We start from the raw sequence: 288,358 nt of genomic DNA on the forward strand, positions 1-288,358 counted from the left end.
CAGTAGGGGAAGGCGGGGCAAGTTGAGCCAGTTTTTGTTCTTGGAATGTTAGGACTGAACTTACTGATGATCTTGCACAAATGAGTGTCTTGCCTTCTAATTTAATCCTCAGGAAACATTTTGTAGCTAGTTCTTACTTTCTATCCCCACACTGAAAGTCACTGTGACCTTTGAAAAAACGGAGGCCAAATGGCTCAACTTGCCTGCCTGAGGGGTAAGTTGATCCAACCTCTGGGGTAAGTTGTACCACATAGGGGTAAGTTGATCATTGCCCCAAATAAAGATAACTAAAGTAGAAAAGCATTGTTTTGCCAGAAAAATATTTAATGTTGTAAAGTTCTACAACACTGAACGAAATGATTACCTTGTGTTCATGGTTATAGTAATCAGTTACGAACAAATTGAGTCACTCTCATAGAAAAACAAGATTGTCAACTGTGGTAAGAAAAGTCAACTCAATCCACCTGTCTCAGTTTCAAGTCACAATTAAACAAAAAGTATCCCAAATAGTTGATCATTGCCCCAAATAAAGATAACTGAAGTACAAAAATTGGTCTGCCTGAAAAATATTTAATGTACTTGTTACAACACTGAACGAAATATTTACATGTACCTTGTGTTCATGGTTATAATTCAATGTGGCAGCTGGATTGAGTTGAAAACAGCTGCCACAGTTTTAAGTCACAATAAAACAAAAGTGTCCCAAATACACCCAGAAAGGCCAACAGTCAGACTGTGGCAATTAAGGCACAATATCTTGCTCATCAATGCCAGCTTCATCATTTGGATCTGGAACTAAAACTAAAACATGTCAGAAATCAATTATTATCTAATTATTATTAGATATAATATGCTAATTATTATTATCTCCACCAACATGAGTTGGCAAGTTGAGCCAGACCCTACGGGGCAAGTTGAGCCATGGCTCGATTTGCCCCGTAGGGTCTGCCTCAACTTACCCCAGTCTGAACTTTCTGAGAAGTCTCCACATACACACATATTCTATGCATCCATCGTATTAAAGTCTATGACAAGAATGGAGACACATACCTGGACTAACAATTGTCATCTGATATCCACATTATATCTATGCTGCATATGGAAGAAACGTGAACTTACCTGTTTTACACCTTTTTACTTTTATGGCTGAAAATTGGATTTTACTGGTTTCTGTTTCAATTTAGAAAACAATATGGCAGAATTTGGAGTTAGGCAATGGGGCATCTATAGATGGCGCCACCACAACGTCTGACTCATTCATAACTGGCTGGGAGGTGGTGGCTCAACTTACCCCTATGCTCAACTTGCCCCGCCTTCCCCTACGCCACTCAGTTCCCGAAACTTCTTCCATGCACATCTCACTCTTGCAACCGTTGCCGAATCTGATCCACCTTCTCCATTCAGCATATCTCCTAGGAAGCAAAATGTTTTCACACCTTCCAGCTTCACGCCGTCTCCAAGATCCAACTCAACATTTCCTCCATCTGCAGCTCCCTCTGTGCACACCTTACACTTGAATGTAGCTGCCACACTGGATAATGACCCTCTCAAACCACTGCATTTTTGATGAACCCACTCAGCGCACATTGTACATTGAATGGAGTTCACTCCGACACCCATCTTGCACACAGCACACGGCCACTCCCCAGGTGTTTCCACCTCAGCACATGCTTTACCACATGCCATCACCTTCGTCTTTCTGATATTCACCTTCAGACCTTTTGTCTCCATACATTCCTTCCACTTGTTCATCTTTTCCTTCAGTCCATCCATACTTTCTGCAATCAAAACCAGATCATCTGCATATAACAACTCCCACGGTAAACCCTCCTTTACGTTCTGAGCCAGCACCTCCATCACAGCGACAAATAGTAGTGGATTTAGTGCCGACCCCTGATGCACTCCCACCTACCTACAAATACGAGCCATAGTCTAGAGGGTCACCTTTCCCCTTGTACAGAGGAACGAGGGTACTCAGTTCCCAGTCCACTGGAATGCGGCCTTCTTTCACCACCTAAGGAAAAAGATCCTTCGAAATGCAGTTTGGATTTATGCCAGGAAGAGGAACGACAGACGCACTCTTTATTGTGAGGCAGTTGCAGGAGAGTACATGGAGAAGAAGAAGAAGTTGTTTCTTGGGTTTGTTGATCTGGAGAAAGCATTCGATCGGGTTCCACGCGAAGTATTGACATGGGCATTGAGGAAGTTAGAAGTGGAGGAATGGTTGATCAGAGTTGTGATGGCAATGTACAAAAGAGCGCGCACAGCTGTAAGGACGAAGGACTGGAACAGTGGTGAGTTTGAGGTGAAGGTGGGAGTGCATCAGGGGTCGGTACTAAGTCCACTACTATTTGTAGCTGTGATGGAGGTGCTGGCTCAGACCGTAAAGGAGGGTTTACCGTGGGAGTTGTTGTATGCAGATGATCTGGTGTTAATTGCGGAAAGTATGGATGGACTGAAGGAAAAGATGAACAAGTGGAAGGAATGTATGGAGACAAAAGGTCTGAAGGTGAATATAGGAAAGACGAAGGTGATGGCAAGTGGTAAAGCATGTGGTGAAGTGGAAAGAACTGGGAAGTGGCCATGTGCTGTGTGCAGGAAGGGTGTCGGAGTGAACTCCATTCAATGTACAATGTGCGCTGAGTGGGTTCATCAAAAATGTAGTGGTCTGAGAGGGTCAATAACCAGTGTGGCAGCTACATTCAAATGTAAGGTGTGCACAGAGGGAGCTGCAGATGACGGAAATGTTGAGTTGGATCTTGGAGACGGCATGAAGCTGGAAGGTGTGAAAACATTTTGCTGTCTCAGAGACATGCTGAATGGAGCAGGTGGATCAGACTCGGCAACGGTTGCTAGAGTGAGATGTGCATGGAAGAAGTTTCGGAAACTGAGTGGCATGCTGATGAGGAGGGGAGTGTCGTTGAAGCTGAAGGGAAAGGTGTATGCTGCATGTGTGAGAAGTGTTATGATTTATGGGAGCGAGACATGGGTCATGAATGTAGAGCAGCAACGAAGGCTGGAAAGGGTGGAAATGCGAATGGTTCGGTGGATGTGCGGTGTGTCGTTGAGAGAGAGGAAGACAAATGATGAATTGCGAAAGATGATGGGAATAGAGCCTGTGATTGATGCTGTGAAGAGGAACAGGTTGAGATGGTTTGGTCATGTGTTGAGGAAGGATGAAAGTGACTGGTTGAGAAGAGTGATGTAAATGAATGTAGAAGGAAGTAGAGGATGGGGAAGACCGAGAAAGACTTGGCTAAAGATGGTGGAAGAAGCAATGCGGGCAATGGGGTTAACAAGGAGAGATGCAGAAAATAGGGCAAATGGAGAAGATTGTCATGGGGACCGCAAGGCTAACCCCCGCTCTTGCAGGGAAAATGGCCTTAAAATGCATGTTGTTGTTGTTGTTGTTGTTTCACCACCAGATTGCAGATCTCTGTCATTCTCTTCACACCCCAACTTCCTGCTGCCTTCAACATATCTCCCACAAATCCTGTCAGCCCTCCCGCTTTTCTACTCTTCATTGCTTTTATCGCTTCCTCAACTTCCTTCTCAATTATCTTCTCTACCGGTCCGAAAACTGGGTTACTCTCTATGTTGCCGTCCCATTCATTCTCTGCATTCAACAGCATTTCCATATATCTCTTCCATCTTCCTTTAATTCCATCTGGGTCCACAACGATGTGTCCCACTTCATCCTTCAAGCAACTCATCCCCATCACATCACACCTCTCTTTCGCTATCTGCTTTGCAATCCTGAATACCGCTCTCTGACCCTCTTCCGAATCCAAGCGTTCTCCGAACATTTTCCTACATGCCTCCTGCGCCTTTGCTACCTCTTTCTTTGCAGCCTTCTTGGCTGCCTTATAACTTTCATGCTCTGCCTTTTCTGCCCCAGTACCCTCTGCCTTCTGCCACTCCTTGAACTTCTTCTTCTTCTCGTCAATCTTCTTTCCTACTTCATCATCCCACCACCATGTTTCCGAGTGCCTCGGTGGTCCTTTTGTCCATCCACATACCTCACCAACGGCTCCCAACAGACTATCTTTCATTGACATCCAACCCCTTTCAAGCTCAACCACACCATCCTCTACCATACTCAGCCTCTCTTTTAATGCCTCCCTCACTGTCACCTCTTTCAACCTCCCCACCACATTCTCGGTTGGTACTTCACCCGCCGAGCTCTCTTCGCACCTTTCACCCTCATGTCGCAGACAACCAAGTGGTGCTGTGAAACAGCCTCCTCCCCCGGGATCACCTTTGTGTCCCGGAGGTGCCCCCTATCTCGCCTACGCACCATCAGGTAGTCAACGGTTGTCGTCGAACCCACCTGACGTGTATGTAACAAGCTTATTATCCTCTTTCTGGAACTGAGTATTACAAATCAACAAATCAGCTCCATCGGCAAACTCCAAAATCCTTTCACCTTCTCCATTTCTCACACCATATTCGTAACCCCCATGAACTCCCTCAAAACCGTCCATACTCCTTCCCACATGTCCATTTAGGTCTCCTCCTACCACAACAACTTCCTCATCTTTCACGTTTTCCATCAGCTTCTCTATCGCACACCAGAACTTGTCCTTCTCTTCATCGCTCCAACCAACCTGCAGAGCATATCCCGAGATGACGTTCACCAAGAGCTTTCCAATCATCATTTTCATCATCATCAACCTATCACTCACTCTAGTCACACTCACAAAACTGTCTACAAACTCCTCAGAAAACAGGACACCAACACCATTCACACCCTCCGGGCACCCTTGCCACACAAACTTGTATTTCTGTCCCTGCCTACCCTTCACCATTCTCACACCACTTCCCTTCCATCTCGTCTCCTGCACACAACATATGTCCACTCTTCTTCTGACCAATACTTCCACCACTTCTGCTGGTCTCCCTGTCATTGTCCCTACATTCCATGTCCCAAACACCAGAAACCGATCTCCATCAGACGTTTCGTCGTCATAAATGGAGTGATTTCCCCCCTTGCTTCGATCTGGTTACCCACCTTGAGTTTTGACGAGTGGGAGTGGGGTCCCCCACGGGGTACTTCGGGCTGTACCCTGCCCATATATCGTTGTAATTGTCAAGGTTCCCTTTTTGAGGCAATGTTTTTTTTTATGGCCGGATGCCCTTCCTGACGCCAACCCTTTTGGTCGCCTCTTCCGACACGCAGGGATACGGTGTACCTATTCTAAATAAATATGTTTCTCAGATTGTCTGCACAGAATAAATATGATTGTCAGATTGTCTGCCCAGAATAAGTATGATTTTCTCTGCAACCGTTGGTTGTGGAATGTTTTAATGATAATTACGACGTCATAGGTCACGTGGTTCGGCCGCCATCTTGGGAAAACCGAAAAACTTTGCACCTCTATATCTCGGAAAGCACTGAATAGAAAAAAATTGAGATACGGCTCATTGTAAAGAACTCTCCATGGGGAATAAAATATATTAATGATGATGTCATAGGTGCCTCCATTATGACGTCATAATTCAACAAGTACAAAACATCATCCGATCAAGATGAAATTTCTTGAGCATAATCCAGGAATAAATCAGTTTCGAAAAAAATAATGATGACGTCATCGGTCACGTGGTTCGGCCGCTATATTTGTTTTAACACAATAGCTTTAAAAACCATGGAAAATACATATATATATTTTCTTATTATAATAGAGCAAACGTATATGGTTATGTCGTTATGTATGTTTGTTTATATGCGACAAAAACGTCTTCTTCTTCAAATAAAATTAACACCTTCTTAATTAACCCTCTTAATTACGTTGAGACTGATGAGACCCCTCAGACCTTTGACGACCCTTTAATGCCCCCAAAACCCTTAAGACCACCAAGACCCCTGAAGACCCAATTACCCTTAAAGACCCTGAAGACCCCAAAGACCCAAAATACCCCAAAGACCCAAAATACCCTTGAAGGGCCAGAGGCTCAAAAAGACCCTTTAGACTCAAATGGCTCGGAAGACCCCAAAGACCCCAAAGACCCCAAATACCCAAAATACCCTTGAAGGCCCTGAGGCTCAAAAAGACCCTGAAGACCCAAATGGCCCCGAAGACCCAAAAGACCCCGAAGTCTCAAAGACCATGAAGACTCAAAAGACCCCGAAGACCCAAAACACCCTGAAGACCCAAAAAGACCCAAATACCCTTAAAGACCAGAGGAACCAAAAGACCATTAAGACCCAAAATCCCCTAAAGACACAAAAGACCCAAAATACCCCAAAGACCCAAAACACCCCAAAGACCCAAAACACCCCAAAGACCCAAAAGACCCGGAAGACCCAAAAGACCCGAAGACCCAAAAGGCCCTGAAGCCACAAAATATCCCAAAGACCCAAACCACCCATGAAGACCCAAAACACTCTGAAGACCCAAAATACCCTCAAGACCCAAAACACTCTGAAGACCCAAAACACCCCAAAGACACAAAATACCCTTAAAGGCCCAGAAGATCCAAAAGACCCTGAACACCATGAAGACCCCAAATACCCAAAACGACACCGAAATGGTCAAAAACGCCTATCCCTCTGAAACGACGTGTGGTGAGGCAAGTGGAGCGCATCGAGTCATGCTAGTTTAATCAATAAATAGATGTGGGAAAAATTACGTGCCCAGACCAGGAATCGAACCCAGGTCCTCTGAAACCATACCAGTGCTCTGCCATCTGATCTATCTGGGCAACCCTGAGTGAGCATGCAATTTTCCCACACATATGATTGCCACTCTCTTTCAGTCAATGCTTCCGGAGCACGCGCTGCCAACCAGGGGAGCACCAACTGCTTAAACAAGAGAGGGTCTTCCTCCAATGGGAGAGGGGGCAAATCCATGTCCTCTATTATAAATACCAGTGGAGGTGTAGTAAAGCAATTAGATTAATGAACAGGATGAAATAAAAAAATTCCCACATATATTAATTGAATTATTTAATCCTGTTCATTAATATTGTTACGGACACGACTTATTAGGATGTTATGATGGGCCGAGCGGAATGGCCGCCGTGTTCGCACAGTTTACCCGATTACACTCGAACGTTGGCCGAATCGCGCTATGCTAAATCAATGAAGGAAAGGACACAACGGCTGAAATTAAGGCAACGACACAAGGGGTACAGTTCTCAAGACCTCCGGAGGAGGATATAATATTGATTATGCAGAACGGTTAGATTACACGGCAAGAGGTAAAACACAGCAAGATGGGCACTTAGACACAGCCTTATCTTATTCCCGACAGACCACAGACAAACGGGACAAGACTGACTCACACAGGGATTGATGGCAAGGAAGGGCAGGCAGTCGATAGCTCAAGGTGCACCTTGGCTCAGGGGCAGAATCCACATGGTCCGGTCCAGATATGCGGGGAGGTATTGTCGCGCTCGGAAGGTGGCGTCCGTTTCTCTCCAAGCTGAGGCACATCTGACGTCACCTCCGTCTTCCTGCGCATGTCCCGCGGGGAGTGACACGCCCTCGGCTCGTTAGCTCCGCCCCAGATGGAATCGGTCCGCCGCTTCTTATTGGGTGCGGGGGGTTACCGGGCTCCGCCCTTGACGAAGAGCTGACAGTGAGCCCCTGCGTGGTAACCCCGTCGGAGCACATGGTCAATGGCGGCTAACCAAGCCGGAGTGAGGACGCACACTCCCCGCGCCGCCGCCGCGCCGCCGCCGCTGTTGTTGTTGTTGGTGTTGTTGTTCCATGAGGAAGAGATGCGGGGAGGTATTGGGAGGTCCTAAACTTACTAATGGTGCCATACAATCACATTCTGGTGCAACGAAGAGTCAGAATTAATGGAAACGAGTCCTTAACTGACATAGACTAAGGATAACTAGCAAGATGTCCTATAGTTGTCTACGTGAGATGCGGTGGACCTGGGCACGACATTTAATGGGGGAAAAAGGGTAAGGTCGGGGCTACAGAGTGTTGTTTACAGACAATGGGACTAGGGAATGGGGGATTGGGGATAGTTGGGGAGTATTGGGGAAATAGGGGAATATTTACAAGCGGATATGGATGGAGGCCAAATCCCATATCCGCAACATTGCACCCTTCTCTACCTCGGGGCGTCCCGACCCGATAAATTTTTACCTACTTTAGTGTGGCACTCAGATGTAGTTCCCTCTACTATTAACTCAACCCTGAGTGCGACAGTTTTACAGATGTTCACAAATGAGTAAATATGTCCCCCTGCGACGTTGCACCCTTCTCCTCACAGAAACACACCCACAGGATAACCGAATCGCGGAAAGAATCCTCAAACTAAACATACAGCTGGTAGGGAGCATCATTTATACAAGACTACACTGATATTTACACTACGATCCAGGACCTGTTTTTGGAGGAACACATGCAGATGTTATGCATAGAGAGAGAGCACGCATGCCAGCATCGATACACCAACCCACGAGTGCCCTGTGGCCTTACGGCCTTTAATAATGTGCAGAGCACCCCATCCAAGCACCAAAAGCACCACCCCCCTTATGTACAGTCAGCACCATCCGGTGCACCAATAAAGTGTTCAACGTCACCGGTGGTGTCGCAGCCGGCCGATGTTCTGCCGCTGGTCTTGCCTTCCTTAAGCACTTGGCCTTCTAGCTTCCTTAAAAAATAAAGAAAGGCGCCAACCGCGTCCATTTCTGAATTGTGGCCGTCAGGGGGCCAACTAAAAGTGGTTCACCTGTATGGCATAGGTGCCACGTTGACCCATAGGTCCATCAACGGGGTGGTGCTTGGCCGCAAAAGACTGCGGTCCATGGTGGGCGGCCACAAAAATTGCGGTCCATATGGTGTATCGATCCAGGCAGCAAGCAGCGAAAGTACAGGCCCACAACTGCGGAGCCAGCACCTCTCTCTCCTCTCTCTCTGCCCCAAAGCCAGATCCTCGGAGGTGGGAGACAAAAGAAGCGGACAAGTGAGTAAGGTGGTAAGGGCGCAAAAGTGCACGCAATATTAGGTAATGCACACTAGGGGCACATGGGAACCAGGTGAGACAGGTACGTTCCTACCGTACGCCCCCCCCCCCAACCAGGTAACCTACATTGCCCCTCCCTTACCCCTTACTGTATCCACAAAACACAACACTACCCATAAACATCTACTTTACAAATCAACAAACGTCCCTACTGTCTTCCCCGTTCCTCCCATAAACCAAATTCGTCTTCTCTCCCTCCTAACCAATCAAATTTGCCATTTCCAACTCTCATCAAAATTTGCCATCTCCAATTCAACATCAAAATTTGCCATCACCAATTCATCATCAGTCCCTCCTCGGGAGGAAGAGATGGAATCACCCCAATGTCTCATCCACGTCGTGATGCGTCTCACAAATCCACACAGCAATTCTCATTTCCTGCAACACAGAACAAAGGAAACACAGGTGTGGAGTCATCATCACCACAGGTAAGTGGCTGCGTATGGTGCGACAGGTTCATCAATCCTAACTATTTCCTAAATGACTTTAACAACTTTACATTACCCGGGGTCTTTCCCTGCCAATCCATTGGCCAACTTACACTATGGGTTCTACAAACCAATTCCCATTGTCCAACCTGTGGTGCCTCTCAATTTGGGGTCTCACTCCCCCGATTCATCTCCCGGTGCCCTCGCACAATATCTGGGCTGCGACGTGTAGCTCTCCCAGCAGGTCTACCCACCTGCACACCTCCACCACTGCAGTTGCCTCCGAGCTTACCTGCTCCTTACCCTAACCTATCTACCTGGGGAAGGCCCTCTGGCGCTCTCCCCACTCGGTGCCCTCTCTGGCACTGGGCTACCCGGGTCCGTCCTCCGGATCCTCGGGCCCCATCCACAACTCTACCGGCTCCCAGAGCCCACCTGCGGCCTCACCTGGCCGACATCCTCACAGTGGTGGAGTGCCCACCCAACTACACACACTAACAGGCTACACGCCCAGCCATTTCCACACACTAATGCACCTATCCACAATACCATTCTGCAACCGCACCACAAATGCCAATAGCCAACCACAATTTACCTATACCCTCTACCTAACACTTACACTACCCGCCCCGGGTATCCGTGATGGGGGTCCACTCTTCCCCCATTCACACCTTCGCACCATGCACACCACTCCGTACCACTTACTCCATATATTCCACACACCTGTACTTGCACACCTGTGCTCTCACACCTGGTGCCACCTGCACCCTTCTCTCCCCAAGCGCATTCGCGCTGATCCCCAACACTCACTACTCCACACACCTGTCCAGTTCTCACACAGCATCATCTCATCTAACTACTCCCCTCTGAAACTTGCGCTTCCCAGTCATCCCTTTAAATTATTGCGCTCCCACGTCATTATAATCCACACTAATCTACCTGCGTCCCCACTACAGGTATCAGTCACTAACTAAACTTAACGTTACCTAATGTCATCTTCGCTAGATCCCTACACACGATATATCCTAACCCACCCGGGCTAGTTTTCACTGCCATAAACCCCATAAACTATAGCGCATTTGCCCCCACCATGGGAAGGGTGGCAGGGATGCCACCCTTACCCACTGGGCCCATCGCTCATCAATCCCCCAGTCCTCTGGCACTAATAAGCCCCCCTTATTTAGAGGTACTGGGTCCCGCCTCGGCATCTAAAGCCGAGGCAATCCACGGGGGCGCCTGCTCGCCGGTGTAAGGCCTTATCCGGTCGGCGTGGACGATCCGAGGGAGGGCTTGTGGCCCCATTTTGATTTTTACTACCACGTCACAGACTTGCGACAGGACGACCCCCGGGCCTTGCCAGGGAGAGGTGAGTTTCGGGCACCTACCCTTCCTCCTCCGGGGATTGAAGAACCAAATCTTCATCCCCGGAGTGTACTGACTCCCCTGGCTCCGGTGGTCGTACCTGCGCTTCATCTTTTCCCCCGCCAGATGGAGTTGGCGGCGGGCGAAGGCATGGACTAGCTCCATGCCTTCCTCTAGGTGACGTGCGTACCCCTCCCTCGGCGGGTTAACCACTGTGTCTGGCACGGGACCGCATAGCAAGTCGGCGGGAGCCCGTAACTCCCGCCCATACATAAGCAACGCTGGACTGCATGCGGTGGCCCCGTGCTGGCTGGTTCGGTAGGCCATGAGCAAATAAGGGAGATGTTCGTCCCAGTCATCCTGATGGGTGGCGGTGAACAGTGCCAGTTGTTGGATTAAAGTTCGGTTGAATCTTTCCACCATCCCGTCAGATTGAGGTCTTAAAGGCGTTGTTCTGGTTTTCCGAATTGACAGGAGACTGCACACATCTTTTAGCAATTTGCTCTCAAAATTTCGTCCCTGGTCGGTGTGCAACTCCTGTGGAATCCCATGCCGGCACACAAATCCTTCCACGAAGGCCTGCGCTACCACCCCTGCTTCTTGGTTGGGGAGGGCGTAGGCCTCCGGCCACTTGGTGAAGTAGTCCATCACAACGAGGATGTACTTATTACCTAGGCGGGTGCGGGGTAGTGGGCCTAGGATATCCATGGCCACCCGCTCTAGGGGGGCCCCCACCTGGTGTAATTGAAGGGGGGCCCTCATCCTCCGTGCTGGTCCCTTTTTGGCAATACAGGCGTCGCATCTCCGACACCAGTCCTGTATGTCGCGCCCCATATTCACCCAATAAAACCTCCGGCGTACCTGCGATGTCGTCTTTGTCCTGCCCAAATGGCCGCCGGGGTGGGTACCATGCACCTGTTGCAATATATCGGTCTTAAATTTATTTGGGACTACCACCAGCCAGGAAGTTTTATCAGAGGGAACCTCCACCCACTTGCGATACAAGATGTTATCCTTCAATTCCAGGGTTTTCCACTGAGCCCAATACGCCTTGGTCTGTGCCCCGAGGGGGGTGACCTCTTCCCCATTAGGTCTTTGCCCCAATTTGACCCAATTGAACACTGGCCCCAGCACAGGATCCTCCTGCTGGGCCGTGCTCCATGCCAAAGTTCCGAATTCCTCATCTGCGGTTAGTGGCAAAATTGGCCCTCTCACCCGGGTTGCCCGGACAACGAGGGTTGGGTCCGAATCGCCCAATTGTTCCCTCTCCTCGTGTCTCGCACAAAATTTGCAGTTTTCCCCCAGACAAGGACGCCGAGAGAGTGCGTCCGCATTACCATGGGCCTTCCCGGCCCTATGGGCCACATCAAAATCGTACTGCTGCAACTTTTCCAACCACCTTGCAATTTGGCCCTCTGGTTCCTTGAACCGAAGGAGCCATTGCAAGGAGGAATGGTCAGTTCTAACCAAAAATTTCCGCCCGTACAAGTATGGGTGGAAATGGTTCATGGCAGCCAGCATAGCCAATAACTCTTTGCGAGTGACACAATAATTTCGCTCGGGCCTACTTAAGGCCCGACTATAATAACCAATCACTCTCTCCACGCCCTCCTGTGTCTGAGACAAAACTGCGCCCAATCCTTCCTGGCTCGCATCCGTGTCCAGGGTAAATGCCCCGTTGCTAGTGGGGTACGCTAGAAGGGGTGCGGATGTTAGACACCCCTTCAATTTTTGGAAGGCCTCGTGGCACTCCCGTGTCCAATTAAATCGCGTCCCCTTCTCGGTAAGCCGGTGGAGGGGACGGGCCAACTCCGCAAATTTCGCCACAAATCGCCGGTAGTAGGAGCAGAGTCCCAAAAATCCCCGCACCTCTTTAATGGTACGTGGTGCGGGCCACTCCTCTACTGCTTTAATTTTGTCTGGGTCCGTTTTTACCCCCTCGCAACCGATGACGTGGCCTAAATAGGCCACCTCCTTGGCAAACAAGGTGCACTTACTCGGGTTCAGCTTCAACCCTGCCTGTCTGAGGCACCCGAACACCTGGTCCAAATTAGCTACTGCCTGGGGGAACGTTTTGGCATGTACTAGGACGTCATCCAGGTACACCAGGCATGATTGCCATGGCATGCCGCCTAGTACATGCTCCATCAATCTTTCAAAGGTGGCGGGGGCGTTACACAAACCAAACGGCATCACAGTAAACTGATACAGTCCCTTACCTGTGGAAAATGCCGTTTTCTCCTTCCCTGCCCTATCCATCTCCACCTGCCAATACCCACTCTTGAGGTCCAAAGTTGAGAACCAATTTGAGCCCGCAACGGCATCGAGGGTGTCATCAATCCTTGGCAGGGGATATGAGTCCTTGAGTGTCACGTTGTTTCGCTGGCGATAGTCCACGCAGAACCGCGTGGTCTCATCCTTCTTTTTGACCAGCACAACAGGTGACATCCAAGGACTTCCCGAGGGCTCGATCACGCCTACGTCGAGCATTTTTTCAACCTGCTCGTCAGCTTCCGCCCTCTTGCTCCAAGGGAGCCGTCGGGCGGCCTGACGAATAGGCCGGGCCTCACCGGTGTGGATCTGATGTTTCACCAGGCCCGTACGTCCAATATCCTCGGTGGACAGGGAGAAGAGGTCCAAATGGGACCCAACCAGTTTGTGTAAGGCCTCCCTCTGGGTACCTCCCAACTCTACGCTACTACGATTTACCATCTCGCAAATGGGATCGGGCCAATTCCTACTTCTTATTGAAGGCTCCCCCCGGGGCCGGCTCGGCTGGACGTTCTCGCCCCTCACTGTCGCGACTTCCTCAACTGGGGTGCAGCCAGCTACCCTCGTGCCCCTTACTATAGTGCGTGGTTCTGTACTTATATTTATTACTCGGACGGCCACTACCGGTCCGTCCGTTTTTACAAGGGTGCGGCCCACGATTAAACCCGGTATGGACTGCGCTGCCACCGGTTCGACCAGGCCGCAGGACTCCTGCCATGTTGGGCGAGCTGCCCACCGGGCCGGCACTATCGCCTCGGCCCTTGGGGGGATGGTCACGGCCTCGGAAGCCTCCAGCTCCGCTCTCTCGGCTGTGCTCACTCCCCCTAACGGCAGCTCTTCTACTCCCACCTGCAGGATCCCCCGGCACAAGTCGATTTTACAACCGCTGGCAGTCAACAAATCCAACCCTATTAAACATGGGTCGCACACCTCCGCCACCCAAACATCTATCTCCCTCCTTACCGACCCTAACTTGAGGGTCACAGAACCACGCCCTATGATCGGGGCCGTTACCCCGGTAGCAAGTTGCAAACTATAATTTTGCAGGCGCTGGATCTTATCCCAGCCACCTGCGCTCGAATCAAGGACCACAGGGCTGATGATCGTGGCGCTAGCTCCTGTGTCCACTACGGCGTCTACCCCCATGCCGGCAATTTTGCATCTGATTGTCAGGCTACCGGTTCCAATTTGGCCACAATAAATGACCTGTCGCGTCAATGAGGGCTCTCCTCCATCCTCTTCTGCCGAACACCGCCCTACGTGCCCGACACCTTCTAGTTTCCCGGGGTCTGGCGGGGGGGTGTCTTGGGTCGGCTAACCCGCTCCCCCCTGGGCGGAGTTGAGGACCTCAACCGCCGGGGATCATCCCGGCGCGTGGCTCGACAGTGCCGCGCCAGGTGACCCAGACGGTTGCAAGTATAGCACCTCACCTGATAAGGTGCTTGTCTCCGGAATTCCAAATTTCCCCCCCTGAAGGTCCGAATTGGATTACCCGCTCGTGGTCCACCGCGGGCCACCTCCGGGGCCGCCTGCCATGGTCCAGGTCCCGCCAGGCGCTGGTCCACCAGCCTCCGGACCATGCCCGCCAGGTCAGGACTCACGTCGGGGGCGGGCCCCCTAAGGGGTCCGCCCTCCATCGGAGGTCCCACCTGGCGGACCGCCATTGCGTGACGCTCGCTCCCCCGGGCCAGGGGCCTCGCTGCTTCCCAACGGGCCGCAGCGTCAGCCGCCTGGCTCAGAGTCTGCGGGCGCCACATGGCGAGCTGTTGCCGGAGCTCAATATCCGGGAGGGCCTGGATAAAATGGTCCAGCGCCAGGCTTTCCCGGGAATCCGCTGCCATGCTAGCATGTGCGATCCCCACTGCGCGGCGAATGTCGTGGGCAAGTTCCCCGATGGCTTCCTGGGGCTTGCGTTTTCGCAGCGCGAGCTGAGCTTTAACAAGCTCGCTCTGCTGTTCAATGCCGAATCGATTAATTAGGGCGTCGCGGAGGACTGGCAGGGTGAGAGCACCCGCTGGTAATGCCGTCAGCACCTCCGCCGCCGCGCCGCGCAATGCGGCCACCAGGTGTACTCCACCTTCGTCCTCACCCCAACCGTTGCCCTTACACACACAGTCAAACTGCGCCAGGTACGCGCGTAGATCACTCTTGCCGTCATACGGCGCGAGTGGGACCTTGTGGGACCACCTCGTATGCGAGTCGTTGCCCGCCTGCCGGACCCCGTGCGTCGCCCCTTGCGGGGTCAGCGCGGGGCCGAACCGGCCGGGCCCCCACAGTACATTACCCCCAAGGGGCTCTCGTGCCTCCCCTGTCCCTCTAACAACTACCCCTGTTGGTGTCGATGCATGGGTCACACTTCCGCAACCCGCTACCCATTCCATACCACCACAACCTTGCTCACCCACACCTCGCACCTCTCGTTCCATACCCTCCGGACCAGCCATACACCTCACTCTTGGCCTCTCACGAACATCCGGGTCTATCTCGACCCCCAAGCTTATTAAATCACCTGGCGCATCATACGCACGACCATATTGGTCACCACTTACACCGGGTCCTCTTTCTCTTCGCTTCTCCTCCATCACCTGCGAATCCCTCATCCGGTTAATGAGCACATCATCACGATCCGAACACAGACTTTGGACCAATTCTTTTACTTCCTCCTTTATCTCCTTCTTATCCTCTCTCCGTCGCTTCTTAATTTCGCTCACCCCTTCTTCCACTTCTTCTAATTTCTGCTTCACCTCCTTCATCTCCTCGTGCGCCCCTTTAAGTTCTTCCTCTAACTCCACTTTATTTTTTTCTATGTGCTCCCGCACCTCCCGCTCTTTAACCTCCATCACCTCTACCACCTTGTCCATTTTCCTCGTCAGGTCCTCATGTACCGTCTGACACTCTTTTTTAATTACCCCTACGTCCTTTTTCATCTCCTTCTGTGTCGATTTTAAACCCTCTATTACCGCTGTGTTCTTCTTTACCTGGTCCCCCAACTCCTTTTGTCCCACTGTCAGTTGTTCTACTCCCAGCGTCAACTCCTCTATACCACCTTGCAATTTTACAGTCCCCTTTCTCACCTCCTTCTCCATGCGCTCCTTACAGTGCCTCACCTCCTCGCGCACTCCTCCGACCTCCTCACTCACACCTCTTCTGATCTCTTCTCCAATCACTTGCATCTCCTGCCCAGATGCCACCCTCATCTGCTCCATTTCCTCCCTGTGAGCATCCAGTTTAGTTTCTACCCCCATTCTGACCCCCTCTATCTGCTGCCCCATTTGTTTAACTTCCCTTTCCGCTTGGTCCCTCATGTCCCTCAATTTGCCTTCCATACTGTTTTCTAACCCCTCTAACCCCTTTTGCATCCCTTCCATTTGATTCTCTTGAGCGGCCATTCTGTTTTCTACCCCCATTAACCCATTCTGTATTTCCCCTAATCTATTGTCTAATCCCTCAAATTTGTTTCCTAATCCCTCTATTCTACTCCCTAACCCTCCGATCTGGGCCCCCATGTCCTCCCTCAATTTCTCGCTATTGGACCCCATCCTTTGTTCTAACCCCTCACCGGTACCCCTCGCTTTGTCCCTCATTACCCCCATTTGGCCCTCCAATCGCTCACCCTGAGCATCCATCCGGTTCCCCATTACCCCTAATTGCTCACTCTGCAGTTTGAGGGACGCCTGCATTTGCGCCATAAATTGCTCCATGAGGGCCTGCATTTGGGCCATCCCTCCCACTTGTGCAGCGGGTGCGGCCGCCGTAGCTATGTGCGAGGCGCCATTTTGCGCGCCCGCAACCTCGTGCGCGAGACCGCCATTTTGCGACCCTGCTACCCTCACTGCTTCGCTCTCCTCATGTCCCTCAATTTGGTCCTGGATCGACCCTGCCTCACTCTCCTCTACCGGAACCCAGCCGTCTTGATCTGCCATAGCGCGACTTTCAAAATTCGGGTTTTTATTTTTGTAAAACACAATCAAATTTCGCCGTTATAATTTCGAGCGCGTTTAACGCGCTTCGGGTCCAATCCCACTTCCCGACACCAATTGTTACGGACACGACTTATTAGGATGTTATGATGGGCCGAGCGGAATGGCCGCCGTGTTCGCACAGTTTACCCGATTACACTCGAACGTTGGCCGAATCGCGCTATGCTAAATCAATGAAGGAAAGGACACAACGGCTGAAATTAAGGCAACGACACAAGGGGTACAGTTCTCAAGACCTCCGGAGGAGGATATAATATTGATTATGCAGAACGGTTAGATTACACGGCAAGAGGTAAAACACAGCAAGATGGGCACTTAGACACAGCCTTATCTTATTCCCGACAGACCACAGACAAACGGGACAAGACTGACTCACACAGGGATTGATGGCAAGGAAGGGCAGGCAGTCGATAGCTCAAGGTGCACCTTGGCTCAGGGGCAGAATCCACACGGTCCGGTCCAGATATGCAGGGAGGTATTGTCGCGCTCGGAAGGTGGCGTCCGTTTCTCTCCAAGCTGAGGCGCATCTGACGTCACCTCCGTCTTCCTGCGCATGTCCCGCGGGGAGTGACACGCCCTCGGCTCGTTAGCTCCGCCCCAGATGGAATCGGTCCGCCGCTTCTTATTGGGTGCGGGGGGTTACCGGGCTCCGCCCTTGACGAAGAGCTGACAGTGAGCCCCTGCGTGGTAACCCCGTCGGAGCACATGGTCAATGGCGGCTAACCAAGCCGGAGTGAGGACGCACACTCCCCGCGCCGCCGCCGCCGCTGTTGTTGTTGTTGGTGTTGTTGTTCCATGAGGAAGAGATGCGGGGAGGTATTGGGAGGTCCTAAACTTACTAATGGTGCCATACAATCACATTCTGGTGCAACGAAGAGTCAGAATTAATGGAAACGAGTCCTTAACTGACATAGACTAAGGATAACTAGCAAGATGTCCTATAGTTGTCTACGTGAGATGCGGTGGACCTGGGCACGACATTTAATGGGGGAAAAAGGGGAAGGTCGGGGCTACAGAGTGTTGTTTACAGACAATGGGACTAGGGAATGGGGGATTGGGGATAGTTGGGGAGTATTGGGGAAATAGGGGAATATTTACAAGCGGATATGGATGGAGGCCAAATCCCATATCCGCAACAATATATATATACTGTATATATATATATATATATATATATCAACAAAACATCTCCCTCATTTTGAAAATATGACAAAATTCCATATCATCTTCCTTTTTGCCTCTTTTTTGTGCATGATCAAATTTTCTTTTGGAGAATTATTGTTCTTTTGTTTCCTCTTTAGTTTCATTATTTTTCTAACCCCAAATCAATCACAGGTGAAATCACCGTTATGTTCATGTTATTAGTCCCCTACCAGTGTACACCGGAGGGGACTATAGGTTTGCACGCCGTCCCTCCGTCAGTCCGTCTGTCCGTCTGTCCGTCTGTCAGTCCGTCAGTCTGTTCGTCCGTCACGCAAAGAACAGTTTTCCGGACTTTTTTTTCTAAACTCTTAATGCTAATGTTTTCAAACTTGGTACATGGTTTCCAAATGATAAGTTACAGGTCAAGTTCGAACTTCACGACGTTTCGATCATTTTTGACAAAGTTATGGCACTTTGAACTTTGGGAATTCTGATAATTCTGATGATCCTTAACTCAGTGCCATTTTAAGTTTTAATTTCCTTTAAAAAACATTTTCTCTGCAATAATAGGACCGATTGAGATCAAATTTTCACCGTAGGGGGGACTCGATCTGTAGAATATTTTAATGGTAATTATGACGTCACAGGTCACGTGGTTCGGCCGCCATATTGTCTTTCGTGAAAACACGAAAACCCATTTTTCTCTGCAACGGCTGAACTGATCGAGGCCAAACTTTGCAGGCAGAATCACATACCCATGTCGAACAAAAACGTCAGCGAGCATGACGTCATGCGTCACATGGTTTCAGAGTTAGGACGTTTTTAAGCATGAACCTTTAAAACCTAGCTCCTCCGTCATTTTTGATCCAATCGAGGGGAAACTTCACAGATCTGTTCAGCATGTCAATCTACTAACATGTCTTTTTGGAATTTGTGATAGGGCACGTGGTTTGGCAGATATCGTTAATTAAACGAAAATATTTTTTAAAAATGGATATCTCTTGTTTATTCCAGAGTTCTCCTCAAGCCGCACCGTGCGCCCTCAGCCTTGTCTCGCGAACGTCAAAAGTGCGACACAGCGCGCTTTCGGGAGGGGCAGAGCCAAGCCGAGCAACATATATATACACATCGATCATTGATCGTGAACCGGAAAATATAATAAATTGCTGATATTTAGCGACTCGAAAGGTTCTTTATCAACAACTTATTTTGACATACAACAACTTATGCTTCTGCTGACCTGTCTGCAAGGTGTATAAATTGAAGTCCCAAGTGCGAATCACAGGTGAGCCTGTCCTGAGGTAATTAGCGATTGGGAACGATTCAGAACCTGTGGATAAATAACCCTTTTTAATTTCCCCAACAGTTTTCCGGACGACAGACTGCCGGTAGGGGACATGTATTGCAGCGCAATACTCAGAATGCTTGTTTCTATAGCCACTCACTCGGACATCATTTCATGTTTATGTTTATTATTTCTTATTTTAGAAATCCAATATCAAAAAGGGGAGCATTCAGATCAAAATTTTAAACTGACAATTTTTTTTCCAGCTTATGAAACAATTATGGACACAAGTATATCTACATCACATAATTTCAGCAGTTTTCATTTGTAATAAGCACATTTTATATTGCATCACCATCTGCAGCATTTATTTGATATCTATGAATTAAAGATTTCTCAGAATGAATTGGACAAATCGTTGTGGACCCAGATGGAATTAAAGGTAGATGGAAGAGATATATGGAAATGTTGTTGAATGCAGAGAATGAATGGGACGGCAACATAGAGAGCAACCCAGTTTTAGGACCGGCAGAGAAGATAACCAAGAAGGAAGTTGAGGAAGCTATAAAAGCAATGAAGAGTAGAAAAGCGGGAGGGCCGACGGGAGTTGTGGGAGACATGTTGAAGGCAGCAGGAAGTTGGGGTGTGAAGAGAATGACAGAGATCTGTAATCTGGTGGTGAAAGAAGGCCGCATTCCAGTGGCTTGGGAACTGAGTACCCTCGTCCCGCTATACAAGGGGAAAGGTGACCCTCTGGAGTGTGGCTCGTACCGAGCGATAAAGTTATTGGAACATGGAATGAAGGTATTGGAAAGGGTTTTGGAGAGGAGGATAAGGAAGAAGGTGAAGATCGACGAAATGCAGTTTGGATTTATGCCAGGAAGAGGAACGACAGATGCGTTCTTTATTGTGAGGCAGTTGCAGGAGAAGTACATGGAGAAAAGGAAGAGATTGTTTTTGGGTTTGTTGATGTGGAGAAAGCATTCGATAGGGTTCTACGTGAAGTAGTGACATGGGTATTGAGGAAGTTAGGAGTGGAGGAATGGTTGATCAGAGTAGTGATGGCAATGTACGAGAGAGCATGCACAGCTGTAAGGACGAAGGACAGGAACAGTGGTGAGTTTGAGGTGAAGGTGGGAGTGTATCAGGGGTCGGTACTAAGTCCACCACTATTTGTAGCTGTGATGGAGGTGCTGGCTCGGAATGTAAAGGAGGGTTTCACCGTGGGAGTTGTTGTATGCAGATGATCTGGTGTTGATTGTGGAAAGTATGGATGGACTGAAGGAGAGGATGAGCAAGTGGAAGGAATGTATGGAGACAAAAGGTCTGAAGGTGAATATCGGAAAAACGAAGGTGATGGCAAGTGGTAAAGCATGTGGTGAGGTGGAAAGAACTGGGAAGTGGCCGTGTGCTGTGGGCAGGAAGGGTGTCAGAGTGAACTCCATTCAATGTACAATGTGCGCTGAGTGGGTTCATCAAAAATGTAGTGGTCTGAGAGGGTCATTAACCAGTGTGGCAGCTACATTCAAGTGTAAGGTGTGCACAGAGGGAGCTGCAGATGGAGGAAATGTTGAGTTGGATCTTGGAGACGGCGTGAAGCTGGAAGGTGTGAAAACATTTTGTTCCCTAGGAGACATGCTGAATGGAGAACGTGGATCAGACTCGGCAACGGTTGCTGGAGTGACATGTGCATGGAAGAAGTTTCGGGAACTGAGTGTCGTGCTGATGAGGAGGGGAGTGTCGTTGAAGCTGAAGGAAAAGGTGTGTGCTGCATGTGTGAGAAGTGTTATGATTTATGGGAGCGAGACATGGGTAATGAACGTAGAGCAGCAACGAAGGCTGGAAAGGGTGGAAATGCGAATGGTTCAGTGGATGTGTGGAGTATCGTTGAGAGAGAGGAAGACAAATGATGAATTGCGAAAGATGATTGGAATATAGCCTGTGATTGATGCTGTGAAGAGAAACAGGTTGAGATGGTTGGTCATGTGTTAAGGAAGGATGAAAGTGACTGGTTGAGAAGAGTGATGGAAATGAATGTAGAGGAAAGTGGAGGACGGGGAAGACCGAGAAAGACTTGGCTAAATGTGGTGGAAGAAGAAATGCGGGCAAGGGGGTTAACAAGGGGAAATGCAGAAAATAGGGCAAAATGGAGAAGATTGTCATGGGGGCCGCAATGCTAACCCCCACTCTCGCAGGGAAAATGGCCTTAAAATATTTGCTGTTGTTGTTGTATGAATGAAAGATTTCCAAATTATATATCAAATCTTCATCCTGATATTCTTGAGTCAAAATATCTCAACAAAAAACGAACAAAACTAATATCGAAGGCAATGCATTGGAATACATGTGTATGAGTAGACTTCATTTCTCAAATTTTTTTTGCATATCCACCCAAGATTTCAAAATCTACATCCACCCAATCACTAGTCTACCCCCTCCCTCGGCCTAAGACCTGACAACAATGAAAAATTTCTCGCAGACAGACCACCAGAAATCGGGTTTGGCTTCTGGCCTAAAAGTAACAGTAGAGACGCACGCTAAAGTCACAGTAGAGACGCACGCTAAAGGAACAGTAGAGACGCACGCTAAGGGACAGTCAAGAGAGGGGGGAAACACTAACAATGGAGTTGAAGGCCAAGTTTAGAGGGAGAATTGGACAAACAATGGATGTGGGGAGGAATGGGTGGGCAGGAGAGGATGCAAGGGGGTGGACAAGATAGATACCGAAGGAAACTCTGAAGAGGGAAAACTGCAACTTTGGAAGGAGGAGGGATTTGGGTGGGGTGGGCATTAACAATGGTAGAAAAATCATGGTTTTGGATTGGTAACGATTTGAGATGGTGGTGAAGAGCTGTCTTAAAGATGTGGAAGAAGCCTGGCGTTGGCTCATGATCAAGGTAACTGGCTTAAGATCTCAGGGCCCTGAGTTAGAGCCCCTGTTATGTCGTTGAATTAACACCAGGTGGGTTGACTCATCCTGTCATCCTTCCGACGTCAGCGAAATTAGTCCCAGCTGAATGTTTATCGAGATGAAATACATCAGCGGCAGCCGCACTGCCAGAAAACGATGCAACCAACATCCACAGGCTGCCCATGAACCATCAAGACGTTAACGGAAGAATGAGATAGAAGAGAATGTGGAAGTTGGTTCCACAGATGGGGAAAAGGAACGAATGAATGGAGATGAGCAGTGATCCTGGAAACTGATGGGCCGGATCTGCATCTCGACCTTAAATAAAATATATTGAGTTTGTTCTTGTCACATACCCAACTCACCAAACAAGTTTTATCACAACTTGTCCGTGTCTACAACTTTGTGAAATATATCGTTTTTGGCTATATCTCTCAATTATGAAGAATCACTGACAAATAAAAAATAATAATAATTATATAAATACACTACATGGCCAAAAGTATGGGTACACCCCTTCTAATGAGTGGATTCCGCGGATTCAGCCACACCCATTACTGACAGGTGTATATACAGTATAATCAAGCACACAGCCATGCAATCTCCATAGACAAACTTTGGCAGTAGAATGGGCCGAACTGAAGAGCTCAGTGACTTTCAACATGGCACCGTCATAGGATGCCACCTTTCTTACAAGTCAGTTCTTCAAATTTCTGCCCTGCTAGAGCTGCCCAGTCAACTGTAAGTGCTGTTATTGTGAAGTGGAAATGTCTAGGAGCAACAACAGCTCAACCGCAAAGTGTTAGGCCACACAACCTCACAGAACGGGACTGCCGTGTGCTGAAGCGTGTAGCGCATAAAAATCGTCTGTCCTCGGTTGCAACACTCACTAACGTGTTCCAATTTGCCTCTGGAAGCAACGTCAGCACAACAACTGTTCGTCGGGAACTTCATGAAATGGGTTTCTATGGCTGAGCTGCCACACACAAGCCTAAGATCACCATGCGCAATACCAAGCGTCGGCTGGAGTGGTGTAAAGCTCGCCACCATTGGAATCTGGAGCAGTGTAAACGTGTTCTCCGGAGTGATGAATCACACTTCACCATCTGGCAGTCCATTGGACGAACCTAGGTTTGGCGGATGCCAGGAGAACGCTACCTGCCCAAAAGCCTAGTGCCAACTGTAAAGTTTGGTGGAGGAGGAATAATGGTCTGGGGCTGTTTTTGATGGTTCGGGTTAGGACCCTTAGTTTCAGTGAAGGGAAATCTTAACACTGCAGCAAAAAAACGACATTCTAGATGATCATATGCTTCCAACTTTGTGGCAACAGTTTGGGGAAAGTCCTTTCCTGTTTCAGCATGACAATGACCCCGTGCACAAAGTGAAGTCCATACAGAGATGGTTTGTTTAGATCGGTGTGGAAGAACTTGACTGACCTGCACAGAGCCCTGACCTCAATGCCATCGAACACCTTTGGCATGAATTGGAATGCCGACTGAACATAAAACCTATCTAACCTCGCTAATATGACAATGTTCCTTACACATCTACAGCATGAAAACCCGCACTCTTTAGAGTGCTGAACCCTCCAGTGTTACTCCTGGTGAAGGCCAGTCTCACAAAAATAGTCCAAACTGTTTAAGATGAAATGTCTATAAATGATTCGGTCTGACCTCATATCTGTAACATCAAATTGTAACATCAATGTATTGCATTGTAACATCAAACATAAATACATACAAACATATACATACATATGCATACATACATACATACAAACATATACAATACATACAATACAATACAAACATAATGTATGTGCGGAAAATTGTGTTGCTAAAGACAGAGGGCAGAGGACAGTGTGAAGACCAAGTTTGCACAAAATGTCAAATGAAAACCCACTAGCACTCCAACAATGTATGAAACACACCTGTCCAGTACAACAAAAGCTGATTGGGTGAGAGCTCATGTGATGTAATGATTTCATGATAGGTACAAGGTGTGTACAGAACAAAATGGTTGTTGAAGAGGTTTGGCTGAGGTGGGGCTTGAGGTGCAATTCCAATCTTTTTCAGACAGAGTGACACAAACACATCTTCCAGCTCGACGTAAGTGACGTTCGGTGCAATGCTGATGATTTTTGAAGCAAGATCAGTTGAAAAGACGTAACCTGTTCCAGAACAAAATGGCGGGTATAGTTTTGGTGCGTACACATCTTCAGAGACATACCATTTGGAAAGAGGGTCACGAACAGGTGCAAAGTTTTCCATGTAAAAACCCGTCAAGTAGTCGTGACGATGAGGAAGCTCTGGTCGTAAAACTTTTCTTACAAGGTTTTGAACATTCAAGTAAACATCGCTGTCGACTTTCATAGCATATCTGGGAGTGGGGTGAGAAAAACAAAATCAGAATAGGCAATATTTCATTGCATGTTTTTCTCAAATTAGCAAAAGTGACTTGGACACATATCAAGTATGAGCCAATAATATGAGGTTAGAGATATAATAAGAATGTCCAAAATATATGGGTTGATGAATCCCTTCAAAATTGCCTCCGACAATGGAGAAGAAAATAAGATAAAAAGTGGACCAAAACAAGTTAACAAAACCACTTGCCCCCAAATTGGAGCTTTTGAAACATGAAAGGTTTTTGTAAATTGGTACCTTCATTTAATGATAGAATATGCATTGTTCAGTCCTCAAATATACACCAGAGACCTATGATGCCAAGAGCTATGCGGAGTGCAACAAATGGCAGAGATTTCTGGTCCGCTGAAGGGAAAGGCAGCGCCTGCCTTAAAATGGGAGTGCTTGTGAGGCTGGGAGAGAGGGCCTTTAGAATGGGCTGTGCAAGCACAGACACAAACTCAACTTTATATATGTAAATATGTCGTATGTAAATATAAGATGTAGTTGGGAAAGGGAAGAAAACACGAAATTTACTCAGATGCCGGAAAAAATCTTACAATTAAATGTCTCGTCAGCTTGCAATATCACTGAATTCCATTTATGAAATTTAACTTTCATTTGATTAAAAAAGTTTTACGATTCATCTTATAGCTACAGTCACGTGAAAAAGTAAGTACACCCCATGTAAAGTTTTGACTTTTTCAACATATTTCAACATACAGCTATTTGATCTTCATTTCAACAATATTGATAGATAAAGGTGATATAATATAACAAATATCATGAAACATTTACATTTTGTAGTTCAGTGTATAATTTAAATAAACATAAATGCAAATTTCGCATATGGAAAAAGTAAGTACCGTAAGTAAGTAAAAAAGTAAGTTATCGTGTAGCGTGTCATAGGAGGCGACTAAGAGGGTTGGCGTCAGGAAGGGCATCCGGCCATAAAAACATTGCCTCAAAAAGAAAACCATGACAATTACAACTACATATGGGCAGGGTACAGCCCGAAGTGGAGATCGGTTTCTGAGGTTTGGGACATAGAATGTAGGGACAATGACAGGGAGATCAGGAGAAGTGGTGGAAGTATTGGTCAGAAGAAGAGTGGACATATGTTGTGTGCAAGAGACGAGATGGAAGGGAAGTGGTGTGAGAATGGTGAAGGGTAGGCAGGGACAGAAATACAAGTTTGTGTGGCAAGGGTGCCCGGAGGGCGTGAATGGTGTTGGTGTCCTGTTTTCTGAGGAGTTTGTAGACAGTGTGGTGAGTGTGACTAGAGTGAGTGATAGGTTGATGATGGTGAAAACGATGATTGGAAAGCTCTTGGTGAATGTCATCTCGGGATATGCTCCGCAGGTTGGTCGGAGCGATGAAGAGAAGGACAAGTTCTGGTGTGCGATAGAGAAGCTGATGGAAAACGTGAAACATGAGGAAGTTATTGTGGTAGGAGGAGACCTAAATGGACATGTGGGAAAGAGTATGTACGGTTTTGAGGGAGTTCATGGGGGTTACGGATATGGTGTGAGAAATGGAGAAGGTGAAAGGATTTTGGAGTTTGCTGGTGTGGAGTGGAGGATGAAAGAGGTGACAGTAAGGGAGGCATTAAAAGAGAGGCTGAGTAGGGTAGAGGATGATTTGGTTGAGCTTGAAAGTGGTTGGATGTCAATAAAAGATAGTCTGTTGGGAGCCGTTGGTGAGGTATGTAGATGGACAAAAGGACCACCGAGGCACTCGGAAACATGGTGGTGGGATGATGAAGTTGGAAAGAAGATTGACGAGAAGAGGAAGAAGTTCAAGGAGTGGCAGAAGGCGAAGGGTACGGGAGCAGAAAACGCAGAGCATGAAAGTTATAAGGCAGCCAAGAAGGCTGCAAAGAAAGAGGTAGCAAAGGCGCAGGAGGCATGTAGGAAAATGTTCGGAGAACGCTTGGATTCGGAAGAGGGTCAGAGAGCGGTATTCAGGATTGCAAAGCAGATAGCGAAAGAGAGGTGTGATGTGATGGGGGTGAGTTGCTTGAAGGATGAAGTGGGACAAATCGTTGTGGACCCAGATGGAATTAAAGGAAGATGGAAAAGATATATGGAAATGCTGTTGAATACAGAGAATGTATGGGATGGCAACATAGAGAGTAACCCAGTTTAGGACCGGCAGAGAAGATAACTGAGAAGGAAGTTGAAGAAGCGATAAAAGCAATGAAGAGTAGAAAAGCGGGAGAGCCGACGGGAGTTGTGGGAGATATGTTGAAGACAGCAGGAAGTTGGGGTGTGAAGAGAATGACAGAGATCTGTAATCTGGTGGTGAAAGAAGGCCACATTCCAGTGCATTGGGAACTGAGTACGCTTGTCCCTCGAAACAAGGGAAAAGGTGACCCTCTGGAGTGTGGCTCGTACCGAGTGATAAAGTTATTGGAGCATGGAATGAAGGTATTGGAAAGGGTGTTTGGAGAGGAGGATAAGGAAGAAGGTGAAGATCGACGAAATGCAGTTTGGATTTATGCCAGGAAGAGGAACGACAGACGCGCTCTTTATTGTGAGGCAGTTGCAGAAGAAGCACATGGAGAAGAGGAAGAAGTTGATTCTTGGCTTTGTTGATCTGGAGAAAGCATTATATATGGTTCCACGTGAAGTATTGACATGGGCATTGAGGAAGTTAGGAGTGGAGGAATGGTTGATCAGAGTCGTGATGGCAATGTACAAAAGAGCGTGCACAGCTGTAAGGACGAAGGATGGGAACAGTGGTGAGTTTGAGGTGAAGGTGGGAGTGCATCAGGGGTCGGTACTAAGTCCACTATTATTTGTAGCTGTGATGGAGGTCTTGGCTCAGAACGTAAAGGAGGGTTTACCGTGGGAGTTGTTGTATGCAGATGATCTGGTGTTGATTGCAGAAAGTATGGATGGACTGAAGGAAAAGATGAACAAGTGGAAGGAATGTATGGAGACAAAATGTCTGAAGGGGAATATCGGAAAGACAAAGGTGATGGCAAGTGGTAAAGCATGTGGTGAGGTGGAAATAACTGGGAAGTGGCCATGTACTGTGTGCAGGAAGGGTGTCGGAGTGAACTCCATTCAATGTGCAATGTGCGCTGAGTGGGTTCATCAAAAATGTAGTGGCTGGAGAGGGTCATTAACCAGTGTGGCAGCTACATTCAAATGTAAGGTGTGCACAGACGGAGCTGCAGATGGAGGAAATGTTGAGTTGGTTCTTGGAGATGGCATGAAGCTGGAAGGTGTGAAAACATTTTGCTACCTCAGAGACATGGTGAATGGAGAAGGTGGATCAGACTCGGCAACGGTTGCTGGAGTGAGATGTGCATGGAAGAAGTTTTGGGAACTGAGTGGCGTGCTGATGAGGAGGGGAGTGTCATTGAAGCTGAAGCGAAAGGTGTATGCTGCATCTGTGAGAAGCGTTATGATTTATGGGAGCGAGACATGGGTAATGAACGTAGAGCCGTAACGAAGGCTGAAAGGGTGGAAATGCGAATGGTTCGGTGGATGTGCGGAGTATCGTTGAGAGAGAGGAAGACAAATGATGAATTGCGAAAGATGATGGGAATAGAGCCTGTGGTTGATGCTGTGAAGAGGAACAGGTTGAGATGGTTTGGTCATGTGTTGAGGAAGGATGAAAGTGACTGGTTGAGAAGAGTGATGGAAATGAATGTAGAAGGAAGTAGAGGACGGGGAAGACCGAGAAAGACTTGGCTAAAGATGGTGGAAGAAGAAATGTGGGCAAGGGGGTTAACAAGGAGAGATGCAGAAAATAGGGCAAAATGGAGAAGATTGTCATGGGGACCGCAAGGCTAACCCCCGCTCTAGCAGGGAAAATGGCCTTAAAATGCATGTTGTTGTTGTTGTTGTTGTTGTTGTATTGCATTGTGACATAGGCTATTTGGCCGAAGCCTCACATGGGGTTGTGGGGGCGTAAATTATCTTTGTAAATGTGTATCGTGTAGCACTTCCTGGTGGTGGCAGAGGGTAGTACAATGTACTTTTTTGCCTGGGCAACGCTGAGGTTAAAGCACTCTTCGCATGGGTAAATTTATCCTCCTTCCCTTCTTCCCCCACCCCACAAAATGGAGGGGCCTGTCAAGGTTCCCCCCAATATATACAGTCGCTATAGAAAGTCTGCTCCCCCTTTCAAAATTTTCACCTTTTTTGCCTTATAGCCAAAAGTTAAATTGCATTAAATCTGACTTTTTCCACCTTTATTTACACATCGTAACCCACAACTTCCAAGTGAAAAACAAATTCTACAAATTTCAGAAAATTTATTAAAAATACAAAACTAGATTATCCACCCCCCTTATATTAGCCATTGTAATTTAGCTCAGTTGTAACCAATCACCTTCCAAATCACACATCAAGTTAATTAGCCTCCAGCTGCGTTGAATTGAAGTGATTCTGATTATTTCAGAATAAAATCAGCTGTTCCTGTAGGTTTCCTCTGCTGGGTGGTGCATTTCACAGCAAACACTCAACCATGTGCACCAAGGACATTTCAAAAGACCTCCGCGATAAAGTTGTGGAAAGGAACACATCAGGGAATGGGTATAAAAATATTTCAAAGGCTTTGAATATCCCTTGGAGCACAGGAAAGACAAGCATTAACACGTGGAAGGCGTTTGGTACCACCAAGACCCTGCCTAGATCAGGCCATCCCTCCAAACTGGATAATCAAACAAGGAGGAGACTGATTTGATTGATTTGAGATTGATTTGAGATTTGATTGATTTGATTTGATGGGCTACCAAGAGGCCAATGGCAACTTTGAAAGAGCTACAGGCTGTTATGGCAAAGATTGGCCACGGAGTGCATGTGACAACAATATCACAAGTACTCCACAAGTCCAGCCTGTCCTCAAAAAAGCCCACCTTGTCTCCCATTTGAGGTATGCAAAAAAACACTCCAGAGATTCTGAAGCCATGTAGACAAAAAGTTTTGTGGCCTGACAAAACCAAGTTGTAACATTTTAGCCTAAATGCAAAACGTTATGTTTGGAACAAACCCAACACATCACATGGTGGTGGCAGCATTATGTTATTGGGATGCTTCTCATCAGCAGGGACTGGGGCATTTGTTAGGATAGAAGGGAGAATGGATGGAGCAAAATACAGAAAAATCCTAGAGGAAGACCTGCTGCCCACTGCAAAAAAGCTGAAATTGAGGTGGAAGTTCACCCTTCAGCATGACAACGACCCGAAGCACACAGTCAAAGCTGAACTGGAGTGGCCTTCTGGCTGGTGGAGTGGCTTTCTTCTAAAGAAAGGTTAGAATACAAAAAAGCAGAGGCAAGGAGAGTTGCAAGAGAATTTGACGCAGAGAGGTTTGCAGTGACCCCTAGTGAAGCACAGTTCAGAGCGTTAGTAAAATCGGACCTCTTGAAATTGGCCAAACATTTTAGCTTGGAGGTCCGAACTAATATGAAGAAGGCAGAGATGCAGACAGTGGTGATACAATCTATGGTGGGATTACGAACATGGGAGGAGGTAGCCAATTTTTTTTCACACTTTGAGAAAGTGGCTCAACTGCTAAACTGGCCTGAGGAGTCCTGGACCATATTAGTGCAAAGTGTTCTGGTGGTAAAGCTCAAGATATTTATTCGGCTTTACCGATTGACCAATGTGCAGATTATGAGGTATTGAAGAAAAACATTCTCAAAGCCTATGAATTGGTCCCGGAAGCTTACCGACAAAAATTCCGGAACACCAGGAAGAGGGAGAATGAGACCCATGTGGAGTTTGCCAGAATGCAAGAAACCATGTTTGATCGGTGGTGTGATTCCAAAGGAGTTGGGAAAGACTTCGAACTACTGCGACAATTGATCCTGGTGGAGGAATTCCAACAGTGTGTCCATGAGGACATTAAAGTACATCTGGAGGAAAGGAAAGTACCAAAGCTGTATGAGGCAGCAACCATGGCAGATGACTGTGCCTTAACACACAGGATGGGGTTCCACAAACCTAACTTCTCGCCGAGAGTTAGCCAGGGGAGTTATGGTAAATCAGGTTCGGAGAACAAATTTTCATGGAGGCGGCCTAGAGAGGACTATGGGGACAAATCTGATACCGCGACCTTTAGGGATCAGAAGACTGCAGTTCCAAGACATACCTATCTTCCGGGGGGCCCGATGCAGACCACGAGTTTTTCCTCCGGGCCAACTTGCGCTTTTTGCAGGACACCTGGGCATTTGATGTCCCAATGTTACGCCCTGAAAAGGAAAAATCAGGAGCGGAGTCAAACTAGTGGAACTCCGAATGCATTGGCCAATGCGAGAAATCGTCCTTGGAGGACAGTGCCTTGTGAAGGTTCCCATACCAAAGTTACGGCATCACAGAACGACCTTGTTCAAGAGGGTTACAAACCTTTGATTTCAGAGGGGTTTGTGTCACTGGATGGAGACTTAACTAAGCAGAGACCTGTTAGGGTGTTGAGGGACACCGGAGCACATCAATCTTTGATGCTTGAAGGCATTTTGCCATTGTTAGAGAAGACGGCAACTGGTGTTAGTGTTCTTTTACAGGGGGTTGGTGGCCATGTTAAAGCTCCTCTCCATGTCATCCATTTGAAGTCTGATTTGGTGTCAGGACCGGTCACCGTAGGTTTACAAGCCACTCTTCCTGTAGAGGGAATCTCTTTTATTATCGGGAATGATTTGGCCGGTGGTCGAGTTTCTGGTACTCCGATGTTTGTTGAAAAGCCCAGTATGGAAAAGAACACCGCACAGTTAGAGCAGGAGATTCCGGGTATCTTTCCATCCCGTGCAGTCACTCGTGCTATGGGTAGGAAGCGCTCTGAAGAGAAGGAGAAGGAAGGCGATGTGGATTTGGGTTCCTTAGAGGTATTGGAGGAAAATTCAAAAGAGGAAATGGAGTGTCCGTCGGAGGCATCTGGGAACGAGGTTGAACAAACGGTGCTGGTCTGAAAGAGACTTGTTGAAGAACAACACAGAGATTCGGAGCTCTGGAGTTTGATTGATAAAGCCGTTACAGAGGAAGAGGCTATGAAGATACCTGTTGGTTACTTCATGAAAGGGGAAATACTAATGAGAAAATGGAGACCACCGGAGGTGCCAGCAAACGATGAGTGGAAAGTTCATTACCAAATTGTGGTGCCACCGCCGTACCGGAAGGAGATATTGAGTTTGGCGCATGAGACACCTTTGGCCGGGCACCTTGGAGTGAACAAGACATGTGACAGAATATTGGTACATTTTTTCTGGCCAGGATTGCGACGTGATGTGGTGGAGTTCTGTAAATCTTGCCATTCTTGCCAGCTGGTGGGAAAACCTAATCAGAAAGTCCCATCTGCACCTTTAAAACCAATTCCAGCTTTTGAAGAGCCATTCAGCCGTGTCATTATTGACTGTCAGCCCTTTACCTAAAACTAAGGCTGGACATCAGTATTTGCTGACCATCATGTGCGCTTCCACAAGGTTCCCAGAGGCAGTGCCTCTTAGAAAAATTACCGCGGCAGTTATTGCAAAGGCCTTGATTAAATTTTTCACTTTGGTTGGCCTACCTGAGGTCATCCAGTCTGATCAGGGTTCCAATTTCACGTCAACGCTTTTTCAGCAAGTGGTACACCTGTTGGGAGTGGAGCAAGTAAGATCAAGTACTTACCATCCCGAGAGCCAAGGGGCCTTGGAAAGGTTTCACCAGACATTGAAGAATATGATCAGAACGTATTGTTTTGAATGTGACAAGGATTGGGATGAGGGAATACCCTCATTGTTGTTTGCTACGAGGGAATCCATTCAGGAGTCATTGGGGTTCAGTCCTTTTGAACTTGTGTTTGGACACGCAGTGCGAGGACCATTGAAATTGGTGAAAGAACAGTGGCTGCAGGAGGAGTCACAGTCAACAGTGGTAGAGTATGTGTCAATGGTTAGGCACAGATTCGCAAAGGCTTGTGAAGTTGTGAGAAGAAACTTGAAAGTGACACAGGATAAAATGAAAGTGAGGCATGACAAGAAATCTCAGATAAGAAATTTCAGTCCTGAGGACCGAGTGTTAGTGTTGTTTCCTGTTCCATGTCAGCCACTACAGGCTAGATATTTTGGTCCCTATGCAATCGAAAGGAGGGTTAATGAAACAGATTACGTGGTGACAACTCCCGACCGACGGAAGAAGCGGCAGCTGTGTCATGTCAACCGACTGAAGAAATATCATGAGAGGAAGCCTGTGGAAAAAATGGTTCCTGTCTCACCTGTCGTGCCTGTAGTCGGGGTGCAAGAGAATCCACAGGTTGAGGCCGGTGTGAAGTTTGATAACTTTGATGACCAGGCTTGTCCCAGATTGACGAACACGGAAGTGTTGAGTCATTTAGATGAGAAATTAGGTCATTTGACGAGGGAACAACAAGGATAACTGTCCAGCCTAATTTTTGAGTTTGCACATTTGTTCACAGATGTACCTGGTCGTACTGACTTGGTATATCATGATATTGAGGTGGGGGAAGCCAATCCTGTGAAACAACACCCTTATCGGATGAACCCTGTGAAGATGGAGTATCTTCGGAAGGAGGCTCAGTACATGTTGGAGAATGACATCATCGAACCAAGCAGCAGTGAATGGAGCTCACCATGTGTGTTGGTTCCAAAACCCGATGGCAGTTTTAGCTGTTGTACGGATTTAAAACGAGGTAATTCAGCGACCAAGACCGACTCATATCCCATCCCGAGGATTGATGACTGTATTGATAGAATAGGCCCAGCTAAATTTGTAACTAAGTTTGACTTGCTGAAAGGGTATTGGCAGATTCCTCTTACTGATAGAGCCAAGGAAATCTCGGCTTTAGTCACACCAAATGGGTTGTATCAGTACAAGGTTCTTCCCTTTGGATTGAAAAACGGGCCTGCTACATTTCAACGGCTGATTAATAAGCTTATTGCAGACCTTGAGGGGGTGGAGGCTTATCTGGATGATGTCATCATCCACACTATGACCACGGAAGATCATATTAAACAAATTCATGCATTTTTCAAGAAATTGACCGAGGCAGGGTTGACCATCAACTTATCTAAGAGTGAGTTTGTAAAAGCACAGGTGGTGTTCCTAGGCCATGTAGTAGGTCAGGGTCAGGTGCAACCGGTGACAGCCAAGATAGAAGCCATTGATCGCTTCCAAGTTCCAAAAGGGAAGAAGGAGCTTATGAGATTATTGGGTATGGCTGGTTGGTACCGGCGGTTCTGCAGGATTTTTTCTGATGTGGTAGCCCCTGTAACGAATTTGCTGAGGAAAGAGACCAAGTTTATTTGGGACTAGCAGAAGTACACGGCATTGCCGGGTGGGGGAGGGGAGGGGGAAGGGGAGGGGAGGGGAATGGGGGGGAGGGGAGGAGAGGAGAGGGGGGAGGGAAGAAGAGGGGGGAGGGGAGGAGAGGGGGGAAGGGGAGGGGGAAAGGGAGGGGGAGAGGGAGGGGGGAAAGGGAGGGGGAGGGGAGGGGGAGGGGAGCGGGAGGGGGGAAGGGGAGGGGGAAGGGAGGGGAGGGGAAGGGGGAAGGGGAAGGGGTGGGGGTGGGGGGGAAAGGGAGGGGGAGGAGGGAAGGGGAGGGGAGGGGAGGGGAGAAGAGGGGGGAGGGGAGAAGAGGGGAGGGGGAGGGGAGAAGAGGGGGGAGAGGGAGGGGGAGGTGGGAGGGGGAAGGGGAGGTGGGAGGGTGAAGGGGAGGTGGGAGGGGGAAGGGGAGGAGGGAGGAGGAGGGGAGGGGGGAGGGGAGGGAGGGGGAGTGGGGAGGGGTAGGGGGAAAGGGAGGGGGAGGGTGGGGGAGGAGAGGGGGGAGGAGGAGGAGAGGGGGGAGGGGAGGGGAGAAGAGGGGGGAGGGGGATGGAGGAGAGGGGGGAGGGGGAGGTGGGAGGGGGAGGGGAGGGGGAAGGGTAGGGGGGAGGGGGAGGGGGAAGGGGAAGGGGAAGGGGTATTGGGGAAAGGGAGGGGTAGGGGGGAAATGGAGGGGTAGGGGGGAAAGGGAGGGGTAGGGGGATGGAGGGGGAGGAGGGAAGGGGAGGGGAGGGATATAGATGGTTACTGGCAATTGATCACATCCACAAATGATGTAATCCACACAATTTATGTACTTTACATAACGTTAATAGGAATACATGGCCGTGTAGATGGGAAATACAGTTTGTTTGAAATACAGTTTGAAATACAGTTTGTCTCATCTTCTGTCTCTCGCTGTCTGGCCCTCGCCAGACGTTGTTGATTGGCGTTTAGACGTGCCTCTGTCTCATATTCTGTCTCTTGCTGTCTGAATCTAGAGACACATTCTTGATTGGCTTGTCGATGGTGAAAAGTATCTTCATCGGTTTCATGGAGTCTCCGATCAGCGATTTTCCTTGCTCGGGAGGTTGAACGCGACAAATTTCTTTTCTTCGGTGCCATTGCCTTTATCACAGTCAGTCTTCGTCAGATTGCAACTCTGCGTCGTGTCGTGGGCGTGGCCTCATGCTCCCAGGTGATTCGCTAACTCGAGCTCGAGCGAGCCATAATGCGCTACATTATGGCAAAAAATATGGATCTAAAGATGAAAGAAAAAAAAACCTATGTGGTGTGAATGCCAATGTTCCTCGCTGAAATGTGAAAAAACGCAATCGCTTTTCGCTCTGAATTACGTGCGAACGCGTAACTGTGAGATTATGGCGGCAAGGTTGGAACATCACGTGATCGCTCTGAGCGAATCAGCGCGCTGCTCTGCCACCGGCTCAGATTCCGTGTATAATATTCCTCGCTGAAATGCGCTGAGGTAAAAATATGGTAAAAAATTATTATGAAATAAATATTTTTAGGTAGGCCATGTTCTTCCCAGGCTCAATGGCCATGTCTATGCCAAATATCAAGCACGTGAGCCTCTCCGTTTAGGAGTCTATCGGTAACATTACACACACACACACACACACACACACACACACACACACACACACACACACACACACACACACACACAAACTGTGTTATATCTATCTATAATTCCAGTAATCTCTGTGTGTGTGTGTGTGTGTGTGTGTGTGTGTGTGTATGCGACCGCTGTTTCTCGACAACTACCGGTCCGATATACTTGAAACTTGCCAGGTATATTGCTGGGGACCCGAGGATGTGCCTTTTCAAGTTTCATATTAATCGGACAAGTAGTTACCGAGCTATGGCGATTTCTTTACCAAACTCCGCAAGCCGTTCGCTTTGGACCAAACCATTGCATGTAAATAGAGGGGGGGGGGGATTGTCACCGTACTCGCAAGCCGTTCGCTTTGGACCAAACCATTTCATGTAAATAGAGGGGGGGGGGGGGGTTGTCACCGTACTCGCAAGCCGTTCGCTTTGGACCAAACCATTTCATGTAAATAGAGGGGGGGGGGGGGTTGTCACCGTACTCGCAAGCCGTTCGCTTTGGACCAAACCATTTCATGTAAATAGAGGGGGGGGATATAATTTTAGATATATATATAGTACGGGCATGCCCTAGTATATATAGATGACAAATGTCAAGCTGCCTTTGCCCACGTCAAAGCGATATTAATGAGCTCTCCTGTCCTAGCAGCCCCGGATTTTCAAGAACCATTCAAGTTGGCCATTGATGCAAGTGATGTGGGGGCTGGGGAAGTTCTATTGCAGGAAGATGGTGATGGCATGGATCAACCGGTGTGCTACTATTCCAAAAAGTTGAACAAACATCAGGCAAACAATGCCACCGTGGAAAAAGAGACCCTTGCTCTCCTGCTAGCGCTTCAGCATTATGAGGTGTATCTGGGAACTACTACCTTTCCTATAAAAGTCTTCACTGATCACAACCCCTTAACCTTCATTCAAAAAATGAAAAATAAAAATCAGAGGTTGATGAGATGGAGTTTGGCTTTGCAGGAGTTCAACTTGGAAATTGAGCATGTAAAGGGCAGGGACAATGTTGTTGCTGATGCTTTATCCAGAGTGAACTAACTTTGGAAATTCCTGTAGGTTGTTTGGAAGTTTTGTTGCTTTATTTTGGGGAATATTAATTATTGTTGCTCACGTGAATTGATCATTTGGGGGTGAGTTTAACTTTTGTTTGTTAAAAGAGTTTTTGCATGCAAAGAAAGTTTTCACTATGTTCCAACTTTCTTTCTTGAGGCGGGGAAGTGTTACGGATTCGTCACTTCCGTTGTTGTGGTTCTCATCCACTGTAAACATTTTTGGTTGCATGTACTATTATTGTTATCATTTAGGTGAAATAGAGGTAACTGTTTTCAAAAGGTAAAAAAAGTTAGTGTTTTAAAAGAAACCGGAAACCGGATCGGGAACCGGATGAGGAAGAAGAGGAGGAAGAAGAGGAAAAGGAGGCGGAGCGAGTAAGGTCGGAGAAGGAGCCGAGCTGCTTGGAGGTCTGGAGCAAACGCTGGTGAACGGGGGTCACTAGCGAACTTTGGGGTTTCCTGGGAAAGGGATTCCTGCGACAGAGTTGTTATCGCTGTGACAGATAAACCTGCGTGACAGGTTTTGTGGTTGATTCCAAAGAGAATCATTGGAGTGCCGTTACGTCTCGAGAACGGACCGTTGGCCATTTTGCCTCGTGCCTGATTTCGCATCGCTCCAGGTTTTTTTCACCTCGCTTCAACCATTTCACCGCATCCAGACGTTAACCTGGTGTGTGTGTGTGTAACGTGGCTTTTGAGTGTGAATTTGCGGTTCGCCGTTAGGGAGCCGTTAAACGTCCATACCCGAAGGTGTGATTTCCCAATCGCCTCTTGAGGGTACCTTTGCCCATCTTTGGCAGTGTGACTGTCAACCGAACGGGATTCTGGTCTCGATACAACATCGTTCTGATGATCACTGGAGCGTGGATCGACTGAAGCTGGCACAGAGACATTGGGAATGTTATTTTCGCTCACTTGGAGCACAGTGAGTTATATTGTACGAAACTGATGGTACCATCATAGGAATGATATATTTGTTGTACAATTGATTAATATTGTTATTGTACTGTTATTCTTGTGTGACCTTAATACAATACTTGTTTGTTGGTAACAATTGGTGTGGTTTCACCATTGATCTTTGACATACAGAATAACACATCTTTCTGCCGTGACTCTCTGGGCTCGGAGGTCTCTGGGCTCGGAGCCTCTCTGGGCTCGGAGGTACACCGTGACCGGGGTTTGGGGAGGAGCACGTAACACCTACCCACCGACATAACAATATGTATAATCTTGATGCTGATTACAGCTATACATGTTTACAGGTCATGTTTTTACAGGTTACAGGTTATGTTTTTACAGGTTACAGGTCATGTTTTTTCAGTTTACAGATCATGTTTTTTTACAGGTTTCAGATCATGTTTGTTTACAGGTTACAGGTCATGTTTTTACATGTTTACAGGTCTTGTTTTTTGGCTAAGGGCATGGCTGTGCTGCTGATGCAACACTCCCTGAAGGTTAGCGCGGCAATTTTTTGCCTTTTAGGACTCGTTTAAACCCGTTGATGAGCGCAGATTTTGATGCGGTCAATACACCTTAGTTAGGCATCAGAGATTAAGCTTGTAGCCAAGTTTCATCAAAATCGTGTTTGGTTAAAGTGATAAGGACTGAAGTGTTTATAGACTCAATGACTGACTGACTTCACTTCATTTCGAACACTGCTCGATCACATAAGCTCACCGGACTAATGTCCAGGTGAGTTATAAATGAAATAAAATGGAACTGGGATGGACACATGACAAGAAGAACGGACAACCGAAGGACAAAATTAATTGCAGACTGGCAACGGAGAAAAGGCCACGGAAGAAATGGAAGACCGAAGATTACGTAAATTAAGAGAATTTTTTTTAAAGATTCACTGCAGTACAAATGGTCCTGAATTGCAAAGAACAGAAAAGAATGGAACATGTTGATTGAGGCCTTTATCTTTCAGTGGAGTGAAATAAGTGAATCAAGTCAGGTACCTAATATTATGCATTGAATGTTGGTAAATATCAGGTGGAATAGTCTACTATTCCTTTAGAACAAGTGCAAGTTCAGGCATGGATTAGGATTTGTATGAAATAATAGAAAATGTTGATAAACAAAAAAGAAAGAATGTTGTATTGTGCACAAATTGACAAAGGTGTTGTAATTTAAAGGCTCATACAAAGGCTTGTGGGGGGGGGGGGGGGGAGGGGGGGGGAGGATGTAAAAATCATAACCAAATTGGAGATATTTTCAGGGCTCCAGGGTTATTAGTACTCAGAATTAATGTGAAAGATTGATAATATGAAATAGACAAAAAGTCAGGTAGACTTACACTGCTTTTGGACAAAAGTTTTGCAGCCAGTGTAAGGCCATCATTGTTTTCAACGTGAGGTTCCTGTAGGTATCCATAAAATCCTGCTGCACGATGTCCTTGTTTGTTAGACTCTCCAACTCGATCACCTCCTGCTTTGCATCATATGCTTGCCCAAGCATAAACACGTGTGTGATTTTAACCACAAAATCACGCTCAGATGAGGTCACAATAACGCGACTGATGCCACCCCAGGTTTCCCTGATGATCTGTCGTGCAGTCTTCTCCGATGGTCTCGAAATGATAAGAAGAATCAGAAACGGTGTCGCGTTTCGACACTTCCATTTCTCATTCAACAAATACTTAAATTGAGGAGATGATAAGTTCAGTTCTTGAGTAACAATCAAATTTTGATTCAAAAACTTGGGCTGGTAGATCTTCCAACTTGTTGGCAGCTTCATGTAGACCAGCAGCACAAGGAGGCAAACACAGATGTTGATAAGGAAGACCAATTTTAGATGGAGGTAATTGTAATTCTTCAATGGAAGTTTCATTTTCATTAAACTACACCTGTGTAGAAAATGAGGAGATGTTAGATACCCCAATTTAAATTGAGAATAATTCTGTTACAAAAATATTGAAATTCTGTTACAAACAAATCAAATAAATATTTTGTGACATCATCACATGTCCAGCATGTTTATGGAATCTCTCCTTTTATATATTTCATTTAACTTGGCCTAAAACTCCACACAATAAGCCTCAGAATATTTAATCAGTCAACTTATTGCAATAAATTATTTCTAACCTGCCAGTTATAATTATCTGATACAAAATTTTCAGCATCTTGTTTTTACGGCGTAGCCTGTAGGGTGAAGCTATCTAGAACAGTGTTTGTCTGTCCATATGTATGTATGTGAGTACAGCATCAACATCACCCACAGACTTGGACCAATCCATCACGTGAACCGTCCCCATCGTAACTTAACGGTTGACAACACACTTAACGCCTCTAAGGAAGAGAATTATTTTGTTCTCGAAACGTCAGGCTATTAATAAAGAATTTTAAATTATTTTACTGCTCAGTGTGCTATCCTTTACAATATGTATCCTGAGCTGCAAATCTTTCGACATGTACGTATATGTATATATATATATATGATACAGTGCTGAACGACGACCCTTAACAAATTTTGTAACTGGTCCAAGTATGTCCATTGCCCAATGATGCTGCAAGGTGCCTTCTGCAAACAAAGAACCTGAGTGAGGAAAATAAGTCAACTTGTGTAGAAGATAGACATGGAAAATGTACAGTCAGCTTCGAGGATGAAAATATTCAACTCAAGATTTAAGCATTTGCAACCTTTTTTTTTTTTTTTTTTTGGGATACAGAATCGAGGCTCGTGTAAGAGCTAACACATTGAACATGAAAACATGCACAGACGCACAGAACATGCAATGAAGGGAGCGGGAGGCAAGAGGTGAAGAGAGGGAAGCACACAAGTGCAACAACAGTAGAGAACGGGGGTGCCGGTAGATCTGTGGAAGGGGGAGGGCTGGGGGAGAAGGGAGGGTTACACGGTACAAAGCAAATGAACACTTCTAGGAACTCCATGTAAGAATCTGGGGATTCAAAGACGCGCATTTGGGGCGTTCTAATGGGGGTAGAAAAGATCAAGGTTTTGGATGGGGGAAGATAAGAGATGGTGGGAACAGCTGTTTTAAAGACCTGGAGGGAGGAGAGGGATTGAAGAGAGTATGGGAGTTTGTTCCAGAGGCGGGAGAAAAGAGGAATGAAAGAGTGAAGGTGAGCAGAGAGTCTTGATTTTGGCAGTTTCACCAGAAGAGGGTTGCTGGCAGATCTTGTGCATCCTGTAGGAATATTTGGGGGAAAGAGCACAGACAGAGCTGGGGGAGCAAGGCCGGAGAGGAGTCGGTGGAAGACAAAAAGACCACCTACCTGCCTGTGGTGAGAGAGAGAAAGGCCCTCAGAATCAGCTTCATCGCGGGAGATTCCAATGATTCTGAATGCTTTGGTTTCAACAGCGTGAAGCTGAGCTAGGTGTGAGGCAGGAGCACCAGCCCAGAGGGGAGAGCAGTATTCCATTGAGCTGCGGATGAAAGCTTTGCATGTGGTGAGGAGCTCAGAAGTGCCAGAAAGGACTTCACATGATGGAGGATGCCCAGTCGGCGACTGGCTTTGGAGGCCAGCTTGGAAATGTGGTTTTCCCAGGAAAGATCATAGCAGATATTGAGACCCAAAAGCTTGAGGGACAGAACTTCTTGAAAAGGATGGTTCAGAAAGTAGATGGGAGGGTTGTCCAGACGGTCTTTTCGGAGAGACAAAGTGAGAGTGTGAAATTTGTCAGGATTGAAAAACATGTTCCATTTGTTTGACCAGTTTGTGATATTGTCCAGGTCTGCAGAGAGTGAAGAACCTTCACAAAAAAACTCAGGTGAGGGTGGCTGACAACAAGGTGGTGACCGACAAAGCTGATTGTGAACTGTTTGGAAGGCCTCTTTCTGTTTGCAGCCAGAGGACATGATGTCAGTTTGAAAGAAGTCATTGCTTAGGATTTGTCCCCTGTACCATTGACATTGGCTCATCTAGATGGTATCTTGAAAAGCACAACCAAGAATGTTCTTCTGCAAGAAATGGAGAAAATGACTGACCCCCCCCCCCCCCCCCCCCAGGATAACTGATGCACCCCTTCCGCCAACTCAAGGTGTATTGACTGCTCATATATTTGATTGAATGTCACTGGTGCACATGATTGGAAATAGAGGGTCACCTACATTTGCAGACATAGCTATGTAACACTCCGACCTAGTGACAACACCGCTTGGCCATGATGACATGTTGATCTCGTCTATGATCAGTACCAAAGGGACTCCATCAAAGCTGGTGAACGTGCCGGAAGAACAAACACTTCATCCCCAAAAAAAGCAAATACACAATGGAAAAATGCCAATCCCCAAACAATGAGCAAAGTATAGAGCTAACACTAAAAACAAACAGCACTTGTGTGAGTTCCTTTCCGAGAAGTTCTCTATGCTAGGAGAAGCACATCTTAAACCTGGGTGAATGAATGAATGAATGATCGTTTTAAGGCCATTTTCCCCACTAGAGTGGGGGTTAGCCTTGCGGGCCCCATGACAATCATCATGGTTTCCTTTTTGAGGCAATGTTTTTATGGCCGGATGCCCTTCCTGACGCCAACCCTTTAGTCGCCTCTTACGACGTGCAGGGATACAGTGCACCTATTCTAAATCGGGGTACACACCGGGACACCTTAAACCTGGGTATCAGCTGGTAATCGGAGTTGGGTTCTGCAATGGAAAGATGACGTTTACAGTCACCAAGGGTCATCGAGAAACCGATCAATATTTGACATCGGATCATGAGGAAGCAAACACTCAACTATTGCTTTACACAAACAACGTTGCACGACAACATCAGCGTATAATAATCCAGTCTCTCGCCACTGAACTGGCCATGCTTTGTGTATCTCATTTCTATGAGCTTAACTGCAATGAATTCTGGTGACATACTGGAAACAAGGATATGCCGTGCAACCTATCATGTCATGTCGTGTCAAGCAAGCTTGATCAAGCTGTTTGCACGTCCCTTCCTGCATTTCATGCAATCTCACAATGTGATTCAACCAGATGCTTCTCTGGCATTGGTAAGAACAAAGGATGGAGGCTCCTGTTGGAAGACACCACCATCCAAGATGTACTGCATCACGTCGGAACAACAGCAGACATTGACGAACCAGCTTTGGAAGTGACAGAATCTTTTGTATGCAAGCTGCATACATCAGAGAGGAAATGTGGCAAAACTGCCAGTGATGTGCATTACTGACATTTTACCACCTACAACAGACAGCCTACGGCTCACCTGAAACTATCAAACACATATTTGGTGATGCGCACTCGAAGCTGAGGAAAACATTCCCAAACCCGGTGGATATTGTTGGCATTGTGAAGGATGTTCTGAGACCAATCCTTATGACAAAAGATCTGCAACCATCAGGACTACTCAAACATCAAGACAACTCGTCAGTGCAAAAAATCAGCATGTCATACTGGCAATGTTCATGCAAGGTCAAGCACTGAGGCCTGCTGTGCATGGCGGAGGAATGGTGCAATAAGTCATCGAATGTTGAGCAACAGATTGAGGATGTTGGACTCGGATGCAGAAGACCAAGTTAACCCTTAGATGCATTCATGGGTCATATTGACCCGGCATGATTTTTGTTTCACTATAACATTGTTAAAACAACGTTTTTATGCATGACCTTTCATCCCAGCTAACACAACAACGTTGGGCCAACGTCAAAAACCAACATCTGATCAACGTCTGTCTAACATCGGTCCAATGTTGGGCCAGTCTCCCTTCCAACGTCTACCCACCGTTGGCCCCGCTGGAACAAAATGATGTTAGCCCAACGTTGGTTTTGGACGTTGGCCCAATATTGGTTATTGACGTTGGCCAAACGTTGGTTATAGCATTGGCCCAATATTGTTTTTTGACGTTGGCCAAAAAAATTTTTTTACAAGTATGTTGATCGGTTGGTTTGTCTGTCTGTCTGTCTGTTTGTCTGCCTGTTTGTTTGCAGTACTACATCTACACCATTGCACATAGAATCACCATCGTTGGTTTCTGACATTGGCCCAACGATGGTGCTGACGTTGCCCCAATGAAAAATATATATACGAGTTGGTTAGGTGACAAGAACAAACCGATTACATTTCGGTTCAGGTCCGGATGCTATCCGGCCTATAAGTGGGATACAAAATGTAAACTGATCAGCCTCGATTCGTCCTCTTTTCATTCAATCTAGCAACACTGGAACCAACTTCCACATTCTCTTCAAACTCATTCTCCTCTGCAAGTCTTCAATACAGCTCTTCACCACATCCAAAACCATGATTTCCCCTCCCCATCATTCATCCCCCAATTTTCCATTTTCTACTTCCTAAGAGATTACTTCTAAATCTATCTTATTCATTTCCTGCATTCTCTCCATCCCCTCATCCTTACCCGCATCCCTTGCTGTCCGTCTCCATCTGTCGTGACGTTTGGCTCTGCTGTTTGCACTTCCTCCTTCCTTTTTCCTGTTCCTTTTATTCTGCTGTGTGTTGATACTCTCTGTGTTCAAGCTTTTCCATGAGCATTGACTGTACACAAAAAAACACGTTTTTCCTTATCGATAGAGAAGAGAAGCCTGCAATGCCTTTGGTTAAGCAAAGACATATGCGGCTATGAATAAAAACCTTTCCCACTGGTAAGGTGGGTCGGATTTGTTGGGCAGTGAGCCAGCAATCCTGTTCTTCTATTTTGCTGCGGAAACCACACAAAGCAAAATAATGTGTCAAAAGGCTGCGAGGATAAGAATGTATTTACAGTTACCTGGTCCAAAAACTCCAAAAGGCCAAAAGAGAGGTTAAGACAAAAGGAAATAATAATAATGTGCTACAAGTATGAAGCAGGATCTTAAGAAAGAAAACAGGTGAGAGTGAGAAGCAGAGGACTTACTTTTGATAGCAGAGCAGGAGGCAATGGTGGATAACAATAGAAGGCTGTTAAGTCATGTGTTAATTTTTCATGGTCGCTTTGGGTTACATTCAGGTTTTCATTGTAAACTGCACTGTAAAAAGTGTCCCTCGTGATTATCCCTCCATGAAGCAATTCCAACGCAATGTTGCCATGGGAAGTTTGTAATCTGATGTCATAATATTATCTGGTTTCTCTGATAACGTGGCAACACTTTTGCAATTGCACAACCAGTAAAAAGTTGAAGTACACCCAACATAATGTGTTAATGTGCAAAATCTTATTATAATAGAGCAAACGTATATATATATTTTTTGCAAGTATGTTGATCACCCGCTTTGTGTGTTTGTTACTTGCCGGAAAAGATTCCGGCAAGTATGTTGATCGGTTGGTTTGCGTGTTTGTCTGTCTGTTCGCAGTACTACGTCTACACCATTGCACGTAGAATCGCCAAACTTTACACACATATTTGTCTTGCCCTGGAATAGACTGTGCCCAATTTTTAACTCTCTCGCAATAGGTCGAAAAGTGCAATGAATGATCGTTTTAAGGCCATTTCCCCCGCCAGAGCAGGGGTTACCCTTGGGGGCCCCATGACAATTGAGGCAATGTTTTTATGGCCGGGTGCCCTTCGTGGCGCCAACCCTTAGTCGCCTCTTACGATGCACAGGGACACGGTGTACCTATTCTAAATCGGGGTACACACCAGGTTCATTCATCCCAGCAAGCTGGTACTCAATTTGCCGACCTCGGAAGGTATGACAGGCTGAGTCAACCCCCCTGGTGTTAATTCAGTGATCGACCGGGATTCGAACCCAGGATCCTAGGATCCCAAGCACGGCACCAGGATTCGAACTCAGGATCCGAGGTATCACCAAGCCGGCACCCTAACCGCTAAGCCAACACCAGGATTCGAACTCAGGATCCGAGGATCCCAAGCCGGCACCCTAACCGCTAAGCCAACACCAGGCAATACGAAATCCAAACTGAAACGCGAAGTTAATGTTTCATCTCAGGAGCAAAAACTGCTTACAAATACTCTGCTCTTGGTGGAATGAATGTTTGTGCCTAGTTTCTTATATGTCAATGTATATGTCAACGTCTGATGCATTCAAACAGTAAGCTGATCTGTATCATCATGACTTCAGTCAGGTCATCATGATGGTAACAAGCCAGAAACAAAAGTTATTATTGAGGCAAAATTGTGCTTGATGCACGCGACTAAAATGGTGAATAAACTGTTAAATTCCCGAAATGGTGTGTGCTGTGAGGGAGTGGCGAGTGAGAGTGAGTGCCTGGGGTGTGGTGCGGAGCAGCTGGTGTGGAAGATAATGTGGGCAGTGGTTGGGTGGAGTGAACCATGGAAAGGAAAATGCCAAGGGGATGTTTTGTTGTCTGCGATCAAACTCCAGCATGTGAATTCCTCATTCTGCAGAAATAATCGGACACATGAACTATTGTGTTGTATTGAACAAAGTGTTGTGTTGGGTTGTGGCAGGTAGTCGTTGGTTGCTGTACATATAGAAGTAAATGAGAGAGGGAAAGTTTACTCAGCTTTGTAAAATAGGTTCAGGAAGGATATATTGGGTAGACGACTGAAAAAAGGTTCTGATGTAATTTTTGCTGGTACAGTATTCTTCCAAGAACAGAAAAGGAACAAAATGTATGATTAGAGCAATGGTTGTTAACATATGGTTGGAATAATGGTGCATGCAGCAAGGCTTTGGGTTTAGGAATTAAACAATAATAATGTATCCGCAGTCAAAGGGAGTGTTTCAGATTTATGGTAAAACAGAATTGGAGCACGAAGGTTTACAGTGCAAATTCAGGGAAGTAATGATTTTTAGGCGAGAGGGAAGTGAAGAGGCCATAAAGGAAGGAAATGTAACCGAGTTTATGAGGTGAAGTGATTGTTCGGCAGGGGAAGCAAAGAATACTTGGAGGAAGGGAAAAGTAAAAAAAAAAAAACGTTCTGTGCCAATGCCAGGAGTTTAAATAACACAATGGAAGAGCTTGAAGTTAAAGGAGACGAATTGGAAGACAACACTTTAAGACTATATAATGTAAAAAAATAATGTGATAGATGTGATAGGAAAGATAACGGTGGAGGTGCAGCAAACCTGGTAAAATACAGTGCAGTATTGCTTCGAGAGAAAGGGATGACATTAAGGTGGGAATTCTTAAGGAGGATTCTGTGTGCATTGAGATTAGGGAATGCACAAGCAGTGACATACTTGATGATGTGTTCATAGGGCTTCTGATCGGAAGGGAGAGGAGGAAAGAGGGGTTCGTGAATAAGCTTGTGGAAAGAAGATTACACTGGTCAACAAAATTTTAAAAGTTTTATGGTTCTAGTATATTTTGAGGTGATTCTAACCGACATGAACCTGTAGATTTCGATTATGATAAACAATTTTCATTAGCACATCCAGTTTTTGAGGACCAGTATACCAAAGGAATACCACTTCATTTGAAATTTACAAACCTCTTGTTGACCCTGAGAAGGTATTCTTACCACCACTTCATTTGAAACTTGGTTTGATGAAGAACTTTGTGAGGGCCATGGATCAAGACGGTGCTGGCTTCCACTACTTGCTAATGAAGTTCCAAGGCATTGTATCTGAGGCCAAAGTAAAGTTGGGTGTTTTCAATGGTCCTCAAATTGGTCTTGTACTCACTAATCAGGACTTTGTAACGAGACTATCTGAGCTGGAAAGCGTTGCTTGGGATAGCTTTGTGGCTCTTGCGAACAATTACCTTGGAAATTTTGGAGCACCAAATTATGAAGAGCTTGTGGACAAGATGTTGAAGAGATACCAGGCGCTCGGTGCTCGAATGTCACTCAAGATACACTTCTTCCATTCTCATCTGGACTTCTTTCCACAAAATCTTGGCGATGTCAGTGATGAACATGGAGAAAGGTTTCACCAGGAAATTGCCATCATGGAGACTCGATATCAAGGCCGATTCAATCCAAACATGATGGGCGACTGACTACTGTTGGACTTTACAGCGTGAAAGTGGTTGCTCTGACAAACGCAAATGTAAAGTTCAGAAGCACTTTTAATGTGATGTAAATAAAAACTTAAAGTTCATATTATTTTTGTGATATTTTATAAAGTTCATATTATTTTTGTGATATTTTATAAAGTTCATATTATTTTTGTGATATTTTATATAGTTCATATTATTTTTGTGATATTTTATAAAGTTCATATTATTTTTGTGATATTTTATAAAGTTCATATTATTTTTGTGATATTTTATAAAGTTCATATTATTTTTGTGATATTTTATAAAGTTCATATTATTTTTGTGATATTTTATATAGTTCATATTATTTTTGTGATATCTTATAAAGTTCATATTATTTTTGTGATATTTTATACAGTTCATATTATTTTTGTGATATTTTATAAAGTTCATATTATTTTTGTGATATTTTATAAAGTTCATATTATTTTTGGAGATTTACATTTTTTTATGTGATGTAAATAAAAACTTTAAGTTCATATTTGTTTTGTGACAATAAATAGACTTATTGAGACTCGCATGCTCCAAAGATTTTTTTCCACACTTATGATGTACTACGTCACGGTTACGTGATAGCGAAATTTTAAGGTCAGATTCGGAATCGTGGGCACCAAATTAGTTAGAAACATTTGAAAATAAGTCAGAACCAATTTGGCTGTTGACCAGGGTTATTGATCATAGGGGATTTTCATTTGCCTGGGATAGATCGAGTCCAGGAACAGGGCAGTCCAAGATTGATTTTTAAACCAGTTTGTAGATTAGCCCATAATGGGGAATGCAGTGTTCGACCTTTTTAAGTAATGATCCCAATATGATGAGGGAGGTGGATGTATATTGGAGAACATTTGGGGACAAGCAACCATAACTTGAGGATACTGTGTGCAAGAATACTGCTGAGAGTTGGAGTTCAGGATGGTAGAGTTTGCCGTTACATTTAAAGAAGGCAAATCTTGAGGGTACGAAGAGAGTTAGGTGCATTAGATTGGGAAAAGCTAACGAGAGGGCAATCTGCATCAAAGAAATGGGCAACATGGTGTGAAGGTAGGGGCAGAAAGATGCCAGGGTGGTTGAACAGAGAGTTAGAGTGTTATAGTTCATGACACAAAGCGCATACCTCCGCCACGCTGAACAGTTTATCTTTTGTATACCACTGATAGGCCAGATCTGGATTCGGACCTGAACCAAAATATAATCAGTTTGTACTGGTCACCTAACCAATTCATCTGTCTGGTTTTGGCATAAGTCGACCACAACTTTTTAAAATATCATGCTATATATCGCTTTTGACCCAATCACTCAATGAAGAAGAATCACTCAGAATTTTTTTTAAAATCTCGAATCACCCAGCTCTATCTGTGCTCTGTCCCACAAATATTCCTACAGGTCGCACAAGATCTGCCAGCAACCCTCTTATGGTGAAACTGCCAAAATCTAGGCTCTTTACTCACCTTCACTCTTTCATTCCCCTTTTCTCCCGCCTCTGGAACAAACTCCCTCACTCTCTTCAATCCCACTCCTCCCTCCAGGTCTTTAAAACAGCTGTTCACCACAATCTCCCATCCAAAACCTTGATCTTTTCTACCCCCGTTAATTCACCCGAGATCCACTTTTTTGAAATACCGACTTATTTCCTGGAAGTCATAGCAGTGTCCATGTGGTTTTTTTTTACCTCTAAGAACCCACCCCCTCCCCTTCCCATGCCTCCTCCCCCCAAGCCCTCCCACAGATCTCACGATGTTCCTGCTCTCCATCTTGTCTCCCGCTCCCTTTATCATATGTTTTATGTGTCAGTTTGTCTTTTTGTGATCAATGTTAGCTCTTCCACGAGCCTAGATCTTGTATACAAAAAAAGAAAGAAAATAAAAGAAGCTTCACATCTGATGCCCAACGAAGGTGTATTGACTGCATCAAAATCTTAGCATATTAAAGGGGTTTACGAGGGAGGGCGGGTTTACCCCCCAAAATAGGTATTTGCTCTGTTCTCCAAAACTACACACACAATTTCAATGAAACTTTATCACAACCTTCATCGACCATGATGTACCAAAGTTTGTTGCAGCATTAAAAACATCACGGTCTGAGGGAGTCTGTCGGGGGTTTGAGTAACTGTTGCTCCTGATCCAGGTGAGCTTCAGGACCTGCGGTCCTATTTTTGCTTGGCTCAAAGGGGCGATTCTCAAAAAGGTGGACATCGGAAAATTTCGACTCCGGTATTAATTCTTGGAAATAATGCCAGGGTCAGATAAAAGGCCCCTTTATATGGTATGTGCCATGTGGCAAACTATAGAAAAGAAGGGACATTCTTGGGGAAAATGCCACGAGCATAGAAAAGGCCCCTTTATATGGTATGTGCCATGTAGCAAACTATAGAAAAGAAGGGACATTCTTGGGGAAAATGCCACGAGCATAGAAAAGGCCCCTTTATATGGTATGTGCCATGTGGCAAACTATAGGAAAGAAGGGACATTATTGGGTAAAATGCCACGAGCATAGAAAAGGCCCCTTTATATGGTATATGCCATGTGGCAAACTATAGAAAAGAAGGGACATTCTTGGGGAAAATGCCACGAGCATAGAAAAGGCCCCTTTATATGGTATGTGCCATGTAGCAAACTATAGGAAAGAAGGGACATTATTGGGTAAAATGCCACGAGCATAGAAAAGGCCCCTTTATATGGTATGTGCCATGTAGCAAAATATAGAAAAGAAGGGATATTCTTGAGTCAAATGCCAGGGGCATAGAAAAGGCCCCTTTATATGGTATATGCCATGTGGCAAACTATAGAGAAGAAGGACATTCTTGGGGAAAATGCCATGAGCATAGGAAAGGCCCCTTTATATGGTATGTGCCATGTAGCAAACTATAGGAAAGAAGGGACATTATTGGGTAAAATGCCACGAGCATAGAAAAGGCCCCTTGATATGGTATGTGCCATGTGGCAAACTATAGAAAAGAAGGACATTCTTGACCGGTGACACCACATCGGACTCCAAATAGATGGCATGAAGTGGAGCTCTAACACAGCCACCAATGCCCTGTAAACGAACACTATCACCAGTTGCCGTCTCCTCTGACAATGGCAAGATGCCTTGAAGCATTAAAGATTGATGTGCTCCAGTGTCCCTCAATACCCTAACAGGTCTCCGGCTAGTCAAGGCTCCATCCATTGACACAAACCCCTCTGAAATAAATGGTTGGTAACCCTTTTGAGGGCGACCACTCACATTTGCCATTGCATTCGGAGTGGTACTAGTCGAACTCCGCTCCTGATTTTCCTTTCCCAGAGCATAACAGTGGGACATCAAGTGTCCAGGTTTATGGCAAAAAGCGCAAGTAGGCCCGGTGGAGAACCTCGTGGTCTGCCAAGGCATGGGGGCGGCGGTCTGCCTCGAGCCCCCCGGACGATAGGTCTGTCTTGGAACCGCAGTATTCTGATTTCTAGAAGTCGTGGTATTAGAGTGGTCCTCATTTTCATCTTGAGGCCGCCCCCATGAATTTTCTTTCTCAGCCCCTGATGTTCCATAGCTCCCCTGGGTCTAGGCGAGAAGTCTGCCTCATACCTCAGTCCAAAGTTGTATGAGCTTTAATGCTTCAACCTGGAGGCGAGAAGTTCGGTTTGTGGAACCCCATCCTGTGGGTTAAGGCATAGTCATCTGCCATGGTTGCTGCCTCATACAACTTTGGTACTTTCCTTTCCTCCAAATGTACTTTAATGTCCTCATGGACAGACTGTTGGAATTCCTCCAGCAGGATCAATTGTCGCAATCGTTCGAAGTCTTTCCCGACTTCTTTTGAATCACACCACCGATCAAACATGGTTTCTTTCATTCTGGCAAACTCCACATGGGTCTCATTCTCCCTCTTCCTGGCGTTCCGGAATTTTTGCCGGTAAGCTTCCGGGACCAATTCATAGGCTTTGAGAATGGTTTTCTTCACTATCTCATAATCTGCACATTGCTCAATTGGTAAAGCCGAATAAATATCTTGAGCTTTACCCACCAGAACACTTTGTACTAATATGGTCCAGGACTCCTCCGGCCATTTTAGCAGTTGAGCCACTTTCTCAAAGTGTAAAAAAAACTTGGCTACCTCCTTTTCATTGAAGGGTGGAACCAGCCTCACATGTCTGCCAACATCCCATGTGTTTAGAATAGTTGTCGAACCAGTCGGCATGGGTGGTACCTCTCCCCGTTCTCTCATTAACTCCAGCTCCTTGACTTTAATTTCCTGCTGACGCGCCAATTCACGGTCCTTTAACTCCCTTTCGGCTTTTCTCTCCTCTGCCTCGAGTTCCCTTGTAGCTCTCCTTTCCTCTGCTTGTTTCTTTTCTCTTCTTTCTTCGAGTTCCCTTGCAGCTCTCCTTTCCTCTGTTTTTTTGTCTTCTAACCTTTCCTGGAGTTCTCTTTCTTGTGCTTTTAACCTTTCCTGGCTCTGCAATTGCATCTCCACTTTCTGGAGCTCCACATTTTCTTGTTCTTCTGGTAACCAATCCAAGGCTACCTCTCCCCGTGTTCCTAGTTCCACCAGAGATTCTATCACCACTGTCTGCATCTCTGGTTTCTTCATTTTAGCTCGGACCTCCAAGCTAAAATGCTTGCCCAATATCAAGAGTTCCGATTTTAGTAACGCTCGGATCTGTGCCTCACTAGGGGTCGCTGTAAACTTCTCTGCGTCAAACTCCATGGTGACTATCCGTTAACACCTGTTAACCTTCACACAAGAAATTTCCCCAAAAAAACAAACAAAAAAATATATATATTTTTTTTAATTTGGGAATGTTGAAAAATTTCCAAAATTGGAAAATTTGGGAATGCTAGGGAATTCTATCCCGGACGATATTTAAGGAATTTGATATCCCGGACGAAGACCCAATTTCGAGCCCATGAGTTTCAATTGGACGAGCCCCCAATTTATGTTACGGAGTCCTCTACAATCTCCTGGTCTCGGTAACCTCCGAACCCCGAGAGGAACCCCGGCAGAAAAATATATTACCCTGTGTTGAAAATCAATAGTGAAACCACACCAATGATTATAAATGAACAAACTTGTATTATAAATCACACACAGGTATAACGGTACAGCAAATGGCCATTAAGAGTGCACTCTATATATCTCTTATATAAAGTCAAATAACTCACTGCTCCCAACGAGTGAAAAGGACACTCCTCAATGTCTCTATGAATTTTCCCAAGGCGAATGGGATTCGCTCCAGCGGTCCATGGAACGAAATCCGGTCGAAGCCCGAATCTCGGTTTCCAGTCGATATCCAAAGCGGGTACAGTGGGCAAGGGTGCGCTGCCCGCCAAACTGTACAACGGCACCCTCCAGAGGCGCACCTTCACCGCTCCCTCAACAAACCGCAACATAATTGGAGATGTAGCGGTCACACCCACTCATCCCTGACAGTCGGTAGGATGTTAGGGGTGAAGATGACACGAAGCAAACCTTCACAGGTGTCCGAAGCACGGGGTTCAAGATGGCCAATGGCTCTAGCTTGAGCCGATGCGACGAGATGAGGATTCGTCGGAATCTCAGTGCCCCAAATCTGTCTACGCAGATTTCTCCACTCCAGCGAATATTCTTATCGCCGGATGTCCCTTCCAGGAACTCAAAATCCCCTCGCGGCTGTCGGTAAACCTTGATCGTTACGGAGCGCTGACGTCACGTGTCCTCTCCGACTTTGCTCGCGCTGCTTCTTCCTCTTCACCACATTGTCTTCTCGTTCGGTTTCCTGTATCATTTTAAGTTAACCTTTTTAACTTTTAAAAACTGTTCATAAACAATAAACCTTGGGAAGACAATAATAGTACATAGAATCCTAAATCTTTCAAGTGGAGGAAAACCACAATAACGGAAGTTACAAATCCGTAACACAGGGGCATAGAAAAGGCCCCTTTATATGGTATGTGCCTTGTAGCAAACTATAGGAAAGAAGGGATATTCTTGGGGAAAATGCCAGGGGTATAGAAAAGGCCCCTTTATATGGGATGTGCCATGTAGCAAACTATAGAAAAGAAGGACATTCTTGGGTAAAATGCCAGGGGCATAGAAAAGGCCCCTTTATATGGTATGTGCCATGTGGCAAACTAGAGGAAAGAAGGGACATTCTTGGGGAAAATGCCAGGGTCAGATAAAAGGACCCTTCATATGGGATGTGCCATGTGGCAAACTATAGGAAAGAAGGGATATTCTTGGGGAAAATGCCAGGGTCAGATAAAAGGACCCTTCATATGGGATGTGCCATGTGGCAAACTATAGGAAAGAAGGACATTCTTGGGGAAAATTCCAGGGTCAGATAAAAGTACCCTTCATATGGGATGTGCCATGTGGCAAACTATAGAAAAGAAGGGACATTATTGGGTAAAATGCTGGGGGCATAGAAAAGGCCCCTTTATATGGTATGTGCCATGTAGCAAACTATAGAAAAGAAGGGATATTCTTGGGTAAAATGCCAGGGGCATAGAAAAGGCCCCATTATATGGTATATGCCATGTAGCAAACTATAGAAAAGAAGGGACATTATTGGGTAAAATGCCACGAGCATAGAAAAGGCCCCTTTATATGGTATGTGCCATGTAGCAAACTATAGAAAAGAAGGGATATTCTTGGGTAAAATGCCAGGGGCATAGAAAAGGCCCCATTATATGGTATATGCCATGTGGCAAACTATAGAAAAGAAGGGACATTATTGGGTAAAATGCCAGGGGCATAGAAAAGGCCCCTTTATATGGTATGTGCCATGTAGCAAACTATAGAAAAGAAGGGACATTATTGGGTAAAATGCCACGAGCATAGAAAAGGCCCCTTTATGTGGTATGTGCCATGTAGCAAACTAAAGAAATGAAGGGACATTATTGGGTAAAATGCCACGAGCATAGAAAAGGCCCCTTTATATGGGATGTGCCATGTAGCAAACTATAGAAATGAAGGGACATTATTGGGTAAAATGCCACGAGCATAGAAAAGGCCCCTTTATATGGGATGTGCCATGTAGCAAACTATAGAAATGAAGGGACATTATTGGGTAAAATGCCACGAGCATAGAAAAGGCCCCTTTATGTGGTATGTGCCACGTAGCAAACTATAGAAATGAAGGGACATTATTGGGTAAAATGCCACGAGCATAGAAAAGGCCCCTTTATATGGTATGTGCCATGTAGCAAACTATAGAAAAGAAGGGACATTATTGGGTAAAATGCCACGAGCATAGAAAAGGCCCCTTTATATGGTATGTGCCATGTAGCAAACTATAGACACGAAGGGACATTCTTGGGGAAAATGCCACGAGCACAGAAAAGGCCCCATTATATGGTATGTGCCATGTAGCAAACTATAGACAAGAAGGGACATTCTTGGGGAAAATGCCACGAGCATAGAAAAGGCCCCTTTATATGGTATGTGCCATGTCGCAAACTATAGACAAGAAGGGACATTCTTGGGGAAAATGCCAGGGGCATAGAAAAGGCCCCTTTATATGGTATGTGCCGTGTAGCAAACTATAGAAAAGAAGGGACATTATTGGGTAAAATGCCACGAGCATAGAAAAGGCCCCTTTATATGGTATGTGCCATGTAGCAAACTATAGACAAGAAGGGACATTCTTGGGGAAAATGCCACGAGCATAGAAAAGGCCCCTTTATATGGTATGTGCCGTGTAGCAAACTATAGAAAAGAAGGGACATTATTGGGTAAAATGCCACGAGCATAGAAAAGGCCCCTTTATATGGTATGTGCCATGTAGCAAACTATAGAAAAGAAGGGACATTATTGGGTAAAATGCCACGAGCATAGAAAAGGCCCCTTTATGTGGTATGTGCCATGTAGCAAACTATAGAAAAGAAGGGACATTCCATATGCTTGTAGAAAATGCGTGTTTTTAGGAGGAACCAGGTAAGACTCTAGAAAAGTTCAAATATTGGGGCGCTAGATAGATTAAAACCTGTCATTAAGTAAAGTTTTTCGAACTGTATGAATCAAATTGGCACCCCTGTATATGAACTTTTCTCGAGCATTACTTGGTTCTTCCTAAGAACACAAGGGTAGTCCAGCATGCACACGAGATTTTTTGAATGTTCATTCTTTTCTGTTGTTTGGCATTTTCTACAAGCTCTATGGAATGTCCCTTCTTTTCTATATCATTTCTGTTTCAGATGAGCGGAAAACCTGTTTGTTACCTCCGACACCAAAGGTGGATGAAGGTTATGTCTTCACCCCTGTCTGCCTGTCTGTTTTTCTGTTTGTTTGTGAACAAGATATCTCAAAAAGTTGTGGATGGATTCGGACGAAATTTGGCTGAGATGTAGCGTATGTGACAAGGACGAAATGATTAGATTTTGGTGAAGATCCGGCTTCGGATCCGGCTACTAAAATAATTCCAAAGTGATTCTTCACCATTGAGAGACAGGGCCAAAAACGATACATAGCAGGATATCTCAAAAAGTTATTGGCGGATTTGGGCGAAACTTGGTGGAGAGGTTGTGTGTGTGAAAAGGAATAATCTATTCAATTTTGGTGAAGATCCGGATCCGCCTCGTATAATTTTTTAAGTGATTCTTTACCATTGAGTGAAATGGCCAACCAGGCGGAAGTTTGCTCTCTACTGAGTGCCGTTCTAGTTTAACTTGCATCTGAGGGACTGCACACACATTGATGAATCGCCCAGCCTGTGAATCACCAGAATGACAGTTTATAGCTGATTCGAGATTCAAGCGCAGGTCAGACAGCTTGGTTAGGCGAGTATGCGTACCTCGAGGCCATCCTGTCAGCCCATATAACAGTGTCAGGTAGTTAGGAATTGAGAAAGGTAGGGACGTTTCACTCAGAGAGGAGTTCTAATGCTTGGAATGTTTTCTCTGGAAAGGTGGTGGCAACAGAAACAGGAGATAGGTTGAAAGTGGAATTTGAAAGGTAGCGATCGAGAGACATTTCAGATTGAGGACAACATGAATACTTGCAAAATTGTGCAGGCTTAATGGGCTGAATGGCCGCATCCTGCATCGAAGTTCCTTGTGACGTTCAAAACCTCCATGCCAATGGAGACCGCTTTGGTCTCAGGTTAACAAGGAAATTTGATGCAGGTCAGAATGAGGCCATACGTCCAAGACCAGATTACATCAATCTGTCATGATAATTAATGACTTAATTTCATTGAGGGTGGGAAAAGTGTGGTCGGAACGCCCAGGGACATCACCAGTGTGTTAAAAGTAAAAACAAACAAAATTCTAATTGTTATTTATTTATTGGTGGGTGAAGGCGTTGTTCGGGTTGGGAATGTACAACACCGATCACAGACTATCCCTTGACTAGACCCTCTCATACACATCACATCAGCACAGATGTATACAAATACCCATCCATACTCAAGGTACCTGTCCTGCCAATATCCCTATACCCTTTCCAATGCTTCTAGGTAAGCCTACCTACCTAGTTCCAATTTAAACTTACCTACTGTTTCTGTTGCCATTACCTTTCCACGGAGACCATTCCATGCCTTAACTACTCGTTGGAGTGAAAGACCCCTACCTTGGTACCTGCAAATGGTCCTATTACTGTCTATTCTGCTGAAGAACTCTTATGCACTTATTTTGTCGATATTCTTCATGATCTTAAAGTCCTCAATCATGTATCGACTCGTAATCAATTCCTTTATAATGGATAAAGCCCTGTCTCCTTCAACCGCTCCTCATAGCTTTATTTATCTAGGCCTGGAATCAATTTAGTTGTCCTCCACTGTCCCATCTCTCTGACAGCTATATCTTTCCTCAGATGTAGTGACCAAAGCAGTATTGTTGATGAGCCCTCACCACATCCATGTGCAATATTAACAACACCTATTTTGATTGATCATTTACCCACTACGAATCCAACCTAAAACCCTGTTGGCTTTACCTATAGCTTCCTGGCACGGTGTTGTCTGTTTACCCCACATGGCTATTATACCTCCACCAGATCCTTCTCTCACGTGACCCGATGTTAAGAGCAATAATTCATTTTATCTTTGTTTTGTTTGTTTCTCATTGTATGCGATGAAAAATGTGTGAAATTATGGGGGGTAGAATCATAGAAGGGGACTGAAGAGGGGGTTTAACCAAAACCTTGAGATGACAAACTTATTTGAGTACTGTTCTCGCTTTGTATAATAACACAGACAGGTTGGTGCAGAAGTAGGGCACTTACCTCCAAACGGTGTATCCGGAGTTCAATTCTGAGACCCAACGACAACCTGTGGGTTGTGGAAATGGTGTCACACAAGCAAGACATTTCCTCATAAAGTGGCCCCTCCCTCCGAATGCCCATCTGCCAGCATCAGATAGCACTGCTCTGCGTCATTTCCGAGGTCAAGGTTTTTTTTAGCTGCGCTTTTATAAATTTTGCATGCTAAATTCAAAAATGTAACTCATTTTGCTCAATCAGGTCAGGTTTTTATTGTATACCAATTTTAAAAAAAATTTTAAAAATCGAAAATAATCGTTCTGAAATGAGCAAGTTAATTTTTTTTAAACAGACACGTTTTAGCCAAGTGTTACCCAAGCTCTATATAATAAACAGACACAACTTATTTCTAATTACGATTGTCTTTACTGTTTTTCATCATGCATAGAATGTGCCAGAATTACCCAAACAGGTTCTGCTATATCTGTGGCAAAGTCACTATGTCAGACCAGTAGTCAAACATCACACGTTTTGTGAGGAAAAGGTACCACGCCTACTTTGGAGTTAAACTTGGTGACAAGGCCAAAGACTTTGCCCCTCACGTATGCTGCAAAACATGCGTTGAAAGTCTGCAGCGCTGGAGCCACAATAAGCTGGAGTGTCTACCTTTTGGTGTCCCAATGGTGTGGAGGGAAGGAAGAGATCATACTACTGACTGTTACTTCTGTATGACAAACCTACAAGGTAAGTTAGTATGAATTTAGTATGGTTTTCATTTTATACTTACAAAAATATGCCTGACAATATATGGGATATGTCTTTATCTTATCTTTATCTGTTTCCTTTTAGGCATAAATCGAAAAAATAAGCAACACGCAAAGTATCCAGACGTGCCATCTGCCATAAAGCCAGTTCCTCATGGACCAGAAATTCCAATTCCAACACCGCCTGACAACTTTGATTCATCGTCCGACTCAGATGAAGAAATAGATGACGGTGACGTATCTGATACATATCAACCTACTGCCGAGACAAGTCAACCCAAACTCTTGAGCCAAGCTGAGTTGAACGATTTGACAAGAGATTTGTGCTTGTCCAAAGAATCTACTCAGTTGTTATGGTAACGTCTTTGCGAAAATCGTTTGTTAACTCCAGAAACAATATTCTTCTGGTATCGCAGCCGCGAAGAAGAGTTTCGAGAATATTTCACGTTGGACGAAGAAGCTTTGCTGGTTTACTGTAACAACGTCAACGGCCTCATTGCAGCTATGGGTTGAGCGTATGACCCCACAGAATGGCGGCTCTTCATGGACTCCTCAAGCAGAAGCTTGAAAGCAGTACTACTCTACAATGGTAACAAGGTTGCGTCTGTTCCGGTGGGTCACTCGGTGCAGATGACTGAAAGTTATAGTAACATGGAGCTTTTTCTACCTGCTTTGAAGTACAAACATCACAATTGGATGATATGCGGAGACCTAAAGGTATGTTGGTGTCAACCTAGGTACTTTTTAAAAGTAAAATCTAAGTAGGAAAAAGTGAAGTATTTTATATTTTAAATAATTTCCAATAATTTTAAATATTTGTATTTTTTGTAGCAATGTGATACCATACTCAGTAATGAGACCAGTAGTAGTTAATAAACTTCTTTTTTATAGGTTATAGCCCAAGTCCTGGGTCTACAAGGCAGCTACACCAAATACCCATGTTTTCTCTGTCTGTGGGACAGCTGAGCAGACAAGCAACACTACATAAAACACGACTGGCCAGCAAGACAAAGTCCTCCCTCCAGGTCTTTAAAATAGCTGTTCACCACCATCTCTTATCCTCCCCCATCCAAAACCTTGATCTTTTATACCCCCGTTAATTCACCCCACATACACTTTTTTGAACTCCCGACTTCTTTCCTTCCTGGAAGGTCGAGCAGTGTCCATGTGTTTTATACTTCGCCCCCCCCCCCCCACCGCCTTCCCATGCCTCCTCCGCCCAAGCCCTCTCCCTCCCACAGATCTCCCGATGTCCCTGTTCTCTGCTGTTATACTTGTGTGCTTCCCTCTCTCTGTCCATCTTGTCTCCCGCTCCCCTTATTGTATGTTTTGTGTGTCCGTTTTTTTTTGTGATTTATGTTAGCTCTTACACGAGCCTCGGTCTTGTATCCCCCCCCCCCACCCCCAAAAAAAATTAAAAATAAATAAAGAAATAATTTTTTTTTTTAATGTTCAATAAATAAATAAATAAAAGACCTGGCCTGGAACTAGGTTCGCACAACGTTCTGTCACACGCTCTCGTGAATCCGCAGAAGAATCTACTTCCGCCACTGCACATCAAGCTCAGACTAATGAAGAATTTCGTCAGAACACTCAACAAAGCAGGCCGAGCTTTCGCTTTCCTGAATCAGAAATTTCCACACGTCAGTGAGGGTAAACTGAAAGCAGGTATTTTTGACGGCCCCCAGATCAGGGAGCTAAGATGCTCAATTCGACGAAAGTCTGGAGGACAATGAGATCAATGCCTGGCTCACATTCAAGTCCATTGTCACGAATTTCCTGGGCAACCACCGAAGTCCAGAGTACGAACGTGTTGTCGAGGAGCTCCTGCAGAGCTTCCAGGCTCTTGGTGCATGCATGTCCATAAAGATGCATTTTCTCAGCTCGCATTTAGATTACTTTCCGGACAACTGCGGTGATGTCAGTGAGGAGCAAGGAGAGTGCTTCTACCAGGTTATTCGAGTGATGGAGAGAGGTACCTGGGATGTGAACATTATCGCAGACTACTGCTGGTGCCTCAAGAGAGACGTTCCAGCTGTGGAACACACTCGTGTACCATTCTTTATATACTTTGTACATTTTCTGTCAATTTAAGTCTGTTTAAAAAAAATTAACTTGCTAATTTCATAACGATTATTTTCGAATTATCTTCTTTTTTTTTACAATTGAGATAGCATAAAAACCTGACCTGATTGAGCAAAATGAGTTACATTTTTGAATTCAGCACGCAAAACTTATAAAAGAACAACTTTTAAAAACCTTTACCTCAGGATTTTGTTTTTTCAAACGCAGACCAGTGTAATGGGAAAGTTCTCGGTTCTACACGTTGCATTATCTGCCACTTTGTATGTGTGATGAAGTAATCTCTTGTGTTCAACTTTGCTTTTTATATTATAATTTTTCTGTATGTTTGGATTAATTTGAAGCAACTTTTTTTTTTTTTTTTACAATATTTTTTCTCTCTGAGGAGCGTTTCTGTATTTCAGGGTTGGATAGATAGACAGACATCATCAGCCCAAAATGTATATAAGAAACACCCGCTCCCTTAGGGAGCAGCCTGGGCAGGGGGTCTTGTGGAGGGGAGGTGGGGGGGGGGGGGGTAGAAATTCATTATTTCATTATGAGGAAAAAAACATGCAGTCGCATTGATTAGAGGCCTGCATTCAGGCCTTGGCTACCTCAGCTTCATGTAGTCAGTGACAAACATGACACAATTCTGACAATGGAAACTCGACTGAATGGGTTTTTTCTCAACTCCCTCCTCCATGCCGAGCTCTGCAAGCCTGTGTCTATTTTCCCTCATATTTCGCAAGTGTTCACAATCGGAATGACAAACTGGGTTTTCAACACAAAATCAATACAATTGTTTGCATTCGTTGTGTTGAAAAAAATAACAATTCACTGTGACAACTGGTACCACATGTTGGCTAACGAAGCTGCGTCTAACGTCAAACTTGAAAGTGAAGAATGCTATTTTGCTGCATAGCATACCTCATATCATCTTGAGTATCAGATTTATTACCTTGATCCTTGTCTTTCTTCCTGACTTTACTGCCAGAAGCGTTTTTGTTTGTAGTTAAGTGATACTTTGTGCCTCCCTGAAATATACTTTGCCCAGGCTTGTTTTAACTGAGGATAATGACCTGACTGAACATGGGTTGCTGTATTGTCATGGTTTACACCAATCATAATACAAACATTTCTTTTGTACAAATTTATTTGTAATACAGGTGATACTATTTATTGGTAATTTATTTGTAATCAAAAAAGGTCCAAGTGGTCTAAAGCTCAAAATGATCATGTGTCCAAGCTGGACTAATAGGTCTAAAGCATATTATGGGTCTTTGGAGTCTCAAGGGTCTTTGTGGTCTTTAAAAGTCTTTGGGGGTATTTTGGGTCTTCTGGTTATTTAGGGTCTTTTGGATCCTTCTAGTATTTTGGGTACTCTGAGCCTTCAGGGTCTTTTGGGTCCTTGAGGCCTTTTGAGTCTTCAGGGTCTTTTGCGTCTTTAAGGGGTGTCAGAGTATTGAGGGGTCTTGGTGGTATTAAGGGTCTCATGGGACTTAAAGGGTCTTCAAAGGTCTAAGGAGTCTCAGAAGTCTAAAGGGTCGAAAGGTATTTTCCAGCAAAACGCAATGAATAGTCGTACAGAATTAATAGACAGGAAGCAACCAATATTTAAACAGTGCGTATAGTTTGCTCCATTACAACTAGACTAGTGGGGTCACCCGTGGGAAACCCACGGACATGGACGTGTGACATTTGGACATCTTGAGTTTGATGCTGCACATTCAGTTTTACAACATCGTTACTGGCAATTTATGAGATCCACAAATGATGTAATCTACACAATGTATTTACTTCTGATAACATGTGAATGCAGGTGCGTGCACATGGGAAATACAGTTTGAAATGTGTTATTACATCTCATGTAAAATGTGACTTCAAGAGTTCAAATCCTCTCCCTCCCCGCCCCCATCCCTCCCGCATCACGCACACTGCACCAGGGAGTGGATCACCCACAGGGGAGTCGGTCACACACACACACACACACACACACACACACACACACACACACACACACACACACACACACACACACACACACACATATATAAGAATAATAATAATGCATTTATTTTATATAGCGCTTTTCAGGGAGCCCAAAGACGCTTTGACAGAGTGCAAAACATAATGCATAGCAAAACATAAAAACAATTGCAAAAAAAGAAGAATCAATAGGGATTGGCAAAGGCAAATTGGCAAACCAAATCAAATTCAAAGCACAAAGGAGGGAGAAGGAGAGGAGATAGTCAGGGGTTAGATGCTGTGGGTTAAATGTTGAATGCAGTGTTGAACAGGTGGGTCTTGAGTGATGTTTTGAATGTGGTGAGTGAGGAGGAGTCTCTGATGGTGTGAGGTAGTGAGTTCCAGAGGGTGGGAGCAGTGATGGAGAAGGCCCTGTCCCCCCAGGATCTAAATTTGGTCCGGATGGGGGGGGGGGGGGGTCAGCAGGTTGGTACCAGCAGAGCGGAGGTTGCGGGTGGGAGTGTGTCTGGAGAGGAGGTCAGCCAGGTAGGATGGGGCCAGGTTATGGAGGGCTTTGTAGGTCAAGAGGAGGATTTTGTACTGGATTCTCTGGGAGATGGGGAGCCAGTGAAGCTTGTAAAGGACGGGGGTAATGTGGTCACAGGTCCGGGAATGGGTGAGTAGACGGGCAGCGGAGTTCTGAATGTATTGGAGTTTATTGGTGATTGTTGAGGGTGAACCATAAAGGAGGCTATTGCAGTAGTCCAGACGGGAGGTGATGAAGGCGTGGATGAGGGTTTCTGCAGCCACGGAGGAGAGGGATGGACGGAGACGGGCGATGTTTTTCAGGTGAAAGAAGGCTGTCTTTGTGATCTGTTTAGTGTATTTGTCGAAGGAAAGGGTATATATATATATATATATATATATATATACAGTAGTGACCCCTAATTCCGAACGCCCCTCATCTCGAACTACTCTAATTCCGAACCGTAAATTCGAGAAAATTTTGTCCCTAATTCCGAATGTATTTCTATAACCGAACGTGGAGGGCAAACGTGAAAGCATGGGCTACCAGGCAGTTCTTCACTGAGTGGATTCATGAGTAGTTTGCCCCTTCTGTGAAGGCTTATCTTGAGGAGAAGAGTCGCCAACACCAGGCAACTTTGGAGAGGTGGTTCTCTAAAGAAAGCAAGCCTAGTGAGCCCCAACCCTCTACACGTGGTGTTAAGAGACAAAGAGAGCAAACACCAGAAGCACAGTCATCTGATGTTAGCTTGGAAGGTGCCTCACCTTCCAAGCAATAAAACCCTCTCCCTCCTTCCTCCTCTCCGGCTTCCACATGCACCATCAGAACTCTCCACTAAGGTAAATGCAGTTATTTTCATGTTAGTACATTTATTTCTTGTTTTTATTATTATTATTATTTGATATTTAGGGCATTTACTCATCTCATTTTACCTTGAATCATGTGTATTTGCAGTTAACAGTGTCTTGATAATGGGTTTTTGGGGTCCAGGAACGGATTAATTCACTTTCCATTATTTCTTATGAGGAAAATAGTTTCTAATTCCGAACTTTTCCCAATCCGAACTGCCGCTGGAACGAATTAAATTCGGATTTAGAGGTCCCACTGTATACAGTATATATTGTTGCGGATATGAGGACTGTATTTTTTTGATTGTGTTGTATTGTGGTAAATTGGTGATGAATATTGCTTGAGTCTGCGCCTCCTGCCTCCGGAGCTGTGTAAAGGTCAAAAGGGCGTCCCATAATTAGTCCACAAGCATACACGTCAGCCAATCATAGATTTACCCCTGTTCGATAGTTATATCGTATTCTGTGTTTTAGGGTAAGGCTGTGTCTCCCATTAATAGAAGTACTCCATTGCACCAAGTGAAAGAGATAGATTCCCTTCATTCCCACTCCCAAAACCTCCATTCCCCCTTTCGTCGATTGGAAACTACCTCCGCTCCAACAATTGCCGCCATTGACCACGAGGCAGGGTCGGAGAAGAAAGGCGTGTCTCCACCTCGTCATAGAGGGGAGGAGTGAGCCAGCCCCACTCGACCAACCATGAGCCAGGGGTTTGGCTAGAGGGGGCGGAGGAAAGAAACATCGAGGAGGTTCGCGAAGGTTGAGGGGTGGGGCCTATATAACCCACGGCAGGGCGTTTCCCAAGGCAGAAGAGAGATGAGCTTTTACAGGCAGACGGGAGATGAGCTTTCACCGAGAGACGAGAGGGAGTCCAAGAGTTGAGTCCGAAAGAAGTCCAGGGTTGAACTGCAGCTCGAGCCACTGAAACTGCATTTACTGCAGCTGGAGCCACTGAAACTGCATTTACTGCAGCTGGAGCCACCGAAACTGCAGCCACAGCAGCGTGAGGCCTGGACGGCAGTTTGGAGCAGGGCCGCGAAGGAGCGGCGGCTGCCCACGAGTCGATCAGCTGCAGAACTAGTTGGACATCCCTATCCCGCAAGCCATCCATCTCCCGCCAGTCCTATCATCATTCCCCGCGTAAGTCTGTCCTTGTTTGTTCTGTCCCTGGGTTAATTAAGACTGTAGGTAAGCTAGCGTTGCACTGTGTATCTAATCTCGTCTGTAAATAAACATGACTACTTTCTTCTTGATTATATGTGTAACTAATAAATCCACTTACTCTTCTGTACGTCTTCTTCCTCTTTGTATTCGGTCGTTTTAGAGTTTTCCCGATTGAATAGCGGTGGCGCGATCCGGCCAAAGTTTGGGGCAAATCGGGTATTAGTCGGGGAATAACTGTTCGGTCGCAGTAATACCAACCACTCGGTAAATAACATCTTTAACCGCGTCCGTAACAATATATATATATATATATATATATATATATATATATATATATATATATATATATATATATATATACATATATATATATATGAAGCGCGGTGCTGCGCGCGCTAAGGCTTACGAAAGGAGCAAGCGGACAACGCGGTTCATACAAAAGAGTCTTTATTCAAAGCACTCAAACTGCAGCACTGAGCTGCTCGGGGCTGCGCACCCCGTGTATATCCTGAGGCCACGCCTCTCTCCCCGGCGTGGCCCACCCCCACTTGGTGTGCGGGGTGATGTCACCACGTCAGTGCTTTCGTGTCCGCCACACGCGCCCCCCCAGAACCCCCGCGCACCTGAAGGGACAGTTTGCGGGGCAAACGGATGACCCGGCCGAAGTGCCCCCTGGCGACTGGCGGCGTCCGGGATGCAGGGATGCCATCTGGGATGCTTCCGGCTGCCCCTGGGATGGGTGCAGGACCGGGGGGGCGGCGTGGCGGCGGGCCTGGGCGGTGCCGGGGGTCCGCCCGCAGCGGGGCGGCCCCGACGCGGGGGGTCGGGCCACTGGCGGTGGATGGTCCACGTCGAGGTGGGCCGGCTTGAGGCGGTCCACAGAAACACGGTCAGGAGTACCGCCGATGTCCAGGGTGAAGTGCTTCACCCCGGTCTCCAGCACGCGGAAAGGCCCAACGTACGGGGGCCGCAGTGGTGTCCGGTGGGCATCGTGGCGGACGAAGACGTACTCCGCCGTGCGAAGCTCCGGGGCGACGTGCGTCGGTGGGTGCACGTGGCGTGCCGTTGGCACTGGGGCGAACCTCTGGGCGGTCTCCTGCAGAGCGGAGCGCTGCTGTGCCGCGGACCATGGTGCCGTGGAGTCGGGGAGGAACTCGCCCGGCACCCGCAGCGGTTGCCCGAAGACCAACTCCGCCGCGGATGCGCGCAGGTCATCCTTGGGCGCCGTCCGGAGGCCCAGCAGGACCCAGGGGAGCCTGTCGACCCAGCCGCCGTCACGGAGGGTGGCCCGGAGCGCGGCCTTCAATGAGCGGTGGAATCGCTCGCACAGGCCGTTAGCCTGGGGGTGGTAGGCCGTGGTTCGGTGCAGCCGGACCCCGAGCCCCCGCGCGACCGCCCCCAGAGCTCCGAGGTGAACTGGGGGCCGCGGTCGGATGAGATGTCTGAGGGGGCACCGAACCGGGCGACCCAGGTGGCGATGAACGACTGCGCGACGTCCGCCGCCGTCGTCGACGCCAAGGGCACGGCCTCCGGCCACCGGGTGGTGCGGTCCACCATGGTGAGGACGTGGGTGAAACCCCGCGAGGGGGGCAGAGGTCCCACCAGGTCCACGTGGACGTGGTCAAACCGGCGTTCCGGCACCGTAAACGGGGCCAATGGGGCCTGGGTGTGCCGGTGCACCTTGGCGCGCTGGCACGCGAGGCACGTCCTGGCCCAGCCGCGGACGGCCTTCCGGAGGCCATGCCAGACGAATTTGTCAGCGATCAACCTCTGGGAGGCCCTCGTGCCCAGGTGGGACAGGCCGTGGATGGCGTCAGAAACCTGGCGCTGCCAACCCGCGGGCACGATGGGGCGAGGCCGCCCGAGGGAGACGTCGCACAAGAGGGCCGCGTCCGCGCCGTCGAACGGCACCTCGGTGACGCGGAGGCCCGTGACGGCGGTCCGCAAGGCCTGGACGTCGGGGTCAGCGGCCTGGTCCGCTGCCATCCGGGCATAGTGAATGCCGAGGTGGACTGCGTGGGCGACGGCCCGGGAAAGGCAATCCGCCACTGGGTTGTCCTTCCCTGCGACATGCCGGATGTCCGTCGTGTACTCGGACACGGCCGAGAGGTGACGCTGCTGCCGGGCCGACCACGGCTTGGTGACCCTGCCCATCGCGAAGACCAGCGGCTTGTGGTCGACGAAGGCCTTGAACGCACGGCCCTCGAGCAGATGGCGGAAGTGCCTGACCGCCAAGTGAAGCCCGAGCAACTCGCGGTCGAAGGTACTGTAACGGCGTTCGGGCGGGCGAAGCTGCTGGCTAAAGAACGCCAGCGGTTGCCAAGCTCCACGCTCCCATTGCTCGTGCACTGCGCCCACCGCGTAGTCCGAGGCGTCGGTGTTCAGGGCGATCGGTGCATCGGGTGCCGGGTGCGCGAGCATGGTGGCGTTAGCCAAGGCGAGCTTCACGCCCGTGAACGCCGTGTCCATCTGCTCGGTCCAGGTAACGTCACCTTTGCCCGGCTTACCTCGGAGAGCTTCATGCAGGGGGCGCAGGAGCTGGGCGATACGGGGCAGGAACCGATGGTAAAAGTTCACCATGCCCAGGAACTCCTGCAGCCCCCTGATCGTGCGGGGGCGTGGAAACCCCTTCACCACCTCCACCTTGGCCGGCAGGGGGACGGCTCCGTGCCTGGTGACGCGGTGCCCCAAAAAATCGATTTCGGCGACGCCGAACCGGCACTTTGCGGGGTTCACAATCAGGCCATGCTGGCCCAGGCGTTCGAAGAGCGTGCGGAGGTGGTGTAGGTGCTCTTCCCGGGACGCGCTGGCGACGAGGATATCGTCCAGGTAGACGTATACAAAATCCAAGTCGCGCAGGACGCTGTCCATCAGCCGCTGGAACGCCTGAGCCGCATTCTTCAAACCGAAGGGCATCAGCAGGAATTCGAAGAGTCCGAATGGCGTGATGACCGCCGTCTTCGGGATGTCCTCCAGCCTGACGGGGACCTGATGGTAGCCGCGTATGAGGTCCACCTTCGAGAAGAAGGACATGCCCGCCAAACGGGCGGAAAAGTCCTGAATGTGGGGGACGGGGTAGTGGTCGGGGGTGGTGGCGTCATTGAGACGGCGATAGTCCCCGCACGGTCGCCATCCCCCGCCGGGCTTCGGCACGATGTGCAGCGGCGATGCCCAAGCACTCTCCGAGCGCCGAACGATGCCGAGTCGCTCCAGGGTAGCGAACGCCGCTTTTGCTACCGCTAGCTTCGTCGGCTCGAGGCGGCGTGCCCGGGCGTAGACCGGTGGCCCGACGGTGGGGATGTGATGGGCCACCCCGTGCTTGACGGCCCCCACCGAGAAGGTGGGCCGCGTGAAGGCCGGGAAGCTGGCGAGGAGGCGGGTGAATTCGTCCGCTGCCGGAAGCGTACAGATCAACGCGGCCGGAACTGAACCGTTCAGCAAGCCGCTTGGCAAGCCGCTCGGTGAGCCGCTCAGTGAGCTGCTCGACAAGCTGGGCAGCGCACAAGCGAGCGAGCTGAACGTGTCGGCCTGGACAAGACGTCTGTGCTTTACGTCGACCAGGAGCCCATTTGCGCACAGGAAGTCCGCGCCAAGCAATGCCATGGGCACGTCGGCGGTGACGAACGACCATCGGAAAACCTGCCCTCCGAACCGCAGAGAGCGGCAGCGTTTTCCGTACGTACAGATGGGCGTCCCGTTCGCGGCAAGCAGCGCAGGGCCCCCGCCCGCGGTGTGCTTGTCCGACGTATCGGCAGGAACGACACTCACCTGCGCTCCCGTGTCGCACAGGTAACGGCGCCCGGATAAGGTGTCCGTTATGAACAGTAGGCTGTTCGAACGGCCGGCGCTCATTGCCACTATCGAGCGCCGGCCCGGGCGTTTCCCGACCTGTCGAAGGAGCATGGCGGATGACACTGTCGAGCCTCATGGCCGAACCTGGCGTGGAACTGGCACCAGGTGGTGGAGTTGGAGGAGCGCGGCTGGCTCCGCCAAGCTGGTGGAGCCGGCGGTTTTCCCCGCGGTAGGGTTTTCTCCGTGGTGATGGGCGGGGCGTGGCGGCGGCCACGAGGTGTGCATCGGCATCAGCCTCGGGATCCACGAGGTGTGCAGCAGCATCAGCCTCGAGATCCGCGACGGCCGCACCGACTCTCGCCCGCGTGTCCGAAGCCGCGAAGTACCTGTCTGCCTCGGCGGCCAGTGCTCGGGGTTCCGTTATCACGGTCCAGGCCAACGCGAGGCGTACCTGTGCTGGTAGTTGGCGACGGAAAAGCGCCCGGAATAGAGAACCAGGGGCTTCGTCGCCCAACAGCGACAGCATATGGTCCATTCGGCCCGACGGGCGCGTGTCGCCGAGCTCGGGGAGATCCAGGAGGTGGTCGGCCCGTACGTCCTCCGTGAGATCGGCTACGGCAGATCCAACGTCGAGGTCACCAAATGAAGCGCGGTGCTGCGCACTAAGGCTTACGAAAGGAGCAAGCGGACAACGCGGTTCATACAAAAGAGTCTTTATTCAAAGCACTCAAACTGCAGCACTGAGCTGCTCGGGGCTGCGCGCCCCATGTATATCCTGAGGCCACGCCTCTCTCCCTGGCGTGGCCCACCCCCACTTGGTGTGCGGGGTGATGTCACCACGTCAGTGCTTTCGTGTCCGCCACACGGGCGATGGACGGAGACGGAGACGGGCGATGTTTTTCAGGTGAAAGAAGGCTGTTTTTGTCATCTGTTTAGTGTATTTGTCGAAGGAGAGGGTATATATATATATGAAGTAGCTGTGCTCCAACGCGAGTCGAAAGGATTGACGTGACCAAAGACGGAAATTCGTCCGAGTTGCTTTATTGCACGTATCAAACTCGGGTACTCTGAAAAGCCCGTTTATCGGGCAGCAATATATATACACATATATGCCGGAACGTTTGCCCGGGAAAAGCAAGACCGGGCATGCCCGGGTGTCAAGGGCGAGTCCTGGAAAGGCGAGTCTGGACCTGCCCGGGCATGCTGGACGAGGCCTGGCAAGTCGAGAGCGGGCATGCCCGGGCGTCCTGGACGAGCCCTGGAAAGGCGAGAGCGGGCATGCCTGAGCGTTCTGGGCGAGCCCTGGAAAGGCGAGAGCGGGCATGCCCGGGAAAGACGAGACTGGGCGTGCCCGGGAGGTTCGGGCGAGCCCGGGAACAGCGAGTTCGGGCATGCCCAGGAGAGGCGCGTCTGGGCCCGTCCGGACGAGCCCAGCATGGCGATTGTGCCCTGGCCGCGTCCTGGCAGGTGCAAGGCGATTGTGTACACCCAGCGGTAACCGCTACACATGCCCCTCCAGAATCGACCTGCACCGGCAGGGTCAATTTAAGGGGGGTCCGGATGACCTGGCCGAAGCGACCCCTGGAGGGTCGTGGGGGGGGGGGGTCCGATGTGGTGGTGGGTGGGCGAGCGGGGGGAACTGTGGACGGGGGGCAGCCTCACCACGGAGGAAGGGCCAACCGTGGTGGTCGGTCGACGTCCATGTGCGCCGGTTTGAGGCGGTCCACAGAAATCCGGTCCGACCGGCCGCCGAAGTCGACGACGAAGGACTTGTCGCCCCTTCGCAGGACCCGGAAGGGCCCGTCGTACGGCGGCCGGAGTGGCCCCCGGTGTGCGTCATGACGCACAATGACGTACTCCGCTGTGCGAAGCGCCGGGGGGACGTAGGACTGGGGGCCACCGTGGCGGGACGTAGGCACGGGGGCAAATCGTCGGGCGGCCTCCTGGAGGTCCGAGCGCTGGCGTGCGGCGGACCAGGGACTGGTAGCGTCTGGCACGAACTCGCCCGGGACGCGGAGCGGCTGGCCGTAGATGAGCTCGGCGGCGGACGCCCGGAGGTCCTCCTTTGGGGGCCGTGCGGAGGCCCAAAAGGACCCACAGCAGACGGTCGGCCCAACCGTCGTCCTGAAGGCCGGCCATGAGTGCGGCCTTCATGGAGCGGTGAAACCGCTCGCACAACCCGTTGGCTTGGGGGTGGTAGGCCGTGGTGCGGTGCAGAGTGACTCCCAACGAACGGGCGACCGCGCCCCAAAGTTCGGACGTGAACTGTGAGCCGCGATCGGACGAGATGTCCGCCGGTGCGCCGAAGCGCATGACCCAGGTGGCGATGAACGCCTGTGCCATGTCCGCGGTGGTGGTGGAGCTGAGGGGCACGGCCTCCGGCCACCTGGTGGTCCTGTCCACCATGGTCAGCAGGTGGGTGAACCCCCGCGATGGGGGCAGGGGACCCACCAGGTCCACGTGGACGTGGTCGAAACGCCGTTCAGGCATGGCGAAAGGTGCCAGCGGGGCCTGGGTGTGGCGGTGGACCTTGGCCCGCTGGCAGGCCGTGCAGGCGTTGGCCCAGTCGCGGACGTTCCGTCGAAGGCTGTGCCAGACGAAACGCGCCGACACCAGCTTCTGAGAAGCTTTCCGGCCCGGGTGAGAAAGGCCGTAGATGGAGGTGAAGATGCGGCGCTGCCAGGTAACAGGCACGATGGGGCGAGGCTGGCCCTGGGAGATGTCGCAGAGCAGGACAGTGTCCGCGAAGGGGATGTCGGCCAGGCGGAGGCCCGTGTCCGCCACCCGGAGGGCCTGCACCGAGGTGTCGGTGGTCTGGTCGGCCGCCATGAGCGCGAAGTCCACGCCGAGGTGGACCGCGTTCGCGCTGGCCGGAGAAAGACAGTTGTCTTTGCCGGCGACATGCCGGATGTCCGTTGTGAATTCCGACACGGCGGAGAGGTGGCGCTGCTGGCGGCCGACCACGGCTCCGTGACTTTGGCCATTGCGTAGACCAATGGCTTGTGGTCGACGAAAGCCGTGAACCGGCGGCCCTCCAGGAGGTGTCGGAAATGGCGAACGGCCAGGAATAGACCGAGGAGCTCGCGGTCGAACGTGCTGTATTTCAACTCGTTCGGCCGGAGCTGCCGGCTGAAAAAAGCGAGTGGCTGCCAAACCCAGTCCACCCATTGTTCATGGACGGCGCCCACCGCGTAGTTGGAGGCGTCCGTAGTGAGGGCGATGGGCGCGTTGAGCACCGGGTGAGCCAGCAGCGTTGTGCCGGCGAGGGCCCCCTTTGCGCTCGCGAATGCCACGTCCATGGCCGCGGACTAAACGATGTCATGCTTGGCCGGCTTGCCCCGGAGGGCCTCGTAAAGGGGCCGCATGAGCTGAGCAGCACGGGGCACGAATCGGTGATAAAAAATCACCATGCGAGAAACTCTTGTAGGGCCTTGACGGAGCGGGGACGCGGGTACGTGGTGATGGCCTTGACCTTGGTCGGCAGCGGCACGGCCCCGGTCTTGGTGATGCGGTGGCCCAAAAAGTCAACGGTCGTCGTGCCGAAGTGGCATTTGGCCAGGTTGACAATTAAGCCGTGCTCGCTGAGGCGACTGAACAGTGTTCGGAGGTGGAGGAGATGCTCGGCGCGGGACGTGCTGGCGACGAGGATGTCGTCCAGATAGACGAAAATAAATGGCAGGTCGCGCAGCACGCCGTCCATCAAGCGTTGGAACGCCTGGGCCGCGTTCTTGAGGCCAAACGGCATTCTCAAAAATTCGAACAGGCCGAACGGCGTGATGATGGCCGTCTTCGGGACGTCAGCCGCCCGTACAGGTACCTGGTGGTATCCCCGTATCAGGTCAATTTTTGAAAATATGACACGTCCCGCCAGACGGGCGGAAAAGTCCTGGATGTGCGGGATCGGGTACCTGTCGGGGGTGGTAGCGTCGTTGAGGCGGCGGTAATCGCCACACGGGCGCCATCCGCCCCCCGGCTTTGGCACGATGTGCAGTGGTGAGGCCCACGCACTATCGGAGCGCCGCACGACGCCGAGGCGCTCCAACGCGTCGAACTCGGCCTTTGCCACGGCGAGCTTGGCCGGGTCGAGGCGGCGGGCCCTGGCGTAGACCGGCGGGCCCGTAGTGGGTATGTGGTGCTCGATCCCATGTCGCACTGCGACGGCCGAAAACGTCGGCCGCGTGAGGGCCGGAAATTCCGCGAGCAGGCGAGCGAACTCGTTCGCCGTCGGGAGGGCGCATGCCAGTTCGGTCGGCGCGTAGCTGCTCATCGTACACGCCAGGGAGCTGAAGGTCTCGGCGTTGACAAGGCGACGTCGTTTGACGTCGACCAGCAGCCCGTGCGCGCAGAGGAAGTCGGCGCCCAGCAAAGCCATGGGGACGCTGGCGGTCACAAAGGTCCACTGAAAGCGCTGGCTGCCGAAGCAGAGGGTGACGTCGCGCAGGCCGAAAGTGCGTATGGCCGAGCCATTAGCAGCGACCAAAGAGAGGCCCAAACGGCGTTCCGCCTGTCCTGCTCGGAGGCGGGTATGACGCTCAGTTGGGCGCCGGTGTCACAAAGGAAACGCCGCCCGGACGCTTTGTCTTTAATAAAAAGCAAGTTGCCCGAGTGGCCGGCGCTCATGGCTGGTAATGAACGCCGGCCCGGCCGTTTCCCGACTTGCCGAAAGTGCACGGGGGTCGGCATGTCCGAGCCTTGTGTCCGAACCTGGCGTGGTAATAACACCACGCCTGGTCAGGTGGAGGCCCCCGGCCGTCGTGTTGGAAGCGGTCGGCGCGGCGTGGCGGCCGCCAGTTGCACCGGCAGTTCGGCCTCCAACCGCGCAGGGGCGCTCAGGCGTCGTGGGTGTCGCCTCGGATGGCGGCGGGCTCCAGGTAGCCGCTCCGATGTGCTGGCCCGCCGAGGAGATCTTGTCGGCTTCCCTGGCGAGGCGCGGGGATCTGTGATCGACGTGCCAGCCAGGGCGAGGCGTACCGGGTGAGGCAGCTGGCGAAGGAACAGCTCGCGGAACAGAAAATCCGGAGAGTGCTCACCGAGCAACGAGAGCATGTAGTCCATGTGCTCGGGATGGGCGCGTGTCGCCGAGCTCGGGCAGGTCGAGCAGGCGCCGTGCTCGTGCCGCCGGTGAGGAGGGCGAAAGCGTCGTGGAGGAGCGTCTTAATCGCGTCATACTTGGTCAGCAGCTGGCGGGCGCTCGAGGAGGCTCAGGCGCGGGCCGCGGTGGCGGAGCCGAGCGCTGCCACGACATGGTGGAAGCGGGTGTCGTCCGCGGTGATGCCTCGCAGGGCGAACTGGGAGTCCGCCTGGGTGAACCAAACAGCGCGTGAGCCTCCCAGAAGGTAGGCAGTTTAAGAGCCACTGCCGTGTCCATGTTCGGGGGTCACCAGTGAAGGAGCTGTGCTCCAACGCGAGTCGAAAGGATTGACGCGACCAAAGACGGAAATTCGTCCGAGTTGCTTTATTGCACGTATCAAACTCGGGTACTCTGAAAAGCCCGTTTATCGGGCAGCAATATATATACACATTTATGCCGGAGCGTTTGCCCGGGAAAAGCGAGACCGGGCATGCCCGGGTGTCAAGGGCGAGTCCTGGAAAGGCGAGTCTGGACCTGCCCGGGCGTGCTACTGCTGGACGAGGCCTGGCAAGTCGAGAGCGGGCATGCCCGGGTGTCCTGGACGAGCCCTGGAAAGGCGAGAGCGGGCATGCCCGGACGCTCTGGGCGAGCCCTGGAAAGGCGAGAGCGGGCATGCCCGGGCGTTCTGGGCGAGCCCTGGAAAGGCGAGAGCGGGCGTGCCCGGGAGGTTCGGGCGAGCCCGGGAACAGCGAGTTCGGGCATGCCCGGGAGAGGCGCGTCTGGGCCCGTCCGGACGAGCCCGGCATGGCGATTGCGCCCTGGCCGCGTCCTGGCAGGTGCAAGGCGATTGTGTACACCCAGCGGTAACCGCTACATATATATATATATATGTATATATATATATATATATATATATATATATATATATATATATATATATATATATATACATATATATATATATAATTATATATATATATATAATTATATATAATTATATATATATATATATATATATATATATATATATATATATATATATATATATATATCTGACGGTTAAAAATCTGACGGTGGAATGTTTCATTGTGATTAAACTTGGGAGCTCAAAGCAGTATGATCCCAAACAAAGAGCAAAACTGGATGGTATTCATAGGATACTTACCCTGCACAGTCAACTTGGTGTGAGCCAACTCTTCTGTTTTTGAACGTTACTTTTTTTTTGATTCAATATGGCTGCCAGACCACGTGAGTGATGACATCATAAATTTATATTCTCTATATAATTGTTGCATAGATCATGCTCAATAAATTTCAAACTGATCAGACGAAGCATTGTCCCTGTCGAATAATGATGTCATTATGGCACCAATGACATCATCGTTAACAACACCTATTCCCCATATGGAGTTATTTACAATGAACCATGTTTCAATTTTTTCCATAGAGCGGTTTTGGAGATAATAGAGGTGCAACGTTTTTCGTTTTTTCCAGGATGGCACCTGTAACCCATGACCTATGATGTCATGATTATCATTAAAATATTCTAAAGGAGGAGGCGCTCCTGTGGTGAAAATTTCGTGTCCAACAGACCAACAGTTGCTGAATATTTTAAAATAATGATCGGATGGATAAGTGTTGTATTTGTCGAATTATGACATCATCATTAACATATCTTATTCCCCATGGGGAGTCGGTGACAATGAGCCAGGTCTCATTTTTTTGTATGGAGTGGTTTGAGAGATATAGAGGTGTGAAATTTTTCCAATATGGCGCCTGTACCACGTGATCTATGACGTCATAATAATCATTAAAATATTCTGCAGGAGGAGGCCCTCCTATGGTGAATATTTCGTGTCAATCGGACCAATAATTGCAGAGAAAAAAAAATCATACTGATCGAATCAAGCGTTGTACTTGTCGAATTATGACATCATAATGAAACTACCAATGAAATCATCATTAACATATCTTATTCCCCCAAGCGGAGTACTTGACAATGAGCCTTTTTTCAGTTTTTTTCCATGGAGCAGTTTCGGAGATATTGAGGTGCAACCTTTTTTCGATTTTTCCAAGATGGCGCCTGTACCAAGTGACCTATGACATCAAAATTATCATTTTAAAAATTCCACAGGAGGAGCCGCTCATATTCTGAAAATTTCGTGCCAATCGGACTAACAGTTGCAGAGGAATTTTTTTTTTCATACTGATCTGATCAAGTGTTGTACTTGTCGAATTATGACGTCATAATTAAGGCACCGATGACATCACCATCAACATATCTTATTCCCCATGGTGAGTACTTGACAATGAGCCATGTTTCCATTTTTCCATTGAGCGGTTTGGGAGATATTTGGGAGATATAGAGTTGGAAAGTTTTTCCAAGGTGGCGCCTGTACCACGTGACCTATGACGTCATAATATTCACTAAAATATTATACAGGAGGAGGCCCTCCTATGGTGAAAATTTCATGTCAATCGGACCAACGGTTGCCGAGAAAATGAATTTTTCAAATGCAGACACGGCACACGTACGTACATACTTTTGCGGTTTTGAGAACCCTCACTTGTGTAAATAAATTCAAAATCATTAAAGGTTAAAGGTAGCACCCCTAGTTAGTCCACAAGCAACACGTAGGCCACCATAGGATTCCAGTTATTTCATTAGTATGTGTTTTAGATAAGGCCGTGTTTCCAATAGTTGAATCTGTGTTGTGTCAATCAAATAAGAAGTAGGCCCCATTCCGTTCAGTTTGCAACCTCCCTCTCCAAGCGACGCCATTACGCGCCCTCCAGTCTGCCCTATGGCTCTCCCAATTTGTTACGCACCTTTGTTAGCAGTGTTCACTGCCTTGAGCTGGAGCTCGTTCAAACGCCGCCATAAGCCACGCGGTGAGGCCCGGAAAAAGGGGGCGGAACGCCAAGAAGAAGGTGTGGCCTCGTCATCCAGCCGTCAAAGGCGGAGCCGGTAGCCCTCACCAGCCAACCAGGGCTGAAGGGACATCGGCGACAGGCATGGTTTTGGGCTCGCGAAGTGATCACTTGGCGAGTTATAAAGGCGAGCGCAAAGCCCTTTCACAGGACTTACACGGAGAAGGATTGGTGCGCATTACAGGACTGCGCGGGGGACTTGCCAGCGAGCACATTTACCAAGAGACTCATGCGCCGGGGGTTTGTTAAAGAGGACGTGTTGGAAGGGTGGCTTGGAGAAGGACTGAGAAGAAGAGGGCGCACTTGTTAAAGAGGACATTGGGGAGAGAGAGGGCGTTTGGCACAAGTGTGCACATATTACATACGCAGGACACCAGCTTCCCCCCGCTATATAATTGTCCGGTCGCGTTCAACTACACGCGGAGCTGCCTGCCGGGTTTCGCCCGCTGGCCAGGAGCCTGGACTGGAGCCGACCGGAGCCTGGACCCCATCGCTGGACCTTCCGCCCTACCATCTACAATCCCCGTGTGAGTGTCTGAGACAGGCCCGTTGTCCTGGGTATTAAGGATAAGACTGCTTTAAGACTGCCCTGTGTGCTGCTTCTTCCTCTTCCTACCTTGTATATTCCTTTCGTTTCCTCTTCTTCTTTCTTTGTACATTGTTAATAAATCAATCTTTGTTCTTCCTATTTTCTGGTTTCCTCTTGTCCGATCGCATTCGTCTTTTCTCTAATTGGGTAAACGTGGCACGATTAGGAACCGCTCAGAATCGGGTTTAGTCACTTTGTTAACGGCTCGGATTGCTATCCGCTCGGCATTTTCCATCATATCCGTGGTTTGAGCGGGAGTTATCTCCTTGCTTTACGGCCGGTGGTAGTACTTCGGTAATTGGACTAAGACTCGACCAATAACCCTACTTACCACCGACCGGAAGGAACGTTATAACTTCTAAGGACTCGGGTCGGCCAGATAAAAAGACAAGGGGATTAACCCCCCCTTGATAAGGGGAGCGCCGACGTCCGAGATCCCTAACAATACGTAACTGAATGCTTAACTCCGCTTTTCGCTTCGCGAGCGCAGGGTAATAACGAAAGAAGATACTGCACTGTGAATAGCTGAACAGTGCACAATCTTCAAGTCTTTCCTCAAAATTAAGTAGCGACTGGATGCTTATAAGCTTTGCCCCCTGGACCTCGCTGGGGGCCTCGGCGGCTCCAAGATCCCGGCCTTTGGGAAATGCGTCTCACGACCGACTGTAATCGCAGGTTGAGAGGTCTGCTCGTGTGATAGTGATAGTGGACGCTTGTCAATGATGGGATGGGAGACGTCAGGGTTTAAAGCCGTGAAGGCTACAAAATTGCCAAACTGCTAATATGCTCAGCAGATAATGCATGTGCTAACCTGAATAACAAGATTAGTACAGTACCTGTTTTGTCACCTTTCATAATTATTTTTACATTCGGTGTCATCGCGGTGGCCTTGCTGGTGGTGTAGCACTTGGTTTTTCATGGTCTAAGCTCAATGGCTTTCACTCGGATACATTTTTGTTTTGTGAGATTTTAAATTAATATCTGAAAATAGGCAAATGCGATTCTTTGCGCAGAGTGGCTGCTAAACGTTACCGAATGGGATTGATTGAAGTGCAAGGAGTCAACCAATGGGAGAAGTCGTTACTGCAATGGCGCGAACAGCAAGACTCCAAGACTCCAATGTTTAGGTTAGGTGGTCTCGGTCAAACGTAGAAATGGTTGACATTTGAAAACGTGCCATACTTGTGGTTTAATCGTGAGAGAAATAAAACATTCATTGGTAAGTCAAAAAACTCGTCATTAATAATACATTAATAGCATTGTGATCAAATAATATGTCAACCTGTGTTTTCCTAACGATTTGTATTCTGCTCTGGTCTGGATACACGAATTTCTGAAATTGATAGTTATTATTCGTTATCGATGTTAATTTATTGCTTTATATCAGCAAAGCGTTGACAATAATTGCATGGAACGGTCTTTCTGCAAAGGTAATGGCAGCAGAAGGAGGAAATCGGTTAAAACTGTAATGAGATGGTTACGCGATAGTGTAGAGTGGGACGGGGATATCCGTAGAACGGGTAGGTACTGGTAGTTGAGGTACTGGTAGTTGAGGTACTGGTAGTTGAGGTACTGGTAGGTGATTGTGGCGTTGATGCAGCACATGATGCATGATGATGGTGTGACTGACTGACTGACTGACTTAATTGTTGATGCAGCACATGCATGATAATGGTGTGAATGACTGAATTGTTGTGTTGATGCAGCACATGCATGATGATGGTGTGACTGACTGACTGAATAATAATTGTTGTGTTGATGCAGCACATGATGCATGATGATAGTGTGATTGACTGACTGACTGAAGTATGGTGTCGATGCAGCACATGATGCATGATGATGGTGTAACTGAATGACTGACTGACTGCATTTTGGTGTTGATGCAGCACATGCATGATGATAGTGTGACTGACTAACTGACTGGCTGAAGTATGGTGTCGATGCAGCACATGATGCATGATGATGGTGTGACTGACTGACTGACTGACTGCATTTTGGTGTTGATGCAGCACATGCATGATGATGGTGTGACTGACTGACTAACTGAATTGTGGTGTTGATGCAGGACATGATGCATGATGATGGTGTGACTGACTAACTGACTGAATTATTGTGTTGATGCAGCACATGCATGATGATGGTGTGACTGACTAGCTGACTGAATTGTGGTGTTGATGCAGCACATGCATGATGATGGTGTGACTGACTGACTAACTGAATTGTGGTGTTGATGCAGGACATGATGCATGATGATGGTGTGACTGACTGACTGACTGAATTGTGGTGCTGATGCAGCACATGCATGATGATTGTGTGACTGACTAACAAACTTAATTGTGGTGTTGATGCAGCACATGCATGATGATGGTGTGACTGACTAACTGTCTGAATTATGGTGTTGTTGCAGCACATGATGCATGATGATAGTGTGACTGACTAACTGAATTGTGGTGTTGATGCAGCACATGCATTATGATGGTGTGACTGACTGACTAACTGACTGAATTGTGGTGTTGATGCAGCACATGCATTATGATGGTGTGACTGACTGACTAACTGACTGAATTGTGGTGTTGATGCAGCACATGCATGATGATGGTGTGACTGACAGACTGACTGAATTGTGGTGTTGATGCAGCACATGCATGATGATGGTGTGACTGATTGACTAACTGACTGAATTGTGGTGTTGATGCAGCACATGCATTATGATGGTGTGACTGACTGACTAACTGACTGAATTGTGGTGTTGATGCAGCACATGCATGATGATGGTGCAACTGACTGACTGAATTGTGGTGTTGATGCAGCACATGCATGATGATGGTGCAACTGACTGACTGAATTGTGGTGTTGGTGCAGCACATGCATTATGATGGTGTGACTGACTGACTAACTGACTGAATTGTGGTGTTGATGCAGCACATGCATGATGATGGTGTGACTGACTGACTAACTGAATTGTGGCGTTGATGCAGCACATGCATGATGATGGTGTGACTGACAGACTGACTGAATTGTGGTGTTAATGCAGCATATGCATGATGATGGTGCAACTGACTGACTGAATTGTGGTGTTGATGCAGCACATGCATGATGATAGTGTGACTGATTGACTGGCTAACTTAATTGTGGTGTTAATGCAGCACATGCATGATGATGGTGTGACTGACTGGCTGACTGAATTGTGGTGTTGATGCAGGACATGATGCATGATGATAGTGTGACTGACTGACTGAATTGTGGTGTTGATGCAGGACATGATGCATGATGATAGTGTGACTGACTGACTGAATTGTGGTGTTGATGCAGCACATGCATGATGATGATGTGACTGACTGACTGAATCCTGGTGTTGATGCAGCACATGCATGATGATAGTGTGACTGATTGACTGGCTAACTTAATTGTGGTGTTGATGCAGCACATGCATGATGATGGTGTGACTGATTGACTGACTTTGTTGTGGTGTTGATGCAGCACATGCATGATGATAGTGTGACTGACTGACTGACTAAATTGTGGTGTTGATGCAGCACAGGCATTGTAATGGTGTGATTGATTTACTGATTCAATTGTGGTGTTGACGCAGCACATGCATGATGATGGGCAGGATTTTCCAGGGAATCATAAAGATCATTGATGAAGATGAGGAGAAAGAGTGGGTCCAAGACACTGCCATGGGGCACTGCAGCTTTGACAGGAATAGGAGAGATGAGCGGACCATTGATATGTATCCAGGTGTTTAACAAGGAGCTGATACTCCAAGTCCCCACTTTATGGGTGGTATGAGGAATAGATCTGTGTAATATGAAAGCTAAATCGTGAATGTATTTTGAAATATCCTGTACACAAGCCAAATTACCAAGATGGTTGCCAAGACAACATAATTCAGACAATCACAGCTGTGATCTAATCAGGTTGAGATAATGTCATGAGGAATAGATATCTGCAATGTGAAAGCTAAATGCTCAATGGTTTTTGAAATATTGCATATGCAAAACTACATGGACAGATGATCGGTCAGTTGGAAGCCGGACAGAGCTCATGTGAATGTCCTCCGTCTCCGACCTAGTCGGAGTGGCAGGGGACAAAAGGGTGGTTTATTGGGGGTGATGGACAATATGGTTGAGAATGAATGCAGGTGACTTGTGCAATATCGGATATGTGCACATTGATGCTGCAAAAAAGATTGTCATTAAGAACCTTGTATTGAGGAAATGGGTAAATCAGTGAAGTAATAAAATGCCGTGTTGTCGTCAGACAGTGCCATGGAGGTTGCTGGTTTTGGAAGCTGTCCAAGGCGTGGTGTTCGATCGTATTGGGGTCGTGGACGATCTGGACCGGGGACTAGAGCTGGAGGCTCAGGTAGAGGATGGCGTGGAGGTTGGAGGGGACAAGCCGGCAGATCTGGCGGCGGTTATGGAATGTTTGACTCAGCTGGAGGTCAGACATCCATGTTCTTCTGTATATTGTGGAGTTGTTTTTCATTTTGTATCCGATACGTGACTTTCAAAATGACGCACGAATGCTAAATGAGGCCTTTTGTGAATGCGCTGTGAGTGTTTATACTGATTCGGTTCTGCTTTCTGGGCACTTTTAACCTGCCGTTGCAAGTGTGAAATTTGTGATTCAATTGGTCTTTTAAATCCTCTTTATTTATTTATTTTTTTGCATTGTTTCCACTCCTCTTATTCCAGAACACAAATCTATCTCCTCCATTCCAGTTATTGTTACCTCTGATCCCTCACCTCAATCCATTCCCTTCCTCCCTCAAAGACTTAAACAAAATATCTCTCCTTCATTCTAATAAAACAGGAACCTCCAATTTCATTGATCAGCTACACATATTCCTATCCCTTCTTCACAATATCCCCAAACAGAATAAAATGTTTCTCTTCCTTGAAACCTCTTCACAACATAAAAAATTCTACTTCAAAAGTGTAACTTAAAATGCCTGACCCTGCTTATTACTCCATCAGGAACAACCCATTAATTGTTCTTCTTTATCAAAATATCTTCCTTTTCTCTTTGACAAGGATTATTCCCCAAAACTTCCTCACTCCTAAGCATTCAATTCATCCAGCCTCCTCTTTCATTCACAGCCAAATGTTCCTCCATTCCTTCAACCAAAAGCATTCTCACCACCACCCCACCCAGGAATCTGTTGCAGGTTATTCAGTCTGGGAATCCTGAGGTGTCAATTTTGCAAAGGCTGTGTGCACACGCCAAAATTCTCCCCTTCGCGTCCATTCATGGTGTCAAATCCATCCATGTCAGTATCATTCCTCCCATCTGCTCCCTCCTCCTCCTCAACTCTTGTTTTTAAATACAAGGTCTAGGCTCATGGAAGAGCCCCAAAGTGTAAATCTTGCAGCAATCGGCGACGTTGGTTCATGGTACGGCAAGTATAAATGAACTTTATTTTGGATATAAAATAAAATGAAAATCTAACACAAGGACTGTGATGCCAGGATGTTTAAAATTATGCAATTTAAACTCAACGTCTGTTGAAGTAAGATAATACAGAATACTGTATCTTCCTTCAAGCTTAAACTCTGGGCAGTTAAAATGGCAACTAAGGACTGTAATGTAATGCTATGTTCCTGGTCCATGTTCTATGTTCCTGGTCACCACGCAATGCAATGACCCACGAAATAAACAACCAAGTAGCCGCATGGTTTCCAGGTGAAGAGTGGCTTTGTTTGAGTGCTGAAAATGTTGTTGCCCAGTCGTGTCGTGTTGTTGCCCAGTTATGTTTTTGCCCAGTCGTTTAAATGTTGCCCAGTCGAGTACCTCATTTCCCTCGATGTTTTAGGCCTACCTCCTCACATGCTCATTATGTTGTTGCGTAATGTGGTGCCAAATGATGGTCTTTGTAATGGCACCCGACTTTTGGTTGAACAAGTAATCCATGGCTGCCTACTGCAAGCAACAATTGTAGGCACAAACTAGAACGGAACTTGGTAGAGGGCATACTTCCAGCAGGCTGAACAGTTTATGCTTTGTATCTCACTGATAGGCCTGCATCTGCATCTGTACCTTAACCAAAATCGAATAGACCGTGGGGTTGTTAGGGTTTATTTTTTATTTAATAACATTCCAATTCATTTTTTAATAAGAGCTTTGATAACTAGTTTGATAATTTATTTCAGTTCATGAAGAATTAAACAAGACAAAGTCTAACAGTGACGTAGCCGTGCTTGTTTGATACTTTAGTTGACGAGGATAGTATGACCTGGGTGGAGATAGCAGTGAGCAAATAGTGTAAGTATTAAATTATTTTGTAGCACTCCAAGTCTCTAAGCTGTCTGTCACCATGGCCAATTCTATTTTTACATATAGCCTACGTTTGTTGTAATGTATATATTGGTGAACTAAGTATTTTACTCCAGTTAAAGTTTTTTTTAGTCCATTCAAAAAAATTTTTTAAAGCAACTTATTTTAAAACAACTTTTAGTCCATTTTCACTCTCGATCTGCTCCTGAGTTTATATGATCTCACTATAAACAACATTGTGGGTTTGCCGGCCTGCAGCATGTGCAGTTCCTCCCCTTATGTGGAATTCACTCTGGTTGGCAAAGATGCGCAGATCAAGTGGGTCTCCTACTCTACTCGCTGCAACGTAAAGCTGTCCATGTTTAAAAACACATGACCGCTTTGATGACATGTTTGGCCTGTGCGGCAAATAAATTAAAATGTCGGTCGGTGCAGTCAGCCGTTGTACGTCATCGTACGGCATAATGACATAGACGTAATGACGTAGCGTGACGGACGGACACAAAACTGCCGCTACTTTAATATATAGAAGATGATGTATTTTAACCTCCTGTAACTTTGCAGTCACTACAAAGGGATTAATGTTACGATTAGATTTACTATAATATTAACGTTACTTTATCATTATTATGAAAATGATATTACTAAAAAAACCGAGGCGAATTCCTTACTTCGGCCCTTATTAGTACCGTACACCGCTTATCGTTGATTCATGAACCATACACCGCTTAAATCCATTAACTTTGCATTTACGACACTGGGATTAATAAAGTGTTATGGTCATATTTACTATATTATTATTATTATTATTATTATTATTATTATTACTATTATTATTATTATTATTGTTATTATTATTGTTATTACGAAAACGATACTACTGTATTAAGAAACCTGGACTTGATATGTCCGGAGCGGCATGAAGGCGAGGCATGAAAGCAAAAAGCCTAAGGCCTATATGTTTCATGTTGTTGGAAGAGCCATAACGTCTATCTATGGTTTTGATATTTTATGGTCATTTTAACAATCGGTTTGTTTGTGTTTCACACTTAATGAAAAACGTAAAGGTAGAACATGGCGATTCATGACAATACTACTGTGTTCAAAAAGTATCCGACCTTTATTTTTCGTGCGTAAAAAAAATGAAGCTAGGGAGGCGTTGATTGGTGCACGTATGTAGGCGATCCTAATGCACACGCGTGAATTTTTTCCCACCTGCAGAAGCTGTCATTCGACGGCAGACCGCCGATGAGCGAGGACATGTAAGTGAGCGCCGTCGGATTTTCGTTTTTGACAAAATGACGGAAAAACTTGAACAACGCTACTGCATCAAATTTTGTGTAAAGCTTGGCGATTCCCAAGTGGAAACGATCCGCAAGATTCAACACCGTTCATTCCATTATGAAGGAGGATTTGGGCTTCAGGAGAATCTCAGCGAAGTTCGTACCAAAGCTGCTAACGATTGAGCTGAAGCAACTCCGTTTGGAGATCGCACAGGACATGCTGGAGACTGTGAACAGCGATCCCAGCTTCCTCAACACAGTGATCACTGGCGATGAGTCCTGGGTTTATGGGTACGACCCAGAAATAGTGGGGGGGGCAATGTTTTCCCGTTGAATTCAAATGTTAATTTGTGGACACTGGTTGGGTTGTCTTTAGGGATGATAGAAGTTGTAGAAAAAATATGTCTCCATTTTTTTCAAGTTCTTTATAGCGGCCATTTTGGATTATCAAAATGGCGTTTGTTGAAAACCGAAATTGTCATTAGCTTGGCTTCTAAATGACCTAGAGTGTTAATTTTGGTGTCCAAATGTACATATTTGCGGATACTTAATCCAATAAACACACATTTATACACCTACATATGATCAAAAGGGTTCTTATGGCAGCCATCTTGGATTTTCACGCACTTATGCCAACACATATATATATTTTTTTCCATCATTTTCACTTCTAAATCACATAAAGGCTGGACTTTAGTGTTCAAATGTACACTTATAATGTCTTTGTGCAATATTTTTAGTTGGCAGTGTTCATTGTTACATTGAAGGATCTCCATCCTCCTCATCATCAGTGTTATCGATTCCCATGGGGCGCTCCTGACCCGTGTTACCACACACCTCTTCATCTGCCCCACACATACACATCTCAGAACAGTTGAGATGCTGAGACCTGCATGAGCAGTGAGACATGCATTGGGTCTTCTTGCAGTTACATTTGATTAGATGTGTGATGGCAGCTGGGGCTGGAGGGTCCTTGGTTGTGATGGGCACCAGCTGATCTCCTTCTGCTCTCCATCCATGTTCTGTTGGTTGTGGAAGCTGGGGGTCCGGTACATCAGCCTGATGCCACACCATGGCCTGGAAATGTGCACGAGCAATGGCTTCATGTAAAGCTCCCCGTGTTGGTGGCAGCTTCTGTGCCTCTAGCTGTTTCTTGGTAAACAGTCTCCACCTCAGCTTGCCCACATCCACAACTGTAGTACGAGGCTCATACAGCTGGCATACAAATGCCTCAATGTCACTTTCTGTGTCAGCTCTCAGCTCCTCAGAGGCCCCAAGGTCATGAAACGCAGATACCACCTCAACAGAGCACCTATTGAGGGCTTGCCAACATGTGAGCTTTCCCTTGCCGGCAAACCGACCAGTCTGGTCTGCTCCCGTGAATGCATGGAATCCTGGTAGGGCTGCAGCCTTCCTGACACCAAGTTCATGTACTATTGGTTCCAGTGAGATTTGCCTCTTCTTGTTCCCCACACCCGTGATGAAGTATGTGTCTTTGCATAGTTCATGGTACCGGTGGAGTGCTAGGATGAATACATCAGTATCAGGTGACTGAATGTACAGCTGTGTTGCACCTCTTCGGACGGCATCTAGACTGTGAAGAAAGATCCTCGTATCAGCCTCCTCCTGGGAGCTACGGAGATGCTGTACATCCATGCAGTTGGAGAAGACATCCTGCCTTGAAGTGACGATGAAGACCTTGGTAGTCCCCTCAAAGTGACACAGAGCTTTCTTTGCCAGATAGACAGTTAGCTCATCTTTGGTGTTGGTGTGCGACAGGAACTGTTTTGCTGTCAGTTTCCCAATCGGGGTGCTGTCTTGAACGTGGTAAGCAGTGGGCGGCTTGCCACCTTGGCACCTCTCCCGTGTGGCCTCTTTCAGTGAATTTGGCAGATCATATCGGTCAAACACGAGGTGGACTTCATCATACCCGTTGGTCTTGCAGTCCAGTGTTGCATTGAAATGGCCAGCCCACTGGGCACATGTTTTGACCCATTGTGGCTTACCCATTGCTTGCACTAATGCCATGCCGTCTATGACAGTCACCTTCTTGGGAGGGGGTGGAGTATGTTCAGGATTGTCGTCGTCTGGCTGCTGACCAGTGCCAGTTGACTTCTTGGGTAGATCTTCTAGGATGCCCATGAGCTTGCTTTTGTCTGTGCATGGTAGTAGTGTCCCAGCCATTGCAAAGAGGGTTCGTGGAAGCGCGGTGAATTCATATTGACCTATGGCATCCTTCAAGTTGATCTCTGGTCGTGAGCGGGCCACGATCAGCATGCGCGCAAACAGTGACCTGTCGTCTTTCAGCTCTACAACCTTGTCTGCCAGTTTGTGCTTCACAGCTTTCCTGGCACTCTTCCACATCTTCAGTTTGACCTTTCCCATTCTGGCCCAAAGGTTGATTTCATTTGTGTTGATGCGCTCTGCAACAAACGTGTTATACGCTTTCTGACCAATCTCATCTTGGTTGCAGACATCCTTCTGTACTTCAGCTGGCATCACCACCTTGGTGATGATAGTCGTCAGGTCTTCACCCTCATGCGTCATGGGATTCATGGACTCTCTGATCACATTCTTCAGTCGACGAATGTTGTCTTCCTGCCGAGCCCAGACTGTGGTTGATAGGTCGTGGTGCTCCTTGCGTGTAGCTGATTGTGAGCCAGCCATCTGACGGGCTTCTTCAGCAAGCCTACTCAGCTCTGGTGCTGTCAGAAAGAACCTTTCGTGGGCACTGGCATTCTGGGTAATGCCCACAATACCCCCTGTCACCTTCATGATCCTGTTGATGTGCTCCAGTGCATGGTCCACACCTACAGCACAGAAGGGGATTTCATTCTTATGGACACTGAAGTTCCCATCCATGAACTCTTGGTAGATCCCTGGATCTGTCATCTTCAGGGCCTTCATCTCTGCAAGGTACCGGGGAGTCAGCCTGGCATATTTCTGTTTGTCATGTGCAAAGAAGTATATGCACATCTCATCCAGTGAAGACAGGTGAAGCTCAAATTGTCCATCACGGGTGGCACGGATGAATGTGTATATCAGCATTATCATCTGCATGTAGCGTCGCACAAACTTGAACAGTGGACTCTTGGCTTCTTTCCTCTCATCAAACTTTGCCATGGCCTCCAGGACTTCGTTTGACTCGAGGACAGCTAGCATGTTGTTCTGCGCGCTTGTCATCTCCTCTCGGTTGTGTAGATGACAGCTCTGGGCAACCTGTTGTGCTGACTGGGTACATGGGCCCCTCAGATGGGGATGCTCTTGGAAGAATTCGTCCACATAGAGGTCGAAGAGGGCTTGGACAGTGGTGATGTGGGCCTCCAAAGCCCTCTTCATGTGCTTGGCTTCCAGTATTTGTCTGGTCGTTGTTGGGCCATAGATATCAGCCTCAGACCAAGCCTCGTCAAGACCACTGTCCTCTATGGCATTCCCAGCAGCCCTCAGTGCAGCCATCACAGTGTGCATCTCCCCTAGTCGCAGTACCCACTTGCCTTTGCAGTCATCTCTGGTCATCTCCAGCTGTTTGGCTCGCTCATACAGGGCCATGTCTAAGGTGATCACTGTCTTCCTATCGGGACCCATGACCATGCAGTTGATTTGCTGTGTCTGTTTCAAGACTGTTATCAGTGTTTGCCATTCATGGGCTGGTGCTGCTACCAATGGCAGGGCGTTGACCTCTGTCAGAGGCTTCGAAGAGGAGAGCAGTGAGTTGTAGGCTGTCCAAGTTGGGATATCGTGATGCTTGATCCTACTGCCAGGTGGTTGTTTTGGATCGTGGACGAGTGACCCAACAGGGTCAGCATGCTGGGGTTCTGCAGCTTGCAGCTGGTCATCTGGTGGGATGATGTCGTCTTGTACGTCCTCAGCTTCAGCTGTTCGCATGATTGTGCGTGAAAGTAGCCACACTGTGTCCGTCGCAGAGTACGGCTTGGTGACATCTGGGTTTGACCGTGTCTTGAAGCTATACGTGGTACCTGTGGCAGATTGTTTGTTTGGTGCTTGGCAAGGAACAAAGTCTGGAGCAGTCAGAACCTTGAGTGAGCGGTGTCTGGCCTTTCGGTCATGTAGTGTCAGTGTTCTATGTTCATCTGTGGAGGGTGCATGTTCCCGTCGTTGGTAGAGTGCCCAGGCTGTAGCATGGAGTGTCCGCTTCCCATCAGGTGTGTCTTCATTGAAGTCACTGTTGTCCACTGCAAAGAAGACAAACGTCCCTATGCGCATGGTTCTTGGAAAGTATACACCCTGTTCTGTCGTAGACTCTATGACTGAGTTGGCCAGCTGTGTCTCCAACCGCAAGATCCGACTATAATCAACAGACAGACCGAACCCATGCAGGAAATCCAGAAGCTTCTTGTTTCTGGTGGACTGATGGACTACAATGGCAACGGCAAGCTGCTGTGGCCATTCTAAGCGATGGCGGAATGGTGCATCTGGCTCTTTGGGCTTGTACGTGACTTGGCGTTTTGACTTGTAGCCGTACATGATGTTCTGACTGATGGTTATAACATCTCGATGAATAGTGGCTGAGCGCATAGTCTCTGGCTCAATGCTCGTGGCTGGTCCTTCCAGTAGCCAGCGGAGGAAAGCATAGAGTACTTTGGGTACATGCTTTTCAGCATCATCAGTGTTCATTTCTCCTTCAAATTGCCATGGGTGCTTGTTCTGACAAGCAATGGCACTGCGGAGAACAGAGGCACTCTCAAACAGTTGTTCGATGTTTTTTTCATTTGTCTTCGTCATTGCATCTTCGACAGCTGCATCACGCACGGCAGTGGAGAATACACAGTCTGACTCGTTTCGACGTTTTGGTTTCATGAAGTGAACGTCATCAATGTGAGAGTTGATTTTCTCCTTCATGCCTTGGGTAGTAGGTGATGGGACATTGTGCACACCATTATTGTCAAGAATCCTGGAGTAAACCGACTTCAGGTCAGACATGTTGAGAATTTCACCAGCTTGGAGTAGAGAGCGAACAAGGCTGACAAACTCAATGTCTGCGGCTATTTTGATAACATTAGTTTCTTGCAGTATGTGTTCTTTGTCATCACTTGATGTCCCACTCTTGGGAGCACGTTGGACATTCTGCACCCAGCATGGGAGATGATACTTGACGTCGATCGCATGAGCATCATGTGCACTGATGGCAGCACTCAGCTGAACTTTCCACTTGTGGTTGCTGCCTTCTTCAACAGCTTTCTTCAGCTGTTTACCTGCGTTGAACGTGCATACAACATGTACACTTTCCTTAGTGACCTCTTGACAGAAGAAACAAAGGTCTCTGTTGAATGGAGTTGATGATGAACGTGTGAAGCGAAGAGTCTCGTCTTGCGTAGAACCTGAGGTACTTGCAGCGGCAGGTGCAGAAGAAGGACGTCCACACCTCTTATGAAGATGCTGGGTGTCGCCATGTTCGCAGGCTTTCTGGTGGCGAACTCTAGCACGCTCCAGGTGAGCAGTGTTGCATGTAGATCCATAACATGCCCGGTGCCACTTTGCTTTATTGTTCCTCAAGTCAGTGGCAGTGAAACAGCTTAATCGTTCGCTGATCTGTTTGAAGTGGGCATCACCATATCGTGCCCTCTCCTGGATGAACTGGAGAAACTTTGCATATGAGCCCAGTGCTGGCTCAGTCACTAGTGCACCTTGGGGATCCTGGCACTGAATGCAAAGTGTGAAATCAGTTTCTTTCTTGGTTTTCTTGCTTTTTGGCTCCATCATAGCTCAGGGTCACGAATCTCGAACATACAAATAACAAATAACAATTAAGATAGATGTGCATTAAGTTAGATTTTGGACACTGGTTCGGCTGTGCCATAAAAACCTATTTTTATCCCTTGTAGGTTATTAAAGAAGGTTTCATTCAATTCTCTATCCCCAAAAATGTACAACTGGACACCAGAATCGAAACTCTAGGTCATTTAGAAGCCAAGATAATGGAATTTTACGTTTTCGACATCCGCCATTTTGAAAATCCAAAATGGCCGCCATAAAGAACTTGAAACAATTGGAGACATATTTTTTCTAGAACTTATATCATCCCTAAAGACAGCCCAACCAGTGTCCAAAAATTAACAAGCAATTTCACCGGGCATTTCAATCTGCTACATTGGCCCCCCCACTAAAACGAAGTTGCAGTTTTGATGCAAGTTTGATGAAACACAAAATTTGATGCAGTAGCGTTGTTCAAGTTTTTCCGTCATTTTGTCAAAAACGAAAATCCGACGGCACTCACTTACATGTCCTCACTCATCGGCGGTCTGCCGTCGAATGACAGCTTCTGCAGGTGTGAAAAAATTCACGCGTGTGCATTAGGATCGCCTACATACGTGCACCAATCAACACCTCCCTAGCTTCTTTTTTTTTACGCACGAAAAATAAAGGTCGGATACTTTTTGAACACACTACGTATGTTCGGCCTGAACGGCATAGGAATCAAAATGGCGGATTGTGGAGTCAGCCGTTATATGCCTTAATGACGTCAGACGTAATCACATCACCCTGTCATGTGACCAGATCCTCAGCTCTGATTGGTATACGTTTGAGCAGCATATGGACAGACAAACACTGTTCTAGACGGCTTTGCCCTATGGGCTATGCCGTAAAATAAAATATCACTCGGTTTGATATTAAAATTAGAATGGCCATCTTGTCGTTAAAAAAAGAATTGTATAATTTCCTTACTTCATACGACTGTGTGTGTGAGGGTGTGTAAGACCTCGACCACCCACACTCCTGGACAGTTTCTCCATCTCTACTTGGACTGCATACTTTATATTTAGAATTTCCATTCAGTTATACACAGCAATTCAGTTATTCAGTCCCTGGTGTTGGGCTAGCGGCTAGGGTGCCGGCTTAGGATCCTAGGATCCTGGGTTCGAATCCCGGTCAATTGCTGAATTAACGCCAGGGGGGTTGACTCAGCCTGTCATCCTTCCGAGGTCGGCAAATTGAGTACCAGTTCACTGGTAATTCCCTGCTTGTCGTTAAAGGCGGCAAAAAGGGTTGGCGTCAGGAAGGGCATCCGGCCGTAAAACATTGCTTCAAAAAGGGGACCGAAAAACAACAACAACCACAGTTCCCGAAAAAGGCCAACAAAAATGGCCTCTAAAGGTGGTTTTTTTTTTTTTTTTTTTTTTTTTTTTGTTATACACAGCGAAATAATTAATAGCTATAATATAATAATGGACACAAAGTGGCACTATAGTTTTTGCTAATGATCATAACTAATTAATGTGCAACTTTTTGCACTGTCGAGCTATGAATTCATTACAAGTGATTTTTAAACAAAATACATGCAAAATTTCAGCGAGATATCAGAGGTGGGTCACGTAAGTACAAAAAACTAGACACATTTTGCTTGTTAATTTTTTTGCTTGTACACATTTTGCTAGACATATTGCCAACGGTCGATAATTAATCGGCTTTTTATTGTCGCCTACCCAACTCAACCACTAAGTTTTGTCATAATCTGTCCACAACCTTTTGAAATATCATGCTGTATATTGTTTTTGCCCCATCTCTCAATGGTGAAGAATCACTTGAAAATTTTATATCTGGATCCAGATCAGGATCCTCACCATTGTCTAATCTATTTGTCCTTGTAACACATGCAATCTGTCCACCAAATTTCGTCCCAATCTGTCCAAACTTTTTGAGATATCCACTTCACAAACAGACAGACAGGGGTGAAAACTCAACCTCCATCCACCTTTTGTGGCAGAGGTAATAGGACTGTCCTGATCTTGTGCATTGCACTGAAGGCCACTTTTTTCATTCAAGTGGCAGTTTTTTTTTTGTTTTTTTTTGTATACAGAATCGAGGCTCGTGAAATAGCTAACATTTATCACACGAACAAATCAAACAGACAAACAAAATATATAAAAAGAGGGAGCGGTAGACAAGATGGGGAGAGGAGGGGAAGCACACAAACACAACATTTGAGAGCAGGGACATCGGGAGATGTGTGGGAGGGAGAGGGCTTGGGGGGAGGAGGCGTGGGAAGGGGGGGTGGGAGAAGTATAAAACACAAGGACACCAAGGACTTCCAGGAAAGAAGTTGGTATTTCAAAAAAGTGGATTAGGGGTGAAATTAGCAGGGGTGGAAAAGATCAAGGTTTTGGATGGGGGAAGATAAGAGATGGTGGTGAACAGCTGTTTTAAAGACCTGGAGGGAGGAGTGGGATTGAAGAGAGTGAGGGAGTTTGTTCCAGAGGTGGGAGAAAAGAGGAATGAAGGAGTGAAGGTGATCAGAGAGTCTTGATTTTGGCAGTTTAACCATAAGAGGGTTGCAGGCAGATCTTGTGCGACCTGTAGGAATATTTGGGGGACACAGCCCAGAGAGAGCTGGCAGGGGGGTGCAAGGCCGCAAGGCCGGAGAGGAGTCGGTAGAAGACGGAAAGACCACCAACCTGCCTGCGGTGAGTGAGTGAAAGGCCCTCGGAGTTAGCTTCATCGCGGGAGATTCCAATGATTCTGAACGCTTTGGTTTCAACAGCGTGAAGACGAGCTAGGTGTGAGGCAGGAGCACCAGCCCAGAGGGGAGAGCAGTATTCCATTGAGCTACGGATGAAAGCCTTGTATGTGGTGAGGAGCTCAGGTGTGCCAAGGAAGGACTTCGCACGACGGAGGATGCCCAGTCGGCGACTGGCTTTGGAGGCCAGATTTGAAATGTGGTTTTCCCAGGAAAGATCATGGCAGATAGTGAGACCCAAAAGCTTGAGTGACAGAACTTCTTGGAGAGGATTATTCAGAAAGTGGATGGGAGGGTTGTCCAGTCGGTCTTTTCGGAGAGACATCGTAAGAGTGTGAGATTTGTCAGGATTGAAAGACATGTTCCACTTGTTTGCCCAGTCTGTGATTTTGTCCAGGTCTGCAGAGAGTGAGGAGGCTTCAGACTGCCGATCTGAGGGATGAGGAATGGAGCGACAGAGAGTAGAGTCATCAGCAAAGAGATAGAGAGGATTTTCAAGAGAGTCAGAGAGATCAGTGATGAAGACCAGAAAAAGCACAGGGCCCAGAACACTGCCTTGGGGAACTCCAGCCTGAACAGGAAGAGGAGATGAGAGAAATCCATTCAGGGCCACACGTTGACTATGACTAGAGAGGAAGTCTGCCAGCCATGCATGGAGATTTCCATGGATACCAAAGGAGGAGAGTTTGGTGAGCAGAGCGTGGTGCCAGACCGTATCAAAGGCACGTGATATATCAAGGGAGACAGCTCTAATTTCCTGTTTGGCATTGAGGACCTCCATCCATTGTTGAGAAAGCAGAAGCAGCATGTCCAGAGTAGAGTGACCAGGTCTGAAACCAAATTGATGATCAGAGATCAAGCCATTGGAGAAGAGGAAAGATTTCATATCCGAAGCAATGATGGATTCCATGACTTTGCTGATTTTACAGTTTTACAGTTTAGTTTTACATTTTACAGTTTACAGTTTCCAGCTCGCTTTGCTTTCAGTATGACCATCAACAAGGCTTCGGGCCAAACACTGTCCACAATGTTGGAGTGTACTTGCTTGAGCTCATATTTACAAATGCTCAGCTCTATGTTGCCACGTCCATTGTCTTTCATCCATGCAACATTCATTTTGCAATTGCAGATGAATGTGCGAACAAAATATGAAAAACATGGTTTATAAATATATTTTTTGTAATTTTTTTTGCATTCTGTTGACATTGTCACAGGTCCCCTTCTTGCCCATGTAAATATTTTCTCGGCATAAAAATTTTAATGCCCTTTCATAAACTTCCAAGAAACACTGGAATGGGTTGATTGTAATACATCACTGATGGCATACTCCTTATTGAGATAACATAACTTTGCAAGCAACGTCCAATTCTCGAGGCTGAATAGTATAAAATACAAAAGGGTCACCTGTCATCGTCAACTAGCGACTCCTGTAGGCAAGAATTGCAGGATCACACAAAATGGTGCTAATTTCCAGCATTTCAATACAGCCCACTGAGGAGTCCTTCCCATTTGTTTGGCAACAATGTCAGGTCCCAGTTCAACTCACATTTGGCATGACAATAAATAAGGCTCAAGATCAAACTTTGTAAAGAGTTGGAGTGTACCTGCGTGATCCAGTTTTCACACCTGTCCAAATATATGTTGTTCCTCCCTGCAGAACCCAATGAAATGGTACCAGTAGAACGCAGATGGTACCAGTGATCCAGTTTTCACACCTGTCCAAATATATGTTGTTCCTCCCTGCAGAACCCAATGAAATGGTACCAGTAGAACGCAGATGGTACCAGTTTCGCTCTTTCACGAGCCTCGATCCTGTATACAACAAAAAAAAAAAAAAAAAAAAAAAAAAAAAAAAAAAAAAAAAAAAAAAAAAAAAAAAAAAAAAAAAAAAAAAAAAAAAAAAAAAAAAAAAAAAAAAAAAAAAAAAAAAAAAGTGCAGGTCATGGACTAAAACGGAAACACCTGGGTAAATGAGGGACACCAATATATTTAAAGCAATGGTTTCCTCAAAGATGTGGCCCATGTGTTAAATAAGCAAATAACATCCCAGCATGGTTAGGGCATGCATAAAAATGCTGCACAGGCCTGTTGCCTCTAATTATGGCTAGCATGGCTGCAAGAGGCCTCTGTGATGTTGAAAGTGGGGTGATTGTTGGGGCACGTTTGGCAGGAGCTTCAGTGACAAAGACAGCTCAATTTGCTGATGTTTCACGAGCAAACGGTGTCTGTGATGTCCGCATGGAACTCCGAGGGAAAGCCATCATCAGCAAAGTCAACAGTGGACTGAAGCGAACACTCCATGATCCTGATATCCGTGTATTAATTTGAAGTGCAAGGCATCGATCAATTGACTGTAAATTTCAACCTGGTGTGCGTGCAGCCAGTTTCATCGAAGCAGTCCACTGAAAACTCCAAAGAGCGGGATACCATAATTGGGTTGCAGTGCACAAACCACTCATCATACCTGGCAATGCACGTTTGTGAGTCAAGTGGTGCAAAGAACACAGGCAATGGACGACCGAGCAGTGGAGAAATGTGATATGGTCAGATGAATCATCCTTCACCTTGTTGACAAATGGACGAGTGCACCTCTGGCACCAACCTAAAGAACTCTAGAACCCTGAGTGCCTGGTTCCAACATTTTTTTTTTTTTTTTTTTTTTTTTTTTTTTTTTTTTTTTTTTTTTTTTTTTTTTTTTTTTTTTTTTTTTTTTTTTTTTTTTTTTTTTTTTTTTTTTTTTTTTTTTTTTTTTTTTTTTTTTTTTTTTTTTTTGTATACAAGATCGAGGCTCGTGAAAGAGCAAACATTAATCACACAAAAAGACAAACCGACACACAAAACACAAAAAACAAGGGGAGCGGCAGACAAGATGGGGAGAGAGGGGGGAGGACACAAAAGAGAGGGGGAAGAAGGGGAAGGACACAAACACAACATTTGAGAGCAGGGACATCGGGAGGACTTGGGGGGAGGTGGGAGAGGATTAAAACATATGAACACTGCAAGGACTCTGGGGTGAATTACCGGGGGTAGAAAAGATCAAGGTTTTCGATGGGGGAAGATAAGAGATGGTGGTGAACAGCTGTCTTAAAGACCTGGAGGGAGGAGTGGGATTGAAGGGAGTGGGGGAGTTTGTTCCAGAGGCGGGAGAAAAGGGGAATGAAAGAGTGAAGGTGAGCAGAGAGCCTAGACTTTGGCAGTTTAACCATAAGAGGGTTGCAGGCAGATCTTGTGCGACCTGAAGGAATATTGGGGGGACAGAGCACAGAGAGAGCTGGGGGAGCAAGGCCGGAGAGGAGTCGGTAGAAGACAGAAAGACCACCTACCTGCCTGCGGTGAGTGAGTGAAAGGCCCTCAGAGATAGCTTCATCGCGGGAGATTCCAATGATTCTGAAAGCTTTGGATTCAACAGCGTGAAGCCGAGCCAGGTGTGAGGCAGGAGCACCAGCCCAGAGGGGGGAACAGTATTCCATTGAGCTGCGGATGAAAGCCTTGTATGTGGTGAGGAGCTCAGGTGTGCCAAGGAAGGACTTCGCACGACGGAGGATGCCCAGTCGGCGACTGGCTTTGGAGGCCAGCTTGGAAATGTGGTTTTCCCAAGAAAGATCATGGCAGATAGTGAGACCCAAAAGCTTGAGCGACAGAACTTCTTGGAGAGGATTGTTGAGAAAGTAGATGGGAGGGTTGTCCAGTCGGTCCTTTCGGAGAGACATTGTAAGAATGTGAGATTTGTCAGGATTGAAAGACATGTTCCACTTGTTTGACCAGTCTGTGATTTTGTCCAGGTCTGCAGAGAGTGAGGAAGCTGCAGACTGCCGATCTGAGGGATGAGGAATGGAGCGACAGAGAGTAGAGTCGTCAGCAAAGAGATAGAGAGGATTTTCAAGAGAGTCAGAGAGATCATTGATGAAGACCAGAAAAAGCACAGGGCCCAGAACACTACCTTGGGGAACTCCAGCCTGAACAGGAAGAGGAGATGAGAGAAACCCATTCAGGGCCACACGTTGACTACGACCAGAGAGGAAGTCCGCCAGCCATGCATGGAGATTTCCATGGATACCAAAGGAGGAGAGTTTGGAGAGCAGAGCAGGGTGCCAGACCGTATCGAAGGCACGTGAAATGTCAAGGGAGACAGCTCTAATTTCCTGTTTGGCGTTGAGGACCTCCATCCATTGTTGAGAAAGCAGAAGCAGCATGTCCAGAGTAGAGTGACCAGGTCTGAAACCAAATTGATGATCAGAGATCAAGCCATTGGAGAAGAGGAAAGATTTAATATCTGAAGCAATGATGGATTCCATGACTTTGCTGATAATTGGGAGAAGGCTGATTGGTCTGTAGTTGCTGGGATCTGTTTTTGCACCTTTTTTGTGCAAAGCGGTGATGTTGGCTGATTTCCAAGCAGATGGCAGATGACCTTGAGCAAAAGAGAGGGTGAAGAGAACAGAAAGAGGGAGTGAAAGAGCAGAAGAACATGATTTTAGGACCCGTGGGCTGATGCCGTCAGGACCAGTTGCAGAATCAGAGTCGAGGGTTGACAGAAACTTTTCCACCTTGTCAGGAGGAAAGGACACAGAGTCCAGGAGCAGCTGGGTACGACTGGGTACGGTGGGTACAGAGAGGGATGGGTTTGGGACACAAGATTTAGAGGCAAACACAGAGTTGAGGCATTCAGCTTTTTCACGTGCGGAGTCAGCCGTTAAGCCGTTTGAGGTGAGGGAGGGGATGGAGGGGGAACAAACACCAGAAACAGATTTGACCAGACGCCACCAGGATTTGGAAGAGGGAGACAGATAAGAAAGTTCGGTCTTGAGAATGGTGAGATATTGTTTCCTGGCTCTCCTGAGGGTGGACACACACTTGTTTCGGGCTTTGTGAAAGGAAATGAGATTTCCTTCCGTTGGATTTGCTTTCCAGGAGACAAAAGCAAGTTGTTTCAGGGCAACAGCCTCACCACAAGATTCCGTGTACCATGGACGGGAGGAAGGGTATGACAACTGAAGACGAGATGGTATAAATCTGTGCATGAGAGAGAGCAATTTACTTTGAAAGAATTCCCAGGATGAGTTGATGTCAGAGGCGGTAGAGATGGGAGACCAGTCCAGATGATTGATGGCTGCTTGAAGACCATGCCAGTTGGCCTGAGTGAAATGCCAGACTCGTCGACGCTGAGGAGGCTCTCTGAGAATGGTCAGAGAGATGTCCACTTTGACAAGCACATGATCAGATGAGCCGATTGGAGCAGAAGAAGAGCAGCAGACATTTTCAGGGAAGTTTGTCATAACCAAATCCAGAAGAGAAGATGCTCCGTTGACTGAGATCCGGGTCGGGAAATTGACAGATTGTGTCAGTCCCAGTGAGTCGCAGAAGTCCTTTGCTGAAGAGCCATGGCTGGTGAGAGAGGTACCCACACCCAGCCAACTGGCATGGTGACAATTGAAATCACCACATATGAGGAAGAGAGAGTTGGGATGGGTAGATAGAAGTTGGTCCATATTATCAGACAGTGAGATGTAGATGGAGTCATCGCTGATTGGTGGACGGTACAACACACATATGAACAAAAGGTGGGAGCGAAGGGGAAGCCGTAGCCAAAGGTATTCCTGGGGGTGAGGTGGAGAGAGGGCAGTGGAGGGCGAGTGAGGAAGAGAGTTTTTTATAAAGATAGCAACCCCACCTCCAGGACGAGGCTCAGGTCTATCATACCGGAGGAGGGAGTAACCTGGGAGAGATACCAAGGCATCAGAGACATCATGAAGGAGGAAAGTTTCTGTTAAGCAGATCACATCTGGTTTGTCAGAAGCAACCTGTATGGAGAGGTCAGTCAAGTTTGAGCGAAGGCCCCGGATGTTTGAGGTCCATACCGTTAATGAAGAGGAAGGGGGAGCATCGGGTCCAGAACAGGGGGGGGGAGGGGTAGGGTAAGATGTGGAAGAGGAGGAAGAGGTAGGGAGAGCTGTTGAAGGTGTGTCAGAGATTTCAGAGTAGCTTGGAGAAAGGGAAGAATGGGGCAGACAAAAGGTTTGATGGAGATTGGGTGAGGCACAGTGAGGTGTTATTTGAGGAGGGGGAAGAGCAAGGCAGGAGGTTTGGGGAGATGAAGGTGAAAGTTGGAAGGAGGAAGAAGCAGGGAGGATGCTTTGAGGAGGAGGGGTGAGAGGGGAGTCTAGGAGGGGAGGAGCGAGGGAGAGTCTCGGAGGGGAGGGGTGTGGGGGGAGTTTAGGAGGGAGGGGAGGGAAGGGGCAAGGGGGGAGATTTGAAAGGGATGGGTGATGGGGAGGATTTGGAGGGGAGGGGTGAGATTGGATTTTGAAAAGTGTACGATTCATGGGAAACGAACATTTTTTGCAAAATGAGTTTGAGACCTTCGAGTCAAAAATACGTTTGAGGACACTGGAGGAGGGATGGAGTTCTGGATAGTTTAGGGAATGTAGAAAGGAGGAACTGTAAGAGATGGTATTATAGATATTTTTTGGAATGAATAGATTTGGTGAGCAAGACGAAAGCATCCTTTTGTAGGCAAAGAAGAAAAGGGTGTTATAATATATGAGAGAAAATAGTTGTTCAGGGGAGAGATTATACATTTCTAACCGCGTGATCGCGAATGAAGAACGAACGAACAAATAAGAACAACAAATAAACGAATAAGACCTGGGAAGGAAATATTTTTTTGGGTTTTTTTTTTTTTTTTTTTTTTTTTGTGAGTACAGATATTAAACAAGGAGGACGGGGTGAACGACTGGTACGAAACAGAGAACGAAAATTTTTTCTTTTAAGGGTTCTGATGATGTCGAAAATTTAAGGGTTCTGATGGTTCTGTATGTTGTGGGAAGCATTTTCCGAGCATGATTTGGGTCGCCAATCGCCTAATGGTTAGGGCAGCGGGCTTGGGATTCTAAGGTCCTGAGTTCGAATCCGGTTCAGCTGTTTAATTAATACCAGGTGGGGTTGACTCAGCCTGCCATCCTTCCGAGGTTGGCGAAATGAGTACCAGGGTACTGGGTCCTCTCTCAAGGAGGTTAGTGGCAGGATTTGCACTCCAGCTGCCATAAAAACACCTCATTTCGTAGCACACACAGTGGTGTGTGTTGGGATGGTGCTGAGGAGTCGTCCAAGGACGCAGCAACGTGCTGATCCAGCATACTCTCCCATATACTGTATATCAATGCCAATCAACATTTAATGGTACTGAGTGATTATCATTACCCAATGTTGCAGCATTTCCTTCCTTCTGGCCGGGGTGTCTTCCAGGATGACAATGCCCCCATCCACAGAGCACATGTGGTCCCCAAATGGTTTGATGAGCATGACACTGATGTTATTCATATGGCATGGCTTTTTCAGTCACTGGATCTGAACCCAATGGAGCATTTACAGGATAATTTGGAACGACACCTGAGACAGCGTTTTCCACCTCCATCAACCAGGTGTGAGTTGAGTGTCTTTCTCATGGATGAATGATGCCGCATCCTTTCTTCAGAATTTCAGATGCTGTTGGACTCTATGCCATGGCACATACAGACCGTACTGGCCATCTGTGGTGGTCCATCACTCTATTAAGTGATTTTACATTGGTATTTCCACTTTTTTGCAACCATTGCTGCAACAAGCATTATTATTATTATTATTATTATTATTATTATTATTATTATTATTAATGCTCCATGCCTTATACAGAGTGTCGGTTCTGCCACAGCAGTTTCTTGGCTCGGTACAATCCTTGAATGGTAGCCGTTCTGATACAAGATACTCGACTGTAGGTGATGAATTAGTAATTTGTTTGGGGTGTCAGCAATAACTAACTTGCTCTTCGCAAAGAACACCATGGGATCTTCTACCAACGTATGCTGGCAGATGGAACACCCAGCTTAACGCTCATCCGAGGGACTGCACTCGTATTGATGGCTCTACCTGCATGTGAAACACCAGGATAACAGTTTATAGCTGGGTCAGGATTCAGAATCAAATTCAGGGTAAACAGCCCAGAGATGAGTGTGCACATCCTTAGGCTATACTGACAGCCCCACTTGACATATTGGGAGAAATTGCAAATCCCTTTGGAACGTTTACACAGGTAACAGCCAAACAAACCACATATTAAACTAGTGACAATATAAACACAAGTACATTCAATATTTATGAATCAATCTCACAATTAGATATCTATTTGTTTGAAGCATTGAATTGTTCTGTATTTTCTTTTTGGAAACACTTTTTACTTTTTCGCTTTGGTACATTCGGCCCAAATGTGGAATGCGTTTCGTGGTTCGATGAGTTTGTGTTGTTTCACAATGGGAACATGCCGGACTCTTCCAACTCTCAAGTGATAACGTTTTTCTTCGGACTCCAACGTACTGTACAAGTACATACCATTTTAGGAAGATTCACCCTTCCGTGACGGCTGGCATTGTTTAGCACAAAAGTTTCATAAAACAAATAAAGAAGTTTTATATGTACTGCATTATTTAAGGAAGTTGATCAGACTATGAAGTATGAATAACAGTAAATTACCTAGTTCTGAATTTCCTTTTGGATCTCTTTCCTGTTGTCTACCTGATCATGAGCAGAAATTCCCCCATTGGTGGCTCATTTCATTGGATGCCTCGCTTTGTAATACAGGAAATCCCAATAGTGTGCACCAAACGGAGATTTATTTCCCGCCTTGTTGACGAAAAAATAAAAACAAGCAAAACTACCAAACTTTTAAACATATCTATTATAAGTGTACAGTACTGTATTTGTCCCTTCATTGACTACAGTAATTACCATAGGTGCTGCTGTACTTGTCACCAATGAATGATGTAGGCTGGTTATCAGAAACAAATTTCCTAACTGAGGCTTATGAGTTGTTGGGGTGGAGGAGTGAATCAATGGGTGTTATGTGACTTTTATTTTGTGTCTCCTCATCAATTTATTACCGTTATGATCTCTTACTTTTTGATAGTAAAGTTATTGGATGCAAGATTGGATGAAGTTAGTTGTGCAAGTCACTGTTTCCATGCTCCATTCAACCCGGATTGAAAACCGTGCTCTCCCACAAGTCCTTACTCTCCCACAGCCGGAATATGATAGTCTGTCCAAGCTTAGTGAAAAGGTCGTGATTCCATTTGGTGGCTGTTTTTAACTGATGTTCTTTCTCATCAAGCCTCAAACGAACACCCACAGGATAGATGACATATTTTGGCCTTTAAATCCTTTTATAAGTATGAAGATGGTAGAAGAGAAGAGAGAGGATGCATAGGATTAAGAATATGTGAAATGAGCTTTTCTCTAGGAAGTAGGACACATTAGGGGTAGTATCGTCCACAGGTTCATGTATTCTCCCAGGCCTTTTGACCATGGGCTTCACTACCCCGTCTATGCTTGAGTAAAATCTATGGTTTGAAGTGCACTACTGTGCCCGAAAGAAATGCCCGTATGAGTGATTTCGGACTTTGAATATGTGTCGTCCACTCACGATAATCTGACATCTCATATTAATATATATGTATAAATATATATATATATATATATATATATATATATATATATATATATATATATATATATATATATATATAATTCTCAATCTGTTGCGACCTCTCTCTTCTTTTGTGCCAACTGAACACCTTTAAAGGACACCAAACACTATTTTGGATCATTGTAGGCCAAAAACATGCCATATTTTCTTTCGGTTTGGCCAAAAATGTAAAGGCCCACTCGTTACCTGATTGGCCGGCGATTATGCCATTGCACGTGTCTTCACCCTTTGGGAAAGGGTCAGGAAATCAAGGGGGTGAGCTTGCTTCGACAGCCCAAACTAGGATGGTTAAATTACATGGAAATGCAGTATCAGGAGCAGCACAGTTTTCAACCAGGATTCACTGTCAATGAAAACCAGGTGTTACTGAAGTTTTACAATGGATTCACCAATATTTGTGCTTTGATCTTGTAATGAAAAAACCTTTTTGTCGAGAATTGTGTTCAGTGACCAGTGGGCAGGTCAAAGTCGCATTTTCCTTTTAACTGCTAACGATGGATCAGAACGATGGAATTATGACGCTTTTATTCACGCAGGGAGGAATTTCCAACGACACGCCAATCCTCAAAGACCCCACAATATGCGGCCAATACTGGATGAGTTTTCACCATACAAAGGCTGGCAACTCTATTTCCCTGGTGAAGGTCAGTCTCAGAATAAATTATTTTTTATTAAACTACTACAACCTAAAATTGTTCTACACCCCTTTTTACCATTTTACATGCAGTCAGTCCTCGCTTAATGTTGTAGTTATGTTCTTGAAAAGTGCGACTTTAACAAATGATTTTAAGCGAATCTAATTTCCCCATAATAATTATTATAAACAGGGGGTGGAGGGTCTAGGTTCCAGGGAAAACCTTTTTATTTTGAGACCAAAGACATTATTACATGTAGATCACGAGTTTTCAATAATTTTAAACAAACAATTGAATATCATAAGTTATAGTTTATTTTTAGCTCAACCTAGAACGAAGTCCAGGGGAGCTTATGCGATGGCGCGTCGTCCGTCCGTCAGTCCGTCCGTAAACACTTACAACTTCTTCTCTGAAGCCGCTGAAGAGATTGTGACCAAACTTGGCACAACTGATATTTGTTGTGTTGTGACTAAAGTTTGTTCACGGCATACAAAAAAAATCGGGGTCTAAGGGGGTTTACCGGGGTCAAAGTGGATGCAGGTTTGACCCCCCAAAATAGGAATTTGCTTTTTCCTCTGAAACGACACAAACTATTTCGATGAAACCTGACCACAACCTTCATCACCCCCTGATGTACTGAAGTTTGTTCACGGCACTAAGAAAATCAAAGTCTAAGGGGGTCTATATGTACTCTGTCTGGGTGGGCTAATACACCAGTATTTACGGTACAGTTTATACACCAGTATTTACGGAATGGTTTATACTGTAGCTTGAGTATGTTCTCTAAGATCAGCGACTTGATAATGAAACAATGTTAACCGGAACGATGTTACGCGAGGACTTGCTGTATTTATAACACCAGGAAGAGTACCCGTCCCAAGTGGAGGGAAAAGCCAGCAAAAGCATCCCCCTTCTCTCTCTCCCTCCCCTTCTCCCTTATAGCTGGGTCGGCAATCAAACCCAGGTTAGAAGGCTTAGAGGAGAGTGTGCGTACCTCGGAGGTCATTCTGTCGGCCAAGGTCGTACCTTAACGCACTGCTAATAAAGAAACTGTGATTCCATGTTGTTGTTGTTGTTGTTGTTGTTGAATAGCCCCAAACAGTTCTCTCGAACAAGCCTCCGGCACGGAGACAGCCGATCAATCTCTCAGGTGCGACCCCGAGATTCCCCACATCAAGGATGGTGTACCCCCACCTTCAGAAAGTCAGGGCCATGACAGAGTTAGAGTTAGAGTTAGAGTTTTTTTTTGTTTTTTGTTTTTTGTTTTTTTTTGTATACAAGATCGAGGCTCGTGAAAGAGCTAACATTAATCAGACAAAAAGTCAAACCGACACACAAAACACAAAAAACAAGGGGAGCAGCAGACAAGATGGGAAGAGAGGGGGAAGGACACAAACACAACATTTGAGAGCAGGGACATCGGGAGGACTTGGGGGGGAGGTGGGAGAGGTATAAAACATATGAACACTGCAAGGACTCGGGTGAATTACCGGGGTTAGAAAAGATCAAGGTTTTGGATGGGGGAAGATAAGACATGGTGGTGAACAGCTGTTTTAAAGACCTGGAGGGAGGAATGGGATTGAAGGGAGTGGGGGAGTTTGTTCCAGAGGTGGGAGAAAAGGGGAATGAAAGAGTGAAGGTGAGCAGAGAGCCTAGATTTTGGCAGTTTAACCATAAGAGGGTTGCAGGCAGATCTTGTGCGACCTGAAGGAATATTGGGGGGACAGAGCACAGAGAGAGCTGGGGGAGCAAGGCCGGAGAGGAGTTGGTAGAAGACAGAAAGACCACCAACCTGCCTGCGGTGAGTGAGTGAAAGGCCCTCGGAGTTGACTTCATCGCAGGAGATTCCAATGATTCTGAAAGTTTTGGCCTCAACAGCGTGAAGCCGAGCTAGGTGTGAGGCAGGAGCACCAGCCCAGAGGGGGGAACAGTATTCCATTGAGCTACGGATGAAAGCCTTGTATGTGGTGAGGAGCTCAGGTGTGCCAAGGAAGGACTTCGCACGACGGAGGATGCCCAGTCGGCGACTGGCTTTGGAGGCCAGCTTGGAAATGTAGTTTTCCCAAGAAAGATCATGGCAGATAGTGAGACCCAAAAGCTTGAGCGACAGAACTTCTTGGAGAGGATTGTTGAGAAAGTAGATGGGAGGGTTTTCCAGTCGGTCCTTTCGGAGAGACATTGTAAGAGTGTGAGATTTGTCAGGATTGAAAGACATGTTCCACTTGTTTGACCAGTCTGTGATTTTGTCCAGGTCTGCAGAGAGTGAGGAGGCTGCAGACTGCCGATCTGAGGGATGAGGAATGGAGCGGCAGAGAGTGGAGTCATCAGCAAAGAGATAGAGAGGATTTTCCAGGGAGTCGGAGAGATCATTGATGAAGACCAGAAAAAGCACAGGGCCCAGAACACTACCTTGGGGAACTCCAGCCAGAACAGGAAGGGGAGATGAGAGAAATCCATTCAGGGCCACACGTTGCATACGACCAGAGAGGAAGTCCGCAAGCCATGAGTGGAGATTTCCATGAATACCATAGGAGGTGAGTTTGGTGAGCAGAGCTGGGTGCCAGACCGTATCGAAGGCACGTGATATGTCAAGTGAGGCAGCTCTGATTTCCTGTTTGGCATTGAGGACCTCCATCCATTGTTGAGACAGCAGAAGCAACATGTCCAGAGTAGAATGACCTGGTCTGAATCCAAATTGATGATCAGAGATCAAGCCATTGGAGAAGAGGAAGGATTTGATATCCGAAGCAATGATGGATTCCATGACTTTGCTGATAATTGGGAGCAGGCTGATTGGTCTGTAGTTGCAAGGATCTGTTTTTGCACCTTTTTTGTGTAAAGCGGTAATGTTTGCTGATTTCCAAGATGCTGGCAGATGACCTTGAGCAAAAGAGAGGGTGAAAAGAACAGAGAGAGGGTGAGATAGAGCGGAAGAGCAGGATTTTAGGACCCGTGGGCTGATGCCATCTGGTCCAGTTGCAGAATCAGAGTCGAGGTTTGATAAAAACTTCTCCACCTTGTCAGGAGAGAAGGACACAGAGTCCAGGAGCAGTTGGGTTCGACTGGGAAAGGTGGGAACAGAGAGAGATGGGTTTGGGACACATGATTTTGAGGCAAACACAGAGGTGAGGCATTCGGCTTTGTCACGTGCGGTGTCAACTGTGTAGCCATTTGAGGTAAGGGAGGGGATGGAGGGGGAACAAACACCAGAAACGGATTTGACCAGATGCCACCAGGATTTGGAGGAAGGAGACAGGTTTGAGAGTTCAATCTTGAGTGTGGAGAGATTGTGCTTCCTGGCACTCCTGAGGGTAGAAACACACTTGTTTCGAGCTTGGTGGAAGGAACTGAGATTGCCTTCAGTTGGATTTGCCTTCCAAGACGCAAAGGCAAGTTGTTTCAGGGCAACTGCCTCACCACAAGATTCAGTGTACCATGGACGGGAGGAAGGGTAAGACAACTGAAGACGAGATGGGATAAATCTGTGCATGAGAGAGAGCAGTTTGCTTTGGAAGAATTCCCAGGAAGAATTGATGTCAGAGGCATTAGAGATGGGAGACCAGTCCAGTTGATTGATGGCTGCTTGCAGACCATGCCAGTCGGCCTGAGTGAAATGCCAGACTCGTCGGCGCTGAGGAGGCTCTCTGAGAATGACCAGTGAGATGTCCACTTTAACAAGCACATGATCAGAAGAACCGATTGGAGCAGAAGAAGAGCAGCAGACATTTGCAGGGAAGTTAGTCATAACCAAGTCCAGAAGAGAAGATACTCCATTGACTGAGATCCGGGTCGGGAAATTGACAGATTGTGTCAGTCCCAATGAGTCGCAGAAATCCTTTGCTGAGGTGCCATGGCTAGTGAGAGATGAACCCACACCCAGCCAGCTGGCATGATGACAGTTGAAGTCGCCACATATGAGGAAGAGAGAGTTAGAGAGAGAGAGAGAGAGCGAGTGAAAGAGACAGAGACAAGAGGGAAAGGCCAGTCCATGGGGACCGATCGGCAGTCTGACCATGACCGCACTGCTCTGACGTATTCCTTATCTGCGAAGCAGGGAAGAATGGGGAATATTTGGCCCCTGACTTGCGCTGGACTATCATTGCATACTGTTCATTGTCCCAACACCTTTTGAAAACAAGCGATGGTCTAAAAACGGTGTAGCCGGGCTTGTTTGATACTTTAGTTGAACAGGATAGTATGACATGGATGGGGATACCAGTTAGCAGTTAGCAAAGAATGTAAGTATTACATTTTTTCACTTCAGGCATGGACACCCGGTTCGTGAATGACTTGGGTATAAAAAAACAGCAAATGGCAAATGATGAACCAATAAATTCCATATTCCTGTGCCACCTTCAGTCAAACGTCGGGCATTGACAGCAGGTTCGTGAAGGACTTGGACAAAAACAAACCCAGTCTGAATGTTGCTAGTCAATGGCGAAACTGCAACTTGGAAATCTGCGAATGTCACGGATAGAAACCCTTACGTCATTTCCTCATTCTGCTTTAAAACTCAATATCTCTATTTTTCATTCCAAACAGCATCGTTCATCATTTCAATCACAAATTAATACTATAATTTTAATATATCAAAATATAATGTTAAATCACGATTGTATTGAGATATTATCAAACCAGCGAGCCATCATTATCTGTTTATTTCTGGATTTGTGAGTAAGGTCTGTGTCGATCACATTTCAAAATCATAATTAGATTGAGGAATTTCTGAAACCTCCTACTGGTTACGACACCCACTGGGACCCCAAAACGTTCTACAGAAGGTTATTATATTTCCTTTTTGTAAAATATGCAACTCTCATGGTTACTAAACGCTGTCCTCCTGTCATGTGACCAGATCCTCAACTCTGATTTATTGTCCGTTTGTGAGGGGCATGCATACGGACAGACAAACACTGTTCTAGACGGTATTGCCCCTATGGGGCTACACCTTTAAAACGGGAAGATATTGTAATCAGGTGTGTCTGTCTGTCTGTTCGTCATGCTCTCTCCTCTTAAACGGTTGGGCTGAAATTCACCAAATTTGGTAGTTATGATCACCAAATGGCAAGAAGGTGCAACAACAGTATTATTTTGGGACTGGTTCAAAAAGGTAAAATACCGAAAAATGCAATTTTTGCATCTTTGCAAGGCACATTAAACGAACATTTTTGATGAAACTTTGTATTTGCAATCGTCATTGGGGGATTCATGAAATATTTTATGGGATTTAACCTCCGGTTCATGCACCAGGTGGAACGACCCAAAAGACGGATAATTTCTTCACTCAAAATTTGACATTTAGTCTCTCCTGGTGGAACCTTTTGCCATCTTTAAACTTTGCTTTTGGTGGGAAGCGTGGGGATGTGCGATGACACACCATCGACTTCGCTCTGTTTGTTTTTCTATTCGGCTTTGACTTCCAAATAGAGACTTGAAAAGGCAATCATGTAAATAATATATCGGAAAAAGATTAAAGGTTTGCTTATTTTTTAAAATTTATTGATGCATTTACTTGAGTACTCTGTATACTGTGCTTGTTTATTATTATTTATTTATTTTTTTCCATCTCTGGCACCTTCGATAAAGGGTGTTTTTGATATGTCGCAGATAAGAGATGTTTATTTCGCTGGACTAAAGACATTAAAATTGTTTTCCTTTCTATAGAATATTTTCATCTGCTTATCTTGTTCACTCGTTATCATAGCAGAGGTGAGTGAGAAAAGCCACTAAGTCAGGAAAATGGCTGATGTTGTCCAGTGTCTTGCCCTTTACACAATTTTTGTGTTTTTCAAGCTTACAGTGAGATGCCAGATGTTCTTCGGAAGGTGCAATCTTTTGAAACCTTTTTCATAAAAAGACTCGAGTTGTACAACAAGGTATGCTGCTGCAAGCATGTGAGCATGTGGTAATACAAAAAAAATTGATGCACTGGTCTCTTTTTCATGGGAATTCTTGGAAAAGCATCAGGTTCTGATTTTTGATTGTCATGTATTCTGCCGATTTGTCACCTGTTGACCGAATTTATTTATTTATCCAACCAGAAGCCCATCGATGAGATATCGTTTCGGACATTTTAAATGTGTTTTGGGGGTTTTTTATTTGTAAATGGAAGTCAACTCGATTGATTGCTCATGAAGATTGGCCAGTGTTAATATAATGTGGCAGTGAGGAAAAGCCAAAGAGAATTTGTATTACAGAGTGTTAGGTGCATGTGCAGTTTTAGGTGCATTAGAACAATGTAGAGTTTTAGGTGCATGTTTGCCTTGTTTCTCAAATGTAATGCTCAAGTTTTTCTTCAACATTGGGAGAGAAATATCTTCTCTTCTAATTTCTTAATGCTACTGCACTTGTCACTGGCAACACAGGATGAAATAGAAGAGAAAGGGAGCATTCTCATCGATTTTAAGGAGCTGCAGGAAGATTCCATGCTCATTGCTGACATTCCTTCCTTTGCTACTGACCTCAGAGAGACTCCGGAAAGAATGTTGCAATGTATGGGCTTAGCAATTCACCAGGTGGGAGTGCCATCATTAAATGATCTGGAAATTTGCACTTTTTTGTGGATAAAGTTAATTTCCTCTGCCACCAAAGGTGGACGGAGGTTGTTTTAACCCCTGTCTGTCTGTATGTTTGTTTGTCTGTGAGAAAGATATCTCAAAAGTTTGTTGTCGAACTTGGACGAAATGTGGTGGACAGGTTGGGTGTCTGACGAGGAAGAATTTATTAGATTTTGAAGATTAGAATCCGGATCCAGATACTCAAATTTTGTAAGTGATTCTTCCCGAATGACAGATGGGGCTAAATTCGATATTTAACACAATATCTCATAAAGTTGTGGACCGATTCGGATGAAAAGACAGGTTCGCTGTGTGACAAGGAAGAAGTAATTAGATGTTTGTGAAGATCCAGATCCAGATATGACAATTTTTTTAAACTTTAAAGTGATTATTTGCCATTGAGAGATAGGCCCGAAAAACGATATAAGGCATTACATTTCAAAAAGTTGTGGACAAGTCTTGGCAAAAGTAGGTAGAGGAGTTGATTTGGTGACAATAATGAGCCGATTAGATTTTGGTTCAGGTCCGACCACATCAGGCCTGTCAGTGGGATACTAAACATAAACTGTTCAGCCTGGCGGAGGTATGCTCTCTACCGAGTGCCGTTCGTGTTTAACATATTTCATTGTTTTAGGTTTCATTTCATGTGATCATGTGCAAGTTAGGTTTTCTCAAAATGCCCCATCTTTTATCAGAAGGGTTTTCTGTGTCACGTTCCCGATATTCATGGCCGTAAAACATTTGCATCCGGCCGTAAAACATTGCTCCAAAAAGCATTTGGATGTTTGCTTCAAAATTGCTTTGCAAAATTGCAAATTGCAAAAAATTGCTTCAAAAAGGGGACCAAAAAACAACAACAACCACGGTCCCCGAAAAGGCCAACCCCCGCTTTGCGGGGAAAAATGGCCTCTAAACGGTGGGTTCCCGATATTCATGGCGCCATTAACAAAAGTTTCCTTCTTCTTTTTTTTTTTTGTAAATAACGCAATTTATGTCCTTTTTTTTGAAGTTGAAGCTTATTCAGCCTCCCCCTATAGAATAGGGGGAGGAGTCTTACACCTGTTGTAGGGGTTGTTTCGACATTTAGTGCCCCCTTTTTTATGGTATCAGAGTTTCTTACACCCCTAGGAGTACTAAACCACCATCTAAAATATATACATATATATATATATACACACACACACACACACACGCACGCACACAGTGCCATCTTCTTTATTACCATTCTGATTTTGAGATACGAATTGTGCTGATTTCTTACATAACAGGATCACACTCCTCTTCTGTTATAGAATCATTAGGTATTGGTCTATTTGAGTTTTATTCAAAATGTTCTCTCTACCTTTCCTTCCTTGCTGTTTCTTCTATTCGTATTTTTTTTTTGTATGCAAGATCGAGGCTCGTGTAAGAGCTAACATTAATGACAAAAAAAAAAAAACCCGACACAGAAGACGAAAAGTTCAACAGCGTGAAGCCGGGCTCGGTGTGAGGCAGGAGCACCAGCCCAGAGGGGAGAGCAGTATTCCATTCAGCTGCAGATGAAAGCCTTGTATGTGGTGAGGAGCTCAGGTGTGTCAAGGAAGGACTTCACACGACGAAGGATGCCCAGTCGGCGACTGGCATTGGAGGCCAGCTTGGAAATGTGGTTTTTCCAGAAAAGATCATGGCAGATTGTGAGACCCAAGAGTTTGAGTGACAGAACTTCTTGGAGAGGATTGTTGAGAAAGTAGATGGGAGGGTTGTCCAGACGGTCTTTTCGGAGAGACGTAGTGAGAGTGTGAGATTTGTCAGGATTGAAAGACATGTGCCACTTGTTTGACCAGTCTGTGATTTTGTCCAGGTCTGCAGAGAGTGAGGAGGCTGCAGTCTGCCGATCTGAGGGATGAGGTATGGAGCGGCAGAGAGTGGAGTCATCAGCAAAGAGATAGAGAGGATTTTCTAGAGAGTCGGAGAGATCATTGATGAAGACCAGAAAAAGCACAGGGCCCAGAACAGCCTTGGGGAACTTGGGGAACAGCCTTGGGGAACTCCAACCTGAACAGGAAGGGGAGATGAGAGAAATCCATTCAGGGCCACACGTTGACTACGACCAGAGAGGAAGTCCACAAGTGATAAGTGGAGATTTCCATGGATGCCTTAGGAGGAGAGTTTGCTGAGCAGAACGAGGTGCCAGACCGTATCGAAGGCACGTGCTTTGTCAAGGGAGACAGGTCTAATTTCCTGTTTGACATTGAGGACCTCCATCCATTGTTGAGACAGCAGAAGCAGCATGTCCAGAGTAGAGTGACCTGGTCTGAATCCAAATTGATGATCAGAGATCAAGCCATTGGAGAAGAGGAAGGATTTGATATCCGAAGCAATGATGGATTCCATGACTTTGCTGATAATTGGGAGCAGGCTGATTGGTCTGCAATTGCAAGGATCTGTTTTTGCACATTTTTTTGTGTAAAGCGGTAATGTTGGCTGATTTCCAAGCTGATGACAGATGACCTTGAGCAAATTCAGAGGGTGGAGAGAACAGAGAGAGGGTGTGAAAGAGCGGCAGAGCAGGATTTTAAGAGCCGTGGGCTGATGCCATCTGGTCCAGTTGCAGAATCAGAGTCGAGGATTGACAGAAACTTCTCCACCTTGTCAGGAAAGAAACAGTCCTGGAGCAGCTGGGTATGACTGGGTACGGTGGGTACAGAGAGAGACGGGTTTGGGACACAAGATTTTGAGGCAAACACAGAGTTGAGGCATTCAGCTTTTTCACATGGGGAGTCAGCTGTGTAGCCGTTTGAGGTAAGGGAGGGGATGGAGGGGGAACAAACACCAGAAACAGATTTGACAAGATGCCACCATGATTTGGAAGAGGGAGACAAGTTTGAGAGTTCACTCTTGAGAGTAGAGAGATATTGTTTCCTGGCTCTCCTGAGGGTAGACACACACTTGTTCCGAGCTTTGTGAAAGGAAATGAAATTGCCTTTCGTTGGATTTGCCTTCCAGGAGGCGAAGGCAAGTTGTTTCAGGACAACTGCCTATTAATCGTAGATTTTCAGATCGGGTCAGTCCTTTGGGACTACCACTGGTAACATGTAACCCAGTGCTACCTGCCACATGGTCGGGTTCGGTGACTAAACTGACATCCCTCACTGGCTTTGCTCGTGGGGAGGGCGACCGTGAACCCTTGCCAGGACCAAAATCAACCCCTGGCAAATGGCGGACGAGCTCCCCTAGGAAGCCAACGGCTATCCAGTAAGGATGATGTCTCCTTTAAAAAAAAAAAAAACACCCATCCGGTTTGTACCGGTTCGAGTCATTCGCAAGGCTTTAAAATAGTATGTGCTGCTTCCTATCTTTTTTGTCTCCTAAGTCTTGGCTCGTATAAGAGCTAACACATATAACATGTAACAAAGCAAGCAGGAGACAAGATGGGGTGAGAGTGGGAAGCACAACAACTGTAGGGAACAGGGACATCAGGAGATCTGTGGAAGAGAGAGGGCTGGGACGGGGTACAAGGGATAAACAAGATGGACACGACAGGGACTTTCAGGAAATAAAACGGAATTTCAATTTGAAAACGGAAAACTGGTGATCAGAGTATCCTGAGAAGTGAAGGCAGCGATAGCACTTACCCCCAAGCTCAATGGCTGTGTTAAGTGTTTGTCTCGTCAGTATGTCCATGTGTGTGTGTTTGTCGGTGTGTGTGTCAGCTCTCTTACGAGCCTTAGCCTATGTATTTAAAAAAATTGCATTCACACTTTTGCTTCTTTCATTACTGAGGGTCTTCGTAATCTATATAATTATAAAATTGAAATCTTGCGTGTTTGTATGTAACATTCGATCGGTCCGGGGGCGTGGCTTACCCCTTTGAGAGAGTAGTAATATCCACCATTTTATTAACTCGCATAGCTTTGAGGCCTGTTTTGTAGGCCCGTGGTGTCTTGCTCTCTCTCTCAGTTTTATTTCAAATCAAATTCGATATATCATTTCATTTTTCACAGTCGCTAACATAGTTTTAGACTCGGTTGAAAAAAAACGGGAAGAAAATCTGATGAAAGTTTCCGTTTATAGAACGAAATGAATTCTGAAAGGCTTGTATCTTCAAGGCCATTGAGTCTGTTTCCCGCCTTTATCTTCAATCTAAGTCGCCATCTGATTTCATTTTTATCGATGGTTTTAGACTCGGTAAAATAAATAATTGAGAACATTCACGCACACACGGGAAATTGCAGAGATATATTTTAAAAATCGCGCCACATTGATATACAAAAATACACCGCCTAAAATAACAGGCATACAGTATATATCTTCGTCATTTCATTCAACATTATTACCCGGAAGTAAATTATGTTTCAGGAAATTACCGAGAGATATTTCTTCGATTTTTTTTATTATTTATATGCGCATACACTTTAAATAGGTTTATTTGAAATCTTTAATTTTCACAATGTAATTTATTTGTCATTTGATGATCGGCAAAACGATAGCACAAACACAATACTATTTGCAGGAAGAATGTCGTATCAACCCTCCGACGGCGCTACGGACGCAGACAACGAATCACACCTCACGTCTATGGACGCGAATAGCAACATCCGCACGAATCAGTCATCAATGATTTTCATTGACGCGCCTGGAGGCACAGGGAAGACGTTTCTTATTAACCTGATTCTCTCTAAAGTGAGAGCGAGTGGAGAAGTTGCCCCCTGCGGTGGCCTCATCTGGCATAGCTGCTACCCTCAAGCCTGGTGGAAGAACAGCGCACTCAAGGTTCCAAATCCCTCTGACACCGAGGGAAGATGGCGTATGCAACATCGATAAAAATTCCACTATCGCAGACCTCTTTCGAAGTACAAAACTCATCGTGTGGGATGAGTGTCCTATGATCAGGAGAGAGAGTTTCGAGGCTGTGGATCGCACGTTGCGTGATGTATGTGACAAAGACGAGCCTTTTGGAGGGATCTTGACGATATGCTGTGGTGATTTCCGTCAACGTGATCGGAGATAAGGGTCGAAATCACGTGTCACAGGTAAGTGATTTAGAACGCTGGAGAGGTGAGCCTTCTGGCTTGCTGGCCCAAATAATCTCCCTGATGATGTCCAGCGTTCGCTTTAGTTCTATTCTCATATCTATTCAAACTGACATTGACCCAATGGGTCATGGGTCGTCTAGGGGTAGCATCATCATCATCATTGGCTGAGGGGTAGCATCATTGGCTGAGGTGTAGCATCATTGGCTGAGGGGTAGCATCATTGGCTGAGGGGTAGCATCATTGGCTGAGGGGTAGCATCATTGGCTGAGGGGTAGCATCATTGGCTGAGGAGTAGCATCATTGGCTGAGGGGTAGCATCATTGGCTGAGGGGTAGCATCATTGGCTGAGGTGTAGCATCATTGGCTGAGGGGTAGCATCATTGGCTGAGGGGTAGCATCATTGACTGAGGGGTAGCATCATTGGCTGAGGGGTAGCATCATTGGCTGAGGTGTAGCATCATTGGCTGAGGGGTAGCATCATTGGCTGAGGTGTAGCATCATTGGCTGAGGGGTCACATCATTGGCTGAGGGGTAGCATCATTGGCTGAGGGGTGGCATCATTGGCTGAAGGGTAGCATCATTGGCTGAGGGGTAGCATCATTGGCTGAGGGGTAGCATCATTGGCTGAGGGGTAGCATCATTGGCTGAGGTGTAGCATCATTGGCTGAGGGGTGACATCATTGGCTGAGGGGCAACATCATTGGCTGAGGGGCGGCATCATTGGCTGAGGGGCGGCATCATTGGCTGAGGGGCGACATCATTGGCTGAGGGGCGGCATCATTGGCTGAGGGGCGGCATCATTGGCTGAGGGGCGGCATCATTGGCTGAGGGGCGACATCATTGGCTGAGGGGCGACATCATTGGCTGAGGGGCGACATCATTGGCTGAGGGGCGACATCATTGGCTGAGGGCGACATCATTGGCTGAGGGGCGACATCATTGGCTGAGGGGCGACATCATTGGCTGAGGGGCGACATCATTGGCTGAGGGGCGACATCATTGGCTGAGGGGCGACATCATTGGCTGAGGGGCGGCATCATTGGCTGAGGGGCGGCATCATTGGCTGAGGGGCGACATCATTGGCTGAGGGGCGGCATCATTGGCTGAGGGGCGGCATCATTGGCTGAGGGGCGGCATCATTGGCTGAGGGGCGGCATCATTGGCTGAGGGGCGGCATCATTGGATGCGGGGCGGCATCATTGGATGCGGGGCGGCATCATTGGCTGAGGGGCGACATCATTGGCTGAGGGGCGACATCATTGGCTGAGGGGCGACATCATTGGCTGAGGGGCGACATCATTGGCTGAGGGGCGACATCATTGGCTGAGGGGCGGCATCATTGGCTGAGGGGCGGCATCATTGGCTGAGGGGCGGCATCGTTGGCTGAGGGGCGGCATCATTGGCTGAGGGGCGGCATCATTGGTTGAGGGGCGGCATCATTGGATGCGGGGCGGCATCATTGGATGCGGGGCGGCATCATTGGCTGAGGGGCAACATCATTGGCTGAGGGGCGACATCATTGGCTGAGGGGCGACATCATTGGCTGAGGGGCGACATCATTGGCTGAGGGGCGACATCATTGGCTGAGGGGCGACATCATTGGCTGAGGGGCGGCATCATTGGCTGAGGGGCGGCATCATTGGCTGAGGGGCGACATCATTGGCTGAGGGGCGACATCATTGGCTGAGGGGCGACATCATTGGCTGAGGGGCGGCATCATTGGCTGAGGGGCGACATCATTGGCTGAGGGGTGACATCATTGGCTGAGGGGCGACATCATTGGCTGAGGGGCGACATCATTGGCTGAGGGGCGACATCATTGGCTGAGGTGTAGCATCATTGGCTGAGGGGTAGCATCATTGGCTGAGGGGTCACATCATTGGCTGAGGGGTGGCATCATTGGCTGAGGGGTGGCATCATTGGCTGAGGGGTAACATCATTGGCTGAGGGGTCACATCATTGGCTGAGGGGTAGCATCATTGGCTGAGGTGTAGCATCATTGGCTGAGGTGTGGCATCATTGGCTGAGGTGTAGCATCATTGGCTGAGGGGTCACATCATTGGCTGAGGGGTAGCATCATTGGCTGAGGGGTCACATCATTGGCTGTGGGGTGGCATCATTGGCTGAGGGGTCTTCTCCTCACTGCTCATTACTAAAAACTGCTCTTCTATGTGAGGATTGATAAATAAAAGCAATTAGAACCAGTAAATTTAGTTTTATATGGCATTTTGCCTCTCTATTAGAAAGTGTGAGAAAATTATATATCTTCGCCATAGGTTGACCTTTGTCCCCCACTGTAACCACTGTAACCATGGTAACCCCTTAATTATATATAGTAACATTGACCCAACGGGTCATGGGTCGTCTAGTCACATATAGCTCTTTCATCCTCCAATTACTTCTGCTTTTTTAGCTATTATATCAAGATCATCTGCCCATTTTCTTGTTTTTCTATTCTAATGCTTTTCTTGACTTCTTCATCCTTATTCATGTATTCTGTTTTCAGGTTCTCTTTGATTCTGTTTGACCTTGCCTGTTCCACATTGCTCTTCAATCTTCTTCTCTCCTCAATTGTCTCCCAAGACTCGTTGCTGATCCATGGTTTTTGACCTCTCTTTTTGTAACCCAGAACCTATTTTGCCGTTTTGCTACCGTATATTCTTTCTCAAAATGCTGCCACTTTCTCTCCACTATGTCCTCCGATTCATCATAATGTTGTAGCACATCATACTTGTTTCTTACCTTTATTGAGACTTGTTTTGATTGCTGGTTGTTGCAGTTTGATTGTATCAAATTTCTTTTTGTTCTCTTTGCCCTTTTGCTTTGTCTTTAATTTCAGTTTGATTTTTGTTTGCAGTAGTTGGTTGTCACTTGCAATATCTGCAACCCCTCATAGCTCAAGTGTCCATTTATCAATGTCATATGTTGTTAGCTTACCATCATGTGTTCCATCTGGTTCTTTGCCTTTCCTCCTGGGGAGGTCCATGCTTCCTTATGGATCATCTTATGTGGGGAAATTGTGCCAACCAACAGTCTATAGTATTCTGACATTCCAGCATCCTATAATAATTTCTTATTTTGGCCTGGTTATCGATGTTGTCGGCCGCTGATCGTCCTTTCGACTTTGGTCCAGAAGTGTCATACTGTCAACAAATTTGGACTGTTGCCTCACCATAACCATGACAAGTATCAGCTGATATTTGAGTTTCACTTGCAGTTTCCATAACAATAGTTTTGAACTGAGCGAGTTGTTGGCCCTCTACAGTAGGTTTATTTTCAGGGTTTTCCTTCCCTTAGCCAGAGCCTCGTCGGCCTAACACCGCAAGGTGTTAGTTTCAGCGGTGAACTATATGGAGGTGAGATTGACTTAATTGCTCTACGATTGACTGGCAGACTACTACTTTTCACTTTTTGCTCATAACTGAGCTAGCTGGCCCCAACATCACTGGCTGTGATACCGAGCAGATGAACACCCTCGCACCCCATATCCTGCTCACAGACAGACAAACCAACAAGGGTGAAAATATAACCTCTGTCCACCTTTTGGTGATGTACAACCTAGTTGTGACGAGCAACTATATATAATCTGTACTCTATAAACCCAGTTTTCATTCATGCACTCCCCTGGAGATCCCTTTTGTATGCATGCAAAGTTTCGGCCACTAGGTTTCATGGTTTTGGAGTTATGGAGGAGACACACCCTGACATTTATTGTTGTACATATTTTCTTCACCGCCAAGGCCTAAACAATTTTGACCACGCTCTTGTGGGGGGGGGGGGGGGGGGGGGGGTGTTTTTTATTATTATTTTTAAACATGAATGCCAAATAGGTTTTCCTGCATGTTGGCAGCTTAACCGATGCACAAATGAAATGATAGCTTGTGCCTTTGTGCAGCTGTGATATGTTTATTTCTCTTTTTATTTCACTCTGGTGATCAGTAAGATCTGAAATGTATGTTAATATCGGCAGCATTGATCTTGAGTGGTCAATCTGTAGTTTTCTTTCATGTTACAATCCTACTATTAGTTATTTCTCCGAAATAATCTCATAGAGTGGGTCTTGGTGTCAAACTGGTGTATGTTAACATTTGATGAAAACATATTTTCCTCACAAACTACCTGACCGATATGGACCAAATTTGGTATGATGCATCAGGACAGCAAGGTCTCAAGTGGTTGTGCTCTCCATCTGGATGTGCTCCATATAAAGACAGTGAAAGGGGGGTTTTGCCTCAAATATTAGTATTAATTCAAAATCTTCTCAGAAGACCAAACTCGCCATGAGGCATCGGGACTATGCCTTAACCTTAAGTTGTGTTGGTTGGTCTTGGTTGTGTCTCCCATGGAAAGGGGGCCATGGGTCAGAAAGAGGTATATATGAAGCTGTGTTTAATAATGAAATTTCTTGATGAAAAGCCTCTGCAGATATTTATCACAAGTACTCCAGCCTTCAGTGATTATCACTCATACACCACCAGGAAGTCCCTCTCTCAAACGCTGCTTATAAACAAAGTATTGTCACTTTAGCAGTGAAACCATCAAACTACAGCTGTTTACTGGAGCACTTTGACCCTAGTTTGAACTTATTACTCCCACAAGGGAGTAATGCATTCGATTGTGTCCGTCCGTGTGTGTGTTCGTGTGTTTGTGAACAAGATATCTGGAAAAGTTCTGAACGGATTTGGATGAAAGTTGGTGGGATGATTGCCCTTGGGATAAGAAAGAATTGATTAGTTTTTGGTGAAGCTCAGGATATGATTCCGGATCCAGGAATTTTTTGAAGGATTTTTTACCATTGGAAGATAGGGCTCAGCAGCGGCCACCCACGGCGGGAGTATGCGCTCTACTGAGTAGCGTTCTAGTCTTGCTTATGATTTGACATGATGCATTATTTTCCAGTCTTCGTTTTCTGCCAAAAATGATTCCTCAAAAGTCCAATTGCCAGTGATGGGTCTTGTTTGTGTTCCCTCAGATATTGACAAAAGATCTAGAAAAGATTGTTGTGGAGTTTCAGCAACAAGCTGACCTGGGAGGGGAAGAGCCTCCCATTGTGAAAGTGCCCATGATCAGTGTCAGAATTTACAATTATGAACCCTGGACACTGCTCAAGAATCTGCGGGCCAATTCATATGGGAAGTTTGTGGCCATCCGTGGTACCGTGGTGCGTGTCGGTAACATAAAGCCCCTCTGCGTGCAACTTGCTTTTTCCTGCAATACCTGCGGTACGGAACAGGGTGTGCCTTTGCCTTATGGAAAGTTCACCTCACCCACCAAGGTAATTGATTGATTTATTGGTATGTTGAACCACTGTTGAAATGTTCATGCAATGTTGTGTGTAGACGGGGAAGTCGTATGGCTAACTTGGTGCATAAGCATCTTCAGTCATACTGGATTTCTGGGAACGAGTCGCTTTGTCTTTTCTGATTAGTCTTTGGCCTGAATTGGCCCATACACTCCTCAACCCTGATGCCAGGAGAGGTTTTCAATATTAAAGGTAGGGCGGGACTGCCCATCATCCAAAATACTCCAAAACCTTTGTTGGTGAGAATTTCTGCCACATTGCTTGGACTTTTATGACATCTCACTAAGTAGTCCCTTTGTGATTTTAACTGAGGATACCTTCTTGTCATAATTTTCATCATAAAAAATGAATTTGTTTTTGCAACCTCCTCGTGCATTTCGTTTTGTCACTTTTTATTCATGGCACTCGACTATATAGCAGTTGGGAAACCAGTACATAGAATACCTTTGAATTACAAAACCATTGGCAAGCTGTACATTGATCATCACATGATGTATGAATACCAGACCCACAAGCCTCTCTAAATCTCCCATGCTGGCACTGCCTCAACAAAGGCCATTATCACCGGCTGATGAAACGATAATCTCATTGGCTGAAAACTACAACTTGCTGCTCACGTGTTTCATAACTGCATTGTGCTACCATCAAGGATGGGCGGATACACAGTGACAGTTGAGCTGTCACTGTTATGCAAATAGGCTATTGTAAACATTCTTTAAAATGACAGCATCGGTATCAAATTGGCCTATCTTGCTCCCAGTCTATACCCAGATGAATTTGTAAACTTGAATTAATTTTCTCGAAATCCATCAAATATTTTTCAAATAACGATGACATTGTGTGAGACGACTCTCCTTTGTCTCTTTGATCAGTGTGCAGATACTCAATGTCGTGGGAAGTTGTTTATTCCCATCCGCAACTCTCCACTCACTGAGACTGTGGACTGGCAAATTCTGAAGTAGGTGTTAGACTAGGGATTTGAGTATTTAAATAAGCAGACCAATGTTTGATGTGCATTTTGTTTCAATTTACTTTGTTTCAGGGTTCAGGAGATAATGGCTGACGAACAGCGTGAAGCCGGCAGAATACCCCGCACAGTGGAGTGTGAGCTTGTTCAGGACCTCGTTGACAGTTGTGTCCCTGGAGACATCATCACTGTAACAGGAGTGGTTAAGGTGGTAGCCAGTGACGAAGGTAAAGCTTTTCTTCTTTTGTTTTACTTTAAATATTTACTTTCTAAAATTCTGTTTTGGTCTCACTTCACAGGTCATGTTATTTTGTGCTAGAAAAAGTACCCAGCGTTGCTCCCCTATAGACCCACTCCCCTATAGCCGGGTCTCTCCTCCCACCCAATCTCCTGCCTCCTCCCACCACGTTCCTCCGACCTCCAGACCCCTACCCCTTCCCTCCAGACTCCTTCCCCTTCCCCTCCAGACTCCTACCCCCACCCCTCCAGACCCACATCTTCCCCTCCTTCCTCCCATCCCACCCTTTCCTCTGCCTCATCCCACCCCTTCCCTCTGCCTCATCCCACCCCTTCCCTCCAGACTCCTTCCCCTTCCCCTCCAGACTCCTACCCACTTCCCTCCAGACTCCTACCCCTCCCCTCCAGACTCCTACCCACTCCCCTATAGACTCCCACCCATTCCCCTCCCTCCTCCCATGTCCATCCACCTCACCTCTCCCTCCTTCCACCCCATCCCTGCCCCTCCCTTCTCACATCCCTACCCCTTCCTCCCTTCCCTGCCCCTTCCTCCTCCCTTCCCTGCCCCTTCCTCCTCCCTTCCCTGCCCCTTCCTCCTCCCTTCCCTGCCCCTTCCTCCTCCCCTCCCTTCTCCCACCTCTTCCCCTCCTTCCACAGATCACACAAAAAGGTGAAACAATGCAATCTCATGCAAAAAAAAACAAGAAAAAGAGCAATCAGAGATTGCAAACCCTCGCCTGGATGTATTTTCATTTTTATTTTAAAGGCTTTTGTGTTAAAACAAATATGGCGGCCAAACCACGTGACCGATGACGTCATCATTGTCATTTTTTCTCCACTAATTTATTCCCAGATTATGCTCAAATTTCATCTTGATTGGATGACGTTTTGTACTTGTCAAATTATGACGTCATAATGGAGGCACCTATGACATCATCATTCACAGATGTTATTCCACATGGAGAGTTATTTACAATGAGCCATGTCTCAATTTTTTCTATTCAGCGCTTTCGGATATATAGAGGTGCAAAGTTTTTCGTTTTTTTTCCAAGATGGCGGCCGAACCACATGACCTATGACGTCATAATTATCATAAAAAAATTATACAGTTGGGGTTGCACCTATGGTGAAAATTTATTGTCGATCGGACCAACGGTTGCAGAGAAAATCATATTTATTCTGTGCGGACAAACAGACAAACAGACAGACAAACAGATGAAAAATCGGTCAGAGACCGAGGGCTTGCCAGAATGTACTTTTTATCGGCCATTTTGGATCAAAATAATAATACATAACGACATGGGTTGAATCCCTGCTTGAGAGAATGCCAACCCACTCCCAGCCATCACGGTCGTCTCTCCAACTCACAATCCCACGAGATATGCGGAAAGGACGACCCTAAACCAATTATCTTCTTTTTGATTAGTATATAAACATCATTAAAAGTAAATAATGACCTCTGCCAAAGTTCAAACGACGTGGATTTAATCTCGACATGAGAGAATTCCACATAGCTATTTGGGCGGTGTATAAGCTAACATATCGCTGTCTCCATCGATCTTGCCAAGGCCGTAACACCTATCGGCTCAAAATCCTTTTAACTGTTGACTTGGTAGTTTTTACAATGAAGGAAACACGTATCGGGAGTACAGTCATCCCTCGCTATATCGCGGTTCACTTTTCGTGGATTCGGTACATCGCGGTTTTTTCTCGCTAGTATATGTAAAATTATATCGCGGATTTTTCGCTATATCGCGGGATTTTGCGGTATAAATGTATTTTTATATACTATTATTTTAAATATTTTTGTGGTAAAATAAGCATTTTCTAGCCTAAAAAATTAAAAAACGTAAAGAAATAAGAAAAATACAGTATTTAAAACATATTACAAGAAATAAAATACTGTACATAGTGTACAGTAGAAGGGTAGACAAAGAGTCGTGCGTATGGAAAACGCCAGTACATTCATCATCGTCATCACCTTCATCGTCATCAGTACTGCACAGCTAATTCATCATCATCTTCATCACGCAAGTTGTAGTATTGAAGAGCCGGGGCTCTTGCTTGATACGGACGAAATGACGGGCAAGACACAAACTCGTCCGAGAAGATATTTATTCTCAAAACCAACTCGGGAACACTGAAAAGCCCATTTATCGGGCTGCATTATAAAGCACAACCAGAAACCGAAAGCCACGCCTCTCAAGCGTGGCGTGCTTCGGTGAATCGGTGGTCACGTGATCAACAGGTGTAGCTGATTATACCCGCAAAGCGCGGCACGCTTTAGCGGTCACGTGACCAGCCACTCTCGCGCCGGGAATCCCCGCCGGTGACGTCACCGGCTGGAGCAAGGAGATTCTGATGCTGGTCTTGCTTGGGGAACCCATGGGTAGCTACAGTATCTTCAATGGTGAGTACCCATTAGAATTTTATATGTTGTTAAAATTACGTATGTTTAAGAGTGTAAAAAGTGTTTAAGAGTATAGGAAGTGTTTATAAGAGTATGGGAAAGGTTAATAAGAGTGTGGGGAGTTCATAATGCTTTAAAATATATATATATATAAATAAAAAAAATGGTCGCTACTTCGCGGATTTTCGTTTATCGCGGGGGGTTCTGGAACGTAACCCCCGCGATAAACGAGGGTTCACTGTACATACGACATAGCGATTGTGAATTTGACAGCTCTGAGGCGTCTTTCGCTTCGCATCGCAGTGACGGCGAGCACCAACATGGCGGCTGTAAGATTACAATCTGGCTTCAAGCCCCCTCACCACCCAAAATCTATTTCGGCGAATCTATTCCGGCAAGTAACCAACCAACCAACATACTTGCCGGAATCTATTCCGGCAAGTAACAAACGAACAAACAGACAGGGGTGAAAACACAACCTCCAGGGCACCTTTGGTGGCGGAGGTAACAAAATCAGGATGAAGGTCTCAAAGAAAATCCGCCTCACCGCGGCTTCATTTAAACCGTCGAATCCTTCCGCTGTATCACTCCGCCTTGCCCCGGCTTTACACTGCGGTCACAATTTTCACGTTTTGGGTGACCTTGAGCTTGACCTTGGGCCTAGAGAGTTAAACATTTGGCACAGTCTATTCCAGGGCAAGGCAAATATGTGTGTAAAGTATGGCGATGCTATGTGCAACGATGTAGACGTAGTACTGCACAAAAACAGACAGACAAACAGATGAAAAATCGGTCAGAGACCGAGGACTTGCCTGAATGTACTTTTTTATCGGCCATTTTGGATCAAAATGGCGGGAAATCTATACATGTATATACGCTAAGCAATGGAAGGTAACTGAGTACGTGTATGCATATCCCTTGTCCTTTCAGAGTTATAGTGGTTTGAAATATATTTTCAATGAAAACTTGGCCCCCTGACCTTTGACCCCAAAAATAATTACAACTAAGCATTTTTGACCATTTTATGCCACATGTTATTTTTCGGGAATTGAATAATGAACATTTTGGTGTTGGTTAGAAGGGAATCAGATAATGTTTGACAGTTATTAGTAAAAAAAAAAAAAATTTTTGACCTTGAGTTTGACCTTTCAAGGTCACTCAAGGTCAAAGGTCATGGTGCCAAATGAAATGTCGTATGTGACTTCCTGTATGTTAGTAACAGTAAGTGTATGCATATCTCATGTACTTTTAGAGTTATAGTGGTTTGAAATATATTTTAAATGAAAACTCGACCCCCCTGATTTCACGTTTTGGGTGACCTTGAGCTTGACTTTGGGCCTAGAGAGTTAAAAATTGGGCACAGTCTATTGCATGGCAAGGCAAATATGTGTGTAAAGTATGGTGATGCTATGTGCAACGATGTAGACATAGTACTGCGCACAAACAGACAGACAGACAGACAGACAAACCAACCAACAAACTTGCCGGAATAACAAACATACTCAAATGCAATACCCTCTCCTCAGGCGAGGGTAAAAATACATATACATATATATATATATATATGTATATACGCGAGGGCCAGTCAATAAGTAACCTTAAAATGGCGATATAAATTCAAGAATGTAATGTGTTTAGTTGTAGACGACATATGTTATATCTGTGGGTAAGAGTCATGTTTTGCCTGTTTTAGATCTGTCAACATTGAGCGTATGACGTCAGTAGAGCAGTTCCCAGATGGCGGCTCCCTTAGAAGCATGCACCAGGGAGGAGCAACGTTCTGTCATCTGTTTCTTGGGAAGTGAGGGTGTGAATCCCAGTGAAATCCATCATTGAATGAAGATGCAATATGGTGACGCATGTTTATCGCTGCAGCAGGTGTACGACTGGGACAGGAAGTTTAAAAGTGACGTGTCCAGTGTGGCAGACGCTGCTCGCTCGGGCTGGCCTCACACAGCCGACGCACCAGAAATGGTTGCAGGAGTTGAGCACGTGCTAAGGGAAAACCGCCACATTACGCTGGATGAAGTGGTGTCCGAATTGAACATTAGCCATGGTTCAATACACCATATCATTCACAACGTGCTGGGGTTCCGCAAGGTGGGTGCCTAGACAACTCGTACCCGAACTGAAAGAACGGCGAGTGGACGCATGTGAAGAACTTCTGCGACGTTACGAAACAGAAGGCGACGCTTAAAGCGTGTAGTGACTGGGGATGAAAGCTGGGTCCACTACTTTCAGCCAGAAACGAAGAGGGCAAGCAAAGAGTGGTGCCATTAAACTTCACCGAACCCCAAAAAATTCCGCACACAGCCGTCTGCTGGAAAAGTGATGCTGACGCTCTTCTGGGATAGCCGAGGCCCACTTGTAGAGCATTACATGCCCAGAGGGACCACAGTCACCAGTGCATCATACTGCGACCTCCTTAAAATAATCTGAAACCAGCAATCAGATCAAAACGTTGTGGACTACTCACTACCGGTGTTTTGCTGCAGCGTGACAATGCTCGGCCCCATATTGCCCGCACTACAGGTGCAACAGTCGAGGATCTGCATTTTGAGTGTCTTCCTCATCCACCCTACTCGCCAGACCTCGCCCCTTCGGATTACCACATATTTGGGCCACTTAAAGAGGTACTTGGTGGAACCACTTTCTGATCCAACGAAGAGGTCCAAAAGGTGGTGCACGAATGGCTACACAGGCAGCCAAAAGATTTTTGTTCTGGAGGAATCCAGGCCTTAGTAAAGCGCTGGAAAAATGCATTGAATGCAATGGAGATTATGTTAAAAAATAACAGTTGTTACACACGTACATGCAATAAACAAGTTGTGAAAAATATTTTAAAGTTACTTATTGACTGTCTCTCGTATATACAGTCGGACCCCGCTATTCGTGGGGGGTATGTTCCTGGAAAACCAGCGAATAGCAAAACCAGCGCATAGTGGGGCATTGTTTCATTGAAAAAAGGGAGGATAGGTTCCCGAGTCGCAAAAATCTGTGAATAGAGAAGAACAAACCGCAAACGGTGAGGCAAAATCCGGGATTGGTGACGCAAATCCCGAGAATGTCGACGATAATCCACGATGGTCGATGAAAGTCCCAGAAATGGCTAGACAAAACCCGCGAATGGCGGCGATAATCCGCGAAGGTCGAAGAAAATCCCGTGAATGTATGCCGTGGCATTGTTTCAATGAGGAAAAGGGGGATACATTATAGGTTCCCGGCGGTTCCTAATTCATGGAGGAACATTTTAAAAGTTTTAAATGTTTTCGACCGCAAATGCATATGATTACAGTTTCACAAAAAATGCTTACAAAAAAACTAAAATAACTACAACACCAGGTACCATTTCCAATTTATTGAAGGAATGGGCTTACAGTTTATTTAAAGTGCTTAACCATACCGTACCGTGAAAGTAAAAAAAAAAACAACACCATCATGTACCATTGAAAAAATTTATTTCACAAACACACACAACTTTCAAATGCTGATGATGATGATGATGGTGATGATGATGATGATGATGGTGGTGATGAATTAAAATCCCAAGAAATTCCTCGAACTGTGAGGGCGACCCAAATGATGGTGCAGCAAAATCATGCACTAAGGGAGAGGTAGGAGAAGGTGAGGACGCTGGTGAGAATGCTGGTGAGGACCCTGGTGAGAATGCTGGTGAGGATGCTGGGGAGAATGCTGGTGATCTTGAGGTGGAAGGAGCAGGGCTGAAGAAATGGGTGATGGGGAGCTGCTTGACACATTGCCCAACATTTCGATGCAGCTCTTTGTACAGGAGCAGCGCATCATCCAATGCCCTATTGAACTTGATGTTCATTCCTCTTGAACCTCTCCATGACTGGGTCAGCGTCTTGTACCCTGTCCACAATCGTCCACTTGTCCTGCAGCAACTCGCCCAGGAACTGGACTGTGAGGTTGGACCTCAGCACCTCTTCCTCATTATTGTGCCCACCTCCGCGTCCTCCTCCTCGGAAACCTTTGGAATGGCATCCAACTCGTCCTCGATGAGCGGATTTAGGGAATGGTTCAGCATCATGACTTTCAGCATGAAGTCCCTCGTCTGCGTGTTGTCGTTGATCCATATTCTGAGAGTCTTCTTCATCCTTTCCATGTGGATATTCTGGACATGGGTGACAACCTTTGTACTCGATACAGTGCTCGCTGAAACTCTCTCACGAATCACCTTCTCCTTCTTCCATATGTAGCAAACAGTGCATTCGTTGACGCCATAATGCCTGCCAACAGAGGCCGCACTCTCTCCTCTCGAAAGCTGGTCGAGCAGCTCCACTATCTGGCTCAGGCACATCACTTTATTCTGCCTCCTGGTCGTCGATGCATCTCCGGCACTGCTCTTGCGCTTGGGAGCCGTGATTGAACGATGAGCAGAGCAAGTCAAAACCACAGGTTGAAGCAACGGGACGAGAACAATGATGGAGATGGAGGACACAATCTGTATTTATATGTAGGATTGCGAGCATTGTGGGTATCTGCTGGAGCCCATTGTTTGTGGGGGATGCTTTCGGATGATGCCGTATCGAGCGTATCTGCTAATTTCAATAATAGATTTAATGAAGCATTTGCATTCTATAACTCGTGGAGGATGACTTGTTTTAGTGGAGGATGATTTGTTTTAGTCGCTGATGGAACATTCCCCTAAGCGTTTTCATTGTGTAACATCTCTGATGATACTTTATCGTAAATTGCAAACTGTGATCGATTTAGTAAAGCGTTTGCATTGTATAATTCGCGGAGGATGACTCGTTTACAAATCTGGTGGGATATCTCGCGAAGCTCGCTTATAGTGCGGCTAAAATTTGCACCCGAGAAAGCCATGAAAACGCTATGCACACAGCAGTGAATGCACGGTACTGTACAGTATAAGCAGGTCATGCTCACGGCTTGTATAAGATGTCTTTTTGCGTACGTCCATCTGCTTTTTGCATGGCTGGTAAAAGATGGGTTTTATAAGTGTGTCGTGCTAACGGCTGTACAGTACCATACTTTATAAGCAGGTCATGCTCACGGCTTGTATATAATGTTTTTTGCGTATATCCACTTGCTTTTTGCATGACTGGTATATGGGTTTTATAAATGTGTCAAGCTGGTGGCTCGTGACATTTTTTTTGCGCCCTTGAAAAACCGCAAATTCGTGGAACATGGCTGCGAATAGGGGGAAAAAACCGCGAATTCGCGGGGCCTTTTTCCGTGAATAGAGAAACATGTCGCATTTTATCAACCACGAATAGCGGGTTCCGACTGTATATAATTTTAAATGTACCAATTTCCACTCAGCCTTTTCCAGCCTTTCCCACTCAGCCCCAAAAAACGACTATCGTCAAAAAAGGAACCGCTGTCAACTGTATCTCCATGGCTTGCAAACAAACAAACATTGAAGAATAGCACTCAAAGTTCAGCAACAAAGTCATTACAAATATTGAAGTAAAAAGGCAAATAAAAGAAATGGAAAGGTGAGAGAATGGTGAAACAAGGGTTTGTTCTATTACTAAGCAACTTGTAGAGTGCTCGCCAAGTTGCTTAAGCACTCAAGTAAGCACTCCAACGAAACGGTCGATAAGGAATGGCTGGCTTGGCAAGTGATGAACAATTCGTAGGTATGAAGATCAGGCATTCGATGATGAGGGCTTTATCGTTCAGAAACCTTTGCGGCCTGTTTCAAGGTAAGGCGTTTTTCAGCAGGCCGAAACAAATAGCAGCTTAAGACCCCTGCGTGGTAAAAGTGGGTTGACCAAGGATAAGCTTTATTTTTTATTTTTTCATGATGAGCATCCTCTTAATTATATTCAAAAGGGGTGTTTAAATTTACCCAAATACCTAGTTTTCATTAATGCACTCTCTTCGAGTTTCCTTAGTATTCATGCTAGATTTCATGGTTTTGGAGTTAAGAAGGACACCCACTGACACACCACACACACACACCACACACACCACACACACACCACACACACACCACACACACACACACACACACACACACACATTTATTGTTATGGATTCCATTCCATGACTCAACCCTTTGTGCATATTAAATTAGCTTGATGTATCTGTGATCAATTAAATGAAAGGTGATCTCTGAACAGTGAGTCTCCTACTTTGTACTTTACTGTACCATTGCAAAAATGTACCATAATCGAGTACGATGTGTGTGCAAGTTTCCATGCTCGCAGCTCGCTGATAATGTCTTCAATTCGTTCTCATACTGATTGACATTCTTTCTTCTGGTTGTGGGAATCTGTTTATCTACGTTTTCAGTTTATACTGGTCAGCAACAGAGGATGTTTATCATTTCATAAACTTCAGGGACGGATCCAGTAACAGAACGGAAGGGTGGGGGGGGGGGGGGGGGTGAGGGGTGGAGAGGAGGGGGTGGTTGGATGGGGTTTAGGGGTTGGGTAGGGGGAGGGTGCATTGTCATATTGCCAAACGTGGGGAGAGGGGGGGGACGTCAGGGTCTGTAGGTCCTCCCCCAGGAGGTTTTGAAAAATATGATTATCAGAAATGGCATTTCCTGCATTCTTGGAAGTTTCTGCAGTTCCTTGCGTTCTTCCCTGGCCCAACAGTTCAGCAGATTCGCGATGAGTAATGGGTCAAAGCAGGAAATGGTGAGTCGACTTGCCCAGCCGTTGCTTAAGTCAAAACAAGAATGACCACGCTGTTGTCACATTCTGTGAAAAAAATCCGCTGATGGACCGACTGGGCAACGCGCATTTAAAGCACTCTTAAAAGATGAACAGTGTGATTGGGACACGCATTTAATGCACTATTAAATATTAACTCGATACCTCTCATCCATGTCAGCCATTACGCTTCATTACGTAATGTAACACTTGATTAGGTAATGTAATATAACACTTCATTACCATGTGCTTGGACATGCCATTTGGGAAACGCACATTTAAAGCACTCTTAAAAAGATGAACAGCATGATTGGGAAACATTTAATACGCAGTTAAAAGATTAACTCGACAGCTCTCATCACGAGTGTATCCTGTAAACACACACACAGAACTGACTCACGCATGAAGAGTAAGTTGAACGGTGTGCACCCCTCTATATCTGTCACTGGACTGTATCCAATATCATAGCATATAACTTATCATTGAAAATCAGAAGGGGGGGGGAGGGGGGGAGGTACCACACCCCTTGGATCCACCTATGAACGTCGACCTCATCCCCAATAACATGTAGAACCAGAGCAAACATACTACTGTTCCTCCTCAGGCATATGCGCCAAATGCCTTTTGGTACAATTCTAATCTCTGCCTATGGCAGTGCCAATTCTCGGTTAACAGGTGTAGAGAGGAGATCATGGTTTTGGATTGGGGATGATTTGAGATGATGATGAACAGCTGTCTTGAAGACGTGGAGGGAAGAATGAGATTGAATAGAATGTAGAAGTTGGTTCCACAGGTGGCAAAAGAGAGGAACGAATGAGTGGAGGTGAGCAGTGATCCTGGATTTAGGTAGTTTAAGCAGAATGGAGTTGATGGTGGACGGTGTGCGCCTTGCAGAAACCTGGGGTGGACAAAGCACGAAAATGCATTCACCCTGGCCACCGTGCCAGAATGTCTGCTCCAAGATGGGGTTTTTTCACAGAAGGCTTTATTGCCATTATCTACTACTTAATTAAGTGCTTATTATGGAAATACTGAAATGATGTGCACATTTTTACCATCTTCCAACTTGATGTTCTGCAGTGACTACAGCTGCATACTTGAACCAGGGACCGAATTGTATCGTTACACAAAAACTCAACCGGCTCTGCTTCGGCTTGGTTAAATCAAGTTCAAAATGTCACCTTCCTCATAATTTTTGAGTTGTTGAAAAATTGTGTTCTTGAACCTGACACTTCCAGGATACAACAGTAAAATTGCACTAAAGGTAAACAGGTGTCATGTACAATATTTCAGCTTCTTACGACTAAGTGTTTTTGAGGGATCCTGCAGTAAAATGGACAAACAGGTTCGAATGATTAACTTGAGACTTCCTGTCGAAGTCTTCTTCAGGAGATGTCATTGAATTGTCATTGTCGTTGCAGGACGTAACCGGAACAACAAAGACAAGTGCATGTTCCTGCTGTACATCCAAGCCAATGCCATTGGTAACACCAAAGGGCGGTGCGGTGCATCCAGTGCAGAAACAACCCTGGGAATTGCTATGGAGTTCTCTCTGAAAGATCTCTTTGCAGTTCAGGAGATCCAAGCGCAGGAAAACCTCTTCCGACTCATTGTCCAGTGAGCAAATCCGATCACATTGTTGAGTGCGCTTTTGCAGTAAAAAGTAATTTTACCAATGCTTGTAAAGCTGATGCTGATGATGCCTTTCCATCGAACTCAGCTTCTGCATTCAAGAGTCGGGGAAAGATGTAGGCGTGCCTTTTGATTGGAGGAAAATGTTCGGCAAGCTGTATCAGCACGTGCCATGGATAACTAATGTGCATATTGGCAGCATTTCTTATTGTTTATGGACGGTGCTTGCTAAGTTTTCTTCTTCCTTTTTGGGCTCCTGATTACATTTTCAGGTGTCATAGTTTTCATACTAACTGTCAATTTATTTTGCAGTTCCATTTGCCCAACTATTTACGGCCATGAGGTAGGTGTGGGCATACCTTTCACATTGTTTATTTGCTATATTTTGGTTTAAAAACTTTTCTGCTTGTATTATTCCATAAACGTTAATAATTGGGCAGATTTGAGTTGCTTGCTGTACATGTAACTTGATTTATCATCAAAATCCATGCAACTTAATTATCAATAATGATAATTATTTAAGGTGGGTTTAGATTGCAGTACATGCAAGTGTACAGCATGAAGCACAGATGGTGATTGTCGTGCTTGTGCTTTGAGAGTCTGGATAAAAGCAGTCACGTTGAATTTGGCGTGGATTTTTATTTTGTCAAAGATTATGGCGAATAAATAATTATTAAACCTCACTCAGTGGAGTTATGGTTAGATGTTTTAAACATTTTTACTCGGTTATTACTGTTTTTTTTTTTGTTTTTTTTTTACTCAGTGGAGTTATGGTTAGAGCGTCCGCTCTGAGCCTGGGAGATCAGCGGTTCGAGTCCTGGCCGAATCATGTCAAAGTGCTGCTTTCTTGCTTGACATTCATTTATTTAAATGGGATAGAGCACGGATAAACCCCACATATTTGGATCCATTTAGGAAGAGGAAATTTCTCCTTAATTGCCCTGCTGCAACATCATAAAGTGACATCATAAAGATCGTGTCACCTCGAAATAATCTCAAATTGCCCCCAACTCAGCAGCAGTGTTCAGGTGAGGTGAAGTCTAGTGTTGTCTCGTATTTGGCTGCATGTGTGTGTTTCATTAGTATTCCAGCTTATCCATGAGCCATGGACCTTCTAATTCTCCTCCTCCCTCCTCACTCCCCCCTCCTCCTCACTCCTCCGCCATCTCACCTTCCTCCTCACTCGCTCCCTCCCCTCTCACTCCCCCCTTCCTCCTCTCTCCCCCCTTCCTCCTCACTCCCCCTTCTCCCTCCTCACTCTCCTCCCTCCTCACTCTCCTCCTTCCTCTCTCCCCTCCCTCCTCACTTCCCTCACCCTTCACTCCCTCTGCCCTCCTCACTCCCCTTCCTCCTCACTCCCCTCCCTCCTCACTCCTCCCTCCCCTTCCCTCCTCACTCCCCTCCCACCTCACTCGCTCCCTCCCCCTCCTCATTCCCCACTCTCCATCCTCACTCCCCTCCCTCCTCGCCCCTCCCTCCTCCCTCCTCCCCCTCCCCTCCCTCCTCACTCCCCTCCGTCCTCACTCCCCTCCCTCCTCACTCGCTTCCTCCCCCTCCTCATTCCCTCCTCACTCCCCCCTCCTTCCTCACTCCCCACTCTCCATCCTCAATCCCCCTCCTTCCTCCTCACTCCCCACTTCCCCCCTCCCTCTTCACTCCCCACTCCCCCCCTCACTCCTCACTCCCCACTGCCCCCCTCCCTCCTCACTCCCCCTCCCCTCCCTCCTCACTCGGGGCGGACGCTCTAACCATTACCCCGCTGAGTCTGGGATCAAATTTGGTGCTTTAATCAAAGGTGTTAACATGTAGGGTGACTGACCAAACCTCTATGAAAGGCTCTGGGTTAAACACTGCTCCACTTGGGATACAGGTTTTTAAGAAACACATTTTTTTTTTTTGCATGAAAATATATAAATTATGAATTTGCAGGTGAGATTTTTCGAGTATCTGTGATGAAAAACTCAATTTGTTAATTGGAATGTTGACTGTTAACTGAGATTGTTTCATAAGAGAAGTTGAAATGAAATGGTGACAGATGTTTTTTTATATATACAGAATTGGCATATAATATGGAATTTTTTTTTTGTGGGGGTGAACTTACTTTTCAAGATGTCTTAAAACCAAAAGTTCATTGGAATTATGTTGAAAGTATTCTAGATTTTGTTAATGTGACCTTTAAAAGAAACAAAAACCACATTTGACATTTCGAAACAAATAAATTGATCCTTGAAAGTGATGTAAACTGATATCGAACTCAATTCATGGACAGTACTGTGTTAAACTTCTGTACGTTTTCCAGAAGTATCTCTTTATTTTGCACATTAGCCAAATTTTTTTTTAACAAAAACAAAAGTTAAATTACGACTGGGATTACGGACAGTAAAATTACAGTTCAGTACTTCGTGTAACCCCCACGAGCATTCAGGAGAGCACGTACACGTTGAGGCATGCTGTTCACGAAATTTCCAAAGATTTGGACAGGAATCGCTTGCCATGCAGTGACAATAGCCTGCTGCAATTCACGCACAGAGGTCAGCTGCTGGTCCAAGTGGTCGATTTGACGCGTTCATTCTGCCCACAAGTTCTCTATCGGATTCATATCCGGGGACATGGCAGGCCACTCCATATGTTCTACACCACGGTCAGCAAGAAAGTGTTGGATCATGCGAGCACGATGAGGCCGTGCATTGTCATCTTGGAAGACAAAGTTTCCTCGAAGGCTGCACGAGCAAATGGAAGCAATGTTTCTTCCAGAATGGCCCTGTACTTGAACTGGTTCAGGTTTCCATTCAGAACATCCAGGTCAGTTTTGCCCCCTGCATGAAAAGCAGCCCAAACGGTCACCCCACCACCTCCAGCTTGGACTCTTGGCACTATACAATCTTTGTTGTAGGCTTCATGCACTTGTCTGCGCACTCGGACGCGGCCATCTTGACGATAGACCAGAAATCTAGACTTGTCACTGAAGATCACGTGATTCCAGTGTCCTGGCTGCCATTGACGGTGCTCTCTGGCCCACTGCAATCGGCGCTGGCGGTGTTGTCTGGTCAGGCGTGGCTTTCTCAGGGGACACCTGGCACGATAGCCTGCTTGAACCAGTCGTTGGTTGACTAGCCTTCTGGATACAGGCACATTTGTCAGTTGCTGCCACTCAGCCCTAAGCTGATTAGCTGACTTGGTACGGCCATTGCGGACTAACCGGTGCAGCTGGCGATCATCCCTCCTTGTGGTTCTGCGGGGACATCCTGGCCTCGATATTGGAGTAGGGACACCCCTCTGAGCATTTCGTTTCAGGATCTTTGACACCTGATCTTGAGTGATGCCATACTGCCGAGCAATAGCACGCTCTTTCATGCCGTAATTTCGTAAAGCCACCACTCAATGACAAACAGCATTGTCGAGTTGACGGACCATCTCCAGAGGAAGCGGCAATAACATTTGGAGACGTGCAGCAGTTGTTTTCCACTAATACAGAATGCAACAACCCTTGTATACCCGACTGTGAAGCCAATCGTCAAATGCACCTGTCCGTACATTTTGCCATGCCACCTGTGATATAATCCTGTTGTTGACTTCTTGCTGCGACAGACAATCAGTGACATGGTTCTTTTAACAAATAAATCACCAAAGTGTAAAAGAAACTCACCAGATTGATATACTGAGTTAAGAAATTATACCCGTCAAGAAAAAAAAAAAATTCCATATTAAATGCCAAGTCTGTATATATACACAAAGAATTAAGTTAAGCACCCCCCCGTTTTTTTACAACCTCGCACATTACAAGTTTGTTGTCGTCAAAACAGTGTAATATACCCATGATATTGCTATATTTTCTGGAGAAGTGATATTATGGTCACATAAAAACATAACAATCATGCCGTTTTCAATATTTTATTCTGAATAATTTAAGGTGAAAATTTTTGGGAATTTTAGGCATATTTTCACCTCAATTTAAGTATGGAGCTATAGGTCCATCACGGACAGTGTGGATGACGTTTATGTTTTCTAACGTACAGTCATTGTTCTGAGAAGACCTCTAGCGATCTTTGCGTCAATAACGTGTGTAGGACCCACGTGATCGGATGGAGCAAGGTGCTGTGACAACCATCCCCTGGCCTGCGTACAGTCCTGACCTGAACCCCCTCGAGCACGTTTGGGACATGTTGGGACGACAAATTGCGAAGATGGTCCCTCCAATAGCCAATCTGGATGAATTGGAACGTGCATTACATCGGGAATGGAACAACCTGCCACAGCAACGCATACGACGGCTTACAGGGTCTATGAGACGTAGGGTTGAGTCAGTGATCCGATCACGTGGGTCCTACACACGTTATTGACGCAAAGATCGCTAGAGGTCTTCTCAGAACAATGACTGTACGTTAGAAAACATAAACGTCATCCACACTGTCCGTGATGGACCTATAGCTCCATACTTAAATTGAGGTGAAAATATGCCTAAAATTCCCAAAAAATTTCACCTTAAATTATTCAGAATAAAATATTGAAAACGGCATGATTGTTATGTTTTTATGTGACCATAATATCACTTCTCCAGAAAATATAGCAATATCATGGGTATATTACACTGTTTTGACGACAACAAACTTGTAATGTGCGAGGTTGTAAAAAAACGGGGGGGTGCTTAACTTAATTCTTTGTGTATATATATATAAATGTTACCCTTTGCTTTTCTGAATTTACGGGAAGGTTTTGTAATATAAAATAAGTCAGTTCAGCAGAGAAAGCACTCCTCATTTCATTAAACATCAATAGGTAGGTATCAATGACTCATCAAGGATTTCATCCAGTTTTGTATAAAATGGCAGAAATGCATAATCGAGGATGTTTCATTTAATTATATTCTCACTTGATACATTAAGAAGCTAGAACGGTACTCAGTGGAGAGCATACCTCCGCCCGGCTGAACAGTTTATGTTTAGTATCCCACTGACAGGCCTGATGTGGATTCGGACCTGAACCAAAATCTAATCGGCTTGTTCTTGTCACCTAACCAACTCATCCCCCAAGTTTAGTCATAACTCGGCCACAACTTTTTGAAATATCATGTTGTAGATAATTTTGGCCCCATCTCTCAATGGTGAAGAATTGGTGTTGGCTTAGTGGTTAGGGTGCTGGCTTGGGATCCTAGGATCCTGGGTTCGAATCCCGGTCGATGGCTGAATTAACACCAGGGGGTTGACTCAGCCTGTCATCCTTCCGAGGTCAGCAAATTGAGTACCAGTTCACTGGTAATTCCCTGTGTGTCGCAAGAGGCGACTAACAGGGTTGGCGGCAGGAAGGGCATCCGGCCATAAAACATTGCTTCAAAAAAGGGGACCACGGTGCCCAAAAAAGGCCAACCCCTGCTCTGCAGGGAAAAATGGCCTCTAAAGGTGGTTCTTTTTTTCATTTTTCTCTCAATGGTGAAGAATCACTTTTAAAATATAAAACTCTCGTATCTGGATCCAGATTTGGATCTTTACCGAAATCGAATCAGTTTGTCCTTGTCACACACCCAACATGTCCACCAAGTTTCGTCCAAATCGGTCCATAACTTTTTGAGATATCATGCTATATATCGGTTTTAACATCATCATCATCATTCGATATAGGCGTAAGCTCGTGTTCGCCTCCTCAAATTATACACCACCAGAACCACTGCCCCCGCTTTCGACACAACCTGTCTTTCCGGCACTGCCGCTTTAAGTTCAGTGATATTACACCCTGACCACTCTCGGATACTGTCAACTACGAATGACGTTTGGTCGGACAACTGAATGACAACATCCCTCCGGAAAACCATCCACAACAGCTGCTGCCATTCCACTGTGTCGAATCACATGGCCCAGCCATGCTGCCTTGCTCTGCATCACATTGCTACTGCCTAGGCACCATCGGTTGCCGATCATCTCCATTAGACTCTCGTTCGTAACACGGTTGTGCCACTTGATGTTAAATAGGTATCGCCAGATGGTTTGGCCGAAGCCGTCTAGAAGCCGTCTATATTTCTCTCAATGGTGAAGAATCATTTTTAAAATCCTCAGATCCAGATTCGGATCTTCCTCCCTCAAAATTGAATCAATTCTTCCTCGTCAAACTTCCAACCTACCACCAAGACTCGTCCGAATCCATCCACAACTTTTTGAGATATCGTTCTGTTTATCGATGTTGGCCCTATCTCTCAATCGTGAAGAATCGCTTTAAAAATGGTAGTATCTGGATCTGGATATTCACCAAAATCTAATCAATGTGTTGTTGTCATCAACCCAACCTGCCCACCAAATTTCATCCAAATCCGTCAACAGCTTTTTGAGATATTGTGCACACAAACAAACCGACAGGGTGAAAACATAAACTCCGTTTATCACAGATGGTGGAGGTAATAATTTGCTAGAAATAGGCTGGCAATTTAAACTTGGGTCGGTGGGGCGGGAGAGGGGGAGGGGGGTCTTTATTAAAAATATAGATAACAAACAATTTGAATGTCTGAAATATTGCTCTCTGTTAATTAAGCACATGGGATTTTAAAAAGTTTTTCTTTTTTCTTGTACAGCTGGTAAAGGCAGGCCTTGTACTCACTTTATTCGGGGGATGCCAGAGGTACATCCACGATAATAACTCCATCCCGGTGCGAGGGGACCCACATATTCTTGTGGTCGGAGACCCAGGCCTTGGGAAAAGTCAGATGCTGCAGGTGCTTCATTCCTGTTTTATTGAGTTTAATGTTTTAATCATGAAAGTATTTGTTTTCTTCTTTGAATCATACTAATACAAGGTACCCCTCATTCAAATATTTATCAATCGTGAATGTACACATAAATCGTCGACACCAGCATTAGTCGTGTTGGCCACCTGCACGTCTGATTGGAGGTTGAAACCTTCGTCTGTTGTACCCAAAACGGTCGTCTGTTGTGATGCAAGCAGGGGGATCTACATTGTGGAGTATACTATCCTCTAAAGAGGGCAGTAAGCCAGCCATCCTATCCTCGGCGACTTTTGGATACTTTCTGGTATCCTCTGCAAATGTAGTCTTTTTGGGGGGAGAATGTAGCGTAGCCCAACTCCAATTTTATTGTATTATTTGACCATAGGATTGGCTTCATTTTGGACCCTTTATAGGCCATGGTTTCTGTTTGGGCCTATGACATGTCCAGATCAGAAATCAGTGCCTTTACATTTAATTTAGTTTTTTTCCATGTAATTATAATCCCTGCCAGATTGCTTTGTGTTTTGTCTGTTTGCAAGTGTCACTGCTAATTTGTTGTTCTCACAAATGCCTTATTCTTGTGGAATATATCAGCATGCTGTTACCACTTTGTGCGGCCCAATACCACATTGCTTTTATTTGCACGTCCGGCATTGAAGCAATTGCTGCTGTAACTTTATAATATTTAAAGCCTCGTTTGCTTGCGGTGTTTTGCTTCCCAGGCGGTTTGCAACATTGCCCCACGGGGGGTATATGTGTGTGGCAATACAACCACCACCTCTGGACTTACGGTGACGCTGACCAAGGATGGTGCTACGGGAGACTATGCATTGGAAGCTGGTGCTTTGGTTTTGGGGAACCAAGGTTTGAAATGCACAAAATGTAGTCTAAAATACTGCTTCCACCTGTTAGCCTGCTCAATTGCTCACTCTTTGTTTTCAGTCAATTTTACCTAATTGATTTTTAACATTTTGTTAGGCTTCTTTCAGGGATTCTTCAACACAAGTTTGAACACATTGAAAGAACATTCATTTATTTTCGTAAGTGCCACATTTTGATGTTTGTAGGTGTTTTTGGTTTTAACTTTATTTTCAGGTGTTTGCTGCATCGACGAGTTTGACAAGATGACAAGTCAACATCAGGCCCTCATGGAAGCAATGGAGCAGCAGAGCATTAGCCTGGCCAAGGCTGGCATCGTTTGCAGTCTTCCCGCTCGCACATCAATTATTGCTGCTGCCAACCCCTGTGGCGGTCATTACAACAAGGCTAAAACCGTCTCTGAAAATCTAAAGTGAGACTTAAAACTAAAATGGGAGTAATGGGATGGGATAGAGCTTTCAACTGAATCCATCATCCTTTTGTGTTTTTTTTTCTTTATGTGTTTGTGTTGATCTTTATTTATATTAAAAAACTTAAAGCAGACAGTAATTTGAATGTCATTAGGAGAAAGGCCAATGTTTGGTTAATCACAGCGACACACAAGCATTGGAAACAAAGTGGGTATGGATGAATCTCTGACATTGGTACATTTGAGCTCATCATTTGATGCTATTCATCTTCAACAGGTCAAAGATGTTGCAATTGTGGATGGGTTTGAGTTACTCTGGGCAAGAATATAACAATAAGTAAACTGAGCTCAACGAGGAGGCTGAAGGTCTGCATACTGACAAAAGGTCACAGTCAATAGATGCAGGCCAAGCACAAGGAAGGACTTCCATAAATATAAACTAGAACGGAACTTGGTCGAGCGCATAACTCCGCCAGGCTGAACCGTTTGTTTTGTATCCCACTGTTGGGCCGGATCTGCATCCACATCTTAACATCCATCATCATCATCCATCATCCATCATCCAGATGCATCCATCATCTTTTTCTTGTCACCTTCCCAACTCATCCACCAAGTTTTGTCATAACATAACTGTCATAACTCGCCCACAACCATAACCTTTTTGAAATATTATGCTGCACATGATTTTTCTCTGAATAGTGAAGAATCACTTGAAAACTTGCAGTTCTAGATTTTGATCTTCACCAAAATCGAATTAATATGGCCTTGTCACACACCCAACCTGTCCACCAAGTTTCGTCCGAATCTGTCCTTGACTTTTTGAAATATCGTGCTCACAAGACAAACAAAAAATAAATATGTCGTGCATAGCATGATACTTGTGAAATCCAAATAAACAATAGTTGCCAAGGAAACAGTAATTTGGAAAATTTGACCTCTCAAGTGCTATATGTGATTGAATATTATGCATAACAAATTCAGTTGATACATTTTATAATTGCAACCCAATAGGTGTTTCTGATGGCCTTGACCTTTGACCAAGTTTGACCAAATTTTTCTCACATGGTGGTGATGATGATGGTGCAAGTCATCTTTTTAAACGACACTTTTCCCATCGTTGTCGTGCCCTCTAAGCATTGTGCGTTGTGCCACAGTGTCTTGTGTTGTGCTGTATAGTCCAATGTGAGAACCACAGTGTCTTCTGCAAACATCACAGGTGTAGACTGGTCCTTGCGGAGATGGACATTGGCAGGTTTTCCTTTCTTGCCTCGGCTGTTTCTCGATAGCAAGTCTCTCACATTCAAAGTGGTCCAGGCCTTTGCGGCAAATGTTACGCCAAGCTGACCTGTTTGTGGCCTGATGTTCCCAGGTGACAACTGGAATGGCACAAGACTTAAGTGTAGACTTAAGGATGTCCTTATAGCACTTTTGTCCAACACATGGACAAAACATGACCGTCTACCAAATTTAAGTTGTACATAGAAAGGCACTCTTGGGATTATATGGCACTCTTGGGATTATATGGTCTTCCATGTGTGTGAGGTGTCCTGACTAGCAAAGCTGCGCTTGCATCAGGAAATCTTCAATTCCTTGGATATGACAGCGGTCTAGGATTGAGGTGTTAGGTATTCTGTCTCACCAGGTGATGCCAAGAATCTTCCGAAGGATGGTAGTAGAGAAATGAGCGAGGATGGTAGTAGCTGTGTGGTCATCGGTGGATGTCCTCAGAGGTCCACTGCATGGTTTATCTCCTATGGATCCCGTTTCCCTGATGTTTGCGACCAGTTTGCCTGGCTATGTGTTTAGTTTGAAATTCCGAAAATACTCGGGTAGTTGTGGGTGTGAATCTGTTAGATAGCTGCTGAACACAATAGGAGGGACATATTTAGTGCTACAAATGTCGCACACATGGGTCAGAGTAAATGCTAGGGGAATCACACCGATGTGTCACATTTAAAAGTAATGTTAAATTTGCATGCCAGGCTCTACCGGTCGTTCCATTGGTGGGGTCGACTTGGGTCGAGTCTGGTGAGAGAGGGGTGTAATGTTGTGGTTTTGTGAATAAAGGATAACCCCCCCCCCCCCCCCCCCTCATAGGTAGACACACCACAACATGTAGCCTCGCTGTAGTTCAGTTATTTCTTCGTAAATGTAAGTGTAGTCTCCTTTCCTGTGTTAGTTTTGCGTTGAGCAGGCCAGTCAGTAGGCCTCAATTGGGCTAGAATGCCATGTGCTCGGCCTGGAACAAATCTGGCAAGGCCGAAGGGAGGAGCTGCAGGTGAGCAGAATGTAATGGCCGGTAAGCAGCGAGCCGCCAATCAGAGCTCGAGGGGAGTGGCTCCCCACGGCAACGAGAGGAGGGGCATGGAACATTCGGGTAAGGGCACGGAGGGGCCATATAAAACCCTGCCCCGAGCCCCCCCGCGAGAGAGAACGAGTCAGCGACAGACGGTGAGAGGCAGAATCGGGGAGAGTCAGAACGAGAACGAGAGAGAGTGCGTCAGAGCTGTTGTCCCACCGCGAGTGGATTGAGTCGCTTGTTATAGCCGCTGTACACGAACATTCCCCGTGCCCTGTGCCCTGCGGCTGTATTCATCGCACGGTGTGGAGACGATCCATCCTGGAGCCACCTACGCCGACGACCCTCCTACCTGAGCTCCCTGCAAACGTGCCGTGAACACCAGAGGGCCACACCCGGCGAGCTGTCCGGGAGCGATCGACGGCAAGGCACGTTTGGCGTGCGAACTTGCTCTTCCTCCTTTTCCCCGCTTGAGTGAGTGGGCCCTTTGTCTGGGGATAAGTTAAAACTGTTAAGCATCTGCTCTGTGTCCCTTCCCTTTATCCTGATTATTGTACATTATAAATAAACCCGTGTTCTTCCTCTTATTTGATCGTTCCCGTCCTTTCACTATTGGCTGAGCATCGCACGAATAAAACCGCTCGAATCGGGTTCAATAGAAGGTAACGGCACGAGTCACGTGATACGCACACCGCTCGGGCGTATTCGATTAGCGTGGCTTGTGTGAGGTCCGGTCCCCGTTTTCGTGGCAGCGTGGGCAGCAAAGGTACGTGTGGCATTGACCCGATACCCTTTTCCACGTTCGCTGCGGGAGTGGCGACTCTGCCTCGTGGACACGAAGACCCGAGGGGGAAAAGGGGCTTAGCCCCCCCCCCCCTCTGTACGTCGACGGGCTTCGGGAGATCCGCAACAATATATATAGAAAAAATATATACAGTCACGTGAAAAAGTAAGTTCACCCCATGTAAAGTTTTGACTTTTTCAACATATTTCAACATACAGCTATTTGATCTTCATTTCAACAACATTGATAGATAAAGGTGATATAATATAACAAATATCATGAAACATTTACATTTTGTAGTCCATTGTATAATTTAAATAAACATAAATGCAAATTTCGCATGTGGAAAAAGTAAGTACACCCCTACATTTATCACTACTTCAAATACCTAAAATTAGAATCAGGTGCACCAGCTCAGGTGCAAATGATTAGAACATCGTTGGAGTGGATCTTGGAGGAACCTGTCTTATTTAAACCTCAGACATTTAGTTTGGTTTGCTCTTTGTTGTTGAAGTGTGCGGTGTCACCATGCCTAGATCAAAAGAGCTCTCTGAGGCCTTCAGAAAGAAGGTTATAGATGCCTACGAGTCTGGGAAGGGATTTAAAAAGATCTCCAAACAATTTGAAATCGATCATTCGACTGTCCAGAAGATCATCTACAAGTGGAGAAGATTCCAAACAACTGCCAACTTGTTCAGGCCAGGCCACCCTAGCAAGTTCAGCCCGAAAGCAGACCACAAGATGCTGAAAGAAGTCTCCAAGAACCCCAGAAGGTCATCACGGGACCTATTTCCTCAAAACGAACTACCCCAACGCTTCCTGCATTTCTTTCACAATAAAATTCAGTCAATAAGAAACAATCTTGACAAGCAGTCACTCCTTTCCTTCGATGATGCTGAACACTGCTTTCATGGACGACCTCTTAGTTCGTTTACTCCTGTTACTGAGGAAATTGTCAAATGTGCAATCCTCAAGTCAAACACAAAAACATGTGATCTTGACCCCCTTCCCACCGATTTTTTATTGAGTGTTTGGACACCCTCCTCCCATTTATTACTGCAGTTATCAATGATTCTCTGACTATGGGTTCATTTCCGCTTCTCTTTAAGCAAGCTCTTGTTAAACCACTTCTTAAAAAGCCCACCCTTGACCTTAACGACATGAAAAATTACCGTCCTATCTCCAACCTGTCTTTCCTGTCAAAGATCACAGAAAGAATTGTGCTATCACAGATGAATGACCATCTAGTTTCAAATGATCTTTTCAATTCTCGCCAGTCAGCATATAGACCAGGCCATAGCACCGAGACCGCTCTCCTAAGAATAACCAATGATCTTCTGACCTCTCTTGACTGTGGTAAGGTTTCCGTTCTTGCTCTTTTGGACTTGTCTGCCGCCTTTGACACGATTGACCATAGTGTCTTAATTCGTCATCTTGAAATCACATTTGGTATAACTGGTACTCCCCTTTCTTGGCTGATGTCCTATCTTACTGATAGAGTGCAAACAGTTGTTGTCAATGGCCAGAAATCAGCCCCTTCTCCGCTTTCCTTTGGCGTTCCCCAGGGCTCAGTCCTTTTTTTTTTTTTTTTTTGTATACTGAATCGAGGCTCGTGAAAGAGCTAACATTTATTTCACAAACAAATCAACCAGACAAACAAAACACAAAAAGAGGGAGCGGAAGACAAGATGGGGAGAGAAGGGGAAGCACACAACCACAACATTTGAGAGCAGGGAGAAGTGTAGGAGGGAGAGGGCTTGGGGGCAGGAGGCGTGGGAGGGGGAGGGCGGGGGGGAGAGGTATAAAACACAAGGGGACCGAAATTAGCGGGGGTAGAAAAAATCAAGGTTTTGGATGGGGGAGGATAAGAGATGGTGGTGAACAGCTGTTTTAAAGACCTGGAGGGTGCAGTGGGATTGAAGAGAGTGAGGGAGTTTGTTCCAGAGGCGGGAGAAAAGAGGAATGAAGGAGAGAAGGTGAGCAGAAAGTCTTGATTTTGGCAGTTTAACCATAAGAGGGTTGCAGGCAGATCTTTGCGACCTGTAGGAATATTTGGGGGACAGAGCCCAGAGAGGGCTGGGGGGGCAAGGCCAGAGAGGAGTCGGTAGAAGACGGAAAGACCACCAACCTGCCTGCGGTGAGTGAGTGAAAGGCCCTTGGAGTTAGCTTCATCGCGGGAGATTCCAATGATTCTGAACGCTTTGGTTTCAACAGCGTGAAGACGGGCTAGGTGTGAGGCAGGAGCACCAGACCAGAGGGGAGAGCAGTATTCCATAGAGCTGCGGATGAAAGCCTTGTATGTGTGGGACCTATCCTCTTTCTTTTGTACACTCAGCCTCTATTTGATCTTGTTGCCAGACATTCAGTTGATCACCACGCCTTTGCGGACGACAATCAGCTGTACAAAGGAAGCACGATTCAACAAATCGTGCCCACTGTTGAAGTGTTAGAAGGCTGTATTGCCGACGTGAAGGCGTGGATGACCCAAAACAAACTTCAGCTGAACGATGCTAAAACAGAGTCTATGATTGTAAGATCGCACAGATGTCCTCTACAATGTTCACTTCCTACCACTATTCATGTTGGTGAAACCGATGTAAACTTTGTTTCGTCGGCCAAGAACCTTGGTGTGGTTTTCGACTGTAACATGACATTTTCCAAGCAAGTACTTCAAACTTGCAAATCAGCATACTTTCAGCTGCGAAAGATCGCATCCATTCGCCACTTTCTTACTCCTCAAGCTGCTCTAACTCTGGTCTGTGCCCTTGTCCTCTTAAGGCTAGACTATTGTAATTCTTTGTATGCTGGGTGCCCTCAGTTTCTCTTGGATAAGTTACAAAAGGTTCAAAACTCTGCCGCTCGTCTTGTCTGTAAGGCAAAGAAGTCTGACCATGTTACTCCGCTTCTTGAATCTTTACACTGGCTGCCTGTCTCTGCTCGTGTGCAATACAAAATTTGCACACGATGTTATAAATCATTGTGTGGAACGGGACCTCACTATCTCTCCGATTTGCTCACTCTCTATGAACCTCGGCAACAGCTTCGTTCAAGCGACGACTCTATGACCTTACAGCCGCCGCGCACCAGCACCAAGTCATTTGGCGAGAAATCCTTTTCCTTTGCTGCACCTCTGCTCTGGAATGACTTGCCTTCCTCTTTTCGACATGTTGACTCTCTTCCTGCCTTTAAAACCTCCCTCAAAACCTATCTGTTTCACAAGTCTTTCAAAGTCTAAGTCCTGTTTTCCCTTTGGTTTGAGGTGGGACATAGATCGAGAGTATGTCTGTGTACATGTGCGGGGGAGGGAGGGGAGGAGGAGGGGAAGTACACATCTGTGGGTTTTGAATGGGGAGGGAGAGGTATAGGGCAAGAGTGAAGGTGTGTCTGTATGTTTGTGTATGTGTGTGTGCGTTCGCATGATAATGTAAAGCGCCATGAGGGTCGTTTACTCTGCTTGATGGGGCTATATAAGACTCCTTTATTATTATTATTATTGTTATTATTATTATTATTATTATTATAATAATATATATACAGTCACGTGAAAAAATAAGTACACCCCATGTAAAGTTTTGACTTTTTCAACATATTTCAACATACAGCTATTTGATCTTCATTTCAACAATATTGATAGATAAAGGTGATATAATATAACAAATATCATAAAACATTTACATTTTGTAGTCCATTGTATAATTTAAATAAACATAAATGCAAATTTGGCATGTGGAAAAAGTAAGTACACCCCTACATTTATCACCACTTCAAATACCTAAAATTAGAATCAGGTGCACCAACTCAGGTGCAAATGATTAGAACATCATTAGAGAGGATCTTGGAGGAACCTGTCTTATTTAAACCTCAGACATTTAGTTTGGTTTGCTCTTTGTTGTTGAAGTGTGCGGCGTCACCATGCCCAGATCAAAAGAGCTCTCTGAGGCCTTCAGAAAGAAGGTTATAGATGCCTACGAGTCTGGGAAGGGATTTAAAAAGATCTCCAAACAATTTGAAATCAATCATTCGACTGTCTGGAAGATCATCTACAAGTGATGAAGATTCCAAACAACTGCCAACTTGTTCAGGCCAGGCCGCCCCAGCAAGTTCAGCCCGAGAGCAGACCGCAAGATGATGAAAGAAGTCTCTAAGAACCCCAGAATGTCATCACGGGACCTACAGGTAGCTCTTCCCACTGTTGATGTCAAAGTGCATGAGTCTACCATTAGAAAGAGGCTGCACAAATTTGATCTACATGGGAGGTGTGCCAGGAGGAAACCTTTGCTGTCCAGAAAGAACATCAGGGCAAGACTAAAGTTTGCCAATGAACACCTAACAAAGATCAGCACTTCTGGAACAATGTGCTCTGGACAGATGAGTCAAAGGTAGAGCTATTTGGCCACAGTATCAGAAGACATGTTTGGCGAAAACCAAAGACAGCATTTGACCACAAGAACCTGATACCAACTGTAAAGCATGGTGGTGGAAATTTTATGGTTTGGGGCAGCTTAGCTGCATCAGGGCCTGGGCAGCTCACCATCATAGAATCCACTATTAATTCTTCATTGTACCAGAGGGTGCTTGAGGATAATGTGAGGCCATCTGTCGGAAAGTTGAAGCTCAACCGAAGGTGGACCTTGTAACATGACAATGACCCTAAACATACCAGTAAATCCACCAAGGAATGGCTGAAAAGAAAGAAATGGAGGGTTCTGGAATGGCCAAGTCAAAGCCCGGATCTAAATCCCATCGAGATGTTGTGGGGGGGATTTGAAACGAGCTGTGCCTGCAAGAAACCCCTCAAACATCGCACAGCTGAAAGAATTCTGCATGGAGGAGTGGGCAAAAATTTCTCCCAGTCGATGTCAGAGACTGGTAGACAGTTATAAGAAACGCCTACTTGAGGTTGTTTCTGCCAAAGGGGGCAATACCACCTATTAGAGCCAAGGGTGTACTTACTTTTTCCACATGCGAAATTTGCATTTATGTTTATTTAAATTATACGATGGACTACAAAATGTAAATGTTTCATGATATTTGTTATATTATATCGCCTTTATCTATCAATATTGTTGAAATGAAGATCAAACAGCTGTATGTTGAAATATGTTGAAAAATGCAAAACTTTACATGGGGTGTACTTACTTTTTCACATGACTGCATATACATTCAGTGTACAAAACATTAGGAGCACCTTCCTAATATGGAGTTGCACTCCCTTTTGTCCTCAGAACAGCCTCAATTCATCGAGGCATGGACTCTATAAGATGTTGAAAGCGTTCCATAGGGATGTAGACTCCATTGCTTCCCACAGTTGTGTCAAGTTAGCTGGTAGTGGATCTCTGCTCCGAATAGCTCATTCCATCTCATCCCACAGATGCTCAATTGGAATGAGATCTGGTGACTGGGCAGGCTTCTGCAGCAAGCTGAAATCACTGTCATGTTCGTGGAACCATTCCTGGACAATCCTAGCCTTGTGGCATTGGGCATTATCCTGTTGAAAAAAATGCAATCGCAGATGGATACATTGCTGCCATGAAGGGATGCACCTGATTGACAATGATGTTCAGATATCCTGTGGCATTTAAACGTTGCTCCACTTTTATGAAGGGGCCCAATGTGTGCCATGAGAACACACCCCACACCATCACACCACCACCAGCAGCCTGCAATGTTTACAAATGGCATGATGGATGCATGTACTCATGTGGTTTTCTCCATACTCTAGTCCTCCCATCAGAGTGAAACAGCAGGAACCAGGGTTCATCAGACCAGGCAATGTTTTTCCAATCCTCAAGTGTACAGTGTTTTCATTTCTTAGCCCACTGTAACCGCAGGTTCTTGTTTTTTGCTGAAAGAAGTGGATCTCTGTGCGATCTTCGGCTGCCATACCCCATTTCTGTCAAGGTACGATGAGTTCTGCATTCTTTTATGGGTGTTTTGGCACCAATGTTGTGCTGGACTGTCGGTTGACTAACTGTAGCCCATCTGTTGATCTGCACAATTTGTCAGACTCCTTTGGCCTCTTTCATCAATGAGCCATTTTTGACCACTGGACTGCCACTGGCTGGATGTCCTTTGGCTGGTGGACCATTCTTTATACACACGGAAAACTGTTGTGTGTGAAAAATGCAGCAGCATTGCAGTTCTTGACACACTCAAACCTGTGCGCCTGGCACCTACTACCACACCCCGTTCAAAGGCACTTAAATATTTTGTCTTGCCCATTCACCCTCTCAATGGCACACATACACAATCCATGCCTCAATCGTCTCAAGGCTTAGAAATCCTTCTTTAACCTGTCTCCTCCCCTTCATTTACACTGATTGAAGTGGATTTAACAGGTGCAATCAATAAGGGATCATAGCTTTCACCTGGATTCACCTGATCAGTCTATTTCATGGAAAGAGCTGGTGTTCCTAATGTTTTGTACACTGAGTGTATATATAGAGAGAGCCTGGTGTTGGCTTAACGGTTAATGTGGCTGGCTTGAGATCTCAGCCCTGTCAGCTGAGTTCAAGCCCCTGTCAGCTCTTGAATTAACACCAGGTGGGTTAACCCAGCCTGTCATCCTTCCAAGGTCAGCAAAATGAGCACCTGCTTACTGGTAAGAATGAGCCATTCGAGTATCCTGTGTTGGAGGAGCGACCTATATATATTGTCACGCAACCGCGATTAACACCACAGTTGCGGAGGCCGATTGCGAGGCTTTACACTCCCGAGGCGAAAACTCAATAGCGGAATCCAATCAAAGCACGCAGGATGGAGGGGAACACAGCGAAAGCTCCGCGGCCTTACCTACTAAAATCAACCACCCAGGAAAACTGCGTTCAGATATATGTACAAAAATAATGCAAGGATTTATTATATACAAGCAAGACAGGAAAAAGTACGCGCCGGTAAATCTAATATCCTAAATCGGGATCCCGCACTCCACACCTCAAATACAAAACGGGGGATTATGAATTAAAGAAAATAAAATGTCTCGTCATGATACAGTGTAATCGCGGAGCTCGGCTTATCTTGTCTTTGTCGTCCTGGTGGCCGCCGTCCAACACCGCTCCTTCCGGCACGATCGCACACCACGAGGTCCCTCGCTCCAAGTCCACAAGGCCTCCAACGCACCAAAAGCGCTACGCGTCGTCGATCTCCACACAAGCACAACCTCAGAACCAAGACGAATGGCGAAGGAGGGGGAGAGGGCGCGAGTGCAACTGCGCGCTCTGGCCAAGTCCGAGTTCGCTCTCTCGAGACTCTTCCGAACTGAACTGCACTGTGGGACTGCTCAAGTCAGGGCTCTGCCCTCCTCTCAACTCATGCCGGGACTGCTGGCAGCCAACTCAACTCAACTATACTGTCCAGCCAACTGTGTCCTGCCTGTACTCCTCTCAACTCCCGAAAATGGCGTCCTGCTCTCGGTAATATCCCTGGCCAATGACGTCACATTGGCGCACTCCTCAGCCTATCAGAGACTCCCTTGGTCGCCGGGTCGCCCAGGGCCACGCCCACTACGTCACTCCCACTCCAGTCCCCGACTCCGCCGTCACCGCACGTGCTATGCGAGGTCGGCAGGCCTGGCGGAGCTGTAAAAGGTGGCGGCCAATCGTGGCGGTGTTTTTGGCCTGGTTTGCTGTCCGTTTTCTTTCAAAGTCATGTCAAAGGGGAGGAATTATTTAATGTTGCGCTAAGGCCCTAACTAGTGTTTATGTGGTTTGCAGTGCCATAATGGACAAAGGTTTGACCACTAGGTGAGACTTACAGGGGCGTTATCTTTAATCCCTTACTACTTAACACTCGAATCTCCAGGTAGATCCACAATCATACATCTTACCCCGACAACCGCCTAAACATAAAGAACTTATTACATGTAGAGTCCCTACAACGACAGTCGAATACCTACCTATACAGATCTACCTAGCTCTAGATATTGCTCTACCCCCCAGACATAACAATATATATATATATATATATATATATATATACAGACTTGGCATTTAATATGGAATATATTTTTTCCCTTGACTTGGGTTTACTTTCTGAACTCGGTATATCAATCTGGTGAGTTTCTTTTACGCTTCGGTGATTTCTTTGTTGAAAGAACCATGTCACTGATTGTCTGTCCCAGCAAGAAGTCAACAACAGGATTATATCACAGGTGGCGTGACAAAATGTACGGACAGGTACATTTGACGATTGGCTTCATAATCAGGTATAAAAGGGTTGTTGCGTTCTGTATTAGTGGAAAACAACTGCTGCACGTCTACAAAAGTTATTGCCGCTTCCCCTGGAGATGGTCCGTCAACTCGACAATGCTGTTTGTCATTTAGTGGTGGCTTTACGAAATTCCAGCATGAAACAGTGCTATTGCTCGGCAGTATGGCATCACTCAAGGTCAGGTGTGAAAGATCCTGAAACGAAATGCTCAGAGGGGTGTCCCTACTCCAATACCGAGGTCAGGACGTCCCCGCAGAACCACAAGGAGGGATGATCGCCAGCTGCACCGGTTAGTCCGCAATGGCCGTACCAAGTCAGCTAATCGGCTTCGGGCTGAGAGCCAGCAACTGACAAATGTGCCTGTATCCAGAAGGCTAGTCAACCAACGACTGGTTCAAGCAGGCTATCGTGCCAGGCGTCCCCTGAGAAAGCCACATCTGACCAGACAACACCGCCAGCGTCGATTGCAGTGGGCCAGAGAGCACCGTCAATGGCAGCCAGGACACTGGAATCACGTGATCTTCAGTGACAAGTCTAGGTTTCTGGTCTATCGTCAATATGGCTGCGTGCGAGTGCGGAGACAAGTGCATGAAGCCGACAACGAAGATTGTATAGTGCCAAGAGTCCATGCTGGAGGTGGTGGGGTGACCGTTTTGGCTGCTTTTCATGCAGGGGGCAAAACTGACCTGGTTGTTCTGAATGGAAACCTGAACCAGTTCAAGCACAGGGCCATTCTGAAAGAAACATTGCTTCCATTTGTTCGTGCAGCCTGTCGAGGAAACTTTGTCTTCCAAGATGACAATGCACGGCCTCATCATGCTCGCATGATCCAACACTTTCTTGCTGACCGTGGTGTAGAGCATATGGAGTGGCCTGCCATGTCCCCGGATATGAATCCGATAGAAAACTTGTGGGCAGAATTAACGCGTCAAATCGACAACTTGGACCAGCAGCCTGCCTCTGTGCGTGAATTGCAGCAGGCTATTGTAACTGCATGGCAAGCGATTCCTGTCCAAACCTTGGCAAATCTCGTGAACAGCATGCCTCAATGTGTACGTGCTCTCCTGAATGCTCGTGGGGGTTACACGAAGTACTGAACTGTAATTTTACTGTCCGTAATCCCAGTTGTAATTTAACTTTTGTTTTTGTTGAAAAAAATTTTTGGCTAATGTGCAAAATAATGAGATACTTCTGGAAAACGCACAGAGGTTTAACACAGTACTGTCCGTGAATTGAGTTCCATATCAGTTTACATCACTTTCAAGGATCAATTTACCTGCTTTGAAATGTCAAATGTGGTTTTTGTTTCTTTTAAAGGTCACATTAACAAAATCTAGAATAATTTCAACATAATTCCAATGAGCTTTTGGTTCTAAGTCATCTTGAAAAGTAAGTTTACCCCCACAAAAAAAATATTCCATATTAAATGCCAAGTCTGTATATTGCTACGGTTTTGAGGTATATATATGTGATATATATATGTGATCTGTATATATAAATATATATAAATCTGTATATATAAATATATATATACAGACTTGGCATTTAATATGGAATATTTTTTTTGATTGCGGCTGGCTTGAGGAGATTGCGGCTGGCTCAATAGCGCAGTGGGCTGTTGACGCGTTATCAACGGAGGTCCGTGGTTCGAGCCCCGCATCGAGTCAGAATTTTTTCACACTTAGCCCCTCGCAGGAATTTGATTCCTGTTTATAAAATTATATATATTGGTGTTGGCTTCGCGGTCAGGGTGCCGGCTTGGGATCCTAGGATCCTGGGTTTGAATCCCGGTCGATCGCTGAATTAACGCCAGGGGGGTTGACTCAGCCTGTCATCCTTCCGAGGTCGGCAAATTGAGTACCAGCTTGCTGGGATGAATGATCCCGGTGTGTATCCCGGTTTAGAATAGGTACACCGTATCCCTGCGCATCGTAAGAGCATGACCAAGGGTTGGCGTCAGGAAGGGCATCCGGCCATAAAAACATTGCCTCAAACAGGGAACCATGATTGTCATGGGGCCCGCAAGGCTAACCCCCGCTCTCGCGGGGAAAATGGCCTTAAAACGATCATTCGTTCATGTTCATTCATATATGTATATATACTGTATATACATATATATATCAGGGTGGAGCTTATTTTTGAACTTTTGAAATATGATCTTCTTACCCTCTCAATTTGTTCCTATATATGAACTAAAAATTCAGGCAAAATATGAGCACAATTGAACAATATTTAGGGGTAGCTCAATGATGGTAAGGTTTCTGATACCCCAAAGCTGCGGCCGCCTTTTTATTTCGCATACTACTGATAATAGATTAATTCTGTTGATAAATTAAGAACCCAATTTTAACTACTAAGTAAATTGACACTCTCTCCTATCATCATACACACAACATGCAATCATTGTGGTAAAATTAATTACTGGGAACACAGATAAAACCTTTAAGTTATAAAACTCTGTGCTCCATCAAATAAATACTTACAGTAGTAATATGTACATTGTACATACACAATATCTGTTATAATAAAAGAGTAAAATGTTCGTTGAGCTAGAGTCTGCTAGACAATAAATACTAAAATGAGATGTAGCGCTGACCTGGGAACGCTTATCACCATAGTATCTAAAAGTAAACACTGTACATAGGTGTATCACAGAACACTATTTGAAAATAAAAACGAAGTTATCACAGGCTTTGCAGAGAATCACAGACACAATGGGTGTATAAACATGGTATAATATTATCACAGATTATAGAAGCATAATCATTGTGGTTCAACTGGTTCATATCTATTATCCAACCAATCATCCGAATCCCATTGTTTTGCTGATAAATTGATAATGCAAATTTTCCATGAATTTATATTCCAGACATGTTCAGACTTGTTTACTGTTTGGACTCAATGGACTGACTATGCTGACTAAGCAACAGCTGCAACACTGTTGCAGCAGTATGTTTGTGTAATTGCTTGAGGCATTGTGCTCACTGCTCAGTTATTAATAGAACTGTTTGAATTTTCTTCATTCTTAATTTCTTAATACTATGTTCTATTTCTTTCAGATTCATATCTGATTGAAAATGTCATCTGTGGAAAAAGCAACAAGATCTCAAACCAAGTTGTATCTCCTTGGCGACTCTGTGACTGAATTAAGTGGCAGCAAGTTGCCATCATTGCGTATGGCTCTTGGATTCTTCCTACATCACCATCTCGATCTGAAGGAGACCTTAAGACAATCGTCGGATGTTACCATCACGGAAATAGCTAACTTTTGGAAGAAAGCTAGAATCCTGATGAGAGCTCATCAAAACTGCCAAACCAAGCTTGAGCAGACATTTGAAGAATGGCGTCTTCTGAAAAAGAACAAAGCGCGAACGTCACCAACTCAACTCGCGAGAGAGTCGGCTTTTGTTTCCAGGCTTGAAGACCTTTTTGATGTCGCTCACGCTGATGCTCTGACCAATACGTCAGTATTACAAGAAGACAAGGATTTCTTGTTAGCCCAGCGAGAAAAGGGAAGAAGGGGGTCGCTGGCTGGAGTAGATGTAAAGCTTGCTGCGAAGGAGAAAACGGCGTCCAAAAGAGAGGAGGAAATGCTTGCCAGGCGACAGCGAATGGAGCAAATGAAACAGTTAGCAGCTTCTACAGCTGAACTGATTTCATCTGGTTCTGAATCTGAAAACAGCTCAGCAGAAGATAGTGAAAAGATAGAAACTGGGGACAATGCAAGTGAGGGAGCTGCTGGAGGCATCACATTTCAGACACGAAAAAGAAAGAGGGGGCGAAAAACTGTCGTTACTGAAGAACTCGCAGCCGCTCTAGATCGCACAAAAGTGTCAGACCGCAAAGCCGTTTTTGCTATAGCAGAAACTGCCAAAAGCTTGGGACAGAACATTGATGAACTTGCTCTAAACAGAGACTCAATTCACCAACAAAGAGTACAACACCGAGTCCAGAGATCTGCAAATATAAAGGCGGAGTTTCAGGGTAACGTTCCCCTTGTTGTTCACTGGGACGGCAAACTGATCCTTGATCTAATTGGAAAAGAGAAGGTTGATCGCCTGCCAGTATTGGTTTCAGGGAAAGGAGTTTCTCAGCTACTCACAGTTGCCAAGCTTCCATCTGGAACAGGCGAGGCTCAGGCTGCTGCTGTCTTTGGAGCCATTGAAGACTGGGGCGTAGCCGACAGCATCCAAGCTATGTGTTTTGACACGACCAGCTCAAACACTGGTCGGATCGCTGGTGCCTGTGTCCTCCTAGAGCAGAAGCTTGAGAAGGAGCTCTTGTCACTAGCTTGCAGGCATCACATTATGGAATTGATAATTGGTGCAGTGTTCCAAGTGTGTATGGGATTGGGAGCCAAATCATCTCCCGAGGTTCCACTCTTCAAACGCTTCCAGGAATACTGGGGATTCATAGACACGGCCAAGTATGAACCAGGGATTGCAGCTGATGATGTGGCAAGTCTAGTGGAAGACATAAAGCAAGGCACTATCGATTATGCCAACAAGCATCTTGAACAGAGTCAGCTGAGAGATGATTATAAAGAATTATTGGAACTTGTGATTGTCTTTCTCGGTGCTGCTCCTGCCAGAGGAGTGCGATTCATGTCACCCGGAGCAATGCACCACGCCCGCTGGATGTCCAAAGTAATATACTGTCTCAAGATCTGGATGTTCAAGGCTCAATTCAAACTGACTCCTGCAGAAAAGAGAGGATTACGTGATGTGTGTGTATTCACAGTACGTGTCTACCTGACAGCCTGGATCTCTGCACCTCAAGCATCAGGTGCTCCTTACAGTGACCTGCTGCTGCTGAAGTCACTGCTTGAATACTCATCAATCCATCCAGCCATCTCAAAGTCAACATCACGCAAGTTTTCCAATCACGTGTGGTACTTGTCACAGGAACTTGTTAGCTTGGCTTTCTTCGACAGTCGGGTCAGTTCGGCAACCAAGAGACTGATGGTGAGTGCCATGAAGAATGAAGAAGACCAAGATCAGGATCATTCCAAGCGAATCACTGTTGCTCTTGATTCATTCAAGGACAAGAACTTGGAAGATTTCGTCACAGCAAGGTCAATGAAACTTCTGCGAATGATGGAACTTCCAGATGGATTTCTCGCGGTTGATCCGGACTTGTGGGATGACAGAGACGACTACAAGCAGGCTGCAGAAACAGTCAACTCTCTAAAAGTTGTCAATGACTACGCTGAACGTGGAGTGGCACTCATTCAGGAGTACAGTGGGTTGATAACCCGCGATGAAACTCAGGTGCAATTCCTGCTGCAAGTTGTCGAGGACCATCGCAGAATGTACCCTGATAGCAGAAAACATACACTGTCCGGGATGCCATGAAAATAATAAATTTGGGGTTTGCTGGACATTGTCAGACTGATACTATAAACTCTGTCAGAAACTGAACAAAGAATTCACTATTAACGTGTTCAAAAATAAATACTGTGTTCAAGTGTGTTGTTTAAAATAAATTAAGATATAGTCTGATATACTCGTAATTCGTTGAATTTTTATAATTTTCATAATATTTGCGGCCCTTGAGCTACCCCTATACATAATAATTTAGTGCTCAAACTTTTTATACAGTGTTTCTATAATATATGGAACAGATTAAGGGGGTAAGACTTTCAAATATATAACTTTAGTTTTAAAATAATTTTTAAGCTCCACCGTAATATATATGTATGTATATATATATATATATATATATGTATGTATGTATGTATATATATATATATATATATATATATATATATATATATATATATATATATATATATACAGTGATCCCTCGTTTATCGCGGGGGTTACGTTCCAGAACCCCCCGCGATAGACGAAAATCCGCGAAGTAGCGACCATATTTTTATTTTATTATTTATATATATTTTAAAGCTTTATGACCCTCCCCACACTCTTATTAACCTTTCCCATACTCTTATAAACACTTCCTATACTCTTAAACACTTTTTACACTCTTAAACATACGTAATTTTAACAACATATAAAATTATAATGGATACTCACCACTGAAGATACTGTGGCGACCCATGGGTTCCCCAAGCAAGACCAGCATCAGAATCTCCTTGCTCCAGCCGGTGACGTCACCGGCGGGGATAACCGGCGCCAGAGTGGCTGGTCATGTGACCGCCAAAGCGTGCCGCGCGTGCGGGTATAATCAGCTACACCTGTTGATCACGTGACCACCAAGCACGCCACGCTTGAGAGGCGTGGCTTTCGGTTTCTGGTTGTGCTTTATAATTCAGCCCGATAAACGGGCTTTTCAGTGTTCCCGAGTTGGTTTTGAGAATAAATATCTTCTCGGACGAGTTTGTGTCTTGCCCGTCATTTCGTCCGTATCAAGCAAGAGCCCCGGCTCTTCAATACTACAACTTGCGTGATGAAGATGATGATGCATTAGCTGTGTAGTACTGATGACGATGAAGGTGATGACGATGATGAATGTACTGCACAGCCAGAAAGAGCATTACAGTTACCCATTACGTGGGTAACTAGCGCAAGTGGAAGCTGCCGCATCTGCGTTTTCCATACGCACGACTCTTTGTCTCTTTGTCTACTCTTCTACTGTACACTATGTACAGTATTTTATTTCTTGTAATATGTTTTAAATACTGTATTTTTCTTATTTTTTTACGTTTTTAAATTTTTTAGGCAAGAAAATGCTTATTTTACCACAAAAATATTTAAAATAATAGTATATAAAAATATATTTATACCGCAAAATCCCGTGATATAGCGAAAAATCCGCGATATAATTTTACATATACTAGCGAGAAAAACCCGCGATGTACCGAAGCCGCGAAAAGTGAACCGCGATATAGCGAGGGATGACTGTATATATATAGTGCATCAGATGAAAAGTGACGATTTGTGACCTTGATCTTTTGACCGATTGCCCTCAAAACAATAGCTTGTATAAACAAAATAGCAATAGCCTTCTCGCTTGTCACTACCTCTACAACCAGGTGGTTAAATTTCATGAAGATTGGAGAAAAAATTCGACCTGTAGGCGATTGCCAGGCATAGATACACAAAATAACATACCAGATAAACCAATATACTTGCAAATCTTCAATTTCGCAAGTACCAGACAAGCAGACAGACAGACAGACAAACAAACATGGTGAAGACATAACCACCGTCCACCATCGGTGATGGAGGTAATGAGAGATTGCAGTGCTGTAGGTGAGTGGAAAGTGAGGAGTTGGGGAGTGTAACAAGAACATTTGACAAACCACCGTTAATTTCTTCTTCAATTTACTCTCTGGAAGGGAAAGTGAGTTTTTTGTGTTATGGTAAGCATGAAAGGAAGCAACACGTAAGCTGCTCGGAATTCTTTAATGGAAGCTATAACTTTATCATCAATGAAGCACCACTGCATGGTACTTGGACACATGGTCAGGCACAGAAATCTTGCACAAATTATAAATACTAGAATATAACATCCGTCGCTTCACTGACGGAAATACCTATCTTTGCTGTGATGGCTAATCTATGGGGGAAGAAAAAGGATTTATGGGGAAGGATTCCTGGGAGATCCCGCTCTCTGTGCAGGGATAACCAACATCACGTGTTGGCATTTGCAGTTTTGACACGCGTGTCCATGTACCCATAAAAAAATATATATATTTTTTTTTTATCACAAACACTTCCGCGAGTTACCAGAATCTGTCATAGTTGGATTTATTGAAATCCGTTCATCTGTTCTCAAGTTATAACACAACAAACAGACAAACAAACAGACAGAGGTGGATCCTTTTATAATACAGATTTGAAGTATTGCTGTTTTATTGGCCTGCAGGATGGGCAGTGCTCTGCTCTCACGCTTTGACCTGGTCTTCATCTTGCTCGATATACCTGACGAAGATCGTGACCACTTGCTGTCGGAGCACGTCATGGCAATGCATGCTGGGAAGCGTCCCGGGCTGAGTGGTGCCACGGTGCGACGTTCCTTTCCAGGCGAAACTACTGGCATTGCAGCCGAGGATCTTTTATTAGGAGACCAAACGTTGTTGGAACGTCTTAAGGTGCGGCATCTCACCGATTCCAGGTCCTTAAACTAGTGCATTAACTTTGAAGCTTCTTTGAATCCAAAGCTGCCAACATATGACCAGGACATTTGTAAGTTGTGTAGCTGTGAGCTGCACCAGCAAGCCAGGTGGCTGAGCCGATTATTGATGCCTGGCAGGTAGTGCGTGGCGAGATGTTGGACACAATCCCTCACCCGCTGCTTCGCAAATACGTGGGGTACGCGCGGCGCTATGTACAGCCGAAACTGTCTACACCGGCTGCTGCAACCCTGCAAGACTTTTACTTGGAGCTGCGCCGCCAACACCAGGATGTAGACAGCACACCTATTACCACAAGGCAACTTGAGTCATTGATTCGTCTCACTGAGGTCAGTTGCATGCTTTCAACAAGGTGCGCTATTTGCTAAGAGTATGAAAGTGCTAATTGTTTTGACATCTAAGTTGTTCTTTCAAAACATCATTCTTGGTAAGGCAGAATGACATCATTCCATCCATTTACTGAAGCCATTCATTTTTTTTGGAAAAGGAGGAATTTGCTGAAGCCAGAATTTGAAATAATTTTCAAATTTTGCATCTTTCAGATGTGGTGATGGTGTGTGCATGCATGTGATCTCAGCTTCCAAGGTGCAAGTGTCTATTGTAGTCAATGGAAGATACTTATTCCAACATTTGTTTCACGAGTACACCCGTTTCCTATGGGAGCGGCAGGAAGGGTCATTCCTCTCGGGGGTATATATATTACAGTAGATCTAGGGTCGTGCCTCAACAGCATCGGGGGTGTGTTTATTTACCAAGTTTCTTTAAGAGAGCTCGCCACGTGGTTTAAGCATTCGAGCCAGCACTCCATTCAAAACCATTGATAAGGAACGGCTGGCTTGGCAAGTGCTAGCTTGCTGCTTGGTAACTGAACACATTGCAACTGTTTCAAAAGTTAATCATACATGTTTGTGGTTTATAATATTTTTTGTTCCTCTCTGGGGAGATGTTTATACACATTAACACGGTGTTTGTTCAACGAGGGAAAACCTCTTGGGGAGATGGAATATTATTAGTATTAATATTGTTTTTTAATACCATTAATATTATGCTATTATATTTTGTGTTGTTGTTACTTTTGTTGTTAGAAGCGGCTTTGAAAAAATGCCACAATAAAGCTATCTTAACATCGCAAAACACCTAAAAAAACAACAACAACCGAAATTGCCAGAATTTTTGAAACTACAATACATAACCGGTGGGCATACACAATCAATCAACTTATTTACAAATACCGACCCAGGACCTGTAAAATAAAATTCTGCAAGAGGGCACCTTCTGAACATTCACCCTTAACTCGGCAGGCCATATGCCGAACACAGTCCATTTGAAACCGGCCACTAAAAAGAACACAGGTATACAACTTAAAATGGCAGCGAGGCTGCAGCAAGGTGGTTGCTATTCAGCAAGGTGGGTGATATGCAAGAAAACAAAACAAAAACACTGTGGTCCTGGTCGGCCCATGCGGTGGTGCAGTAAGGGACAATCCATTAAGCATGTGTGTGTCCTGGGGTGACATGACAAGGCGGCAGCAGAAGGCAAGGCAAACAGGCAAAGGCATGGCAAAGGCCCCCACGGACCCAGGCTCTCGCCTTTGGTTCCGCACACGCATGCCAGGGAAACCCCGACACCATGCCTTACTCCTTACCTCCAGATGCGTGCTGCATGCCTGACACTCCACTCGTTCCGCGAACCTCCCATGGTGCTTTGGCACGAAGCCCACAGAATCTTGTTTCTCACAGTCTGAGAGTCCTTTAGGTGCTTTTTTGCAAACACCAAGCGGGCTTTCATGTGTCTTTCACTGAGGAGAGGCTTCCGTCTGGCCACTCTGCCATAAATCTGAGATCAGTGGAGTGTTGCAGTGATGGTTGTCCTTCTGGAAGTTTCTCCCATCTCCACACAGGATCCTTGGAGCTCAGCCAGTGACCATCGGGTTCTTGGTCACCTCTCTTACCAAGGCCCTCCTCCCCCGATTGCTCAGTTTGGCTGGGCGGCCAGCTCTAGGAAGAGTCCTGGTTGTTCCAAACTTCTTCCATTTAAGAATTATGGAGGCCACTGTGCTCTTGGGAACCTTCAATGCAGCAGAATTTTTTTTTGTAGGCTTCCCTAGATCTGTGCCTCGACACAATCCTGTCTCTGAGCTCTCTGAGCTGGCAGTTCCTTCGACCTCATGGCTTGGTTTCTGCTCTGATATGCATTGTCAGCTGTGAGACCTTATTTAGACAGGTGTGTGCCTTTCCAAATCATGTCCAATCAATTGAATTTACCACAGGTGGACTCCAATCAAGGTGTAGAAACATCTCAAAAATGATCAAGAGAAATGGGAGGCACCTGAGCTAAATTTCAAGTGTCATAGCAAAGGGTCTGAATACTTATGTAAATGTGATATTTCAGTTTTTTCTTTTTAATAAATTTGCAAAACTTTCTAAAATCCTGTTTTCTCTTTGTCATTATGGGGTATTGAGTGTAGATTGATGAGGGAAAAACTGAATTTAAACGATTTCAGTACAAGGCTGCAACATAATAAAATGTGAAAAAAGTGAAGGGGTCTGAATACTTTCTGAATGCACTGTACATCTCAAAAGGGTCAAAATGGGTAAGAAAGGGTTTAAAGGTCGCAGGGGTATTCAATGTCTAATGTGGTTAAAGGTGTCCAAGGGGTGTAAAGGGTTGAAATGGGTCTAAGGGGTGTAAATAGTCTAAGGAGTGCAAGGGGTCTAAAGGGAGGTGTAAATAGTCAAAGGGGACTAAGGGGTGTAAAGGGGTCTCAGCGGTGTAAAGTGTCGAAAGAGTGTTAGGCGTCTAAAGGGGGGTGTAAATGGTCGAAGGGGTGGGTCTAAGGGGTGTAAATGCTCAAAGGGGTCTTAAGGGTCTAAGGTGTGTAAAGGGTCTGAAGGGGGTCTACGGGGTGCAAATGGTCAAAGGGGTGTAAATGGTCTGAAGAGGTTGAAGGGGTTTAAACTTTAAAGCATCTAAGGGGTGTAAAACGGTCTAAAGGGTTAATAGGGGTTTAAGGGGTCTAAAGATGTTATAAGGGGTGTGAAGGGTCAAAGGTTTCTAAAGGGGTCTAAGGGGTATAAAGGGTCAAAGGGGTCTAAAGGAGAGTAAAGGGGCAAAGGGATCTTAGGGGGTGTAAAGGGTCAACGGGGTCTAAGGGGTGTAAAGGGTCAAAGGGTATAAGGGGTGGAAAGGGTCTAAGGGGTGGAAAGGAGTGAAGATATCGTAAATAAATTAACTCGAGAGTGCAACACGACAATAACGGGCCAAATGGCCTCCTCATCACCATCACGGCATAAACCCCATTTTCAGGTATATCGTGGTTAAAAATCTGACGGTGGAATGTTTCATTGTGATTAAACTTGGGAGCTCAAAGCAGTATGATCCCAAACAAAGAGCAAAACTGGATGGTATTCATAGGATACTTACCCTGCGCAGTCAACTTGTTGCGAGCCAACTCTTGTTTTTGAACGTTTCTTTTTTTTTTTGATCCAATATGGCTGACAGACAACGTGAGCGATGACATCATAAATTTATATTCTCTAATATAATTGTTGCATAGATCGTGCTCAATACATTTCAAACTGATCAGACTAAGCGTTGTCCCTGTCGAACTATGACGTCATATTTATGGCACCAATGACGTCATCGTTAACAACACCTATTCCCCATATGAGTTATTTACAATGAGCCACGTTTCAATTTTTTCCATAGTGGTTTTGGGGATATAGAGGTGCAACGTTTTTTGGTTTTTCCAAGATGGCACCTGTAACACATCACCTATGACGTCATGATTATCATTAAAATATTCTAAGGAGGAGGTGCTCCGATGGTGAAAATTTCGTGTCCATTAGACCAACAGTTGCTGAATTTTTTAAAATAATGATTGGATGGGTGTGTTGTATTTGTCGAATTATGACGTCATAACGAAGGCACCAATGACATCATCATTAACATATTTTATTCCCCATGGTGAGTAGTTGACAATTAGCCAGGTCTCAATTTTTCCCATGGAGTGGTTTCAGAGATATAGAGGTGCGAAGTTTTTCCGAGATGGCGCCTGTACCACGTGAGCTATGACGTCATAATAATCATTAAAATATTCTACAGGAGGAGGCCCTCCTAAGGTGAAAATTTAGTGTCAATCGGACCAATAATTGCAGAGAAAAAAATTCATACTGATTGAATCGAGCGTTGTACTTGTCGAATTATGACGTCATAATTAAGGTGCCGATGACATCATCATTAACATATCTTATTCCCCAAGCGGAGTACTTGACAATGAGCCATGTTTCAATTTTTTTTTCCATGGAGCGGTTTTGGAGATATAGAGGTGCAACCTTTTTCGATTTTTGCATGATGGCACCTGTACCACCTGACCTATGACGTCATAATTATCATTTTTAAAATTCCACAGGAGGAGCTGCTCTTATTCTGAAAATTTCATTTTCTAAATAGCTCATATTCTTCGGTGCTGTTCTAATCCTGATGGCATTTTGAAGAAATCCATTTTGTTTTGCAATTTTTGGGGGGGCCTGAAACACTTCCATTCACCCACTAAGGAATGGGATCGGGGATCCTTTAGTATTACCTTTCACATAGCTACAATGTCTTAGGCACAATAGAGTGATTAAAAAAAAAATCCAACAATAGAGTGATTAAAAAAAAAATCCAACTTTTTTTCTTTCCCAAAAGTTACAATTGTTTTGCCTATAACATTCCTGGCATTCACTGATGAACCTCTGAAAGTTTAAGAACCTCTGAAGAAAGAAATCTCGAAAAAAAAAATTGATCTCACACACACACACACACACACACACACACACACACATACATACACACACACACACACACAAATACGTACACACACACACATACACACATACATACACACACACATACACACATACATACACACACACATACACACACACACACACACACACATACATACACACACATACACACACATACATACACACACACATACATACACACACACACACACACACACACACACACACACATACATACACACACATACATACACACACACACACACATACATACATACATACATACATACACACATACACACACACACATACATACACACACATACACATACATACACACACACACGTACATACACACACACACGTACATACACACATACACACACACACACACATACATACACACACACACACACAAACACACATACACACACACACACATACACACACAGTGCCTCTTATTAGTCCTCTACCGGTGTACACCGGAGGGGACTACAGGTTTGTACTCCGTCCCTCCGTCTGTCCATCCATCACGCAAAGAACAGTTTTCCGGACTTTTTTTCTAAACGCTTAATGCTAATGATTCCAAACTTGGTACCTGGTTTCCTCATGATAAGTTACAGATCAAGTTCGAACTTCACGACGTTTCGATCATTTTTGACAAAGTTATGGCACTTTGAACTTTGGTAATTTCCCCAACAGTTTTCCGTTCGACAGACTGCCGGTAGGGGACATGTATTGCAGCGCAATACTCAGAATGCATGTTATAATTACATTTAATTGCATTACGCTTGTATAAAACACGCATTAAGGAAATATCTGCTCTATTTTACACATTAATAACCCATAGGGGTCATTTCCATAACAAATATATATATATATATATATATATAGATGTGTGTTTTTCTTTCTTTTTCTTTGGAAGGCGAGAGCGAAGCTTGAGCTCAGAGAGGAAGCCACGAAGGAAGATGCAGAAGATGTTGTTCAAATAATGAAACACAGGTACGTTACAACATAATCAAAACTTTCAGCAACGCCTTTTTAGGCCGTGGGCCAAAAATTGTAAGAGGCCAAGATGAGTTTCGTGACAATTTTTTTGTGGGTAACCTGGAAGTTACGTTTATTACATAATTTGCTGAATTCAAAAATGCAATGTTCCCTTTGATTGAATTGCACATAAATTAATTAGGACGTTATCAAATTTGCAAACAACAGCTACAATCAGTGACCACATTTGTAGTCGTCAGTGGTAACTTTGTGGACACATCCATTCGGCACGGATTTAAAATAAGGTGTGCGTATTGAATGCAACCAGCTGTCTAATTAACAACTAACAAATTCGAGGTGCTTGAGAAAGTGGCAAAACAAAAACTTGACAGAGAAACTTATGAAACTGTTTGAGGGTCTTTTGATCAGGCCTTGTAATTTTAACTTGTTGAATTCCAGAAGATGTTCACACTTCTTTCTGCTGATGGCAGGGTAATGGGCAATGACAAAGTCGACACATTTGCATCCAAGCTTCTTTGCCATTTGAATGACTTTCCCCAGCAAATCAGCAGATTAGCAGATCTGTTCTCCCGCCTCTGGAACAAACTCCCTCACTCTCTTCAATCCCTCTCCTCCCTCCAGGTCTTGAAAACAGCTGTTCACCATCTCTTATCTTCCCCCATCCAAAACCTTGATCTTTTCTACCCCCGTTAATTCACCCCAGATCCACTTTTTTGAAATAAAATTTTTGCACTTTTTTGAAATACCAACTTCTTTCCTGGAAGTCCTAGCAGTGTCCATGTGTTTTATACCTCTCCCACCCTCCCTCCCCCCTGCTCCCCCTCCCACAGATCTCCCGATGTCCCTGTTCTCTACTGTTGTACTTGTATGCTTCCCTGTCTCTCCCATCTTGTCTCCTGCTCCCTTTATTATATGTTTTATGTGACCGTTTGTGTTTTTGTGATTAATGTTAGCTCTTACACGAGCCTCCATCTTGTATTTACAAAACAAAAAAGTTCAAAAAAGATGGTCAGCTAGATCTGCGAACGTCGGGGGTACACGTTGAAGTGTTTGCAACATCACCATGCCATCCATCATCAAAGCTGAGTCTCGTGGTGCACTGTCGACATGTGGAGCAAGAGGGACGTCACCTTCCAGGGCATGCATCAAGGCGACTTTGTCAAAGAAACCTTACTATTTTATCTTCTCCAGCCGTGTGATTATTAATTGCGTTGTGTTTCAACTCAGTGACAACCTGTCTATTTATTTACGTAGTCTATTAATTACGTACTATTGGAATGGACTTTTTGAACCTTTAGACTGCTGAGACCCCTTGGACCTTTGAAGACCCTTTAAGACCCTGAAGACACTTCAGATCCAAAATATCCTGAGGATCCAAACTACCCCAATGACCAAAAAGACTCCGAGGACCCAAAATACCCTGAGGACCCAAAAGACCCCGATGACCCCTCTTTTTTTTATTTAAAATCCAATTTTGAATTGAGTTTTATAAAGCGAATGGTATGGGTCACATGTCCGATAAAAGCGTGGTTGTATCAAAGTAGTACAGATTGGATCCCGGTCATAACTGCCCACAGTTATAAAGTAGCCCGTCATGAGTGGCTCGTCTAATTATTATTATTATTATTATCATTATTATTATTATTATCATTATTATTATTATTACCATCTTACTATAATTCACCAAATGTCCGTCTGTCTGTCCATTCTCAGGTACCGCAAAAACGGCTGAACCGATCGCAACGAAATTTTGGGTGGGTAATCCTGGGACCCCCTGGAGTAAAATAGGCTGCATTGTTTTCCAATTTCCAATTTTCCAGTTTTTCCAAATATGATCGCATAATATTTACCGATATGAACAGTGATGTGGCTTTTATTGAAATTCTACAAATACTGTTTAAGATTTTGATGATTTGCGTGTGATATGATTTAACGGATGTTTATATGAATCGTTTAAAATAAAAAAGCCTTCAATTTCTGATATTTTGCCTTTTCATTTGGGCCTCCCAATTGAAGCCCCGCCCGTAGGGCAGGTACCGTTTCTAGTCATTTTAAATTGATGATCTTTGTGTCTTGGTCTCACTTTCTCCTTCTTTGTCAATCTTTGTCTCCCTCTAGCTTTTTGGACACCTTTTCTGATGAGTTTGGTACGCTGCAGTTCCAGCGCTCTCAGCATGGCTCGGGAATGAGCAACCGCTCACAAGCCAAGCGATTTGTGGCTGCGCTCAATCACACAGCGGAACAAACTTACAACAACTTGTTCAGCATACAACAGCTCAAACAAATTTCTTCCGAACTCCAGCTTAAGGTGCTTTGCCTGTGGCAGTTTTAACATTTATTTGGGACATTCAACTAATTTATGGTGCCTGCTCTGCCAAAAAGGGAAACTGAAATGGTATATATCAAAAGTATAAAATAGTCAAATTCTCAATATTGCAGAATTCTCTTTTAAACTTGAAAGACACGTTACCACCATAGACCCATATTTTACGACAATCCCATATATACATAAAGATGTGGATTTCAGCAATTTTCGCTTATTTGGGTTTTTTTGGTGCTGGGTATCATAAGTGCCGAATTTAAATCCCTGCCTCTTCCCATTGTGTTCTTATATCAACTAAGTACCCTTAACAAAAGCTGCAGTTCAACCTCAGTGTTACAGCCTATGGTGAATCACAACCCAGCTATAAACTGTCATCCCAGTATTTCACAGGCAGGGTGATTCATCAATGTGTGTGCCGTCCCTCAGATGGACGTTAAACGGGCGGCCCATCTGCCAGCATTCGTTGGAGATCCGATGGTATCCTTTGGGAAGAGTAGGCAAGCTATCACCGGCACACTGAACAAATTACAAATTGCTTCCCAAACCAGCAGAGGTCATTGCATCAGCGGCACAGTCATGCACTCAACCAATGATGCTATCCCGCAGCCTTGAGCTGCATATGAGCGAAGATGACTGTCTGTGTTAGTGGGTGCTCAGGAGCCAGTGAATTCGACCAAATCGGTGCTTTTAGTGTGATTGCCTCAATGGTAGAGGGTTGAAGCATAAACATGTGGTTATTCAGTTGTCCTTTACGTAATTATATTGAAGGCACTTTGTGCCCATGTGTGATTAAGTGGCAATATACTGTATCTATTCAGATGGCCAAATACAACTCCCCAAGGGGGAAACGTGGAAGCTATCATATTGGATGTCAGTCTGCGATATATTTCTGCCTTAAGGTTTCGTCAACAAGACAAAACGGCTTAAAATGCAGGACTTGCATAAGATAATTTTTCTTTTCATAGTCATATTGGACTGATTATGGGTTTGGTACACAGGTGTGTACTATTCTCTAATAGTCGCAATTTGTGCTTCTGTGCAATGACCTCTAGGTCTAGTCTTGAATTTCGAACTTGTCCAGGGATCCGGGGATTTTTTGCTTCTCTGTGTTGCTCTGTGGCCAAAGCCGCCCCACAGCAAGGATTACACTGGGTGGTTTGCCTTTGATTTACTGGTGTTAGTACAGAGATTTGGAATTTCACCAGGAGGTGGGTCATAACTTGTCTACTCTTGGTGGGGTGGGTGAGGAAGGGGAGTGGGGGGTGGGAGGGGGGAGGGGTAGGTGAATGGAGGGGAAGATTGGGGGAGATATAAGTGTGGGATCTTTACATCCACAAAGTAATGTTAGCACTCAGGTCACCCTGCTTGATGTCCATCTGAGGGAGATTGTGATGCAACACTATCTGCAAAACTCCATTCTCACAGTTTATAGTCAGGTCGGGATTCAAACCCAGACTTGACAGCTCAAATGCAAGTGTGGTAGCTCTGCCCCAGTGTGGTAGTGTGGTAGCTCTGCCCCAGTGTGGCAGTGTGGTAGCTGTGCTCTTTCTCTAAAGCAAATAGTTTGATTAGAAAATAGCAAGCTGACAATCAAAATAGCAAATAGCAAGCAAAATAGCAATCACAATCTTCGTGATTGTCAAAACAAACAAAATCTGTCTTCAATCATCTTATAGCAGAAATCATATTGCTCAAAGAAGAAAATATTAGCCTGTCCTACCTTTTCAAATATTTTCATGTGACCTTTATTTGAGATTAAATGTAACGACGGTGGGTTGACGTCTAACTCGGGCGGAGGTGTATTATCCGTCGACGCATTCGTGTTGAATTTCTCACCATTTTTATCTTTTGGATAAATAAAAAAAATTGTTGCAATTTTGTCGGTGAGTATCTGAGTTATATATATATATATATATTTAATTTAATTTTTTTTTTTTTTTTCTGATTGCAGATTCCACATTTTGAAACTTTCATCGAATCGCTGAACAACCAAGGTTTTCTGTTGCAGAAAGGCTCAAAGGTTTATCAGTTACAAACCATCTGAGTTACCATGTTATTTTGTAATATAACATGATGGTCTGGATTAAAGCTTTTAAAAGCAACGCATCCATCTTGGAGTTTAGGGAATGGGCCGATTGGGCAGGGAAATGTCTCTACTTATGCGTTATTGTCACATGATCTATTGTTTTGATTTACATTTTTTATTGTTGCTTGAAGAGACATTGTGTGTTGTTCATGTTTTATTGTGTGCTCTTCATATTATTTATGCAAAATTGGAAAAATGTTTACCCCCTCTTTACCCATACATGCCCCTGGCTCTCCTTTAACCCAATCTCCTCCCAACCCTCTTTCTCTTGTCTCTCCATTCATTCCACACACTCCTACCATTCTCTCTCTCTCTCTCTGTCTCTGTCTCTGTCTCTGTCTCTCTCTCTCTCTCTCTCTCTCTCTCTCTCTCTCTCTCTCTCTCTCTCTCTCTCTCTCTCTCTCTCTCTCTCTACCCCTCTACCCCTCTACCCCTCTCCCTCTCTCCCATAAACCTTCCTCTCCTTTCACTATTTACCCCCTTCTTTGGTGTGTACATAATAAGTAGATGGCACGAGAGCACTTTATCCTCGTTTCATTCGAGTAAAGTTTCATGATTGTTGACCTTCCAAAGAACAACTTTTTTGTCCCATTTATTTTGGACTTCATTAGAACAACTTGCTAGACATGGTACACCAAAGACTGATCTTGAACAAGAAAGGTATTTGCATAAATATACATTTAATGGTTTTGATTGCTATCAAAATGTTAATTTATCGAAAAATAATAGTACTTTTTCATGAGAAAAGGTTGCAAAGAATTTGACTTAGTGATTGATTCTTTGTGTTTAGCTCCAATAAAGTTTGTTTCTACTTTCAGGTTCATTTGAAATAGTTTTCAAGTGTTCTTATGAATGCAGAATGGTATTTCAGACCCAGACGGCATAACCTTTGTTTTTGCATGAACAGCATCAGGAAACCGAGCTGTTCATTTTCTTTTTACTGCAAAGAATTATGGGATAAAGCTGGAGTTGCACTGGAGATCTGCCATCTGCCATCTTTCTTTTACTTCCCTTAAACTGTACTTCGGTTTAGCTGCATATAACACGAGTGTTATAAAAGTATGGTGCATTCCTGCCAGGTAGTGTCGAAACGCCTTTATCAAACTGTTACGTAACACGCTGATGCTGCGCTGAGTATGTACAGCTTACACTTTCTGAAGTGCATTTCATTACCAGCACTGGAAGTCTCTGCGGCTTTCAGCCCTTGGCCTCCGAATAGTTCTAGCCATGGAGCTCGGCATAAAGGATCCCTCATTGTTGCACAGCATGATCATGATGGGGTTGGCAGGATAGTCTAGACTAGAGGTATGTACACTCCCCAATGAACTGTCTAGCCTGAGTTCTAAACCCGACCCAGCTATAAACTGTTCCCCTGGTGTTTTGCAGGCTGGGCAATTCATGAGTTTGTACACCGTCCCTCAGATGGACATTAAACTGGGTGTTCCGTCTGCTGGCATTAGTTGGTGGACGGTGACCTTCACGTAGAGTTGGCGAGTTATTACTGGCATCCTGAACAAATTACAAACTCCGACCCCAACTAACTTACCAACTAATAGGAGCTGCGCTCCCAGCAATGATGCAAACCCGCCGCCCCAACCTTCACCCGAAAAGATGATCATGATTATCAAGATTTACATACCTCATCATCCTTTCCATTGGTGGTCGGTTGATGTTGAGAATTCAAATTTGGAAGTGTTTGAGGATTTTTATTTGGTATGTAAGGTAACACAATGATGTTTGTACTCATTTGATGTGTGCTAATCCATTTTGATGAAATCCACATGTTTTTGTTTTGAATTGAGGTCACTCAAAACCTCTGCCTCATAAGATTGGTTAACTGATACAAATGTCGTTAGGAAGCTCTCCTGGTTGTTGGAGCACACACTGGCAGATATCAGTTTTCATTCGGCATGCTTTCAGTGGGAAAATGTAATCGCTTCGTCGGCTTGTTTTGCTCAATGGAAGGAAAGCAAATATGGCAGATCTGGTCCCAGCTTCATCCCAGAATTCCTTGGGGTAAAAAGTGTATGACAGTTTTGCAAGTAGTCCTCTCATGCATGGTCCGTGAGTCTCCACCTGACTTGAGCTCTGGGCCAGGTGTTTGTTGTTGCTGGACATACCAGACTGTTGTAAGCCAGACATTGACGAAATGTATTTTCCTCAATTACCATATGTATGCAGCTATGTGAAAATGACGTTTATGACTTGATCGTCGAATTGATGTTCTGTATATGAAAACAGCATTGTATTTGGGTTGCCAATGTTGAAGCAGTTGGATGATAAAGCTGTCCTTTTGCCTCTGGCTTCTTCCCAGATATTCTGAAGTGAACAATGGTTGCGGGATCACGCAGTGGGCGCCAGGATTTTTTTATTTAATTTTTCCTGTCTGTTTTGCTGCTGTCCTTTTGTCTCATTGTCTGGCACCAGGCCATGAACCCTTCTCAAGGCCCATTCTTCAACTCCCCGAGCATCTACCCGCTGCGACCGCTCCCTCCTTCATCTGCAATCCAAGTGTGCAGGCTGCCGCGACTTAATTGCTTCGAACTTCTTACGAAGTTTTGAATCTTGTGGAGCAAGTTGAGAAAAAAAAAATCCTCTCGCTCTAAAAGTTCAATAATTTGCCCTTTTTTTTTTAAATGATAGTTTTGACAGCTGAGAGACAAGTTGGATGCGAAAAGTATGCGCTCGTGTATTTGAAGGACTTGTTGGGAATTTTTGGTGCATCTCAAACCATCCTTCCAATGCCCAATGCTCAGCACCATATGGTTGTCAAAACATGGGTGAGCGCTTATAATTGGTTGTTAAGTCGAGTCTGATAATGAGGTGATGTGAAGGCAACTGAAAAGGGCGTTGATCCCGGAGATCCGTTTACATATTCCGACCTCGTCTGTCATTGTGCGGTTGCCTCGGCAAACTCCGGTGCAAAACAAGCGGCAATTGGCACGACGGAGTCTGAAATGCGGGTTTGTGCTGATAAAACTGGGACCGCCTTCGGTTCCCCATCCCTTTTATATACGAGGTCGCAGGCTGCCATTGGGAGTCAAGGAGCGAAGCTCACGAGGGAGGGGGGAGCACCGAAGGCGGTCTCGTGCCTAGAATAGGCACAACTCGCACCTAGAATCGGCAGTTAGTCAAACAGGTTGTGTCCAGGTTGGAGCGTCGAATCACTTTCCAGAGTTTATAACAGCCAATCGTTGGGCAGCCCAGAGCCAGAGTCTTTGAGGTATGGCCGGCCTGCTCTCGTACCAGTCTTCGATGACAACACCATCCAATGAACTCTTCAAGATCACCGAGACCACAGTCAATGGCACCTCGTTTAATGGCAGTACTTTCAAGACCGAGACTTATCCTATTCCAGAGTATGTGCTCGAACCCTTGGACGTTTCAATCAAGGTCATCACCATGATCGTTCTTTTGACTACCATGGTGTCTCTTGGTTGTACGATGGAGCTCGGAAAGATCAAGGAACACCTCGTAAGACCTCAGGGTGTCTTCACAGCGCTTATTGCACAGTTCGGCATCATGCCGCTCACGGCCTTCGTACTAGCTCGCTGCTTTGAGCTGTCGCCGGTCGAGGCGGTGACCGTTCTCATATGTGGATGCTGTCCTGGGGGAAACCTTTCAAACATCTTCGCCTTTGCTATGCAAGGGGACATGAACCTCAGGTTTGATTGTGCATAGAGGGGAAAGGATTGGTGATTGTCTGCTTTAAAAAGTTAAAACAGTCAAAAAGATAACTTTTATCAGAGGTATCACTGCTTTCTTTGAAAAGATAAACACCGAGATTAACTCTAAATTAGATGTTTTTTTATTGTATATACACTGCTTGTATATTGGATATACAAAGTCATTTTGCCATTTTTTACTCTGATACATAAGGACATTTTGCCATTTTTTACTATGATACATCGACATTTTTACCATTTTCTACTCTGATACATAGACATTTTGCCATTTTTTTACTCTGATACTTAAGGACATTTTGCCAATTTTTACTAGTGAGATACCCATGCTACGCACAGGTGGGACGCCAGAAGCAAATAGGCAATGCAGATACGGCGAATGCTAAAGCATGAAACCAATAAATTCCACATTCCTGTAGCACCTTCAGTCGCACATCAGACATGGACGGCAAGTTCGTGAAGGACTTCCATGAAAAACGTACCCGTACACAAACAAATGGGTACGTTCACGTACAGAAACATGGATCGTGGGTCCGTGGCAAATCTGCATATGGCGATCTGTGAAGTTCACGTTTAGAAAGTAGAAAGCATCACGGCATGTCGTCATTTACTTGAACTCGATATCTCTTTTTTCATTCCAAACAACATAACTCCAATCACAAATTAATCACAAAATAAACTTTTAACAACATTGTTAATGTTTCCTTTATTGTAAAAATTACCAAGTCATCAGTTAAAAGGATTATGAGCCGATAGGTGTTCCTCTTTCTTTTGCAGATAAGTTTTAATTATTCCAGTTGAGTGGTTTGGATCATTATCATACTGTAATATGAAGTATGGACCAATAAGTCTAGCACCACTGGGGATAAGCATGGTGGATTAAAATTTGTATCTTTCTGCAGTCAATATACCATCAATTTGCAGCAATTTTCCAACACCACTTGAGGATATGCACCCAAAACTTGAATTGAATATCATCCATGCTCAATTGTTGTCTTCAAGTAAGGCTCTTTGTAAGTTTCAGTTTTTCATCATCTCACATACTGTCTCCGATTAGATCCAAATAACTGGAATCAAACGTAAAATATAACACTGCATTGAAGTCATCAGAAGGAACCAGAATAATCAAAGATGGAGTCATCAGGAGGAACTGCTCCTGTTGAATTTACTTTGAGTTGCTTTGTTTTGCTAAATGTCAAGCTTGATTTCTTCTCACTCAAACTAAGCTGTATAAATAGCAGTGAACGTTGTTATAATAGTGGATGTTTCTTGTTCCCTCTCCCTGGTGGACTGGTCCATAAAATTGAGAATTAAATTATCTTCCTGGTATTGGCAGCAATACAAACCTACTGGGAAATAGGGGGTGTAGCTCTGCCAAGCTCATGTATAACAGGTGGAATTTATTTAAGTAAATTTTATTTATTGATAAAAATAAAGACATTTATTTATTTATACCCTATGCAACTGTTTAGCAAGAAGAGCCTTTTATCAAAAAAAAAAAAATATATATATATTGTATTACATATTGAACAGATGGAGCAGCACTGACATTAAATGCAACATGATGCTGACGTCCCGTGCATAAATTATGTGCATAACATCAGCATCATGTCGAATGAAGAATTTCAATGTGCCTTACTGTCTCATCAAGTTAGGGTGTTCGATATCTATATTATAATCTCCGTAGGTGATTCTGTCTGTCTGTCTGACCGGGGGAGTGGCTACACCCGGTCTGGGAGGGGCTTCAAAAGAAAATATCCAGCATTTTGTTTCCTCATGTAGCTTTGAGGCCTCTGTTGTTAGGCCTGTGGTGTCTTGCTCTCTCTCACAGTTTTATTTCAACTCTAATTCGATATCTCATTTCATTTTTCACAGTCGCTAACATGGTTTTAGACTTGGTTGAAAAAAAAACGGGAATAATATTTGATGAAAGTTTCCGATTATAGAACAAAATGCATTTTCAAAGGCCTATAACATAAAGACCATTGAGACTCTCTCACTCCTTTATCGCGACTCTAACTCACCATCTGATTTCATTTTTATCGATGGTTTTAGACTCGGATTCAGCAATAATTGAGAAAATTCACGCACACACGGGAAAATTCCGAGATATATAAAAAAATCGCGGCACGATGTATCATACACCGCCCAAATAACACAGACGGGAAATTGCCGAGATATATAAAAAATTTGCGGCACGATGTATCATACACCGCCCAAATAACTCAGACTCATCCTGTTCAGGCTGGAGTTCCCCAAGGCAGTGTTCTGGGCCCCGTGCTTTTTCTGGTCTTCATCAATGATCTCTCTGACTCTCTCGAAAATCCTCTCTATCTCTTTGCTGATGACTCCACTCTCTGCCGCTCCATTCCTCTTCCCTCAGATCGGCAGTCTGCTGCCTCCTCACTCTCTGAAGACCTGGACAAAATCACAGACTGGTCAAACAAGTGGAACATGTCTTTCAATCCTGACAAATCTCACACTCTTACTATGTCTCTCCGAAAAGATCGACTGGACAACCCTACCATCTACTTTCTCAACAATCCTCTCCAAGAAGTTCTGTCGCTCAAGATTTTGGGTCTCACTATCTGCCATGATCTTTCTTGGGAAAACCACATTTCCAAGCTGGCCTCCAAAGCCAGTCGCCGACTGGGCATCCTCCGTCGTGCGAAGTCCTTCCTCGGCACACCTGAGCTCCTCACCACATACAAGGCTTTCATCCGCAGCTCAATGGAATACTGTTCTCCCCTATGGGCCGGTGCTCCTGCCTCACACCTAGCTCGGCTTCACGCTGTTGAAACCAAAGCTTTCAGAATTATTGGAATCTCCCGCGATGAAGCTATCTCTGAGGGCCTTTCACTCACTCACCGCAGGCAGGTAGGTGGTCTTTCTGTCTTCTACCGACTCCTCTCCGGCCTTGCACCCCCAGCTCTCTCTGTGCTCTGTCCCCCAAATATTCCTACAGGTCGCACAAGATCTGCCAGCAACCCTCTGATGGTTAAACTGCCGAAATCTCGGCTCTCTGCTCACCTTCACTCTTTCATTCCTCTTTTCTCCCGCCTCTGGAACAAACTCCCTCACTCCCTTCAATCCCACTCCTCCCTCCAGGTCTTTAAAACAGCTGTTCACCACCATCTCTTATCTTCCCCCATCCAAAACCTTGATCTTTTCTACCCCCGCTAATTCACCCCAGATCCACCTTGTTTGAAATTCCAACTTCTTTCCTGGAAGTCCTGGCAGTGTCCATATGTTTTATACCTCTCCCACCGCCCCCTTCCCACGCCCCCCCCCCCCCCCAAAGCCCTCGCCCTCTCTCAGATCTCTCGATGTCTCCATGTCTCTCGGTCCCTGCTCTCAAATGTTGTGTTTGTGTCCTTCCCCCTCTCTCCCCATCTTGTCTACCGCTCCCTATGTTATATGTTTTATGTGTCGGTTTGTCTTTCTGTGTGATTAATGTTCGCTCTTTCACGAGCCTCGATCTTGTATACAACAAAAAAAAAAAAAAAAAAAAAAAAGACGGGGAAATGCCAGGATATATTAAAAATTCTCTTTTTCTTTTCCATTTAGATATATTACTTTTCCGTTTGATGACAGTCGTCACAAAAAAGTCAACAATGTGGGGAGAGGGGCAGAGCTTCATTTGAAATTGCTGACATATTTCTTCATTCCAATTTCATTCATCTAAAGGTAATCCTGTTTGAACACTCCATTCATTCCATCGATGTTTTGTTTTTTTTCACACGAGTTTTCAAGGTTGAATCGTGTTCACATCCAGGATTAATAAAGAAACTCAATTTCACGTGTGCATGGACATGTAATTCACATATGTAAAATAAATAAACACAGACGGGAGATTGCCGAGAGATATTTTTCGTTCTTATTTTATAAGTTATGTCCACGTACACTTTAAATAAGTTTATTTGAAATCTTTAATTTATAAAATGTAATTTTGTATGCTGTAAGGAAAAGAGTAACATTGGTTTTCCCTGGACAGAAAGCTGTTATGTGATGTTCTTATACAGCCCCCAAAAGACTTTTCCCAGGGACTTTTCCATTTGAGCTGTATTCGTTATATCGTCGGAATGTTTCATTCTTTCGATGTAGTCACAATAAAAAGTTGCAATTAGGTACTCTGCACTTGGGCAGATGGGCGGAGCATCGTTTACGTTTACCAGGGGGGAGAGGAGATTGGGGGAGGAGGAGAGGAGACTTGGGGAGGAGGAGAGGAGATTGGGGGAGGGGGAGAGGAGACTGGGTGAGGAGGAAAGAAGACTGGGGGAGAGGGGACTGAGGGAGGAGGAGAGGAGACTGGGCGTGGGGGGAGGGGGAGAGGAGACTGGGTGAGGAGGAGAGAAGACTGGGGGAGGGGACTGAGGGAGGAGGAGAGGAGACTGGGCTTGGGGGGAGGGGGAGAGGAGACTGGGTGAGGAGGAGAGAAGACTGGGGGAGGGGACTGAGGGAGGGGGACAGGAAACAGGGCGAGGAGGAGAGGAGACTGGGGGAGGGGGAGAGGAGACTGGGGGAGGGGGAGAGGCGACTGGGGGAGGGGGAGAGGAGACTGGGGGAGAGGAGTGAGGAGGTGTTGGAAAGGAATGAAGGGGAGGAGTAAAGCGATCCCCACTCTCCCCCGTGTGTGACCCACTCACCACCCATGATTTTACCCATTCTCCCCCCGTGTGTGGGACCCACTTCCCCCATGTGTGCGTGACCCAATATGTGACCCCCCCCCACCCCCCCCGTGTGTGAGGCTCTCCCCCCAACATGTGTGTGTGTGCGTGACCCACTTCCCCCTTGTGTGTGTGACCCACTGCCCCCCCCCCCGTGTGTGTGTGTGACCCACTCCCCCCCTCCCCGTGTGTGTGTGACCCACTCCCCCCCTCCCCGTGTGTGTGTGACCCACTCTCACCGTGTGTGTGTGTTACCCACTTCCCCCGTGTATGCATGACCCCCCTCCCCCTGCCCCCGTGTGTGTGAGACGCACTCCCTCCTCGACCCCCCCCCCCCCCCCCCCGTGTGTGTGTTTGACCCACTCCCCCGTGTGTGACCCATTCTTCCCCCTGTGTGTGACCCGTGTGTGTGTGACCCTCTAACCCCCCCCCCCCCCCTTCCGTTCTCAAATGTTGTACTCGTGTGCTTTCCCCTCTCTCCCCATCTTGTCTCCCGCTCCATTTATTTTGTCCTTTGTGTCCGTTTTTTTTTGTCATTAATGTTAGCTCTTTCACAAGCCTCGATCTTGTGTAGAAAGGAAAAAAAAAAAAAGACGCTGCATGATCATATTAAACCAGGCAAGTCACCTCAGTTATAGCGGTACGGGTTCGCCAACCTGGTCTGGTTTCCCGATTAGAGTGTAGCTGATTTCGTTGCCAGGCTCACGCATCTGGTGGGGGATTGTCGTTTTGGTGACGATGAACGATCACAAAGATTGAAGGATCATTTTATTGCGGGGTTGCAAGATGAGAAGATGGTCACTTCAATTTTACGGATAACAGATTGTTACGGTTTTCGGCGCCCTTCCTACCCTTACAAAGGGGGGATGAAGCCCCTTGTTCTTCTTGGGTCAGCGAAACCAAGAGACTTGAAACGCCCCTCCCGGGCAAACGCAAGGTAGGGTTTCGGGACAATTTTCGCACGTACCTAAATACCTGCGCCACCGCGGAAGCGGGGAATCAAGCCTCGCACGAGCCACGTGTAATTTGAGTACACCGAGCGGATTGCGTACTACGTGGTCCGTGCAGTTACCTTTGGTATTGGAACCCGATTCGAGCGGTTCTATTCGTACCACGCTTAGTCAATGATGGAAGGGACGAGACGGTCGAATAAAGGAAGAACACAGGTTTAATTACTATTATGTACAATGATCGGTAGAAGCACAGAGACACAAGCAGTCTTATACAGTCTTAGGTTTAACCCCAGACATGGGCCCGATCACACTCACAGAGGGGAAATGAAGGTAGGATGATGTTCACTCGCTGCCTTGGTCGTCCAGGAACGGGTTCGCCCGGCATGGCTCTCCATGGTCACAGCACGTCCCGCAATGAAGGCAAGCAGGCGGTGGGAGGGATCCTTGTAGCGCGTCTCTCGATCAAAGAGCAGGCAGGCGTGAGGGAAATGTACGCGTCTCTTGCCAGGCTTGGCGGTTTTCCACAGCGCGTTTAATTACCGGCGCGCTCTCACTCGTGTAACCCAATAGAGGCTCCGCCTCAAGCTCAACCGAGCGTCCAATTTGTAAGAGTGCTTATAGCTTGATTCATGCGCATCTTCTCTCAGAACTCGTAACTTGCTCACAAGCGCCTCTGCCCATAACTCTCAGAACTCCGAACTTGTTCAGGCGCCTCCCTCCACAGAACTGTGGTGGGGGCTTCACGCAACGTGTTATATTGCCAACCCCCTTAGCTCTCTCGAATGTTCTAAGCACGCCTTGTGACGCAGTGCTGCAGCCACTCCCTTTGAGCCCTGATTGGCAGCTCGCTCTTACCGTCGGCTTCTCTTCCGCCCTCCTTTGGTCTTGCCTCGATTTGCCAGGCCTGCCTCGTGTTAATTTGTGCCAAAAAGCCAAAGGCGGCATAAGGCAATAAAGGACCTAACTCTCATTATTCTACTTAATGCAAAACTAACACAGGAAAAGGACTATGCTTACATTTACTATGAAATAACTGAACTATCGCGAGGCTACGTGTTGTCATGTGACTAACTATGAGGGGGAAAATTACCCTTTATTAGTACAAACTCAAAACCGCAACACTACCCCTCTCCCTCGTCAGACTCGTCCCCGAGTCGAACCCAACAAAAATGGAACGACCGGTTTTGAGAATGATATGCAAATTACTTTTACTTTTACATGTGACATCTAGGTGTGGTTCCCCCTAACATTTACTCTAACCCGTGTATGCGACAGTTTTAAAACACTAAATATGCCCCCCCTATTGCGTTGAGTAGCTAATATACAGAATCACGCCCACAACTAACCGAATTGCGGAATTTGTCAAACTAAACACATAGCTGGTGGGCAGCATTTTTATATACAAGCACAGAAAAATTTAATTTATTTACAATTCTATGACCCAGGACCTGTCCTTTTTGGAAAGAAGATTGGAGGGGAGAGAAAGCACAGCAAAAACACAAGCACACTCAAAAATTCATAACACCTGCTTCTTGCATCTTGCTTCTTGCTTCTTATGTGTGCCTATCAAACCGGCTAGCCCCCGGACCAGCATACAGGCCATTCCTGATCTTCAGGGCGATCTACCTTACAAATCTTCTCGTCCCTAGCACACCATAATAAAAATGCACAACAAATGCGTTTATTGTATATCTTTGCCAAGCAGGGCCAACCTCATGTGGTCCGACTGCGTGACATTAATGCCACGCAAAACAAGTGGTCCGAAGATGCAAGGTGATGCTGCAGCAAGGTGCTGCACAGCAGAGGTGTAAGGCCACAAAGCTTGTGGTCCAAAGTGTGTGTGGTGCAGCAAAGTGTTTGTGGCAGCAAAGTGCTGCACAGGTGCAGCAAAGTTACAACAAAAGGATATGGCAGCAAAGTGCTGCGCTGTTCGGCTGCACAGATGTAACAAAGTGCAGCAGGGGTGCTGCACAAATGCAGCAAAGTGCAGCAGGGGTGCTGCACAGGTCGATGGTGCTACACAGTTCCACCTCCAAAATGGTCCTGGGGTGGTGGGAGAGACAAAGCACCACCAGCAAAGCGGAAAGGGCGCAAAGGTACACAGCAAAACAAGGTAAAGCAGCACAAGTGGCGAGGAAGAGCGAACAGAGCAGGCTCGTCCCTAGCCGTCCGTACCCCCCATCCTCGGCTTACACTACCCTAGCCCTTCCTTGTATTTACAAATTCGTCTCTAGGTCTTGTCTCCCATATCCCCCTCTATTTCAAATTGGTCTCCCAATCCCTCCCAGGAAGGAAGGAATGGAACAAACACAATGTCCCATTACGTCATGATGCATCTCACTTACTCAAACAGTTTACCAAGTCTTGGTGTGGAGCTTCGTCCTCCTCGGTGATTGGCTGTGGATGGCGCGAATGGATTTCTCATCTCCTAGCTACACTACTGACATTTACTCTTTTAAATTACCCGGGGTCGTACCCTGCCAATTGGGCTCTTTAAACTATGTGGTTCTAAAAACCGAATTCCCATTGCCCACCTTGTGATGCCATCCAAATTTGGGTCTCACTCCCACAAATTTTCACTCTGTGCCGTTGCACAATTTCGGGGCTGGGTCGTGTGGCTCCACTAGCAGGTCCAACTACCTGCGCACCTCCGCCACTGAAGTCGCCACCCGAGCTTACCTGCTGCGACTACCTAAACTGGGGAAGGCCCCTCCTGGCACTTTACCCCCTGATGCCCACCTTGGCATTGGGCAACCCGGGTCTTTCCTATGGATCCTCGGGCCCCACGCAACAACTCACAACTACCATAACTGGCTCCCAGAGCCTACCTGCGGCCTCACCTGGCTGACAAACTACCAGTGGCGGAGTGCCCCAATAACCATACGCACCAATTAAACCACACGCCCAGCCATTCCACAGTCTCATGCACCCAACAAAAACACTACGTTTCCACTACCTGCACCACAGGTGTCAATATCCATACAAATTTTGCCTATGCCCTCTACCTGGCTTTACACTACCCCCTCCCCCTGGGCTTTCGCGAATGGGTTCCACCTCCCCCCATTCACTCCTTCGCACCATGCATTCCACACCTTTTATTCCCTCACCAAGCATTCCACACCACTTACCTCGCACAGCTTTTGTGCTCACACACCTTTTGTCTCGCACATCTCAAACACATTTCCATTTGTCTCGATACACAATTTCTCACTCACACAGCATCATCTAGCTGACTAATTTCCCCTAAAACTCGTGCTTTCCCATCATCCCTTTAAACTATGCACTCCCTTCATCATTATCAACCATCTAACCTCTCTACGTCCCCACTATAGTACAGTGTCACTACTTAAATCTCATGTCTTCTGCAGTCTGCTAATTCCCTATCATTATCCTAGCCCTCCCTCGGCTAGCTTCGGTGCCCCATGGAGGTAACCATTGCTGGCACTCCCACGTGCCTATCACTGCCATCTCCCTAAGCTAATGCTCATGGAACCTGGCCGTGTGAAGAATGGTTAAACTACCATTCCTCCACGTAGCGTACACTCCTCTCATCCGTCCGCTACACTTGAGCCTCTCCGTGTGGAAATACGTCGTCACAGCTCGGCTTCGAAAGGCCGAGCGATCCATGCGGTTGGTTGGTCTCCCGTATGTGGTGTCCGTCCGGCATTTTCGATCCAGGGGAGGAGGCGTGCATGGGCCGAGGTGCAGGGGCCCATCCCTGCGCGGAGCTTCGCGGTCCCACGCACGATGGCCAACCGCCCATGGTCGGAGCACCGCACCCGCCAAGGTGCGCGGCTCCGAAATCTGCCTCCCCTTGAACCTCGCCGATTGCCTTTTCCGCCATGGCTCGGCATCAACCATACAGTGCGGGGGGCGGCACGGGTCGTGCACGGCGGTCCTTGTGAAACAGCCGTGGCACCGATCCCCGCCGGTTCCTGCTGCACACAACTCACCGAGGCCTCGCGTACGCTATCCGTCGCGCTAAACGCTACCCCGGTCGGTGTCGATGCTTGAGCCGCGTTCTCACCACTCGCGACCCACTCCGCACTCGCACACCGAGGCGTCCCCGCGCCTCCCATACATCCCGTTACCGCACACCTAGGCGCACTCACGTCCCTCACACACTTCAGTACGCACTCTTCTTTTACGCACTCTTCTACCGCACAACCAGGCGCACACGCGCCTTCCACACACTTCATTATCGCACACCCTGGTGCACACTATTCTGTTACACACTCTGTAACACCCCCGGGTGTGCACCCCTGCACACACTCTACAACATGCTCGGGTGTGCACTCCTGCACACACTCTCCGGTTACACACTCTTCCCGCACACAGTCTGTAACACCCATGGGTGTGCACTCTCCTGTTACACACCCAATCATCGCACACTTTTTCTCCACGCACTCTTCTCGTGCACATTCCGTCCTACACTTTTCTCGCTCACACTTCGGCGCACACTTTTCTCTCACACGCTTACTAGTCGCCCTCGTACACCGCACAATGGACCTTCCGCGAACGCCCGGGTTTCGTTTCTGTCCCAAGTGCGCCAAAAACCCTTTCGCGCCAAACACATTCACGCCATAATTTTCACTCACCTTGGGGACCTCCTTTTCCGCCAGCACCTGCAAACCTTTTATTTCATTGACAAGCAAGCATGACATCACGGTGCAAATACAAACTTTGGGTGCATTCCATTTCTTCCCTCTGTGATTAATTTTCCGATTCTGCTGTCTCTTCGACCCCAATTATTTCTTCAACGACCGCCGGCGCGCATAAATTTTTTTCATCCAATTCGGCAACCATCGGTTTTTTTTACACCCCGCGTCGTGATTTCTATAGCCCCCGTCAATTTGGCTACTCTCTGCTCTACTTCGCTCTCCACACGTTCCTCACACCGCGTCACCTCGCCGTGTCCCATTGCGACCTCCTCGCTCAACCTGCGCCCAATGTCCTCCCCCAATTTTTCCATATCACACCTGGATTCCTCCTTCATCTTTTTTAATGTCTCCCCTCGGGTGTCCATTCTTTCATTTATTTTATTTAGGTCATTCTGTTGGGCGTCCATTTTCGCATTCAGTTCGCCCTTCATTTCTTTCATTTCCCGGGTTGGATTTGTCACTCATTTCTTTCCTTTCCTCACCTGACTTGACCATGTAGGCCCTCATTTGTGCCATAAATAGGTCCCAATTCCCTGGCACCGCGGGCTCGGCTCTCGCCGCCACATGCGAAGCGCCGCCATTTTCTACCCCTGCTGCCGCCCCCTCTTCAATTCTCCCTTCATCTACCAGCTCTTCCTGTGGGTCCTGGGTCATCAATTCCTCCTCATCATCTACCCCCACCGGCATTTGACCGCCTTGGCTAGCCATGGTACGAATATAAATTTGGCTTTGAATATGAATATATGGCGGCTTTGAATATGAATGAATATAAATGTGGCGGCTAAATTTCAGTCGCTCGTAATTTTTGAGTGTGTGAAGCGCACTCCTGGTCCAATCCCACTCCTGACACCAAATGTTACGGTTTTCGCCGCCCTTCCTACCCTTACCAAAGGGGGATGAAGCCCCTTGTTCTTCTTGGGTCGGCACAACCGAGAGACTTGAAACGCCCCTCCCGGGCAAACGCAAGGTAGGGTTTCGGGACAATTCTCGCACATACCTAAATACCTGCGCCGCCGCGGAAGCGGGGAATCGAGCCTTGCACGAGCCACGTGTAATTTGAGTACACCGAGCGGATTGCGTACCACGTGGTCCGTGCAGTTACCTTTGGTATTGGAACCCGATTCAAGCGGTTCTATTCATACCACGCTTAGTCAATGATGGAAGGGACGAGACGGTCGAATAAAGGAAGAACACAGGTTTAATTACTATTATGTACAATGATCGGTAGAAGCACAGAGACACAGAGCAGTCTTATACAGTCTTAAGTTTAACCCCAGATACGGGCCCGATCACACTCACAGAGGGGAAATGAAGGTAGGATGATGTTCACTCGCTGCCTTGGTCGTCCAGGAACGGCTTCGCCCGGCATGGCTCTCCACGGTCACAGCACGTCCCGCGATGAAGGCAAGCAGGCGGTGGGAGGGATCCTTGTAGCGCGTCTCTCGAACAAAGAGCAGGCAGGCGTGAGGGAAATGTACGCGTCTCTCGCCAGGCTTGGCGGTTTTCCACAGCGCGTTTAATTACCAGCGCGCTCTCACTCGCGTAACCCAATAGAGGCTCCGCCTCAAGCTCAACCAAGCGACCAATTTGTAAGCGCTTATAGCTTGATTCATGCGCGTCTTCTCTCAGAACTCGTAACTTGCTCACAAGCGCCTCTGCCCATAACTCTCAGAACTCCGAACTTGTTCAAGTGCCTCCCTCCACAGAACTGCGGTGGGGGCTTCGCGCAACTGGTTATATTGCCAACCCCCTTAGTTCTCTCGAATGTTCTAACCAGGCCTTGTGACGCAGTGCCGCAGCCACTCCCTTCGAGCCCTGATTGGCGGCTCGCTCTTACCGTCGGCTTCTCCTCCGCCCTCCTTTGGTCTTGCCTCGATTTGCCAGGCCTGCCTCGTGTTAATTTGCGCCAAAAAGCCAAAGGCGGCATAAGGCAATGAAAGGACCTAACTCTCATTATTCTACTCAACGCAAAACTATCACAGGAAAAGGACTATGCTTACATTTACTATGAAATAACAACTATCGCGAGGCTACGTGTTGTAATGTGACTAACTATGAGGGGGAAAATTAACCTTTATTAGTACAAACTCAAAACCACAACAATATGAAGAGATTACATTTGCTAAAGCAAGCAGTGCATTACAGGGACAACTACCACAGCAGCCTTGGCGGGGATGTGGTGGTTCACATTCTTGTGGGAGCTGTCCATTTTGGAATGTGGTGTGTTACCGTTGTAGTAAGACAGGCCATGTGTGGAGGGTCTGTCGGGGCCTGGCACCATCATCCGTTGATGTGGTCGGGGCTGTCAGTGAGTTTGGTCAACAGGGTGCGTTTCCGATGACGTCAGATGCGAACCACCCCTTTGTGGTGGCTGTCACTGTCACTGTGACTGGCAGGCCAGACAACTTCACAATGGATACCGGGGCATCAGTCAGTCTGGTGAGTAAACGGATCTGACATCAGTTGGGTTGTCCGGTGTTAGCCTCGATACACACTACCCTTCGTACTTACACAGGGGAGATGATTAAGCCATTAGGCTTGATGGATGTGTTGGTTTGTTATCGGGACCAGCTAGTAGTGTTGCCCCTGCATGTGGTTGATGGTTCTGGACCATTCCTACTTGGGCGTGATTGGTTGCACACCATTCGTCTGGATTGGGAAAATATTTACAGTGTGCAAAAGTCATTTCCGTCACCTTCGTGCTTGGAGGGGATCTTGGGAAAACATCAAGTTTTATTTGGGCCTGAAGTCTGAACTTGGGAAGCTCAAAGGTGCTCATGGTCACCTGCACCTGAAGGAGGGTGTCAGTCTGCGATTCTGTAAGCCTCGACCAGTGTCATATGTATGCGTGGAGCAGTATCCCTGCCATCCATTGACGAGATACATTCAAAGTTGGCGGGGAGTCGGTACTTCACCAAGTTGGACTTGCACAATGCGTACTTTAATCTCGAGATCGCGCCGGAGGATCGTCACCTCCTTACCGTCAATACGTGTCAGGGTATGTTCCAGTATACCTGTCTGTTTCTGGATCGCTTCAGCTCCTGCAATGTGGCAGAAGGCGATGGATCGTCTTTGTACCGACTTACCTGCACAATGCTACTTGGATGACATCCTCATTGCGGGCGCCACGGCCGAACAACATATTGAGAACACTGACAAGGTGATGTCTAAGTTAGCTGCAAAAAACGGCAGAGTGAGGCCTGCGTTGCCGTTACCTGGAATAACGATGGTCTTTGATGCTCTCTGCGTGTCCGCATCTTCATAACAAAGACATTACAGTTTATGTCATGAAAGTTGGTAAAAAGTTAATTTTTTTATATTAATGCTATTTAATTTGTGATTGGAGTTATGCTGTTTGGAATGAAAATAGAGAAATTGAGTTCAAGTGAGTGACGGAATGCCGTGAGGGTTTCCACTTTCTAACCGTGACATTCGCGGATCGCCATTTGCAGATTTGCCATTGACTGGGTGTAGAACCGCTCAAAAGGGGTACGTTTTTCACATAATTAAAAATAAAAATAAAATATTTAATTATTTTTAATTATTAATCTCTCATGGGGTAAATTTTTTAAATTATTTTGAAATCATTTCATTATTTTTCACACCTCACAGCCACATCATTCAAAACACTACATGGAGGAGTTTGTATGAACATCACATTCTGGCTAAAGGTAACTATCAACAGGCAAAGTATTAAAGATATTTGGTTTTGGTGCCATCCTTTTTAAAAGACAGTAGGATCTTAGTTCAAAATACAATAAGCTGTTTGGGTTGAACTTAACTTTTGTGACAATGTTAGAACATGTGCTTCATTGTGTAACAGCAGCGGAGGATTCTCTGCGATAATTTTAGGTGTGTGTTTATTCAGTGTCCACATCATTCTCTGCAGATCGCCCTCTTGGGATTCCCCATGAGAAACCCTTTTGAGCAATAATTTAATGCTTCACAACAATCTCCATGTCTAAGTCACGATTCGAGCAATCCAATTCTGTTGAAGTTTCAACATTGTAAAATTCAATGTGGATATACTGTATATGTATATGTATATGTATATGTATATATATATATATATATATATATATATACATATATATATATATATATATTTATATATATATATATATATATATATATATATATATATATATATAAATATATATATATATTATATATATATATATATATATATATATAATATATATATATATTATATATATATATATATATATATATATATATATATATATATATATATATATATATATATATATATATTGTGGCGGCCACGAAAGCCCACTGGCGTGGTGACATAATTCCGCGCACCAAGTGGGCGGCGGCCACGCCCGAGGGGTAGGCGTGGCCTGAGGATATACACGGGGCGCGCAGCCCAGAGCGCGCTAGTGTTACAGTGAGCTCCTGAAATAAAGACGCATATAAGTTACCGCTTGTCCGCTTCATCCTTGCTCGCAAGCAGCGCGCGTAACGCCGCGCTTTACTGGTGACCCTCGACGTTGGATCTGCCGGAGCGATCCTTCCACACACGACGCCATTGCCATGGCCAACTTCATCAAACTTCCCGAATTTTGGGAGGCCCAGGCCGAAGTCTGGTTCGTCCAAGCCGAAGCCCAATTTCAGCTTCGGCGCCTCACCGGCGACGACACGCGCTACTGCCACGTCGTCGCCTCCCTCGGGCCCGGCATGGCCGCTCGAGTTGTGTCCGTCCTTCGCCACCCACCGGACGGCCACAAGTACGAGGCACTCAAGTGGCTACTCCTAGCCACGTTTGGCCTCACAGACGACGCACGGGCCGACCGCCTCTGGATCTCCCCGAGCTCGGCGACACGCGCCCGTCGGTCCGAATGGACCATATGCTGTCACTGTTGGGCGACGAAGCCCCCGGTTCTCTATTCCGGGTGCTTTTCCATCGCCAACTTCCAGCGCAGGTTCGCCTCGCGTTGGCCGGGACCGTGCTAACGGAACCCCGAGCATTGGCAGCCGAGGCGGACAGGTACTTTGCGGCCGTCACGGACCTCGAGGCTGATGCTGCTGATGATGCTGATCCACAGCATCAGCTTGCACAGCATACGCAGCATGCTGATACGCACCTCGTGACCGCCGCCACGCCCCGCCCACCGCCGCGGCGAAAACCGCCACCGCGGGGAAACCCGCCAACTCCACCGGCCTGGCGGAGCCAGCCGTGCTCCTCCAGCTCCACCACCTGGTGCTGGTTCCACGCCAAGTTCGGCCACGAGGCTCGGCAGTGTCATCCGCCATGCTCCTTCAACAGGTCGGGAAACGCCCGGGCCGGCGCTCAATAGTGGCGATGAGCGCCGGCCGTTCGAGCAGCCTGCTGTTCATAACGGACACCTTATCATAACGGACATCCTTATAGTTCCTGCGGATGCCCTTCGGTCTGAAGAATGCAGCTCAGGAGTTCCAGCGACTGATGGACAGCGTCCTGCGCGACTTGGATTTTGTCTACGTCTACCTGGACGATATCCTCGTCGCCAGCGCGTCCCACGAAGAGCACCTACGCCACCTCCGCACGCTCTTCGAACGCCTGGGCCAGCATGGCCTGATTGTGAACCCCGCAAAGTGCCGGTTCGGCGTCGCCGTAATCGATTTTCTGGGGCACCGTGTCACCAGGCACGGAGCCGTCCCCCTGCCGGCCAAGGTGGAGGCGGTGAAGGGGTTTCCGCGCCCCCGCACGATCAGAGGGCTGCAGGAGTTCCTGGGCATGGTGAACTTTTACCATCGGTTCCTTCCCCGTATCGCCCAGCTCCTGCGCCCCCTGCACGAAGCTCTCCGAGGTAAGCCAGGCAAAGGCGACGTTACCTGGACCGAGCAGATGGACAGGGCGTTCACGGGCGCGAAGCTCGCCTTGGCTAACGCCACCATGCTCGCGCACCCGGCGCCCGATGCACCGATCGCCCTCACCACCGACGCCTCGGACTACGCGGTGGGCGCGGTGCACGAGCAATGGGTGCGTGGAGCTTGGCAACCGCTGGCGTTCTTTAGCCGACAGCTTCGCCCGCCCGAACGCCATTACAGTACCTTCGACCGCGAGTTGCTCGGGCTTCACTTGGCGGTCAGGCACTTCCGCCATCTGCTCGAGGGCCGTGCATTCACGGCCTTCGTCGACCACAAGCCGCTGATCTTCGCGATGGGCAAGGTCACCGAGCCGTGGTCGGCCCGGCAGCAGCGTCACCTCTCGGCCGTGTCCGAGTACACGACGGACATCCGGCACGTCGCGGGGAAGGACAACCCGGTGGCGGATTGCCTTTCCCGGGCCGTCGCCCACGCAGTCCACCTCGGCATCGACTATGCCCGGATGGCAGCGGACCAGGCCGCTGACCCCGACGTCCAGGCCTTGCGGACCGCCGTCACGGGCCTCCGCGTCACCGAGGTGCCGTTCGACGGCGCGGGTGCAGCCCTCTTGTGCGACGTCTCCCTCGGGCAGCCTCGCCCCATCGTGCCCGCGGGCTGGCAGCGCCAGGTGTTTGATGCCATCCATGGCCTGTCCCACCCAGGCGCGAGGGCCTCCCAAAGGTTGATCGCCGACAAGATCGCCGGAACGCCGGTTTGACCACGTCCACGTGGACCTGGTGGGACCTCTGCCCCCCCTCGCGGGGTTTCACCCACGTCCTCACCATGGTGGACCGCACCACCCGGTGGCCGGAGGCCGTGCCCTTGGCGTCGACGACGGCGGCGGACGTCGCGCAGGCTTTCATCGCCACCTGGGTCGTCCGGTTCGGCGCCCCCTAAGACATCTCGTCCGACCGCGGCCCCCAGTTCACCTCGGAGCTCTGGGGGGCGGTCGCGCAGGGGCTCGGGGTCCGGCTGCACCAAACCACGGCCTACCACCCCCAGGCTAATGGCCTGTGTGAGCGATTTCACCGCTCATTGAAGGCCGCGCTCCGGGCCACCCTCCGCGACGGCGGCTGGGTCGACAGGCTCCCCTGGGTCCTGCTGGGCCTCCGGACGGCACCCAAGGAGGACCTGCGCGCATCCGCGGCAGAGTTGGTCTTCGGGCAACCGCTGCGGGTGCCGGGCGAGTTCCTCCCCGACTCCACGGCACCATGGTCCGCGGCACAGCAGCGCTCTGCTCTGCAAGAGACCGCTCAGAGGTTCGCCCCGGTGCCAACGGCATGCCACGGGCACCCACCGACGCACGTCGCCCCGGAGCTTCGCACGGCGGAGTACGTCTTCGTCCGCCACGATGCCCACCGGACACCACTGCGGCCCCCATACGACGGGCCTTTCCGCGTGCTGGAGACCGGGGCGAAGCACTTCACCCTGGACATCGGCGGTACTCCTGACCGCGTTTCTGTAGACCGCCTCAAGCCAGCCCACCTCGACGTGGACCATCCACCGCCAGTGGCCCGACCCCCGGCACCGCCCAGCCCCGCCGCCACGCCGCCCCCCGGTCCTGCACCCATCCCAGGGGCAGCCAGGGGCATCCCACCTGGCATCCCTGCACCCCGGACACCGCCGATCGCCAGGGGGCGCTTCGGCCGGGTCATCCGTCTGCCCCGCAAACTGGCCCTCCAGGTGCGCGGGAATTCTGGGGGGGCGCGTGTGGCGGACACGAAAGCCCACTGGCATGGTGATCTCATTCCGCGCACCAAGTGGGCGGCGGCCACGCCCGAGGGGTAGGCGTGGCCTGAGGATATACACGGGGCGCGCAGCCTGGAACGCGCTAGTGTTACAGTGAGCTCCTGAAATAAAGACGCTTATAAGTTACCGCTTGTCCGCTTCCTCCTTGCTCGCAAGCAGCGCGCGTAACGCCGCGCTTTAATATAATATATATAATATATATATATATATATATATATATATATATATATAATATATATATATATATAATATATATAATATTATATATATATAATATATATATATATATAATATTATATATATATATATATATATATATATATATATATATATATATATATATATATATATGAAGAGTTCAGGCGCAAAAACCGATAAACGCCATTTTTGATGAAACTGAACTATGTTTACCGAAGTATATGTTTCAATACCTCCGTTTCAGTAGGCAAATCATTTTCTCCCAAAACCCGATCGCGTCCACGTATTTTAAGATACAGCCCATGTCATTTTGATGGGTTTCACCTGGAATGCACAGCAGAAAATCTTGATTTTCTCATTTCAGCAAAAATGGATATATCTGTTTTTGCATCTGAACTCTTCATATATATATATATATATATATATATATATATACATACATACATATACATATATATATATATATATATATATATATATATATATATATATATATATATTGTTACGGATCCGGGGACAGCACTCCCGTTAGCAATGGGGGGTTAATCCCCTTGTCCTGTTAAGCTGGCCGTCCGACCGGTCCTGGTACTTGTAACGCTCTTTTGCGGGGTGGGATTGATCAGGGTTGTTGGTCAAGGTATTATCCCGAATACCTTCACCAATCCCTCCGCAAAACAGGGAGACAAGTACCGCTCGAACCGCGGACAAGATGGTATTTGCCGAGCGGTTTAGCAATCCGCGGTTCGAGCCGTTATCAAGCGACTAAACCCGATTCCAAAGCGTTGGCCAAATCGTGCCACAGGTATTCAATCAGGAAAAGACTAAAGTGATCGGGGAAGAATGAAACCAAAAGGGGTAAGAAATAACAGGTATTTATTAATTATGTACAACAAACCAAAGGAAGAGGAGGAACGAAAGTAATTTACAGGGCGAAGAAGAAGAAGATACACAGGGCAAGCCTTAAAACAGTCTTACTTATCAACGCCCAGACAGAACAAACACAGACTCACACGAAAGGGGAATAGCAGGCAGGAATCACTAGATGAGGGGATGAGAAGGCCCAGGCAGACGGTAGCGTCGAGGTCCGGCTCCAGGGGTCGACTCGCGTCGTGGCGGGAAACCCTGGCAGGCAGCAAGCAAGTGTCGTTCACTGCGAGTGATCATTGCATACAGCGATTGGGATGCTCCTCTCTCCCTTGCCTTCGTCTTCCAACTCCGGATCACGTCTCTCTTTCGTGCCTTCTCACTGACCTTGTACCTTCTCTGTCCAACTCTCTCATGAACCTCTTCACGCGTCTCTCTGAAGCAGTCCCTTGCAGTTGCTTTTATTGCTGTTCGCCGTATCAAGCCGCCAGCTCTGAGAACACGCCTACCGGTTCGCTCACCGTGGTGCTGGTTGGCCGGTCAGGGCTGGCTGACTCCACCTCTGATGACGACGTGCCACGCCCGTTCTGGTGGCTCCTCCCCCTTCTTCTCCGAGATGGAGCACATGGCAATGGCGTCTTGTGGGGATAGCAAACCACTCGCACCGCTTTTGAAGGGAACAAAGGGACCTATCTTATTTGATTAATGCAACGTAGATTCAACTATTGGAAACACAGCCTTACCTGAAACACATAATAATGAAATAACTACGAAGAGGGCCTATGGTTCGCTACGTGTTGTTCATGGACTAACTAGGGGACGACCTTTGACCTTAACAATGAAATGGAAGTATTGACACAGAGAATTATTTACAAAGGGTATATTTACAACAATTTACCAAGTGCAGGGTTCTCAAACCCCCAACAATATATATATTGTTACGGTCCGCGGATTAGGATGTTATTTTACCGAGCGGAGGTATAACCGCGGCCGAACAGTTGTTCCCCACTAAACCCGATTCACCCAACGTTGGCCGTATCGCGCCACAGCTACTCAATCTGGAAAACTCTAAAGCGACCGAATGCAAAGAGGAAGAAGACGTACAGAAGAGTAACGGGATTTATTACTATTTACACACATAAGCAAAAAGAGCAGTCACGATTATTTACAGGGGACATGAGACGCAGGTGACACAGTGAAAATTACTAGCTTATACAGACTTAGTTACTACCCAGGACAGAACAAACAAAGACGACTCACACGGGGAATTGCAGAGTGGATTGGCTGGAAGGAGGTGTGTGGCTGGAGGGGGAGGACGGCACGGAGCTGGCTGGAGCTTGATCCCGCACGGGACGTCGGGCTGGACCTCGACGGCCGCTGATGCCACCGATCCTGTCGTGTGCGCGGGATCACGGGTCGGATCACGGGTCGGATCACGGTCGGAGCCGACGCGCTGGTGGGGGGTCTGGCGTGACGGGTTCTCTCCTCTCTCTTTCTTGGTCCAACCACTCTTTCTCCACCGACAACTCAACGCAACCAACGCAACCACTCAACGCAACCACTGACCACCCCTGACGACCAACTCAGCTCTTGTCATGGACCTCTCTTTTCAGACTCAGAACTCATCTCTTTGTCTCAGTAAAAGCGCATCTCTCTTGGGGGCGTCTCTCATGGGTTATATATAGCCCCACCCTTGAACCTTTGCGAACCTCCCCGATCGCTCTTCCTCCGCCCTCTCAAACCAAACCCATCGTGCTCGGTTGGTTGTTCGGGGCTGGCTCACTCCTCCCCTCTATGACGAGGTGGAGACACGCCTTTCTTCCCCAACCCTGCCTCGTGGCCAATGGTGGTTGAAGAAAACCGCCCAAAATGCAGTTGGCCATTGAAATGAAATGAAAGGGGATCTACTCTTATTTCACTTGGTGCAATGGAGTATTTAAATTAATGGGAGACACAGCCTTACCCTAAGACACATAATAAGATATAAGCTACTGAACAAGGGTTTTATCGGGTCCTGCAATGTGGTGTTTATGGAATAACTACCGAGACGCCCTTTTTATCTTTACACAACTCCGGAGGCAGGAGGCGCAGAATAAACAATAATAATAATAAAGCACACAATAAAAAAATACAGTCCTCATATCCGCAACACTGCACCCTCCTCCTCTTAGGCACGGCCCGGGCCTACAACTTTTATTTAGTGTGACACGTAGGTGTAGTTCCCTCTACTTTTAACCTGACCCTGAGTGCGACAGTTTTAAAACATAAATAAATGTGTCCCGCTGCTCCATTGCACCCTGCCTAACAGACTCACGCCCACAGTTAACCGAATTGCGGAATGGTCTTCAAACTATACATTGACGGTGGGGAGCATTATTTACAATTGACGCTACTTTTATTTACAAAACGCAACCCAGGACCTGTGATTGTTCTTTCTGGGGGGGAGACAGTCTGCTCTGCATCGATGCACCATGAAAGCACCCAAAAACGCACCAACACACCCTCAAGCACCAATCGGTGCAGTCACCACAGTTCAATCAGTGTTCAATAAAAATAAAATCAACAACCCCTAAACCTGCAGGTGATCTCTTGCTCTTCGGCTCCCTCTGCTGGCTATTATTATTTCTTCCAGTTGTTGTCATGTTCTTTGCTGGCGGCCTATTTGTATTAAAACTTGCACCCAACGTGTCCTTTTTATTTATTTATGGCCCACCAGGCCGACTACGTGTGGTTCACCTGTGGGGCATCGGTGCCCTGTGGCCAAGGTCCGCCAGCAAGATTTCGGGCCCTCACGGCCGGTTCCAGCAGAGGGGCCATGCCCAAACCCATGGGCTCCATAAGTGGTGCTCGGCCACAGACATGTGGTCCATCATGTGGTGCATCGATGCAGACAGCTGGTTCTGAGAGTTCCGGGCGCACAATGGCCGACTCACGCACGCTCCCCTCGGCGCCCAATGGCGCACAGGTCATGTGGGAGACAAAGGGGGGAAAAGACAGATGAGCGAGGGGTAAGGTCACAAGGGTACACATCAATAAGGCAATGCAAGGCGAAATGCGTACGGAGAGCGAAGTGAGAAAGCTCGTCCCTACCGTACGTCACCCCCCTGTCACCTACACTACCCTTGCCCTTACCCCATATGTACAAAATCTACACATTTACAAATTCGTCGCTACTGTCACGTCTCCCCATATTTCCCTTATACCAAATTCGTCACCACAATCCCTCTAACCAAAATTTGCCATCATCAATTCATCATCAATCCTCATAAGGAGGGAGAGATGGAACATCAAGCACAATGTCACACCCACGTCATGATGCGTCTCACAATCCAAAACATTTGCACAAAAATAATAAAAACAACCTGGCATGGTGTGGAGTACCTGTCACCTCAGGTGAGTGGATGCAGATGGTGCGAGGAGACTCCAATCCTAACTATCCTCTAAATGACTTTAACACACGTTACACTACCCGGGGTCTCTCCCTGCCAATCCATTGGCCAACTTACACTATGGGTTCTACAAACCAATTCCCATTGACCAAACTGTGGTGCTTCTCAATTTGGGGTCTCACTCCCCCGATTCATCTCCCGGTGCCCTTGCACAATTTCTGGGCTGTGACGTGTAGCTCTCCCAGCAGGTCTACCCACCTGCACACCTCCACCACTGTAGTTGCCACCCGAGCTTACCTGCTCCTTACCTAACCTATCTAACTGGGGAAGGCCCCTCCTGGCTCTGTCACCCCACTCGGTGCCCTCTGGCACTGGGCTACCCGGGTCCATCCTCCGGATCCTCGGGTCCCATCCACAACAACTCTACCGGCTCTCAGAGCCCACCTGCGGCCTCACCTGGCCGACATCCTCACAGTGGTGGAGTGCCCAAACCAACTACACACACTAACAGGCTACACGCCCAGCCATTTCCACAACACTAATGCACCCATCCAATCACCATTCTTCCACCCGCACCACAGATGCCAATATCCAACCACAATTTACCTATACCCTCTACCTAACACTTACACTACCCGCCCCGGGTATTCGTGATGGGGGTCCACTCTTCCCCCATTCACACCTTCGCACCATCCACTCCACTCCACAGTTTCCACCATACTCACTCCACGACCATCCATTCCAATACTCCACACTACCATTTATTCCATACACCTGTTCCTCATACCTGTGCACTCACACCTGGTGCCACCTGCACCCTCCTTCCTTCCTGGACCATTTGGTCAATACAACTCACATCACCATCACCATCACTCAAACACTGCCCCATACACCTGTTCAGTTGCACACCTGTGCAATTACACCTGTTCACCATACACTTTTCACAATACACTTCCGAATACACCTCCAACACTCACACGGCATCATCTGAACTACCTGTTGACCTGCTAACTTAGTGCTCCCCGTCTTCCCTTTAAACTAAGCACATACCACGTCATTATCATCCACACTAATCTACCTGCGTCCCCACTACAGGTATCCTTGTCACTAACTAATCTTAACGTTACCTAATGTCATCTTCGCTAGATCCCTACACACGATATATCCTAACCCACCCGGGCTAGTTTTCACTGCCATAAACCCCATAAAACTAGTGCTCCTTTGCCCCCCGCTGTGAGGGATGGTGGATTGGCCATCCCATTACATGGGGCATCTCTTACTATAAATTTTGCTCGTCCAATTTCCACAAATCAAAATTTTGCCAATCATCTGCCAATCACTGTACCATTACCAATCATCACTCTGCCAATCCTTTGCCAATCATCAAATTTTGTTTTTCTAATTTCGGGTCCAGACCACTATCCTCATCATTACATTCTATTTACTAATGCCTCTCGGTGCGCCAATTCACCTCCACAGCCGGCTTCGTAAAGCCGAGCAATGAATGCGGATTGTTTGGTGCCGGCGGCTGGATGCGTCCGACATTCGGTGCAGGGAAGGTGGTTTGCCCGGGCCGAGATCCCACGCACCACCTCGGCACGGAGCCATCCAATGGCTCGATCTCGACCTGCCGGAACGTCTCAACAAAAAGTGGTCGCCATGACGACTCTTCCTATCGGGCTGCCCGTTCCGCCTAGTGGAGCACGGACGCGGCCGTTCCAAGCGAGGCCCAGCGTGGATCGCGTACGGCGGTCCTTTCGAACCCGCCGTGGTTCGGATCCCCGCTGGTCCTCGCGGCACGCGAAACTGCCCGACGCGCACCGAGGGCCCGATTCGGCTAAATGTCGTTCTAACCGCTAACCCGGTTACCGTCGATGCCTCACCTGCATGCTTACACCCCGCAGCCCGTTCCTTGCTCATACATCCAGCTGTTCCCATGCTCCTCGTCATTGCACCTTCTCTTCCACACCCAGGTACACTCAGTCCGCTCACAGACTTGGTCACACACCTGACCACCGAACACCTTGGCACACATTCGTCGTTCGCACACCTCACCAACACACCTCTTCGCGCCCCCTTCTCGGTCACCTCCTCTGTGACAATCACAGGTGTGCTCTCACTCGCACACCCAACCACGTGCCTCACTACTAATTCCAACTGCATTCCCATACACGCTCTACCATTCCAGGTGTGCTTCCTTCCATTCCAGGTGTACATCCTCTCTCACCTGTCACCACCAACTCACGCTCCGGGTCACTCTTACTACTCTCACCTCCACTCTCGGTCGCGCACTCACCCTTACTCTCGCCAGCGCACTCTTTCCTCATGCACCTGTCCGTTACACACCTTTCTCGCGCACACTCTCCCGTTACACACTCTGTAACACTCACCACAGGCATGCATTCTCCCTCACTCGTGACAGCGCACTCACCCTTACTCTCGACAGCGCACTCTTTCCTCATGCACCTGTCCGTTACACACCTTTCTCACGCACACTCTTGCGCACACTCTCCCGTTACTTCCTCCGTAACACTCACCACAGGTGTGCATCCTCCCTTACTCTTGACAGCGCACTCTTTCCTCATGCACCTGTCCGTTACACACCTTTCTCGCGCACACTCTCCCGTTACACACTCTGTAACACTCACCACAGGCATGCATTCTCCCTCACTCTTGACAGCGCACTCACCCTTACTCTCGACAGCGCACTCTTTCCTCATGCACCTGTCCGTTACACACCTTTCTCACGCACACTCTTGCGCACACTCTCCCGTTACTTCCTCCGTAACACTCACCACAGGTGTGCATCCTCCCTTACTCTTGACAGCGCACTCTTTCCTCATGCACCTGTCCGTTACACACCTTTCTCGCACATCCTCTTGCGCACACTCTCTCGTTACTTCCTCCGTAACACTCACCACAGGCGTGCATGCTTCCGTTACATCCTCTGTAACACTCCTCACTACGCGCTTCCATGTGCTCCCTCGCACACGCGCTACGACCGACTCACTCTCGACAGCACACTCACTCCTCGGCACGCACTTTTTCCTCACACACCCCAGAGTCGGACATTCTCGCACACCTCCACTTTCGCACACCAGACCTGTCGCACACTTCACCAACGGCCTCTCACGAACACCCGGGTCCACAACAACCCCCAAGCCGACTGAAGCTCCCCTCACATCATGTACATTTCCACGTATATCGCCACTCACCTTGGCACCTCGTCTCTGCACCTCCTTTGCCACCTGCAAACTCTTGATTTGGTTAGTGAGCACACCATTATGAGTTGAGCACCGACCTTGTACCAATTCCATTACCTCCTCCTTTATTTCTCTCTTAGTTTCTGTCCGTCTCTTCTTAATTTCACTCACCTCTTCTTCCACTTCCTCTAATTTTTGCTTCACCTCTTTTATTTCCTGGTGCGTCTCCTCAAGTTCGTCCTCTAAGGCTACCTTGACCGTCTCTATGTGCGTCCTCACCTCTCGGTCCTTCGTCTCCATTACCTCTGTCACCTCGTCCAACCTCATTGTCAGTCCCTCACGTACCATCTGACATTGCCTCTGTGTTGCTATTAAGTCGTCCTTGATGTCTCTTTGTGTCGCTTCAACCCTCCTAATACTGCAGTGTTCCTTTGAACCTGCTCTGTTAGTTCTTTTTGCCCCTCCGTTAGCTGTTCTACCTCCTCCGTCAGATCTTCTATTCCCCCCTGTAACCTAGCCGTTCCATTTCTCACTTATTTCTCTATACGCTTTTCACCTCGCTTTACCTCCTCGCGTACCCCCGAGACCTCCTCACTTACACCTCGTCGTATCTCCTCTTTCATCTCCTCCCTCTCTTTTGTAGATGCCACCCTCATCTGTCCCAATTCATCCCTCTGAGCATCCAGTTTGGTTTCTACCCCGATTTTCACCTCCTTTATCTGCTCTCCCATTTGTTTAATTTCTCGGGTGGATTGCTCCCCTATCTCCCGCAGTTTGTCTTCCATCCTATTTTCTAACCCCATTAACCCGTTTTTCACCCCCTCTATCTGATTCTCCTGGGCAGCCATTCTATTTTCCACCCCCGTTAACCCATTCTTTACCTCTTTTATCCCATTGTCTAACCCCTCAAATTTTTTTTCTAATCCCTCACCGGTACCCCTCGCTTCGTCCCTCATTACCCCCAATTGCTCACTCTGAGCCCTCGCTTCGTCCCTTATTTGCTCACTATTAGCCCTCGCTTCGTCCCTTATCCGCTCACCCTGAGCATCCATCCGGTTCCCCAAGTCCTTCCTCAGGTCTTCACTTCACTTCACTTTGTATCATAAAGAGGTCCCAATTCACCGGTGCTGCTACGGTCACGGGCGCCGCCAGATTTGGTGCCACTGTACCCGCGTGCGCCAAGGCGCCATTTTGCGCGCCCGTAACCTCGTGCGCAAGAGCGCCATTTTGCGCGTCTGAAACCTCCGCAACCACATTGCCATTTTTCTCCTCCTCCCTTTCCTCCACATACATTTCCCCGAGGTCCTGGGTCGATTCCACCCCGTCTATCACTCCCACCGGCATCCCGTTGCCTTGACCAGCCATGGCGCGATTTCAAAATTCGGGTTTTGCTTTAAAACAACACAAATTTCCAGCAGCTCCAAATTTTGACCAAATTTTTTCCTAGATGTTTTTAAAAATTTGGTTCGGGCCTCGAATCTCACTCCCAGACACCAATTTGTTACGGTCCGCGGATTAGGATGTTATTTTACCGAGCGGAGGTATAACCGTGGCCGAACAGTTGTTCCCCACTAAACCCGATTCACCCAACGTTGGCCGTATCGCGCCACAGCTACTCAATCTGGAAAACTCTAAAGCGACCGAATGCAAAGAGGAAGAAGACGTACAGAAGAGTAACGGGATTTATTACTATTTACACACATAAGCAAAAAGAGCAGTCACGATTATTTACAGGGGACATGAGACGCGGGTGACACAGTGAAAATTACTAGCTTATACAGACTTAGTTACTACCCAGGACAGAACAAACAAAGACGACTCACACGGGGAATTGCAGAGTGGATTGGCTGGAAGGAGGTGTGTGGCTGGAGGGGGAGGACGGTACGGAGCTGACTGGAGCTTGATCCCGCACGGGACGTCGGGCTGGACCTCGACGGCCGCTGATGCCACCGATCCTGTCGTGTGCGCGGGATCACGGGTCGGATCACGGGTCGGATCACGGTCGGAGCCGACGCGCTGGTGGGGGGTCTGGCGTGACGGGTTCTCTCCTCTCTCTTTCTTGGTCCAACCACTCTTTCTCCACCGACAACTCAACGCAACCAACGCAACCACTCAATGCAACCACTGACCACCCCTGACGACCAACTCAGCTCTTGTCATGGACCTCTCTTTTCAGACTCAGAACTCATCTCTTTGTCTCAGTAAAAGCGCATCTCTCTTGGGGGCGTCTCTCATGGGTTATATATAGCCCCACCCTTGAACCTTTGCGAACCTCCCCGATCGCTCTTCCTCCGCCCTCTCAAACCAAACCCATCGTGCTCGGTTGGTTGTTCGGGGCTGGCTCACTCCTCCCCTCTATGACGAGGTGGAGACACGCCTTTCTTCCCCAACCCTGCCTCGTGGCCAATGGTGGTTGAAGAAAACCGCCCAAAATGCAGTTGGCCATTGAAATGAAATGAAAGGGGATCTACTCTTATTTCACTTGGTGCAATGGAGTATTTAAATTAATGGGAGACACAGCCTTACCCTAAGACACATAATAAGATATAAGCTACTGAACAAGGGTTTTATCGGGTCCTGCAATGTGGTGTTTATGGAATAACTACCGAGACGCCCTTTTTATCTTTACACAACTCCGGAGGCAGGAGGCGCAGAATAAACAATAATAATAATAAAGCACACAATAAAAAAATACAGTCCTCATATCCGCAACACTGCACCCTCCTCCTCTTAGGCACGGCCCGGGCCTACAACTTTTATTTAGTGTGACACGTAGGTGTAGTTCCCTCTACTTTTAACCTGACCCTGAGTGCGACAGTTTTAAAACATAAATAAATGTGTCCCGCTGCTCCATTGCACCCTGCCTAACAGACTCACGCCCACAGTTAACCGAATTGCGGAATGGTCTTCAAACTATACATTGACGGTGGGGAGCATTATTTACAATTGACGCTACTTTTATTTACAAAACGCAACCCAGGACCTGTGATTGTTCTTTCTGGGGGGGAGACAGTCTGCTCTGCATCGACGCACCATGAAAGCACCCAAAAACGCACCAACACACCCTCAAGCACCAATCGGTGCAGTCACCACAGTTCAATCAGTGTTCAATAAAAATAAAATCAACAACCCCTAAACCTGCAGGTGATCTCTTGCTCTTCGGCTCCCTCTGCTGGCTATTATTATTTCTTCCAGTTGTTGTCATGTTCTTTGCTGGCGGCCTATTTGTATTAAAACTTGCACCCAACGTGTCCTTTTTATTTATTTATGGCCCACCAGGCCGACTACGTGTGGTTCACCTGTGGGGCATCGGTGCCCTGTGGCCAAGGTCCGCCAGCAAGATTTCGGGCCCTCACGGCCGGTTCCAGCAGAGGGGCCATGCCCAAACCCATGGGCTCCATAAGTGGTGCTCGGCCACAGACATGTGGTCCATCATGTGGTGCATCGATGCAGACAGCTGGTTCTGAGAGTTCCGGGCGCACAATGGCCGACTCACGCACGCTCCCCTCGGCGCCCAATGGCGCACAGGTCATGTGGGAGACAAAAGGGGAAGACAAATGAGCGAGGGGTAAGGTCACAAGGGTACACATCAATAAGGCAATGCAGGGTGAAATGCGTACGGAGAGCGAAGTGAGAAAGCTCGTCCCTACCGTACGTCACCCCCCTGTCACCTACACTACCCTTGCCCTTACCCCATATGTACAAAATCTACACATTTACAAATTCGTCGCTACTGTCACGTCTCCCCATATTTCCCTTATACCAAATTCGTCACCACAATCCCTCTAACCAAAATTTGCCATCATCAATTCATCATCAATCCTCATAAGGAGGGAGAGATGGAACATCAAGCACAATGTCACACCCACATCATGATGCGTCTCACAATCCAAAACATTTGCACAAAAATAATAAAAACAACCTGGCATGGTGTGGAGTACCTGTCACCTCAGGTGAGTGGATGCAGATGGTGCGAGGAGACTCCAATCCTAACTATCCTCTAAATGACTTTAACACACGTTACACTACCCGGGGTCTCTCCCTGCCAATCCATTGGCCAACTTACACTATGGGTTCTACAAACCAATTCCCATTGACCAAACTGTGGTGCTTCTCAATTTGGGGTCTCACTCCCCCGATTCATCTCCCGGTGCCCTTGCACAATTTCTGGGCTGTGACGTGTAGCTCTCCCAGCAGGTCTACCCACCTGCACACCTCCACCACTGTAGTTGCCACCCGAGCTTACCTGCTCCTTACCTAACCTATCTAACTGGGGAAGGCCCCTCCTGGCTCTGTCACCCCACTCGGTGCCCTCTGGCACTGGGCTACCCGGGTCCATCCTCCGGATCCTCGGGTCCCATCCACAACAACTCTACCGGCTCTCAGAGCCCACCTGCGGCCTCACCTGGCCGACATCCTCACAGTGGTGGAGTGCCCAAACCAACTACACACACTAACAGGCTACACGCCCAGCCATTTCCACAACACTAATGCACCCATCCAATCACCATTCTTCCACCCGCACCACAGATGCCAATATCCAACCACAATTTACCTATACCCTCTACCTAACACTTACACTACCCGCCCCGGGTATTCGTGATGGGGGTCCACTCTTCCCCCATTCACACCTTCGCACCATCCACTCCACTCCACAGTTTCCACCATACTCACTCCACGACCATCCATTCCAATACTCCACACTACCATTTATTCCATACACCTGTTCCTCATACCTGTGCACTCACACCTGGTGCCACCTGCACCCTCCTTCCTTCCTGGACCATTTGGTCAATACAACTCACATCACCATCACCATCACTCAAACACTGCCCCATACACCTGTTCAGTTGCACACCTGTGCAATTACACCTGTTCACCATACACTTTTCACAATACACTTCCGAATACACCTCCAACACTCACACGGCATCATCTGAACTACCTGTTGACCTGCTAACTTAGTGCTCCCCGTCTTCCCTTTAAACTAAGCACATACCACGTCATTATCATCCACACTAATCTACCTGCGTCCCCACTACAGGTATCCTTGTCACTAACTAATCTTAACGTTACCTAATGTCATCTTCGCTAGATCCCTACACACGATATATCCTAACCCACCCGGGCTAGTTTTCACTGCCATAAACCCCATAAAACTAGTGCTCCTTTGCCCCCCGCTGTGAGGGATGGTGGATTGGCCATCCCATTACATGGGGCATCTCTTACTATAAATTTTGCTCGTCCAATTTCCACAAATCAAAATTTTGCCAATCATCTGCCAATCACTGTACCATTACCAATCATCACTCTGCCAATCCTTTGCCAATCATCAAATTTTGTTTTTCTAATTTCGGGTCCAGACCACTATCCTCATAATTACATTCTATTTACTAATGCCTCTCGGTGCGCCAATTCACCTCCACAGCCGGCTTCGTAAAGCCGAGCAATGAATGCGGGTTGTTTGGTGCCGGCGGCTGGATGCGTCCGACATTCGGTGCAGGGAAGGAGGTTTGCCCGGGCCGAGATCCCACGCACCACCTCGGCACGGAGCCATCCAATGGCTCGATCTCGACCTGCCGGAACGTCTCAACAAAAAGTGGTCGCCATGACGACTCTTCCTATCGGGCTGCCCGTTCCGCCTAGTGGAGCACGGACGCGGCCGTTCCAAGCGAGGCCCAGCGTGGATCGCGTACGGCGGTCCTTTCGAACCCGCCGTGGTTCGGATCCCCGCTGGTCCTCGCGGCACGCGAAACTGCCCGACGCGCACCGAGGGCCCGATTCGGCTAAATGTCGTTCTAACCGCTAACCCGGTTACCGTCGATGCCTCACCTGCATGCTTACACCCCGCAGCCCGTTCCTTGCTCATACATCCAGCTGTTCCCATGCTCCTCGTCATTGCACCTTCTCTTCCACACCCAGGTACACTCAGTCCGCTCACAGACTTGGTCACACACCTGACCACCGAACACCTTGGCACACATTCGTCGTTCGCACACCTCACCAACACACCTCTTCGCGCCCCCTTCTCGGTCACCTCCTCTGTGACAATCACAGGTGTGCTCTCACTCGCACACCCAACCACGTGCCTCACTACTAATTCCAACTGCATTCCCATACACGCTCTACCATTCCAGGTGTGCTTCCTCCCATTCCAGGTGTACATCCTCTCTCACCTGTCACCACCAACTCACGCTCCGGGTCACTCTTACTACTCTCACCTCCACTCTCGGTCGCGCACTCACCCTTACTCTCGCCAGCGCACTCTTTCCTCATGCACCTGTCCGTTACACACCTTTCTCACGCACACTCTCCCGTTACACACTCTGTAACACTCACCACAGGCATGCATTCTCCCTCACTCGTGACAGCGCACTCACCCTTACTCTCGACAGCGCACTCTTTCCTCATGCACCTGTCCGTTACACACCTTTCTCACGCACACTCTTGCGCACACTCTCCCGTTACTTCCTCCGTAACACTCACCACAGGTGTGCATCCTCCCTTACTCTTGACAGCGCACTCTTTCCTCATGCACCTGTCCGTTACACACCTTTCTCGCGCACACTCTCCCGTTACACACTCTGTAACACTCACCACAGGCATGCATTCTCCCTCACTCTTGACAGCGCACTCACCCTTACTCTCGACAGCGCACTCTTTCCTCATGCACCTGTCCGTTACACACCTTTCTCACGCACACTCTTGCGCACACTCTCCCGTTACTTCCTCCGTAACACTCACCACAGGTGTGCATCCTCCCTTACTCTTGACAGCGCACTCTTTCCTCATGCACCTGTCCGTTACACACCTTTCTCGCACATCCTCTTGCGCACACTCTCTCGTTACTTCCTCCGTAACACTCACCACAGGCGTGCATGCTTCCGTTACATCCTCTGTAACACTCCTCACTACGTGCTTCCATGTGCTCCCTCGCACACGCGCTACGACCGACTCACTCTCGACAGCACACTCACTCCTCGGCACGCACTTTTTCCTCACACACCCCAGAGTCGGACATTCTCGCACACCTCCACTTTCGCACACCAGACCTGTCGCACACTTCACCAACGGCCTCTCACGAACACCCGGGTCCACAACAACCCCCAAGCCGACTGAAGCTCCCCTCACATCATGTACATTTCCACGTATATTGCCACTCACCTTGGCACCTCGTCTCTGCACCTCCTTTGCCACCTGCAAACTCTTGATTTGGTTAGTGAGCACACCATTATGAGTTGAGCACCGACCTTGTACCAATTCCATTACCTCCTCCTTTATTTCTCTCTTAGTTTCTGTCCGTCTCTTCTTAATTTCACTCACCTCTTCTTCCACTTCCTCTAATTTTTGCTTCACCTCTTTTATTTCCCGGTGCGTCTCCTCAAGTTCGTCCTCTAAGGCTACCTTGACCGTCTCTATGTGCGTCCTCACCTCTCGGTCCTTCGTCTCCATTACCTCTGTCACCTCGTCCAACCTCATTGTCAGTCCCTCACGTACCATCTGACATTGCCTCTGTGTTGCTATTAAGTCGTCCTTGATGTCTCTTTGTGTCGCTTCAACCCTCCTAATACCGCAGTGTTCCTTTGAACCTGCTCTGTTAGTTCTTTTTGCCCCTCCGTTAGCTGTTCTACCTCCTCCGTCAGATCTTCTATTCCCCCCTGTAACCTAGCCGTTCCATTTCTCACTTATTTCTCTATACGCTTTTCACCTCGCTTTACCTCCTCGCGTACCCCCGAGACCTCCTCACTTACACCTCGTCGTATCTCCTCTTTCATCTCCTCCCTCTCTTTTGTAGATGCCACCCTCATCTGTCCCAATTCATCCCTCTGAGCATCCAGTTTGGTTTCTACCCCGATTTTCACCTCCTTTATCTGCTCTCCCATTTGTTTAATTTCTCGGGTGGATTGCTCCCCTATCTCCCGCAGTTTGTCTTCCATCCTATTTTCTAACCCCATTAACCCGTTTTTCACCCCCTCTATCTGATTCTCCTGGGCAGCCATTCTATTTTCCACCCCCGTTAACCCATTCTTTACCTCTTTTATCCCATTGTCTAACCCCTCAAATTTTTTTTCTAATCCCTCACCGGTACCCCTCGCTTCGTCCCTCATTACCCCCAATTGCTCACTCTGAGCCCTCGCTTCGTCCCTTATTTGCTCACTATTAGCCCTCGCTTCGTCCCTTATCCGCTCACCCTGAGCATCCATCCGGTTCCCCAAGTCCTTCCTCAGGTCTTCACTTCACTTCACTTTGTATCATAAAGAGGTCCCAATTCACCGGTGCTGCTACGGTCACGGGCGCCGCCAGATTTGGTGCCACTGTACCCGCGTGCGCCAAGGCGCCATTTTGCGCGCCCGTAACCTCGTGCGCAAGAGCGCCATTTTGCGCGTCTGAAACCTCCGCAACCACATTGCCATTTTTCTCCTCCTCCCTTTCCTCCACATACATTTCCCCGAGGTCCTGGGTCGATTCCACCCCGTCTATCACTCCCACCGGCATCCCGTTGCCTTGACCAGCCATGGCGCGATTTCAAAATTCGGGTTTTGCTTTAAAACAACACAAATTTCCAGCAGCTCCAAATTTTGACCAAATTTTTTCCTAGATGTTTTTAAAAATTTGGTTCGGGCCTCGAATCTCACTCCCAGACACCAATTTGTTACGGTCCGCGGATTAGGATGTTATTTTACCGAGCGGAGGTATAACCGTGGCCGAACAGTTGTTCCCCACTAAACCCGATTCACCCAACGTTGGCCGTATCGCGCCACAGCTACTCAATCTGGAAAACTCTAAAGCGACCGAATGCAAAGAGGAAGAAGACGTACAGAAGAGTAACGGGATTTATTACTATTTACACACATAAGCAAAAAGAGCAGTCACGATTATTTACAGGGGACATGAGACGCGGGTGACACAGTGAAAATTACTAGCTTATACAGACTTAGTTACTACCCAGGACAGAACAAACAAAGACGACTCACACGGGGAATTGCAGAGTGGATTGGCTGGAAGGAGGTGTGTGGCTGGAGGGGGAGGACGGTACGGAGCTGACTGGAGCTTGATCCCGCACGGGACGTCGGGCTGGACCTCGACGGCCGCTGATGCCACCGATCCTGTCGTGTGCGCGGGATCACGGGTCGGATCACGGGTCGGATCACAGTCGGATCACGGTCGGAGCCGACGCGCTGGTGGGGGGTCTGGCGTGACGGGTTCTCCTCTCTCTTTCTTGGTCCAACCACTCTTTCTCCACCGACAACTCAACGCAACCAACGCAACCACTCAACGCAACCACTGACCACCCCTGACGACCAACTCAGCTCTTGTCATGGACCTCTCTTTTCAGACTCAGAACTCATCTCTTTGTCTCAGTAAAAGCGCATCTCTCTTGGGGGCGTCTCTCATGGGTTATATATAGCCCCACCCTTGAACCTTTGCGAACCTCCCCGATCGCTCTTCCTCCGCCCTCTCAAACCAAACCCCTCGTGCTCGGTTGGTTGTTCGGGGCTGGCTCACTCCTCCCCTCTATGACGAGGTGGATACACGCCTTTCTTCCCCAACCCTGCCTCGTGGCCAATGGTGGTTGAAGAAAACCGCCCAAAATGCAGTTGGCCATTGAAATGAAATGAAAGGAGATCTACTCTTATTTCACTTGGTGCAATGGAGTATTTAAATTAATGGGAGACACAGCCTTACCCTAAGACACATAATAAGATATAAGCTACTGAACAAGGGTTTTATCGGGTCCTGCAATGTGGTGTTTATGGAATAACTACCGAGACGCCCTTTTTATCTTTACACAACTCCGGAGGCAGGAGGCGCAGAATAAACAATAATCTATCTATAATTCCACTAATCTCTGTGTGTATGTTTGTTTGTATGTTTGTCTGTGACCGCTGTTTCTCGACAACTACCGGTCCGATATACTTGAAACTTGCCAGGTATATTGCTGGGGACCCGAGGATGTGCCTTTTCAAGGTTTTAAATTAATCGCAGAAGTAGTTACCGAGCTATGTCCAAAAAACGATTCAACCAATCAGAGAGCAGCGAGCTATCACGTGTGCCGAACGTGGCGAACAGACTCTGCCTCGGATGGCACATTTGAGAGCGTATTCATTTATTTCCCGTCGGCAAACTATGTTGCCGTTAAACTATGTTTTAAAACTAATTAAAACTACTATCTATAATTCCACGGGTCCGATAAAAAACACCGTACTCGCAAGCCGTTCGCTTTGGACCAAACCATTTCATGTAAATAGAGGGGGGGGGATTGTCACCGTACTCGCAAGCCGTTCGCTTTGGACCAAACCATTTCATGTAAATAGAGGGGGGGGGGGATATAATTTTAGATATATATATAGTACGGGCATGCCCTAGTCTATCTATAATTCCACTAATCTCTGTGTGTATGTTTGTTTGTATGTTTGTCTGTGACCGCTGTTTCTCGACAACTACCGGTCCGATATACTTGAAACTTGCCAGGTATATTGCTGGGGACCCGAGGATGTGCCTTTTCAAGGTTTTAAATTAATCGCAGAAGTAGTTACCGAGCTATGTCCAAAAAACGATTCAACCAATCAGAGAGCAGCGAGCTATCACGTGTGCCGAACGTGGCGAACAGACTCTGCCTCGGATGGCACATTTGAGAGCGTATTCATTTATTTCCCGTCGGCAAACTATGTTGCCGTTAAACTATGTTTTAAAACTAATTAAAACTAATTTGCGATTCATCGTAACTGCGATTTGCGACCTTCCGGACAGTCAAATGAGGACGTCACTTCCGGACTTACGTAGCGGCTAGCGGGCGCCATTTGGAGGAGCTGGGAGGACTCAGATGTGATAGAGTGAGCCTGAGTGAGTATATCAAGACAAGAACAAGATCTAGAAGGAGGTATGTACGGTGCGATTCATATAATATATTGTTTAGTTATCGTCGATGAGGAATTTGGGGGCCCGATTAACTGCAGCGCCATCCGAGCTGCGGCGTCGGGACGATACATTCATTGTACGGTAACATCACGCACTTACGGGCACGTCCTATATATATAGTACGGGCATGCCCTAGTAATAATAAAGCACACAATAAAAAAATACAGTCCTCATATCCGCAACAATATATATATATATATATATATATATATATATATATACATACATATATATATATATATATATATATATATATATATATATATATATATATATATATATATATATATAATTGTAGATGGGTTCATCTCCAATGCACTTCTGCATATATTTGCATACACATACAGTCATACATACATACACAAACAGATATATATAAAAGAGGTGCTGAGATCGAGAGAGAGAAGAGTGGAGAAGGAAACTGATGGGGGAGAGGTGTGGTTTGTCAAAGAGGGCCAAGTGGAAAGAGGTGGAAAGCAAGAGGGCTTGTGATTGGCAGGTGGTGGCAGACCTAAAGCCACAATTGGTATTCCCAGAGGAGATCTGTGTGACAAGGTTGCGGCCTGACATTGTCATTTGGTCAAGTGCAACAAGACAGGTCATCTTAGGGGAGTTGTCGGTACCTTGGGAAGAGAACATGGAGGAGGTGCACGAGAGGAAGAGAAGAAAGTACAGTGAGCTGGAGGCAGAGTGCCGGGGAAGGATTGGCGCGTTTCGTGTCAGCCATTTGAGGTTGGGTGTAGAGGGTATATTGGCAATTCCTTTTCTGCATTTCTTGCTAGGCTGGGAGTGTGTGGGACAGAAAGAAGGAGGATGTGTGACAAGGTGGCCCAGGTTGCCTTGAAAGGCTCATTTTGGATATGGAGGAAGTTTATGGAGGCACGTCGAACGGTGTAGGTTGGTTGTGTGTGTGTTTTTTTTTTTTTTTTTTTGTTACCATTATTACTTCTTATTTTGTGTATATGAGTGAGTGGGTGAGGGTGTGTGCTTTTGCATGAATTAATTTTTGCATAAGTGTGTGTTTTTGTGTGTTGAGTGGTGTATGATGTAAGTGTAGGTGGTTGTTTGGTTGGTGTTCTGTATGTATGTGTGTGTATGTGTGTGTATGGGTGTGTATGTGTGTGTATGTGTGTGTATGAATGATCTGGTGTGTTTTGTTGGTGAGTGGTGAAGGGTATAAAGGTGGGTGTTTGAGTGTTCCACCATGTTTGTTTGGTGCTGTGGATTCTGGATGTGGAGGTGGTGTTGTTGTTGTTGTCGTTGTTGTTGTCGTTGTTGTTGTTGTTGTTGTTGTTGTTCGCACTGGCTGGGGGTGGGGGTATGTACGCATACAGATGCAGTTGCTGCATGTGGATGTGTACGTGCCCCTGCTGGCCCACCTTAGCTGACCGTATCGAGGTTGAAGGGCCGAAACGGGATGATGCTGAGGACCTCGACTGAGGACCCGGTCAGTGCGGCACACTTGTGACCAGGTGTGTTTTGAACTTTTATATATATATATATATATATATATATATATCTATCTATAATTCCAGTAATCTCTGTCTGTACGTTTGTACGTTTGTACGTCTGTACGTCTGTACGTCTGTTTGTCTGTGACCGCTGTTTCTCGACAACCACGGGTCCGATATACTTTTAACTTGCCAGGTATATTGCTGGGGACCCGAGGATGTGCCTTTTCAAGGTTTCATATTAATCGGACAATTACTTACCGAGCTATGTCCAAAAAACGATTCAACCAATCAGAGAGCAGCGAACGATCGCGTGTGCCGAACGTGGAGGACACACTCTGCCTCGGATGGCACATTTGAGAGCGTATTCATTTATTTCACGTTTGCAAACTATGTTGGCGTTAAACTATGTTTTAAAACTAATAAAACCGAATTTGCGATTCATTCGCTTTCCTGCGCATTTGTGCACGCGATGGCGATTTCTTTACCAAACTCCGGAAGCCGTTCGCTTTGGACCAAACCATTGCATGTAAATAGAGGGGGGGGGATTGTCACCGTACTCGCAAGCCGTTCGCTTTGGACCAAACCATTTCATGTAAATAGAGGGGGGGGGGATATAATTTTAGATATAGATATAGTACGGGCAATGCCCTAGTATATATAATTGTAGATGGGTTCATCTCCAATGCACTTCTGCATATATTTGCATACACATACATATGCATACATATACTTATGCTCACATCCGGGGTCTGCCTCGCAGGCATGTAAGACATCGGCCATTATAAAGCTCGCAGTGTTAAGTATGGAAAATTTCTGAGATTTTGGTTGGCTCAATAGCGCAGTGGGCTGTCACCGCAAAAGTGATGGAGGCCCTTGTATTGGTTCAGGTCCCGTGTTGAGTCAGAGTTTTTCACACTAGCCCCATGCAGGAATTTACTTCCTGTTTATAATATATATATATATATACAGTGAAACCTTGACTTACGAGTTTTCTGAGATACGAGCCGTCGCTCGGTCGAATTTTTGCTTTGTGATGCGAGCCGAGACCTTAGTTACAAGTTTACGCCACCCGCCATTAGGTGGCCCAAGCCCAACGAGCGTTCAGGTCACGTGGTTATCTTGCCGTGCAAGCATCTCTGCCGTATATCGCTGCTGCTTTGTTTTCGCATGTTGGTTATTTTGGAAAATTTCTTAGTTTTAACCATGGGTCCTAAGAAATTGAGTGCCAAGGGCAGTGCTGAGAAGAAGAAGAGGATGATGTGCTTGGATATAAAACACGCAATCGTCGAAAAACATGAGCGAGGTGTGCGTGTTGTCGACTTGGCGAGGCAGTACGATCGTAGTACTTCTACGATATGTACGATTTTGAAGCAGAAGGAGTCGATAAAGGCTATAACGCCAGCCAAGGGCGTTACGATTATTTCAAAGCTCCGGACCTCTGTCCATGAAGAGATGGAGAAGTTGTTGTTTGTGTGGTTGATGGAGAAGCAGCTCGCAGGAGATACCGTGACCGAGAGCATCGTGTGAGAAGGCACGAGACATTTACGGGGATTTGGTGCAGCAGACGGCGGGAACATCAACGGACGAGGCATCGGAAGTCATTCAAAGCCAGTCGGGGATGGTTTGATAATTTTAAGAAGAGGACCGGCATTCACTCCGTCGTCAGGCATGGTGAGGCAGCAAGCTCGGATGTGAAGGCAGCTGAAGATTTTATTATAACTTTTGCCGAACTGATAGAAGCCGAACGATACATCCCCCAGCAAATGTTCAACTGTGACGAGACAGGGCTCTTCTGGAAAAAGATGCCGAGGAGGACGTATATAACGGCAGAGGAGAAGAGCATGCCAGGCCACAACTTGTTCAGAGTGCCGGCGATAGCTCGCCTTCTCTTTGTGGAAGACACGGTGATTTTTTTTTTTTTTTTTTTTTTGTATACAAGATCGAGGCTCGTGAAAGAGCTAACATTAATCACACAAAAAGACAAACCGACACACAAAACACAAAAAACAAGGGGAGCGGCAGACAAGATGGGGAGAGAGGGGGAAGGACACAAACACAACATTTGAGAGCAGGGACATCGGGAGGACTTGGGGGGAGGTGGGAGAGGAATAAAACATATTGTTACAGACGCGGTGTTAGATGTTAGTTTACCGAGCGGTTTGGTATTACCGCGTCCGCACAGTTACTCCCCGATTAGAACCCTATCCCGCCCGATTCCACTCGAACGTTGGCCGAATCGCGCTACGCTAAATCAATGAAGGAAAGGACAAAACGGCTGGGATAAATGCAACGACACAAGGGGTACAGTTCTCAAGACCTCCGGAGGAGGATATAATATTGGTGATGCAGAAACGGGTAGATTACACGGTAAGAGGTAAAGCACAGAAAAGATGGGCACTTAGACACAGTCTTATCTTATCCCCGACAGACCACAGACAAACGGGACAAGACTGACTTACACAGGGATTGATGGCAAGGAAGGGCAGGCAGTCGATAGCTCAAGGTGCACCTTGGCTCAGGGGCAGAATCAAACGCGGTCCGGTCCAGAGATGCGGGGAGATATTCAGCGCTTGGAGGTGGCGTCTTCTCTCTCCAAGCTGGGGGCGCATCTGACGTCACCTCCCTCTTTCTGCGCATGCCCAGCGGGGAGTGACACGCCCTCGGCTCGCCGGCTCCGCCCCAGATGGAATCGGTCCGCCGCTTCCATTGGGTGCGGGGGGTTACCGGGCTCCGCCCTTGACGAGGAGCTGACAGCGAGCCCCTGCATGGTAACCCCGTCGGAGCACATGTTCAATGGCGGCTAACCAAGCCGGAGTGAGGACGCACACTCCCCGCGCCGCCGCCGCTGTTGTTGTAGTTGTTGTTGTACCATGAGGAAGAGCTGCGGGGAGGTATTGGGAGGTCCTAAACTTTCTAACGGTGCCATACAATCACATTCTGGTGCAACGAAGAGTCAGAATTAATGGAAACGAGTCCTTAACTGACATAGACTAAGAATAACTAGCAAGATGTCCTATAGTTGTCTACGTGAGATGCGGTGAACCTGGGTGCGACATTTAATGGGGGAAATAGGGGAAGGTCGGTTCTACAGAGTGTTGTTTACAGAAAATGGGACTAGGGAATGGGGGATTGGGGATAGTTGGGAAGTATTGGGGAAATAGGGGAATATTTACAAGCGGATATGGATGGAGGCCAAATCCCATATCCGCAACAATATGAACACTGCAAGGACTCTGGGGTGAATTACCGGGGGTAGAAAATATCAAGGTTTTCGATGGGTCATTGATGAGGTCATTTCGATGAGGTCATTGATGAAGACCAGAAATAGCACAGGGCCCAGAACACTACACAGATCCTTAACATCCAACAACTAATGGGACGCAAACGGGGCGCCCAGTTTAGCGGTACACACATTGATGAATCACCCTGCCTGTGAAACACCGACATGACAGGTTATAGCTGGGTCGGGATTCAAACCCAGGCTGGACAGTTTAGAGTCAAGTGTGCGTACCTCCAGTCCAGTCCATCCTGCCAACTTGTATGCTGCATCCAGGTGAAATATAAAGCGCGAGATATTTATATATATATTTTTTTAAAAAAATTGGTGTGGTTTTTTGGGGGCTGGAACGGATTAATAGCATTTCAATTCATTTTAATGGGGAAATTTAATTTGAGAAACGAGCAAATTGAGTTACGAGCTCGGTCACAGAACGAATTAAACTCGTAAGTCAAGGTTTCATTGTATATATATATATATATATATATATATATATATATATATATATATATATATATATATATATATATATACACACATACATATATATATATGTATGTATGTGTGTGTGTGTGTGTGTGTGTGTATCCTATATACTTTCTTACCAATCCTCTTGAGGAAGTTCGGTCATTCAAACTCCTGGGTCTCACTATTAGCCATGATCCTTCTTGGGCAAATCAAATTTCAAAATTTGTCTCCAAAGCCATCCGCCGACTGAGCATCCACCATAAATACAAAGTTCATCACTGGCACACCTGAATTCCTATCCACCTACAAGGCCTTCATCTGCAACTTGATAGAGTACTGCTCTCCCCTTTGGCCTGACTCACATATTGCTCAGCTTGACACCGTGGAAACCAAGGCCTTCAAGATTATAGGAACCTCCTACAAGGATGCTGAGTCAACTGGTGAATCACTGCACCAACGCATACAGGTTGGTGGTCACTTTGTCTTCTACCGTCTCCTTTCTGGTCTTGCACCCTCTGTTCTTTCTGTGCGTTGTCCCTCTCCCACCCTCTTTCCCCCTCCCCCTTCTCCCTCCCTCCCCCTCACCCCCTCCCCTCCCCCCCCCCCCCCCCCCCCCCAGGATTCTGCAGGGCTCACATGGTCCACCATCAACCCCCTGAGGAAACTATTGGCTAATCTGGGGAAACTAACTAAATCCAAGATCGTTGCTCGCCCCCATTTATTTGTTCCCCCCTTTCCACGTGGAATGAACTTACACATCCTCTACAACCTCATTGTTTCCTCCAGGTTTTCAATACAGCTGCTCACCACCAGCTCAGATCGTCCTCAGTCTTAAACCATGACCTTTTCTACCCTCATTAAACACCCACCCCGGCCATCCCAATCCCTCCTCCTTCCAAATTTCCAGTTTTCCCTTGTGATAGTTTACTTTTGTATCCATTTTGTCCACCCCGTGCATCCTCTCCCCCCCCCCCCCCCCTCCCCCCATTCCTCCCCACACCCATTGTTTGTCCGCCTTTTGGCCTACAGCTCTGCTCTTGGTGTTTCCCCTCTCTCTCTCTTTGCTCTTCCTTTTGGCACTAGCACTGCTTACGGACAGAGAGACCACCATGTATACAAAAAGGAGGAAACGGTTACTGCAAGTGCTGGTTATGTCAGGTTAATTGGGTGAGAAATTATCAAAAGTATTGATGGGGAATGACAGGGGATGATGGTGCAGTGTGTACTTGCAGCCCTCAGGGAGGGAAGAGTGGGACCGAACAGCCTCAGGAAGGTGGTTCCGTTGACAGGAAAGACTGTGGATATGCAGTCAGCCTGGATTTTTTGAGTTGAACCTGGAGCATTTGGAGTTTGAATTTTTGGAATACTGGAAGAGTGGTTGCATCCTGGAGGATATGGGGCAGGTCAGATAGGTGAGAGAGCAGTGGTAGTTGGACTAGAAGAAGTGGTAACAACATGGTAAGACCTACTTTGGCTGTCCATCGTGAACAATGAGTTATTAGCACTTGCTTGTGTGATGGAGGGAAGTGATATTCACATTGGATGCAAAGCCTCTGTGCTATGAAGACAAAATAGGTTGGTTGGTCTGTTGTTGCTGAGATAATGGCGCTGGTATTCATCCTGTCTTTGTCGCTCAAATGTCTTAAATGAGTCATAGACAGCAGTTCTCCACTGAGATGCCTTTTCACAATGTCTTTGTAGCTTAGATTTTGATCCCCATATTCACATTTGTCCTTCTTGAGCTCACCATAAAATCAAATCTTAGGGAGCCAATGCTCTGCCATGCGAATGACATGGCCTGTTCATGCATGTTGAGTGGATGTAATGAACACCTCAATACTGGGCATCCCAGTTCTCCTTAGTACGGTGGTATCGGGGATTAGGTCTTGTCATTTGTTTCCTAGAAGCTTCCGCATGTGTCTCACTTGCCTGCTCCTAAGTTTGTCATGGGATACTGTACTCCCAATATATGTGTAGGTGTTGACATGTCTGAGAGCTTCTCCATTGACAAAAACATCAGGTTGGACAATGGACATTGATATCAATGTTATGTCGATAGGTTGGCTAAAAGCGTAGTTAAGTTTTCTGGTGTTAGTTTGTTGTTGAAATTGTTTTGACCGCAGTTGTAAAGCGAGCGGGAATTTCTTGGATATCTCTTAGTGAATGGGCTTAGCGGTTAGGGTGCCGGCTTGGGATCCTAGGATTCTGAGTTTGAATCCTGGTCGATCGCTGAATTAACACCAGGGGGGTTGACTCAGCTTGTCATCCTTCTGAGGTCGGCAAATTGAGTACCGGTTCACTGGTAATTCCCTGTGTGTCGCAAGAGGCGACTAACAGGGTTGGCGGCAGGAAGGGCATCCGGCCATAAAACATTGCTTCAAAAAGGGGACCAGGGTGCCTGAAAAAGGCCAACCCTCGCTCTGCGGGGAAAAATGTCCTCCAAAGGTGGCTCTCTTAGTGAATGAGCAACTAGAGCTGAATCTTTAGCAAACAGAAGTTCTCTTCCCCATTCTTCTCGCTCTTTGGTGTTGGCATGCAGTCTGGCTAGGTTGAACAGTTTCCAGTACTTCTGGTACTTTCTATCACAAACACCTTCTAGAAATAGAGAGCACCAGACCTATCTGCGATAGGTCTGGTGTTTTGGCCTCATCAAGAGAAATTCCAATAACGCTGAGAGCATTAGATGCCACAGAATATTTGACATTGAGTATAACACACAAGTGCCGTTGATCGTATATCCAACAATGGGCCGCGTAGGCAGTGCTGGAATCCACCACTAACACACACCTGAAGTCTATGAAGTTAGAAGGCCTATGACTGCTTCCATATCCAGCAAGCAGAAAGAGCGGATGTCACCTACTGGAGTTTCTTTGGAAAGTTTTGTGAATATCTTCAAAATATTCCAAACAAGTCTGAACATCTCATCAGTGCGTTTCTGATGCTATCAGTATGTATCTCATCTCATCTGTCATCTCATCACTGTATCTCATCAGTGCTAATAACTGATTTCATCCATTTACTTATGTTATTGTGTTGGAATTGATAACCTCTTTCCCATCCTCTTCCCCTACAAATCTCCCCATTCTTTCCTCCCCAAACTTATGGTCCTTATCTCAATTTAACTCTATGAATTTAGCTCCTTCCATAATTCTTATATAATAAATTAATAAATAGACAACCATTCAGATAGACAATATTTGTGGGTTAAAATTGTTTTTGTTTTTTTGCTGTGATGGAATTTTTAAGTTCCTCCTTAAAATTAATGCTTTTCCAAAGAATAATAAAAGCATTTCACGATGAATATTTGGTCTCGGCGAACTCTTCTCTCCCATCCTCACTGCTTACAGTATCGTCATGACCACAGCATCCACAGTGCTGGCCCTCGGGATGATGCCTTTGCTGCTTTACGTGTACACCCGTGGCCTACCCAACGACGGGCCAGTCATTCCCTACGCCGGGATATTCCTGTCCCTGGCGGTCACACTCATTCCATGTGGAGTGGGAATATACATCAACCTGCGATACCACAAATACTCGCGCATCGTTATCAAGGTGAGCAACGTGTGCGCATGCATCATTCGTGTCTTGATTTAGTCACAGGTAAAAACTACAGTGAAGTGGATGGTGCGCCATCATAAATTCCCACGCTTCCCACCTAGAACAAAGTTGAAAGATATAAAAAAAGTTCCACCATGAATGACGCAATATGGAATTTTGAGTTAGAAATTTATTTCCGTTTTGATCCCTTTGTCCGCAAGTCTCCACCCCCTGGGGCATGAGCCGGAAGTCAAATCACAAAAAATCGTTACATATTTCATGTGACCCCAATGTTGACTGACCAAGTTTCATTAAAATGTTTTAAAATGTGCCTGTAATTTCAGTTTTGGGGTTTAGAACCCACCCTAAGTGTGGGGCCAAAATGTCACTGCTCTTGCACCTTTGCACCATGTGTTGATCATAACGACTAAGTTTGGTGAATTTCTTCACATCTGTTATCCAACAACTCACATCGAGTAGATAGCGTGATGGACAGACAGACAAATTGAGCCGATTAAAATATCCCCACATTTTATGGGCGGAGCTGAGGTTGGAAATCACCCAGTTGGGCGGAGTTTCGTCCGTGACGTAGTGCCTGAGCCAGAGATTTTTTTCGACGTTCATAATTGTTCTCGTGATTTAACGTTCGCCATTATTTTACCAAATAACGTGAATCGTTATTTTCCCGATTCTGGATTGTGATTTTTGCTTCGCAATCATCGAGAGGTTTGTGTGTTTTGTGTTTACAGTCACCGTTGTATTAAAGGAAGCAGTTGCAAGACCCTGTTTCTGTGCCTGCATGTGACGTTTCTTTCTTTAATAGTTGACACTTGCTGGTGGAATTAGAGCGACCGTTCGCTCCAAGCTCCTCTTCAACTGAAACTAGTTCAGCTTCTCCGATCACTTTGTACATGATGTATATAATTAGATAGCCCGTCCATTGCACAGCAGGAGACAGTGTTTTGTAATCACTTTTGTGTGTGTGTGTGTCTGTCTGTCTGTGTGTGTCTGTCTGTCTGTGTGTGTCTGTCTCTGTGTGTTTGTCTGTGTGTGTGTGTGTGTGTGTGTGTGTGTGTGTGTTTGTCTTTGTATGTGTGTGTGTCTTGTGTGTGTGTCTTGTGTGTGTGTGTGTGTGTGTGTGTGTGTGTGTGTGTGTGTGTGTGTGTGTGTGTGTGTGTGTGTGTGTGTGTGAATGAAAGAGAGGGATAGAATTGTAAGGGACAGAAATGAAAAAACGAAGTGTGTGTGTGTGTGTGTGTGTGTGTGTGTGTGTGTGTGTGTGTGTGTGTGTGTGTGTGTGTGTGTGTGTGTGTGTGTGTGTGTGTGTGTGTGTGTGTGAAAGAGAGGGATAGAATTGTAAGGAACAGAAATGAAAAAACGAGATGTGTGTGTGTGGGTTTGTCTGTTTGTATGCGTGTGTGTCTGTGTCTGTTTGTGTGTGTGTCTGTCTGTGTGTGTCTGTCTGTCTGTGTGTGTGTGTGTGTGTTTGTCTGTTTGTATGTGTGTGTCTGTTTGTGTGTGTGTGTGTGTGTGTGTCTGTTTGTGTGTGTGTGTGTGTGTGTCTGTCTGTGTGTGTCTGTCTGTCTGTGTGTGTGTGTGTGTTTGTCTGTATGTGTGTGTCTGTGTCTGTTTGTGTGTGTGTGTGTGTGTGTGTGTGTGTGTGTGTGTGTGTGTGTGTGTGTGTGTGTGTGTGTGCTGTAACTTTTTTAGCATTTGCATTTTGTCATAAAATTTTCACCAAAGCTTTATTATGATAATATGGAGAAGGCAAATTAAGTATTTTGTCAAAAGATCAAAAGGTCAAAGATCAGCATCACATAAAGTCATCAATTTCTATCTGATTGACCTAAAATTTAAAGAATTTGCATATTGGGTCACTAAATAGGTCCACCAGTCAAAAGCTAGAAGCTGATATTTGTTTTAGATCTAAGGCTCAAAGGACAAGGCTGCGTAAAATCATCAATTTTCATTTTGTATTTTAAAAAAACTTTGTTATTTTGAGCATACGGAAGAAGAAGAAGAAGAAGTCGTCTGAATACAAACGGGCGCAGACGGGCTTTGGCATAAGATGCTTTCTAGTTTACCAGCAGGGACCCGTGGAAAACCTCCCTTTATTTGGGCAGTGTATAGGCAATTCGTATCGTATTAATACGTCATTGCGGTACGATTTATTATCTTCAACGATGCAAGTCCTCCTTGGCCATGGGAGATAACATTGTGGGTTCTGAAATAATACACCGCTTTAATAATGAACGTTAGTTAGTGCAGTATTATTGGCCTATGCGTACTGTGCCGTTGGAAGACCCATGACGCGTATGCTTTCGATATGATTTTAACAATCGGTTTGTTTGTGTTTCAGGCCGAATGAAAAGCGTAAAGGTAGAGCATGGCGATTGTGATATATGACAGGTTTTAACATCCAGTAACTTTGCAGTCACCAAGAAGGGATTAGTGTTACTTGATTAGATTTACTATAATATTAATGTTATGTTATTATTATTACGAAAACGATACCATTGTATTCAGAAACATGGCCTAATTTGACTGAAGCGGCCTGAAAGTGAGGCATGAAGGCACGAAGCCTAAGGCCTATACGTACTGTGTCCTTGGAAGAGCCGTAACGTCTATGCTTTTGATATTTCATGGTCATTTTAACAATCGGTTTGTTTGTGTTTCAGGCCGAATGAAAAGCGTAAAGGTAGAGCATGGCGATTGTGATATATGACAGGTTCGACCGCTTTGACGACGTGTTCGGCCTGAACGGCACGTAAATTAAAATGGCGGTGGTTGAGTCAGCCGTCGGACACCGTAATGACATCATAGACGTAATGATGTAGCCTGACAGACGGACGCAAAACTGCCGTAACTTTAATATATATTGTAGCTTAACACATGTGATTTTAACCATAAAAGGCCATATATTTATTAGGTATGCAAGTGGCATAATTTTGACATTGATGGTTTCACACCAAACTTCTGAGAGTTTATGAAGTTTTCAGGTTGGAATTACACTTTTTTTTTTCCTTTCCTTTCTGATGAGTGATGGCTAAGGAACTGGTGATGTCATGAGGTGCTGATGGTATCATGCATTCACACATTTTACCACTTTATGAGAGGTCGTGGTACCCAATTGGAATGAAGCCATTTTTTTCAAGTCACTTCTTGTAATCCAATGGGCTGTGCTGTCCAATGTACTTACAGGTTGGGATGGGCATCCTTATCGTGGCGGCCATGGCCATTGGCATCCTATCAGGATTCCATATCGGCAGTTCCATTTGGAGTGTCCTCTCACCCACACTGATCTCCATAGCTGCCCTCATGCCTGCTCTCGGATACCTGTTGGGATACTTCATCGCAACTGGATTTCACCTACCAATGAAGCAAGTTTAATCCTTCCTACTTACTCTTTTATTTTGTCCATTCATTGGATAACAATGTTAAATTCATAGGACACAGTTGCCATTGAGGGAGTTGAGTGTAGATCAATGATGGAGATGTTTAAGATAATGAAGGTTAATATATAGACTGGAGACAAAGGTAGGATATCTGACTTCCACTAAACAAAATGGTTAGAACATGTCAACATGTTATCTTCATTTTCTTTATATTTTTGTGAAATATAAAGTTTGTGATTTTTTTTTTTTGGGCGGGGGGGGGGGGGGGGGTTTCAGACACTAGCAGATTTGCTTATCACAATGGCGGACACAATCACTGGTGTCACAATGGTATCCCTTCTGTATTTTCACATTATAAACCTTGAAATCTCGGGATAAAACTGAAATTATGTGCAATAAACCTTCAACTTCTACACGAATTGCTCATCCATTTATTTGGGTGTTGTAGCAACAGTTGCCTTGATCGCTTCTACAAAAACAGCACAAAATGGCATAAACATGAGTTTTATTGAAGACTTCAATTATTATCTCAAGTCCTCAACCTCCCCCGAACAACCCGAAGGCTTCAATCCCCTCCCCACTTCCTACCACCACAACTCCTCAACCACTCCCTCTCCCACTCCACCACAACTCCTCAAATCTCTCATCACCACTTGAATGTCCTCAACCACTCCCGACCCGAAGGTTTCAATCCTCTGCCTACTCCGCCTCCAACCCCCCTCCACACTCGCCATCACCACAACTCCTCAACCTCTCATGATTGTACAGAAGTTTTCTTTGGCCAGTATTTAGTCGACCGCTGCCTCGATCGTTCCCGAAGAAAACCTGCATTACCTCGTTTCCTCTGCGATAATCATAACGTACCTTTCTTTCCTCAAAATATCCCTTTATTTCACGATAGAAGACGCGTTGTGCAGTCTTGAAATGTATAGCAGAGTCCTGAGGCCTGTAAATAGCAACCAAAATGGCGGACGTATGTTTCCTTTTTCAGGGTACAATTGTGGGTGTAGTCAGGCCAGCTGTCCAACGAATGGGCTGAAAGAGAGGAACAGACAGACAGTCCGCCCACTTCAATAAATAGATAAAATTTGTAGAGACAATGTGTTTGTCAAAAATCTAAAATAGCATCCAAAATGGTGTCCAATATGGCTGCCAAACATAAAATCACCAATAGTTTGAGTCGACTCCAAACTACTATTATTGAGACCAAGGATTTCATTTATTGGTAACACAATTTCCAACTCTAACTATAAAGGGCAACATCCTAATCCTGAATTTTTTATCACCATTGATCACAACCACATGTACAAGCCCACGTACAAGCACACTGTCCTGTTCAGCACTGGTAGCTTGTCTAGGTAGAGTTGCATGTTGTGAGTTGAACACATTGAATAGAGACTTTTCCTGGTCACTCGGCTTAGTTTCAACACATCTGTCACGTGCCAACAGCAGTCAGCAGGTAATCAAAGTTGTTGAAGGGCCACCATACACTGTTTCCAAATATGTGTCTGGTGTTGTGATTGATGAACGTGTTGTACACGAGCATGTTTCGATGGAAGAATGTTCCCAATGTTTGTCTTTATTTTCTGAAAAAAGACACGTGACTGCATGAATTCATGTTTTTTCAGTTTGCATGTGAATTCCTCACAACCAGATATGGTATTCTCATCTTGATCTGGTATTCTCATCCACCACTACTGTGCATCACCAAGATGTTGCAGGAGCTGTGGAGCATGAGGGTGGTGAGCCTTTGACAGAGGAGTCTGAAGTTAAGGCCCACTGGGCCAGTTACTTTGAGCAGCCATATCTGTCTGACCCACAAGGTGTTGAGTTTGATGTCAGGGGTATTAAAATCCCTATTGGTGACCCTCCAATCAACTGTGAACCACCTTTGTTTGTGAAATCACAGGCTGCGGTGAAGCAGTTGAAAGGAGGCAAAGTTCCTGGGATCTGTGACATCCATGCTGAACTTCTCATGGCTGGTGAAAATTCTGTACTCGTACTGTTGCATGCAATACGTGCTCTGTTTTACTGTGCTCTGTTTGGAGCACAGGAATCATCCCAACCGACTGTAAGAGGAGCCTTGTTATCCCTCTCTGGAAAGGGAAGGGTAATCCTTAGGATTCCAACAACTACCGAGGGGTGATGCTGGTCTCAGCGCTGGGCAATGTCTTTGCTTGGATAATTATTGAGAAGGTTTGCCTCCATCTACTTGAGCACCAGCACCCAGAGCAGTCTGGCGTTATATCAGAGGTCAACAATTGATCATATCCTTGCTCTCCAGGTCCTCACCGAACACAGGTGAGAGTTTCAGCAGTGGCTGCTTGCAGGCTGCAGCCTATGTTGATATACGCAAATTGTTCAATTCGGTGAATCGGGATGCCCTTTGGAGGATCCTCGGTCTTTTTGGGTGCCACCAAAGCTGATCAATCTGATTTCTAAATTTTATACTCTTGCACTGCGAGTGCTGTGAGATGTGGTGGTTCAATCTCGGACTTATTTCCAGTTGTTACTGGAGTTCATCAAGGATATGTATTTGTCCCCACACTTTTCAGCATTTGTATGGACTGGATTCTGGGGAGGATGTCAGAGTGTCCTTGCTGCGGTGCATCGTTTGGGAATGTCAAAATCTCTGACCTTGATTTCATAGATGATGTGGTCATCTTTCCCAAGACTCTGGACATCCTTATGGGGGCCCTCAAGCCACTGAATGAGGAGTTGGGGCCGCTGTGATTACGGGTTTCCTGGGTCAAGACTAATATCCAGGCTTTCGACGACATCTTGGATGCCCCTATCTTGTCTGTACCTGTTTGTGGTGAGGATGTCGAGTTAACAGAGAGATTCACTTACCTTGGCAGTGATATTCATGTCTCTGCATGCTGTCAGCTGGAGGTTGATATATGTCTGGGTCACGCCTGTGGAGTCATGGATTCACAGCATGGTGCTGTTGGCACCTATGAAGGATGACGAAAGTCTGATTCTTTAAATCCTTGGTGTTTCCACTCTTCCTCTATGGATGATGGATGTGAGACTTGGACTATGACCAAGGGACTGAGGCAAAGACTTAACTCCTTCAGAAGCTGGTCTCTTCAGAGAACCTTGGCTATCGCTGGTTGGACTTTGTGTGTATCAAGGCATTTGCTGAGAGAGACTCAGATGAGATTTGTTACCTGTATAGTCCTTGAGCATCAGCTGTGGCTGCATGGACTTGTGGCTCGTTTTCCTGATGCTAATCCTGCTCACCAGATTCTCTCAGTGAGGGAGTCTCGTGAGTGGAGGAGGCCTGCGGGCCAACCACGTGCCTCGTGGTTACAGCAGGTTGATTGGTATCTCAAGGAGATGGGGCATGGGCTGGGCATCTGATTGGGTGATGACCAGACAGAGGCCCTGGAGTACCGGTGGAAAGTGACGATGCGCTGCTCCGGTGCATGCTCCCATACCTGACCTGACCCTATGTATGGAGAAAGCTTATGGAGAAATGTAGCACAATATGCACCAGACTGAAATGTTCCGAGTCAGACTTTCTGGTGTAACTTTAACGATGTGCAGAAAGTTTGGTGAAACAGGAATAGCAGGTGATACTTAACAGGATGAGACGACTGCCAGGCAATATCGTTAACTCACTATACGAGAACGTTTCTGTCATTGTCAGCACAAGGTTGCTGGGCCCAGTATGGGTCTTCGTAAGTGGTCCAGAATAAAAAGGAACATGTTTGCATGGTGAAGTGGATAAGTAAAAGATGGAAATGGTGATGATCACCTCCACACTCTTCCTTTGCAGGAGTCGTTGGACTATTGCCATGGAGACAGGCTGCCAGAACATACAGCTGTGCATGGCAATTCTCAAAGTGGTCTTTCCTGTGGAGGTCATTGGTTCTTTATTCCTCTTCCCCCTCTTGTATGTTTTCTTCCAAATCCTTTGGGTTCTACTTGCCATCATTTTCATCAACTTCTACCGTTGCTGTAAGAACCCTCCTGATCCCATTTCTGGTAAGTTTGTGTTCTCTTTTATTGCATTGTTGCATTGTTGCATTGTTGCATTGTTACTCGAGGGCTTGAAGGATAGCCTGGAGGTGTGCACATTCACCTTTGAGCTGTCCAGCTTGGGTCGGAATCCTGACCAAGCTATAATCTGTTACCCTGGTGGTTCGCATGCAGGGAGAGACATTGATGTGGACACCGTCCATCGGAAGGATGTTAAACTCGAGGAACCATCTGCCAGCACTGGTCATTAGTGGATTGTAAAGATTCCACTGTCTTTATTAAAGAGTAACTGAGTCATCACCAACACCCTGAACAAATTATAAATTCCTAGCATATACAGTTGAATGTGAACCCTGGCCAGCCTGTACCTGAAAGAGGAGCGAAAACATGTTTCCCTGTCGACCCCGCAAGGAGATGGGAAAGATTGGGACTATTAAAAGATGTCGTAGTAACACTGATTGGCCTGAATGTACGTCATACCAAGAATAGTGAGATGGTAATTGTTTGATGGCCAAAACTAGTGCTGTATTACCATCATTATGGGTCAGCTGTGCCAAATCCTACTATATTAAATAAGATGTGTGGGTGAACGTGTGTACATACATCTGAAAATCACAGACACAAAACAAGGCTCGGCCGATGTCCACCAAATTTTGGCTTCGGTGATGTGGTTATTGAATGTCTTCGCGTCCGGGATTCCATGCTATCTGTGTTGTGCATTATTAATTGTTCCTAAAGCGACGTGTGCCTTGTGCTTGCCCCATCTCTCCCACATTGACCGAATAGGTTCATTGATAACCCCTGGAGGGAAATAAAACAATCGAAGCCGCACCAACAACAGTATAACGAGGCATATATATGTATAAATGAATGGTGACGCATCTTGGACTATTGTATCTCACACTTAGAACTTTTTGAACGGCCATTGATGTATTTGGGAGCTTTATTGATATTCCATTGTGAGGTTGTTTTTTCAGGCAGTGTCTAGATCGGGAGTTTTGTACCTACAGTTTCCAGAATACCAATGAACCTTTGCCCGAAGCGACCCTAAAGCAAAGGTTGTTTAATGACTGCTTCCCTGAGGGCCAGAAAACTGATAATGGCAAAGATAACTAGACTAGAGGGTGCCAAGAACACACAAACCTGGAAGGAGTTATTGCCTCCGCCAGTGTAACTGTGAAGCCTGGTTTAACGTTGCAAGTCTCTCTTGGATGGTTGCGTTGAGGCCTGATCAGGGATAGCTTTTGAACTTTGATGCGGACAATATCAGTATGATATGTCTGATCAGATTCAGCCTGTCTGTAGATCTGATCTGTCAATGTTTTGTCTCATGGCTGTCAGGATCAAACGGGTTGGAGTTATCAGCTGTTCTTTTCATCCTTGCTTAGGATCCATTGTGTGCCAGGTTGTGGAATCCTAGCAAGGCAGAAATTAATGGTTCATTTGTGCAGCGGATGCAGTACCTGCCTGCTGCTTCCATCATTGCTGGGGGCGAGGCTTCGCCACTGACTAAGTGCCCACCACCCTCCACTCCCCCTTCAAGTCCCTGCACAGATTAGTGGAGGAATTTGGAATTTGTCTTTGATTCTGGCAAACAGTGGCCAACTCTTTGAAAGCTATATTGTGTAAGCTTTAATATCAGGTGAATACCAGCAGGCAGGAGACCCAGCTTCACGTTCCCTCCGAAGGACGACATACCTGGTGATGCAACTCCTCACCTGCGAAGTACCAGGATGACTGTTTATTGTCAGACCTGGAGTCAAACCCTGATGAGGTGCAGCTCAAAGGTGACAACGCAACCTCTGAGCTATCCTTTTAGCCAATTAATGGTTAACTCGTTAAATTAATATTTGCACATTTGTGTAGGTGTAGGCCATGGAAGTACATTAAATATATGGAATAGCCTTGTTGTAACATCATTCCAGGTGTTTGGGTCATAATGCAAAGATCCTAACCCCGCTCCGCTGCAGGTTATGATCTCTCCTTCTCTCTCTCTCTCTCTCTCTCTCTCTCTCTCTCTCTCTCTCCCTCTCTCTCCCGCTCTCTTCCTCTCTCTCCCTCTCTCTACATCTCTCTCCCTCTCTCTACATCTCTCTAAATCTCTCCCTCTCTCTCCCTCTCTCTGCCTCTCTCTCCCTCTCTCTCTCTCTCTCTACATCTCTCTGCCTCTCTCTCCCTCTCCCTCTCTCCCCCTCTCTCTGCCTCTCTCTCCCTCTCTCCCTCTCTCCCCCTCTCTCTGCCTCTCTCTCCCTCTCTCTCTCTCTCTACATCTCTCTACATCTCTCTAAATCTCTCTAAATCTCTCACCCTCTCTCTCTCTCTCTCTCCTTCTCTCTCTCTCCTTCTCTCTATCTCCCTCTCTCTCTCCCTCTCTCTCTCCCTCTCTCTCTCCCTCTCTCTCTCCCTCTCTCTACATCGCTCTATCTTTCATCCACAAACCTGCTTGTTTGTTTCCACTTGTATCCCCACCACTCTCCTATCAGTAACTTATGTTACCCTTCTATCCTCTGTCACTTTGCTCCTCCATCATCCTCGATTTAGTGGGGCAAAATAACCTTAATCTTTGCATCCTCCATCTACTAAGTAATGAGCAATCAATAGGTCTTTTTTGTTTACAGTGTCGAGGCTCCAGGAGCTACAACACAACGGATCAGGATGTAAAAGAACAAAAGAAACAGTGGAATATGAGGGGTGGGGAGTAACACACCAACAGCGGTGTTGACTGTTGACGGACAAAATAGAGGAAGACTTGGTGAACAACAAGGATAAAGTCACAAAGTGTCAATTCACAGAAGTGGAGGGGAAAACTGGAAACTTGAAGAGGTTGGTTTGGTGAGGGTTAATGGGGGTAGAAAAGATAATGGGTTTGAATGTGGGGTGATCGGAGATCTGTGATGGTGAACTGTTGTCTTGAAAACCTGGAGGGAAGAATTAGATCGAAGAGGATGTGGAAGTTGTTGTTGTTGTTCAGCCCGGACAGTTCTCTTGAACAAGCCCGCGGCACGGACACAGAGATGATCGATCTCCTAGGAGCGACCCAGATATCCCCCACATCCAGGATGGTGTACCCCTCCTGCCCTCAAAAAGTCAGAGCCATGACAGACAGACAGACAGACAGACAGACAGAGACAAGAGGGAAAAGGCTGGTCCAAGGGGACCGATTGGCTCTCAGACTGTGACCAATGCTACCCTGACAAGTCCAGGCAGACAGGGAAGAATGGCTTTCGATGGGAGGAGGGGAGTGGGGGAATAACGGCTGCAAAGTGGTGTCCCGAATAGTAGAATGTGGAAGCTGATTGCACAGGTGGGAATACAGGGAAACAAATGAGTGTAGGTGAGCAGTGATTCTGGATTTTTGGAGTTTCACCACAAGGGGATTGCTCTTGGACTATGTGTACCCTACAGATACCTGTGGGGTGAGGGGGAAAGGAAAGGGCCAAACAAAAAACTTCAATTCGTGATATTAACAGTTTTATTTCCTGACTTATTGATCATCCCCTCCCACAGCAAGTCATCCTAACATTATCCGAGTCCCATTTACAAGCAAATTATTGATTAGATAAATACAAGGTACAGTATCTAGATTTCACGTTTTATCATTGCGTTTATAAAGTGCTTATAAATCTTGGTAGAATTACTCTCGTTCTCCTGTCAATCAGTTTTGTGGACTTCGGTCTATTTTAAGGGAGTTGCCCCTGTCACTGGCATGGATATGTAAGTATTGTAACCACATGGCTGGTGTTCCACCTTTTCTCTTCTTTTTTTTTTTTGTGGTCTTATTTTCGTATTAAATTTTGGGAATAAAAAAAAGTTTTTTTTTTTCCTCCCAATCTTTTTTTTTCCCCCTGATAAATGATCCATCCCAAAATAATTAGTTACAGTTCAAAAAAAATACGTATTCTGTCAGAATAGTCCTAATAATACCAGGGCTGTTAAATGTTGAAATATTCTCAACAAGACAGGTGCCTTCCTTTCTTGTACATCATTTGTTGGGGCGTGCCTGCGATGCCACTGATGCAGTGCCCCCTGTAGGTTGAAGCATGAATTAGTAATTTCTTCAGTCACAAGTGATGGCTTTGCTCGCCTGCGGGTGGACACGGCAGGTAAATCAGGGTTCTGTAAAAACAATGCCCATCATGTTTCACCTGTGCAGGCAGATGTGGCCAATTACTCTCACTAACAAATCACAGGTGCTTTGTAACTGGGAACTTGAATATAAAAGATTTGTTGGAAGTTTTTAACAGGCCTAGGCCTGCTTTTTGGACTGCAGAGCAATCTCAGCTGGACAAACCAGGGACACATTTTAACATCAAAACGAAATTCACCAAAGTGTCAGCACAAAAACAGTGACTTAACAACAAGTCAACTGACCTTCCGCTTTTACACTCGTTGGGCCATCGTTAGGATCGGTGTAGACCTTGAGCGGCCAGGCCAATTCAAGGCCTGTTCCGAAACTTTGGATAATCCTCCATAATTAGAGGTAGATTCCTCCATAATTTATAAACTCGATGCACGTAATGTTTTGTTGACAGGTGGACAGGGGTTATGTTTTCACACCTGTTTGTTTGTTTGTTTCTTGCGAAAATTGAAGATTTTTTCAAGTATATTGGTCGGTCACGTGTGTTATTCTCTCTGTCTGTCTGGCCATCGCTTACAGGTCACAATTTTAAACTGATCTTCTCAAAACTTCAACTGTATGTGATGCTCTGAGTAACAGGCCCAGAGACTCGACTTCATTGTATGGGATTCCAATGATTGAGGGCATCGCTTTTCCAGTGCATCAATATGTGCAAGGTGTGAGGCGGGGGCACCAAACCAAAAGGGGAGGCAGTACTCCATCGAGCTACGGAGGAAGGCCTTGATAAAAGGTTCGCACTTAAACTGGAAATATTTTGCTTCGCGGGGGATGCCCAATCGGTGGCTGGCTTTGCAGGCCAATTTGGACATATGGCTGATGAGGCAGGAAGAGGAAGATCATGGCTGATGGTGAGGCCCCAATTCTTGAGTGACTGAACGTCTTCGAGAGGTTCATGGAGGAAGCAGATGGGAGGGTTTGCCAAGACTGGAAGACATCTTTCAATTTATGAGACCACCAGCTACTGCATTTAATATCAACAGAGAGTGATGTAGTTGCTGTATCTCTCTTCCAGTGGGATATGGTACTGTACAATGCAATCTGCAAAAGGAAGAGGGTTTTCAGGGCATCACAGAGTTATTTTATGGAGATAAGGAACAAGATTTGGTCCACAAGTTTTATTTTTGAGTTAAGTATTTCAAAAAAAATTTTTTGGAGTTGTTTCATTCAATAATTGCTTGCGAGGCTGGAAACCAGATAGAGTAAAATGTGACGAACATGCAGAGTCGATCCCAATTTTTATTTGCTAGGGAGAAGTGAATCGCAAGTCAGGTGTTATCGGCTGAAGGACTGCAGACCATCCCTATTGATAGCATCCGAGCTGTAGAAACGTCTATCAAAGTTGAGTAGGCCACAACATTTGCCAAATGACCTTACGGCCAATTTTTAATTCAATAAGACGGATCGGCAGGCAACCATGCTGAATGATAGCAGAAGGCGTAGCCGAGCAAAAATGAAAGGCACTCTCAGGTGAAGGCCTTTGTGTGGCTGTTGGAGACGCCAAGTGACACTGGATGATTTGCCAAATGAATGAATTAGAGGGTGTTGATGACACGCAGCACTGGACCAATATGCCGTCAAATGAAATTTCCATAAGAACAATCACTATGTTCACATTCTAAAATTATCTTTGTGCTAAAATCTTGAAGGAATATTTCAGCATTGGGCTGGCAGGATAACCTAGATGTAGGTAGACTCACCTCTGGGCCGTCAAGCCTGGGTTTGATTGTCGGCCCAGCAATAACCTGTCATCCTGATGTTTGACATGAAGTGTGAAGCATCAATGTGTTGTTCATGATCCATCGAAAGGACGTTAAGCTAGGGGTAGCTGTCTGTGAGTAATACTTGGTAGATGTGGGAGACCGCTCAGTGTCTTTCTTCGAGTTTAGCTAGGGGTAGCTATCTGTAGGTATTACTTGGTAGATGTGGGAGATCCCTCAGTGTCTTTCTTGGAGTTAAGCTAGGGGTAGCTGTCTGTAGGTATTACTTGGTGGATGTGGGAGATCCCTCAGTGTCTTTCTTAGAGTTAAGCTAGGGGTAGCTGTCTGTGGGTATTACTTGGTGGATGTGGGAGATCCCTCAGTGTCTTTCTTGGAGTTAAGCTAGGGGTAGCTGTCTGTAGGTATTACTTGGTAGATGTGGGAGATCCCTCAGTGTCTTTCTTGGAGTTAAGCTAGGGGTAGCTGTCTGTAGGTATTACTTGGTGGATGTGGGAGATCCCTCAGTGTCTTTCTTAGAGTTAAGCTAGGGGTAGCTGTCTGTGGGTATTAGTTGGTGGATGTGGGAGTTCCCTCAGTGTCTTTCTTGGAGTGGGCAAGTTACCTCCGGCAACCTGAACAAATTGCCCATTCCTGCCCAAATGACCTTCCGTCGACGTTGGGCCTGGCCAGCCATTTTGTGAGAGACCCTTGGGAACCAAGAATTTCCCCGGCTGACTCCACAAGGTGGGATTAATTGTGGCGGTTAAAGAGAAATTGGTCATTTTTAGCATTTACAAAGCCCACGGCATTCGTAAACAATGGACAGACCATGGCATGCAGGATTTGAGCGTATGATCTCGGCATCGTGAGCTGCGTGCATAAAGGGCAACGCCAATCTAAACAGACCTTCCGTTTCATGGCAAAACAAAAAGGATGCCCGATGATGTTTAGTTACGCCATGAAACAATGTCAGACTGGGATCTTTTGGGGTTGGGGGTGGTCACTAGGGTATTCTTGTTTCTTTTGCATCGCAATCGGTGTAAATGTTTTACCTTGTCTTGATTTGTAATCAAGTTTCATCTCATCCTGAAATAGTTGTTTCGAGCTCTTTCCAACAGGATTTCAAAGTCGCATTTACACTGCGGAACTTTACCACGTTCACTAAGACCCCGTTCCGTTCTCACCCCCTTTTTGTTGTCATTCCACTGTTGCCCCATTATGTGATACATCACTTCCTGTTGTTCTGCTCTTCGTCGAGCCTCGGCACCTGCATCACACCAACAAAACAAGAATGGCACTCGGTGGCACCTCTGCCAGCAGGATGAACAGTTTATGTTTTGTATTCCACTAATAGGACGGATTTGCATTCCGACCTGAACCAAAATCTACTTTTCTTGTTCTTGTCACCTACTCAACTCATCCACCAAGTTTTGTCATAACTCATCCACAACTTCGTGAGATATCAAGCTAAATCTTTCTACCCCCGCTAATTCTTTCTTTTTGAAATTCCAACTTCTTTCCTGGAAGTCCTTGCAGTGTCCATATGTTTTATACCTCTCCCACCTCCCCCCAAGCCCTTCCCCTCCCACATTTCTCCCGTTGTCCCTGCTCTCAAATGTTGTGTTTGTGTCCTTCCCCCTCTCTCCCCATCTTGTCTACCGCTCCCCTTATTTTATTTTATGTGTCGGTTTGACTTTTTGTGTGATTAATGTTAGCTCTTTCACGAGCCTCGATCTTGCATACAAAAAAAACAAAAAAAAAATTACGTTTTTAGCGCAATATTTTGATGGTGACGAATTACTTACATTTTTTTTTATCGTATATGGATCCGGATCTTCATCCAAATCTAATACATTTATCCTTGTCACACACCCAACATGTCCACCAAATTTCGTCCGAATCCGTCCACAACTTTCTGAGACATCATGTTAACAGACAGACAAACAGGGATGAGAACGTAACTTCCGTCCACCTTGGGTAAATGGTCTCCCACAGCCAGCATGGAAAAGCAATATGGACAAAGGCCTTTTACCTTTCTCTCCTAATTAAGTTTAGTAATCTAATCACGAAATAATACTCTTCCATTAATACCGAGTACAAACTCAGGCTGACCAAATTAATACTGATGTTCTTCCATGAGTCTTGGACAAAGGAACGTCTTTCAGAAGAATTTGCCTCAAATAATGCGCTAAAAAGTACTTCTTTGTTTATTTATTTATTTACCATATGATTTTGTTGTTTTTTTTGTTGAATTTTAATCGAAATTGAACTCAGAAAAACCTCATTTCCACAAAACTCTACTCAAGAGTAGTCTTTTTACCTTTTTTGACTTCACAAGACTTTGCAAGATTTTTCTTCCATTATTGAGACTAAATTTTGTCTTATTTGACTCCACGCTCCATATTTTTGTTTCATAAATGTTTTATGCTTCTGCGCCATGACATCGCAGAGCTGCATCCTTGCTTCTTGGCCAATTACGAGGGAATACAAGAAAAGCTAACACAGTAGGAGGCCATTTGGTCCATCACGCCTACATTACATCGCCATTAAATTAACCAAGTCAGCTGTTCCCCATTTTCTTTGGGATTGGGAGGGGGGTAGTGGGAAAGAGACCAGGGACATAATCAGGTGTGTTGTGTGTGTGTGTGTGTGTGTGTGTGTGTGTGTGTGTGTGTGTGTGTGTGTGTGTGTGTGTGTGTGTGTGTGTGTGTGTGTGTGTGTGTGTGTGTCGTTGGTTGTTATCTCCATATGCGGGTTTCAGAAGGTGGAACGGAGCCCTCCCAGGTGTATAAGTATCCACCTCCGTTTTCGTAAGGGATCACGATTTATGGATCAGTTTGTGAAGTTTTATTCTCAAAGTTTTGTTCTGAGGGTTTTTTTGAGGATCGTCACCGAGCCACGGACAGCTTCCAACTGCAGTTCGTTTGTCATAATATTCCCAGGGATGGTTTTTAAGATCTCTTGTGTGAGGTTCTTTTTTATCATCACTGTTGCTCCAACTGGTACAATTTCGGCACTCTTCAGCTTCCAAGATATTTTCACTTCAATTTTTGAGGGCTTCGTATTTGGTCATTTTCTTGATTTCTGCATTGTTTAAGCCGAAATCGCTGGAGACTGACACTTCACTTAGCACATCCGGTCGCAATGCTTTTTTAAAAAACGTTCACGCTTGATGGGATCATCAGGTCGTATGCGAGCATTACTTCCTTATTTTCAATGACTGCTTTTGGTTCATGTTTCCACGAGTTTTCTGCAACTGGGATATTGAGACTTTTGTCGATGTGCCAGTGGATTACTCAACGTACTTTGTTGTGCCTTTTGGTGTACAGCTGCTCTGACATGAGTTTTTTTACATCCTAATAGGAGGTGGCTCATACTTTCTGTTTCTACCTTGCAGAGCCTACACTTGGCTGATTAACTCAGTCCCACCATTTAATTTAAGCCATTGGTGTAGTGTCCTTGGTCTTGGGCATTTATAATGGTTCATTCTACATCTCAGTTGAGCTGACCTCTTAGCCATTCCAATGAGCCTCCGTTGTCTGTCCCCAATCTGTCCATCTCTTTTTCTTTTTTTTAAATACCTTCTTGCTCGTTTATCATTTTCCCAGATATATCTGTTGATATTTCATTTTATCTTTTTCTTTCTTCTTTTTTTGCAATTGTTGTGTGTGTGTGTGTGTGTATGTGTGTGTGTGTGTGTGTGTGTGTGTGTGTGTGTGTGTGTGTGTGTGTGTGTGTGTGTGTGTGTGTGTGTGTGTGTGTGTGTGTGTGTGTGTGTGTGTGTGTGTGTGTGTCTGGCCTTCAGATGTACCTAGGTCTTCCCTCTTATTCCAAGAATCATCAAATAACATATGTTGCATCTAAACAATGATGTTTTGGTGTTAGGAGGTATCTTGATAATGCTGGGACATAATATCTGCACCACCATGGAGTTATTCATTTATTGTACAGTACTGACTGTTGAGGCCTTAAAGGCCCCATAAGGCCTTGACGACTGCAATTTTGCATTTTGAACACTTATGTGATGTACACTCAATATATGTACTCCCGTGAGCTATTTTGCGTGCTCTTCAGCGCTGCCTAGATGTGTGTGTAAAATGTTGCTTTCGACCCAACCAAACACAAACTACTTTGTGTGATGCCTTTTTCCCTTCCCCTCTTGCCTGACCATGCTGTGCAGATTTTGAGAAGGCAGAAGAAATACATGTATTTGGAGAGTGCAAAGACAAATCTGTTGAACTTTTGCAAAACAAAGGAGAAAACGCACACAGAAACAAGCCTCGCAGTGAAACCCGAGAATCTATCAGACCAGTGAAGGAGATTGAACCGATGCTTATTGCAACATAATATGAGCACAGAAAGCAAAGGCTGCATTCGCCTTATAATTTCCCTTTGTATGCAAGTATACTAGTAATAGGTGTCCACAACCATCCTTGACCATGTTGTGGACCATCGGCCGAGGCCCTCACTTATTTTTCTTCCGTCCTCACTTTTTCACCTTTATTCGATTTTAAATTAGTTTTATCTGCAACCGCTTGATCGATTGACACAACTTTCAACTTTGTTGTGCCTACCTATGAAGAATGTTTTATGAAAGGTGTATGATGATTGTATGGAAAATTGGGCTGGTGTGCCATAAAGTCTGTTTTCTGTAGCATGGGTTTCAGGGTGTTTCACTCATCAGCAATAAACGGACTCGACCTCGCTTCACTCGGCATCGGCCGAATTATTATTTGCTTATAGTCTGAAAAGGTTTTACTGGTGTATATTGGTAAACTATATTGAGGACTATGGTGAATCATTTTGAGGGTCGTCTGCATATTACGTAGGCAAATGGTTAATTTTGGGCCATCCTGTATGGGTCGATTACCTGTCTTGGAGAAGACGTTTTAAAGTTTCTGTACAAATCACAGGAGAAGATTGTGTTAATTTTTTTGTGGAAGTTAAATGCATTGGACGTTTATATACATGTTAGAGAAAAATATCACATTTATTATCCCAGCCCCAAAGCCAAAGATGGATGGTTGGAAATGGTTTTACCCCTGTCTGTCTGTCTGTCTGTTTGTTTGCTTGCCTGTGAGCAAGATACACTAGATGGCCAAAAGTATGCGGACATCCCTTCTAATTAGTGGATTCGGCTGTGTCAGCCACCCCCATTGCTGACAGGTATATATAATCAAGCACACAGCCATGCAATCTCCCTAGACAAACATTGGCAGAAGAATGGGCCGTGCTGAAGAGCTCAGTGACTTTCAACGTGACACCGTCATAGGATGCCACCTTTCCAACAAGTCAGTTCATCAAATTTCTGCCCTGCTTGAGCTGCCCCGGTCAACTGTAAGTGCTGCTATTGTGAAATGGAAACGTCTAGGAGCAACAACAGCTCAACCGCGAAGTGTTAGGCCACACAAGCTCACAGAACGGGACCGCCGAGTGCTGAAGCACGTAGCGCATAAAAATCGTCTGTCCTCGGTTGCAACACTCACTACCAAGTTCCAAACTGCCTTTGGAAGCAACGTCAGTAGAACAACTGTTCGTTGGAAGCTTCATGAAATGGGTTTCCATTGCCGAGCAGCCGCACACAAGCCAAAGATCACCATGCACAATGCCAAGCGTCGACTGGAGTGGTGTAAAGCTCGCCGCTATTGGACTCTGGAGCAGTGGAAACGTGTTCTCTGGAGTGATGAATCACGCTTTACCATCTGGGAGTCCGACAGACGAATCTGGGTTTGGCGGATGCCAGGAGAACGCTACCTGCCCAAAAGCCTAGTGCCAACTGTAAAGTTTGGTGGAGGAGGAATCATGGTCTGGAGCTGTTTTTCATGGTTCGGACTAGGCCCCTTAATTCCAGTGAATGGAAATCTTAATGCTACAGCATACAATGACATTCTAGAGATTGTGTGCTTCCAACTTTGTAGCAACAGTTTGGGGAAGGCCCTTTCCTGTTTCAGCATGACAATGCCCCCGTGCACAAAGCGATGTCCATACAGAAATGGTTTGTCGAGATCGGTCTGAAAGAACTTGACTGGCCTGCACAGAGCCCTGACCTCAATCCCATCGAACACCTTTGGGATGAATTGGAACGCCGACTGCGAGCCAGGCCTAATCGCCCAACATCAGTGCCTGACCTCAGTAATGCTCTTGTGGCTGAATGGAAGCAAGTCCCCGCGGCAATGTTCCAATATCTAGTGGAAAGCCTTCCCAGAAGAGTGGAGGCTGTTATACCAGCAAAGAGGGGGGGGGGGGGGGGAAGGATGGGACCAACTCCATATTAATGCCCATGATTTTGAATGATATTTTCGACGAGCACATACAGGTGTGATGTTCGGGTGTCCACATACTTTGGCCATGCAGTGTAGCTCAAAAGGTTGTGTACGGATTCAGACGAAACTTTGTGTACGAGGTGTGACGAGTGTGTGACGAGGACGAATTGATTCGATTTTGGTGAAAATCCCAATCCAGATCCGAGAATTTTCTTTAAAAATTTTAAGTAATTCTTCACCTTTGAGAGATAGTGCCGAAAACGATATCCAGCATGATATTTCAAAAGGTGGACGACTTTTGACAAAACTTTGTGGATTAGTTGGTTAGGTGACAAGAACAATACGATTCGATTTTGGTTCAGGTCTGAATCCAGATGCGGCCTCTCAGTGGGATACAAAACGTAACTGTTCAGCCTGGTGGAGGTATGTGCTCTTCCGAGTGTCTTTCTTATTTTACATTTGTATTAATTTTGGTATTTGTCCTGATGAAGTATTAAAATAATCAGTCGGTAGATGGCGATTATCAATGTTGGTATATTATGCACATCAGATTCACGGACTGAACGACAAGCAAGCAACATCTGGTGTTATTGCTTTCAAAATAAAAATTCTTTTAAAAACGTGTAAAGTGTTTATAAGTTGAAGCTCGAGAGAAATGATTCGTACTTTTGTGCAAGATGGAAAAGTCAGAAATGTGTCATTTATCGGCATGATATATAATCACAACTAGAAAGCATGTGAAAATGCAAAGCCCATCCGCGTCCATTTGGATTCAGTCGTCTTCTTCTGTATGCTCAAAATAACGAAAACAGTTGAAACAAGAAAGAGCAATCAGAGATTGCAAACCCTCGCCAGGACATGTTTTAGTGGTTTTTAAGGCTTTTGTGTTGAAACAAATATGGGGGCCGAACCTCGTGACCGATGACATCATTATATTTTTCTCCACCAATTTATGCCTACATGACGCTCAATAAATTTCATCTTGATCGGAGGAAGTTTTGTACTTGTCGAATTATGACGTCATAATGGAGGCACCTATGACATCATCAACATATTTTATTCCCCATGGAGAGTTCTTTACAATGAGCCATGTCTCAATTTTTACGGCGTAGCCCATAGGGCAAAGCCCTCTAGAACTGTGTTTGTCCGTCTGTATATATGTCCCCTCAAACGAATACCCATCAGAGCTGAGGATCTGGTCACATGACAGGTGATGTGATTATGTCTGATGTCATTACGGTGGTACAGCGGCTGACTCTCCACACACCGCCATTTTGATTCCAATTTCGTTCAGACTGAACATATCGTTGAACTTGTCATATATCACAATCACCATGCTCCACCTTTACGATTTTCATTCAGTGTGAAACACAAACAAACCGATTGTTAAAGTGACCATGAAATATCGAAAGCATAGACGTTACGGGTGGCCTTATATAGATCCAACGTGTGGTATATAGATCCAACGACACAGTACGTATAGGCCTTAGCCTTCATGCCTCATCTTCGGGCCGTTTCGGAGAAATTAAGCCCAGGTTTCTTAATACAGTAGTGTATCGTTTCAGTAGTATCGTTTTTGTAATAGTAATAATAATATTGTTGCGGGTTTGAGAATCCTGTAATTGTTGTAAATATCACCCTCTGTAAATAGTGTCATGATTCTTGTAAATACCTCCGTTTTGTGTGTAAAGGTCAAAGGTCGTCCCCTTAGTTAATCCATCGCCGAACCACCGAACCGAACCATCGCCGAATCGCCGAACCACCGAACCGAACCATCGCCGAACCACGCGGAAAAGCCGGCGGCCGAACCACGTGACCTGCGACGTCATAATTACCATTAAAATATTCTACAGACCGAGTCCCTCCTATGGTGAAAATTTTATCTCAATCGGCCCTATTATTGCAGAGAAAATGTTTTTTAAAGGAAATTAAAACTGAAAATGGCAATAACACTGGGAGATGTGGGAAAACTTTTTCTGGGAAAACACTGGGAAAACACTGGCACTAACACTGGGAAACACTAACTGGGACCTGGACACTCTACTCTGGACATGCTGCTTCTGCTTTCTCAACAATGGATGGAGGTCCTCAATGCCAAACAGGAAATTAGAGCAGTCTCCCTTGACATATCACGTGCCTTCGATACGGTCTGGCACCCCGCTCTGCTCACCAAACTCTCCTCTTTTGGTATCCATGGAAATCTCCACGCATGGCTGGCGGACTTCCTCTCTAGTCGTAGTCAACGTGTGGCCCTGAATGGGTTTCTCTCATCTCCTCTTCCTGTTCAGGCTGGAGTTCCACAAGGCAGTGTTCTAGGCCCTGTGCTTTTTCTGGTCTTCATCAATGATCTCTCTGACTCTCTTGAAAATCCTCTGTATCTCTTTGCTGATGACTCTACTCTCTGTCGCTCCATTCTTCATTCCTCAGATCGGCAGTCTGCTGCCTCCTCACTCTCTGCAGACCTGGACAAAATCACAGACTGGGCAAACAAGTGGAACATGTCTTTCAATCCTGACAAATCTCACACTCTTACGATGTCTCTCCGAAAAGACCGACTGGACAACCCTCCCATCCACTTTCTGAATAATCCTCTCCAATAAGTTCTGTCACTCAAGCTTTTGGGTCTCACTATCTGCCATGATCTTTCCTGGGAAAACCACATTTCAAATCTGGCCTCCAAAGCCAGTCGCCGACTGGGCATCCTCCGTCGTGCGAAGTCCTTCCTTGGCACACCTGAGCTCCTCACCACATACAAGGCTTTCATCCGCAGCTCAATGGAATACTGCTCTCCCCTCTGGGCTGGTGCTCCTGCCTCACACCTAGCTCGTCTTCACGCTGTTGAAACCAAAGCATTCAGAATCATTGGAATCTCCCGCGATGAAGCTAACTCCAAGGGCCTCTCCCTCACTCACCGCAGGCAGGTTGGTGGTCTTTCCATCTTCTACCGACTCCTCTCTGGCCTTGCCCCCCCAGCTCTCTCTGGGCTCTGTCCCGCAAATATTCCTACAGGTCGCACAAGATCTGCCTGCAACCCTCTTATGGTCAAACTGCCAAAAGCAAGACTCTCTGCTCACCTTCACTCCTTCATTCCTCTTTTCTCCCGCCTCTGGAACAAACTCCCTCACTCTCTTCAATCCCACTCCACCCTCCAGGTCTTTAAAACAGCTGTTCACCACCATCTCTTATCTTCCCCCATCCAAAACCTTGATCTTTTCTACCCCCGCTAATTTCACCCCAATTCCACTTTTTTGAAACACCAACTTCTGTCCTGGAAGTCATTGGTGTCCTTGTGTTTTATACTTCTCCCTGCACCCCCCCCCCCCCCCCTTCCCATGCCTCCTCCCCCCAAGCCCTCTCCCTTCCACACATCTCCCTGCTCTCAAATGTTGTGTTTGTGTGCTTCACCTTCTCTCCCCATCTTGTTTTCCGCTCCCGCTTTTTGTGTGTTTTGTTTGTCTGGTTGATTTGTTTGTGAAGTAAATGTTAGCTCTTTCACGAGCCTCGATTCAGTATACAAAAAAAAAAAAAAAAAAAAAAAATCGCATGCATGTAGAAAATCATATACCCTTCTAAATAGTTATTTCTTATTCTATGTTAGTTTAAGGCTCTGTTTCCCACTAGTTGACTCTGCATTGCACCAAATGACATAAGATAGTTCCCTTTTCAAGTTTCCCCCAATTATCTCTTCGAAGTGCCAGTGCATTGGGCGGTTTTCTTCACCCCAAACTCCATTACGCACGCGGTCAGCTCGGAAAAGAAAGGCGTGTCTCCACCTCGTCATGAGAAGGAGGAGTGAGCCAGCCCCCGATCAACCAACCAAGGATGAGGGGTTTGGCCTGAGAGGGCGGAGAGAGAGTGTTCGAGGAGGTTCGCGAAAGTTCCATGGGCGTGGTTATATAACCCGTCGCCCGGAGCCTCCCACCGAGTCCAGTTGCCCAGTTGAGAAAGTCCAGTTGAGGAGAAGCTGAGAGAGGGTTTTGAGGGAGGTGCGCTGGACCAGAGGCAGATTCTGCGGAGTATTAAGGGAGCGTCGGAGACGCAGGAAGCGGAGGACGAGTGAGAAAGCTGCCGGTGTGAAACCGAATACGTGGAGCTGCCGGCTCCTCGCTGCCAGCTCCGAGCGGAGCTGTGTGCCGGGTTTCGCCTCGACCCCAAAAGCGTGGACCGAAGCGCGAGCTTGGAGCTGGACCTCGATGCCTACCATCTGCCGGGACCCTCCTCTGCAATTCCATATCATCCCTGCCATTCCATCCTTTTGTGTACGTGAGTTTGTTTTGTGTGTCTTGTCCCTGAGTATAAGTAAGCTTGTATAAGTTAATAATTGCACTGTGTCTTCCTCTTCTGTAAATTATTTTCGTTTCTTTCCTTCTCCTTGGTTCCTTTGATTGTGTAAATAGTAATTAATAATAAATCCCTGTTCTTCCTACCTTTGCTTTCCTTTCTTCACATCCGTTCATCTTTGTGATTTCCCCATTGAACACCTGTGGCACGATTTGGCCAACGTTGAGGATCGGGTTTAGTTTTTGTTAATGGTTCGAGCCGCGGGCTCCTAATCCGCTGGGCAAAATAACATCTTGTCCGCGGTCTCGAACGAGGTTGCTCACCTGCCTCGTGGAGGGAGCTGGGCAGCTTCAGGAGCGGAGATGGCCAGTGAAAATAGAAGGCGGACTAACCCCCCCTAAGGGGAGTGCCGTACTCCGTTTCCGCAACAATTGGTGTCAGGAGTGGGATTCGGACCTGCTTAGCGCACTCAAAATTACGAGTGGCCAAAATTTTATTTTAACATCCTAAATTTAAATCGTGCCATGGATAATCAAGGCGATCGGGTGCCGGTGGGGGAGATAGAAGGGGTAGAAGCGACCCAGGACCCCAGGGAAATGTATATGGGGGAGAGAGAGGAGGAGAGCAATGAGGATGTGGTTGTGGGGGTATCAGGTGCACAAGATGGCGCCCTCGCGCACGAGGTTTCAGGTGCACAAAATGGCGCCTCGCACGAGCGTGCGGTAGCCGAGCCCGCTCTACCAGCGGGCTTTGACATGCAGGGCCTCATGGCGCAGCTACAGGCAATCATCCAAATGGGGAATATGGGATTGAGAAATGAATTGAGGAATGACATGGGAAACCAAATCGAAGGGATGGAAAGCAGAATGAGGGACGAAGCAAGGGGTACCAGTGAGCAATTGGGGGCAATGGGGGACGAAGCGAGGGGTACCAGTGAGCAATTGAGAGACGGGTTAAGTAATATGGGAAATAAAATCGGGGGGCTAGGAAGCAAATTGGAGCGAATCGGTAACGTTGGGGACAGAATGGGTGACCGCATACAAAAATGTGGGGAGAGCATACGAAAATGTGGGGAGAGCGCACAAAAATGGGGGGAGACCATGGATGGCATGTTGGGCGAGGGGGTCCCAGGGGTGCACGACGAGGTAAAGCGGGTTGAGAAGCGCTGGCTGAGCGAGTCGAAGCAAGGCACAGGTAACTGGACCGGGGTAGACATCGCGACCCGGGGTATGGAAAAGCCGGCGACTGCTGAGGTAGAAGAGGGAATTTTAATAAAGCCAGCGGTCGTCGAGGTGAATAAAGAAAATGTAGTGGTGGGAATTGAAATTGTAGAGACAACAGACGTAGAAGAGCAACAGTTGGAGGAAGGAATGGATAATGTGCAAAGTCTGAATACACATCCTGATGCCGTACTTGCTAATCCTTATAAAGATTTGCAGGTGCACGTGGAGAGGAGGACCCCAAAGGTGAGTCGCGCTGTATATGGTGCTAAGAGGTTTTTCGGCAAAGTGTTTGGCGCGAAGAGAATTGTCGCGCGATTGGGGTCGATATGGCACCCGGGCGTTTGTGGAAGGTCCGTTGGGCGCTGTGTGAGTGGAAATGGCACTCGTGTGAGGAAAAAGTGTGCGTCGGCGAGTGAGTGTGTTAAAGTGTGGGAGTAAAACCGAGTGCGAGCGGGAATGCACGTCGGAGTGTACGGAGTGTGACACAGAGAGTGAGAGCGATACGGAGTGTACGTGCGAGGGTGAGAGTGACCCGGAGAGTGAGTTGGTGGAGGAGCGGGTGCGAGGATGCATGCTTGGGATGAGTGTGCGAGGAAGCACACCTGAGTTGGGTGTGGTGCGGGTGTGGGAGAGCCCACGGAAGCGCGTGAGTGAGTGGATGCAAGAGTGCACGCCCATGGTGAGTGTTACGGGGGACGTAACGGAGGAGAGGTGTGGAACGAAGTGTGCGAACGACGAGTGTGCGCAAGAGGTGTGGTGTGTAACAGGGAGTACGGTGGTGGAATTGACGAAGTGCATGGGATGTATGAGCAACAAACGGAACGAGTGGTGTGAGCATGTCCGGGAGGCATCGACGTTGACCGGGGCAGCGTTTAGGGCGACGGATAGCGTGCGCGGTGCGCTTTGTTTGCAGCGAGGACCGGCCGGGACCGTAAGCGCGTCGCTCTTCGGAGCGTCGTGCACGATTCGGGCCGGGTCCCGCACTGAATGGTCGGTGCCGCGTCAGAGCGGCGATCGGCGCGATTCCGGGGGAGGGGGGCCAGGTCGGACCTTCGCCCCCTGTACTGGCGGGGACAGGGTTCCGACCGGGTGAGATTGAGCCATCGGGCCGGAGACCGCAAGGATCCGCGCCGAGATGGTGCGTGGAATCTCGGCCCGACCAAACTGCCTCCCCTGAACCGAATGCCGGACGGACTCAACCTGCAGGCGACCAAACTACCCGAATTCTTAACTCGGCTTTGCGAAGCCGAGTTTTAATGATGTCATGACGCACCAAGGCTCAGATATAGTGGACTGTGATGGTAATAGTGTTTTGGACCCGAAATTGAGAGTAGTGAATAGGATTGGTAGAAATGATTGGCAAATTGATGATTGGTAGAATGATTGGCAGTGATTGGCAAATTTTGATTTGCAGGAAATTTGATGGCAAAATTGATAGTGAGAGGATGCCCGATGTAGTGGGATGGCAAATCCATCATCCCTCACAACAACGGGGCACATGAGTGCTAGCTATGGGGTTATGGCAGTGAAAACTAACCCGGTAGGGTTAGGATAAAATGATAGGAACCTAGAGATGACCATAGGCAACGGTAGAGGTAAGTAGCGACATCGGACAGGTAGTCGGGGACATAGAGAGGTTAGAATGGATGATAACGACGTGGGATGTGCTTAGTTTAAAGGGAAGATGGGGAGCACCAAGTTAGAAGGAAACCAGGTAGATCAGATGATGCCGTGTGTTTGAGAATCGAAAGTGTATGGAGCAGTGTATGAGTGAGTAATGGTGATTGTGAGTTGTATTGAGCGTGGAAGTGTATGGAGCAGTGTATGAGGAACAATTGTGGTTGTGCATTGTATTGAATGATTGAAGAAGTGTGGGAGGAAGGAGGGTGCAGGAAGCACCAGGAGTGATGGCACAGGTGTGCAAATACAGGTGAGCATGGTTGGATGGAATAAATGGTATGGAATATATGGAGTATGGAATGGATGGTGTGGAGTGAGTATGGTGGAAACTGTGGAGTGGAGTGGATGGTGCGAAGGTGTGTATGGGGAGGATGGACCCCATCACGAATACCCAGGGAGGGTAGTTTAAGAGTTAGGTAGAGGGTATAGTAAATTGTGGTTGGATATTGGCATCTGTGGTGCGTGGTGGAAGAATGGTGTCTGGATGCGTGCATTAGTGACGTGGAAATGGCTGGGCGTGTGGCCTGTTAGTGTGTGTAGTTAAATGGGCACTCCGCCACTGTTAGGATGTCGGCCAGGTGAGGCCGCAGGTGGGCTCTGGGAGCCGGTAGAGTTGTGGATGGGGCCCGAGGATCCAGAGGACGGACCCGGGTAGCCCAGTGACAGAGAGGGCACTGAGTGGGGAGAGCGCCAGAGGGCCTTCCCCAGGTAGATAGGTTAGGGTAAGGAGCAGGTAAGCTCGGAGGCAACTGCAGTGGTGGAGGTGTGCAGGTGGGTAGACCTGCTGGGAGAGCCACACGACCCAGTCCTGAAATTGTGCAAAGGCACAGGGAGTTGAATGCGGGGAGTGAGACCCCAAATTGATTACGCACCACAGCTTGGTCAATGGGAATTTGGTTCTTAAAACCGCATAGAGTAAGATGGCCAATGGATTGGCAGGGAAAGACCCCGGGTAGTGTAAAGTGTATTAAAGTCATTTCGAGGATAGTTAGGATTGAGAATCTCCTCGCACCATCTACATCCACTCACCTGAAGTGATGTAACTCCACACCGTGCCATGTTTTTATTATTTTTGTGCAAATGTTTGGAATGTGAGACGCATCATGACGTGGGTGTGACATTGTGCTGATGTTCCATCTCTTCCTCCTTATGAGGAATTGATGAGAAATTTGAATTTATGGCAAATTTGGTTAGAGGGATTGTGATGACGAATTTGGTATTAGGGGAAATATGGGGAAGACGAGACGGTAGTGATGAATTGGTAAGGGTGTAGATTTTTTTTGTGTGCATATGGGGTAAGGGCAAGGGTAGAGTAGGTAACAGGGGGGGTGATGTACGGTAGGGACGAGCTTTTCTCCGCTCAGTCTCCAGACGCACCTCACTCTGCATTGCCTTGTTTGATGTGTACCCTTGCGCCCTTACCCCTCGCTAACTTGCCCTCTCTGTCTTCCTTCCCCGACCCATGGATCATGCTCTCCGGGCACTGAGGGGAGCGTGCGGGGTGGCCGCGTTGGTGTGCCCGAATCCTTGCAACCAGCTGCCTGCATCCACGCACTACTTATGGACCACATGTCTGTGGCTGAGCACCACTCATGGACCCTACGGGTTGGGGCATGGCCCCTCTGCTGGGACCAGCCACGATGGCCCAAGATCTTGCTTGCGGACCCGGTGAGGTGGCACCAAGCCCACAGGTGAACCACCCATAGTCGACCCCTGTGGGCCATAAATAAAAACGGACACGTTTTGTGCATTTTTCTGTTTTATTATCCACCAAATAGGCCGCAACCAAGAAGATGAAGTTGACAACATCTGGAAGAACAACGGCCAGCAGAGGGAGCCGAAGAGGAAGACCACCAACAGGGGTTTGTTTGTTTTTTTGAACTGTGGTGACTGTGCACTGACTGGTGCTTTATGGTGCTCTTTATTGGTGCTGGTGCGTCGATGCAGCGCAGGCTGTCTCCATCCCCCCAAAGAAAAATCACAGGTTCTGGGTTGCGTTTTGTAAATAGTCCAAGTGACGTCACTTGTAAATAATGCTCCCCACCGTACATGTTTAGTTTGAAAACAATTCCACAATTCAGTTATCCTGTGGGTGTGAATCTGTTAGGTAGGGTGCAATGCAGCAGAGGGACATACTTATTTGTGTTTTAAAACTGTCGCACTCAGGGTCAGGTTAATTGTAGAGGGAACTACACCTACGTGTCACACTAAGTAAAGTTTTATAGGCCCAGGACGTGCCTGGAGGATGAGGGTGCAGTGTTGCGGATTTGAGAATCCTGTAATTGTTGTAAATATCACCCTCTGTAAATAGTGTCATGATTCTTGTAAATACCTCCGTTTTGTGTGTAAAGGTCAAAGGTCGTCCCCTTTGTTAATCCATCGCATGCACGTAGAAAATCATATACCCTTCTAAATAGTTATTTCTTATTCTATGTTAGTTTAAGGCTCTGTTTCCCACTAGTTGACTCTGCATTGCACCAAATGACATAATATAGTTCCCTTTTCAAGTTTCCCCCAATTATCTCTTCGAAGTGCCAGTGCATTGGGCGGTTTTCTTCACCCCAAACTCCATTACGCACGCGGTCAGCTCGGAGAAGAAAGGCGTGTCTCCACCTCGTCATGAGAAGGAGGAGTGAGCCAGCCCCCGATCAACCAACCAAGGATGAGGGGTTTGGCCTGAGAGGGCGGAAAGAGAGCGTTCGAGGAGGTTCGCGAAAGTTCCATGGGCGTGGTTATATAACCCGTCGCCCGGAGCCTCCCACCGAGTCCACCGGAGCCCAGTTGAGAGAGTCCAGTTGAGGAGAAGCTGAGAGAGGGTTTTGAGGGAGGTGCGCTGGACCAGAGGCAGATTCTGCGGAGTATTAAGGGAGCGTTGGAGACGCAGGAGGCGGAGGACGAGTGAGAAAGCTGCCAGTGTGAAACCGAATATGTGGAGCTGCCGGCTCCTCGCTGCCAGCTCCGAGCGGAGCTGTGTGCCGGGTTTCGCCTCGACCCCAAAAGCGTGGACCGAAGCGCGAGCTTGGAGCCGGACCTCGACGCCTACCATCTGCCGGGACCCTCCTCTGCCGTTCCATATCATCCCTGCCATTCCATCCTTTTGTGTACGTGAGTTTGTTTTGTGTGTCTTGTCCCTGGGTATAAGTAAGCTTGTATAAGTTAATAATTGCACTGTGTCTTCCTCTTCTGTAAATTATTTTCGTTTCTTTCCTTCTCCTTGGTTCCTTTGATTGTGTAAATAGTAATTAATAATAAATCCCTGTTCTTCCTACCTTTGCTTTCCTTTCTTCACATCCGTTCGTCTTTGTGATTTCCCCATTGAACACCTGTGGCACGATTTGGCCAACGTTGAGGATCGGGTTTAGTTTTTGTTAATGGTTCGAGCCGCGGGCTGCTAATCTGCTCGGCAAAATAACATCTTGTCCGCGGTCTCGAACGAGGTTGCTCACCTGCCTCGTGGAGGGAGCTGGGCAGCTTCAGGAGCGGAGACGGCCAGTGAAAATAGAAGGGGGACTAACCCCCCCTAAGGGGAGTGCCGTACTCCGTTTCCGCAACAATATAGTAAATACGACCACAACACTTTAATCCCAATGTCGTGAATACAAAATTAATGGATTGAAGCGGTGTATGGTTCATGAATCATTGATAAGTGGTGTACGGTATTAACAACCACGCAAGTAAGGAATTCGCCTCGGTTTTTTGATAGCATGTTATTAACTCAGGCATTGTGCGGTATATAGATTACAGTAGATCTTCCCTCAGTTCTCTGAGTAAAACTTACCTCACGGATGTCGGGATTCCTCCAAATGTATTTGTATAATATTCTAAACATCATTAGCGACTGTTTGAAAAGCTAATCATGTGTGTTTGTGGTTTACAATATTTTGTTGTTTCTATTCAGCGCTTTCGGAGATATGGAGGTGCAAAGTTTTTTTTGATTTTTCGAAGATGGTGCCCATACCACGTGACGTATGGTCATAATTATCATTTTTAAAATATTCTACAGGAGAGGGGTGTTTCACGCAGAAAAACCTATGGTGAAAATTCCCTGTTAATCAGACCAACGGTTGCAGAGAAAATCATATATATTCTATGTGGACATAAAAACAAACAGACAGACAAACGGACTCTCCTCTGGCAAGGGTAAAAATTACAAAATGAAAATTGATGATTTTATGCAGCCTTGACCTTTGAGCTTTAGATCTAAAAAACATAATCAGCTTCATAATAAATTGGTGATCCTATTCTGTGATCTAATATGAAAATTATTAAAATTTCAGGTCAATTAGACAAACATTGTTTGGATTTATACAACCTTCACCTTTGACCTTTTGATCTAAAAAAAACACAATCGGTTTGTTACTTTTGATTGGTGAACCAACTCAGTGACACAATATCAAATTCTTAAAATTTCAGGTCAATCGGATGACAATTGACGATTTTCTGTGACTTTGACCTTTTGACCAAATTATCAATTTGCCTTCTATATATTCTCATAATAAAGCTTTGTTGAAAATTTTATGACAAAACTCAAATGATAAATCAAAATTTCAGGTCAATTGGATGAAAATTGATGATCTTAGTTGATGCTGACCTTTAACCTTTTGACAAATTTATTCATTTGTCTTCTGCATGTTATCATAATAAAGCTTTGTTGAAAATATCATGACAAAACCCAAAAGGTAAATTGAAATTTCAGGTCAATTGATGATTTTATTGATGCTGACCTTTGACCTTTTGATAATATTATTCATTTCCTTCCCCGTATTTTCATAATAAAGCTTTGGTGAAAAATTGACAACAATCGCTCAAATGGTAAAAAAAAGTTACGGCCTGGACAGTGATTTGTGGAAATGTGAAAAACCTGGAAAATTATTTATTTGTACATTTACCTGTTTATTTGTCCATTTTTATTCCGTGTCGGTTTGAGTTAATTTATCCAGGTGCGAAGAAGTCGGGTGGAAGCCGTCCAGGTAAGTTCGTCATCCTCCTTTCCCTCGCGTGTAAAGAATACCGTCATTTTTTGGATTGAATGCCTTGGAGTAAAGCTCGTTTGGTCATCCGTGTTGCCCTGCGGTGTTCACTACAGGGTAGGCACACGACAACTGACAGTGGACAAAAGGTGAAACTGACAGGTGACTGACAGGTGAAAAAAAGACAGTGGCCTGGAAAGTGAAAGGACACACACACGTGATTACAAAACCCATCTCCTGCTGTGCAGGGTACGGAATACAGGAAGGGCAGCACAGAGCTTTGCACATCTCCCTCTGAACTATCAAGCCTGGGTTGCAATCAATGATATGTCAATGTGCTCCATCCCATTTTGTTTTTGACATCCCATAATTCCCATTAACCCGTAGGACCCATCTGCCAACACTGTTTTTTGGTGGACATTAAAGATCCCACGATGTCCTTCAAGAAGAGTGGCTGAGTTATCACCGGTGACCCTGAACGAGTTAGAAAAACCTTCACTCGAGTATCTGTGATGGAATGGCGATCCATCTAGGATTGTTTTTTTTAGCTTTGAAACGTCATGATACACCCTGTAAACAAAGGCCCTCAAGATCATTGGAGTCTCCCACGATGAAGCTGAGTCTATGGGCCTACATTATTATCACATCACAGACAGGTCGGTGGTCTCTCTGTCTTATACCCCTCCTTTCTGGTCTTTCACCCTCTGCCCTCTCCCCGCTTTGTCCCCCCTATGTTTCTGCGGGGCTCACATGGTCCACGGACAACCCACTTCTGGTGAAACTACCTAAATGCAGGATCACTGCTCTCCTCCACTCATTTGTTCCTCCTGTTTTCCTGCCCATGGAGCAAACTTCCACATCCTCTTCAATCTCACTCTAAGTATGAGCCGCCTTTCAACCCCACAATACGTGGTGTTTATCAATGAAAATATACATTTAAGAGCAATTGTGTAGGAATTTTCACCCCTCAGCCCAATGGGCTAAGGGGTATTGTCGTCACGGGCGTTGTCCGGGCGTCCGGGTGTCCGTCAACTTTTGGTTTCCGTCAATTTCGAGCAGAACGGCTTTCCGATTAAATCCATTTTTGCAGTGTGTGTTGGGGTTGAGTAGAGGAAGGTTCCTTTCGAAAATGGGCGCGCTGCGAGTTTCAATATGGCCGCCACGGCAGCCATCTTTAAATTGGTTTCCGTCAATTTCGAGCAGAATGGCTTGTCCCATTAAATCCATTTTTGCAATGTGTGTTGGGGTTGAGTAGAGGTTGGTTCCTTTCGAAAATGGGTGCGCTGCGAGTTTCAATATGGCCGCCACGGCAGCCATCTTGAAATTGGTTTCCATCAATTTTGAGCAGAACGGCTTGTCCGATTAAATCCATGTTTGCAGTGTGTGTTGGGGTTGGGTAGGGGAAGGTTCCTTTCGAAAATGGGCGCGCTGCGAGTTTCAATATGGCCGCCACGGCAGCCATCTTTAAATTGGTTTCCGTCAATTTCGAGCAGAATGGCTTGTCCCATTAAATCCATTTTTGCAATGTGTGTTGGGGTTGAGTAGAGGTTGGTTCCTTTCGAAAATGGGTGCGCTGCGAGTTTCAATATGGCCGCCACGGCAGCCATCTTGGAATAGTTTCCATCAATTTCGAGCAGAATGGCTTGTCCGATTAAATTCATTTTTGCAGTGTGTGTTGGGGTTGGGTAGGGGAAGGTTCCTTTCGAAAATGGGCGCGCTGCGATTTTCAATATGGCCGCCACGGCAGCCATCTTGCAATTGGTTTCCGTCAATTTTGAGCAGAACGGCTTGTCCGATTAAATCCATGTTTGCAGTGTGTGTTGGGGTTGAGTAGAGGAAGGTTCATGGGCGCGCTGCGATTTTCAATATGGCCGCCACGGCAGCCATCTTGAAATTGGTTTCTGTCAATTTCAAGCAGAACGGCTTGTCTGGTTAAATCCATTTTTGCAGTGTGTGTTGGGGTTGAGTAGAGGAAGGTTCCTTTCGAAAATGGGTGCACTGCGATTTTCAATATGGCCGCCACAGCAGCCATCTTGAAATTGGTTTCCACCATGCATGGGCTGAGGGGTTACGCCTGCTTTGCCGTGCAATTTATTTTTAATCATCTTCATTCTTACTGGAATAATTATGGTTAAAAAAACGAGGCATTTTTTTCGTTCTTATAACTATTATCAACCAGCACTGAGTTTTCATAAACCCACAGCCTGACTGGTCTCCTGAAGATTTTCTCTAGTTTCTGGTGATTAATTAGTAATTATTACCCAATATGTTAAATGAATATTTTTACCTTATACAATAAATATACATCTCATAATTTTTCTATCATGGGTTTTAATCAATGTTGTCTTCCCAGACACTGAGCAAATGTAGCATGCACGCACATAACTATTTGTCTGCTGTCTGCAAGACATAACCGATGATGTTTTTTTTATGGTTTAAGGGTCATGGACAAGCTCATACCTAAATTATTTTAAAGACAAAGAAATTATTAGATAATGAACAAATATGCACTCAATATAGGATTTCAACCTGTGTTTTGTGCATCTTGAGCTATTGTTTCAGGTGGGAACACTAATAGGCCAATTCTACAAGTTTAGCTTTTTTGACAGAGCCTTTACCTATGTGTTGCACATATACGTGCAAACCCAGCAAAGAAGGAAAAATTAAATGCACACTTTAAATATTGGTTCACGAGTTATCAAACAGAGTGACCACTATATTCGTCATGGGTGTGTGTCTGTCTGTCCGCATCATAACTACCCGATGATATCATCCGATCTTGATGAAACTTGGGTGGGAGGTTGATATCATGATCTAGTTGTGTCCTGCCAAGAGTGGGCGTATTGCGCCCATTGTGGGCGGAGCCACGCCCGGAAAAGTTGTCTTTTTAGGGGTAATCGAGTTCAAGCTACATCTTCTCCGAGGGAGTTGGTGGAATCTGACAGGGGTTTCGGTATTTGGTTAGGCCAATGTCATTTGTCTAGCCCCATGGAACTCGATTTTTCATTTTCGCCCCAAAGGTCAAGGTCACAAGGTCACAAAATTTAGAAAAGTCGATTTTTGATGGTTTTATTACATTGTTCGCTTCCTGATAGGGTGAAATGTCGTACATGATCTTATATTATCACATACATCATGAAATACAAGTTCTCCAACAAATTTCAGAATCTTCGACCTTTGACCTTTGAAGGTCACAAAGGTCAAATTTTCAAAGTTGTCGGAATCGAACCGAATTTTCGGTATTGTGCAGCTAACTAACCTCATAACTGATTATACATTATTTTCTATCTCATTTCAAGGTCAGTAACCTTCGTTTTGACATTTCAAGGTCACAAAGGTCAAATTTTCAAAGTTGTCGGCATCGAACCGAATTTTCGGTATTGTGTAGCTAACTAGTCTCATAACAGATAATACATTCCTATTTATATATTTTCAATGTCGGTTTTGACCTTTGTCATTGAATACTGCTCGCTCGTGAACCATCGTCGTCTCCTGACTTGTTCTTATCAATTTTCTGTCCTTATGTACAGCACGCATACACGGGAACTTCAAAGAACACGCATACAAGAAAATGTGTTGCACATCGACAGTATATCCGTAAAACTCGACATCATGAAAGTAGGAGGAAAATTATTCAAGTTCTGATCAAAAATGTGTTTTTAGTTAATTTGGTGACAAACCGAAAAACGTAGATCAAGGACACAAATGAAATATCAGGTGCACAACTTCAGTGCAGGTACACTATTATGATCCAAGGACATCTTGGAAGGCAAAGCGGTCTGTGACATCCCACATTGGCAAAATTGGGTGATGACAAAAAGCGTTTTTTTTTTTTTCAGACTGACATTTGAGCTTGACCTTTGACCCGAAGGCGTATGCTGAAAGTGCGAATACCCTTTGCTCTAGGCTATCTACGGCATTAAAAAAATCGGGGTCGAAGGGGGCCTACTGGGGGTCAAAGTGGATCCAGGTTTGAGCCCCCAAAATAGGAATTTGCTTTTTCCTCTGAAACTACACATGCAATTTCGATGAAACCTAACCACAAAATTCATCACCCGTGATGTACCAACGTTTATTCCTGGCATTTAAAAATTCGGGGTCTAATGTGGTTTATGGGGGGGGGGGGGGGTTGCCCCCCAAAATAGGTATTTGCTTTTTTTCTCAGAACCTACATACACAGTTATGATGAAACTTCAGCACAACCTTCATCATCTGTGATGTACCAATGTGTTTGTTCAGAGCATTGGAAAAATTGGGGTCTGAGGAAGTACATGGGATGGGTGGAGGGGGGTGCCCCCCAAAATCGGTATTTGCTTTCTTCTCAGAAACTACACACGCAATTCCGATGAAACCTAACCACAACCTTCATCACCCATGACGTACCAACGTTTATCCCTGGCATTTAAAAAATCGGGGTCTAAGGTGGTCTCTGGGGGGGGGGGGGGGGGGGAGGGCGTTCACAGAAAGAGCTCGCAGAGCAGCGACTGAATCGGTGTAAGTTTCACAGTGGGAGAAATATTCATGAACATCGCCCGACACGTTGCAGATGAGAACATCCAACTTCTGTTGGTCCGCGCAAGGCTCGCATGTAGAGCTTCAAGGATCGTAGCCAGTGGGTCCAGCGTCGTCCAGAATTGCTGGCATTGGGATCGCCATCGAACCTCTCCGGTTTGAGAAACTTGTCCATGGTACTCAAGATGAGATGGATTTCAATAAATTGTTATGAAATCAAGTCGAGACCTCGGTTTCCAGATATGAGGCTTTATTGAAATCTATCTCCACATACCCTATGCCTATATAAACAGAACAAAGAATAATGTCAGAACTACAGCAAAGATTCTACCAGCATTTCATTGTTCATAAGCAAGCAAATAATTCATCCCCCGTCATACCTTTCTCGAGCGCCCACTCACAACAGACAGATATCAAACCAAAACCTCCTCCTTCCACGGCAACCCGTTATATTCCATTCTCAAGGCCATTCCATTCGAATCCTTTTCTTCATTTTTATTACAATTATTGAAATTGGTTACCCCGTAGAAGGTAGTATCCCCACAACATTATTTGCTATAAAAACAAGTTTTCAGCCATGCTGAGTGATTTGGTCATACTGGGTGGTTTGGTCATACTGGGTGGTTTGGTCATACTGGGTGGTAGAGTCGTTCTGGATGGTTGAGTCGTTCTGGGTGGTTGAGTCGTTCTGGGTGGTTGAGTCGTTCTGGGTGGTTGAGTCGTTCTGGGTGGTTTGGTCATGCTGAGTGGTTTGGTCATACTGGGTGGTTTGGTCATACTGGATGGTTGCGTCGTTCTGGGTGGTTGAGTCGTTCTGGGTGGTTGAGTCGTTTTGGGTGGTTGAGTCGTTCTGGGTCGTTTGTCATGTTGAGTGGTTTGGTCATACTGGGTGGTTTGGTCATACTGGATGGTTGAGTCGTTCTGGGTGGTTTGGTCATGTTGAGTGATTTGGTCATACTGGGTGATTTGGTCATACTGGGTGATTTGGTCATACTGGGTGGTTTGGTCATGTTGAGTGATTTGGTCATACTGGGTGATTTGGTCATGCTGGTTGGTTTGGTCGTGCTGGGTGTTTGAGTTGTGCTGGGTGGTTTGGTCAGATTGCGTGGTTTGGTAATGTTGAGTGGTTTGGTCATACTGGGTGGTTTGGTCATACTGGGTGGCTTGGTCAGATTGCGTGGTTTGGTAATGTTGAGTGGTTTGGTCATACTGGGTGGTTTGGTCATACTGGGTGGCTTGGTTATGTTGGGTGGTTTGGTGATCTCTGGGTGGTTTGGTTATATTGGGTGGTTTGGTTATGTTTGGTGGTTTGGTCATGTTGAGTGGTTTGGTCATACTGTGTGGTTGAGTCGTTCTGGGTGGTTGAGTCGTGCTGGGTGTTTGAGTCGTGCTGGGTGGTTTGGCTGTGGTGGGGGTTTTGTCTTGCTGGGGGGCGGGGGCGGGGGGTTGCTATTTCCTTCTCCTCGACCCAGAGCAGACACTTGAACCACACCGCCATTGACGGCACAGACATTGATGCTTGACCCTGCATTCAAAACACCAGAACGCAAGTTTATAGCTGGTTTGGGATTGAAACCGTGGCTCGACAGCTCAGAAGTGAGCGTGCAGATGTCAAAGGTCTATAAGGGTTCTACCCCAACACAAAACAACTGGACGTTTCTCGGAGCAATTTATGGAGTCAGCCTGGCAAAGAAATGATGCTCTCAAAATGCTGATGGTTCCAGACAATCTGTCCTCCTGAAAGCAAACGTCTATTTTCATCAGCCACCCTTCAGTTGGAGGATGACGGTGAAGCCTTTTAAATCAACTCGGTGCCCGAGAAGAATATATGAATCTTGTGATTAATTGCTTTACGACATCCCATTGTGTGTGATTTAAATACCAGGATGTGACATTTCCAAATTAAACCATCCATACCGCTGCTGTTTAGTCAAGGAAAATTTAATGCAACATTCAATTTTCTCTATTGTTGATCCGTGGCCTGACTTATTCGTTCATTAAGGCTTAGGAACCAAATCTTAGCGAGATATCACAGGTGTCAGGTAATTTTGTTTGTTGTATTGCAGGTGTGCTCGTAATGTGAATTCTTTTTCACTTCCCTGCAAACGACCCAACTGGCTTGGTGCAAATGTCAAGTGGTTATTTAATTTAGGTTTGGCAATCTTCGGGACAGTAATACACTTCGAGATGTCCAAGGAAGCATGCATTAATTAGATTGCTTTGGTTGAAGGCTCTCTGACAACAAGAGGATTTTCCAAAAGAATGGGATTTCTCAAAACAACCTCAAACAGAATATTCGCAACAATGAGTAACATTATGTCCTCATGAGGTCCATCGACTCGTTCACTACTCGGCAGTGTAATCCTAGTCGAATTGCAGGAGGCAAAAATACATTTTCCCCGATTTTTGGCAATTTTTATTCTATTTTTGGTATTGCAGCACTATTCAAAAATTATTTTTCTCCAAAAAAGCATAAAAATAGGTTCTACTTGATATTTTTTCGCTGTTTTCCTGGACGTTGCTTTTGTACACCAAATTAGTTGCTATTTTTTCACTACTTCCCTGGACTGTTTTTACACCAACGTACTTGCTATTTTTTCACTACTTCCCTGGACTGTTTTTACACCAAAGTACTTGCTATTTTTTCACTACTTCCCTGGACTGTTTTTACACCAAAGTACTTGCTATTTTTTCACTATTTTCCTGGACTGTTTATACACCAAATTACTTGCTATTTTTTCATTATTTTCCTGGACTTTGTTTTTTTAACACCAAATTAGTTGCTATTTTTTCACTATTTTCCTGCAATGTTTTTACACCAAAGTACTTGCTATTTCTTCACTATTTTCCTGGAATGTTTTAACACCAAATTAGTTGCTATTTTTCACTATTTTCCTGGACTGTTTTTACTCCAAAGTACTTGCTATTTTTTCACTATTTTCCTGGACTGTTTATACACCAAATTACTTGCTATTTTTTCACTATTTTCCTGGACTTTGTTTTTTTAACACAAAATTAGTTGCTATTTTTTCACTATTTTCCTGGAATGTTTTTACACCAAAGTACTTGCTATTTCTTCACTATTTTCCTGGACTGTTTATACACGAAATTACTTGCTATTTTTCACTATTTTCCTGGACTGTTTATACACCAAATTACTTGCTATTTTTCACTATTTTCCTGGACTGTTTATACACCAAATTACTTGCTATTTTTTCAGTTTTCCTGGACTTTGTTTTTTTAACACCAAATTAGTTGCTATTTTTCACTATTTTCCTGGACTGTTTATACACCAAATTACTTGCTATTTTTTCAGTTTTCCTGGACTTTGTTTTTTTAACACCAAATTAGTTGCTATTTTTTCACTATTTTCCTGTACTGTTTTTACACCAAAGTACTTGCTATTTTTTCACTACTTCCCTGGACTGTTTTTACACAAAAGTACTTGCTATTTTTTCACTATTTTCCTGGACTGTTTATACACCAAATTACTTGCTATTTTTTCATTATTTTCCTGGACTTTGTTTTTTTAACACCAAATTAGTTGCTATTTTTTCATTATTTTCCTGGAATGTTTTTACACCAAAGTACTTGCTATTTCTTCACTATATTCCTGGAATGTTTTAACACCAAATTAGTTGCTATTTTTCACTATTTTCCTGGACTGTTTTTACACCAAAGTACTTGCTATTTTTTCACTATTTTCCTGGACTGTTTATACACCAAATTACTTGCTATTTTTTCATTATTTTCCTGGACTTTGTTTTTTAAACACCAAATTAGTTGCTATTTTTTCACTATTTTCCTGGAATGTTTTTACAACAAAGTACTTGCTATTTCTTCACTATTTTCCTGGAATGTTTTAACACCAAATTAGTTGCTATTTTTCACTATTTTCCTGGACTGTTTTTACACCAAAGTACTTGCTATTTTTTCACTATTTTCCTGGACTGTTTATACACCAAAGTACTTGCTATTTTTTCACTATTTTCCTGGAATGTTTTTACACCAAATTACTTGCTATTTTTTCAGTTTTCCTGGACTTTGTTTTTTTAACACCAAATTAGTTGCTATTTTTTCACTATTTTCCTGTACTGTTTTTACACCAAAGTACTTGCTATTTTTTCACTACTTCCCTGGACTGTTTTTACACCAAAGTACTTGCTATTTTTTCACTATTTTCCTGGACTGTTTATACACCAAATTACTTGCTATTTTTTCATTATTTTCCTGGACTTTGTTTTTTTTAACACCAAATTAGTTGCTATTTTTTCACTATTTTCCTGCAATGTTTTTACACCAAAGTACTTGCTATTTCTTCACTATTTTCCTGGAATGTTTTAACACCAAATTAGTTGCTATTTTTCACTATTTTCCTGGACTGTTTTTACACCAAAGTACTTGCTATTTTTTCACTATTTTCCTGGACTGTTTATACACCAAATTACTTGCTATTTTTTCACTATTTTCCTGGACTTTGTTTTTTTAACACCAAATTAGTTGCTATTTTTTCACTATTTTCCTGGAATGTTTTTACACCAAAGTACTTGCTATTTCTTCACTATTTTCCTGGACTGTTTATACACCAAATTACTTGCTATTTTTCACTATTTTCCTGGACTGTTTATACACCAAATTACTTGCTATTTTTCACTATTTTCCTGGACTGTTTATACACCAAATTACTTGCTATTTTTTCACTGTTTTCCTGGACTTTGTTTTTTTAACACCAAATTAGTTGCTATTTTTCACTATTTTCCTGGACTGTTTATACACCAAATTACTTGCTATTTTTTCACTGTTTTCCTGGACTTTGTTTTTTTAACACCAAATTAGTTGCTATTTTTCACTATTTTCCTGGACTGTTTATACACCAAATTACTTGCTATTTTTTCAGTTTTCCTGGACTTTGTTTTTTTAACACCAAATTAGTTGCTATTTCTTCACTATTTTCCTGGAATGTTTTAACACCAAATTAGTTGCTATTTTTCACTATTTTCCTGCACTGTTTTTACACCAAAGTACTTGCTATTTTTTCACTATTTTCCTGGACTGTTTATACACCAAAGTACTTGCTATTTTTTCACTATTTTCCTGGAATGTTTTTACACCAAAGTACTTGCTATTTCTTCACTATTTTCCTGGAATGTTTTAACACCAAATTAGTTGCTATTTTTCACTATTTTCCTGGACTGTTTTTACACCAAAGTACTTGCTATTTTTTCACTATTTTCCTGGACTGTTTTTACACCAAATTAGTTGCTATTTTTCACTATTTTCCTGGACTGTTTTTACACCAAAGTACTTGCTATTTTTTCACTATTTTCCTGGACTGTTTTTACACCAAAGTACTTGCTATTTTTTCACTATTTTCCTGGACTGTTTATACACCACATTACTTGCTATTTTTTCACTATTTTCCTGGACTTTGTTTTTTTAACACCAAATTAGTTGCTATTTTTTCACTATTTTCCAGGATTGTTTTTACACCAAAGTACTTGCTATTTCTTCACTATTTTCCTGGAATGTTTTAACACCAAATTAGTTGCTATTTTTCACTATTTTCCTGGACTGTTTATACACCAAATTACTTGCTATTTTTGCACTATATTCCTGGACTTTGTTTTTTAACACCAAAGTACTTGCTATTTTTTCACTATTTTCCTGGAATGTTTTTACACCAAAGTACTTGCTATTTCTTCACTATTTTCCTGGAATGTTTTAACACCAAATTAGTTGCTATTTTTCACTATTTTCCTGGACTGTTTTTACACCAAAGTACTTGCTATTTTTTCACTATTTTCCTGGACTGTTTATACACCAAATTACTTGCTATTTTTTCACTATTTTCCTGGAATGTTTTTACACCAAAGTACTTGCTATTTCTTCACTATTTTCCTGGACTGTTTATACAGCAAATTACTTGCTATTTTTCACTATTTTCCTGGACTGTTTATACACCAAATTACTTGCTATTTTTCACTATTTTCCTGGACTGTTTATACACCAAATTACTTGCTATTTTTTCACTATTTTCCTGGACTTTGTTTTTTTAACACCAAATTAGTTGCTATTTTTCACTATTTTCCTGGACTGTTTATACACCAAATTACTTGCTATTTTTTCACTGTTTTCCTGGACTTTGTTTTTTTAACACCAAATTAGTTGCTATTTTTCACTATTTTCCTGGACTGTTTATACACCAAATTACTTGCTATTTTTTCAGTTTTCCTGGACTTTGTTTTTTTAACACCAAATTAGTTGCTATTTTTTCACTATTTTCCTGTACTGTTTTTACACCAAAGTACTTGCTATTTTTTCACTACTTCCCTGGACCGTTTTTACACCAAAGTACTTGCTATTTTTTCACTATTTTCCTGGACTGTTTATACACCAAATTACTTGCTATTTTTTCATTATTTTCCTGGACTTTGTTTTTTTAACACCAAATTAGTTGCTATTTTTTCACTATTTTCCTGCAATGTTTTTACACCAAAGTACTTGCTATTTCTTCACTATTTTCCTGGAATGTTTTAACACCAAATTAGTTGCTATTTTTCACTATTTTCCTGGACTGTTTTTACACCAAAGTACTTGCTATTTTTTCACTATTTTCCTGGACTGTTTATACACCAAATTACTTGCTATTTTTTCACTATTTTCCTGGACTTTGTTTTTTTAACACCAAATTAGTTGCTATTTTTTCACTATTTTCCTGGAATGTTTTTACACCAAAGTACTTGCTATTTCTTCACTATTTTCCTGGACTGTTTATACACCAAATTACTTGCTATTTTTCACTATTTTCCTGGACTGTTTATACACCAAATTACTTGCTATTTTTCACTATTTTCCTGGACTGTTTATACACCAAATTACTTGCTATTTTTTCACTGTTTTCCTGGACTTTGTTTTTTTAACACCAAATTAGTTGCTATTTTTCACTATTTTCCTGGACTGTTTATACACCAAATTACTTGCTATTTTTTCACTGTTTTCCTGGACTTTGTTTTTTTAACACCAAATTAGTTGCTATTTTTCACTATTTTCCTGGACTGTTTATACACCAAATTACTTGCTATTTTTTCACTGTTTTCCTGGACTTTGTTTTTTTAACACCAAATTAGTTGCTATTTCTTCACTATTTTCCTGGAATGTTTTAACACCAAATTAGTTGCTATTTTTCACTATTTTCCTGGACTGTTTTTACACCAAAGTACTTGCTATTTTTTCACTATTTTCCTGGACTGTTTATACACCACATTACTTGCTATTTTTTCACTATTTTCCTGGACTTTGTTTTTTTAACACCAAATTAGTTGCTATTTTTTCACTATTTTCCTGGAATGTTTTTACAACAAAGTACTTGCTATTTCTTCACTATTTTCCTGGAATGTTTTAACACCAAATTAGTTGCTATTTTTCACTATTTTCCTGGACTGTTTTTACACCAAAGTACTTGCTATTTTTTCACTATTTTCCTGGACTGTTTATACACCAAAGTACTTGCTATTTTTTCACTATTTTCCTGGAATGTTTTTACACAAAAGTACTTGCTATTTCTTCACTATTTTCCTGGAATGTTTTAACACCAAATTAGTTGCTATTTTTCACTATTTTCCTGGACTGTTTTTACACCAAAGTACTTGCTATTTTTTCACTATTTTCCTGGACTGTTTATACACCAAATTACTTGCTATTTTTTCACTATTTTCCTGGAATGTTTTTACACCAAAGTACTTGCTATTTCTTCACTATTTTCCTGGACTGTTTATACAGCAAATTACTTGCTATTTTTCACTATTTTCCTGGACTGTTTATACACCAAATTACTTGCTATTTTTCACTATTTTCCTGGACTGTTTATACAGCAAATTACTTGCTATTTTTTCACTATTTTCCTGGACTTTGTTTTTTTAACACCAAATTAGTTGCTATTTTTCACTATTTTCCTGGACTGTTTATACACCAAATTACTTGCTATTTTTTCACTGTTTTCCTGGACTTTGTTTTTTTAACACCAAATTAGTTGCTATTTTTCACTATTTTCCTGGACTGTTTATACACCAAATTACTTGCTATTTTTTCAGTTTTCCTGGACTTTGTTTTTTTAACACCAAATTAGTTGCTATTTTTTCACTATTTTCCTGTACTGTTTTTACACCAAAGTACTTGCTATTTTTTCACTACTTCCCTGGACTGTTTTTACACCAAAGTACTTGCTATTTTTCACTATTTTCCTGGACTGTTTTTACACCAAAGTACTTGCTATTTTTTCACTATTTTCCTGGACTGTTTTTACACCAAATTACTTGCTATTTTTTCACTATTTTCCTGGACTGTTTATACACCAAATTACTTGCTATTTTTTCACTATTTTCCTGGACTTTGTTTTTTTAACACCAAATTAGTTGCTATTTTTTCACTATTTTCCTGGACTGTTTTTACACCAAAGTACTTGCTATTTTTTCACTATTTTCCTGGACTTTGTTTTTTTAACACCAAATTAGTTGCTATTTTTTCACTATTTTCCTGTACTGTTTTTACACCAAAGTACTTGCTATTTTTTCACTATTTTCCTGTACTGTTTTTACACCAAGGTACTTGCTATTTTTTCACTATTTTCCTGGATTGTTTTTTTTTAACACCAAATTACTTGCCGTTTCTTAACTATTTTCCAGGACTGTTTTTACACCAAAGTACTTTCTGTTTCTTCACTATTTTCGTGGATTTTTTCTTTTTTTTTTACAACGAATTACTTGCTTTTTTCACTATTTTCCTGGATTTAGATAAATGCAACTAACATATCCAACAATTTTTGTGGTTTGTTTTTTTTCCACCAAATTTGTTGCTATTTTTTCCTATTTTTTGTTTGTTTCAAAACTCGCTATTTAAAAATATCTTTCTCCTATTATCTCATAGTTTATTTTGTTCCAAAACTGGCTATTTAAAATATATTTTCTCCTATATTTTTGTATTTTTTTTTTGTTCCAAAATTGGATATTTAAAATCTATTATTTTTTCCTACTCCTTTGTGATCAAAAACTCGCTATTTAAAATATATTTTTCTCGTTTTTCTTTTCCTATTTTTTGCTCCATCTCGCTATTTAAAAATAAATTTTTCTCGTTTTTCTTTTCCTATTTTTTGTTCCATAACTCGCTATTTAAAAAAAATCCATATGCAGAAAAATAGGGAAAAATATATTTCCGTATGTATTTTTTCCGTACTTATTCTCCTATTTTCCCAAATTTTTTCACTTGGGATGCCACGAGCACATTCGTTGTTTGTAATTAATCCGGACAAGGGATGCACAAGTTTTAAGCTACAAGCATAACAGGCCATGATAAACAAACCATTGCTCAATATTCTGGTGACTGGACGCTCCTTCGTGACGAGGGTTCTGTATTCAAACACAAGACTGACTGGACATCTCGATAGAATCAGATTTTTTTTTTTTTTTTTTTTTTTTTTTTTTGTTGTATACAAGATCGACGCTCGTGAAAGAGCGAACATTAATCACACAGAAAGACAAACAGACACATAAAACAAATAACATCGGGAGCGGTAGACAAGATGGGGAGAGAGGGGGAAGGACACAAACACAACATTTGAGAGCAGGGACCGAGAGACATGGAGACATCGAGAGATCTGTGGGAGGGAGAGGGCTTTGGGGGGGAGGCATGTGAAGGGGGGGAGGCATGTGAAGGGGGGGAGGCATGTGAAGGGGGGGGGGTGGGAGAGGTATAAACATATGGACACTGCCAGGATTTCCAGGAAATAAGTTGGAATTTCAAACAAGGTGGATCTGGGGTGAATTAGTGGGGGTAGAAAAGATCAAGGTTATGGATGGGGGAAGATAAGAGATGGTGGTGAACAGCTGTTTTAAAGACCTGGAGGGAGGAGAGGGATTGAAGGGAGTGTGGGAGTTTGTTCCACAGGCGGGAGAAAAGAGGAATGAAAGAGTGAAGGTGAGCAGAGAGCCGAGATTTCGGCAGTTTAACCATCAGAGGGTTGCTGGCAGATCTTGTGCGACCTGTAGGAATATTTGGGGGACAGAGCACAGAGAGAGCTGGGGGAGCAAGGCCGGAGAGGAGTCGGTAGAAGACAGAAAGACCACCTACCTGCCTGCGGTGAGTGAGTGAAAGGCCCTCAGAGATAGCTTCATCGCGGGAGATTCCAATGATTTTGAAAGCTTTGGATTCAACAGCGTGAAGCCGAGCCAGGTGTGAGGCAGGAGCACCAGCCCATAGGGGAGAACAGTATTCCATTGAGCTGCGGATGAAAGCCTTGTAAGTGGTGAGGAGCTCAGGTGTGCCGAGGAAGGACTTCGCACGACGGAGGATGCCCAGTCGGCGACTGGCTTTGGAGGCCAGCTTGGAAATGTGGTTTTCCCAAGAAAGATCATGGCAGATAGTGAGACCCAAAAGCTTGAGTGACAGAACTTCTTGGAGAGGATTGTTGAGAAAGTAGATGGGAGGGTTGTCCAGTCGATCTTTTCGGAGAGACATAGTAAGAGAGTGAGATTTGGCAGGATTGAAAGACATGTTCCACTTGTTTGACCTGTCTGTGATTTTGTCCAGGTCTTCAGAGAGTGAGGAGGCTGCAGACTGCCGATCTGAGGGAAGAGGAATGGAGCGGCAGAGAGTGGAGTCATCAGCAAAGAGATAGAGAGGATTTTCCAGAGAGTCAGAGAGATCATTGATAAAGACCAGAAAAAGCACAGGGCCCAGCACACTTCCTTGGGGAACTCCAGCCTGAACAGGAAGGGGAGATGAGAGAAATCCATTCAGGGCCACACGTTGACTACGACCAGAGAGGAAGTCCGCAAGCCATGCATGGAGATTTCCATGGATACCATAGGAGGAGAGTTTGGTGAGCAGAGCTGGGTGCCAGACCGTATCAAAGGCCCTTGATATGTCAAGGGAGACAGCTCTGATTTCCTGTTTGGCATTGAGGACCTCCATCCATTGTTGAGACAGCAGAAGCAGCATGTCCAGAGTAGAGTGACCTGGTCTGAAACCAAATTGATGATCAGAGATCAAGCCATTGGAGAAGAGGAAAGATTTCATATCCGAAGCAATGATGGATTCCATGACTTTGCTGATAATTGGGAGCAGGCTGATTGGTCTGTAGTTGCAAGGATCTGTTTTTGCACCTTTTTTGTGTAAAGCGGTAATGTTCGCTGATTTCCAGGATGCTGGCAGATGACCTTGAGCAAAAGATAGGGTGAAAAGAACAGAGAGAGGGTGAGATAGAGCGGCAGAGCAGGATTTTAAGACCCGTGGGCTGATGCCGTCTGGTCCAGTTGCAGAATCAGAGTCGAGGTTTGACAAAAACTCCTCCACCTTGTCAGGAGAGAAGGACACAGAGTCCAGGAGCAGTTGGGTTCGACTGGGAAAGGTGGGAACAGAGAGAGATGGGTTTGGGACTAAGGATTTCGAGGCGAACACAGAGTTGAGGCATTCGGCTTTGTCACGTGCGATGTCAACTGTGTGGCCATTTGAGGTAAGGGAGGGGATGGAGGGGGAACAAACACCAGAAACGGATTTGACCAGACGCCACCAGGATTTGGAGGAAGGAGACAGGTTTGAGAGTTCATTCTTGAGTGAGGAGAGATAGTGCTTCCTGGCACTCCTGAGGGTAGACACACACTTGTTCTGAGCTTGGTGGAAGGAACTGAGATTTCCTTCAGTTGGATTAGCCTTCCAAGAGGCAAAGGCAAGTTGTTTCAGGACAACTGCCTCACCACAAGATTCAATGTACCATGGACGGGAGGAAGGGTAAGACAATTGAAGGCGAGATGGGATAAATCTGTGCATGAGAGAGATCAGTTTGCTTTGGAAGAATTCCCAGGAAGAATTGATGTCAGAGGCAGTGGAGATGGGAGACCAATCCAGACGATTGATGGCTGCTTGAAGACCGTCCCAGTCGGCCTGAGTGAAATGCCAGACTCGTCGACGCTGAGGAGGCTCTCTGAGAATGGCCAGAGAGATGTCCACTTTGACAAGCACATGATCAGAAGAACCGATTGGAGCAGAAGAAGAGCAGCAGACATTAGCAGGGAAGTTTGTCATAACCAAGTCTAGAAGAGAAGATACTCCATTGGCTGAGATCCGGGTCGGGAAATTGACAGATTGTGTCAATCCCAGTGAGTCACAGAAGTCCTTTGCTGAGGTGCCATGACTAGTGAGAGAGGAACCCACACCCAACCAGGTGGCATGATGACAGTTGAAGTCACCACATATGAGGAAGAGAGAGTTGGGATGAGTGGATAGAAGTTGGTCCATGTTGTCAGACATTGAAATGTAGATGGAGTCATCACTGTTTGGGGGACGGTACAGAACACATATGAACAAAAGGTGGGAGCGGAGAGGAAGCCGTAACCAGAGGTACTCCTGCGGGTGAGGAGGAAAGAGAGCAGTGCAAGGAGAGTGAGGAAGAGAGTTTTTGACAAAGATAGCCACCCCACCACCAGGCCGAGGCTCAGGTCTATCATACCGGAGGAGGGAGTAACCAGGAAGAGATATTAAGGAATCAGAGACATCTTGAAGGAGGAAAGTCTCTGTTAAGCAGATCAAGTCTGGATTGTCAGAAGCAACCTGTATGGAGAGATCAGTCAGGTTTGAGCGAAGGCCCCGGATGTTTGAGGTCCATACCGTTAATGAAGAGAGAGGGGGAGCATCGGGTACAGGACAGGGGAGGGGAGGAGTAGGGTAAGATGAAGGATGAGAGGGGGAGGTAGGGAGAGCAGTTGATAGTGTTTCAGATGTTGCAGAAGAGTTCCAAGAAAGGGAAGGATGAGGAGGATGAAAGGTTTGCTGGTGAAGGGATGCGGCACAGTGAGGGGTTGTTTGAGGGGGGGCAGAGGAAAGTAGAAGGTTTGGGGGGGTGGAGGTATGAGATAGAAGGGAGACGAAGTGGGGAGGAGGCAGCTTGGAGGAGGAGGGGGGAGGAGAGAGAATTGGAGAGGAATGGTATGGGGGGAGAATTGAATGGGAGGGATTGGGGGGGAGTTTTGAAGGGCAGGAGTGAGGGGGGAGTTTAGGAGGGGAGGGGCAAGGGGGGAGTTTTGGAGGGAAGGGGAAAGGGGGGAGATCAGGAGTGGAGGGGCAAGGGGGGGGATTAGGAGGGGAGGGGCAAAGGGGAAGTTTAGGAGGGGAAGGGCAAGGGGGGAGTTCAGGAGTGGAGGGGCAAGGGGGGAGTTTAAGAGTGGAGGGGCAAGGGGGAAGTTTCGGAGTGTAGGTGCAAGGGGGGGGATTTGGATGGGAGGGGCAAGAGGGGAGTTTAGAAAGTGGATGATTAATGAAAGACGAACATTGATAACAAATTGGGTTTGTTGTGATTTTCAAGTTAGCAATCAGGTTCAGGATGATGGAGGAGGGATGGAATGAATGTGAATTTAGACCATGTAGTGAGGGAGACGTATAAGATATTGAATTTCTTTTTTTTGAAGTGGAATGAGTTGGAGAGGAAATTGAGAAAAGCCTTTTAAATAGGAAGAAAAACAGCGTGTTGTAATATACCACTGAATAAAAAACAGAAGGGGAAAGGTTAAACATATTTAAAAATATTTAAACAGAACTATGAACAATCTTATATGCACAAAAATACCAACGGGGGGAGAGCCGAGAGGGACCACCACGAGTCACGTGAACAGGGCAAACGGTGGATGGCAAGGAGATAATGGGGGTGGGGCGAACAGCACACCTGGACAGAAAATACAGGATGAGACAACAGTACACGTGGAGAAAAGAAAATAAATGTTTTTGGTTTGTTTGTTTTTTTGGGGGGGGGGGGGAGGGGGGTGGGGATTTAGAACGTTAGACAGTATTATGTTCGGGGTAGAAGGGAAAAAACCAAGAGCCAAGCAAAACACACTTAAGTTAACAAAACACCGACGGGGGTACAACTACAGTACAAGGCCACACACGAGGAGCAGAACACGATTAATTAAATACGAGTTACAGGAAATTCAAACCAAAACTAACTATAATCAAACAATATCACATGGACGATAAAATAACGAATTGAAATTTGACAATCTATCTGGGGAAATGGGGGAGAAACACGTGGTCGAAGAACGAACGAACGAATAAGAAAGAATAAACGAATGAGCACAGAGAAGGTAATGTCTTTTTTTTTTTTTTTTTTGTGTAAAGTTTCATTTTCTAAACACAATGTTTAATTTATTTCTTTTTTATATTGACAACCGACATGTACAGTATACTGGCAAGTGTCTACACTATCCATTTTGGACTGTATTTACCGAATTTGCAAGCAGACATGCAACATTTACATTGCCAGAAGAGTTGCATGCCTCGAGGGCGGAATCATACACATTGCATTGCAACTACTTTATAAGGAAAAAATTTAATCGATTTTTGTACTTGCTCACGACTTTTGCTTCAATCCAATCTGCACTCCAAAGCCCTGGAACACATCTATATCTACATATACATAACTATATAAATGCAAATTGCATGATTCTTTCTGAACGGTGTAAACATGGTAACCACAGCATGTATAAGGCTGAATGATACCGTACCTCATTTAAGAGCTTTTGGGTCTGGACCATGCATGCAGAGGTCTAAAAGAGTTTCGACTAACGTTCTAAGGTGGCCTACGTGTTGCATGTGGACTAACTATGGGGGCAAACCTTTAACCGTTATTAATCAAATATGTACACTTTCTCAGAACCGCAACAATATTGATAGTCATGCAATTTCGTGTTATGTGCATTTTCGTTGCACACACTGGTGGTGTATCGGCTCAGAGTTGTTGGTTCACACACCTACTGGAAGAAAAAGAAAAAAAATCACACCTGTGTCCGAAGGAAGTGGTTCAGTTTGTCATTTTTTATACGATATAGGCAAAGCCTAGAAACGAATGAAACCCATTAGAATTACTTTAAAACTCACTACAATTACCCTTTAGAATTACCCTTTAGAAACCATGAGAATTACTCTTTAGAATCCTTTAGAATTACCGTTTAGAATCCTTCAGGTTACCCTTTAGAATCATTTAAAAACCACGAGAATTACCCTTTAGAATCCTATAGAATTACCCTTTAGAACCCTTTAGAATTACCCTTTAGAATCCTTTAGAATTACCCTTAAGAACCCTCTAGAATTACCATTTGGAACCCTTTAGAATTACCCTTAAGAACCCACTAGAATTACCCTTTGGAACCCTTCAGAATTACCATTTAGAATCCTTTATAATTACAGTTTAGAATTCTTTCGAATTACCCTTTCGAATTACCCTTTATAAACCACGAGAATTACCCTTTCGAATTACCCTTTATAAACCACGAGAATTACCCTTTAGAAACAATGAGAATTACCCTTTCCAACCCTTTAGACGTACCCTTTAAAGTTACCCTTTAGAAACCACGAGAATTACCCTTTAGAACCCTTTAGAATTACCCTTTAGAACCCGTGAGAATTAAACATGGTGGTTTCGAAAGATTCTTCTTCATTTTCGACTGCCGGAAATAGCCAAATATTGAAGCGGCCTCACCGATTAAAAAAAAATGCATCCAAAAATGATTCAGTCAATGTCGTCCAACGAATAATTTCCTTTTCGTCGATTTACTTCACCAAGAAACCTTAGCAGTCTCAACGGTTAGTGACTATTTTGTGGACTTGGGTCTGGGAGGGGGGGGGGGGGATTGAGGATTTGAAGATGAAAGGGGAGGCGAGGTCAGAGAGTTGGGGTAGGGGAAGGGACAGAGAGCTGGAAGAGGGGGTTGAGGACCTGGGGTGGGGATGGAAGGGTTGATGAGAACTTGAGGAAGAAAGGGGTTGTGGACTTGAAGTCACATTTTCCATTATGCAGGATTTCCTTGGGTTATTACCAATATGCTGTTATATGACATTCCAAGCAAACTCCCAAAATATTCCACACTCTGTTGGAAATAATTTCCTTACAGCAGTTCGGTTAAACCGGGTTATCTGCGAGTTATGAAATAAATGCATTTTTCACTGTAACCTGCATTTTGCGCATCACGTCATACGTGACAATGGGTCATCACCAGGTGAAGTCAGCACCTGTATGCTGGTTGCATCAGTGACGGGGCTTTATGATGGCGATATCGCCCATAAAGGTAGAATTTGGCCAGGAATTTATGTTTAAGACAAGATTTACAATTTTGCCTACGTGTCCATGGGACCAACGTTGAAGATATACTGTACTTTGTAAAGGACAGAATAAGATATTTTCTGTCCACTGAACATCTCAGTTATACATTAATGATGCAGTGCCCCCTGCTGGTACAGTGCCCAGTGCCTTTTTAATTTTGGTGGGAGGAACGATCGTCTTCGCATGGAAATCCAATTTTAAATTTCATGTCCTGCACACGTCATCAACAAGTAGTTTGATCGTCGACTCGATTTTGATGGCATGATCGTGTGTTGTGCAACATGGGGCTGCAACGTTCGAACAGGACGAGGCAGAATAATACTCAGGTCACGCTCGTGCTTGGGGGGCGGGGGGGCAGGGGAAAAGGGGGGTGGGGAGGGGGGAAAGGGGGGTAAGGGGAGAAGGGGTGGAAAGGGGGGAAAAGAGGGAGGGGGGAAGAGGGAGGGGGGAAAGAGGGAGGGGGGAAAGAAGGGGGGAAGAAGGGGAGGAAAGAAGCGGGGGAAGAATGGGGGGAAAGAGAGGTGGAAAGAGACCTCAGACTGCCTATCTGAGGGATGTGGAATGGAGCGACAGAGAGTAGAGTCATCAGCAAAGAGATAGAGAGGATTTTCAAGAGAGTCAGAGAGATCATTGATGAAGACCAGAAAAAGCACAGGGCCCAGAACACTACCTTGGGGAACTCCAGCCTGAACAGGAAGAGGAGATGAGAGAAACCCATTCAGGGCCACACGTTGACTACGACCAGAGAGGAGGTCCGCCAGCCATGCGTGGAGATTTCCATGGATACCAAAGGAGGAGAGTTTGGTGAGCAGAGCAGGGTGCCAGACCGTATCGAAGGCACGTGAAATGTCAAGGGGAGACAGCTCTAATTTCCTGTTTGGCGTTGAGGACCTCCATCCATTGTTGAGAAAGCAGAAGCAGCATGTCCAGAGTAGAGTGACCAGGTCTGAAACCTAATTGATGATCAGAGATCAAGCCATTGGAGAAGAGGAAAGATTTCATATCTGAAGCAATGATGGATTCCATGACTTTGCTGATAATTGGGAGAAGGCTGATTGGTCTGTAGTTGCTGGAGAGTTTTGGCACCCTTTGTACTTTTTTCAAATAACTCAAAATATTCTCGAAAAATAAGTTGAAATTGCTAAAAGTATTTGATCTCCACAATTCTTTATTTCAATATTTATTTTCAATATTGAGGAAATTTTCACCAGAGGTGCAACTCCACCTGTATAATTTTATTAATGATAATTAAGACGTCATAGGTCACGGGGTTCGGCAGCCATCTTGGAAAAACCGAAAAAAATTGCACCTCTATATCTCCTAAAGCGCTGCATAGAAAAAAATGGAGACATGGCTGATTGAAAAAAACTCTCCATGTGGAATAACATGTTAATGATGTCATAGGTGCCTCCATTATGACGTCATAATTCGACAAGTACAAAACTTCATCCGGTCAAGATGAAATTTCTTTAGCGTCATGTAGGCATAAACTGGTGGATAAAAAATAATAATGACGTCATCGGTCACGTGGTTCGGCCACCTTATTTGTTTAATCACAATTGCCATAAAAAAACACTGAAAACATCCTGGTGAGGGTCTGCAGTCTTTGGTTGCTCTTTGTCTTCTTACCTTGTCATGAACTTTTGGGTTTTGTAAAATAATTGTAAAAATATTGTTTAGTTTAATGTCAAATTAAATAACCATTTCCCCTTCCCCTGGCCTTGCCTATTACCATATATTTTCCAGAATCATGCTGTGGGGGAAGGAGGGATGTCCATGGTTCGTGATGTCGTGCTCGTCACGATCATCTTACTCTTGTTTATCGGAGTAATTATATTTGAACCATCACGTTGGTTCAAGAAGAAGATGAACAGAAAAAAGCCCTGCAGTCACTGGTAAAGTACACAAGTGACTTTTCATCAATATTTACAATTATTTCATCCAATGGGACAAGATAGCTCAGAAATTTGAAACGGGTTTACATTAAATTCTTACGAATAATGAAATCTTTCCAAATATAATGTCTGATCCAGTGACACCAGGGGTATGAGAACATGGAGCGTACTCTCCTTGGAAGGTGACATTTAGTCACCTGTCAAACCTGTCTAGGAAACATGTAATAATGTTACAGTCATTCCAATCCAGTCCAGTTTCCTGTCCGAATCCTGGCAAACCACTATTAAAGTGGTCACATCGTTCCACCGGTTCAGATGGTCCGAGCAGGGTAGAGGGCCTACATGTCGCTCAACCGTATTTGGGTGGAGCGGCTGAGATGGTCGAGCGATGTGCTGGAACTTCCCTCATGCCTGGCACCGAATTGGCGGCACTTTTCATCGGAACGATTGAGAAGTTTGTAAGTTTGCAGAAAGAAGATGCAAATGGAGATATTCCATCAATCGACCAACCACATGAAATTGGTGGAATGTGGTTAAAGAAATCTGATGATGACAATGATGAAGTATTTGCTTGTTACCCTCGCCAGTGGAGAGGGTATTGCATTTTAGTCCGTTTGTCTGTCTGTATGGCTGTTTGTTTGTCCGCACAGAATAAATATGATTTTCTCTGCAAACGTTGGTCCGATTGGCAGGAAAGTCTCACCATAAGTGCAACTCCACCTGTATAATTTATTCATGATAATTATGACGTCATAGGTCATCGGTCACGTGGTTCGGCCGCCATATTTGTTTCAACACAAAAGCCTTAAAAACCACTGAAAATACATCCTGGCATGGGTTTGCAATCTCTGATTGCTCTTTCTTGTTTTAAGTTTTGGGTTCATTGTTCATCGTTCCACACCCATCCTCGAACCTTGTTTAAATTACATCTGCACACTCGAGATTCCGTATCCTATAGCATTGCAACACTCGTGGAACATGTTTACCTCCGCCACCAAAGGTGGATGGAGGTTATGTTTTCACACCTGTCTGTCCGTTTGTCTGTCTATCTGTGAACAAGATATCTCAAAAAGTTGTGGACTGATCCAGACGAAATTTGGCAGAGAGGTAGTGTATGTGACAAAGACGAAATTATTAGATTTTGGTGAAGATCCGGATTCGGATCCGGCTACTAGAATTTTTAAAGTCATTCTTCACCATCGGGAGATAGGGCCAAAAGCGATATAGAGCAGGCTATCTCAAAAAGTTATGACCAGATTTGGACAAAACTTCGTGGACAGGTTGTGTGTGTGACAAGGACTAATCGATTCGATTTTGGAGAAGATCTGAATATATGTTCGGATATGATAATTATTTAATCTCTAAGTGATTCTTCACCATTGAGTGATCGGGCTAAAACCGATACGTAGCAGGATATCTCAAAAAGTTATGGACGAATTTGGACGAAACATGGTGAACCGGTTGGGTGTGTAACAAGGACGAATCGATTCGATTTTGGTGAATATCTAAATATGGATTCGGACACCGGAGTTTTTAAATTTTTTAAGTGATTCTTCACTATTGAGAGATCGAGCGAAAAACGATTATATTAAAGCGCGGCGTTACGCGCGCTGCTTGTGAGCAAGGAGGAAGCGGACAAGCGGTAACATATAAATGTCTTTATTGTAAGACTACACTGTAACACTCAACTCCTCCGGGCTGGTCGCCCGGTGTATATCATGAGGCCACGCCTACCCCTCGGGCGTGGCCACCGCCCACTTCGTGCGTGGAATGATGTCACCACGCCAGTGGGCTTTTGTGTCCGCCACACGCGCCCCCCCAGAATTCCCGCGCACCTGGAGGGCCAGTTTGCGGGGCAGACGAATGACCCGGCCGAAGCGCCCCCTGGCGATCGGCGGCGTCCGGGGTGCAGGGATACCAGGTGGGATGCCCCTGGCTGCCCCTGGGATGGGTGCAGGACCGGGGGGCGCCGTGGCGGCGGGGCTGGGCGGTGCCGGGGGTCCGCCCGCAGGAGGGCGGCCCCGACGTGGGGGTCGGGCCACTGGCGGTGGATGGTCCACATCGAGGTGGGCCGGCTTGAGGCGGTCTACCGAAACGCGGTCAGGAGTACCGCCGATGTCCAGGGTGAAGTGCTTCGCCCCGGTCTCCAGCACGCGGAAAGGCCCGTCGTACGGGGGCCGCAGTGGTGTCCGATGGGCATCGTGGCGGACGAAGACGTACTCCGCCGTGCGAAGCTCCGGGGCGACGTGCGTCGGTGGGTGCCCGTGGCATGCCGTTGGCACCGGGGCGAACCTCTGGGCGGTCTCTTGCAGAGCGGAGCGCTGCTGTGCCGCGGACCATGGTGCCGTGGAGTCGGGGAGGAACTCGCCCGGCACCCGCAGCGGTTGCCCGAACACCAACTCCGCCGCGGATGCGCACAGGTCCTCCTTGGGCGCCGTCCGGAGGCCCAGCAGGACCCAGGGGAGCCTGTCGACCCAGCCGCCGTCGCGGAGGGTGGCCCGGAGCGCGGCCTTCAATGAGCGGTGAAATCGCTCACACAGGCCGTTAGCCTGGGGGTGGTAGGCCGTGGTTCGGTGCAGCCGGACCCCGAGCCCCTGCGCAACCGCCCCCCAGAGCTCCGAGGTGAACTGGGGACCGCGGTCGGATGAGATGTCTGAGGGGGCGCCGAACCGGGCGACCCAGGTGGCGATGAAAGCCTGCGCGACATCGGCCGCCGTTGTCGACGCCAAGGGCACGGCCTCCGGCCACCGGGTGGTGCGGTCCACCATGGTGAGGACGTAGGTGAAACCCCGCGAGGGGGGCAGAGGTCCCACCAGGTCCACGTGGACGTGGTCAAACCGGCGTTCCGGCACCGTGAACGGGGCCAACGGGGCCTGGGTGTGCCGGTGCACCTTGGCGCGCTGGCACGCGAGGCACGTCCTGGCCCAGCCGCGGACGGCCTTCCGGAGGCCATGCCAGACGAACTTGTCGGCGATCAGCCTTTGGGAGGCCCTCGCGCCCGGGTGGGACAGGCCGTGGATGGCGTCAAACACCTGGCGCTGCCAGCCCGCGGGCACAATGGGGCGAGGACGCCCGAGGGAGACGTCGCACAAGAGGGCCGCGCCCGCGCCGTCGAACGGCACCTCGGTGACGCGGAGGCCCGTGACGGCGGTCCGCAAGGCCTGGACGTCGGGGTCAGCGGCCTGGTCCGCTGCCATCCGGGCATAGTCGATGCCGAGGTGGACTGCGTGGGCGACGGCCCGGGAAAGGCAATCCGCAACCGGGTTGTCCTTCCCCGCGACGTGCTGGATGTCCGTCGTGTACTCGGACACGGCCGAGAGGTGACGCTGCTGCCGGGCCGACCACGGCTCGGTGACCTTGCCCATCGCGAAGATCAGCGGCTTGTGGTCGACGAAGGCAGTGAACGCCCGGCCCTCGAGCAGATGGCGGAAGTGCCTGACCGCCAAGTGAAGTCCGAGCAACTCGCGGTCGAAGGTACTGTAACGGCGTTCGGGCGGGCGAAGCTGCCGGCTAAAGAACGCCAGCGGTTGCCAAGCTCCACGCACCCATTGCTCGTGCACCGCGCCCACCGCGTAGTCCGAGGCATCGGTGGTGAGGGCGATCGGTGCATCGGGCGCCGGGTGCGCGAGCATGGTGGCGTTAGCCAAAGCGAGCTTCGCGCCCGTGAACGCCGTGTCCATCTGCTCGGTCCAGGTAACGTCGCCTTTGCCCGGCTTACCTCGGAGAGCTTCGTGCAGGGGGCGCAGGAGCTGGGCGATACGGGGCAGGAACCGATGGTAAAAGTTCACCATGCCCAGGAACTCCTGCAGCCCTCTGATCGTGCGGGGGCGCGGAAACCCCTTCACCGCCTCCACCTTGGCCGGCAGGGGGACGGCTCCGTGCCTGGTGACACGGTGCCCCAGAAAATCGATTGTGGCGGCGCCGAACCGGCACTTTGCGGGGTTCACAATCAGGCCATGCTGGCCCAGGCGTTCGAAGAGCGTGCGGAGGTGGCGTAGGTGCTCTTCGCGGGACGCGCTGGCGACGAGGATATCGTCCAGGTAGACGTAGACAAAATCCAAGTCGCGCAGGACGCTGTCCATCAGTCGCTGGAACGCCTGAGCCGCATTCTTCAGACCGAAGGGCATGCGCAGGAACTCGAAGAGTCCGAATGGCGTGATGACCGCCGTCTTCGGGACGTCCTCCGGCCTGACGGGGACCTGATGGTAGCCGCGTATGAGGTCCACCTTCGAGAAGAAGGACCTGCCCGCCAAACGGGCGGAAAAGTCCTGAATGTGGGGGACGGGGTAGCGGTCGGGAGTCGTGGCGTCATTGAGACGGCGATAGTCCCCGCACGGTCGCCATCCCCCGCCGGGCTTCGGCACGATGTGCAGCGGCGACGCCCAAGCGCTCTCTGAGCGCCGAACGATGCCGAGTCGCTCCAGGGTAGCGAACTCCGCTTTTGCCACCGCCAGCTTCGTCGGCTCGAGGCGGCGTGCCCGGGCGTAGACCGGTGGCCCGACGGTGGGGATGTGATGGGCCACCCCGTGCTTGACGGCCCCCGCCGAGAAGGTGGGCCGCGTGAGGGCCGGGAAGCCGGCGAGGAGGCGGGTGAATGCGTCCGCTGCCGGAAGCGTACAGACCAACGTGGCCGGAACCGAATCGTTCGGCAAGCCGCTTGGCAAGCCGCTCGTTGAGCTGGGCAACGCACATGCGAGCGAGCTGAACGTCTCGGCCTGGACAAGCCGTCTGCGCTTGACGTCGACCAGGAGCCCATTAGCGCACAGGAAGTCCGCGCCAAACAGTGCCATGGGCACGTCGGCGGTGACGAACGTCCATCGGAAAACCTGCCCTCCAAACCGCAGAGAGAGGCAGCGTTTTCCGTACGTACGGATGGGCGTCCCGTTCGCGGCAAGCAGCGCGGGGCCCCCACCCGCGGCGTGCTTGTCTGACGTGCCGGCGGGAATGACACTCACCTGTGCTCCCGTGTCGCACAGGTAACGGCGCCCGGAGAAGGTGTCCGTTATGAACAGCAGGCTGCTCGAACGGCCGGCGCTCATCGCCACAATTGAGCGCCGGCCCGGGCGTTTCCCGACCCGTTGAAGGAGCACGGCGGATGACACCGCCGAGCTTCGTGGCCGAACTTGGCGTGGAACCAGCACCAGGTGGTGGAGCTGGAGGAGCGCGGCTGGCTCCGCCAGGCCGGTGGAGTCGACGGGTTTCCCCGCGGTGGCGGTTTTCGCCGCGGCGGTGGGCGGGGCGTGGCGGCGTTCACGAGGTGCGTATCAGCATGCTGCTGAACCACAGCGTGCTGTAGAAGATGATGCTGTGGAACATCAGCGTGCTGTAGAAGATGATGCTGTGGAACATCAGCGTGCTGTAGAAGATGATGCTGTGGAACATCAGCGTGCTGTAGAAGATGATGCTGAAGATGATGATGAAGATGAAGATGAGGCTTCGGCCTGGACGAACCAGACTTCGGCCTGAGCCTCCCAAAATTCCGGAAGTTTGACGAAGGCGGCCATGGCGATGGCGTCGCGTGTGGAAGGATCGCTCCGGCAGATCCAACGTCGGGGTCACCAGTAAAGCGCGGCGTTACGCGCGCTGCTTGTGAGCAAGGAGGAAGCGGACAAGCGGTAACATATAAATGTCTTTATTACACTGTAATGACTACACTGTAACACTCAACTCCTCCGGGCTGGTCGCCCGGTGTATATCATGAGGCCACGCCTACCCCTCGGGCGTGGCCACCGCCCACTTCGTGCGTGGAATGATGTCACCACGCCAGTGGGCTTTTGTGTCCGCCACAATATAACATGATATTTAAAAAAGTTATGGATGACTTATGACGAAACTTGGTGGACGAGTTGCTTAGGTGACAAGAACAAGCCGATTCGATTCTGGTTCAGGTCTGAATCCAGATCCGGCCTATCAGTGGGATACTAAACAAACTGTTCAGGCTGGCGTAGGTATGCGCTCTACCGAGTGCTGTTCTAGTTGTTTATGTTTTACAAAAGCATGCATTCAATACTTTACTTGTCATGTAATACTTCATTTTAGCCTGAACTGAGAATCTTTGTTTTTATCTTGTAGTTTACGATGTGGCCGGAAAGGAAAACGGAAAGAAGAATTGAAGGATGAGCCACCATTGGTAAAGGAGGTTCAGGAAAATGAACACCTTGAGATTCAGAAAATAGAGCAAAAGGAAGAGGAGGTTCTCGAGATGAAGGAAAAAATTGATTTCACAATAAAACAAGACTCTGTTCATAAAGAACAAGAAGATGAAGAACAAGAAGAAAAACTGTTGGCAGAGGAAGCAAACCTGCAGGAAAGAGAGGACAGGTTGGTCCAAAACGAAGGAAATCTGATACGAAGAGAGCAGCTGGTTCAGGAAAAAGAACAGGAATTGAAGGAAAAGGACGTACAACTCAAATTGCAAAAAGCATTCTGGCTAAAGGAGGAAGATGAACGGAAGAAACGTGAGAAAGAACAGCAGAGAGAGAAAAATGAAGCAGAGCAGCGGCGGAAGATAAATGAAGAAGAGCTCAAGATAAAAAATGAGAAAGAGCTCAGGATAAGAAATGAGGAAGAGCACAGGATAAGAAATGAGGAAGAGCACAGGATAAGAAATGAGGAAGAGCACAGACCGGCAAACGGGAAAAAAATTTTGAGGGAGGATTCCGAGTAGTGTTCTCGCAAATACGGAACAATATGGAACATAAGCGGAGAATGCTTGCTGTGGAACAAAAAGAATAAGATGTTAAAAACAGGAAGCAAAAAGTGCAGCAATTGGAGCAAGATGTGCAAGGAAGTATGGAACAGGAGCTGAAGCGACAGGAGGTCTTTAAAGCATTGATGAAACAAAAACATGATAACGTAAGGGAAAGACAGCTTCATATCCACAAAAAATGCGAGGACCTTAAAAATAGAGAGTGCAATCTGCAGAAATTAGAGGAAGAGAACAGTCGAAGAGAGGGAAAGCAACACGAAGAACGAGAGGGATGTGAAATGATATGGGACACGAAAGAGTTGATTTTATTGAGAAGAGAACAAGAGATTGAACAAAGGAAGCACAAAGTGCAGATAAGGGAGCAAGAGATGTTGGCAAGAGAGACTACAGTGCAAAAACCAGAAAAGCTTGATAATCAACGAATCCAACAAGAGGTGTTTGGAGAAACAGATAACGGTGTGCAGCAGCCACAAGAGAAGCACCAGGATGTTCCCCAACTACAGCAGAAGCCTCACAGTGATGATGGGGTGCAGCAGCCACAAGAGAAGCACAAGGATGTTCTCCAACGACAGCAGAAGCCTCACAGTGATGACGGGGTGCAGCAGCCACAAGAGAAGCACCAGGATGTTCTCCAACGACAGCAGAAGCCTCACAGTGATGATGGGGTGCAGCAGCCAAAAGAGAAGCACCAGGATGTTCCCCAACGACAGCAGAAGCCTCATTGTGATGATGGTGTGCAGCAGCCACAAGAGAAGCACCAGTATGTTCCCCAACGACAGCAGAAGCCTCACGGTGATGACGGGGTGCAGCAGCCACAAGATAAGCACCAGGATGTTCCCCAACGACAGCAGAAGCCTCATTGTGATGATGGTGTGCAGCAGCCACAAGAGAAGCACCAGTATGTTCCCCAACGACAGCAGAAGCCTCATTGTGATGATGGTGTGCAGCAGCCACAAGAGAAGCACCAGTATGTTCCCCAACGACAGCAGAAGCCTCACCGTGATGATGGGGTGCAGCAACCACAAGAGAAGTACCAGGATGTCCCCCAACGACAGCAGAAGCCTCACGGTGATGACGGGGTGCAGCAGCAGCAGCAGGACGTTCATCTCAGAGATGAACCAGCAGAGATCACAAGGCGAAAAAAGAACCTCATGTTCCGAGGAATAAGGGAAGGTGAAAATGACATGGAGCTTGTGGCGAAGTTGATCAGTGCTATGAACTTGAACATCGTGCCTGAATGTACCCTCCGCATGGGAAAGGATGTTGGTAATAGATACCGACCCATGAAAGTTGTTTTCAAATGTGAGACCGATAGGAATCTCATTCTTACAAATAACTGGAAGATACGGAATTTGAAAGATAATTCGCTACGCTCAAATAGTATTTTTATAACTCCAGATTACACCTTTCTTGAAAGAGAAAAGCTAGAGAAGCTGCTGAAGGAACTTCATGGAAAGAGGGCAAGTGACCCAAATGGTCGATACACCATCAGAGAGGACAAAGTAGTCCTGCTGAATCGTCTCCGTAGATGTTGACCTTCCCTCCTCACCTCCAGTCATCCACTCTCCCCGTGTGACAGACAATAAGGGAAAGACAATATTCCGCCGAAAACATTTCACTTCAACTCATCAAGTCAGAATGTTCCAACGACAACAGAAGACAAGCTGGAAGGGAAGGCCCGCCATGATGTCGGGCTGTAGTAACAACATCAGCGCAGTGTTGTCCTCCAACGACAACAGTAGACCAGCTGGAAGGGAAGGCCCGCCATGATGTCGGGCTGTAGTAACAACATCAGCACAGTGTTGTCCTCCAACGACAACAGAAGACCAGCTGGAAGGGAAGGCCCGCCATGATGTCGGGCTGTAGTAACAACATCAGCACAGTGTTGTCCTCCAACGACAACAGAAGACCAGCTGGAAGGGAAGGCCCGCCATGATGTCAGGCTGTAGTAACAACGTCAACACAGTGTTGTCCTCCAACGACAACAGAAGACCAGCTGGAAGGGAAGGCCCGCCATGATGTCGGGCTGTAGTAACAACATCAGCACAGTGTTGTCCTCCAACGACAACAGAAGACCAGCTGGAAGGGAAGGCCCGCCATGATGTTGGGCTGTAGTAACAACGTCAGCACAGTGTTGTCCTCCAACGACAAAAGAAGACCAGCTGGAAGGGAAGGCCTGCCATGATGTCGGCTGTAGTAACAACATCAGCACAGTGTTGTCCTCCAACGACAACAGAAGACCAGCTGGAAGGGAAGGCCTGCCATGATGTCGGCTGTCGTAACAACATCAGCACAGTGTTGTCCTCCAACGACAACAGAAGACCAGTTGGAAGGGAAGGCCCGCCATGATGTCGGCTGCAGTAACAACATCAGTACAGTGTTGTCCTCCAACGACAACAGAAGACCATCTGGAAGGGAAGGCCCGCCATGATGTCCGCTGCAGTAACAACATCAGTACAGTGTTGTCCTCCAACGACAACAGAAGACCATCTGGAAGGGAAGGCCCGCCATGATGTCGGCTGTAGTAACAACATCAGCACAGTGTTGTCCTCCAACGACAACAGAAGACCAGCTGGAAGGGAAGGCCCGCCATGATGTCGGCTGCAGTAACAACATCAGTACAGTGTTGTCCTCCAACGACAACAGAAGACCAGCTGGAAGGGGAGGCCCGCCATGATGTCGGCTGTAGTAACAACATCAGTACAGTGTTGTCCTCCAACGACAACAGAAGACCAGCTGGAAGGGGAGGCCCGCCATGATGTCGATAAGCAACAGCAGAAGCCATGTCATATGCAGGTGAGCCCTCTTTAATACTTTGGAGCAGGTGGGATGAACAAACTGGGTGCAAACACAGCCAACACCAAGAGCAAGACATAAAGTTGAAATAAATTTGGCATTTCCTCTTTTACAGACATTGGTGTTTGTACTTCCTTTGATAAAGAAGAATATCCTTAATTGTGGAGATAATTGTAAGTATAATTTTGCTCGGAAAGGCAATTTATTGGCATGGTCATCCCCATGTAGAATAAATAAACAAGAACTTTAATTCACTTCGATTGGATGAGATCACCTGATTCACCTTTTCATCGATTACCTGTTCCATCCATGCATTTCTTTCTGTGCCCTTCCTGAACAAGTTATCAAAATGATGAACATATCAATGTGTTTAATCTTTCATATTTCACAGAAGAGGTGCTCGTTTCCACCTCTGCCCCCTCACCTGAAACGATGCTACCCGTTGGAACGTAAGTTGCCAAGATTATTGCCTTACATTACAAATTATAACAAACTTTGTCCAAACAACATGTCTTGTATACCAAGTCGAGGCTCGTGTAAGAGCTAACACATAGAACATATCATGAAAAGAGCGAGAGAGAAGAGGGGGAGAGAGAGGGAAGCACAACACCAGTAGTGAGCAGGGACATCGGGAGATCTGTGGAAGGACGAGGGCTGGGGGAGGACAGAGGGGTACACGGTGTAAAGCAAATGAACACTACGAGGAATTTCAGGAAAGAAAACGGGTAATTTAAAGGAGGTGGGTTTGAGGTGGATTAATGGGGGTAGAAAAGACCAACGTTTTGGAATTGGGAAGATAGGAGATGGTGGTGGACAGCTGTTGTGAAGACCTGGAGGGAGGAGTGGGATTCAAGAGAGTGAGGGAGTTTGTTCCAGAAGTGGGGAAAAAGAGGAATGAAAGAGTGAAGGTGAGCAGAGAGTCCTGATTTTGGTAGTTTCACCAGAAGAGGGTTGCTGGCAGATCTTGTGCATCCTGCAGAAATATTTGTGGGACAGAGCACAGATAGAGCTGGGGGAGCGAGGCCAGAGGAGTTGGTAGAAGAAGACAGAAAGACCACCTACATGCCTGCAGTGAGAGAGTGAAAGTCCCTCAGAATCAGCTTCATTGTGATAGATTCCAATGATTCTAAAAGCTTTGGTTTCTCCAGCATGAAGCCGAGCTCTGTGTGAGGCAGGAGCACAAGCCCAGAGGGGAGAGCAGTATTCCATTAAGCTGCGCATGAAATTTTATCCAGGTCTGCAAAGTTTAAAGAGGCTGCTGCCTGCCGATCTGAGGGATGAGATATGGAGTGGCAGAGAGTGAAGTCATCAGCAAAACTATAACGTCACTCAGTAGAGTGCATACTCCCGCCGTGGGTCAAGTTGGAATAGTACGATTTCACAAAAGTTTGAGGGAGTAGTTCAGTGACAACACAAGACAAGCCAACACAAGACAGACACTGCACAGATATATATGTAGAATATATAGAAGATAATGTTAAAAAAAAAACAAGGCAATTTCACTTACATTTTCGGATTCAGCGTTCAATTCTATATAAGTGAGTGTATTTTGAGGCATGCGTGACTTCAAATAAAATTGTAAGCCACGAAAACGTTCGTTTCATTCCTTAGGGATACAACATGTAAAACTGGCCCAAACGTCAAAACAAAACTCGCTCATTTTAAGTCGTACAAGCTAATGCGACCACTCATTCTTCTGGGAAGAATCCCGTGCACATGCTCGTCACACTTATAACTCACCTAAGTCTTTATAAGTTCATCAAATACTGAAACCGCGATTGACATTCGCTGAGGTAATGTTGATATCTCTTCTGAGGTAAAAAAACAAACAAAAAACAACAACAGTTTTAACGCATTATACGTATCAAACGATACATTTTATGAAACGGGGAAACCTAATACACACTTTGGTGGTTTTAAAATGACAGAATATGTCTTTATTAGAAAAAAAAAAGAACCTTGAAGACTCGCTGCCAACAAAATACACCGCTCTAACGCATAACCACGAGTTTAAACTACATTTACAACAAATATGAAAACTATTTTCATATCACAATGTTAAATATAGAATATATAGAAGATAATGTTTAAAAAAAATGAACCCTATCTTCCAATGGTAAACAATCCTTCAAAAAATTCCTGGATCCGGAATAATACCCTGAGCTTCACCAAAAAATAATCAATTCTTCCTTATCCCAAGGGCAATCATCCCACCAACTTTCATCCAAATCCGTTCAGAACTTCCCCAGATATCTTGTTCACAAACACACGAACACACACACACACACACGGACACGATCGAATGCATTACTCCCTGGCGGGAGTAAAGATAAAGAGGCTTTTCCAAAGAGTCGGAGAGATCATTGATGAAGATTATAAAAAGGCCAGGGCCCAGAGTAGTATGAAAGGGGGGGTGTTCTGAGGCAAAACATCTCCACAGGACCACTCGCACACACTCGCTTTCGCTCATTCCACTCGCTCTCGGTCGTTTTTGCTCGCTTACCTGCTCGGTGTCTTATCTCAGAACCCCCCTTTTCCTACTACTTGTGCGGGGGGAGGAGGTGGAGGGAAAGTGGGGGAAGAAAAGGGGAAAGAGAGGGGTTGATTATTAGTATTACAGATGGTGTTTCACATTATTTACACCCATCATATTTTCATTATACTGGGGATACTGTTAAAGAGCAACGAAACTCTCTATCTGATCCCTTAAATGTTTACTAATGTTTGTTTTTTTTGGTGTGTGTTTTTCAGAGTGGAAAAACAAACAGAACCGTCATGGTGTACCAGCAGGCAGAGATGACTCACCCTTGGCACACAGAGAAACAACCGTGTTCATCAAATCAAGATTATATTGTGATTTTAATGTACAATACTAGAACTGCCACTTTAAAACTGCTGGCAGTGATGACCGGTTTACTCTGCCTTCCCGCTTCCATACAACCCCACTTTTGATACAACCCCACTTTCATTAGACATACTTTGACACAACCCCCTTGGATACAACCCCGAAACACATACACACACACACATCCCCACACACACATGCATGTCGTATTATAAATTTAAAAAAACCACCTTTAGAGGCCATTTTTCCCCGCAAAGCGGGGGTTGGCCTTTTTCGGGAACCGTGGTTGTTGTTGTTTTTTGGTCCCCTTTTTGAAGCAATGTTTTATGGCCGGATGCCCTTCCTGACGCAACCCTTTTTGCCGCCTTTAACGACAAACAGGGAATTACCAGTGAACTGGTACTCAATTAGCTGAACCTCGGAAGGATGACAGGCTGAGTCAACCCCCCTGGCGTTAATTCAGCGATCGACCGGGATTCGAACCCAGGATCCTAGGATCCTAAGCCGGCACCCTAGCTGCTAGCCCAACACCAGGGTCGTATTATGACGGCAAAATTGAGACAAGTGTAAATTATATTACAAGTGTGTATTTTTATGCATGTGGGACGTAAAATAAAATTTTGAGACAAAAAACATTTGTTTTTTCCTCAGGTGTACAACATGTAAAAGTGTTCCAAATATCCCAGCATTGCACTATCCAGCACGTTCATTTTAGGTCGTACAAGCTAATATGACCACTCATTCTTCTGGGAAGCATCCCCTGCACATGCTGGTCACGTTTAAAATTCACCTAAGTGTTTGTAAGTTCATCAATGAAAAATAACACGAATTGCGATTGACTGAGGTAATTGTTCATATCGAATTTAAAGGAAAAATAGATTTTTAAACCATTATACGTATCCAACATAACATTGTCTGTAACGTCTAACCATAACACACACGTTTGTAGCATAAAAATAACATGATATGTCTTTCTTTTAAAAAATAAAATAAAATAAAAATAAACAAGGAACATTGCTGCAGATGCTTCTCTAAAATACACCGCTCTAAAGGCGAAGCCTTTTTTAATCAACATGTACAACAAAAGTGTGAACTTATTTCATATCAAAATATTAACAAGAATATTGGCAACATAGGACTTATAAAGTTATATCTCTAACCACGATATTTATGAAATCGATGCTCACTTCATTTCACTCAAATAATGCAGTCACCTCTGCTGTGAACTGAAACTCTGCTGTGTGAAATGCGATCTTTTTTTAAAATGTCAGAATTTTGCCAAATCTGTTTTATTGGTTTGTTAATATACCTCAGCCATTGACAAATCTAGATTTAGAATTTTATTTGAGGTTAAAATTACCCTGTGAGATCGTGTCCAACAATGCCTTCATGTCTGTACATGTGATAAATAATTAAATCCGCACACTCGAAGCCTCTTCTTCTTCACGCAATAACAACTTCTAGCTTCCAGACCGTACATCCAATCATCTTGAAATTTTACACACTTGTTACTCTTCATGACCTCTACTACAGTATGAGGTTTCACGTCGATCAATGAAGCGATTCAAGAGATATCCATTTTAAAAATATTTTCGTGTAATTAACGATATCTGCCAAACCACGTGACCTATCGCAAATTCGAAAAGGACGTTTTAGTAGACTGACATGATGAAGAGATCTGTGAAGTTTCCCCTCGATTGGATCACAAATGAGGGAGGAGCTAGGTTTTAAAGGTTTATGCTTAAAAACGTCATAACTCTGAAACCATGTGACGCATGACGTCATGCTCGCTGACTTTTTTGTTTGTCATGGGCGTGCGATTTTGTCTGCAAAGTTTGGCATCGATCTGTTCAGCCGTTTTGGAGAAAAATTGATTTTAGTGTTTTCCACTCAAATCAATATGGCGGCCGAACCACGTGACCTGTGACGTCATAATTACAATTAAAATATTCTACAGACCGAGTCCTTCCTGTGGTGAAAATTTTATCTCAATCGGTCTAATTATTGCAGAGAAAATTGTTTTTAAAGGAAATTAAAAATTAAAAGGCAATAGCACTGAGTGACATGGCCTGGTGGGCCAAAATGGTGCGTTTCTTCTTCTTTCAACAATAAAGACTGATAGCTTCGAGACTGTACAACCAATCATATTGAAATTTTACACACTTGTTCCGCTTGATGAGAGCTACATTGCCTTAAAAATTCAAGTCGAACAATGCAGTGGTTCAAGAGTTAGAAGCTTTTTAGGATTTCCCTTCAATTATTTATTGCGGCCAAACCATGTGACTGATAAAAACGTCTCAAGTATGATTGAAACTTCTCCCCATGATGAACATTTGTGTAAAGTTTCCACTCGATACCTTCACAAATTATGGAGAAGATAGCATTTTTAGGTTATAATTAAAAACGTCATAACTCCGAAACCATGTGACGCATGATGTCATGATTGCTGACTTTTTTGTTCGTCAAGGCTATGCGAATATGCATGCCAAGTTTGGGCTCGATCCGTTCCGCCGTTGCGGAGAAAAAGGGGGTTTCGTGTTTTTCACGAAAAACAATATAACGGCTGAACCATGTGACGTATGACTTCGAATTTTTTTCATTCTGAGTTTTTTTTAACTACGGATCTGGGAAAAAATATTATTTTTGTGGGAGCAAATATGTGTTTGACAAATTCTAACCTCTTAACGTTAGCATTTTTAATATACGACATCAACATGTTTTTTGTTGGCATTGCAGAGTTCTTTAGAATGAGCCATTCCTCAAATTTTTCCATTAAGCCGTTTCGGAGATATTGAGGGGAAAAGTTGAAGGTGTTTTACAAGATGGCGCCCATACTACGTGACCTATGATGTCATAATTAGAATTAAAAAATTCTACGAGCCTAGCCGATCATTTGATTAAAATTTCCTGTCAATCCGACCAGCGGTTACTGAGAAACCTA

At 46.1% G+C, this 288,358-nt stretch overlaps 3 protein-coding genes across 14 annotated transcripts; 2 read left to right on the forward strand and 1 right to left on the reverse strand.

Annotated features, from left to right (window-relative positions):
• Nucleotides 1–19,623: 19,623 nt before the first annotated feature.
• Nucleotides 19,624–57,874, reverse strand: LOC137437595 (beta-1,3-galactosyltransferase 2). 4 transcript variants are annotated; one of them, XM_068132046.2, is made up of 5 exons: nucleotides 57,758–57,827; nucleotides 46,782–46,804; nucleotides 44,035–44,171; nucleotides 39,009–39,557; nucleotides 19,624–24,743 (listed from the first exon to the last, which is right to left on the reverse strand). In XM_068132046.2, exons 3-5 carry the CDS (start codon nucleotides 44,058–44,060, stop codon nucleotides 24,266–24,268), a joined length of 1,053 nt encoding a protein of 350 aa, XP_067988147.2. In that variant the 5' UTR covers nucleotides 44,061–44,171; nucleotides 46,782–46,804; nucleotides 57,758–57,827; the 3' UTR covers nucleotides 19,624–24,265. The 4 variants fall into 4 exon arrangements, with proteins under 4 accessions (XP_067988147.2, XP_067988146.2, XP_067988149.2 ...); XM_068132045.2 differs by lacking the exon at nucleotides 46,782–46,804 and having other exon boundaries at nucleotides 57,758–57,874; XM_068132048.2 differs by lacking the exons at nucleotides 46,782–46,804; nucleotides 57,758–57,827 and adding an exon at nucleotides 52,720–53,274.
• Nucleotides 57,875–58,282: 408 nt separating this feature from the next.
• Nucleotides 58,283–170,814, forward strand: MCM8 (minichromosome maintenance 8 homologous recombination repair factor). 9 transcript variants are annotated; one of them, XM_068132055.2, is made up of 20 exons: nucleotides 58,283–58,477; nucleotides 58,583–59,214; nucleotides 59,389–59,522; nucleotides 81,711–81,893; nucleotides 103,533–103,640; nucleotides 109,425–109,507; nucleotides 109,997–110,146; nucleotides 120,176–120,478; nucleotides 121,378–121,463; nucleotides 121,548–121,699; nucleotides 132,191–132,386; nucleotides 132,714–132,744; nucleotides 138,958–139,098; nucleotides 139,833–139,974; nucleotides 140,206–140,401; nucleotides 159,523–159,748; nucleotides 159,910–160,119; nucleotides 165,506–165,582; nucleotides 167,707–167,896; nucleotides 169,863–170,814. In XM_068132055.2, the coding sequence occupies exons 4-20, from the start codon at nucleotides 81,719–81,721 to the stop codon at nucleotides 169,953–169,955; spliced, it is 2,559 nt and encodes an 852-aa protein (XP_067988156.1). In that variant the 5' UTR covers nucleotides 58,283–58,477; nucleotides 58,583–59,214; nucleotides 59,389–59,522; nucleotides 81,711–81,718; the 3' UTR covers nucleotides 169,956–170,814. The 9 variants fall into 9 exon arrangements, 8 of the variants coding, with proteins under 8 accessions (XP_067988156.1, XP_067988157.1, XP_078622203.1 ...); XM_068132056.2 differs by having other exon boundaries at nucleotides 58,343–58,477; nucleotides 81,715–81,893; XM_078766077.1 differs by lacking the exon at nucleotides 59,389–59,522 and adding an exon at nucleotides 78,461–78,666 and having other exon boundaries at nucleotides 58,343–58,477.
• Nucleotides 170,815–172,867: 2,053 nt separating this feature from the next.
• LOC137437598 (hepatic sodium/bile acid cotransporter) lies at nucleotides 172,868–236,807 on the forward strand. Its single transcript, XM_068132060.2, has 5 exons — nucleotides 172,868–173,662; nucleotides 218,699–218,903; nucleotides 222,090–222,268; nucleotides 226,065–226,273; nucleotides 236,283–236,807. The coding sequence occupies exons 1-5, from the start codon at nucleotides 173,223–173,225 to the stop codon at nucleotides 236,447–236,449; spliced, it is 1,200 nt and encodes a 399-aa protein (XP_067988161.1). The 5' UTR covers nucleotides 172,868–173,222; the 3' UTR covers nucleotides 236,450–236,807.
• Nucleotides 236,808–288,358: the final 51,551 nt, after the last annotated feature.

The sequence above is a fragment of the Myxine glutinosa genome, chromosome 12 (genome assembly GCF_964187855.1).
Source record: "Myxine glutinosa chromosome 12, kmMyxGlut1.1, whole genome shotgun sequence".
NCBI lineage: Eukaryota > Metazoa > Chordata > Myxini > Myxiniformes > Myxinidae > Myxine > Myxine glutinosa.

What these genes read in the sequence shown, in the direction of transcription:
- LOC137437595 (XM_068132045.2), bottom strand. Translation starts at nt 44,060, where the DNA reads ATGGAGACGGACAGCAAGGGATGCGG. An exon ending in ACGGACAGCAAGGGATGCGG is followed by an intron (nt 39,558 to 44,034) that starts GTAAGGATGAGG and finishes TTTTCTACACAG; the next exon opens with GTGTAGTTTAATGAAAATGA. An exon ending in AACTTTTGTCCAAAAGCAGT is followed by an intron (nt 24,744 to 39,008) that starts GTAAGTCTACCT and finishes CCCCACTCCCAG; the next exon opens with ATATGCTATGAAAGTCGACA.
- MCM8 (XM_068132051.2), top strand. Translation starts at nt 58,414, where the DNA reads ATGGTGTGGAGGGAAGGAAGAGATCATACTACTGACTGTTACTTCTGT. An exon ending in AATGTTTGACTCAGCTGGAG is followed by an intron (nt 81,894 to 103,532) that starts GTCAGACATCCA and finishes TTATTCACGCAG; the next exon opens with GGAGGAATTTCCAACGACAC. An exon ending in GACTCGAGTTGTACAACAAG is followed by an intron (nt 109,508 to 109,996) that starts GTATGCTGCTGC and finishes CTGGCAACACAG; the next exon opens with GATGAAATAGAAGAGAAAGG.
- LOC137437598 (XM_068132060.2), top strand. Translation starts at nt 173,223, where the DNA reads ATGGCCGGCCTGCTCTCGTACCAGTCTTCGATGACAACACCATCCAAT. An exon ending in CAAGGGGACATGAACCTCAG is followed by an intron (nt 173,663 to 218,698) that starts GTTTGATTGTGC and finishes CACTGCTTACAG; the next exon opens with TATCGTCATGACCACAGCAT. An exon ending in ACTCGCGCATCGTTATCAAG is followed by an intron (nt 218,904 to 222,089) that starts GTGAGCAACGTG and finishes ATGTACTTACAG; the next exon opens with GTTGGGATGGGCATCCTTAT.